At 37.7% G+C, this 288,358-nt stretch overlaps 1 protein-coding gene and 2 long non-coding RNA genes across 3 annotated transcripts; all 3 read left to right on the plus strand.

The window, feature by feature from the left end:
* Positions 1 to 67,382: 67,382 nt before the first annotated feature.
* LOC101737864 (protein embryonic gonad) lies at positions 67,383 to 182,694 on the plus strand. The gene is made up of 3 exons (XM_004927079.5): positions 67,383 to 67,674; positions 127,276 to 127,353; positions 180,309 to 182,694. Exons 2-3 carry the CDS (start codon positions 127,276 to 127,278, stop codon positions 181,209 to 181,211), a joined length of 981 nt encoding a protein of 326 aa, XP_004927136.2. The 5' UTR covers positions 67,383 to 67,674; the 3' UTR covers positions 181,212 to 182,694.
* Positions 182,695 to 231,096: 48,402 nt separating this feature from the next.
* Positions 231,097 to 232,003, plus strand: LOC119629136 (uncharacterized). The gene is made up of 2 exons (XR_005245223.2): positions 231,097 to 231,248; positions 231,773 to 232,003. It is a non-coding gene; the product is annotated as an uncharacterized LOC119629136 (long non-coding RNA).
* A 35,459-nt stretch (positions 232,004 to 267,462) lies between these two features.
* LOC105841760 (uncharacterized) lies at positions 267,463 to 269,391 on the plus strand. The gene is made up of 2 exons (XR_001139715.4): positions 267,463 to 267,999; positions 268,285 to 269,391. It is a non-coding gene; the product is annotated as an uncharacterized LOC105841760 (long non-coding RNA).
* Positions 269,392 to 288,358: the final 18,967 nt, after the last annotated feature.

The raw sequence follows: 288,358 nt of genomic DNA on the forward strand, positions 1-288,358 counted from the left end.
ATAGACCAACGTTCCAAATGCTATTCACACTCGAATCTTGCTTATTTTGATGACGTCAAGATAGCCTAGTGCTTCAGAATTAGATGGCCCGGTACTGTTATGTAACTCATGATCGGTTTTCTCTCAAAATTAGGCAAATATTAACAAAATCTGTTTTAAATCATTTATGGTTTTGTTTACTACTCGTTGTCTGTTTCGGTTCATGATACTCCATACTACATGATAGTTGAAGAATAAACTAAAATCGTTCTTGCGCCAACCCTGTGGAGCGTTGATTACAATTAATGAGATCTCAAATGCGCAGGCGTTCGAGTCACTGCGTTTACTATTTTGGCTGGTGCGATTGTTTTCGAAAGCCTAACATTAATCACAGATTAAAATCTATTTTTCTGGTACCCACACTTGCGAGGTATTGTTAGCTGTTAGCTAATAAGAAACCAGTGCAATCCGATCACGCTTCGCTCCAACGGTCGCTAATTCCATGAACATTATCGATTTCTGGAAATCATTCGCTCGCTACCTATCGTAATACGTTAATAGCACTAAGACCCTTTACTTCGGATGCGGACCATAAATGTAGCAAGGTCTATCACAATCAGATGAATTATTTACTAACCCTCTTCAGGACAAATTTTTCCAGAAGCCTTTAAAGTATGTGGGCTCAAGAACTTCGGCTGTGTTGATGAATTAATTATTCAGTCAAGATAGATAACCTCCATATGTGTAAGATGGTAACCGTGGTAAGGTTGACGCGAAGCACACGAATTAGTCTGAACAAAAGGCAGATGTTTTCCAAATTTAATCAAGACTGAAGTCATATCTCACACCGAATATTTAATGCTAATATTTATACAGCCACAGGCAGGATGCGTGCCTCTCAAATGATTGATCGGGTATTCAAGGCTAGGCAGCTAAAACTAACTTTTCCCAATTCTCGTTCTCGTAAGCATTTGACAATGTCAATGGCATATACTAAGCCTGGAACCTTTTAGTTGAGCCACTACAATAATACTACATTCATTCGAGAGTAAGGTCAAATGCAATAATTAATTCGTGATAATCATGACTCATGTGGGATCCCACGTTTTTGGTTCCCACATTATTATCTAACGATGATGGTGTGCAGATATCATTCTGTGGTGACCTTCACAGCTCTGAAACTGAGAGTACGCTATTCTAGGTTCCAATATTATTATATTCTACAGTGAAATACAATAGTTAAATATATCACCTAATTTGTCGACTCCGCCTGTCACATCGCACTGGGTCGGAGTCACCATTTTTGTGAAAGATATTGTGTATTTGGTATTAATGTGTAATCTATATTGTAAATTGTGTACAGACATCTTTTCTCTGTAACTACTCCAGCTATTATTTTTTTGTTTAAAATTACTGTAACAAGTGCGATATAATTGATGAATTTTTCGTTGGCATTAATGCTAAGCCTGTTTGAAATATTTTGTCGTTAATTATATTGTAGTAATTGTGTTTCGATAAATAAATAAAAATAATTCTCGACGAAGGCACAGTTCATTGTCAGTGGAGAGCATTTCATATTTATTGATACTAATATCACTGTTCTAATTTGAGCATCAGCAAGGTATTCAGCAAATTCACTTGTTCACGCATCTCCAGTTTCAAAAATTCATGGAGTGAATTCAATTAGCCTCTAGGTCTAGACATTTGACACATACATGCTGAAACAATTTTAGATAGTTTACACTATAAGATGATGGTATGCCTTGTAAAGCCACGTGCATTATTGCACCGCCTTCCCTTACTCTTTCCCAGAACAGAATTCAGATTTCAGATGAGAAATTTCAGATTAATGGTGAATTGTATATTTTATGATTGTAAAGTAAATCGAATATGGCCTACATGTTGTTGAGTGGTCTATATGTTATTCGGCCAGCTCACAACTTAAGCGTGGAACTTTCTTCAAACCTCGTTTGATGAAGGAAATTTCATAGTCGGAAACATCGTACTATGTGAAGTATTGTGGTATTCATGAGATCGTCTGAAATAAATTCAATTTAAGAAAGGCAATAGTCCTTTGGAGCCTAGCTAGCTAGCTCTGAGTATCTGTTAACTTCAGCTCGACAACTATGATTAATGACAAAATTTATTCGAAGACTTTCAGAATACGCCTTCAAATCCAAACATACAATTACTGAGAACTAGATGAGGCATCAGCCGCGCCCTAGGACTGTAATTCGCCCACGCTCCCCACGATTCACGGCTCATTCATAGATTTACTACGCTTCGTAATCGTTACGGTATCTTGAGTTGGGCAGCGACTCTAGACTGAACTCACGAGAAATCCTTATTTATCAAGTGTTTTTTTTTTCTTATTAAACAAAACATTTGTTTGTTCCAAGTAAGCGGCTCTGAATTCAAAATCATGTTTTTTTATATAACTACTAAGCGTTTAGGAACGGGCGAGTGATGTACCGAATAAGTGGGTGGAAGTATGCAGTTTTCTGGTATTGGCCTATGCGGATTTCCAGACACCGGGCTCTATTAGTAATTGGTCACATAACGTTCAAAAAATCAACAAAAAAGGAAATTCCAGTTATATGACGATATCAATCTCTTCAAAGTTCTATATCCTCTCAGCATGCAGCAGAGTGAAAAAAATGTGCGATTTACACGCGGGTGAAGTGAGATCTTTAGAGGTATTTTTATTTTACTCTCTCATAGATTACTCTATTTGTTTCTTTTTAGTGTCATTTTGGAGTGCTATTTCCCTAGCATCCAGTTTCAAGTACTAACAATGGTAAATAAGTTTTTACTCGACAAGTTGCAAGCCACCGGTGATCAAAAAATTTAAATTTTATCTCTAATTGAACGTAAACATTTTATTATCTAAAAAAAATTAGAATAGATTAGTCAACAATAACGTGATTTATCTATCCTTGATGTTCTAAATAAGAAACGTTATCAGACAATGGTGTTTATTTATGTGTTTCTCACAGAATATTGACGCCAACATTTCTCTAAAAACTTAACTCATTTTTCAATTGTGATTAAGACAGCCCAGTCTAACAAGAGCCGCGTGCTTACTTTCGTGCTACAGAAGAAAAGGTTGTGTGACTATTTTTAAACTGACTGTTATGTTAGATTTAAATTTAATACAGTTATTCAGCACATCACCATTGTATTGAAAATAAAATAAAAATAATTTCATTCATATTATATTACGAATTCGAAAATATGTAAAAAATAATTATGGCAAATCAAAAACATAAATTCATCATAAGCTACTGATAGCTTTGTGTGTATTTGCATGTGTATGTACAATATTATAGCATTATGTTGCAAAGTTATCCCTTAGTATTGGTTTACTAAAAATCGCACAGGCCTTATAACGCTGGTGTTTTCATTTTGAAGGTGTTATTACAAATTAGCTGTGCTTTGAAATACTATCTTATCGGTATAAGGTTACGAAGTGATTTATATAAAATAGTGGTCACCCAGTAGTCGAAATTCGACCATAATTAATAGGGGTTAAAGTATGAAATTGCTGTTTTATTGTAATAGGTAACAGAACTTTCATGGTTTGAGATTTTTGAGTGAGACTTTTTCAAAGATACCCATGAGGTTCATCTTTTAAAAAATGTGCCACATTCGATTATCGACTTCCAGTTGTTTTTTTTTATTCAGCTTAGACAAGAAAGATGGATATTTGGAAAATTCGAGTGATTTTTTAATACGAGTTTCGACGCGGAACTAACGCTGCAGAAACAGCTCGTAATATCAATGTTGCGTTTGGAGAGGGGACTGCTAATGAGTGCAACGTGGGACTTTGGTTTAAACGCTTTCGTGACGGAAATTTTGATTTAAAGAACGAACTGCGTGGAAGACCGCCCACACATGTGAATGACAATAAATCAAAAGAGATGGTGGAAGCCGATCCGAGCCATCTACCCGGGATTTAGCGGTTTTTTTAACCTTACCTTACCAATAATATTAACTCATTTGCGTCAAATCAATAAAATAAAATAAATATGAAAATTGGGTCACTCATGATTTGACTGATCTGCAGAAAGAAACGCGTGTTGAAACTTGTGTTGCCTTGTTAAATCGATACAAAAATGATGGAATATTGGGTCTAATCGTGACATGTGATCAAAAATGGATTCTTTACAATAACCGTAAGTGAAAAATGCAATGGCTGACTCCAGGTCAAACGCCGCAACAGTGTCCTAAAGCAAAGCTTACCAATAAAAAGGTAATGGTAACTGTTTGGTCGTTTCAGCATGGTCTTATTCACTATTATATAGCTTTCTCCGATCTGGTCCAGTAATAACGGCAGATGTCTACTGTGCTGAACTTCGAACAAAGATAGCAAAACTTGCAGTGAAACAGCTCCGACTCATGAATCGATCTTCACCATTATTGCTGCATAATAACGCGAGACTTCATGTATGAATTCATTCATGTGCTGTAGCACGAGAAAACGTTTTAACTCTACAGGAACTGCAATTAGAAACCATTCGTCAATCTCCGTATTCGTTAGACCTTGTTCCAACAGACTACCATTTTTTCGTGACTGGGCAATTTTCAACGTGATAAAAAGTTTTCTTCCAAGGATGCAGTGCAAAATCTTTCACACAGTTTTTAAATGACCTTCCTATTAGATGTCAGCAATGTATAATATGTCAATGTAATATAATAATGGTAGATATTTATATTAAATAAATATGTTAAATGAAAAAAAAAGAATTTTAATTTTTCAGTACAAATTGGCAATTTCATACTTCAACCCCTACTATTAATTTAAATTATAAGTTTGAACATTATTGTTGTTCTATTGTAAAAGACTATACTATAATCACAGATTTCGCCAAGGCTACACTATAGGCAAATAATATTAAAGATAAACAATATTAATCTATTCTCAATTTGAGCACAGATTTTATAATAACAATAGGCAAAAGAGTATATATGTGTGGGGTCAAATGCATGGTAGTCTGTGTAATGTATTTTTTTTATTGATTTAATGTATTTTTTATGCATCGTTTAAAAAAATATTAGCACTCTGCACTTCTTCTCTACATTATCTATAAGTGTGGGAACTTACTCCTCCGTCCGCGCAATTTTCGTAAAAAGGTATACAAAGTTTTTACTATACGTATCAATATATAGATATAGAATATAGTACACAATATACAAACTGTGTGAATTTAAATTTACTTGGAATTATTTTGCAGAGTAAATAAAGCTAGTGTATCTTTGTGACGAAATATTGTAAGCACAACTTAATCAAGTTAGAGATATACTTATGTATGTGTGATGAGAGAAAGTTGCAGGAGCCCGTAGATTACTGCCGTATTGCATTGCTGTAGTATTGCATTACTGCCGTACACCGTACATTATACATACGGTCACTATGGTAGGCAGTGGCTTAGCAATGGCCTTGGCATTGCTGACGTCCATGGGCGACGGTAGCCACTCACCATCAAGTGGGTCGTATGCTCGTCTGCCTATACGGGCAATAAATAAATAAAACGATAGGATGGTGACACCATACACCGTATCATTTACAAAACAGGAATAAGGGCGAGTGTTAGGGATAAAATAAGAAAAATCATACTAAATTAAGATGGACGCCGCTACCTGAGAACTGACAAAAACGGCTTAGGGGTACCGCAATACATACATTATTACTATATAGATCTCCTGCTCTTCAGATAACTGTAATCTTACATGAGGGAGGGTATTGCAGTATTTATATACGGTGGTGATTGCTTTTCACTCAGTAAATTACAAGCTCTGCCTTCAAAGACAATAAATATATCACAACCATAAAATAAGAAGAAAAAACATTCTTGATCATTCGTATAACTCCCTCATCGTATACCCAAAAAATCTTTACGATATTTTAATTTATCGTTGATATAATTATCGGTTCCGTAAGATCAAGAAACAAAAACTAATACGCTTAAAGTTTATGTTAATAGTTACTATAAATAATATATTATGGGTACGAGCAATGAGCGAGCGCAAACAGCTTCAAATAGATCCTTATCTGTACTCACGAACGCGCGAGGCTACAGATTAACGTGGATACTCTCAAAAACTATCAGACTGAATTAATTTAACGTTGTTTCTAGTAACAGATATTAAAAGTGTTCAAATAAGTTTCAATAACGGCCGTCTGGTGTAGTGGTAAGTGACATGGTCACTACACAAGGGGGTCGCTGGTTCGAATCCCGCCAAGGGAAGATATTTGTATGATAAATATAAATGTCTTTTCCAGGGTTATGGATGTATATTAAATATATGTATGTGTATAATAAAAATCTTACATTTATTTCCGTTATCTGGTACCTGTAACACAAGTTCTTTACGAACTTATCACGGGACCAGTTAACGTGGCGTGATTGTTATTAAATATTTATATTTATTTACTATTTATTTATTTATTTGTTCACAGGTTAAGATGAAGGTCATCTTTTTAATATTACCGTACGATGTTAATCGTTGTGTGATTTTATTATATGACTAGCGGACCCGGCAGACTTCGTACGGCCTCAATCTACAAATAAAATAAAATTAAAACAAACCAAAAAGAATCCGTCCAACGGGGGACACATCAAATGAAAAATAAATGTTTTATTTTTATTTAATTCCTAGCATTTTCATATTTATCTATCTTTTATGTCTTCTCTGGACTTTCAGAAATAATTCAAGACCAAAATCAGCCAAATCGGTCCAGCCGCTCTCGAGTTTTAGCGAGACTAACGAACGGCAATTCATTTTTATATATTATTATATAGATATAGATTAATGCTGGCTGTGTAAATTAGATTGCTTCGAAACATTGACTCTTATTATTATATTCAACTTTTGATTTAATTGTTTATTAATAGGCTATTTAGCAAAATTTTTTTATTTTCCTTGTTAGTACAAATAAATGATAAAGCGTCTTAAGTGATAAATCATAAACATAACTTTACAATTTATTAAATGAGGTCTATTTTCGATTATGTCGATTGCTTGGGAAACCACACATACCTTTTGTTATTCAAGCATAAAATGTTTTATATTTTACTTTTCGAGATAGGACTATCCACATTAAGTGGGTCGGCCGGTTGTCGCGTGGGCGTCGATGGTTCGCGTCAGCGCATCTGCCGCACGAGCGTCTGCTCTCGCTGATAGCATTGTCATGGGAACACGGGGACACATCCGCTTTTAGCATTTACTTACACACATAATAGTACGTAAATACTTACATATTATGAACCTTTGGGCGATTCCTGGACTTTGTCTTAAATCGCCCAAAAAGAATCGCCTAAAAATTAAATCCGTTTAAAATGCAACAATGGTTTGAAGAGACCAAACTGAAAGAGATAAAAGGTTATTTTACCAATCCCAAACTCTTACTTAGTACCAGAGACAATAATGACTATCCATCATTTAACATATTTTATTTTAAATTAATACTGTTTATGGTCTGAAGATTGTCAAACGACCTTCTGCTTTGTTTATTTGGAATTGATGGGTAAGCGTTGGAGAAACCGCAGAGCGAATTTAACCCACAACGAAACTTTGACTACGAATGCAATAAATTATGAATCTCAAAAAAAAGTTCACAAATGATTAGGAATCAACCAAATTGCCGTTGATGTTATGTTCTCACACCGGTCTCTATCAACGAGCAGGTGTCATCATAGGAAGTAGAGCTCTTCCGGAGTTCACACGAGTAATGAGGTGATGATGAGCTTTTAATACATACCAGAACGAGCTTTGATCCGAACTCTATCATTAGTTGGAAAGATCGAACGTTGAAAATTATACGGATTTAGGGTTCACTGCTTAAACAGCTTAAACTTTGTATCAAAATTAAAAATCCTTTTTCGTGAGTGGTACGACTATGCCCTAGTTTTATTTTATTTATTTATTTTTATTTAATATATTTTGTACACACAGCTGTTAGAAAAGACACGTCAATAAGGATACAGTGTACAAGGGCACTACTTATTTCATGCTGAAATCTCTTCCAGTAGGCCCGCAAAAGGAAAGAAGAATTAGGAACACAAACCTAGTGCATACAGTAAACATTACATATAATAATATATACATATTACAAGATACAAAACAATATATATACATACAAATACACACACACACACACACACACACATACATATATATATAACATACACACATATACTTACTTTATATTATAATACATTATACAAATATATATAATTTATTTAAGATGGTAAGGATAAATAATGTTCCTTAACAGATTTCTTGAATGCTGCTATGGTTTTGCACGCTCGTATGCTTGGAGGGAGGGAATTCCAAAGTATAACTGCTTGTACAGAAAACGATTTTGCGTAAGCATGTGTTTTATGAACAGGGCAATTGAGGAGAGTTTTAATGTGTGTTCTACAAGGAGCAATGGAGGGACGGGCATAGGTAAAGCGATCACGTAAATATTGTGGGTAGTTAGGATTATGTAGGATATTAAATAGGAAGCACAACATTCTAGTATTTCTGCGGAAACGGACTGGGAGCCACTTGAGCTTTTTGCGAAATTCAGAAATATGGTCATATTTTTTGAGACCAAAAATAAAACGGATGCACAAATTTTGCAAACGCTCAAGCTTATTGAGAAGCTCCTCAGTGGCATCCAAGTAGCAAGCATCAGCGTAGTCCAAAATGGGTAAAATGAGACTTTGAACAAGAGAAATTTTAGTTTCCAAAGGCAAAAAATATTGGAGACATTTGAGTGAATGGAATGCAAAGTTAACTTTGCTGCTAACATTGTTAACCTGCTCATTCCAGCTTAAGAAAGAGTTAAAGGTAACGCCAAGGTTTTTAACAGTTTCACTAAATACAATTGGTTGGCCATTCAATATGAGAGATCCAATTGCAGAATGATTTAATGCACGAATAGCATATCTACTACCAATTATGATGGCCTGTGTTTTGTTGGCATTGAGTAAGAGTCCATGAGACGTTGCCCATTCATGAATGTTTTCCAAATCACAATTAACATCCTTGATTGCTCCATCAATTTCACTAGGTGCGCAGTGATGGTAAATTTGCAAATCATCTGCATAAAGATGAAAATTTGAGGATATCAGAGTAGTGATTGTGTTAATAAACACTGAGAAAAGAAGAGGAGAGAGAACACCACCCTGAGGCACGCCAGCATCAACAGCAACCCAGTCTGAGAAGGATTCATTTTGACGTGTGCGTTGTGAACGGCCCCGAAGATATGAATCAAACCACCTTAGGGCAGAAGTAGTAATGTTATGGGATCGAAGAATACCGAGCAGGATATCAAGATCCACGCAGTTGAATGCGTTACTGAAGTCAAGTAGTACAAGAATGGTTAGGGATTGGTTTTCAATTGCCCATCGAATGTCATCTGTCACTTTCAGCAACGCAGACACCGTGCTGTGTCCCGATCGGAAACCTGATTGAAAGTTGCTAAGAATATTATTGGAGAGGAGGAAATTTTGTAGTTGCTTGTGAACAATGTGCTCCAACACTTTCGAGAGAAAAGGAAGTATGGAGATAGGACGATAATGTGACAAAGACGAAGGATTGCTGGTTTTAGGTAAAGGGATAATATTAGCGGATTTCCAGGATTTAGGAAAGGATCCAGATTGTAAGGAATGGTTAATTATGTTCGTTAAACAAGGAAGTAGTATATCCAGAATGGGGATAAGCATTTTAGAGCATAAGTTGTCACTACCTACAGCATGGGAAGAAATAGATAAAATAGCTTTACGAACATCATTGGTCGATACTGACTGAAACTTAAAGGAAGAATGTTTAGGCAAAGGGAGATTAAGTAACGTTTGCAAAGTTCTCGATTTACGACACGATTTACGATTTTTAATTCTATTCTTATAAATTATTTGTCGTATTTCTCGATATTTTGGTGTACTATGATCTAACATGAGGAAGTCATGCGATTTAGTTTTAGGAGGACACTGAGGTTTCTAAATCTATGTAGTATCAATATGAGTGGTAGAAATATTGACGTTGTGATATTAATGGGCACTAGTAACAACACAATAGGTACCAGATGAGGTCTATAAGATCGTTACGCAATCTACAGTAACAAAAAAATCTAAAACTTTATCAATTTTTACACAAAGTAATGTTTACGCATGTTTAATTTTATTTTTTTATTTTTTGATAAGGTGTTTTTTTTCTTTCTTTGTTTTTGGAAATAAAATGGGCTTATTATTATTATTATTAATGTTTACACAAAGTAAACCCAAATTACAACAAATACAATTTAAGTATGAACATAATATAATAGTTATATTTGGAAGTGTGATAAAAACGGTAGAAAGTTGCATTAGAGGTTCAACAGTGAGGATACGCACGGGCTGATCCTGTACTGATCCGGTATTTTGTGAGCACTGTCGATCGGTACAACTGCCTCTTTCTTCTCCAATTAGTTATTCATTATTTCAACGCAATTCAAATGATAAGCACATGTAAAAAAATGGGTTTTGTCCATCTAGTAACGGATCCCACCAACCGACTGAGCTCGACCTTGCTCGCCTGTCCATTTGGAACTAGTGATCCTTCCGCTCAAATTGACCAACTGTGCCGTATATAAACAGTTCGTTTGCCGAACCAATAAAAATACAGAACCCATTCTTCTGACAACTTTTTGTACACATCATTACAGTAAAAAACCACGGGTATTCTTGATACGAAACCGAGTTAAAATTAAGTTATTTGTCCAAATAAGTCTTGTGGTTAATGTAACTGTACTTGTACCGAACAATGTAACTCAAAATGCACTCTTGTAACGATCTCAAACTAAATTTAGTAGTATAATTTTTCTTCCAGTAACTGTTTTTCATTATTATTATTTTTCTGAATGATTAGTCTAGTTTACGGTCACTTGATGTTAAGTGGCTACTCGAGCGTGTTGAAATTATAAAGTGACACGAGCTCCAAGTTTCCATTGCATTCTGTAACGGCTTTCGCGCCCATAACAGGCGGAACACAACGATACTTAGTGTCAAAAATAGGCAGAAAATAGATTGCATCTACCTAGCCCACGGGCTCTACCAGTAGATACATCAAATTTGTTTCATTTTCAATGAATGTTTCAAGTGTGTGTATATTCGCAAATTTCTGTCAAGATATAAAAATCATATTCTTAAACATATTGCCTTTTTATTTAAGGAAATTGGGGGCAATATGCGTTTACTATATGCACAACATAACAAAATTTCTAATATGATGATATATTGTAATCTAATTATTGTTACTAATTTCTTAAGCAAAACACATTACTTACTATACGAAACCCAAAATAATTATGCAGTTAACGTTGAGTTTACGACTTTCCATTATCCTTGGTAAATACTTATATATGTACTCAATCCATACTCAACGGTTAATTCGGAGTTAAGTGATGATCAAAGACCATAGAGATCACAATATCGGTTGGGTATCGGCCTAGCAAGTAAGAGACCTGGTGTACTGGAATCGAATGACACTGCGTCATCAATCGCCGCCTGACAATGAACTGGCCGTGAGTTCGTTAAATGTCTTCGCGCGGTCCTACCGAGTGGCAGAAGTAGGGTGTACAATATTTCTCATATAAATGAATATTTCCGTGTTCCAATTACCCTGTTGTACCACATCACGACGTCGCGTGTCCTGGTCCCGGCGCCTATTATACAATTTTTGAAATATAATAACTCGGAATCGTGAACTTGAGGCGAAGTTTATCACGACACTCTAAGGCTTAGTTTAGAAATGGTCTGGGGTTTTATGGTCACAGTGAGCAATCGCTGCGCGTGAATACAGGAAAAGGCAAAGACACGCGTAAGCATCCAGTTTTTATTTTATTCAAAGCACTGTGTCCAACTACTACTGGTTTCGATTCTTATAACTATTTATTGTTGTAAGACGGTTTTTATATCAAAATAAGATAACATTTTACACGACTGTTTACTTTGACTCTGCCATTTTTTAAATGTACATAATTAAATACCTATTAAGACACTAAGATCCTTTCTTAGTTAAGGTCAAGAATGAAGCAGGGGAGGGAGAGTGCAGCGCTCTAGCGTTATTAAAAAAGGGAGGTCACTTGAAAACATCAATGTTTCCCGAACAAAATACTTCTGAAGATTCAATATACGTTACTTTCCAGATATTATTTTCGGAATTTCCTCATTGTACTCTAGCCCTAAGCGAATAATTTTTGAACTTCCCTTTAGCTCTCATCGTAATTCCTATTCAATATTTGAACGACGTTCTGTCAACGCGATTCTAAAACCTCGTTCATGTTGTGTGTTTTAAGATTCATTATTTTTACAATAAATTTAAGTTTAAATTATTGTGAACGGGAAGTGGGCACGAGTTGACAGTACAAAAGACTAAACTAATTCCGAATATGAGTTTTATATATGAGAGTGAACGAGCACGCCGCCCTTCTGATTCAAAGTTGCTACCGGGGCCCATGGACATACGAATATTACCTTGAGACATGGGGTTAGGGCAATAAAAAAGCAAATAAAAAAAATTTCACTATATCCGTCCCACCGTCCCACCCTTCAAACTGGAATGGATACTTTGTGGCATTAATAGGCAGGTTACTGTCTGTAATCAGCGGTTGGCCATTGTAGCAAGTATAATATTCAGGGAGTGCCGCTGGCCATTCTTCTATGAAGCATTTATTTTTCTTATGCGACAACCACTAGAATGAGTGAGTTAGTGTAATAGCAGTAGGTAATAGTCGGCATTATAATCAGAAGTGTGAGACTTACAGCTATCGAAAATTAAACCGTACGATTCAAGATTGGCAGTAAAATCACTTATCCCTATTTTAAGACCATTCTAACCGGCGCCATCTAGGCGGGCTTCGGATAGCCTGCTGACCACGAGGGCTGGTGGTCGTGGTGCCGACGACCGCCGGTTCGGCGTCCCGAGGGGGAGGGTGATGGAAGAGATGTGCTCCACACTAAACGCTTCACTTTCCCCCCTTTGCCTTTTCATGAGTTCTGTCTCATGCGAGGTTTGGATGTTGGTTGTTGAGCGACAGGAGGTTTTAGTCGATTCAACTCCGACATGCCCCGCCCTCCATCCCCAGTGGAGGGCGGAGGTCGGGGGATTTCCTCCTGACAAAAAAAATCCCTATTTTAAGCAATCAATATTAGAACACAATTAAAACTTTGATCTTACGTTGTGTTATCAATGGACTCCGGAATCCATCACCACGTTTTGCCATGTAAGCCACAAATTGGTCTCCTCATTTCGGAAAGATACATTATTTTGGTTATTGTAAATATCGCCAGTGGAGTACGCCCTAACCGCATTGTCGTGCCCGATATCGGTCTGAAGCGACAACCGAATCGTGCAACAATCCGCGCTAAGCGTTATAACTCATGAATGTTTTAATACGACAACAGCTTCACGCTCCCGACTAGATAAATTATTTAAACGCCGTCGAATCGCGACCGTTACTTGAACGTGTATAATACACACACATATATTCTTTTTAAATCTTTATTGTACTATACGAGACTACATACCATCATCCGAAAATTTGAAGTATCCCCAATAACTATTAGACGTTAGAGATTATAAGCGATTATAAGAGATTATAAACGTTGCACGTTTTTACTGGTGGTAGGACCTCTTGAGAGTCCGCGCGGGTGGGTACCTCCACCCTGCTTATTTCTGCCGTGAAGCAGTAATGCGTTTTGATTTGAAGGGTGGGGCAGCCGTTGTAACTATACTCTAGACCTTAGAACTTATATCTCAAGGTGGGTGGCGCATTTACGTCGTAGATGTCTATGGGCTCCAGTAACCACTTAACACCAGGTAGGCTGTGAGCTCGTCCACCCATCTAAGCAACAAGAAGTCTTGCCCCTCAGTTTCTCGCCAGATCTTCTCAGTGGGTCGTGTTTCCGATCCGGTGGTAGACTATGCGAAGCGCTGCTCTTGCTAGAGCCAGTGTTAGCAACACTCCGGTTTAAGCCCCGTGAGCTTATCTACATGTTAAGGCGAAGCTGAAATAGCTTCTCAAGGCTATCAGCATAGGTAGGAGCACGGAATAGATAAATAAGGTTGGAAAGGCCTTTGCTCTAATTTTGTATTAGAACCAGTGTCGCCGCTTCATCCCCACTATTTTAATATCTACACATACACATACTGTGATTACAAGTATTTCGCACACAACAAAAACACCCACACATAAATCTCAGGACAGATATTCGTTCGCAAACTAGCACAAAACACCCGTAGGCATACACACTCACACACGCAAAAAGGCAATAAAAATGTTCATACACGCTAGTGCTTGATAAAATCGATATTCTTTATCGATAAATTATCTGATGAATGAATGGAGAAAATGAAACATGAAATAAATATTGAAAAAGAAAACTATTTTACTTTTATTAATTACAAATAGTCACTGTCCCTGGAATAAAACGTATTTGTTAAGCAGTTGGCGCTTGCTATTAATTGCGAATGAATTTTTCAAAACTAAGTGTATTCTGATTTTTTTATGGTAAAATCATTTTCAGTAAAATGTTTAGAGCAAATAGTACTCGTCTTTGTCTCCAGTTTCCTCTACCTGTCACGTCAATCCATTGTTCCCTGGGGTTAGGTTCTTTAGGAAACCTAAAATTTTTAATTTACTGCATAAGTCAAATAGCATTTTACTTAGATTTTAATACGTCTTAGACAATATAGTAAAGACCCGTAAATGAGAGGTCTACATGTCCCTTTATATTATACCTTCACATTAATTCAATGATAATAATTCAATAATAATAATACATATTTATTTTACTCAAAATACGTCTCACTAAGAATATACTAGGTATCATTAATTAAATATAAAATAATGCAAAAATTATCCATGTCAAATGTAAATATAGTCGAGAATTCTGTCGATGATTTTATTTCACCACATGGTCACCTCACTATCGACAAACTGCACCACGGCCAATCAGAGCAAAGGCCGAAATTTCAAAGATTGAAGTGTAGAGAACGCAATGCATGTAGTACATTGGAAGCTGACTTGGTCATTGGGTTCATTGGGCGAGTACACATCGCGCAATGTATGCTATTTATAACTTGCTGCAATAATATTGTTAATGTTTGGAATTTCATAATGCTCAGTATATTTTTATGTTTTAGACAAATAATATTGTAATTAAATGGTAATTTCGACTTACCGATCGAAAGATATACCTCCTCGCTCTATACTTGAGGTCTGATTTTTTGTTTTACACGTTATAATTGCACAACACGGTACTATAAAGCGGAGATCTGTTCGCCAAAGTAGTCCGAAGCGCACTAAACGCGGTGAATGAAAGAATCGGTCGAGTTATGTTTGTACAATCATAACTGTGGCACGCTTGCCCCGCCTAAATTACCATTCCAACCTTATTTATCTATTCCGTGGGTAGGAGAGAAAAAAAGAAGTCTGTTCATGAATGTTCATGTAGCACCCATCAATAATATTTTAACAAATTTTATAACACGAGTAAGGGTTGATTCGTAAGGTATATATTTCTCTGTTCGAAAAGTCCCCGTTAAAGTTCAAAATGTCGTCAAAATGTAAATCGAGAAGTTGTCTTAAATAAAATAATATGAGCGTAATAAACAAAACGTTAATACTCAGGACCGGTAGCGTTACAATTAAGTCTGACGTCGCGCGTACTTGGGAACGCTTTTAGCGGTATCGCTGCGACATTATCGTCGCTATCGCCGCACAAATCTATCCTCGCCCTTATCTGAACGAACGTTTTCTAGCGCATTACTACCGACAACTAAGATTATTATTTTTCGCCATTGCTTTTGCTATACACAGTTCAGAAGCACACCGAATATATTTTGCATTCATTCTTTGAAATGGTCAAATGAAATAATTAAACGATAATGGCTTCTGTTCTTTAATTATTATTTTTTTCACAGCCCACCCGGTGTTAAGTGGTTACTGGAGCCCATAGACACCTACCACGTAAATGCGTCACCCACCTTGAGATATAAGTTCTAAGGTCTCAGTATAGTTACAACGGTATACCCCACCCTTCACGCATTACTGCTTCACGGCAGAAATAGGCAGGGTGGTAGTACCTACCCGCGCGGACTCACAAGACGTCCTACCACAACACAGACTGTACGGCAGTTAAATGTGGTTGTGATGGTCGAAGTTAGTGGCGGGCGAATACCTGATTATAAACAACATACCAGTTTTCATCATCAGTTTTCATCATAACGATAATAGTTGGATCTAATTTGCATCGAAAATATATTTTTTGGGCCACCTTGGTCTTGGAGCTTGGTTACACAAATAGTGATTATGTTAAAGCTAGTTGAATTTAATTTTTAAATAGAAAGTTGGACATCCAGAGCAGCCGCGTGTCTCCTACAGGTGCTTCATTATCTCTCAGGTAAATTTTATGGACATTCTACTATCACACTTCAATTTACTTTACCACAGGCCTAATACCAAGAGTGTTAAAGTTCAATTTCTATTGAATTAACTTTAGACTAGGTTTGAAATTCCTTTAAATATTAAACAAAAAAATTCATACTTTGTAATGTTTTACGATCCTGTGTGTTATCCTTAATTGGGTATTTAAATTACAACTATTAATGTTAATTAACGTAATAATGAGTTCGATTAGCTAATGACTACTTTTATAGCTAAATTTATCTTTGGTTATTTTCATGGTAATTTTAGCTGCTAATAATAGAGTTAAACGTGCTTATGTTTTGTTTGACGCAATTTTGTAAGTTAATTAAGCATCGTTTAGTATAATTTCAAGTAACGGCTTAGTATCAGGTAGGCCGTGAGCTAGTATGCCCTTTACCTGGGACATAAGACATATTTAATTGTTCTTAGCCAACACTTTCTTCGGTTTTCGCACCTAGACATAGCTAAAGCTAATTTTACAGTTTAATCTCGTATATGACCATACAGTCGACTGGGTCAAAAGAATTTATGAACTATTAGAAATTTCGGAAATAGCAAGTTAAAAAAAAAAACGAGATTAAACTATAAAAGCAAAATTAGCCATAAATTAAATTTGTTAAAATTTAGTAGAACAATAGTAATGGGATGTGAAGATCTAATGATAACAGCTTTAAAACTGAACTTAACCAGGAAAATAGGAAGCTGATCACTTGTTCTATTGCAATAATTTAGTAAATGGCTGGACAACTAAACTTCAGTCATCTAGCGTTTAATTTAAATATTGTTATGAGCAATCATAAATGATGTTTTATGATGTTTTTAACTTAAAATACAGTATTTATAATACATGCAGTAATATAATTAGTCTTAAGTATGCACACTTCAAAGATCTTAAAGTTAAATAATAGTGCTCAAGCTCACAGCGCTTGCAGTGTAACCGAATAGATATATACATATTTCAGAGTTGGCCGGAATCTAACGATGATTTGTGGAATAATTGTTTAAAAAAATTGTCCTTTGAGTTTGTTTCGCTGTCTCTTCTTATTACTGTGACATTTTTTGGAATCGATATTATAGGTAGCACTTTCATATTAATTCTTCTCGATCTTGTCCTAAATGTTAAGGATCGTGACTCTTCTGTAGTCTTTTGACTATTTTTCTCCATCTATTGCTGTCCTGTCACCGATATATTGCTGAGCATGATGTAGACATCTGGTTGATAGTCGTTTGTCATTGACACTCTTTAGCTCTCTTGAAATTGGTACGTTTGTTCGGAACGCTGTCCATGGAACTCTCAACATTTAGCGCTCCCCAGTGGTTTTTAGGGCTTTTCGAATATTTGTTTGAAATTCAAATCTTTCCCTGATTCTTACAAATCCACATTTTTCTTGAGATATTTTCTAATCTAACAATGATCTGAAGCAGTTGTTGATAATATGCATCAAATCAGCGCAGTAATTTTTCCAGTTTTACCCGGCCTTATCCAAGTCCCAGGTTGGGCTATTATTATAGTCGATTATCCAGGATTCAGGCTTAAAGTTGCAGGTTATTTGATGAATTTGCTTGAACAGGTCAACTGTATGATATTTTCTAGCATGACTTTAAATTTCGGCACACATTTGTGTAAGGAAGTAGTTTTTGTCCCGTCTACATAGGCTTTGAACTATGTTACTTAGCTGTAAGTATGCTAGTTGCTGCTCTATTGTATTGTTATCACACTGTCTTTTAAGCTATTTTCTTTCTAAGGTTCGCCTCCATGTGTTGTCAGAGATCCAGTCCTTTTTCTTGTTCGGCGATTTGGCCATCGATTCCAGTAATCTCATTAGTGTGTTTCGAAAATTGTTCCACAATTCATCTGAGCTTGGCTGAACTTCCTCAAATCAGCTACCGAAAGCTGATTTTCGCAACCGCAATCTGCACACGGGTAAGTTTGGCGTCTCAGAGACAATGATTAGTATACAATACAATTAGTATACAATACAATTAGTATACAATGATACAATCAAGCTGATTGTGATGCCTATCTGCTGGTAGCTCCCATGGATATAATCTTTGTGGTGTTCAAAAATGTGTTTGTCACAACTAAACTACGTTTTGTACAGAAATAGGCGAGTCTTTTACCCTTCTCGTTGTGGGCACTAAGACCATAGACTCAATATAATATGTATATCAGAGATGATTGTCTTTCTCTGTGAAGCCGATTTTGTCGTTCCACCAGGTGACTCGAGCCGAGACTGTCGTAAAAGGTATTAAGATCTTCTGGAGACGAGCCCTCGGTGTACAGTCCTGAATAATATTGAATGGGATAGGCTTACTATTACTATTACGCTCACTGGTAAATATTCAGAGATGGAACTGATTGAATTTAAAGGAACAATCTTCGAACATTGCAGTTTCCGACGTGAGGTTTTGGCCGTGATGGCTTGGCCTTTGTTATGTCTACTGCAGGTGGCTCTGTACAGTCTTCTGCAGCATATTTTACATCCAATGTCCTAGGTATCAATAGACGCTATGTGTTAGTCGGGTTGTCTGACGTCACAGATCGACTTTATTCAAGATCTCTTGATCATCATAATCGTAGTGGTTTTTGGTTGCCTTCTACGTTGGGTTATTCTGAGGGTAATTAAGTCTTCACGGTCCCCATAGACTCACCCTTGATCACGTTTTTACAAAATTCTAAAAATATCAATTTAGAGACCTCTAAGAAATTACAAAACATTGCTGACGCATTTATTCATTTGAACACATCTGACACGTGTCTGTCACACGGCTGTCAACACGTTAGGCATTGTACGTATTGTGCAAATATGACTAAACCAGTGTAACTAGATACGAAAAAAAGTGGATTTAATATTACTAATATTTTTAGCGACGATGTCGAATTTGTTTCGGACAATTGACTAGTTACTAGTAATGTAGCATTCTCTTTTGTTTTCACAAAACATAGATATAATTAAAACTAGTTTGACCGCATAATCTCTACATATGTATTTGTTATTGTTGTTATATTACTTCCTACGTTTTGAATACTTCACGGATGTCGTGTCACGGACGGTCGCTCGTGACGTCAGTCCGGCTAGAGGTCAGGGTATAGATGAAACTGTAAAAGCAATTTCAATTACCGGTAATGTACTTATGTAAGTCACATTATGACGATAAAGTGCTCAGAAAAGATAAGTAAAATATTTTATTGAAGTAACTAAGAGTTCGCAGCCCAAGACCGATCGTGATGGTAGAATACTGTTGAAGCCCACTGTTCCACTTGAGGACTATAGGTTAAGGTCCTGACCTGAACAAGAACCTGAAAGTTTTGTAATCGGTATGTTTAATGATTGTTTGTGTGTTTGTTTTTCATTTATTTTCAGACGAGTTTGATTTATTTATCTGATCTGTGATTTATTATCGTATATGATACATTAACCTTGTTATTATATTTTTTTTAGTTTCCTTCAACAAAGTACGTAATTACTCAACTTTTCTGATGGCGGTGGTGCGCAAATCATTGCATTTTTTATTACCGTCTGGTAGACGAGCATGCGAACTAACTGATGGTAACGGACAATATTATAGATATGTATAACCAAATCATTGGATGCCCGGAAATATTATTTTTAATTTCATTTGAGGAAGAGCGTGTGATAGCTCTGAAGATATATCCCGAAGCGGAGATCATTTGAGGGATACAGTTACACAACATAGTGTGGAGGGATTCATTTATTTATTTATGTATGGTAACATTATATATTATATTATATATAAAAAAATAGTAAACATACGGTGTTGCTAAACTAAGCTGCCAATCAAATGAGGTGTTTATTGATCATAAGCCAGTTTATCTTATTTCGTGAAAGAAGAAAACGGCCATCAGAATCTCTCTCAAAGCGTGGTGCTAGAGAGACGATCAAAACTTTTATCTGAAGTGGAGAACTCTCTAGGGCGAGTCTCCGAGTGAGTATCATGGTGCCGCAATTCCAAAGAGTATCCTTGCAACCCTCCAAGAGTATTGATATTGATACTTGGGGTCGACATTTCGAGCGATGTCCAATTTCGGAGCCATTTGGAGGGCTGAGCCAAGTTGACGTCAAAAATGCTGAAAGTCCTCAACAGAGCGAGCGGTACTTCACGCCTGGACAAAGTATTTTTGCTTTACAAATCAAGGGTCCGGCCTCGCGTGGAGGTCTGCTCATACCTCTGAGTCGTGGCTCCCAAATACCAGCTACTTTCATTTGACTCCATACAGAAGAGAGCCGTTCGGATAGTCAATACTCCCATAATCACGGATCGCTTGGAATCGCACACCATCAGGTGGGCCGTGTGATCGTCTGCCTATAGGGCAATAAAAAAAATGAGTTTCCTCGAGGTCCCGAAGCTACTTTGATTTAATTGTTTTCGCTGATCGATCGAAACATTCAGTCAACGTACATTATAATTGTCGTTTATGGACCACAGAGTAACTCAAGTAACACTTTAGATCTGGACTTTTTTTTTTTAAATACAAAGAGTGGAACCCTGAAACAAAAAAGATACTATATATTAAGAAAATCGTATTATTTCTATTTTCGTATAAACATTAACTAGACGAATAACTGCAAACTCAGCAGAGCCTATCAGAGCTAGCAAATCTTACAATATCCGAGAGCTCAATATAAGATGGGCGGCGGTAGAAGGTCGAACATTGTTCGTACATATCAGCTCTCGTCCCACGCTCCTCTGACCCGGGGTCTACAGTTCATGTGGGCAAATGAAATCAGGCGCATCAATCATTGAACAATCAAATGCGCATGTGTTTGTTTTGTGAAAGGCACGTGTAGGGTTATGATTGTATTGTGCATTACCGTGTTTTAAGAACTTATAAGGCTAAGATGTGCTATTTAAATAAAGCATTATCATGGACCTTTGTTTTATTGAAATACACTTATAATTATATTCATATCGTTCCCCCTGAATTTAAGATTATTTTTAATTTTTAATGACGAAACTAAAGAAGGTGGTTATAGTTTTATTTTTATTGGTGTCGATGTGTAGATCGCATAACAAGTATCTGATACCAGATGAATTCCGAAGTCCATAGAGTCGTCACTTGCTCTACAACCTGAGGTTATAGTCTCAATTAAACGGTGCTTAAGAAATTCCCTTACAAGTGTATAAAAGGAATAAAGTATTTTACTGTAGCAGCTGGTGAATGTAGTAAAAAGGGGAAGCGAAACCGTTTACTTTCGGTGGAATGCTGTGATGCATGTGCTAATAATACTATTATATTAATAATGATTTCTGTTCCTACAAGTATGATAGGATGCTGCTTAGAAAAATTGTATAACCTCACAGAAACAACGTTGAGATTGTACTAAATACTAAGCCATTGAGCCGGTAATTTCATACCCTTCATATTACAAAGCGAACGTAATGACATGACCCGTTCGACCTCTTGTAACTTATAACGCAAGTCAGACGTTTTTGCTACAAATCATATCCGCTTGTAAATAAGTACGTTTTTTGCTTGTTGTACGCTAAATAGTACTTCTTCATGACGTAGTGTTCGTCAAGGGGTGGATACCATATTTAAATGTTGCGTAATCATCTTCTTTCAGTTACGTTAACCATCTGTTTAGCTTTCGAACTGTTAAGGGTTATCTTGGTATAAATGTTAATAAAACAGACGAGCTCACGACTATCCTAGCATTGAATGGCCACTGCGACCAGCATAAATGTGGAGACATAAGGTCGATTGAATTAGAGCTATCATAGAGCAAAGTTTTTTTTAAGTCATCGTGGCCTAAAGGATAAGACGTCCGGTGCATTCGTATCGAGCGATGCACCGGTGTTCGAATTCCGCAGACGGGGACCAATTTTTCTAATGAGATACGTACTTAACAAGTGCTCACGATTGGCTTCCACGGTGAAGGAATAACATCGTGTAATAAAAATAAAACCCGCAAAATTATAAGTTGCGTAATTACTGGTGGTAGGACCTCTTGTGAGTCCGCACGGGTAGGTACCACTACTTCGCCTATTTCTGCCGTGAAGCAGTAATGCGTTTCGGTTTGAAGGATGGGGTAGCCGTTGTAACTATACTGAGACCTTAGAACTTATATCTCAAGGTGGGTGACGCATTTACATTGTAGATGTCTATGGGCTCCAGTAACCACTTAACACCAGGTGGGCTGTGAGCTCATCCACCCAGCTAAGCAATAAAATAAAAGTTAAAAAAAAGGAAATTTTTTTTTTGAGAAAAAAAAAACTTGTTTTCTTATGATCTTGAATTAATGTAAATCCATTTTGTTTATTTTAAGCCTTCCTACAGTTTACTTTAACATTGACCTATCAGTGATTAATTCTAAATTATGAATTCATAAACGAAAATATGTACCAAGTTTTTTCTGTTGCAGAATACGCGATACACGGCTGTTTTTTGTTTATTTGTAATTAACGAGCGCAGCGTGTTGCTCAATTTATTGATTTGAATATATACATATACATATATAGGTATATACGCACTATTACATTTATTTAAATTGTTTTCGTTCTATTTAATACACGTAATCTATCAATTAGATAACTTGATTACAATTAACCTTCGCGATAAAATGGTTTGTGTAGTGACTGAGCTTAATGTGACTTAATGTCGCATACTAGTAAATGGGTAGCTGTAAGCTTGATATCAGATTTTTTGAAGTGAAAACTTCTTTAGAATCGTTGTGATTTCAAACCGGACGCAACGGAAAAAACGACAGGTAAGAGACACAAATACAAAAATGTGTAGGATGAAGCCAGCAAAGAATGAGACAGAAATATACATACTATTTAATACAGCGTCATCTGTGAGATTTTTTAATACTAACGTGTGTATGAAAGCTCTTGTAGTGAATTTTAATTTAGGATTATACGTGAAATTAAAATATCAATTCACAGAGGGCGCTACCTTACAATTATTTACTAATGACAAAATTTTACATATACTTAAGACGTTTAGGATAATTGTATTTTAATTTTGGAAGATTTCACTTCTACCACGTGTGAATTGCACACATTTTTTTTTTTTATCCTACCTATGCTGATAGCCTTGAGAGGCTATTTCAGCTTCACCCTAACGTGTGTAGGTGAGCTCACGGGGCTCTTGCTAGGGTCAGTGTTAGCAACACCGGGAGCGTTGCTAGACTAGTTGCTAGTTGGAGTAGTGCTTCGCAAAATCTACCACCGGATCGGAAACGCGACCCACTGAGAAGATCCGGCGAGAAACTCAGTGGGCGCATATCAGATAAGTTACTCATATGCGCTGTTAAAGTAATTAAAAGCCACGATTATATGACTCACAGCACTCTAGTTGAGAATTTTTTGTGTTAAAACGTAGATGACTAAAATTAAGTAACACGAAAAAATAAGTGTCGGTACGTAAAAACGTATTTATAATCTAACAAATTGGATTTGATGAGCGGTGCTCGGACCTGGACGTTCAGACCTCAACCTACAGGCCAAGGTTTAAGTTGAAATAGAAAAATAATATCACTGCGGCGTTAAAACAGACGGTTGGCAATTTACGTTACATTATATTTGTTGGTTCATTTCAATTTTTGTGGGGTGACCATAAGTTTTATATATTTTTGGAGTTTTGGAGAACAATAAATATATCATAATATTCCCGAATGGTCCTGTAATCATCAAGGTCTGATGATGGGATCCTGGAGAAATCCAGAAAAATCTAAAATTTTCAAAGCCTACCTTGATGTGATTTGTGAAGTGAAGTAAGGGCAAATTTCTTTAAAATTAAATACTTGTAATGCATAACGTATTTATTTGGATAGGGATATCATCTTCATAAAAACACTTTCACAAATAATGCTTTATTATAGAACAAATTTCGTCAGCATAAAAAAGGTTATAGTGAGCCAACCTTAAAACATAGAGATATGCTGTCACAGACTTTTTTTAGAACTTTTAAAGGGGAACAATTTTGTCATACATTATTATAGCGAAACTTTAACCGTTTCTGCAGCGCGCTCATTGGAAGTTCTCAAAAAGGAAAAAAAAAAACGATTTTGAAACATTTGTTATTGGTGTTTCGCTTGTATTTGGTCTTAGCATGATGTTATTTAGCCTATATCCTTCCTCAGTAAATGAGCTATCTAGCACTGAAAGAATTTTTCAAATCGCACCAGTAGTTCCTGAGATTAGTACGTTCAACCAAACAAACGAATAAACTCTTCAGCTTTATAATATTAGTATAGATTTAATATTATGATATAATAATATGATATCAGATTTTTTACCACAATAGACTACGTACCATTTAAATCAGGTGGCATCTATTCTACCTGCGTAATTTTATTTAAGCATTCCAACAAAATAATAAGTTTTTGATACACTACGAAATACTAATTGTCGTTCTTGCTTGCAGAAAATATATCATATAAGCTATGTAATTAAAAAGTAACATATAAATCGCAGTGACTGAAAAATGATAAGGTTTTAGTCAAAAAGTTCTGAATCGTGAAATTTCATGGACACTGCAGTCGAGCGACAATCATCGTGTCTAACGTCGGAATTACGATTAAGGACGCGTCGGCTGCTTTACCGGGGACCAGGTTTTTATCGCACCATTATATTTTCAATGTTTTACATTGATTGACTGAATCAGGGTCATTCGCGGATGTGGTAATATCACATACACAGAGCCAAATTTTTTTTGTAGTCAGAAGGTTTATCTATTTAAAAAAAAATACTGTTGTTGTTTTGTTTTATTTTGAAGGAGTACCAGCTTTGATTTCAATCGACAACTGCATGTTCCTCGTGATATGATACAGTTAAATGTTCTTAAAAAAAACCTTTTCCACTTACAAGAAAAAACACTGGTTGCTTAATCTGAAAATATTTTTGGCTAGAGTAGTCAAAAATCAAATAACATTGTTTGATTTTACCGATATGAAAATACCACATCCAACTATATATAAATCCACGTAACCAATCTCGGCCGGCGCTCACATTGGTCTCCTTGACTCCGCGATCGGTATAAAATAATTTAACATAACATCCACTCATTACCGACGCCATTATTGCACGGAACGACGCTCGGTGCCCGACATTAATTTGCTTTGTGTTTCTTGTGTTCATGATTTGATAATCGGCAGTGGCTTTGTGGTTCTAGACGAGTTTTAGCATTTTTCATATTACAGCTGTTCATAGGCACGGGATCTTTGTGGTTATGGATGACATTCTAGGGATTAAGCGTTTATCTATGTATATAAATCAGAAATGAGAATATTTTTCGTTAATTAAAAAATTCTAGAAGAACTGAATCCACTGAAGCTACATAGTTGAAACAATCGGTGGGGTCGGTGAGTCATTAGGGTGAATTTCGGAATATTGTTAGATACGAGTAGGCAACTCTCCTTCCTATTTCTGACGCGAAGTTGTAATGTGTTCTAATTTTCATAGAACACAGTTCGTTTTCTAATATAATTGAGATTTTACCATACCTTTTTATCGCCTTTATAGGCAGACTAGCTGCACACGCCCGCTTCGCTGAGCTTTTAAAATTAACATTATTATTTGTCACCCCACAAAGATTCTCATCATTAACACCCCCGCAACTGGTGTAGGGAGTCCAACAGTCATAAATATGTAGCCTATCTATTAAACACATGTATTTTCTACATGGATACCAAGTTTCAAGTCAATCGGATGCATGGTTCAGTAGTTATAACGGAACGTCCGTAAAAACCACTGTATATTTATATATTGCCTTTATAGGCAGATGAGCATAACTCGCATCAGATGGCAAGTGGACTATGCTAACACACAGACTCAAGGCAGCTCAACGAATCCACCACTGCTTGGTGTCCACCCCACGACCACACCTAAGCAAACATCTCCCGTTATTTACGCGTGGTTTATTACCATTTATTATTGACACGTCCGGTCCAGGTGTGAAAACGTTTAAAAATTGCCCATCCACTATAATACGTATAATTGCCGTATCGATTACGTTTGATACAAGGTTCGTACCGTGTCAATACTACAGTACGTCGACTTAATTGTTCACTCATTAGGGTACCGCGTGAGTTCATTATACATAGTTAATATAAAAATATTTTTAGAGAACATTAATTTAGCTATTAAAAGCATATTCGTAGTTCTCTCATTGAGCGGATGTTTTTGCTGCCACCTGGTGATGGTAGAACCTTACTGGTGGTAGGACCTCTTGTGAGTCCGCGTGGGTAGATACCACCACCCTGCGTATTTCTGCCGTGAAGCAGTAATGCGTTTCGGTTTGAAGGGTGGGGCAGCCGCTGTAACTATACTTGAGACCTTAGAACTTATATCTCAAGGTGGGTGGCGCATTTACGTCGTAGATGTCTATGGGCTCCAGTAACCACTTAACACCAGGTGGGCTGTAAGCTCGTCCACCCATCTAAGCAATAGAGAGAAAAAAACCGCGTCTCGTCGCTGCTATTTCCCTGCAAGAACCTGCGTCATAATGGAGAACCGAGGCTTATTTTACAAGAACAAGATAATTTCAGCGCCGCTTGTCTCTGAAACGACCATCCCATGCCTTGTCTGCCAGAAAATAATAGCGCTTAGAGATTCTCTCATATTTTAACAACTTAGTAGCTTAGTCTACTTTCGAAGTTGGATTTGAATAGCTTAAATGATAATATGGGTCGATTGAAATAATGATTATTTCATGTGTTGTCAACCATGTTGTATAGACTAAACATAGAGTGGTGAATAATATACTTTGAAATTATTAGCCGAAATTCGCATTTTCATATTTCCGATGTTAGAGAATTTTCTCTGGCTACATTGGTAAATATCACCGTCAGACATTTGTGATGCAAAGATATCGTTGTATATTGTAAAGTATCCCTGTTTAAACATACATTTCTAATTGCCTAGGAACTAGAAATGGTTCATTGGCTGTCTGATTAAATATCAAATTAAATACGGAACTCGAATACAAAATCAATTCACGCTTGACCGGTACATTTTGAAAAGAAAAAACGAACGAAATCGTATAAAATCGATTTGTCACCGTTATTTTTATAACTCCGTAATTGGTAAAGCGTAATGTGAAAGGTTTTTTAAGTTTATTATACGTTGTACGTGTCAATTACACAAAAAAAATGCGAAGCTCTCGAGAGGCTTTTTGGGAGGCTTTTTAAAAAAAAATCTAATACTAAAAAAAAGAAATCTAAAATTAAAAAAAAAGCATGCCCGCTGAGTTTCTTGCCAATTATTCTCAGGACGGAGGCTAGTTCTTGTGAATTGGCGGTAGTTGTTTTGACGTTCAACAAGTATGTACTTTCATTTATGTTGAATAATTTTTTATTTATTTATTTGATTTGCTTTGACGGGTTTCAGATAAAAAATACCGATTTAAAAAGGTTATTAAATTTATATTATTTTTCACTAAATTAAATATTTACATTTTTTCGCTCCAAAACAAAAAACCGAGACTAAAAACAGGTGATCCAGCTTAAATTGTTTTAAACATCATTATGAAGACAATATCAAGTACGATCATGAACTTTTTTTAATTAGCGACTTTGGTCACCAAATCCATGATCCATAGAATAATAATAATTACAGGAGGTACATCGACAAGCACAAATGTTTTGAGGCAAGACTTAATTTGAAATGGATCCGAATACATTATAACAATAATCCGAATACAACAATACTAGGTTGGACAAATCGCCACAAGTCTGAGGCCGTATGCTTTCACCCGGTTCGGAGAGGACCCCCTCCGGGCGCGTCGCTAATAGTCGGTGGAGTATCGATCGCTGTCCAGCCGAAGCTCAAATATTTGGGCATCGTGCTGGACAGTCGATGGCGCTTCGACCACCATTTTGGTGAGTTGATTCCGAGGCTACTGGGCATGGCAGGTGCGTTAGTCCGTCTTCTGCCCAACGTTGGTGGTTGCTGCGTCGGTGTCCGACGCCTGTACCTGGGGGTCGTGCGCAGTATGGCCTTGTATGGCGCTCCCGTGTGGTCGCCCACACTCTCCGCACGCAATGCGGCGCTGCTACTCCGAGCTCAGCGGGCGCTCGCGGTGAGGGTCATCAGGGGGTACCGTACGATCTCCCGAGAGGTCGCCTGCGCCCTCGCTGGTTCCCTTCCTTGGGATCTCGAGGCCGAGGTATTGGCTACGGTATACCGGCGCAGGACACAGTCCCTGGGTCGGGGACGGACACCCGGCCTGTCGGCTGTCAGTCGGTGGAGACGTGCTGCGCGTCATCTGGCGTACGCTAAATGGAGGGAGCGGTTGCTGGAGGAACTTCATCAAACCTCAGCCACCCGCCGGCGCACTCTTGAGGCCATGGTGCCCGTGCTGGAGACATGGTCAGATCGGCGACACGGCGTGCTCTCCTTCCGCCTTACGCAGGTCCTCTCGGGGCATGGCTGCTTCGGGAGGTACCTGTGGAGGGTTTGCAGGAGAGAGCCACATCCGGGTTGTCACCAGTGCGGGCATCCGGATGATGACGCTCAGCACGCACTCGAAGCGTGCCCGCGTTGGGAGCACCCGCGGCGAGATCTCATCGCGGTGCTGGGGAGGGACCTCTCCTTGCGGGCTGTCATTGCCCGCATGCTAGAGGACGAGAGTTCGTGGGAGGCCATGGCCAGATTTTGCGACCTGGTCATGGCGTTCCGCGAGGCTGAGGAGCGCGAAAGGGAGTGGAATCCCTCTTCGGCTCCTCAGCGAAGAAGGCGGGGTGGGCGACGCGGGCACGATGCTCCCGTTAATCTCCCGTAGGGACTGTTGGGTACTGGGTACGGGGGCGCCCGGTGCTCTGCTGTCGGTTCCGTGGTGAGGCGGCGCAAGGTGGCTCCTATGCGCCACTCACGGTGTCTCCTGAGACGACGTCCTGCGGGATCTTCCCGGGGATTGGATCCCGTCCTATTGTCAGGATGGGTACCGGCGACGGCGAGCCTGCGGCGCGCATTGTGCGGTACCGTAGGTTTCGTTGAGTCGGAGTGGTGGAGCTCGATGGGGTTTAGTCGGTAGTCGGTTTTGCGGGGCGGGTCCTGCGTGGTAGACGCCGCGCAGCGCCTCGCGCGCCTTTCTCAAGGCGTAGTCTCCCGGTAGGAATTGGAAGAAGAGGAGGACTTTGGTCTTCCTCCTCTCCCTCTTCTTCTCTGGAGGCGCCGGAGTCCGACATAACCCGGTCTATAAAAAAAAAAAGGTTGGACAAATCGGTGCATTCTTAATTCACATTGACTAGTAATTTTTCTAATGAAATACGTACTCAACAAATGTTCACGATTGACTTCCACGGTGAAGGAATAACATCGTGTAATAAAAATCAAACCCGCAGAATTATAATTTGCGTAATCACTGGTGGTAGGACCTCTTGGGAGTCCGCACGGGTAGGTACCACCATCCCGCCTATTTCCGCCGTGAAGCAGTAATGCGTTTCGGTTCGAAGAGTGGAGTAGCCGTTTTAACTATACTGAGACCTTAGAACTTATATCTCAAGGTGGGTGGCGCATTTACGTTGTAGATGTCTATGGTCTCCAGTAACCACTTAACACCAGGTGGGCTGTGAGCTCGTCCACCCATCAAAGCAATAAAAAAAAATAAAAAAAAATTTGGTAAATATTACACAAACTGCACATTTTGGTTTGATATCACGATGATGTTCCTTCATGTGTGTTCACAACTTGGTAACAACCAGTGAACAAAATATCTCGTACACTCAGTACACTAAATTAATAAGAGTTATTAAGTAAAACGTCAGTGTGGACAAATTATTGACATTTATCAAATTAATTATCAAATTTTAATCTAATAATTAATTATTTAAAATTTACGTCCTACAGTTAAGGACGTAAATTGATCTTCTTGAAGGTGAAAATATTGTACATACGATAGTAAAAAATATCAAGTATTTCATGTTTATTATAATTATTTTACTGCCGAATTGAAAACTCAAGATGGTTATGATTTCGATAATGTGCATTGATGTGTGTATGTATGTCATTTATTTCTTCATAACCCTTATCTATTTGTATATTAACTATCGTTTTGTAGCAAGAGAGACTATTTTATTCTGTGTCTTATCTTCATTTGTGTTTATTAGATAATGTACATCCTCAGATATTGGCTTCAGAGTATTATCCTAGGAGACTAGGATCTACTCGAATCAGAGTAGGAGAAGTCTAAATTTTATCAGAAAGACCAATCCCAGGGCGGTAAATTGGCGACAAACTCTGATGATAGGTATATTTATTTAAAGACTCACCAATGACAGTTTTTAACACACCGTACCTACATATGTAGTAAATTAATTTAAAAGTAAAACACTGCTTTGTTTTTCATTACGTAAAATATTTAATAGTGCAATGTGCTAGTTAACACATTAACACAATGACTGTTAATTTCCCTGGTATCCCTAAAATCTTTTACTTTCAGATGGTATTTCTTCGGATTCCTTCCATTACTTCTTTGGTTGTCTTTTTAGTGCGAATACTAATTGACTAGCCAGAATTTTTTTGTATATTTTTATAGCACTGTACAAAAACACTAGACTAATACTAAGCGGCTGAAGATTTTAAAGAATTGTGTTTGACTCTAGCCCACTTAGTGTTATACTAAAGCAATAATTCGCTTATTTTAATATCATAAGAATATTTACAAAATATTTGTGCAAAAATGAGAAAACGCAATGAATATTCATGTGAAAATGACATCTTCTAAATTCAAATGTTGATTGGTTTTTATTGTAGTAGTATTGGTGGTCAGATTGTATCTGTATTAAACCTACACACAAGTATGACTACTGTCTACTCGTACGCAATCGCAAGCAAATAGCCAGGTGCGTATATTTTAATGACGTTCCATTTATTAATTTGAATTTAAGTAAAATTAGCTAGATAATAGAATATGTGTATAGAATGAGCATAAAATCAGACGATAGAAATGAAATCGAAACTGCCACGACTGCGTACATACACTTTCATTCGTGTTAATGTTTTACTAATAAAGGTCAGACAGGTCAAACGCGGCGTTCCAATGACCACATTATTTTGTCTAGATATTCATTTCGGTGTCGGGTTCTGTACATTTAATTTTTTTATACCATTTAAAAGATTAGTTGAGGCTAGTTAAGTCTTCATACCATCTTTGCGATTTGAATTTCAAACGATCGTTTGATTTCGTTCGTATGTAAATATGTTCGCTTCTTATGTTAGTGAAACACTATATTACGTTCTAGTACTTTTACCACGTATTTTTTAAGCTAGGCTGTGGCTTGGAGGGTGGCATATCCATTATTCAAGTCATCACGATCTGAGCTTCGATCTCTTATTTTTAGCGGCTATAAAGTATTGGAGTCCGCTCGGTCATGCTGGAACTGTCGTTGGAACTATACTTAGAAAATACTCCTCATATAGAAGCACAATCTGCATGTATTCAGTTGCTAAATCCACTGAACGTCACGGCATTGTGAGCTCTCTGATTGATTCACGGCACTACTAATCTACAATCAAACGAATTTTTCTAAGTGAAATTCTTAGTAACCCTAAAAATATTCACAGTATTTCTTAATGCACATTTTAACGCCAATCAACCGAGTGATTAATGTGGATTATGTTTCAGATAACAACTCAGACTCATCTGGCTTGAACTGCATTTTTTAAATAACATTGATTTAAATATGAACTCGCCAAAGCTATGAAACTTTTGATTTATATTTCAAATTATTTATGTTAGAGTTTCTTTCACTAGATTAATTGAAATATGTTTTGTAGTTTTTATGTATTAAAGTTATAAGATGAGAAGCATATTAGTAAGTTGTCAGTAGCACATTGGTTGTGCCCCTGGTAATGCTTTCAAAGCAACAAAAAAGCTACTCAGCAAGTCGTTTGTACGTAACTGTAGTGTACGTCTTATTAATAACTTCCGCGACAATAATTGCTAACGAAAAGAAGATTTTCTTTGACCCCATTTGGAAAATATTAACAGTAGTTTGTGAAAGACATTCTGGAAATGTTGATAGTCATATGGGGTTAATGAGCATGTGGGGTTCAGATTAAGGTATGCTAAATCGAACGGCCTGGTTTTCTTACTTTGTCTTGTGGGTTCCACCTAATTATTATAATACGTAGCATCTTAACAATAACCGCGTAACTTTAAGTGAACCACTGTCACATCATAGATGTATTGTCATCAATAACCTTAAACAAAGCACAGATTAAGACCCTTTTATAGTGTAAGAAAAAAAAACTATGATACATTTTCAAACTTGGAGCAACTCTTGATTTACTGATTTTCTAATAAGACTAAGTAAAAGTAAAAAAGTATAATATGTAAAAATTAGTACATTGATTGAAAAAACTACCTACCCATTGAACTTTTTTTTTGACACTATCCTTACAATAAATTATAAAATTTTTGCAATAATAAATGTGGAAATTAATTTATAAAAAATATTTTTTTAAATCATTTGCATTTCCTAGTCAAAGTGATTAATCAGTGAATGGCGCAGACTTCCTATTTTGTTTAATTAAAACAACATTTTAAATCAATCGTGCCTTATCTAACCTTTTCAGGCTAATTAACAATTAAAAACATAAATCAATGTTATGAAACATTAAAAAGTCAATTGGTTTGTAGACGAGCCGGATAATAATACAATATAGTGTTGAATTATGCATAACAATAACAAAATTGATTCATTAAAACGACACGCATATATTAGGTAAATTACAGGATTTATTTATTAGTCGGAGAGAATGTACAAACTGACTGTAGGACGTAAAAACATTGTCTGCGGATAGAAATACATACGTATGTGCGATTCTATGAGTAAACTCAGACTTAAGAACGGACACGGAAATTTCTAGAATACAAGCATACGTTATTAGGTTCACTTTAATTTAATAAAAATATTCAATGTTAATAAATTTATGCATTGACATTTTCAATATGAATATTTAGTATGCGAGACTTCTTTACAAATAAATGTTTGACAATATTTTCCATTCTTTGTTCTTTCAAGGATTTTATAAATTTCGTTTTCTTGTTTATTCAGCTTCAGTACTCAGCTGGTTTGTTATTGGATTTTTGTGTTAGTGTTGCGATAACTTTGTTTTATTTTCCGTTTTTATAAATTCTTATTTACTTATAACATTATCCTTGCTCGTGCTATTTTAGAATAGTTAATACATTGCTTTGAGCATTCGTGATGAAAATTCTTTGCTTGAATTTGCATTGCTTTTTTTTTTTCAACATATAGGTACCGGATTAGCTTGGAAACAGATCTATAATTTTTTCTTTGAAAGTAACGCGTTTTTTTTTATTGCTTAGAAGGGTGGACGAGTTCACAGCCCACCTGGTGTTAAGTGGTTACTGGAGCCCATAGACATCTACGACGTAAATGCGCCACCCACCTTGAGATGTAAGTTCTAAGGTCTCAAGTATAGTTACAACGGCTGCCCCACCCTTCAAACCGAAACGCATTACTACTTCACGGCAGATACAGGCAGGCTGGTGGTACCTACCCGCGCGGACTCACAAGAGGTCCTACCACCAGTAAAAAAGTGATGTAGCGGGATCAGGATAAAAGGCGTAAAATGTATAACTTTATATACGTACAATGTATCTTTTCTCAAATCTGATTTATTAATCATCAGATATATCAAATAAAAAAAATATATGATGTTTATGATTGAGTATAATTTTTGTTTTTGTGTATGTTCCTGTTACTTAATAGTTTTTTTCTTTTCTCAATTATAATTTAAAAATGAAATGGATTTTTGGCCGACGAGTGACATCTATCCGGCACGTAAAGAAACTTTAACAAAATGAACTAGCGCTTGGCTGTGATTTTTTATGGAATTTAAAAAATGAGCGTCATGCGTCACCTTTTTAGTTTTATAGAAAGAAAGAAGAAAGAAATCATTTATTCGCCAAGCATAGTGAAAATGAGTTATTACATAAATTAAAAGCAGCGTGTATGCTTTGTCATTATTTGACATGCGAATTTTAGTGCAGTGCATAGTTACAATATTATATAATTTACCATTCATTCATCCATAATTCAACTAATAATTAAAAATCCATTTATTTTCAATGTCAGCCCCAAGAAAATCATTCACGTGATAATAATTTTCACTAATAAGATTACATTTTAGGTTTTTTTTAAAATTAAAATCATCTAAGTCTCTTAATTTCTTCGGTAGTTTATTAAATATCCTAACGCTCATACATAGTATACTATTATTCTTTAATGTAGTTTTGGTTTTTGGAAAACATAGCTTATCGTCGCGTCGATTTCTGTTTGCCACATTAGACATCTTAGTGAATCTATTGGGACAAGTTTTAACAAAATATGCAACTTCGTATATATATAGACAAGGAAGGGTAAAAAGTTTATGCTTTGCAAAATATGGCTTGCAGCTGTCGGCTATTGCCAATCCAAACATAGACCTTAAACACCTTTTTTGTGCCTTAAAAACTTGATCTTTCTGCGTTGAGTTTCCCCAGAAAATTATTCCATATCTAAGACAGGATTCAACTACACCACGATATGCAGTTAGTAAGGCGTCTGTGTTTAAAATAGAGGATAATTTAAAGAGTGCATAGGCCGAGGAGCTGACACGTTTACACAGTCCGTCTGTATGAGATTTCCAATCTAATTTGTTGTCAATTTTTACACCGAGGAAATCTACATTTTCTGTTTCATATATATGATTGTTATTATTATAAATGGTCAAATTTATATATTTATTTCTTTGATAAAATTGCATAAATTTTGTTTTTTCTAAATTAATTATTAAATTATTTTTATCAAGCCAAGATATTATTGAATAAAGAGTACTATTAATATCGTGTTCATATAAAATGTCATTTCTACACCTAATAGTTATGGTGCTGTCGTCTGCAAAAAGGGTCATAGGGTGGTCAATTGAATTTGGAAAATCATTAATGTAAATTATAAATAAGAGAGGCCCAAGTACGCTTCCTTGCGGAACACCGTATGTAATCTTACGTTTGTTAGACTTAAATTTAAGTTCTGTTTTTTTTACAAAATCTATGTTACTAATTTCAGTGTATTGTATTCGATCTTTTAAATAAGACTCCAGTAAGTTTAATATATTTCCTCGCATCCCGCAGTATTCCAATTTACTTAACAGTATGTTAAAATCGACATGATCGAAGGCTTGAGTCATATCGCAGAAAAGAGCAGTGATGTAGTTACCCTTGTCCATATCACATGTAATAACGTTCAAAAAGTCGAAAATTGCCATATTTATATTTTTATTTTGACGAAATCCTTTTTGGTTTTCAAGCAGAACGTTATATTTTTCAAGAAAATCATATATTTCTTTGTACAAAAACTTTTCAACTATCTTAGAGAAAACAGGTAGCAAAGCCACTGGTCTATAAAACTCCATTAGCTCTCTATTCTCTTTTTTAAAAAGTGGTTTCACGACAGCCGTTTTAAGTTTTGTAAGAAATATGCCTGTACTGATACATAGGTTAGTTATATAACAGATGTGGGGACTTATCAGTTCAGCCACTGATTTTATAACTTTTGTGCTTATTTCATCATAACCAACACTACTAGAATTTTTTAAATTTTTGATTATTATTTTAATATCTAAGGGCGTACTAGGTGATATAAATATTGAGTTATTTAACTTTGGAACAAACTGTAACACATTATTTCCTAAATTCGTAGATGGTACTACTTTATCAACAAAATAATTGTTAAAATAGTTTGCTATGGCTTGTGGATTCGTCACAAGTTTGTTATTTACTTTAATCGTGCTGATAAAGTTTTTTGGCTTATAATTTTTAGACTGGTTTATTATTTGCCAAGTGGTTTTTGATTTATTAAAAGAGTTATTTATATTAAATGAATTTTGTGCTTTTTGTGTAAGTTTTATGATTTTCTTTAATCTTTTAGAGTATTGCTTTAGATAATTTTTATTTATTAAAGAAGGGTTATGCCTATACAACCAAACAAGTTTTCTTTTCTTTTTTACACATTGTTTTATACCACGTGATATCCACTTAGCCTTTTTGTGTAATCGAATAAATATTTGTTTTTCCGGAAAACAAAGGTCATAAAAGAGTTTGAAAATCTCAAGAAAATTATCATAGGCTTTATTTGGATCATCAGTACTATACATTTCAGTAAAAGAGTAGTTGATTAAGCAATCACGGAATTTTCCTAAATTTTCTTTACAGTAGTCTCTTCGTTTTATTTTCCAGCCGTTAATAATAGAAAATTGTTTAGTTGGAAACTTAATCAACTGTGCCGTGTGATCAGACATTGCGAATTCAATTATATCTGTAGTACATGAGGAAGTTGAATTATGAATGAAATTGTCAATACAAGTTAAACTACGAAGTCTAGTTGGTTGTCTTACTGCTAAGGTCATGTTAAAATTTAATAGCATACATTCAAAATTTATAGTATCGTTATTCAATTCCAAAATGTTAATATTGAAGTCACCGGCTATCAGAATACGCTTTTTTGATTTCTTTGTAATCATACAAATCAAACCTTCAAATTTATTAAAAAATACATGTATATTTTGTGGATTAGGTACTCGATATACACATATAATTATTGTATCACAATGTGTCAAGTATACCCCGCAACACTCAAAAAGGCCTGGTATTGACATCTCAGCTATGCCTGGCATATCTTTCCATTGGTGACAATTCTTTATAAGTATGCAAACTCCCCCTCGTTTAATATTATTTCTACTAAAACAAGAAGCTAAATTGTAATTAGGTAGAACAAGATGTTTTTCATATCCTCTCATCATAAAGTGTTCCGTGATGCATAGTACGTCTACGGATACGTGTTTTTCTTTAAGTTCATTTAGACACACTGAAAGAATATCGGTCTTACTAAGAAGGCTCGCTATGTTTTGGTGCATGACGTATATGTGTCTGTTATAAAAAACTCTTTATTTTGGATTTCGCAACTATCTTCTAAAGTGCTGTCTGAGGTATTAGAAGAGTTAATATACATTACCAAAGAGCAAATATCTCTCAAAATAACTTTGAAGCCAAAATTATTAACGGAACCCATTTTCCTATAAAACATACGATAGTCATAACTTAAGTTTAAATTGGAATCCACCAAATATGCATATTCGTTAGCTAGGATGTCAATGTACAATAAATGATTAAATAATTCAATTCTTCTATTAAATACATTATAGAGATATCCAATTTTAAAAGTTGGTAAACATACAATAATATTAGTGTGTTGTATTGCCATTAATTTTACTCTTAAAAAAGAAATCAAAATAGAATAATCTTGCGTATATTTAAAATCATCATCCCCAACTTGAATTACACAGTAGTCATTTAACGTGTAGGAACTTAGTTTTGCCTCAATTCCATGAAGCAGTTGAATAACACCGCGATATGGCATTAAGTAGTGAATTACGTTGTAGTATTTTTTATCAAATACATTTTCTGAGATAGAAGATACTTTGTTGGTTTTGTTGCTACTTATTATGCAAATATTGTGCTTTGACGAAACAATGCTATCATTATTTTGTACCGTGAATACACGAGTATGTGCACTGTGATTAGAGAGTTGCATTTGTTGAGAGGTGAGGGTGGGTGTGAAATTTTTTTCCTTGCGTAGTTGACCATTGCTGTTATTCACTTTAATTTGAGGGCAGTTGCTCTCGGTCTGCACTGAGCTGTTTTTAAATGTTTTTTCAGAAGACAAGTTAAAATCTGTCTGTGTTTCTTTGTTATTTGTAGCTGTTAAAATATTGGTTTGAGTTGTTTTACGTTTATGTTTACTTCTGAGTGTTACGTTTAGTTGCGATGTGGATTTTATAGGAGACTTCTCAGCTACTGGGCTCAATGATATTGTTCTTAACAGCTCATTTTTCTTCATAAGTTCGTCATTAATACGTTTAAGTGTGGAATTTTCTTGTAATAATGTCTCTATTTCACAATTTGCACTGCTTAATTCTGTAGTAAGCCTTTGAATCTGGTCATTGGTTGTTAACGATTGATTTTCGTCATCAGAAAGTTCCGGCATACTTGAGCTTGTTAAATCTAATGTTCGATTCATAGTAGACGAATCATTTCTGTTAGTGTCTGAGTGAGTGGGGTTTCGTCGAAATGTGATGTTATCTAGGAAGTTCATTGTAACTCAGTATAAATCCGCAGTGAGATTCCCGTATCGAATTCACTTTAAACAAAATGTTGCACTTTGTTTGAATTTCACTTTGAAAACACTACTGCAGCATATTTACACAATGATAAAGCACAAATTGAAGAATTTAAGACACTCAACGTAATAAGATTATTTTAACTAAATAAATTTTGTAAGATGCCAACGTACAATGCAATCGCTCGACACGTATCGTATATATACGATATAACAAATTTTCAATAATTAATGAAATAAACGTTCTCTTCATTATTTGTTTTCAAGTTGTATTGTATTTGCTTACTGGTGGTACGACCTCTTGTGACTCCGCGCGAGTAGGTACTACCACCCTGCCTATTTCTGCCGTGAAGCAGTAATGCGTTTCGGTTTGAAGGGTGGGGCAGCCGCTGTAACTATACTGAGACCTTAGAACTTATATCTCAAGGTGGGTGGCGCATTTACGTTGTAGATGTCTATGGGCTCCAGTAACCACTTAACACCAGGTGGGCTGTGAGCTCGTGCACCCATCTAAGCAATAAAAAATAAAGTTGCGCGCGTCTCACGATCCGTTAACGGGCATACGGTCTATAGATACCATAACGTAAATACCACCACCTCGGAACATGTTGCAGTCTCATGTATTCTCAATTGAATTATATAATAGCTGTCTCATCGTCATGCCGAAACAGATGACAGCTTCGAGACAAAATATGCAGGAAGGTTGCACACACCCGAGTGGGTAAGATTTCCATATTCCATATTTTCCCACATCACAAAAAAATTTAAACATGAAATAAAATATGGAACGGAAATCGAATGACTATAAGTGACCATCAAACGCAACACCTCGACGTTATTCCGAGTGTAAACTTTGACCAAACGCGTTAGACCGAATCAAATCTACGATAACTCATTCCGCGCGCTGTATTAACATAAATAGTGGCTATTTTATATGGTAAAACTCTTAAAAACTAGATTCCAATCACGTAATGAAGTGAAATGATCTATAAAAACGTCAATTGATGACTGTTTATTTTGACGTGTGACATTTCGTAATACTGAGCTTAGAATGAGTGTGAGCTGGTCCATTCTTAAGGTGCTTCTATAATGTGATTAGATTTTTGAGCTGTAGATTAAATTGTTAATTATGTGTATGTCGCGGTATTTCTCGACCTTTATATGTCTTTCTTCAGACGAGGTACCAGGGCAGCAGCTCACGGGTCGCGGGCGTAGATTTAATATAATTGCTTAACTCATCGTCGTTTTGAATTCCAAATCTGTTATTTTAATTTAAATAGATATCAGATTGGCTCACGGCTCACTTAGCGTTAAATGATTACCGGGCCTTTCGACTCCGTAAAGCCACCGTTTTTGTGTGTTTTAATTAGTCATAAATATAAAATTGAACTTTATGTGTTCGGTGTGAACAAGACTTAAGTCGGTATCATGAAGCTCCCATAAAATGTAGTAAATAGTCCAGTTTAGATAAGACGTGCATTAGTGTTGGATAGACTGGAGCGTACAACCGCCCACGTGGCTGGTCGCAGTCGGACGGGGTCCCATTCTCGAGCGACAGCGGTTTCTGAATATATATCGTAATATATTGAAAATTTAATGAATGAAAATAATATATTCGAAGAGATCTTTTGATTTTGGCTGGATGTTATATTGATTTTTATTCGAATAGTTTTTTGCTAGCTGGAAAGGTAGAGGGTAGGGAAATGACACAGAAGATCGTCAAAGGCCGGAGTGCTGAGCAATTATTTACCCAAGTCATCCAATAATAAGATACAGGAATAAAGGTTAATTTTTTGACGTGACAATGTCTTATAATTCGATGGAGCCGGCTGCACGCACGAAAAAACATGACTCATGCGGCGTTACTTCGCTCTGAGGCATTCCATTTAAGGCTTGAAGTGCAAGCGAGAGCGCGCAACGAGCAACCTAGAGGCACAATCGGCTTTCGCGTTCGACAGCGTTCGACATCTGTCTCTCTCCTACTTGAGTGAGCGGTGCCTCCGCGTGGACAGCTGCTATACAATAATACATTTACATGTTTTCGTCAAGTATGAAGTTCAGTGAAAAGTGAATGTGGTGTCAATTGTTTATAGCAACGATGATTGCGATAATTGAAAAATGAAACCATTCCATCAGTATTTACTTATGACGTTGTCACGTTCCACTATCGTCAGTAAACCGACTTTACAGACAACCGAATTTTTTTTAAAATTAACAAATCGCTTTCCGCTATCACAAGCACTTAGCCTCTTACTTTAATAAATCGCTATCGTAACAACTCTGCTCCATAAACCACGTCCAGAGATGTGTTGACGCCCTAAAAGCCTTGATGGAACTGATGACCTTGCGACCTTTTCAAGATTCCATACTTCATCACCTCATCTTAATAGCCACAGTTTTCTAGGTCGGGAAAAAGTAGGTACTAGTGCTCAGCTAGAATGATTTGTAATGAATAATAATACAATGCATTCATCTTTCCTAAGATGTTCTTTTTAATGTTATGCCCACTTCATCGTCTCCTATTACTTTCAACTTAGAACAGATTGTCAGTGCACTTCGACACAGCGGCATGACACGAGAATGTTACCAGCGGCCACGGTGATAGGGCCGCTGGTAACATTCCCGATCCTGCGGACAGAATGGAAAGCAGTCGACGTCACCCAAAACACGTCATTTCGGATCCTCCTGATCCACTAACGGTGCTTTTAGGTACCTCAAGCACCAGTCATCGTTCTCGTCGAACTCGTCGCTTGCGACGAAGGGCTTGACGAGTAAATTAACCCGCAGACACAGCCTACTGAGTTTCTCGCCGGATCTTCTCAGTGGGTCGCGTTTCCGATCCGGTGGTAGATTCTGCGAAGCACGGCTCTTGCTACGGTTCGAGTTAGCAACGTCGTAAGGTTAGAGCTCCGTGAGCTCACCTACTAGTTAAGGTAACGCTGCAATAGTCTCTCAAGGCTATCAGCTTAGGTAGGAAAAACAACCATAGAGCTTTATCCTTCCATAAAATGACTATATTATTATAAGTTATTCTATCTATAAATTATTATATCCATAAGTCTATAAATTATTATATCTGTTATGATAACATTACTTCAGTTAGATTGTAGAACTGTAGTAAATATATTGCGTTGAAATTAATCCGTGACTACCGCTGAAAAAAACACAAATCAAGTACTCGCAAATAAATAATTATAGTTAACAATCTTAAATATACTTGGACCGGATTCAATTGTGAAGTTGATTGAATTAAAGAAACCTTTTGACAAAGTCGGGTTTTACGCGAACAAAAGATGTTTTTTGAACAAAAAATGCTTAATGAACCGCACAATTGAATGGAATAAACGAAGAATAGCGTCTTTATTCATAATCGAAATGAATTAAATTATAAGGAAAACTTTTAACAAAAACATCACAAACCGTATTAGATTTTTTACATTGTAGTTCTCATTTTGTATATGAGTGTTGCTTTTTACAGACTACACGTTTATTTTTGCTACACTATACTAATTTAGGACGTCGGCTGCTCAGTCAGTTAACAGTTTTTATATAATTTGTGACGTGTTGATAATATTCAAGTTTTTGTTCTATTTATCTGAGTTCAGTTTGTAATGCGCATTACGGAGTTAACGAAGATGAGAATTTTTTCTTTCTCAAACTGTAAAAATTGGTTGTTGGAGTCTACGGGCTTTTTTTTTTTTATTTATTTTTTATTGCTTTTATTGCTTAGATGCAGCTTGCATGGCTTGCTGGCATGGGCTTGAGCAGTGTTGTGCGAATCATGAGTTTACGTCGAAGAGAACTATTGGAGCCTAGTCTCCTATTGAGAGAATTATTATTACCTAGAGATGGTTCATCCAATAAATCAACGAAGACGCAATTTGGGAGAATTTTCTACGCTTTATTACGAGCTAAGGTGTCATTCAATGAAATTTTAAATTCCTTGTTAAATTATAAATTCCTCATTATCAATTTCCATTACTAAAATAATAACTGAACACAACACTGTGTACCCGCGCAAGCGACGAAACCAAAGTAGTTTGTTCTCGTCGCTTCCGCGTCGCCGTCGCCCCATCATCGCCCGTACATCGCTCGATCGCCCCGCTCCGCCATCGCCCTTTTCGTGCCCGTCCCCATACTGTGCAATGCTTTTGTATACATCGCCGTCGCGCCGCTGTCGCCATCGCTCGGCCATCGCAAGTTTCGTGTCCGTAGACGGATACACGATCGGGTCTTTGACTCCAATATACGCGATGACATTCACGCCGTGGACTATTAAGTTGTATATTAAAACTATTAGCTAAAATTCATTTATAACGAGTGAAAATCTATACCTATGTGAGTGTCACTATTGATAATATATGAAAATTATCGATTTATTTTGACTCATTACTTTTAACACAAAAGTCGTCTCATCATTCATGACAATGGCTTATGAATGCTTACAGAACGGACAGACAATCATGGAAACATTGATTCTAACCGGATCTTTAAACATGTTTATTCTAGTCTTGTTACTCTCTAATCCATCTTTACTCATGGGATGTATTTTTTAGTGTTACGAAACAAACAAATGAACGAGTATTGCGTATTCGTTGTGGTTTTACAAAACGACGCGGCAGCCTTGTGGCGTAAACTTGAACGTGAACTAAGGTCACAGGTTCAAACACAAATTTGATTTTTTGTCATGTGCTTTGTAAAAGTTGTATATCTGAAGTTAATGTTTGAAGAAAAGCCTTCAAAGACTAAGTTGAAATGATACAAATTACTTAATAATGAAACCAATATTTTATTTAACAAGAAATATAAGTTTTTTATTTACTTTGTTACTTATTATTAGCTGGTAAATAAAACAATACGACTTTAAAATATGTTCAGAATTACTAATTGCATGTTGTGGGTCGGAAGTTCTTATGAATCAATACAGTGTGAGTGATACCACATTTTTGGTTTTTCCTGATGAAAATCGATTTGATTTCCATAAAGAAACGATGTTAGTATTTAAGCTATTGTGGCGGGTAGCCATCATATAACGCAAGATAATTGACAGATGCCTGAATCTCGCTTACGACATTTTCAAGATAAAGCGCATATATACAAGTTCCGAACAACAACATTAGGACCGTCAGTCTACCGAGTAATATCACCCGCTCGGTGGAAGATCTTCCGTTTGTCGTATACCTACACTATCATCGGGTTTTAAGGTGAACTGCAGAAGTCACATTGGAATGCTTATCAACTACAGTTACGATATAAAACTATGAAAGCCATGAAACAGTCCTTACTAATACGGATCGAAAATAACATTTTTATCATAAGAAATATTGACAGTAAAGCCCCATTCCATTATCAACGTAGCTGTACAATTTGTAACGTGAATCCATTCATTCAGCGATATATCCCTGGGCACCCGTTATCTGCCCGGTCGTGATGATAAAACGGTAACACGGACCACCCATTTGCCGCGCAGGTCCCCCTGGCCTGCAATGTACTACTAATATGGATATTTTCGGTCGGTAGATCGACAATTTAAATGTAACTAGATAATGACTGAGCTTTACTCGGTTTTTTTTTTTTGATAAATTGTATTTTTTAGAAATTATATTTAAAAACGATTTACATATTGATAAAATGATGAAATATGAATAGTAAAAATATATGAACTGGTTATTTAAAGACAAAATCAAAATTATCGATAAAGTTGATTATTGAAAACACAACATTTTCTGAAAATAAATCGTAGCTATTGATCGCCCCCGAAATCCCCTGAATACTAAATTCTATGAAAATTGTTGGAGTCGTTTCCGAGATTCGTATATATATACAAGAATTGCTCGTTTCAAGATATAAGATTATCGAAGTATAGAACCGATCCCAAATGTAACATGTACTGAATTATGACACTAACTTAAATGCCGATAATCGATTTCATTTACTGTGTTTATACTATATAAGCCGGCGATATAACGCGAAGACAGCTGGTAGATGCGTCCCTAGGCTCCGGTCCGTGGATCCTGTGTCATAGCGTCTTTAACTAATATAAACATACATAACGTTCAATGTGCAATTTACTGTACAGTGAAAAATAAAAGGACTTTTTTCGAACAGCGCCGTCGTGGAATGCTAGTGTATTGTTTTGTTCATAATTTTATAACATTTATTTATTGTGGAATTAATACCTCTGTAAGGATTCATGGAAATACTACATTTTATAATAAAACTTTGGCTTTGGTAGTAAAATTAGTATATTGCTTTTAATAATTTACATGTTTTTTCACTTATCGTTAGTTGTTGCTCTAACTATCTGTGCACACCGCACCGAAGCCTAGGTACTGATATGATATTGACTGAGATTAGATTCATGCTGCTCCCGACTAGATATTTTGTGAGTCTAAATGGAAAACTATCAGAATTTTAAAACATGAGTATTTATTTTTGTAATAAGGAATATGTTAATAATTTATGCCTAGGGATATCCATACTAATGTATCCCATTGATATCGTTGTAATTGGATTAAACGATTTCTTTCTGTCATTGTTTCGTGCGGCCATCCATTGTTCAAATGTTCTTGTACATTTGTTTGTACGAGTGCGGACGATACCTTGTGTGCTAATAAGCTTTAATGCGATTCAATATTTCATTGAGATACAGATGCTGCAGGTGCTCTCACATGTACTTCATAGTTTGAAATGACCAGTAAAATTAAGGATTTTTTTATATAATTTGTCATTCCTCTTGAGGGGTTACTGGAACATTTATAAATAGGTACATACATGTATGTATGTATAGACATTATAATATTATCCCATCGTAACTTGTAATATAATGACTTAACTGAAAGGCAGATGTTTAAGTGTAGAGTTTATAGTAGTAATATTAGTGATTAAATGTACTTTGGTGTAGCAAAGAAAAGCTGTAGTCCCTAAACAGTGGAGGTGAAATGCATTACCCTGGTTGTTTAGTTATAAAACTCAGTATTAACATTTCAATGAGATATTTCCGAAAACTGTATCAGGAACAATGATCTGATGAGATCATAATACATACATATATTCATAAATTCAATGAATGAATTAAGTAATCATTGTCTAATCATATTCATATATTCATGAACTGTTTTTACTCACGTGCCTTTATGAAATGCTCATATGCTCACATACCTGGTCAGCAGTTTTGTGGTAACGAATGGCGGATAACTGATAGCTGTTTATCTTGAGTCTGATTCTAGGATTTTCTATGAATAAGACTTATTTATTTATTTATACGAAACTAAACGGACTGTCGATGAACATAGCGGTTCCAGATAGTATGGATGAACTATGCTCTGGTGGCGGGAGGTGTGGTGGTTAAAAGAGGTGGAGGAATTATTTCGTGAATAATCCCGCCTTTTATTACGATGTTACTATCTATATCTGTGCTAGTTGAACTTGCAACATACTTTTTAAAGAATGGAAGCAGAGTTCGGCAGAAAATATAACATAAAGATGATAACAATAGGGATGGGTGTCGTTGAGGCAAGTCGTAGCATGCGATCCTCTGCTTAGTAAAAATAACATTTTTTTTATAAAAAGATCAAAATAAACCGCCGTGCTACTTTAAAAAATTAATATCAAAATTTCAATTACACAAGTTCGCTTCATAAATATATTAACGTAGAACATTACTGGTAATTTCGCGGCTAAATATCAATAACTGGGTCAAAATTTCTGGTCGTATATCAAAAAAGTACGCGGCGACTCAAATTACAGATGTTGGCTCCAATAAGTGGTGATTTCTCGCGTCTCGTAAGAATAATAAGCACATTCAAGAGAGACGCTTCATAATCACTTTAATAGGGGAATTTATGAGGTGAACTTCGATCAATTTCGCTTAAATTTATGCTCTGATGAAAGGGTGCGACGACCTGCATTTGCGAATTCACAAGACCGATTTTTGATGAGAAATTGTAGTTTTGGGGCTTTGTGGTGTAATTTGCAGTGGCTTGGCATATTTGGTAATTTATTATTTCTTTAGATATTTTACGAGCTCACTGCAAAGCTTTGGTGTTAAGTGTTTACCAAAACGTAAAGACTATAAGCACTAAAACTTCAATTCCTTCACTAGATATATCGCAAATTTCGGTTTAGTTTCTAAGTGATATTTATATTTCTAATTGATGATATTTCTAAGTGATATATTTTCCAAGGTAAATTTTAAGCACCGATGTAATAATATTGAAAGCTCGACCTCATGTTTCAAATCTATATCACATGATACCCGTGAAGACAACAACATAAAAATGGATGTATGAATATGGTTTGAAAAGTGAAATTCGGCCTAATTGAAGGCACACAATTCAAAACCCCAAAATGTCAATATCGACAAATCACAAGAAGAAATTAAAAATTGAAATCTACAAGTGAACCACGCAAAAAACAGATCGAACACGTTATGTTTATTGTTAAACGTTAATTTGAATAACTGATCGTTACAGTTGTATTGCCGCTTCGTTGGCGGTGTGGCCATTAGACTAGTGTTTATGGCGATTAATTAATAATAATTAGTATTATGATAGTTGTTATTCGGCATATGGGGAGGGCTCCTTTTTTTCCGGTTCGGTCACAAATCCTTCTTTGCTATCTCCACGCTAAGAGATTGGGTGTGCTATGTAGAGCTCGGAGGTAGTAGAACGGACGACCGCGGCCAAGACTGCAATCTTATGCACAGTCACCGCAAGGACGCTCGACCGACGCAATTGTCGATATTGGCGTTACACCGCCACTCCGTTTCTCTGTCACATCAACTCTGCAGCATGCTAAAGTCTAGGGTGCTATTGGCTTGTCCATATAATCTAGACAGCCGTTCATGCCAGTAAAACTTTCAAAGCTAAATTGCCAACAGATAACTACTATCTAATTGAATTTCGTAAAAGCATAAAAATTCTTCTAGTGCTCCTTCTTCTTTTTGTCTCCCAACAGCGATTTTTTTGAGGAAAAATAATAACAAACCACAAGCGCGGCAAACTGAAAATTCTGACTGTTTATACAATATCGTACGTATAGACGTGCTTACTTTAATGTACTGATTGTAAATGATGCGTTACTTTACTCTTGTAAATCTGATAACTATATTGTATGTTGTTTTGTTATCGAAATAATACACACTTGTACAACTGCTTTTTACTAATATAATCACATTAATAAATATGGTGGTGTATCGAGTTTCTTAAATAGTTATACGAAATTTTTAGATGTGTTAGATGCATATAGATCATTTAAGTTTGATCGTCTTAATGTGCCGAAAAGTGATTCTTCTACAAAGTAAAAATACCATTTCTAATGCCAAAAGTCATTGATTTAGTTATTTAGGAAAGTGTTTAAAACCTTTTCATTATTAATATAATGTTATCGATCTTTCTTTGGATCGAAAAGTAAAACAATGTAAACCTTTCTAAACTAAAACAGAACTATGTATGTATGTATGTACGTCTGTTGTTCTATTCTAACACTATAGTAATTAATCGATTGTGCATGGATTTAATCATTATCTTTTTTTAATATTTTTTTTTTTCTTGCAGATCAATGACTCCAATTTATAGTGCTAGAACTATTTTGATTGAATTTGTTTAATATTTATATTAACAATAAGTTTTTAGAACGAAAAAAAATGATACAGGAATATTTCAGCAGCCTATATCTTGGACCACACTCCGATAGTTGATACCCAGTAATTTAATTTCAATTTTTCACTCGTTCAGTAGAAACGTATCATTAAGACTAAGATTCACATGTATTTATGATTTATACGATCGTGTTTCATACAAGTAATATCGGCTCTACAAAACGTTCCAATCGTTTTAAATTCGATCTAAATGTTCTTTAATTGACATTTTAAAAGTACTGTTTTAACTTAATTGGTCATTCGAAATCGAAAGGTCATATCGTTCGACTGAGGAAAGCGACGTTTATGATGCTTCGGAAAAAGGTCATGGTTGATTGTTTGGAAAATAGACTGATACTATTAAATAATATAAATTTTTGGAGTTTCACTACCGTTGTCCTTTTTAATAATTAAAAACACAGATCTCTTCCTGTAGAGCTCTCATGGTATACTCCTATCTTCTACTCTTCCTAGCCTTAATTAAGCCTATTTTTGCACTTAATATTGCCGTTTATTTCAATTGTAAAAAGTTGTTGTAATTCCACAATAATTACGACTGTGTAATTTTACGAAATTCATAATTTTTTTCCTGAATATCCACAATTGTATGTTATGCACAAGCTACGACAATATGACATCGCTAAATTACACAGAATCCTTGAGATCACTATTACAATGTTACATTTATTAAATAAGGCTCAATACTGATTCCATTAGTTTAAATATAGAGCTTACCTGAAATATATAATAGACAATACAAAACAGCGTACAGCATGAAGCGGATACAATTCAAACGCAATAGTTCAGAGAGTACAGCATTGTGACACCCACGCGCAGACGAAATAAATTATTTATTTATACTGAATTTGTAATCTGTATATTATCTGTATATGACTGTTAATCTGACAGCTGTGTCACAGATAAGTATTCTATTCGATCTGATGGTGTTTTGACAGTTGTTAAGATCTTCAGGATGTGTGGTTTAGTGTTTGAGACGAATTGCTACGCATCCTTTATGGCGCCGAATCCTGGACGATAAGATGAAGTGAGAGGGCAAACACCGACGCTTTTGAAATGTGGTGTTGGAGGCGAGTGTTACGGATTCCATGGACAGCACGCCGGACCAACCTACTTATCCATTTCGAAGGAGCTCGGTATTACCGCAAGGCTGTCCGCTGTCTGCTTCCAACGTATTCTCAAGTACTTCGGTACATCACTCGTAGAGACCCCGATAACTTAGAAAAGCTAATGGTAGTTGGTTACGTTGACGGAAGAAGATCACGCGGACGCTCACCTACCCGCTGGTGTGATCTGGTAAAGACGCTCACCGGCCTGTCAATAACCGAGGCTATAAAGACCACTGAGGACAAGAAGACGTGGGGAATTATAGTACATCAAGTGGTTAATATTCCAAACTCGACACGACCTTCAGCAATGAAAAGACCGACTCAGAAGAAAAAGAAGTTACGCATCCCGTAGATACAACCCACTGAGTTTTACACCGGATCTTTTCCCTACCTATTCGCTTTTTTTATTTTATTGCCTAAATGTGTGGACGAGGTCACGGCTCACCCGGCGTTGAGTAGTTACCGGAGCCCATAGACATCTACAACGTAAATGTCACAACATTGAGACATGAATTCTAAGGTCTTAGTTTTTACAGTACAACGGCTGCCCCGCCCTTCAAACCGAAACGCATTACTGTTTTACGGCAGAAATAGGTAGGGTGGTGGTACCTAAGGGGCTATTCCAGGTTCGAATAGACGGCTAGGTGAGTTCATGGGCTTAACCTAAGAGAATTTGCTAATACTAGCCGTAGCAAGAGCAGTGCTTCGCAGAATCTACCGCTGGACCGGAATTGCGACCTACTCAGAAGATCTGGCGAGAAACTCGGTGGGCGCCGAAAGCGTAAAAGTAGATACCTCTAATAATTTGTACCGAACATCAGCATGTACTCATATTTGTACTCAGCTTAGGGTGGTATTGCTGTAATTGAGGTCATTGAACTAGGATCTTCCTTGTTCGAAACGTTTGGGAAGAATGCACATATCTCTCTCTCTCTTTATGGATCAGCTACAGGATCACAGATACTAAGCCGGACTATTTTGTTAAGGGTCCATTCCGCCACTACAGTGTTATGATATAGGTAGAACCGTATGGGAGTGAGCACGACTGGAGACGCGCTCTGTATCTTGCCTTATGGTTAACTACACTCTACGATAATAAATTCAAATAAAAAACTCAATCAATTACATTTATTAGAAAATTATACAAAATATATCGGAAGCAGTAAAAATTGGAAAACATAGATCTCCAACGGCGATCATGTTCCTGTTTACCCCAAAACAAGTTTACGAGTTTGAACATATCCAATAATTCAATATTTTTTCTAAATGTTGTGTTTATTTATGGGGAGAGGCTGCTAACAAATCATGGTATTGTGTGTACCATTCAGTATTACATTGTACAGTGAATCGGCGATGTGTTAAGATTTATGAGTATTTATGAAGTGCGGTGCGTGGAATTAAAGTTTTTGGAAGAACTATGTAGGCTGTGTTCGGCTTAGACTGTGTTCAAGCTATTTGTAATATACTATACTAGCTTTTGCCCGCGACTTCGTGGAAGAAAGTGTAAATATTTTTGAATAATAGAATGATAAGGAGTTATTTACGGTAAAAAATCACGCTTTTTAACCGACTTCAAAAGAGGAGGCTATCAATTCGACCACCATTTTTATCTATGTATGTTCACCGGTTTCTCGAGAATGCTTCAACCGATTCTGATAATTCTCTTTTCTATTTTTTGTTCGAAAGGGTAGACTTCCCGAACTGTATTGTAATCATCAAGACCTGATGATGGGATCCTGGAGAAATCCACAAAAATCTATAATTTTCAAAGCTTATCTTGAAGTGTGGGTTTTTCTTGTTATTGTTCTAAATAATAAAAACTAAACTAATAAAAGCGTGTAATAAACTCAGATATGCCATATCTAGTAAAACATTGATCTGATTCAAATTGAACTTGATAAAAGTCAAAATGATCTTGAACCCTCAAAAATGTTGGGTTAAATAGGGAGTAGTTTTGTAGGGCAACAATGTTTAATTTTATTTATGTACCGTGATGGACTTACAAATATACACTATTATACAATAAGGAGCCAATTCATTGTTTAAAAAAAATATGTATACAAATATATTTCCCGACAATAAATTAACAGGATGATTTGAACTATTCAACAATTTACATTGTATTTAGTACTTCTGTATTGGAATTTGAAGACCTCATTTGAAGACCTCAAAAAAATGTCGAAAAAACTAAAACTGAAATCGTGTAGGATCGATACATGCGACATTTTTTTCTAAAACGCAAATGCTACTACAAGTAGTACTAACGTAAATATGCGTGCTCGCGGCCTACCCGATCTGAGGGATTACGAACGTTAACAGACACGAGAACGTCGTTTCCATTACCTTGAGACCTTAGGTAGAAGTGTCAGTTGCCAAACGTCCTAACGTCCGTCAGAGCACAAGGTTACAAGAATATACAGGACTACGATACCAGTCCATGCACACAGCACACTGTAACCAGGTCTTGAGGAGATTAATATCTGGACAGGCACATCATCATATTATCATGGTTTACAATAAGTAAATGAATGTTATCTTTGGTTTATTGATGTAAATTATCAAATTATTATTAAAAACCTTTTTTTAGTCATATTTATAAATCTTTGTTCATACTAGAAATGTATTGCACGGAATTTGTTCAATAAAAAAAATTGAACGTTGGCCCTTTCTTGTACACTGATATCCAAATCAGGGATGTTTTTATCTCCCAACTTATTTTGCCGTAAGTTTTAGTTAGGCGTAATGAAATCGTTCTCAAGAGATATTTTCGTGACCGCACTCCTAAATTTGTTGTCATAAATATAGTATTGAACGCGATAGTAACGGTTGGACATTTTGAAACGCGTTTATTGTAGTTCAACTATTGACAATTCGTTTTGGCCTCTAAATATGAATCTAATGGCGTACTTGACTTTTAAGAGCTTTTAAACGTGCTTTCGAAAGTGATTTAAAAGTTGTAAAAAATGAGCTTTTCAGAAACTGTAGTTTATCGAGAATTCGAGAAATGTTTTTATTGGCTGTTATTGATAGGCTCCTGGCACAATTGATACTCAACCGTCACGGGAGTCTGTATAAATCAAATTCAAATGCTCTACTGTAAGATATTATAAAATTGGAGTGTCAATTTTGATGTTAGTGCGGGAATAAAAGAAACCCGAGAATTCGTAAAAGTGTCTTATAAATTTAGCTTACTGCGATATGCATACAAGTTATAATACTTTGATTGCCTTCCAATGTAAAGCGCATGTGCTCCACCTAGTGGCGAGTAGTCACTGTCGCTCTTGAACCTCAGCAGTGCCAATTCGTTTCGGTTCGAAGGACGGGGCAGCCGTTGTAACTATACTGAGACTTTAGAACTTATATCTCGAGGTGGGTGGCGCATTTACGATGTAGATGTCTATGGGCTCCAGTAACCACTTAACACCAGGTGAGCTGTGAGCTGTGAGCTCGTCCACCCAACTAAGCAATAAAAAAATAATAAAAAAATTCTATCCGTAGACTCTTTTTAAAGTGTGTTTGAAGAAGGAAACGCAACGCTCAGAATATATTTAGGAAAGAAATTCTTTTCAGAGCAATGATATAGGAATAAGAAAAATAATTGTCGTGACACGATCATAGTCTGGCTTACGGACGGCGTGGTGCTAGCGGTACTGCTCGTATTTATTTGCATAATAATATTCGGTTAGGCATTTAGAACAACCGTACCCAATAACAATAAACAAACAGACGCCGGCGTGTCACTTGCATTAGTCACCAAAAAGCATGAGTTATGCTAACGAGTTCTCGTACAACTAAATCATTGCTTGGCCAAGGTTCTTGCATTGACGTAGTATAAGAATCATTATTAAAAGTATCCTGAGATAGTTGGTGAGTTGATGATGTGTGATGTTTTTAAAATACCTTTGGCGATAGTAAAACAGTTACTACCAAGTTAATAACTGTCCCCTCAAAAGGCAAAAATACTTATTGCGAAAAATTTTGGTAATCGTGATCAAACTTTTTATTATTTTTGAATTAAATATCGCCTTACATATATATTAATCCGCAGGTCGGATGAATGGATTGAAATTAATAACACAATAATGCAAGGTAAGATGAACAATACTATATGCAAATGTATGGACTACTGTATTCATTTATTTTTTAGTATTTCGAAAGTTTTGTCTTTTCTGCAAATATTTGGTAACTTTTGGTGGCCACGTTCGTCAGTTTTATACATATATTACAGACTAAAATTAGCCTTCAAAATTGTGTCTTATCTGAAGATACTTTTAGCTACAGCCGTTGTTTATCAGATTATAATACTAAATCAGTAAGAAGTTTGCTTGTTTTTCGGTTGATAAGCAAATGCCTTTCTAGCCGCTGTAAATAAATTTGACATAGAGATTACAGAATGCGTTTCAATAATAATAATTAATACCGTGGAAGCCTACAAACACACTGTTTTAAGTTAGTTCATAAGCTAAGTGTTAGCTTCAATGTATGTTGGCTCAATGTCCGATCCGCAAAAGCGATATAAGCCCAGCCGGAATTACTCCATAGAGCCGAGTTCCGACACCCACGCGTCAAGCTGTTCACACTTACCTAAACCGAACCATAAACATTTCACTTCTATGTAAACCTAATTTAATTGTTGGAACATTCTCATATCTGTCATGATTTATTTGGAAAGTATAATTTGCTGTTTATTACGCGGACCAACCCAGGGTCCATTTAGTGGACAGCTACCAGAAATTTCAGAAAATTAGACCTGAGCTCGAAATTTAATGAAAATGCATTAGAAAAACGGCTACAACAGACGAAATGTGGAATAAACAGTACCCCATTAATAGTTATTCATAAGCTTGAACGAGAGAAGTTCTAGGGCATTGTTTGTAAATCACGGTCCAAACAAAAATAGCCAATTATTACACTCAAGTTATTCTTCGCAATGGTCGTCACTCCGATAGTAATGGTTCTGTTGATTAATAGTAACATAACAGTCAGCAGTAAAGATCTCTATCCAATAATACGGGAACTTGGACAAAAACTGTGGATGTTGAGGGATGTTGTGAGTCGGCTAACGAACCGGCATTGTTGGACTTTCGTTGATGGCGTATTTACTGTGTTCTGGTTTGGTCGGAGTAATAAGATCTCGTAATATATTTAAATTTCACAGTAAACTTTATAAACTTTAGCTGTAGTCATCAACGTTACAATAGAAGGTTAGATGAAGGTTTTGTTGTAGTAGTAAATATATCTGTTTGTTTTGAATGTGTGATTTACATGAAGCCATTTAATATTGACAAAGATACCGTAGCTGCCTAGACTACAATTTCTATTACTGCCTATCTCAAAGTTTCGATTATAATTAAAACTAGTCGTGAAAACAACAATCCCGCTTTCCTCTTGTAAGTTGGAACATAAAAATGAAATGCGAACAAAATCGAAGTGCCGCACAACAATACGCCGTGCTCAATACAAAATTGACAATGCAAAGAGTGTTAAGAGAAGTATTTATTTCACTGTTTCTTGTAGTAGGCAAGTTTTGTATACACTGTGACTAAATTGATGAAAAACGATTGAAATTTTGATATATATTGTATCTCATTTCGGTATGTTTAAAGGTACAAAGAGGCATCTGAACCTATAAATGGGTTTTAATTGTGACATTATGTAGTCTAAATTATCTTAAAATAAAACGTAAAATATTTCATTATACTGTACTACAAAAACTAAGGGATGAACAATGGCTTTTCAACGTGCTCTACATGTGTCACTGGCGTCCGACATGATACAGATTAGATCTCAACCAGATGCGCCTTATACACGTGTCGCTGTTAATGGCTGTCAATAATCTAACAACAATTTTGCTGTTGATAGGTATTTGTTATCAGTTTGTGGACTCACATTACATACAAGTATGTATAGTTGTGAGCGTCTTACAATATGTATATACAACTGATTTGTATACAGCTAGCTTTCCGTCCGCAACTCATCTGGATTACAATGTAGTCCACAATTTACATCGTGTGGCTGAAGAGCCGTGCTCAACAGTGGGATGAATGGTAGACGTAGTTAGAGATATTGTTGTGTCCTTTGAACTCCACAAGCTCTTCCATACCTAATTTCGTCAAAATCGGTCCAGTGCCTTAGATGCAATCATTTAAAAAGCATTGAGTTATTTTCAATAATACTATTTGCTGTTTATCTGCTAATATTTAATACTGCAAAAGTAAATTCTAAATAAAATATATAAATGACGGTAGCTTTATTGCAACAGGATAAAACCTATATTTTGCTCGAAATTAATACAAATCTAACAGTCAAAACTATATGACAATTCTTTCAGTAGTCGAAGACAACTAAACAGACCGATGAGTAGAAAATAATTCAATAAATGCCTAGTTGGCCACTGCTTTATTTTATTTTCTTCTGTGCAACTTCATATTATGTTTATACACTTCTGTAGTTACCCACTCTATATTTTTATTCCTTTCGAAATAAGCTTATGCTCATAGTTTTTCTTTGTCATTAGATTAATTGAGCAGACGTAGGTATGTATGTACTTATAATCTAATGGGTATAATGTGCGTAGTGAATCTTTTGGCGATGATGCTAGTCAGTAACGAGTTTTATGTTGTTGTATGTTTATGTATGTAACAGATGTTATTGCAGCTGGAACTTATCTTTAAATTGGGGCGGTGACATTCACACATTACATCTCCAGCAAATCAAGTATGCAGTAGTATAGCTAGCATTTGTAGTAGCAGCTCGAGAAACTCAGAGTTATGTAGCTAAATCTTCTGGATGCTTGAACTGGCTGTCATCATGTGCTTCAAAATTTAGAAAATTATGTATCTTCAAGTTTGTTCACGAATGCCCATTGGCAGCTTGTTGGCCATAAATCTATTGATTTAATAATATTTTACAAACAGACCAAGTGTACGAAAATGATTATTATCAAAATCGAACCCCTACCCTGATATTTGAAACCAAAAAATATCAACCACCACATTGCCACATAATAAAAGTAATCAGCAAATCGGGCGTAAATCAATAAACAGATAAATATCGTCACCTGGTGACACTGGCAACAGGGCTGATATAAACAGATGGCTTGTACAATGGACCGCATATTCGGTAGGCGGTGTCGACTTTACTTCTATTCGTTAGTAGCAGTGTCTGATCAATGTGGACATGCATTAATTGTTTTACATTTTTTCTTCTATTTTAGGGTATATGACTCCATGGTCTACCTAGTTATTAGAGACCCAAGACCTAAGACAGAGTGAATGAGGCATAAATATGGTACGTCTAGGCAATGGCTGATAAATAACAAGAATTCTCTGGCTATCTATAAATTTAACGTCTGTAACGTCAACTTATTGTCCTACTTCTATTTCGTGCTGTGTATACATTATCTCTTTACTCTTCATTTTGAAGTAAGGTTTAGGGGAAATATTTTGGGTCCCATAGTGTCCACATTACGTCACATAGTAGAATCATATTTGTTTTCGGTATTATTTTTTTAAAATGTTTATGGGTGGCTTAAGGTATAGAAAATGACCGCTGTATCATTTATTCAATATATAACACGAGATTGCTGATTTGAGGACTTGACTTATTTAATATTATGCTGACTTAAAACTTTAATTTACGTATTTTCATTACATAATAAAATATTTTTTTACACTATATATGGAGGTACATTAAATTCAACAGATCCTATCCACATATATCCAGCACTCGAAAAATGTATCCCAACAAATTATACCACATTATAAAAGAAAAGCCACAGTAATTTATCTTCGATGTTCACAATGGCCATTTTGTTCAAAATATTGACACTTTTTTGTACAATGTCCCGCGGTCTGTCGTACGAACTGACTGTTGTATTGTAGTGTTAACGAGGTCTAGTCCATCACGGAATCGGTTTATGTTATTATGGTGCAATCAATACGGTGCAACGGTAGATTTTATATTTTCGTGTTTTAGATTTTTAAATATTGTGTTTTAGACCCTAAATTTCATTGAACCATCACGGATAGTTATTCATCATTCATCAATAACTATAATGTTTTCTGCTTTTTAAATATATTGTTTTATTTTGGGGTAGGCAGATGTAATGGATCCACTTGGTGGTTACAATTTCTCTCGGTATTTCTCTCTTGAATATCCTTAATTAATCGATATTTTACGATTCCCATACAAAAGTGATTTAAAAGCATCTCTTTATATTTTTTTATTTTTCCACTGAGCTCTTATTATTCAACTAAGGTTTTATTATTCGAGCATCCTAATAATATTTTGGTCTTTTTTTTAATTAGCTTGACACTGTCCATTGTTGGCTTTAAACGAAGATATTAAACCAGTGTTCTCGTAGACCAGGTGACCGATGGCGTAGTAGATACTTCTCTGTCATTCGTCGGTAGTCTGTCATCTACTTGGATAACTTTTCGGGAAATATTATAGTACCATGCATATTTTGAACCCACCCGAGTTAGTACTAGCAAATTTTATTGCGATGCAATCACTGGTTCCAGTTTTAAACATACAGCCTTCTTATCATATATTGAGCTTCAATATTTCTTAGTGTAGTGTTGTTACAGATACAGAAAATAAATAAAACAAATTTTTGTTGAATATTTTAAGCATTCAACTACCTAAACTGTAAGTAAAAGTAAGAAAATACATGAAAACAGCTTAGTTATCAATTATCGATACAAGTGAACGATGTACAAAACCAGGTCATTTATAAAAATAACGCTTAAACCGCTACAACTCTCCCTTCTGTTTATTGGTAACAATAAACATTGCTTAGGTTCGCACACTGTTTATTCCCTTCTATTTCGGGAGATCATTTCAAATGATTAAATTATTTGTTGCTAGCACAATGTGGAATATAAAATTTAATACAGAACCTGATGGCATGAAATAGACGCTACCCCAATGGCAATAATGACAAAAATAGCTAGTATACTTCTAAATGGTTCAAGTATGTTTTTAGAAGTAAAGTTTTTCGCTGAATAGAATTTATTTGAGTGAAATATGTGAATAATTCGTCATGTTAGATCATTGACGGTTGTATAGAATATGAATGTCTTTGTAGAGTAGTTGCAGAGCGCATTCATATTTTATTAAAGTGCTTGAATAGATTTTAAATACTGTTCTAAAACATCTGCCGATTTTGTGATAAGAATTAATTCTCCAAGGTTTTAAATATAATGGGTAAAGAAGTACAATCTGTGAGCATTTGTTAATACTTGACGCCTCGAGCTGGCAGAATATATTGAGACAAAAAGATTAAAAAAAAAATTAACCATTGCACTACATATGTAATGTATGCAGATACAGTTTGAATTGAGCCTTCTTCTACTGTACATACCTGAATACACCACTCTTTTGGTATCATACACAAACAAGAAGAAGCGCCCTCTGTTTTGTTTATCACATTTAAAAAATACACTGATTTTTGAAGGTTTTTAAAATATTCCGTAAGAGCATGATGATCCAAAAAACGATAAAAACTCAACAATGAAACGACGGAACATTTATCAAAAAGCGGAACGCCAAATAAATGAAGGGAACTCGTGGGCGGACTTTGTGGAGCAAACGCTCCAATCGATCTTACTTTACATTACTCAGGAGTGGTTCTGTCGGATATGATATCGATTAAATTTACAAAATAAAACTTCTAAACAAATTTATATTAACTATAAATTAATATTATAAAAATTAATAAATTTTATAACCGCCTATTGTACAAATGTATCTGCTTTTTGACTGTTTTTTTTAAATGTAAATTGTGTTTTGGTGTGCAATAAAGTGTATTCTCTCTCTTTCTTTCTTTCTCTCTCTCTCTCTCTCTCTCTCTCTCCTATTCACTTGTAATTGTAAAATTTAACCAGGGCTCCAATATCACGTACGTTGTAAGTAATCTGGGATATCATCACATTCGGAATTCTAAATGAAGCATGTTTCTAGTTTTGTGGAAGAGGATGGGTCATCCAAAGTACAGTAATTACCACTCAATTTTGTAACCCCGAGCTACTCTTGTTGGGCGCTGGCAGTAGTCCAACCAAGGAGCAGGTCACCGTACTCGTCGAAGAGTTCGAAGTAACATTTAGTCCGGGCTACCTGCAATCCCTCCATCCCAAAAAAGAAAGAAATTTTTCATTATTTATGTGCGTCATATGTAAAGTAGTAAAGATAAAAAAATAGTTTTATTTTACCACCATTTTATACAGAACGTATGAAGTTTTAATCACAATTCATCTTATTAATGCCTTTTAAAACATTCAGTCTAAAAAATAGAATGAATTAGTCTCATTTTAATTTAATTCCGTTCCGCTTTAACACGGGTGAACCCTAACGCAAATCACCACTCTTGAATCGCTACCCGCACAATACAATAAAATATGGAGCAAAATTCTTTGCTTAAAATTAATGGCGCAGTCTGCCTGTTCCAGGAAAAACGTAAATTTATTGATATTTTTTTCAAGTCTCTGATGGGGATTTGAGTGCCGAGCATAATTGAGGGTTTCAAGTATGAACTGCAATATTTTAGTTCATTTTTTAATGTATTGCTTCATTATTTTAAGTTACTGTCCCGCCTATACTTCCGCGAAACATTCATGGCTTCTGTTTCGAGGAGTTGGATAGCCGTTGTATAATATTTGTCACGATATTCCTGTTGTGATGTCTGGCTCTGTTCTGTATATGGGACATGTGTACCATAAGACTCGCATTAATCGATGAGTAGACCGGGCGTCCATTAGGTCACGATGAATTAAGTACCAAACATCGAACCTAATAATAATTAATAGAAAACACTTCTGTGAATTAATTGCAGTGATGTTCCCTACATAGAAGCTAATACAACATATTCTGTATGTCCCGGTTACACGAATAGTCCGACCGAAAGTCATGTCTCTAATGTCCCACGCAACACCGCGTGAGCTGTATAATCCTCTTCAGATTTAATAATTATGCTTGCGTTTGCATTCAAGCGATCATGGAGTTCAATGAGTCATCTTTGTACTATTGATTTAAATATTTTTTGCACAAAGGAACTCAATAGCTACTAGCTTCTTTTTTTATTGTCCTTACAGGCAGACGAGCATACGGCGCTCTCGATGGTGAGTGGCTACCGTTGTCCATGGACTTCAGCAATTCCAGGGGCCAAGCCAAGCTCTGCGCTGCCTACCGTTAAAGCTTCTCTTGCTAGGATGAGTTCCTGCGACTACAGTTGATTCCCGATTAAAACTTTTATGTATTTAAAAAAAATATAAAAATTCTTGTACAACTCAATTTATGACAAAATCGTCCAGAAATATGTCGTTCGTCATAAGTGCAAATTGCCAAGCAAGGAGTCACGGTAGTAAAGTGTTTTATGAAACGTAAAAAGAACTATTAATCCCGGCATAAACATGCGATCTGGCTGATTTCTGGGCATGCGTGATCAACGTGTTGACTTGTTGTCGTAAACGTGACGGAAAGTGCTCTGTCAGTGTTTGGTACAAGTTAAAAGACATATAAAATTTAATAGCGCAACACGGTTCACCTACCGAAAGAATAGAAATCAAAAAACCTCATAAAAACGGAAATCATCAAAAATTTCAAGTCTAGTAACCTATTTGTACCTAAATAGATTATTTGTGACTATACATACATTCACATAAAATATATGATGCACTTGATGCTAAGATGTACCATTAGCCTGTGGATCATAGATCGAATACTCCAGCAGCCATCTCAGCGGATCCTTTATACCATCTCAAGAGCCGTGATGTCATGAAATTGTAGGTAATGTTTCCACACGAGTAATTAATGTTTTACTCTTTAAACCAAAATAATTCTTCAACACGAGCGTTGGAACTCAACTTTGTGTGAAATGCAAAACCAATAATCCAGCCGAAGTTCAATAATCTTTTTTTTTTATTGCTTAGATTGGTTGACGAGCTCACAGCCCACCTGATGTTAAGTGTTTACTGGAGCCCATAGACATCTACAACTTAAACGCGCCACCTTGAGATATAAGTTCTAAGGTCTCAGTATAGTTATAACGACAGCCCCACCCTTCAAACCGAAACGCATTACTGCTTCACGGCAGAAATAGGCGGAGTGGTGGTACCTAACCGTGCGGACTCACAAGAGGTCTTCGACGAAATATCCAAGAGGATCACCAGTAATTACGCAAATTATAATTTTTGCGGGCTTGATTTTTATTACACAATGTTATTCCTTCAACGTGGAAGTCAATCGTGAATACTGTTAAGTACGTATGTCATTAGAAAAATTAGTGCCCGCCTGCGGGATTTGAATACCGTTGCATCCCTAGATACAAATGCATCGGACGTCTTATCCTTTAGGCCACGACGACTTCTAAAGCTAAAATATCTAGCATATGAGCCACCACTCCACCACAGTGAGGGAATAGCTTTATAATAGTACACTTTATTAAAGTTTAGTAATGGCTTCGAAATAAAAATTGCAATCTGCCAAATTTTAATCCCATAGCTAAAATTTTAATAAAAAATTACTCGCGAAATCGCCTTTTCTCTTATTTTATGCTGCAGCCTAAAACAATCAAAGTTTATTAAACTTAGTGTGTTTATGTCACATTGTCGCAGTTGTAAAAGTTATTGTGATATAAGATACGGTTTATTATCAAGTTCCTTAAACGTTATATTACTTTATAATAGTGGAAAGTTCAAGGACCACCTTGACGTGTAATGGACACAGGTCTTAGGATTATGAAGTTCGTTGTATCACAGTATTGTGATTGTTTGAAGGATTTATCTGTTTTGCCCCAATAACACTAAGTTTTTTAATTAAATGTATTAAGTATACACCACCATTACTCATTTGACCCTAAGAGGTCATGATAAATAGCAGTATCTTTAGCACAGTCTACCTAAAGATGGATATCAAGTCGTAGTTTCAACGAATTTCGAATAAAAGCAATTTTTTGTATCCCTCAAAATGAAACCAATCGTTGCTTCGTAATAAAAATTGGTTGGACGGTAGTCACAGCCCGTGTTTGCGTCTTCACAACACTCATGCACATAGTATGGTATATAAAGGAACTCAAAACATTACATTTTTAAGAAGATTGTCAACCAGTGCTGCCATCTATGACTTTGTTGCGGAACCGCTTGAGCTGCAAGCGCGCGTTTAGACAATTTGTCACAAGCATTGAAGAAATAAGTGTCAATGATACGTTGATTTAATTTGATGGCTGCACAGCTCAACTTTACGTGAAACCAGTTTTAGACAATAGATTTGTATAAAACAAATAAGCCCTTCAGGTATTGTGTTGTAATTTATATTGTTATTCTTTGACTCGTGTTGAAATAATAACATTATTTTTTATTAGAAATGATGAATCTATCTTATTAGATTTGATTATCATATAAACTGCTTCTATTGGAAATATGCTATTGGAAAATTTTCTGCCAATAGGATATAGTTAAAAGACTCACCTTTTGGCGATGAGCGCTAGCTCTTGCTAAGTCTAGGCCTAGAAATATAATATCAGTTCCAGAGAGGGTAGCTAATCAATATACCTGTCTGCCAAGTAGCAGGACAACACCCAGGATTCACAACAACCTCTGTGAACTCACAACGAGCTACCAAAATTATGCAAATGAGGATGTAGGTCGAATGATTGGTAGAAAATATGATGGCATATCCACCTAGTGTTTAGTAGTACTATGGATAGATGAAAAGTAGTAGTAATACTTCAATCAGATCGCCGGCCTTTAAAAACAGATAAGGTTATTGTGACCTAAATATTGACTACGTGATGCGGTTTATCTCTAGATAAGCACTGTACGGCTAATAAGAGATACCAGGCAGTACGGATAGTCTGCAGTAGTGAAGGCTCAATGCTCTGATATTTCTGCCGTAGAGCAAATTCCGCGTTCTTATTTGATGGATAGGATCGCTGTTTTCGAATGTACTTGATATTTTACTTCATGCACGGCTTTTGTCATGTCTATAAATAGGATCTGTCAATACCTTAGCATCCAGCTGTCTCATTAACAAAACACAGCGTTTCACACTCCAACATTTCTAGTGTGGGTAAATAAAATAATATAATATATTTAACTATCTGTATGTATTGACCAACTTTATATTCTAGTGTGTTGCCACACATTAGCTCATATGCTGAATGGTGAACCGTAAAACCGAAGAGTATCGATGACCTCTGCCCTGTTGCGAAAGGGTAGAGCTACGTGCACTATCGATACTTTTATTATCGATGGATTGGAAACAGTCATTCGTTCATTCTCAAACATAATCTACGTTATCAATTCACTCAAAATAATAAAATTCAGTCATGTTGTCTGTTACTTACATTAATATTTTTAGATAAATATATTTATTTCAAAATATACTTTTGGATTCGTTGGCCACTAAACGACACTCACTGGCATTTAGGTTATGTGAACTGATCCCATGTGACATTTTGAATTGAGTGAGACTGATAATGCGAATAATGTGTGTGAATACTGGGTTTATAACGTGAACTGTGTGAATAGCTTGTAGGATGCAGAAATAACATCTTGTAATAAAAATTAAATCCGGAAATATGGTAATTTGCTTAATTACAATACAATTTAATATAGACCTCAAGTATTAAGGCCTCAAGACTCCGGTAATCACTTAACACCAGGATGCCGGGAGCTCGTTTACCTATCTACATAATAAATAAATCATGAGGTTGAAGTTTCGGTTGTATTGTCTAAGTAATGTTTGCATAGATTTTGATACTTTTAATTATTATAGAAGTCGTTCGTGCACGCGTGTGTTCCCTTGCATCGTTCGTTCTGCACTAGGGACGTTAGACGTAGCTGCACGTAGCTACACGTAGCAACACGTAGGGCTTCTCGTTCTAGCTAAGAAGATCTATGAATTAGACGTATTTTCAGTGGTAATCAATACAATAATATTATTATGTTAAATGATCGATAGGATCCCATCTCTAGAGCTGACCCATCCGATCTCCGCGTTTAAAACTGGTTGGCTGTATTAATGCACAGTACATCCGCGACCTTTTAGTACTAACCTAAGTATAGAATACTAAGCATATACATATTTTTTTTTTTTTTTTTTTTTTTTTTTATTGCCTTTGTAGGCAGACGGGCATACGGCCCACCTGATGGTGAGTGGTTACCGTCGCCCATGGACTTCAGCAATGCCAGGGGCAGAGCCAAGCCGCTGCCTACCGCTTAATACTCTCCACAAGCCTCGTTTGAAGAAGGACATGTCATAGCGCTCGGGAAACACCGTGGAGGGGAGCTCATTCCATAGCCGGATGGTACGTGGCAAAAAAGATCTCTGGAAACGCACTGTGGATGACCGCAGTGGCTCCAGGTAGTATGGATGAACTCTACTCCGGTGGCGGGCGGTGCGATGGTAAAAACGAGATGCTGGTATCATCTCGAACAATTCCTCAGAGCACTCCCCATGGAACATACGGTACAAAATACAGAGGGAACCGAAGTCCCTCCGCAGACCCAGAGGCTCCAAACGATCCGAGAGAATGGGATTATCGACAATCCGAACGGCCCTCCTCTGTATGGAGTCAAATGGAAGAAGCTGGTATTTGGGAGCCCCAGCCCAGAGATGGGAGCAGTACTCCATGCGAGGCCGGACTTGTGCTTTATAAAGCAAAAGTCTTTGTCCAGGCGTGAAGTACCGCTTCGCTCTGTTGAGGACTCCCAGCATTTTGGACGCCAACTTGGCTTTGCCTTCCAAATGACTCCGAAACTGGACATCGCTCGAAATGTCGACCCCAAGTATCCCGATACTCTCGGAAGGTTGCAGGGATACTCCTTGGAATTGCGGCGCCATGACAAAGGGGTCCTTCTTCGCAGTGAACGCGCAAACTTGTGTCTTTATCGGGTTGAATTGAACCAAGTTCAATTCACCCCATTCGGAGACTCGCCCCAGAGAGTTCTCCACTTCAGACACAAGTTTTGATCGTCTCTCTTGCACCACGCTCCGAGAGAGACTCTGATGGCCGATATATCGCGCATCCCCCGTGCTGTCATCTGCATAGCAATGCATGCCATCAATAGACAGCATGTCATTGATATACAGGATGAAAAGCGTGGGGGAGAGCACCGAACCTTGTGGAACGCCAGCGTTAATGGTCATGGTATCAGAACAGTCACCGTCTACAACGACCGTGATGCTCCGCCCATCCAAAAAGCTAGCGATCCACTTGCAGAGACCCTCGGGGATTCCGTAAGATGGTAACTTCGATAGAAGTGCCCTATGCCAGACCCTGTCGAAGGCCTTCGCGATATCAAGGCTCACAGCAAGAGCCTCGCCCTTGCTTTCCAAGGCTTCAGCCCACCTATGAGTAAGGTATACAAGAAGATCGCCAGCTGAGCGACCGTGACGGAAACCGTACTGTCGGTCACTGATCAGCTGGCGATCCTCCAGATACTTCAGGAGTTGTATATTAATTATTCGCTCCATCACCTTGGAAAGCAAGGAAGTTATCGCGATAGGCCTATAGCTCGATGGGTCCGACCGGTCACCCTTCTTGGGGATAGGGTGGACGTGGGCAGTCTTCCATGAAGACGGAACCCTGTCTATTTTATCTAAATGTGACTTAAGACGATAAATTCTGTTCACTCGTGGCTTATTGGTGAGCGCGACGTTCAATCTCGAAGTCGAAGGTTCGAGTTTAGTGTCTTGTCACTTATTTTATTAGAAGCTACCAAAGTTTAACAGTTTTTCAACTATATCTAGTTGAAAACTTTTTTTATTTCAGTATTCGTGTAGGATTGATATTATGTTGTATAAGGATAATGCAATAAGGGAAACCTGTCGAATTTATTTTTACGACAAATGATCCGATAACTGAAATTTATTGACTGAACAGCAAGTGTAAGAGGATGCTGAAGATTCTTAAGTCATGATATTTAATTAAATCGGTTATAAATAGCAGGTATTGCTGTGTGAGAATGTACACGTTTTAACACATGGAAATTGCAAAAACGTCAGAATTCGTTATAATTCACGACGTTATTCACTGAAAAATGTTACTCTAGTTTTTTTACTTGTATGTATTTGTCGAATAAAATATTAAATACTACATCATTGATTATCAGGAATATCATGGTTATTATATCTAGGTACAACTATCTACATAATTGATCATCATTATTGTCAGGGAATAACGTGCCTCGGATCAACGGAGGAATTATTGCTAAGTACGCAATATGAAATATTTAAATCTTGAAGCCGAAACTGAGTTTATTTTATTTTCGTTACTAGACGATGTTCAAATACTAATCTAAATCCTAATTGTGCTATTTAATAAGGGAAGGATAATTTTCATAAAAATAAATTCAAATTAAACATCAGGCAGACAGAGCTTTAGATGCGAAATGTGACAGTCGGTCGCGTATTAATTAATTTGATTGTGCCATATGTCACCGTGTCTCGCACCAATAACAAAAGTGATCTACAAATCCCCACTTTTGGAGGGCAGTCATTGCCCCTCTGTAACGGTACAGGCGGGGCCTCCGAACGGAACGCCAATCGCGACGTGGGCCGTCGGTGAGCAACACATCTAAGCGAATGATCTAGCGTCGTTGTCATTTTGCAACCACGCGATTGGCCACCGATAACATTTTTCGACAGCCCGATTTCGACGCGATCTACTCCGACCGAGTCGAACCTCATTGGTGATAAACGTCTCATCAATATTCGGTATTTTAACGTTATATGTCAACTTTGACCTAGATTACTCTTTTAGTTATTTTTTGTGCCGTAAATCATAAAGATCTTGGGCACCTGCACGGGCGCGGCTCGGCTCATAAATTATGCGGAGACCGTACGGTTCTTGTCGGAGAAAGTACCAGTGCGGGCGACCTTCCCTCCCGGCGTCCGCAGACCGACTGACTGATGGGCGACTTAACCTCTGATAATAAGAGCGCGAGACGGTCGAATACGGGCAGGTGCGGTGCGAGAGGGACGCCCGATGTATCTTCTTCGGTGATCGCGAGCTCCAAGATGAGCATACAGTCACACACGGGCCACATCCGACGAGTGAGGCTCGGGATCGAATTAAAAAATAAAAGCGCGCGGTTCGCTTTGCGCGTACGCACGGACGCGCGTGTCATAAAAAAATTATCGCACTCTATATTAATATAAATTCATAAAAAATGACGTAAGTCAAACATTAATGCCGTGAGGTGAGATTGTGTGTGTAAATAAGGATAAACATATGTCGTATTAGTTAAGTGCAAGACATTACTTTAATACGAGGACGACGGGTCATCGGGCCATTTGTAAAGCTCTGACAAGGTGAGTCGGCTAGTTAATTAAACATAGAGCAAGTACATCAATATTGTAAATTAATTTAAGCGTGGTCCTCTGAAGCTCGGTTCAACTCAGTTTAGTCCTCTGAAAACTTCGCATTAAAATATTTTTATTTACCTGGAGAGTACAAAATGCGAATCAGATTAATGCCGCTTGGCGGGTTTGTCTAAAAAATGACAATTTTTAAGCTTTAACTTTAAAATAACCTGTAATAAATTTAAATAAATTTAATAATTACCATTTAAACGATATTGATTTCGTATAGTTATCGGTAGATTATTTGTTTAATTTTGCATCAAAATGTAAGTTTTAAATGAAATATAATCGTAAAATAACAGGTGACAGGTTTTATTTTTAAACAGCTTTAGACATTCCTTAATAAGGTTAGACTAAAATAAATAAGTATCTATATATTAGGTAACAATTAGCAATATTATTACTCTGTAGAGGACAGTGATTAGTAATACAAAATTGGCATTGTTTGACACAGTTATCTGTGTTTGTTCGTTTTTTTCAAATTTAAAAACACAAAACATTATCAATGTGTAGCAATAGCAATGTATATCTGCTTATGATATTTAGTGTTAAGTGATAAACGGTTTTTATACTTCATTATCTGGCGTACTTACTATTTGACTTCTGTGATGCCGTGTATTATAAAATGTAAAATCTGCTTAAAATGTTCCAAATCACATATTTACACAAATATTATAACATTTCCTTGCACTATAGGCTGTGAGTTGTAACTAAATGTTAACTGTCAATGTTTACTAATAGGACTACTGCCACACTCACAAAATTACATGTACATAAAAGTTTAGGCATCAGTTTACTAAAATAATTATTTAGCGCGGAAATTGTTTCAAGGTTTTTGATCGGAGTAGTTGAGATATTCTATACAATATTGTCCTTTATACGGCATATGTTTTTATTAGATGTTTTTTACGGTTCTTGTAACGATAACACTCTAATGAAATGTAATTATTAAGTTAACAGAACAATCGGCAAGAAAAAGTTGGAAAATTACTAAATTTTCACAAATAGTCATTGGCTGACATTTGTTACCATCACGGGTGTTGAAATCGAAAATCGAAAGTATCGTGCAACGAGATATAAAAATAATATAATTAAATAATCTAACACATCATGCACGTGCATTCGTAATCAATCACGCTTGAGAGTGATGTATGCGACACGTGTTAAAGATCATCACTCTAATGCTACAACGGAACACGGACGTGATAATAAAATTGTTTGTATTGTTTTTAATAGATGTACACTCTCTCGGTTAAATATACTTAACTACAATAGCTTTAGTAGCATTATTTCGTAATAGTCTTTCAAATACGAAGTTACAGGTGCGAAATCGTGCAAGTGAAATATTTTGTTCTTATTTTAAAGCTACAATAAAAAAGTCCTCATTCTATGGAAATAGTGGCTAGGGGTACCTACTCTAAGATATTTCACGAAAGCTTGTCAGGTCTCAAGTTCAACACTGAGTCACTTTATATTGTAATTTTCTTTGCGACCTACTACCATTTTTCGAATTTGGAAGATTGGAAATGGGCAAAAGCATAATGCTTGTAGGAACAAAGGTAGACCAACAGTATAATAGATTAGGCGACTGTATATCTTTTTCAATTAAAATGGCACTACTACGCTTAAGTTAGTGCTAAGAACTTAAACATTCTTATTGTTAATGTAACGAATTACAGTAGAGACATCCGGCGCGACCTAAAATTTAGTAAAATCGATAATAGCTTTATAAAACTAGATTTCCAAGATATCAAATTGATTATTTCATATTGTTATTTGTTTTAACTAAATAGATATATCTCTACGTACATTTCAATTTTAATCGAGAGATTGAGATTAAAGGGAAAAATGCACATGAATCTACACAGGTAAAAAAGTTTCAGTATGCTCGTCTTTTGGATTTAGCAAGTGAATATATTTATAATTATTATACACATATGAACGTATCTACGTGGACAACGCTGGTGACGCTGAGTTTGAGAGTAGTAGCTTCTCTACAAATACCAACTCAAAAAATATAATAAGATATGATATAATAATATCCCATGATGTCAAAACTGAAGATAGAGAGAATATAGAAGAAAATGAAGGGACAACAAAGATTAATTCAGCTTTAAAGTTGAAAAATTTGGTAAGACCGTAGCAAAAACGGGGAAATTTTTACTCTGCAGTTCAACACAAGAGGCTTAGTAATACAAACGATAAAATTATAAGGTCCTCTCATATATTATCCATCAAAAACTGCAATGACAAAAATAATGTGCAAAATCGAATATAGGATAAGTAGTATAATACAATATATGAGAATTTTAATAAGACATGAAACAGAGGTCGCAATTTTACTGCAAGCATGTACGGCGGTAGCCCATTATTTACCAGGTGGGATGGATGCGTTCATCTATCACAGGAATATAAATGTTCTATGACTCATGACAAAGGAATAACATCATGCTATAAACAAACGGGGACACATAGCAGTGTGGCATGGGACGGCATCACGGTCCAGCCTAGCTCTATTGTCAAAATATCTCGCGTACTGGTGTGGGAGCTAGGAGGAGAATAGGTGTATGTAGTTACGGCCTCAAGCGCATGCCTCATGTGGGATCACGTCATATAACGGCTGCTCAGTATTTGTCTACGTAAAATTAGTCAGTTTGCAGACGCTAAATGAAACTGAAATAATGATTGCTTTACCGTTCATAAACAAGATTTTATTCGCTCATAACTCAGTTTGTGTGTAGTTAGAACAAAAGTGGAAAGTTTCGAAATTGTCGGTTTTGCGAGCTCGCGCTGGGAGCGTCTGCGGTCGGCATACGACTTTTCACCTTATGTGATGTACTTTCACATTGGACGATACGATTGGAATACGATTTATTTTTGTAAAAATATCTATATTTTTTAAATTTCCCGTTGAATATATTTTAAGCTTTAAGGTACTTGGTTTTTAAGATGATAAGTTTTAAGATTATAATCGGATAAATGGATTTAAGTTCACATAATTACTCGTTTTGTCGGATTTTCCTCTAACGGACATATTTTTGCGAAAAATTAGGTGTGCACTGTGTAGGTACTTGGCTATTTAAAAATAATAAAATATAATTTTTACTAAGAACAAATTCGTGTAAAGTATGACGACGCGCTACTGACGGCGCTGTGTGACAGAAGGACGCCCCAACAAACACTATACTTTATTCTAAGTATTATGATATTAAAGAAAATAATGAAATATCGTTGTGATTTCTATTATTTTACAAATAAAATATACGTTATTTTCGTTTTTCTCAATTCAAATGTCATTTGCGGAGAATAAAACTTGCTTACGACTGCTTTGAATGTTAATATTAGTCTATTGGTGACACATGCATCGACTGTTTTTAATAACATCGGAGACAAATGTTAAAAAAGCTCTAAATAACAGTATAGATCAAACATAAATACTAAAGTGCAACGACCTATAAAGGCAAGTTCATACGTAGCGGAATTTGTCGCGCACAGCGGCTTAGAACGTCTAATTAAAGTAAATCACCCGATTCATAAATTAAACCGTTCGACAACACTTTCGTTCGTTTAGATTCTTTGATTATAAACAATCCGTTTCGTTTGTAAGCTTGGGCCACAGAGCAGGCGATTTTATTGGCTGAAGCGTGAAAAGAGATAGCGGGCTTTCTGTTGCATTTATACGTAGATAATATTTAAATAGATTCCCGATGAACAAAAAAAATCTTGCAAACTGTAAGGATTGATTAAGAGATTGCTCTTAATTTTATATTATATTTATGGAGACGATTTATGGATATTTAGGGAAAGAGCTATAAAATACATACGCCCCCTTGCAATGATAAATTTAATTGATAGATTAAATAACATCAAATTTAAAATGCACTGTAGATACTTAAAACATGAATTTGGCATTTAATTCTAATAATTTTAATGTGAAGAGAAAAAGACAAGAATATCCAGATATTCTTGTTGAAATCCATATGTGGGTATATCCATATAAGTATTTAATAAAATTTTAAAAGACAAACAACTTCGGGGCCCCACGGCCGAGTGTGGAGCTGACGTTATGCCGGAGTCAGCACGCAGCGTGATTAATTCACCGACAGCTTCGAATAAAATGCGCTCATCACAAACCGATATACATCAATGAGGAAATATTTGTAGACTAAGGTATTGATTTTGAAGTGATTATATTTTTCTATTAACTACGGAGTAATGTGTTTATCCTTACATATACGATCAATGCAGTAGTAAAAATAAAACGTCACACCGTCTTGCAGGACCTTTTTCGTCGAAGCCTGTCGTGGATATATATACTAAAAATAAAATTGTACTTAAAAAAGATTGAATAATAACTTCAAGAGTGAAAAACATACCTACAATCAACTTAGCAATGATACTATGTAGACTGATAAACAAAAAAAAAATGGCCCACTAATGACGGAGTAATTCGTGAATATCCATAAAAAATGCACACAGTAAACACAGAACCTCCTCCTTATTTTGAAGCCGGTTTAGAATGAGCACTTATTCCAGAATCAAAGCAATGCATTATCTCAAGATCACGAGTATAGTGGGCAATTTGTCTACTAGGACATATGGTCTTCAAACGTCTAAGACACTATCTTCTGAGCAGGATATATAGCAATTCTTTATAAAAGCCGCCAAAAACGACAAAACCTAATCATTACGATTTACGACTCTGGAGCGATTTTATTACATTTAAATTGGTTGACATTTTGATAAGACGAGTCAAAATACAATAAAATACTCTAACGATGTTAAGCCATCAAATAAAACATAGAATATGGTGATAAAATGCTAATATGTACTTCAGTGCAGCTAGTTTTGTTTCTGCTAAATTATTTTCCTTTTAAATTAATAAGATTATATTAAGAAGGCCAAGAACGATGTCCAGGCGCCTGCATATAAATTAATAACGGCAAACTAATTTCATTTAGGACATTTCGATTTAGCTTTTATCGAATTTCATTTAAAAAAAATGAATCTGTTCTTTATTTTATAACATGAATGACTAGCTTATGTGTCGTCGTGGCCTAAAGGATAAGACGTCCGGTGCATTCGTATCTAGTGATGCAACGGTGTTCGAATCCCGCAGGCGGGTACCAATTTACTACGAAATACGTACTTAACAAATGCTCACGATTGACTTCCACGGTGAAGGAATAACATCGTGTAATAAAGATCAAGCCCGCAAAAATTATAATTTGCGTAGTTACTGGTGGTAGCACCTCTTGAGTCCGCGTGGGTAGGTACCACCACCCTGCCTGTTTCTGCCGTGAAATAGTAATCGGTTTCGGTTTGAAGGGTGGAACAGCCGTTGTAACTATACTGATACCTTAGAACTTATATCTCAAGGGGGGTGGCGCATTACGTTGTAGATGCCTATGGGCTCCAGTAACCACTTAACACCAGGTGGGCTATTAGTTCGTTAATCAATCTAAGCAATAAATAATTAATAAATAAATAGCTATTATTTCAGATACACAACCAAAGGTATTCGACAAATGCAAGAAATTTTACAAATACCTGAATCCTGCTAATGATATTTTCAAGATAAGTTTACGCATATTTTACAAGTTCCGAACTATTTTATTCAGTATATATTATACAAGTTTCGAACAATAATAATCGGACTGTCGGTCTACAATTATTACTAAAAGCGATCTCTTTCAGATGGCTGTTTTCACATACTTGTACGTACCTAGGGATATTGTGAAAAACAAGCTTAGATTAGACAGAGTTCCATATTTAAAAAAGTTGCGGTATACTAATAAAGTACTAGGTCTATCTATGATAATTATACGAAACCTGATTATAAATATACACGAATTATAAACCAGAGCATGAAAGAAACATGTTTCGATGACATCAACATTGTATGGTTTATTTCATGTAAGCAATCGTGAACAAGCTTTATACAGATCGTTCTCATAAAAGTTAAGTCTTTGTAGTACCTACTTAGTCTCGAAGGCGTGGTCTCTCACACGACGCGCGAGTATGATACCGCTAGGCCACCAGCACCCTGCTCAATCTTAAATAAGGTAAGTTTGAGTACTTAATAATCTTAAGGTAAGTTTGAGTACGCTCATGCTTAAAGCTTAAGTTAAGTTGTGATGACGGTGACAATGCGACGGATAATTTACACGGTATTATTACGCACGCGGCACTATTCTCGATCTACTAAATCCAACTAGACCAGTGGATCGTGCAAATAAAACAACTTTCCACTTATCATCAATTTAATGGAATGCCAGTAGATACACCGTTACACAAGTCACTTCCTTTACGCGTCATATAAAATAGCAAAACGCACTTAAAAGGTTATAAAAGTTTAAAATAAATAAACCTTGAGCCGTTTAATTTTAAAAGCTCTTGCTATTAAACTTTTATTTGTATTATAATTTCATTTAATAGGTTAAGCTCGATTAATGAGCTGTTCTGTAAAGGAAGCATTTTAGTTATTGAATTGGTGCTTGAGTTTTTTATTAAGGATGTTTCAAATTTTATTGTAGTAGAAAAGTGCCTAATGCTAGGTCTAGTTAACGACACACCTAACGGTAAGTGATAAAGCCACGCCATCCTGTGGTCAAATTGCGTCAATTATTATGCAATCATTATGGAATCTCATATAATATTCCCTTGAGGTTACTAGAATAGGTAGGGAAAAAATGGAATAAATTGAACAACTAGTTTAATATGTACAAAATATTATGCCTTATTGTGAAATTCATTCGTGAGCGTATCATAACTATGAAAATATATTTCAGAATCGATGTTACAGTCTGTCCAGGTGACTGTTCTATCGATTGGCTGCCGGCACACCGGACGCAGTAAGGTATTTAGTAAAACAGGGAACATTCAACAGATTAAGAATAATTCCTGAATCAGGCAAACGTTTCGATTATCTAATATTTTAAGACTTTACATATGGTTTATGATTACACATAAAAGGTTTTATTATAAAACAAAATTATAGAAAGTAAATCCACACAAAAGACTTCAACGAGTGTCTCTGCTATTAAATTAAATGAAATGGAAAACAATCTAATAAGCCCGAAATTTTTCATCGAAGAAATACTTAATTTTGTATTTATATATAATAGTCGCTATGAATAGAACAGGGTAATCAGCTTGAGTGGTAGTGGATCGCGAGCTAGTCACCGCCGATGGCCCACACGTTCATCAAGTATGTAAAGCTGCCTGACGATAGTTCCATGAAAACTTCAACATAGGCACTTGGGGCGAGAGGCCAAAGTCTGGATTCCATTGAAATGTCGACTGATTTACTCGCCCAACCACAACAACTAATAGGTTGTCAGTTTGCTGTAACAAAACTCGCCAGATTCGAATACACGCTGACTATTTCCTCTAATGATTTTTTTTGCAAACGCTAACATGCTATTGGTAATTTCCAATTCATTTGTGTTAGTTTTACAGTTGATTTTACGAGGCTATAATATTTTTAATAACAATCTTAATATTACTAAAAAACAAAGGCTTCTCTCCTAATGCAAAATAAAAAAGAGCGAAGAAATATTTGATATTAGAGTTCCGTATCGATGCAGTCTTCCGAGCTTTTGTTTATAGTGTTTTCTGCAAAGTAAGCTCCTTAATGTCGTAATCGATATAATTTTCATCTTTGTTTCCTTGAGCGACGAGCAAATCATTACTTTCTCATAATTACACGCATCTGTCGTGTCCTCGTGTTAATTTTTCTGTGAATTCTGTGACTAATTCAGATCATAGTTTGTTGTTATTCCAAAGCCAGCCGTTCAACGTCTTAAATAATCATCATTATGATACTGCTTAATTATCGTTAAGCTTTTAGCCAAATTAATCCCAGGGGGAGACCTTATGAGCTTTTTTTTATCTCTATTGTCTTTTGTGCCGTCATACCATCCACAATCGGAATTCATTTCATCCACACCACCTTGCACCCACTCGCTAATTGTACCGAATATTTAATGTTTACTTAAGTTTTGGTATTAATTCACTCCAGGATCTGACGCGAACGCTCCGAGATGTCCTCCTTTAGACGAGTCCAAGGAGAGTCTTTAGTGGATGACAGCGGTTTGGCTATGCTGCGTGTATTATTGACTTTCATGAGTGACAGCATACTAGTTGTTTAACAAAAATCTTTTATATCTAAAGATAGAGAGAAAATCTTTTACTTTTAATCGTACCTGTCATTTTCTAACAAATGAAATTAGCAATTTTTAAAACAAAAGCTACATTCTCTCTTTATTCAAATATTATTTATTATGTCAAATTAAATATCTTGAATATCTATATTTCTATATAATCAATAACCCTTGAATTATCTGTAACATAGTGTCATCCCGATTTAAATATTTTTAACAAAAAACGGTTTTATTAATGCACTCCTTCGTTTTTGCTTTGTAACATTGAAGGGATCCTCAGTCGATTATCAACGCAGGAGCGAGTCTGTTGATCACAGGTTGCTCTGGATATATTAAACATTTGAAGCACGATAAATCTGTCACCAGCACCACTCTTGTCTCTTGTCATCAAAGTATTCCCCTTTACCAGATACAGAACCATTTAGATAAAATCAGAACAAAAAATGTTTGTCCACTAATAAACACAAAGTAAATACGCAATGTATTATACTTTGAATATTCATTTGATTTCGTAAGAGTGTCATTAAAATTTTATAGATGGAAAATGCTTAAAATTTTTTAATTTTTTTTGGGTAATTCTGCTTCGTCTAGGAATCTAATAATAGTTGGAATAACATATAGAAAATATTGCGAAATATGATTCGCCTCATTGCAGCAGCTAGCCGATACTCCTGCTTCAATGCGTGGCAGTGACCACTTATAGGTGATGTCAATAAAAAACTAGTTATAGGGCAAACTTTTAGGCTTTTCAGTTTGAGGAGTGACCGCTGCATAATACAATTTTTACTGGTGGTAGGACCGCTTGTGAGTCCGCACGGGTAGGTACCACCACCCTGCCTATTTCTGCCGTGAAGCAGTAACGCGTTTCGGTTTGAAGTGTGGGGCAACTGTTGTAACTATACTGAGACCTTAAAATCATATTTAAAGGTGGAGGCGGCAAGGTTATAGATGTCCATGGGCTCCGGTATCCACTTTACACCAGGTGGGCTGAGAGATGGTTCACCCATCTAAGCAATAAAAAAAAAGACGATCTTGATGTCGTATGAAGTGAGGCTTCGGTATACGCGTTGTAATGTCTATAGACTTCGGTAAGCACTCTACTAACTTACTAACAGTGTAGTCCATGAGTTTGTCTATCTGTCAAACGCAAAAAAACGTATTAGTCTTCGAAATATATTTTACGTTAATTAAGCGAAAAAACTTAAAGTTTTTCTCGAAAATACGACACTAGTTTTTACACCCGTCATTACCTTAGCAGTTACGGTGACGGTATTTCGCCGGATGGTTGGCATTCTACTACTGCAACACGAGAGCTCGCAATCGGCTTAGGTTTTATGGCAGCGTGAAGCAACATCAATGAAATATTGAACTGTACCAATAATTTATTGTTTTATTTTCTTGTCTAGACATATGCTTGCAATTCATTACAACCGCCTTTTTCAAAAATGATTTTTTTAAATTGATTTATTTTTATAGTTTGTCTAAAGGTAATAAAATAACCTAAATTGAGCGTTCAACTGAATCTTGAGTACCTGTTAACTAAATTAATTTAAATTCAAAAATTCTAAAAAAAAAAAGTGTGTGTGTCCGCTCCGACGCACGACTGGAGTTTACTGGATATAAAAAATTAAACGAAACAATACGAGAAATAGTTCTATATTACGACAACACGATACACTACAGATTATTAACAAATTAACGAGACACAAAACAAACGACTAACAAATATATGAAAATACAATAATGAGAGAAACGCGCGATCAGTACGAGGCTTTGTGGCGGACTGCCGGCGCAGCAGCCCGGCGTCACCTGCGATAACGCGGCCGCGCGTTGGCTCCTGATTGGCGCGCGCACGCATCACGCAATCAGGAGCCAATCAGGCGCATAACGCATTTCGTGTGACATGCTAGTACGATTTTGGTCCCCATAATTTTCATACCCCGGGCTTATATATGTAAATCGATTCTAAAGGAGTAAACTCCAAAAAGCTCATAATAAGTCATACATCCGGGTCCCCCCCGGTGAAGGTCAAGGGGCGACCTGAGGGGGTGAGGCCGCGCGGCGCGCTACCAGCACTCTAGCGCGCTGCCGTGAAGTGAATAGAGCGACCGGTCGACGGTGTATCGCGTCCCGACCCGGCAGACTGGTTCTGGTCCAGCGGGGTATTCCGGGACACCAGCGGCACCGTCTGGGCGGCCCGACGGGCTGCCGTACCGAGACGGCCGACGTTTCAGAGCCTTCGATTCGCCTCGAAGGCTCCGTCGGCTGGGCGTCCTTGGGGTGAGCCGCGCCGTCTGGTTGTAGTGTTGACCGCGGTAGCCCCCCTACCTCATCCGGGTTCTGACCTCGGAGGGGATCGGACGTCGGGTGTAAGAGTGCAGGGGAGTCGTTTAGTGGGTGGGTCCTAAAATCCTTGGGCCCGCGGTCTGCTCACAACAGCATGCAGATCGTTGAGTCTCACATACCCCGCGCGCCCCTTTTGCGCGGGGACCTCGTAGGAGGTTCGGCCCTCTACCCGAGAAAAAAAAAAAAAAAAAAAAAAAAGTCATACATCCGGCCTCGAATCTGTGCTTTGTCGGATGGAAGCTATGACCAATACTACTGGATTAGAATAGCCATCATCGTGTTTAATAGATTAATTTCGCAAAGAAGAATGGCGTCACAGACGGGTATCTGATTTCAATAGATTGCTTCATTTAATAAAATTGTAGTATTCTAGTCTATCTCTACGTTGGGCCACTAGTCGTATGCCATCATTTCATCGATGGAATATATTAAACGGAGTTGTCAGTGGTATGTGGAGATGAGGAGAGGCCGCAATGTGCTCGCTTTAGATAGTCAAGTTAAGTAGTTAGATTATTATTATTAATATTATTAATTATTGCTTTAGATGACAGGCTTAATGGAATTAGGTCAAATTATAAATTTAACTGGTCTGATTCATATCGACAAGGGCGTTAACGCATTAATATGAAACATTAGCCCACGCTACAGCAAGACCAGGACCCTACAGTGGTCTACTTGCCTCTAATCACGAACTAGATTAGTTCTTCATGTAGACAGCTTATATTCTTAGCATTTAAAAAAAAATCGAATTCAAATGCTACGTTTACTTGTAACTTAGTTGCAATCGAATGTTCAATGTTCGATATTGAGTACGGCCAGATAGCTAGGAATCGTCAAAACGCGAGTTTTGTACGAAATGCATTGAAAATAAACATTTTTAATTAGCTGATACTGACACACCTGACACCTCACCAATCGCCCGTGATATTAGTGATGATGAGTTGCAGGAATCATAACAACTTAGCGCCTAGGACAATATAAATGCAACATGGCTTAGTACAACGCTTGTCCTATTCTTAGTACTGAAGCGCACAATAGCTTAGTTGCAGAAAGTAATTGACTTGTGATTATTATGAACACTCGTAAATTCCCGTCACTTACCTACATATAAACACAAGACCGAGAAACTACTGCACATGTAACATGCAATATTTGTCTTGTCTCGAACCTGTAACTGCGAGTATGTGATTGCTGACCATCGCATCAGACAGTTTGTCTGCAAGAGTATACAAATAGTATTCTAAACGTTTTTCTAGTTACCGTACTGATATGTGGAGCGATGTGGAATTCCACCAAAAAAGGCGAAGTCGTTCGTAACGAGACTAATGATGATGAAAATTCATTAGTATACCTCATTAGTATACACGTTTCTCGTTAGTAAATGTATTGAGTGGTATTAATAGTAATTAGAGTGCACGAAAACAGTTTCTTGCAATTTCATCCCGCTGATCTGCATGACGTTTTAGATTAATGCATTCAAGACGCAGGATGGGTGTGGAGCTTTAAAAGAAGTCATTATATTTAGTATTTCTTTTATGGTAAGCAGCTTGAGCAATGCTGATGGCAAATTCTGGTATGTCTGGTAACTTTACTGACATTTTTATATCTCATAGCTTAATCTTCTTGACATGACTAAGCGGCGACTTCAGGGCCCATCTAATGATTGCGGAAGCATATAAATATCCTGAAGCCCATATTTACTTTGTGAAACGAACAACGATTTTTAGATAATGTCTTTAGGCTGTTTCTGAAGCTGAGCAGTAAATAACTACGATAGTTGGACGACCTCACGGCTCAGCTGATGGAGAGCGGTAGATGCCAAGATCCCGAGATCTCATTTATTTATGAGAAGGCTGTGTGACCCTTCAAATAAGAGCGCATGTCTGCGTCGCGCCAGAAGCTGATGATGCTCCCCACGTATCCGGACTCGCTCATGACCGCTCATTTCATGAGAGAGAAAGTTCACATCTGTTTAGAATCAATTCTTTTAGCACGAACATTGGTTGTTGTGCCTACGCTAACAAATAATTTGTCGTGTCAAAAGCACATAAAACAGTTGTATTTGTTTATAAAATTAGATCAATTGCCGAAGGGGAAAGTTGTGAATGTACAATGAATTCTACTTAAATCACAAATATGGCAAGTAAAAAGTGAAACCAGATATCTGTTTAACACATCCTATAGTTTCGATGTCATAAAATGTTGTGAAACATGAAGATTCTGGATATGTGACTCAGTAGGTAAGGCACTGAATCTGGTCACGTGATTCTGCCGCGGTACGGTCGGGGGTCATTACCCAACGCGTGCTCACAAACGAATACTGAGGTGGAAAATAACATCGTGTAACAAAATGTAACAAACAACATTTATAAAATCTCTTTCGGTTCGAAGGGTGAGCCTCCGTACCAAAGACCGACTTCGTCTTAAGGTACTCCAGGATCCCAAATATCTTGGATCACGAGTGCAAAAAAAAAATAAAAATTGATCTAAATTCCAAAACCTATCTGGTCTGAGTTTTACCAGATTATTATATGACAAACGAAAACGTTATGTGTGACGTCATAGATTAGTTGACGTGATGTACCGATGACCCGGATAACGCGAGTCGAGTTTGGGACGCGGTCTTCTTCATAGCGATCGTATCATTAGAATAAATATATTATTTCTTGATTATTAGCATAATGTGATGATATCATTGTGGTAGTAAAACTGGATATTTAATTAAAATTATAATTTCACAAGATACTTTAATTAATAATAGCTTTAGATTGGATGAATTCTGTCAAAGATCATAATACTATTCAAGAATTTTAACCATTTCATCCTTTTATTGTATTAACCGACACGACGTTATTCGTTTTTTTAATTAAAATTTAAATCAGTCAACATTGTTGCCAGGATTGACATCAAAAAGTAAATTTCGCTGACAACATAACCGATGCTGTATGTATTTTTTCTTAAAAACCATTTAAGAACTATAAGGAAAATCTTTTCTATTTCAATCTCACGTAAGTTACTTTATTGTTTTTATTTAATTTGTAGAATGATTCATTCAATTTGTGTAATGAAATTATTAATCACTGGTTTCACGATTACAAAACGGATGTGGTCGGGAATGTTCTAGTTATTTAGGAAAAGGCCTTGTGATTGTCTGTGTGTATTTATTAGTTGCTTTATAGACCATACCTTTATGGAGTAACAACTCAACACTAGTCGAGCTGTTACTCATCAACTCAATCACTCACTCATCAATATCATACATTTGAATTTCTTGATACCCATGCAATTTGACTTATCACGGCCATCCTACCCTTCGAAGTCACCTAGCCTCCTACCCTTCGAGTTCGTTAGGGCAATAAGGATACTTCTATGAATGAAGGATGAGGAAGTGTTAGTCCTGGATCGAAACCGATGCGCACCCTAATTCAAACTATTACATATGCACGTATATGGCTCATCACGTCATCTAAAGACATCGTGATCTAATTTAAATCGTATTACATTTGACCTCGCCTGGATCGAGACCCAAGTCCGACGCGTGCTCACGTTGACAAGCCGCGTCAAAACCTCCGACATATAAGTGACAGACGAGTTAATTCGATCGTTTTGAACACCTACACATTATTATGTATATATGTGGTTTTCTGAACTTGCAGCCTGCGGTTTGAAGACTTTTTTGATCACTAAAAATTTTATATTGAGTGTGAATCAAAAAATTAGTTAGGTATTGTTAGAATTAATTTCACTAATACGGTTGGGCAGGTCCACTTGAGATTTTAAGTTAAAATGATTTTCAATTGACTTGGTGTTTTTTGTTTATTGCAATTGACCAGGAATCGAGATCACGGTTCACCGGATGTTAAGTGGTTATCGGTGCCCGTAGATATCACAACGTATATTATGCTGCGTTTGTTATGAGACAATTGTCATTATTTTTAAGTACATGCAGACAGAAGGTTCTATTTTTTTACAATGGAAGTAATTGTAGTTTTAGGCTTTACTCAAAATACATAAAGCCAATAGGCCATATTTAGGATACAATTGGGTACGTCGGACTCCGTTTTCGTGTAAAAATGATAAAAAACCAAAGTGATTACTGAACCCTAAACAATTGCTTCGAGCTTATTAAATTAAACTAATTAAGTTTCGTCACGACGAGCTGGTGGACGGAGGTCAGACTCCCTTCAAATCACTATTTTTGTAGCAACAATTATTTTTATTTTCCAACCAATAGAGCACTTTGTGAAGTAGAATTATTGTCGATTGAGCTATTTTCATATTTGGAAAATTAAAATCGTTAATCTGTACTATTCGTTGTTATTGTGTTATATTTATCTTGACTCATAGTATATATAGATATGTATATGGAGCGGGAAAGCGCACGACCTATCCGATGGTAGGTTATAGGGGCCTATAAACATAACGATGTCAATGCTACCACTCACCTTGAGACACGAGGATAAAGTCACATATGCACAGTGGACAGGCTCGTGGTGCCAATAAGGGCGAGCACAAAATCCTCCCTTCAATAATAGATATCGATAATCAGTTAGTTCACTTTAAGGAAGTGTACATAAAATACATTTCTATATATTTGAAACAATTTCATACAGTTAGCATATTAGAAATCGTAATTTGATACCTAACACTTAGTCACAGTCTCTGAACTCTAAAATGCCCTTCTTAAGGTCACAGAACAACTCGGTATTCCCAATATAAATCTGTATGTCGCAGCCCTCCCACGAACTTTGGAATATTGACCGAGCACTCCTGTAATTTTAAAGCTGACAATTTACTGAGTCAATGACCTGTCATACGACGTTATTGGTTGTCACACTTCATGCGTGGGTAATCATAAAGTTTTATTATATCGAGGATAAAAGGTGTTGAGGTGAAAGTGAAATCGTATTGACTCCAAAACGGGGTAAGCAGAGGTGCTTTTTTATTACGGCCTGCCTAGTGTAAGGTGATTACCGGAGACCTCACAGACACGTAAATAGCGCCACCGATCTGTGAACATGAGGTCACAGTTACATTGTGTAACGGCCTATCTGCCCTTGAAATATACGTTTCGGAATAACCTCTTTCTATGAAATAATTGCGGGTCCGGTCTGAACGTAATATCTGTAGCTAAGCAGTTAAATTCAAGGTTGTCAATAGGGCCGACTTCTTATCTGTGCCAATAAAACAGCACGGGTAATTGTGTGTTGATTATAATTAAAAAGCACTTAACATCGAACAACGAGCTGGATACCTCCATCAGGCTTCTACACAGGATGCTGTGTGTCACAAAATTCACCTCAATAGAGTGAAGCTAGTACGTATACCAGTACCAATAGTTTTACGAGTGTGGAAAGTGTGTTGCCGTCACAATAACTCGCTTTTCTGTTCAAGAAGACAAGTCGAATTTCCAATTTGTGGAAGCTTGTATGTTTGTGTTACAATGTTGTATATTCATATATTTACACTACGTTTTAAAGGCCCGAAAACTAGTATGTGTTAAAGTGTCCAAACTATATCAGTAAATATACAAATATTAATACATCGATGACCATTACTTGTTGATGTACGTATTGTACGTATGTATTTACCAGTTCGAGTAATTTACAAACGTGTTCTACAGAGATAATTACAACATTGAGTGACTCATTTTAGATTTGCCTAATACACGTCAAAGTATTTTTATTGGAAATAAGTACATGTGCATTATTTTAGGAGGGAGTGTTAGGATTAGGATGTGATAGGATGGACTTATCTCTGGGGTTGTGCTCACGCGCTAAGAGTAATCGAGGTATTTACACGCTTCTTTTAAAGTAATAGACATATAATATAGGATCCAAATGTACAAAGTGTACTTTGATGTGTATAACGAGTCAGGTAAAGTGGGTAGTCGGTAGTGGATACCACTACCAGCGGTGCCGCGCTTAGTCATTTCCCGCTATAATTTAAATTCCTTCATCTGACATCGATCGTCTTCCCAGCTTCGATTGTTCAAATTTCATCTACATAAACGTGTTTATTTATAGCATTCATAAGAGTATAATTACGTTTAGTAAAGTGTTACACTTCATTTCTTGTTGTAATTTCATTCTCACTGGACTTGCTAAGGTTTCTAAATAATGTTAATGTGCGCCTGGCACATTAAAAGTCGAAGACAAAATGTCATAAGACCGTTTACCACTGCACGCTGAAAAAATCATCGCAGGCTCATTGTGAATATTTTTATTGGTGGTAGGACCTCTTGTGAGTCCGCACGGCTAGGTACCACCACCCTGCCATTTCTGCCGTGAAGCAGTAATGCGTTTCGGTTTGAAGGGCGGGGCAGCCGTTGTAACTATACTAAGACCTTAGAACTTATATCTCAAGGTGGATGACACATGACATATAATGATAATCATATAAAATTACTTAAAAGTAATAAATGTTATTTGCCATAGGTTTTTTTTTGTTTTCCTTTGTAACAGTATTTATGGCCAGACTAAGTATAATATTATAAACTATGCTGAAGCCTTTAGAATTTATATCTGGTAGGTGGCGGCATTTACGTTGTAAATGTCTATGGGCTATGCTATAATAAAAGAAATTACTAAATTTTGCCTTTCTAAAAATATTGTATGTTTTATAATGCTCTAAATGGGCTCATGGCCTACTTAACGTTCATTGTTCACTGTAGTCCATAGACATCACAATGTGGAGACGTCACCTTCCTGATCGCTTGTCAAACTTCGAGTACTGTCCTGCACGGTACGAAGGTATATTTTGCACATATCTTGTAGAATATCTAACAAAGTTAAAAACTTTGTTTGATTTCAAAAAAAGGTGGCCATAAATCCCAGGACAGACTTAGGATTGGTTAGAAGGAGTCTTGAAGAACTCAATAAAGTTATTCATAAGTACAGTACAATCCGTGACAACTAAGGAATCGTAGCGTTAGTGGAAGAAGGAGAAGAAGAATACTGAAATGCGATATGTGATGTATGCGTTTATATTTCTGATGTTGCTTAAGCTTTCATTTGCTGTAATTAATTTAAATGCTAAATTGTATGACAATTCAAAGATTTCTCTATTGATTAATGGTTGGTGATCGCGTGAAATATATTTATGAATGCTCTATAATTTATTCACGTATCGCGTGCGCTTATATATTTTGAGAACGCGAGGAATTTACCAAATTTGAATATTATTGATTGGCAATATCGATTTTGTTCACGTGTCTAATGGACTGGATAGAGAAAAGGCATCGAGTCGAATATTTTATTTAGGTTGTCCAAAACTGTTTATTTGTTTTTATTCAAGAGATAAATATCGATTTTTTTGGGGCGGAAAAATAATTGACGATTGTCAAAAAGAGATTTTTTACGTAGATAAATTTAGGCCACTTAGTAACCAATTAACTACTAAGTGGTTACTGGTTAACCACAAGCACAAGCTCTCAACTGTGCCAGAAGTGCCTAGAAGTGAGGCTACCCTACTCACAGGCCATACAACAGTTAAACGTTTGTTGAACGTTGCATAACGTTGAACTGTTTATTATTTAACTGTTTATTGTTGTTCATTATTTTGAATGAAGTTTATTGCATTTCAGATGCAATAAACTTCATTCAAATTGACAAATAACAAATTATTTTATATCAATTCGATTAAAATTCGGTACGCAGCTATAAGTCAAGATTTTAATACGTATAAAAAATTTACATACAGAGCAAGAATTCCGAACGCATTTTGTAATCTGTCGAAACATTCTTGTATCGACGCACTTGTGTTGGTTTTTGAATGATAATTTTAATATTATTATTATTATCGATGAATATTCAAAAGTTATGGGTTTATAACTGTAAGGCCCACCCGTGGGCGAGATTATAATATTATTGCGATCGATTCATATCGATTTAAAAACTAAATTTCTTCAATTAATAATAAACGTTAGTTGCGTTAATGAATCAATACAAAGATTAGATTTTGAAGAGCGGGGTGTCGCTGCCATTGTGGACACGTTGGGAAGCTACAACAACTTCACGTACAGATACCTACCGGTCAGTGTCGTAGCCAACAGTCAGACCAGATTTCAGTGGTTTTCATGAGTCAAACATAAGTGCAAGCTATGATATAATCCAAGAAACATCCACGGAGAATAAAATGTGTATATTTAGAAATAAAAATATAAAAAAGGATATGTATTATGTATATCATTTGTTGGTGGCAAGGCAATTTACAGTGTAGCGGCTCTATTGTATGGACAAGCAGTCTAGTGCGACATCTATGTTACCTCAGCTCCAGGCCACATTTCGCCTTATTTTAAGAAAAAAAAATCGGGTGTCTGTAAAGTCGGTTTACTGACGATAGTTGAACGTGACAACGTCATAAGAAAATACTGATGGAATGGTTTCATTTTTCAATTAACGCAATTATCGTTGCTATAAGCAATTGACACCACATTCACTTTTCACTGGACTTCATACTTGACGAAAACATGTAAATGTATTATTGTATAGCAGCTGTCCACGCGGATGCATCGCTCACTCAAGTTGGAGAGAGACAGATGTCGAACGCTGCCGAACGCGGAGGCCGATTGTGCCTCTTTGTCGCTCGTTGCGCGCTCTCGCTTGCACGTCAAACCTTAAATGGAACGCCTCAGAGCGAGGTAACGCCGCATGAGCCATGTTTTTTCGTGTGCGCAGCCGGCTCCATCGAATTGTAAGACGTTGTCACGTCAAAAATAATACCGAAAGCCTTTAACTTGTTAAAAACGCAATATATTGGTATACAGAACCCTTAGAACTCGTAATCTGTTCGGCCCTGGGGTCGCGTTTTAATTGGTCTCCGTTGAGTTACAGCAATCATATCTTCACACGCGTCAATCTCACTGACGCGATGTATTTGGATCAGTTCATACTGATGTACGGATGGTCACGACCGTGTGTTTGTGTCTAACCTTAGCTGTTGTTGTTTGAGTTTGGTAATCATTATGTATAGAATATATTGGTGCGCATCAAGGTTTGGAAATTTAATTTACTTTATCACACCAAGTGATATTAAAATAAAAATATGTCATGCGGGGAAGTAAATTATTAGTAACCAATGTTTTTAAGTTAAAAAATAATGAAAAAACGTTTCAACATTTATAATTAGTGTGAACTCGATGAACTTTATCCTTCAAAAAACGGCGAAGGTAAAAAGAAGTCATTAAATTAAAACTAGCATTCGGATTAATCTAGAATAGGCTTCTTAAAATAGTTCAGTTGCTTCAAATTAAAGGTCTTACGTATTATACTCCATAAATATTTATTTGTTTTGCTGGCACAAAGCAACAAACAACCTGACAATTGCACAGTTCTTGACATTGTCATAAACCACACATACTTTTGACATGTAGTTTTGATTCGCTTTGAGATGTCACAATGTCAGTCAAAGTTTTAATGACGCTTCAAGCATACTTTACCCTGGTTTTGGTCAAAATTGATTCCGAACAAAACATAAATCATTAGGCGTACGTCACACACATATCAAAATAAATTCCAAGCTGCAAAGATCTAATTTACTACTATAGTAGATATGATCGAGGGGTCTAGTTATTTTTGTTATGTATAATCATGCAGAGTATCCACACAATAGAGTATATCGGTCGAAAAATTGTGACAACGTCGAAATTGTACAGTTGCTTCGACACGCTTGAGTGACTCCGAATGCAATGTTTAGTCATGCTCTCGAGAATGTCAGATGCAATTTTTTAATAATGTACGCGATTGTACCCGGTGGGTTTTTTCATGAGATTTGAGTTTGTTGTTAAATAAACGTCACTTACAGTTGAATAAATTCCGCTAATTTTTTTAGAATTTTACGTTTTCAACGGAATTTGAAAGATTAGGTTTATTTGGCAAGTCTGCATTGATAACCTTACATGTTTTACAGAAAAAATATTGATTATTTAGACAAATCTTCAATAAAAGTAGATATTTACGTTGGTAAGTACCTATATATAATGATATAATATAAAATCCCGATAACCGTTTAAATATCAAGCTGCTGTATTTCTCATGATCAAAGATGTCTCATGTCAATTGATTCACTTGTATTGTTTTGTCATAAGTAACTCTAACTCGAAACACACACACAAACAAACACACATACAAGAACTACAATCTAGATGCATCATTTAAACAAACACAGCCATACACGCATGGTCTGACTTATTTCGTTATGAATTTATCAAAACTTGATCTAAATTCAAACGGTGGTACAAAAACTATACAATAGACACTCAATAACATGACCCCAGCTCGAAGTGGGGTTAAGTACTCGAAATGTGCTCTATTATTTAAATATTACGCCACTTATAAACACAATGGACGAAACCAGAAGTCGAATTTTGCATTTTAAAAAAACATGTCGTCATAAATAATTTTTGAAAGACAATAACGGAATGCTACTCCTCTTCGTGTTAATGTACTGGTCTAACGTTTTTTGTCTATGGGAACTATTTTTGTGACTCTATTAAATTTAATTTTTGCATGTAGATGATTGATGTCGATGAAAGTAAATTTTATATTCCATATGGTATATCATGGTTCGTGTTCTCGCCCGTATCCTTCTAAGTGTTGTAGAGACAGTGTGTTGGGATACTTGTTTGATTCCCTCCAGTCTGAAGTTCATCTGAAGCGGTAGGAACTGTCTAACCGCGACTTAAGCTAAGTACAGCACTCGCTCAGTTTTACTTCGCCTTCAAGTGAGTCTCAGGATTGATAGTACGTTTCAACTACTCTAACTATTTTTAGAAGTTAAGGTTCAATATATCAAATCGGCTCGTGGCCGTGTTCTGACGGAGAAGACACGCAGTGGACTCGTATTTAGTAGTACACCTATTCAGGTGTTCAATCTCGCTCGCAAGATTAGCACGTCACGAACAATGTACGCAATGAAGGATGTGATTATACTGAGGCCTTTAGAACTTATATCTCAAGGTAGGTGGCGGCATTTACGATGCAGATGTCTACGGGCTCCGGTAACCGCTTAACACCAGGTGGGCCGTGAGCTCGTCCACCCACCCAAGCAATAAAATAAAAAATGGAATTCGGAATACCGTGTAAAAAAGAAACTCGTGAATTAATATCTAAATTATCTACCTTTACGTGATAGGGCGTATTGTAAACCCAAACACACAGGCACCAACATTCCACATATATCCACCGTGGAGTGGTCATATGTTTTAAAGAGGAGAGAGCTGTTAAATAAAATTAAAACTATTACCTAATATATGGTTGTTTCCGTGACCACTAAACACCAGCCGGGCCGTGAACTTGTCCGTGCGTTTGGAGCAATGAAAAAACGATTTTTAAGGTGATAATTCAGCGATCGCTAATAACGAGTTCAACTTACCAAATACTCGTTCGTAATTAATTTTATTCTACCACCACATGCCACCAGTAATTAATGTAGAATATTCTACAAAACTTCGCACATTAACATTTAAAGATATTTCTCACTAACATCGATTAACAAATCTAGATCTGATGGAGACACAGGAAATTGTTTTTTTTTAATGTCTTTATGCGGCAATAGAAATTATAAGAAATTAATTTCAAAACGACATTTTGACGATAAACTTTCAGATTACGCGTTTTTATTGAGTTCTCTCTTTATTGATTGTATGAGATTGGGATTTTGGTAAATGTATTACATTACTTTTAGTGATATAGAGAAGCAGATGGATATGAGGTCCAAACTAGGAGCTACATCGCGACGAGAGCACCGACGTCGACCTCTGCGACGGGTCTGTCACCTATATTGCTCTGTGACAGAAATGCACTGATTCGCAACACGACCTAAGGTTTCTAAAACTACATTTAGCTAGATGCAATGTGAGAATACATGTACTTACTTCGCAATAACGCTATTTCCGCAGCACTCAAAAGGTTGGGAGACCTTTCTATTTGAAGAAGCGACTCAGTGATATAATCCTCATTCAAATACCCATTAGACGACCACTACAACACCATGGGGTGAAAGTTAGTGATAGTTAAGTTACATTTAAATTGTTTACCGTACTTGATGCACGCGTTAATTAGATTTGTGTACACACAGCTTTATTGTTGGAGCTACTCCGCCGATGCTGGCAGACTTTTTAACTCGCTCTCTGGCAGTGGACTAGACCTTATCATGTACCTCCTCACATTTTGAATAACTGTAAACTTATATACTATCCGGCTTTGGAATGAGCTCCCCTCCACGGTGTTTCACGAGCGTTATGACTTTTCCTTCTTCAAACGAGGCTTGTGGAGAGTATTAAGCGGTAAGCAGCGGCTTGGTTCTGCTCCAGGCATTGCTGGCATCCATGGGCGACGGTAACTACTCACCACCAGATGGGCCGTATGCTCATCTGCCTATAAAGGCAAAAAAACATATATGAATTGTGTACAATATAAATTTCCACCTAATTACCTTTATTTGCTGAAATATGAGTAGTTAATCAGAAAAGTAGGTTTTAGTAGAAGTGTAATAGATAAAAAAGTAGTGCTACTGCAGTGTCCGCTAGTAGTCTGAAGGCAAATTGTCTAAGCTTAAACTCAACGAGCTGAATCTTTCTGTTCTCATAAGAGCTCATCATCAAACTAGGTCAATGCTTATGGATGAAGATGTCTATCACATTCAAACACGCAACCATGCCTACACATAAAACTTGTGTGAAGTTTTTGATTACCTAAATGTTCACGTTTGACTATAAGTGTATTTATTACGTTTCTCAAATCTACAAACATATCTATAAAAATTACAATAATTAGTCGTAGCATTTAAATTACATAATTTGAACTATTTATTACGATAAAGTATGTCGTTAGCATAAAATATTATAAACATCGAATCAACTGTCACATTTTGTATAGATTTATTCAAATATATATTCCACTTTTGTCTTAAGTAAAAAAAAATACATTTAGAATTGACGTTCACTTATGCATGACGACCATGGCCAGGTTAGAGATTGAGATAAAATGAATTAACTTTCAAGCTCTTCGAACCAATTATACAAACACAAACGCATTGCTTCGCGACAGAAACAGTCTAGACGATGGTTCCAACTAGGACGTGTAGACCGAAGATGGCGCACCGGTTATGGCCTGATATTTAAGTTGCACTCAGCTTGGTGAACACAAAATCTAATATCGAACTTTGAAACGATTAGCTGACCTTTTCCGATTTTTAGAATGTGGAGCAATTAGCGAGTCAACCAGCAGAACTCTATACATATTTTAAGCTATTTAGAAAAAAATACGAAAGTTTATGTTAATTTGTTGAATATCTGTTTGTTTGTTGTGCAAAATTAATTAGTCATAAAAATTTATAAGAAAATAACATGAACAATATTTGCAGAAAATTTTATATTTGTGAAATTCTTCGTTTCATATTTTGGCAACTTTGAAATAGTTGTCGTAATTCTATAGGGACGGGTTTGATTTTGGTTTAAGATTTGACCAGGCTGTTAGAGGTCTTCATATCGAGAATAGATATGTACATTCCGATATTTTGTTTAAATGTAAATAAATTCAGTTTCCTCACTATTCAAAACTACTAATCTAATCAAATTAAACTTTAAATTTGTCTCCAAAGATACTGACAGTTCCTGTCTACAAATACTGGTATATTATTATATATTTTGAATATTCCAACACATACCCTTCACGAGAACACGCAACGCGCAAAATTTATTTGAGAAACCAAACTTAATGGTTCTCTTGTTGGCTTACAATTTTTTATTCGTCACAATGGCGACACAATGTCATTGTGCCCGAGTTTACCAACAAACACTCGTACAATAGATCTCGTCATTAATCTAAGTGAGTGTAACTGCGCCCTGTAAGTAGTCGCGGGGCTTAGATTAATGTTCGGTGATTTTTTAACTCATACGAATTGAATTCACTTTTAAGTTTGTTCATAATTATTAGCAAAATGTGAATTAAATCTTCGCTCTTCATTTCAGAGCTTGTGGTTGTATGGTTTTGGCTGATGACTTCCAGCCCCACTCTCTCATCGTTCGATCTTGATGTAAGATCCTCAGAATGATCGTTGTGCTATTGCTTGGCCCCGGGGGTGGACGACCTTAAGGAAGCAATCGGCTCTCCTGATAAAATCGAAAACAAAATGTTAATAATATTTTTTTTTTATTGGAGTTTACTCCTTTAGAATCGATTTACATATATAGGCCCGGGGTATGAAAATTATGGGGACCAAAATCGTACTAGCATGTCACACGAAATGCGTTATGCGCATTTCGTGTGACATGCTAGTACATGCGCCGGCAGTCCGCCACAAAGCCTCGTACTGATCGCGCGTTTCTCTCATTATTGTATTTTCATATATTTGTTAGTCGTTTGTTTTGTGTCTCGTTAATTTGTTAATAATCTGTAGTGTATCGTGTTGTCGTAATATAGAACTATTTCTCGTATTGTTTCGTTTAATTTTTTATATCCAGTAAACTCCAGTCGTGCGTCGGAGCGGACACACACACTTTTTATTTTTTTTTATTGCTTAGATGGGTGGACGAGCTCACAGTCCACCTGGTGGTTACTGGAGCCCATAGACATCCACAACGTAAATGCGCCACCCACCTTGAGATATAAGTTCTAAGGTCTCAAGTATAGTTACAACGGCTGGCCCACCCTTCAAACCGAAACGCATTACTGCTTCACGGCAGAATTAGGCAGGGCGGTGGTACCTACCCGCGCGGACTCACAAGAGGTCCTACCACCAGTAACAAAAATGTCAAAATTTTCAATAACCATACAATATAATGCATTCCTTAAATATTACTGAATCTAACACAATCCGCACAAAAGTATTGCATCAATCAACTCAGTTCCTTTACGAAGGAAATTGTTCGAAACAGATCCGAATCAGTCACGATCGATCCACATTAACGGATGACTCAATTTATGTTGCCATAAAGGGTTCACCGCTATTTATATACAGAAACTAATTTACTATTATTTATGTTTATTGCAGAATCCCATGAGATTTGAGCAGCTTACAAATGTTCGTTGCGAGTATTTATCTGGCTGATAGAAAAATGTGATGCTCATGAATGATCGTATGTTGTTAAATTTTTTATGATTTTAACGGAAGCTATGATCTTAGAGACTTTATTAATGGCAGGATGCCTTAAAAGGCCGCACTGATAGGTATCACCGTCATTCTGCCTGTTTATACAGCAACTGTTATTTGTATTATACAGTTGAGAGGTAAAGCTGGCCGATGGCGACAATCACGTTGTGATTTCTATGAGCTCCGGTAAGTACTTAGCAAAATAGTAAAAAACGAAGAAAAATAAAGAATATGTTACAAAATTTTCTAACAAAAAATTCAGTTTTTTTTATTGCCAAGCAGGTAGACGAGCATACGGCCCACCTGATGGTTAGTGGTTACCGTTGCTCATGGACGTCAGTAGACAAGCCGCTGCCTGCCATTAAGTACTCTCCGCAAGCCTCGTTTGAAGAAGGACATGTCGTAGCTGACTGAGCTATTGCTTATTAAGAAAATTTTCTGAAAAATATTCAGTTACTGTTTTTATTCATCTTAAATCTAAGCATTTATATGCTCACTGAAATACTCAACAAATAAACTTAATAATACAGAGCACGATGTATATGAGTCATATCATTTAACATTATTAAGCACCGGATGGGATTAAACAGTTTACTTAAGCTGCCGGCAAAAATCGACATCATTACTCAAACGAAGAATTCGAACGACGATCTAACAAAAACATACGACGCAAACTAATTGTTTATTCCCACATGTAAAGGTGAAAATCCATAAGTAAATACAGAAGCGCGTATAATGAATGAACTAAGGGACAATAAACTGAATTAGACTTTACGGTAAGGTCATAAGGGTGAAAAAGGCATAAAAGGAAGTATCGTTAGCAAAAGCATTATAGCTGAAAATCAAAGCTAGTTTTGTGTGATCAAAAGAATAAGACTGCATGCGTTCTAGTGATTAATGATGTAACTACTGTATTATCACAGGGTAGGAACAATTGACGTCACCAAACAGAGATTGGATGAACTTTATGTTTTTTACAATAAGAAGCATTTTCCCATGAAAAAGCCAGACCGCCCCAATAAAAAAGTTTGACTAATGATTCTGGTTTAAGATCAAATATTCATGCATCTTTTTTGTAAAGAAGCGACCCATTTTGTTACACTTAACGCTTTTAAATCGAGCATCTGTTTAATGACAGTAGCGTCTGCCCCTTTGTGCGTAAGTGATTATTGTCGTTCGGTTTTTATGAACTTTTAAAGTACAATTGGTCTGTTTACTTGTTATTTTCAATCATTATATTTTTTAATAGTTCAATTCCCGTTAGCAGATCGGACTTGGTTCGCAGCTAGGAAACTTTCATTAATAAATTAAGCACATCTCCAATGGATTTTCAACCAAGAAGTCTTATGAAAACCAATATATTAAAATGATGCTTGGCTTTAGCATAGAAAGAAATTATGTATACTCCCTACTACAATTCAGAACTTCTTTCATAAGATCCGTAGCACTGCTAGATTGTAAGTCCATATTTTTATTAGGTAACTGCATGTGATTACCGCCGCGGGTGGACTACTGGCAAATGATACAAATATGCCCATGTCTACTACTATTACACGTTGCCGTCAATATCTATGATTCAATTTCTGTATCTCTGCGGTAGTCAATCCATTGACGTAGATCGTAGTGAGCGCGTACTGTTTTTTTTTATATTTGAAAGATTACTGGTAGCCCGGAGGCCTTTTCAGTTTTACCAGGGCAAGTGATCGAGCAAGGGCTCAGCCAGGAAGGGTGTAATTTGCTAACAGCTACCCGAGTGCCTCCAATGGAGACTTAACAACTCAAGAGTGGCGAGCGTGTACTATTGATTTTTGTCAAGTCATTAAGAATACAAGCAATACGTGCTAACCTTCGCCGTCAACAATATGTTCATACTGCCTTAACAAACTATCGAACATAGTTATTAAATATTAGAGATTAAGCAAATAATAAGTTGTGAGCTTCGAATAGGGAAACCCCCCAAGGAGTTAGTATCATTGGTTTTAGCTGATTTGATTTACGAGTCACTAATATTTGTAAAACTCAAATAAAATCAATGTTTATCAACTATCAAACTTGCCATTAACACGGTCAATGCATTAACATTACGCTCCGAATCGCGCACCCACAGTCCACAGTTGGATACATTAAAGTATATTTTCGCAACAATATTAACGTTAGGTCGAGTGCATCTGAATCTAGATTCACATTTAAGCACTATCATTTATCGAACACCTGTACCCCGCTAATGAAGTCGACTCACTGATAAATGACTTACAGCGTGTGAATCGAGCCGTGTAAACGTGACCGTATCATTTGATTAGAAACACTTTTACTAATATACTTTACAGTTCAACTACGGCTTAGTTCATTCACGTTACAACTTCCGACGTGTTTGATACTCTAAAGCTTTTGTGGTAACGACTCGATGCTTTTTGATAAGTAAGTAATTAAACCAACATCCGTGGTACATATCTCTAGCACCGGTAATGTTCAAAAAGACGACACCAGTTTTAAATCACGCCAACGCAGATTTATGATCTCGAAAGTTCCACGTAATTACCCCCTCCTCATTAAAAGTTCGATTGGAATTGATTCATTGCGTTCGAATAATGTCGAACGCGCACTGTTGCCCGTTTATTTGAATATCTTAACTAGCTTTCAGTTTGTCGAACGATCATAGAATATACGCCTTTAGTTAGTTTGGATTTTTAATTATGTTGAATGTAATAGAAAGTTTTAGTGCCTTTCGATTTGGTGGTGTATGGGTATGTTACACGTTATGGCGTACAGAAACCATTGATTCAAAATAGCGGCGTCTTTTGTGATAATCTATCATATTGATAAGAATAACCGTAATGAATGAGATATTATTCGGGCGCTATCAAACATACTTATTCCGAAGATAAGTAAAAATAAAATTATTTGTGTTTTAGAAAAGTTGGAGTATTTGTATTTTCTTGTGCCTTATTCTTTGTGCTAGAAGAACAACTGAGCTGCTCGATCGCTGAGGATTCCTTAAGTCGCGATTGAAGAAGGACATGTCATAGCACTATTAATAGATGAGATCATTCTAGAGCCAGACTATTCGTAGCGAAAGCGTTTGATTCATTTACCAATTGTGATAAGCGCAGTAACAGTAAAAATGATAAGTCCTACTACTTATGAACATTGCTCCGAGCCAGTACAATATGTTTATGTCGATGTAGTAGTATCTGGGTCTGTAGCGAGCACCCTGTCTGACGTTTAACGCTTCTTTGTAGTCAATTGGATATATCATCTATGTCGAACGGTGATTGGACATAATAAATCTCTGTACCAATAAACTACTTTGTTTTACATTTAAAAAATCACGATAACTGTGACAGAATTTGGATCTCGTTGGCTTCGTTGCTACAAGGGCTTTCGCTACTGTTTTACGGGTTCGAAGTCAACGCCCGGTTAAATATCACGGATCTTCGTGAAATATATTCGAAATTCGGAACCTGAGTGTGAATGATCTTTTCTAAGTAACAATCGTATGGGCCGGACCTAACTTGATGCCGTTGAAGCTTTTATGTAAAATCAGGTGTTTTTACGAAACAAATTACGTCAATATCAGGATACAAATTTTAGAGACCAGTCATGACTTTTGGTACAAAGTATTATTGTAAAAAATGTATTTAGAGATAGGTAGCATCGAATTGTATTACTCGGCAGAATGCGATGAGCTGAATGTAATACGCGAGTAACATTATTATCATCCTCTGACTCTCGAATTGAGACAATAATAAAATAGTTTAGCCCCGAGGATCTTATCATTCTGTAATAGTACGTAACAAACCAAATTCTATGACAAACAGACTATAACGCGACTTGCATAAGACCCTACACTAATACAAGTAAAAACATAAAACGAGTAATGTACTAAATAAAGATATCGCATTTCTAAATGTGAAAACAATAAATGCTCAGCAGATAAACATCTTGTAGCCCAAACATAGCGTGTACTGGTAGCACTTGCTATGCTTCCTTTACAGTTACGCACTAAAAACTATTAGTATTCTTGACTGATACACTTTTTGGACCCCATCGATCGATATAACATTAATATACACAAAGCTAACAAGATGTCAACTGTGAGCACTTGTGAATTCAAGTTGCTCTTTCAGAATGAACGCGAAAATAGCTTACGACAATATTTATTCAGTACTCATTGCCAAAAATATATATTTGAAGGATTTCGTCTTGGTCTCAATATTAATAAATGATGAAGCTTTTACTAAAATTTCTTTTATTTCAGTCCAAAGTGTCTACAAAGTCTCATAGCTCGATATCAACGTAGCGCTGACCCCAAGTAAATGCAGAAAACGAGAATGTGGCTTGGTTATTGATTTGAATTGGGTTGGCTTATAACAAAATTGTTTACAATACTTAAAGTCAGTTACTTTTGTACAAGTATCAAGCAACTCGCACAAGTACGAAACTAGAAGTAAACAAACATAAATCTAGAAACGTATAGATTGTTCAGTTTTATGATTTTATAAACGGTATGCGATGCGAGATCAGTATCACACGCCTCACCGGTAACTCGAATACCTCCTACATATAATTTTATTGTCTCTAAATATTTGCATATCGACTGCATATAATGAGCGCGCGCGCTACGTAACGTTATGTGTGGAATATTTTATTCATAGCTCTACTGTATAAGGTTATTTGGAGGATAAAGATGTCCATTCGGAGCGAGACTTGCACGATTATGTTTTGTTGCTGTGGGTGGATGGATAAGCTCACCTAGCTCCAAGTGGATACTGGGACTGATGGATCCTAAGATGCCACTTATTTTACAGTCATTGTTATCCTGCCCTTCACACCAGAATAGTGATCTTACGTGAGCGGCTTCTAGTACTTCCTACCGCTAGTATTCAAGGATTAAGGAGATATTCACAAATGTAAGAACTCTGCTAGTACGGACTAATATACTATTATTCATTTTGCGCTAGTTCTAGTTGTGTCATAGGCGCTGTCCATTGATGTCCATAGGTGTAGTTGAACGCTTTCCATCAAGTTCTCGTACATTAGTATGCATATTATAAAAGCTACGTACAAAAACATCCTTCTGACTGCACAATGTATATTTTGACAAGGAATTGTATAAAAATATAATAATATTTACTTTCCTTTACAATTTGATTCATTAACGACACAATTCTACCACAATAACTATTGAAAGTACTTCACTGTCTAAGAATCATTCATTTGTATTTTTATATACGTAGCATCTGTCACAGGGTGACATTGTCAAAAAGATGATGCTTTCTTCGAGAAATAATCCTTAACCATAAACAGTTTAAGCCCAAATTTGACTGAATTTTGTATTCTAACGATCTAAAGCTTTGCCAAATTCCAAGTGTACACCAATTTGCTTGGTGAAACTAACAACATAAGATCGATGTTTCTTTGACTTAAATTGTGATGTGTGTTTGCACATCACGATTAGTTTATGTGATGATAAATGATCGAATTAGATGCAAATAGTTCGTGGTTCAAGAACTTGGGAACTTTTTTAATTTTATTTCGCCATGAAAAGTAAATATAATAAAACAACGATAAGACATTAATATATAAGTTACTGTACTTTCAGGAAATTTACGAAAATGGTTTCGATATGGTGCTTAAGGTTCCCATGTCACTACTTGACGTTGACCGCTAACTAGCTATACCCGGCTGAACAACTGTTCTATATATTAAGTACCGTATTTGACCTTAATTCAACAGGGATTAAGTTTTATTAATATCGTCTCGTTTATACATTATTTCGTTAGGACATATTTTGAAGGTACTCAACCAATTTTGATGACACATTTAAAGTTTATTTTACATTTAAGGCAACAATTTCTCGACAGCATTGCGTAACCGATACGTATTGGAATTCCATATAACAATATTTTTCCAAATTTATCGCAGACGAAGAGAAGCAAGCAACTTTAACAATGAACCGCTGGGTGTAATTTGTAGCATTGTTATTTATTCTTCAGAATTTATTATGAAAAACACATTTTTTTCTAGGCTTTTAGTTTAAGACAAAATAGATTTCAAAAACACATTTGTTTCTTTAATTACTTCAACGGAATAGAAATGTCAAACATATAAATCACGAATGACAGGTTATTCACACCACCCACACCGAGGTCATTAAATATTAATTAATTACTAAACTTAGCTAATAAAAAGTAATTAATTCTAGACAATGAGATCTTTATCTTACACCTACACGGCGAGAAGGACATGTCCCAACATTGTGTTAGGTATGGACACGAGTTAAAATGTTGATTATACTAATAATTATTGAAAGCAGAGCCTATAAATATATATTTTTCTACATAGAACCTAAAGAATGTGTTTCTTTTCTTCAAGATTATTTAATATGAAAGAGATCTAAGAAAGAAGTATTGGATGAGAGGAAATCAGATGTCAGTTCTTATTGGCGTTGTGGTATGAGAATACTCATGGATCCGATCGTCCGACCCTTTTGACGACCAGCCGCTATGACTCGCAGTGATCTATTTTATTCGCTCTAAATTATTCAGTATGATGCAGAGGGAGCATAACGGCGTATGGTGGGAAGACGTGCAAAGAGACTGCGCAGCATGAAACGACATGACAGTTCCGACACGTCTTCACTCTTTTTAATTCAGGTAACGAATGTGCTTCGACTTAATCCAAGCGATGATACTTTGACTATGCCGAAGCACACCACCCAATCTTTGACGAGTAGTTGCGGCCCACATCCACTAGGTGGCGAGCTTTCGCTTCGTTTGTCGTGTCCGGATGAGACAAATAAGCTGGATGACTTTGCTGATACTCTTACTCCGCACTGTGTATGTAGAAGTGCCTAGATTCTGTGAAGTATCACATCGTTATCAATCCAAGGAGGTTCTAAAAGAGATCATAGACAGACTACTAGCTAAGTTACTGCGGGACTACTTACTGGCTATTGTATTGTTGTACTGTACTAAAGGTAAAAAGAACTACAGTAGCATTACATTGTCGCGTGTGACGACTTGCGTACGACTTGCAACATGTAGTGAAATGTACTTACTGTACGAGAACAGGTTCACACCAAGAACAGCATAACTTTGAAACTGCCACATAAAATGACTCTTCAACACTAAAACCACCAACTATTTTATGACAGTTTTGTTCAATAAAAACAGATACAGACCACCTAGAGTTGACCTAAAAGAACGTGCAGCACGCTAATATCAACTCTACATACCTTTGTTCGTTTACACCTGGAATGTATGAAAATGTTTCACAAACATCTTGAAATTTAAGGTTTGTTTTCGTGCACACGTGAATGTGCATAGTGGATTAGATAGATGCTCGTAAAATCGGTACATTCTAGTTCAACGTGTTTTAAAATTTTAATATGCTCTGAATTACATCAATACGGTTATATTGAGAATTTGCATTTGAAGTTATTTGTATCGTAAACCTTAGGCTTAAATTTAATTAAATATGTGTGACATCAATATTTTCAGCCATATCTGAGACTGCACTGCGCGATTATGCACGAGGTGGTCACTATTCCGGAGAAGACTTGATTCTGAGAGAAGCAAAATCTATCGCTTGAACACCTGTTTCAGGAAAAATGGTCTTCCTAAAACAATAATCCAGCTACTTGGCTGAGCAGACAATATTATTTTTCTTTTACTTGGCTTCAGGGTCGATTTTTTACTCGTTACATTACTGGTGTTCTTTCTCTATCGACCAAATGAATGTTATTTCATTTGTCTATGATTGTGACTGACACTACTCAATCACTATAACCAAACATCATTAAAAAGTGCAGCAAAATAGGTAATCTTCAATATTTCTAATAATTTCTAATTATATGGGAAACAATTGAGGTAGTTATCAACAACTAATGTGCACTTCTGATCGGTACTTACAGAAAAATATCAGATAGCTTTAATCTCTGGGAGCTACTTAAAATTTATTTGTTATAATTTCATTTTGTGATTGTTCAAACGCAAGCTATATTGGCAGAAAAGAGATCGAGAGAGAGAGAGAGAAAGCATGCTTTATTGTACGTAAAATAAATAACAATGTAAAATATTAAATACAATACAAGTAAGTAAGCGTATAATGCTCCATATTTCATCAAGATGCTTAAAATTTCTTACAAAATATACGACAACATCTTATTTCACACCTTCTCTTACGTAGTTCTATAAGGTATAAGGATTTTCGTAATTTTGCAATCATAAAATGTAGCCATTATTAATAAGATAACCAAAACCACCCGAAACATGTCTTGTCGGATCCGTCGATCTACTCTCGGTATTTTTAGGCCCTTCAAGCACCGGTCACCGGCTAAAATAGCTCGTTGATACAGCCCATTGAGTTTCTCGCCGGATCTTCTCAATGGGCCGCGATTCCGATAAGGTGGTATATTCTGCGAAGCTCTGCTCTTGCAAGGGCTAGTTTGAGCAAATTCTTTCAGGTTGAATCCGTGAGCTCACCTACCCATTCGAGCGTAGCTGGAATAGTTCCCTAGCCACCAGCAGCTATGGAAAAAATACAAAATAAAACTATTCGCTAGAAGAATACCAGATAATTTTATTGCTAGAATGTCAGTTAGTAATTTTTCACACAGCCCTTTCTTGGTGTACGACTATTTGGCTTCATGTCAGGTTTTTCACGAGAACACATTTTGTTAATAACAAATCTCCTGTATGTAAATTCTACACTCTATATGTTGTGAGTTTGCTCGTAAAATAAAGAATACAAGGACATTAATGTTTATACTCGACATTTATAATTAAAAGGCTATTAAACTCCGTAAACCGACACATTAAAATACTCCTTAATGCTAAATGTGGTTTTATTATCTAGATTATTTTTAAAGTTAACAAATTTTTAAATGATTTTTTGTGCGGAAGTTTTATTGGTTTTTTTTTTAATATATTCTAGTTTCGTGTTTAAATACCTACGTATTTTAATTATGTAATTTTATGTTTCTACAGAATAAAATGTATTGTTGGAATTGTATGGAAATGTATTGTAGAGTATTATGAATTTTTTTGCAACTTCAATAAGAATATATCGATGAACCGGATGTATCACGGATCGTTTGGAGCCTCTGGGTCCGTGGAGGTACTTCGGTTCCCTCTGTATTTTCCCCGTATGTTCCATGCTCTGAGGAATTGTTTGAGATGATCCCTTCATCTCCTTTTTATCATCGTACCTCCCGCCATCGGAGCAGAGTTCATCCATATTATCTGGAACCGCTGCGTTCATCGACAGGGCGTTTCCAGAGGTCTTTTTTGCCACGTACCATCCGGCTATGGAATGAGCTCCCCTCCACGGTGTTTTCCGAGCGCTATCACATGTCCTTCTTCAAAAGAGGCTTGTGGAGAGTATTAAGCGATAGGCAGAGGCCTGGTTCTGCCCCTGGCATTCCTGAAGTCCATGAGCGACGGTAACCACTCACCATCAGGTGGGCCATATGCTCGTCTACCTACAAGGGCAATAAAAAAAAACAATTTTTGTATTATTTGCTGCAAATCTAATAAGATCAATAACTAATATAAATTCTTTAAAATAATCATTTTATTCCACATTATGGCCACTTTGAAGTGTATTTAATTGGTTGGGTTGGTTTGGTGGTTGTTAATTTTGGTTTAATTTCCTAAAAACATCAATATTTTTCTTCACAACAAAAACATTAGTGGTGAAGAAAAATAATTACGTAATACACTACATTTTGTAAGTCGCAGAATTAGGCGCCTGATGATTTCCACAAACACCTTATTTTTCTGAAATTTGATGATAAAGTCATAAGCATCGTGGTGAGTAATGCCTCAGTTGTACTCTGGCGTTGCTGATGGCCACGTGCATCGTTGATCGACAATCCAGTCAAGATATTATATCACACAAGCGTAATGTTGATTTTATTATCACTGTTGCAATATTAATAATTTTTTAAGTTCTTAATTTTAAATGACACATCAAATGAGAACATCTTCATTGTTTATCAGTAGACTAGTTTCCGTGCTGCGAGCACATCAAATTTGCTTAAACATAATTTGAGCATTTGAACAAAACATAATATACGAGTGACAATTGTCTCGCCATCACACTTTTTTGTATTTGTGTGGTAAAAGTTACAAAACTTCTTTCTTGAATTCATTTAAATTGGAAAAAAATAAAAAGTTTTGAAATGTTTTTGGAATGGATTTTAATTTAATCTCTACGTTTACAGTTATTGAAATCTTATCTCATTACTTATTAAGACCTAGGTTTGCTTTTTTCGGTATTTATTCAAATTTACGCGTATAAAATATATTAAAAAGCTTTTAAAATTCTATGAAAGATATTGATAATAAATTCCAATAAAACGGCAAAGAAATAATAAAAAAATGTGTAAGTTTTAGCAATTACAATGAGAGACGTATAGTCAACATACTTCTAAGACACCCGAATAGAGCGTTCCGAATATAATTGACCAGATTATATGATGTGCTAAAATACTTTTTTTAGAAAATAAAAAGTTAATCCATTCTAACTGGAGTACAGAAGCTATTGAAACGACAATCATTCTACAGTACGCGGATTACACACATGTAATACACAATGGAGCCACACCTTATTTTTCCAAATACGAGAATTCGCATAAAAGCTACAAAATAGCATTTGAACGTGAATCCAAAAGTACACTCCTTTTGTGTTGAAGCAGCGATGGCTGTTTCACAACTTGTGCTTCAGCTCACCTTCAGTTGAGCAGTATGCTCGTTTGCCATCGCTAGCAATGAACAACAAATGTATTCCACATAATATATTTCTATCATAAACGTGATGAGCATAATTTCACAATAGTATTACTTTCGTCCATTTTAAATCGAACAGAGAGAGAAGTATTCGAGAATTAATATAATTATTTTCGTAATGGTAACGTCTCCAATGACTCGGACCACTCCGAGCTGTGGGTGGTTATGGCCGATCCGAATAGCAATCTCAGTTACGATGCGAATAAGAATTGAGACACGACTCATTCCGGTGACAAGTATGGACGTGCAAGTTCACACATTTTGAATTTTAAATCTTAAAACATTTAGACTCACGTAGCGCTTAGTGAATATTTGACCGAGAAATTTCATGAACCCTGAACGTTCGAAATTAGTTTATTGGACCGCCGCGTCAAATCTTTCACCGACGTATACAGTATCGTTGAATCGTACGTACTTTGTTTTCAGTAAATTGAGATTCAACATTGTTGGATAAACCCTAATGTGGTCGTACCTATATAGATGGCACACACCACTGAATATATATACATATATTCTTTAGTAGACAACAATCTAAGGTTCTGCATACCGTGAGCTCTTGTAGTAATTCAAAAGCTCACGCTACATGTTTATATAATACACAGGTATCGTCGCCCACCATGAGTTGAGATTAAAATCTCCGCATCATTAGAATGACGGTAATTCTATATATTATCTTCTATCTTTTAAAATTAACCAAATGCTTACTACGGAATAAAAACAGGTAGGATATCGGTACCAAGCCGTACGGTTTTACGAAACGTTTTAAAAGCAGCTCCGGTGCACACTTAACACTAAGTGGGCCGTCAGCCTCTACACCTGTCTCGTGCAAAATAGCTTGATGAAACCGGGTCTACACCCGTTCCTTACTCAAAAGTATATAAGAGATTCTTTAAGTCAGATCCGTTAGTCTAATATGTACATAATATAATATGTAATATACTCGTATTATAGCGTGACGTTTGCAACTGGATGCTCACGGAGGATTATAATAATACAATTTAACTTTGTAAAATTCTAAGTACAGCGATTTGCAATATATTTTTACTTAATTCTTCGATTTGTAGAAATAACAACCGATGACCACAGTAATTACATTTCACAATTAACCCACTGGCGTTTGTGCACATCACGATGCGATTGGATCCAAGTGATAAATGACCTGTAATTGTATAGGGTGTTTACGAAAAACCTCTCGTTTATCGTAACCCGCCATTTTGATTCGCGTTTTCGATCGATTTCGGTATTCGTAAGCCATTTAAATTCGGTAACCTTCAGTGAAATCGACACTCAAAATACAAGCGAATCAATTATGTAAAGACAAGATAAGTTCGTTGTTTTATTTGTGCTCACTCTCCCACGTGCTGCGGCGTCTCGACACCAACAGTGCACTCTCATTGGAAGCGCTGACTACGGGATTGGGATTGTTAAAATTGAAGAATTAGTAGCAGTGGTACTGGGGAGTGGCCAGTGTATAGCTGTATCTAAAATCGGTGTCAGAATGTCTTTAGACCTAAGTCTAAACCACACGGGCTCCGGGATTCATTTTCAGCATGGGGAACATGAGTATCTTTGTCTAGCTTTGTCAATATGATTAAACCCTCATTATTGCCATATATAACATCGAAAGTGTAATTTATGGCACTTTTGTAACAAATTTTTACTGGTGGTAGGACCTCTTGTGAGTCCGCACGGGTAGGTATCACCACCCTGCTTATTTCTGCGTGAAGCATTTATATAATGCGTTTCGGTTTGAAGGGTGGGGCAGCTGTTGTAACTATACTGAGACCTTATATCTCAACTCATACTCTCGGGTGGCGCATTTACGTCTATTCGTCGTCTGTCTATGGGCTCCAGTAACCACTTAACACCAGGTGGGCTGATGAGCTCGTCCACCCATCTAAGCAATAAAAAAAAACTAACACATAAATTCAAATATAATAAATACACACGCTATAATATAAAGAATATAGAAAGAAAAATATTCAACTTACTGTAAGCAATATCAGTACAAATTACTGAATCGCAACAGCCATATATTTAAAAAAAATAAAATTAATTAATCGATTATAATTCAGTACAAAGGCAGGAAGGTGTCGACTTTACCTACAAGTTCCGTTAAAGTAATACATATGGTCGATGTATCAAAATAATAAAATCTATACCGTATTGAGAATTGATAATTTGGTTTTTGGGTTTGATCGATCGTTGCAATTCTGGAGGGTCACGCTTTGTAATTATGATTTGTTCAAATGTCTACCTTTATTTATGTAAGTATATTAAAAGGTTATTTGGAATAAATATTGACATTTATTGACTTTAATGTTCTCTTGAAATGTTTATATTGCTGTAGGTGCCCAAACGCGCACATGGATCGTTTGATATTAAGTGGTTACCGGAGTCCGTACACAACACAATGAAACTGTCGTCACCTACCTTGCGATATATCTATCGAAGAATACTATAAAGACTATCCTGTTTCATATCGGAATTCGTGGTTGTTTTGTGGATGAAATATAATGTTGGTACAGATTTGTGCGGGCTTAAAATACTTCAAATACCAGTAAATACCAGCACGTTGATATAATACTTAAAGAAAATTGCTATCTGTTCTCTGGTGAATATTTCGGTCATATTTTACGATCTTCTATGGTTAGAGTTAAGGTGATGCTATTCTAAGCTGAAATCTGACAGACAGCTTGAAGAAGCTGCTGATTGTCATGGATCCTTTTTTGTTGTGATTAGCTTCTTGTCAAAAAAATTATTCAAAGTACATTATTATATGTCATTTACTGACATACTCATAAATTATAACTTAGGCGTATTAGCCGTAGTAACAGTTGTAGAAGGGAGGAGAGTACAAGCAGAAGTAATTAAAGGTGGTGTCGATCTCACTTCGACGCGAAATACTGAGTAGTCTGAAATTCAAATAAAAAACTAAAAAACCCACCCTGGCTACCATAAGTCAATATAGAAACAGCTGTCCTGTAACCCTTGAAACTGTAAATTACATGGGTGTTTATTTGTTTTTGAGCGCGCTACAAACTTGGATGGGTTCATAGCATGTAAGATATCAATAGTTTCTCTTTAATATTTTTAAGAGCTTCATCCGATACATTGCGATGTCAATTTGCGAAGGCTGTGGGCAACAATAATTAGCATTTCTGTCTTAAGAAGTAACAAAAACATTAAAACTTTTAAAATGTCATCTCTTATCATCATCTCTCATCACGAATGTGATTATATTCGTGTCCTATTGTATAAGCAGTTAATTTGTCTTCATTTAAATTAATTTTTGTACTCGTCAAACCTTCAGTTTGGTTATCTCTTTAGGGTGTGTTGGAAGAGATTTCATTTTAAAATAATTTTAACTGTTATTAAAATTCATAACGATTGTTATTGTGCACATTCATTAAAATAAATAAAAATGTACATGAAAAAATTTCAAGTAAAAAATTTCCAAATTCAAAATTCCTTAGCATACAAACACAACAATCAATACTCTTTATAATCTCATTCACGTAGATCAACATCTACACAAAGGCTCTATTCACACGCGTAACTTTAATTTAAAGGTCGCAATTAACCCACACTTAACGAATTAATTAAATTAAACCCATAATAATTGACAGGTACGAATAATTGATAAATGTAGGGTTAACACTTAGACTGAAGCTATTTATTTTTATTCAAAATAATTCTGAAGATAGGTAGTGGATATGCCGCAAGATAGCATTACAGTTCTGGGGTCATTGATCGGGCGAGAGTGTTTTCTTTAACTTTTAGGTGGGCTCGTTGATCTAGTGGTTAGTGAACTGACACACCGCGGAGTTAGTTTCTGGACGAGGTCGGTACCTTTGTTGAAAATATCTGGAATGCTTGTTCATTTGTCGACTTTCGGTCCCCAAGATCCCCAGGATAAACAGGAGAAAATACTATCTTGAAGCAATTGAATCTGGAAGACTTGCTTGTTTCTTAATTTTTTATATTTTTATTTTTTTTATTGCCTAGATGTGTGGACGAGCTCACAGCCCACCTGGTGTTAAGTGGTTACTGGAACTCATAGACATCTACAACGTGAATGCGCCACACACCTTGAGATATAAGTTCTAAGGTCTCAGTATAGTCACAACGGCTGCCCCACCCTTCAACCCGAAACGCATCACTGCTTCACGGCAGAAATAGGCGGGGCGGTGGTACCTACCCGTGCGGACTCACAAGAGGTCCTACCACCAGTAACGTAACTTCACGTATAGTAGGTATTTGTAGGTTGCTGAGTTCATTTATCCGATAGACTTGGTTCTTCATCACCTGTGCGAAATCCGCAGTGCACAGTTCTGTACTACGTCGGTATCTAGCTTAACATACTCGAAGGATTTGCGATGGGTGGCGGATAGTTTTCAATGGCGGCGTCAGATCTTCTTCTATATGACATTAGTTACCCGTAAACATCTAATCCAAGTCTAAGCTTATGTTACAGCTAACCTGCTTTTGAAGCGGAGACGCTTGGTAGTGTTGTGAAGAAAATAATTAGCAAAAAGTGTCTCAACACATGCGGGGTCACAGCACCTCATCAGCACTACCCAAAGTAGAAGTTTGATGGAGTAGGAGAGGAAGTTAAAAGTAATAAGAAACCGCTTAGATGTGTTGGGCATAGCATAGTACAATCTCGTAGATATTATAAAGGGCTAGTAGTAGCACATTAAAATTCGGAATTGGCATTAACTGGCATGTGGACACATTGTAAGCCCGCAGAAGTATATTCTAGCCCTACGCAGTGATGTATTTCAGTTAGTAAGCTGAGGAAACATGGGCTAATCGTTATACAGCTGAGATCGCGACCATATGGTACAAAGTGTAGCGTTGTGATACTTGTGGGTTCCGGTAGCTTTGCACCAGCTGAACTATGACAACGTTCATCCGTCTCAGACAAAAACTACTAGGAGTGGATGACGATAAGGTATACGGAGGAACTAAGGTCGTAAGCTCATGTCATATGGTTAGTATCCGGACAGACTTATTTTATCCAGTATTTGTATACTAAATCCTAGGTGAACTATCAGGTGAAGGATAACATCATGTAATAAAAATCAAAGCCGCAAAATTATAATTTGTGTAATTATTGGTGGCAGGACCTCTTGAGAGTCCCCACGGGTAGGTACCACCGCCCCATCTATTTCTGCCTTGAAGCAGTAATACGTTTCGGTTTGAACGGTGGGGTAGCCGTTGTAACTATACTAAGACCTTAGAACTTATATCTCGAGGTGGGTAATGCATTTACGCTGTAGATGTCTATGGGCTCCAGTAACCACTTAACACCAGGTGAGCTGTGAGCCCGTCCAACCAGCTAAACAATGAAAAAAAAACCGATATCAGTAGACTTAAAAGTCCTCTGTTGTGCATTATCTTAAGTGATGATTACCTTTAAATGCACAGACTGTACATCCAGGAATGATAATAAGCTGTGTGTATATTCTATTTTCATAACATTAACATTTACTAATAACATTAGCAGCCCTGCATCGGATTGATGACTCGTCCAAACTCAGAGGTCATATGACGTTGCGAAATGTAATGAGTCTTATGTAATTTGGTTCTGTTATCATTTTTACAAGCTTGTTTACTCAATTTCTTTAACGAGCCGTTCTTTGTTGACATGTGTTATGGATCCTTTTTTATAACCCACAAATGATGCTGAGAGTGTGTTAAATTTTCCAAATACTTTTTATTTCACTCAATTGTTCTTTTTTTTCTTACTGCTGATAGCCTTGAGAGGCTATTTCAGCTTAACCTTGACGTCTAGGTGAGCTCACGGGACTCAAACCAGAGTTTTGCTAACACTGGTCCTAGCAAAAGCAGTACTTTGTAGAATCTACCACCGGATCGGAAGCGCGACCCACTGAGAAGATCCGGCGAGAAACTCAGTGGGCTGTGTCTATGAGTTAATCTCAATTGTTAGATCAACTCATGGACTCAAGGTCCGGTCTTCAAACTGTTGGTGATACATACTAGCGCGAACTCATAATATGCCTTACCTTCAGTCATTACGTAAATTGTATTTTTTTATTCCATGTTATTTTTCAATGTCTAATTTCTTCATCATGGAAGTGATTCGAGACCATGAATGTTTTATAATTGATACTGGTCGTATTAGAAGGCCGGTATAGTTGCATCATTCGGTATGAGTATACCGGGCGTCTTACTTATTAGACTTCGGAAAATAATATGAGATTGCTATTTCCATACATTTTTAAATCCAAGGACTTTTTGAAATCAAAAATACAAGTTTAACTTATTGATTTATACATATATTTAATTGTGAATCTAATTGTTCAAAAATCATCTTCTAAGCAATAAATAGAGAAAGGTCATCAAAACACCATCGTCAATCAATGTTGTAATTTTAATCCGAAAATAATTAACCGACCACAATTTAAAACACCATACTTAATGGCTACCATAACGAATCAGAACAATAAAACATTAGAGCCGTCATAACAATAATTAAAATTAATTTACTATAAATTACGTGAGGCACCTTCGGAGGTTTCCGACGCCGTTCGACAGTTTCCGTGAGCGGTGGGCTTCCTTCAGGCGGTGCCACAAACTTTGATTGATGATTGCTTAAAAAATTCTTGTGGATTTTTTTATCTTTTTACAGTCGACTGTAATCACTCGTTATTAAAAATATCCAGACGGGTTTTCTTTAAAATATTATATTATTCAAGGATTTTCTGTGAATAAGTGACCAGATTGGTCACCATTTCTTTTTTCTTGTGAAACAAAATGATAATTGCTTTATATTTCGGGATTCCTTCAAACATTAAAATTTAAAGCAAAAATTTATATTTACAATAATACTACCCCCCTTACACCTGTTCGTGAATTTCAAAGTAACATAATCTTTCGTGGTCCAAATATTTTTAAAAGCGTTCTATTAAAGAAAAGTTAGCGCTTTAAAACCGAAAAGCTATGAATAATCGTAGATATGGAGAAAATGACACTTCGTTTCCCAATTATCTAATGTAGTTTGGGATTTTGTTCTCTGAGCACAAATAAGGTAACAGCATATCTGACTGTAAGCGTTTCCTAAAACAAATGTATTCTTAACGTGAAAGCCATACAAATTGAAAATCTCTATTGTATTAGAAATAAAATTGAAATGGAGTTACTTCGCGGCAGAAATACGTATTTCGTAGAGATCGTACTTCTACTGCATTGGCTGAACTAATTACAATCTCATGAGCTTCTCTAGTTTTGGGAGAGAAAATTGATCCAAATTAGGGACATTTTAAACTTAACAATGGCCATACAAACGACCGAGATATACATTTTATATAAGCTAAGCAGTTAGATTATAACAAAACATTATTTGTTGTTAAAATTATATTTGTATAATTCAAGTTTTTTTTTGAAAAATGTACTATTCCACCAAATCTTTTTCTTGTTCTCATTTATAAGTTAACATTTCGATATCTAAGAATCTGTTTTATAATCCGTTCATCAGTAAAGCTACACTGTTCAAATGAAATCATCACTGGGAGCGAAATTCTTTAAAATACATTTACATATGCATAGAATACATTTAAACTTCGATTCATGCAACCTGACCTAAACTTTAATATGAGAGGGTAAAGTCGAATTTAGGTTGTATCGGGATCTCATATGTTGGTCGTTAGCTAGTCAATATTTCACAAAACTGGTGCATATAATCGTACGTTGCCAATTGGTCAACGACCTCAGATTTTAACGGTCTGTTTTTGTTTAAGAAAGGAATTCTTAATATGTTATTATTGTTTTAGATTTATTATGACGCCGGGACGTCAACAATGCGTTTTACACGCCGCGTTTGTAACGCCCGTTTGTAACGCTCTTATTGTGACTAAAGTGATATTTGGAGCATGCAAATTTTAGAAGCACCGTAAAAACTATAACATCCTTGGTATTTTATTGTTCTATTGCTTTTTAAACAAAAATAAATTGAAGCGTAAGTGCTAAACCCATGTAAGTTTTTTTTTATTTTTTTTTATTGCCCTTGTATTCTGTTTATAAGCAATTTTAGATAACATATAGATAATATCAATCTTCTCCTGTTAATCTGCATTCTAAATATGACAAAACTACTACTTATTTATAAAGATTTCCAAATGTGAAAACATGAAATTAATGTCGAAAGTATCAAATTCCGAATAAAATTAAATTAAATTTACTTCATAACGTTATTTTATACTAGTTCTAAATAAGACGCGACGGCTCGACCTAATGACCCGATCTTTTTCTTCTGTTTGATGTTCACAAAGAAACGAGATCTGTCTGATCTTCGACGACCGAAGCGTGTCTTTCTTTTGTGCATTTTTTATCGAATGACTACGAGTAATCAAAGACATGACTTTTAGGGAAATTAAAGAGAATAATATCAAAACCACATACTGATTAATTGAGTTATGTTAAAGGACTCCAAATTAGATTCAGGAGTGATACGTAGTATTTTGAGCCCTAATAACACTAAAGTTAATTTTAACAAAGCCACCTTAAAAATTATAACTAGGTATTACAGTGCTTTACGAGTAAGTATACGATGATCCTCAATACTGACGAAAATAAAACACAAAACACAAAAACGCTTCCACGACATCTAAAGCTTTGCGAGCTCGTCAACATTTCCAATTAAATCCTCCCCGGGTACACTGCGGACCGAAATAACTGACGCGTGAAATTAATTAACAAAAACTCAAACAAACCAAAATACATTTCACTTTGCGAACAACGGGTTTGAGAATTACAGGGCTGTACCCAGTTAGAAGTCACAAGGGTTAAATATCACCTTTCCTTAAAATAGCATTTGTTGCGTATCCTGGATGACGACCTTGACGACGCTTCCCTGATGTACACGTCACTGGCCACTACATGACTTAGACCTTATGTGTGACGACAATAAACGATGATATTGCTCTGTGACGTCTTTCAACTAAGGTAGCCTCAAGTCACTAGCTGGTATACATATATAAATTGGGAAATAAAAGGATTATCGAAATAAATAAACAAATAAAATATCCGTCTCCAAATTAGGATTCCATATGTTATGGGTATCAAAGATTAACATACATTAAAATATATACATAGATAGATAATAAACACCAAGAAAAACAAAACAGAGAAAACAAAACTGTTCATCATACGAATGTTCGGTCGAAGCGAGAATCGAACCCACAACCCTTGGCGCAACGCTAACAACTGAAATAAAAGCTGCAAACGAATAATTTTGCTCACTTGGCGGGCTCGTTGCTAACTGTGAGCTCCGGGTTCAATTTCCAATCAGAGCTGGTAGTCGGAGTCGGGATGTGCTTGCTGTTATGCCACATGTGTATCTTGTGCCGGTAGCAAAGGAAACAATCGTACTATGGGAGCCTTGACTCTGCAACTATACGTATGGTAAAAAATAATAATTCTACCTAATAATTAAATGTTACGAAGGAAAAATACACATTTATAAACATCGCCTCCAATCTAGATCAGAATCTGTACAATTTGAAAACGATTACGTGTTATAGGTATTAGCTGCATCTACATTACACCCAAAAAGACACTGATGTATTTTCCCAAACTCTCCACGAGGAGTACGACTTGAAGCTGCATAGAAAATTTATTTCGTTAAAATTATAATAACAATAAGTACCTACATAATATGCTATGTAAATCCAAATTTGGGATAATACCGTTGTCTGTTCCGAGTGTGGCTCTGCGCGGGCGCGCTCATTGATTCTGTAATTTCAAAAGGCCTGTAATACGATGTGTAATTACGTTTTGATACGGCCGCGAGGTAATGTTCGCCTGTCAGCGCTCTGCCCCTTCGATGTATTCGATGCCAACAACTTCCCTCACACATCGGCGGATACGATTTATTTCATCGAGGTTTTTAAAACGAGGAACAAATATTATTAACTCATCACTGTCGATGAGCAGAGGGAGATCACTGTTGTTGATCCAGTATTCACCGGCTACCGGTAACCAAGAACAGTACCTAACTACGTTTATTAAGGCCGCCACCCACCTCGAGACATAAACTAAAAGTCTCCATAGCATTGGATGCATCTCTCTACCCTTCCTCTAAAAACAGACCCACCTTCTGTTTCTTGCAAGGTAAAGTTTCGTGCCTGCTCACACGCCTTATAAACTACAACTATTATGCAAACAATATTAATACGAGATGGTAATAATGTGTATAAGTAATGTGGCGTATATTGAGATTCCGGGCTCTACATTTTAGAACACGCTTACGACAATCTTTGTAAAAACCTATACAACCCGCATATAATTGAATCTTTAACGAACTGATTGACTTAATTTGTCTGATAAGTACTGCGATGTCGGATTTTCAAACGAGACTATTGTCAATTGCTTTTTCTAAATTAAAGTAATAGCAAAAAATAATTAAAATCAATATTAGTTAGTTTAGTTAATATGGAAAAAAATACATTATTGGAAATCATTTATTAAGTAAATTAAGTTTCCTACCATAAATCCATGACCTCAAAACAGGAGTAACTTAAAAGATACGCGGTTTAATTGTCTTTCAGTGTTCACAGCCAATTACAGATAGCGATCGTGTAATATGTTATCCTTTAAGACGAAATGTTAAAAAAATATTTTATAATTTAAACGTTAACTATAAACATGAAGCCAGTTATAAAAGTTAATGGCATCGGCGCATCGATTACCTCAATCGATGGCTGCTATTTACTTATTTATTTAACGATCAATTTGATTGAGATGTCAAAGTGTTTTGTAATACTCAAAAAGGTAAAACTATTTTTCTTTGTCAAGGCGTTTAATGTACTTCGTATTTTTCAAGGTAAACAAATTTCTCTTCTTCTTTTTCTCCACCTTATCCCACTAGGTGGGGTCGGCACAGCTAATTTTTCTCTTCGATTCTCTTCTATCAGCCGTCATCTCAACACTCACTCCTCTCTCTCTCTCTCATATCGTCATTCACACACTCCATCCATGTCTTCTTCGGTCAACCTCTTCTCCCTCTACCTTGCACTACCATTTCCATACATCCATATGGTATGGTTCCATAAGGTAAACAAATTTGACATTTAAAAATAACATATTATTTATTTTCTATCAGTGGTATTTTTTTAGAACTAATACATAAGTACCTATTAATATTTAATGGAATTATAGAAAGAAGGACATGTTACACATAAAAATATTCAAAAGTACACATGTGGTCTCTAACCAAAAAACCTGTAAAGTACTCGAATTGTGAAAAGTGTGAAACAAAACGAGATATTAATACGTAAAAGTGGCTTTATCCATGCAGATAAAATGGCTATCAATTTAGTTTTAGAGTAAATATAAATGTACATATGTGTGTATTTGCGAAAATTGTCCGCGTGTCTGAGAAATAACTCTAAGCGCTTTCACAGATTAATATTCTGTTTATTCAATCTAAAATTTTAATTTATGCGTTCGTGGTCGCGGAAGACAATATCCGAAAATAAGAACGATTATGTTGACTCACCGCGTACGTCTATCTCTCTACGAGGGTCTGACAGCGGTGCCCAACTACGATGAAAATCGCAACAGACTTTGGAATATTAGATCTAAATTCAATACAATACAAATGGGAAAGGCAGCTGATACCCGGCACTGCCGATGCTTCATTTTAAGAACCGCCGTGAGCCGTCAGGTCAATTTACCTTGTAGACTATTTGAAACTAAAACATACCTAAACGGATCGCGTGTTTGTAAGCCGTCTCCTTTTCAGAACAGCGTGAGTACTTAACACGATGCTTATAAATATACATATATGTACCAGCATACATATATTATTATGTATATTTATAAGCATTATGTTAATTATGTAGCTGTAAGAATTATCATCTCATCCCTGGACTTTTGTAAGTGGTTAACACCGAAACGATTGCAAACTTATCTGCCAACAATTTAAAAAAACGTTGTTGTAAATTTCAAACATAGTGAATCAAAAAGAACTAATTAGATAGTTTACTTAATTTAATAAATATGTAATAATAATAAATAATATATTATTTAAAAAAAAACCACAACATATCGTAAAATGTATTTTTCAATTCTCACGAACCGTTACCGACATTCTCGATTGCGTGATATGTGACAATTGTATTAAGACGGACTTCCCATCTGCCAGACTAAAGTAAAAACACAGAGTATTCAATTAATTCCAATACTATCAACAAAAATTCCTATCCTTTTAAAAACACATTCTCTGACTGACTTAAAAATTACCTTTTAAAAGCCCTTTCGCATGAACAGTCCCGTCACAAGAAAGTTTATTAGATAAGCATAAATTAATAAATTACTCTTTCATCTGCCGCTCACATGAAATTAACTTGACAAATAAAAACACTTTGTAGCATTCTTAAGTTAAATGCAATTAGTATTGCCTTATATAGAGCAAGCAACCTTCGCAGGTCGGGCCTTAGCGATGGGAGCTCGCATCAAGCGACTTAACTTAAATAATGCTTTCATTAGATTTTATTTGAATTCAACGTAATGGTTTTTGAGCCTTCTGCAAAAAGGCCGCACGTGACTTTACTTGCTAATTAGTTATTTATTAAAAAGAATAGGCGCGATATTATTTTATTAGTAACTTGATAAACACTCGTAAGCTTTTGAAAGTCTATGAACAAGAAAACTGTAAATCTCAAACCATGGAAATTTTAGAACGATAAAAAATTCTGAATACTAAAACAAGATTACCATCACGAAGTGGTACATTCTTGAAGTACAGAACAAAAAACTGCTCCACATCGTCTTAACGAGACTTCGCATGAACGAAACCAGCTTACCATTTAGCTATTAAAGCATTTACCATTTACGGGTCCGTCGTCCCGTACGTCTGGTTGTCAACCTCCGGACATATTGTCGTGGACATTACCTATTTATTGATAGCGTACATTCGTTTTTTGTAGTCAATAAAAAAGTATGTAGGAATTGATAGCATGTCGCTTAGGGCGAGCGCACGCTGTGCTGACTTCAGTGACTTATATGTTTTAGTCAATTATCTGGTTAAAGCCTTATTTGGTTCGTTGTTCAACATGAGTTTCACGCTCGTAGCCGCATGGGCTCCGTAAGTGAATTGTGACTATACTGCCTAATTATCCCACTTAACATCACGAATGATTGTTGTGATGAAAGTTACTCTCATTGGTATGGTGAGTTGCTAAGTTTCTTGTCTAAGTATTTGAAATGTATTCTCAATTTCGTCTACTAAACTTTACTTTGAAACTAAAAATTACCAAGAAAAAAGTAAATTATGTATTAAATAATAAAAAAATGACGTTGATGATACTTCACTGTAAATTAAAATAACACATAAAAAAGGTCATATTATAAAAGAAATAATAGGGTTCATCTTATCGATAAAATTGATTTCTTCCAGACAACGGTTATAAGATTATATCATTATTCTACATTAAGGCTGCGAGCATGAAGCCGACCTTACTTCAAATTCATTTTCAATTCAACGAATGAATGTGTCCGTCACATCGACCGGCTTGTTTGTCAACATTGTATGAATTATTATAGTTTGTAACCATCCTTCGGCTATAACTCACTCAACTATTATCCTGATAAATGTGCCATGGGAAACCGTGAAAAATAATACAATTTATTACTTAATGTCTTAAATGCCTCTGTCTTGTTGGTTGTTAAGGTTTGACTTATGTACGGTAGCCACCGGCCGTCCGGTCGTCTCATTAGACTATGCAATGTGAATAATTAATTGTTTTCATAAAATAGAATATCAATTCAATAGACAGGAATAAGTTGACGGAGACAATACTTGTACTTTATTAGCCAGACTGATCCAAGCCGCTAGCATATTAAAAATAACAAAATTTAATATTTGCCAGTAACAATTTTATAATGGTTATAGTTTAATAAATATAAATACAAAATATCCTTGAAAACCGTTAACGATTTATGAATATCTAATCGCAAATTTACAGTGACTCAATTCATTAGACGTTCTAAAGCAATTAAAAACTAATATTATTATAAATTGTATTTTCTTATAAATTGCGAAATAGCACAATCAACTAAAGTACGAGTATTACAGTAAAGGTGTTAAACTACACTACAAAACGAGAAAGTTTCCATCTGGTCACATGTCCATCACAATGTAAAGCCATTCGACTCTACATAACCATGTAGAGCTAGCACTGCGATTGGATAAAGAGCCTATATTATTATTTTAATGTTTCTCAATTTGTATATAAGGAGTTAATATTCAAGGAAGCATGCTTTCACTTGAGTTACATGACGACCTATCGTGAGTACTTACTGGTGGTAAAACATTTTAATAATAAACAACGGTTTTTTGTGATTGATCACCTGAACCTCCAACTAGCTATGTTGACATATCCATTTAAAGTTATTTAATTTAAAAATGTATTAATTATGCAAATCTCAGAATAATAAAAGCTTTTTTAATATTTGGAAACAATAATAGTTCTTATGCGTAACACTCGGGGCAAATGTCTACGTGAACTTCCCAGAGACTGGACGCTACAAATTAGACACTGCTGACTTGTGTTTTTAGATCTTATAAAAGTAATTTTAATTAAATAAATAGTCTATGTATAAGCCGCGGTATAACATTGTTAATAACACGGACGATTACTGTGAGTTTTAAGTTAAAAAAAATACCGTAAAAATAATATAATATTAATTTGAAGATATGGTAGATAACAAGAAAAGAGCTAGGTACTTGGTGTTGATATTCGTCATACTCCATTCAACAAACATTAGATGCAATGTAACACCAAATAGTAAAACTAACCAAATAGTGTGTTTTTCGAAGAAAGATACATTTATCTTTTTGAAATCAGTAAAAATGTAAAAGTCAAGTTACTTTCCTTATGTTGACGGAACATATAGTCGTAAATCGAGCAGCACATGCAAAGCGGTGGCTATTCCGCGTCGCTCCAACTACAGCCTCTTCCATATATGAGATCGAATACGTTTTGTCGACGCTGCGTCGCTATTCCTTGCCAATTCTGCGCCGTCTTTGTCACATTCTGCTTCAGTATAAATTAAAAGAGATTTCTGCTCAACTCAACATCCGAGACACACTTTCAAAGCTCTGATTACTATTGACATCTAGTTGTGCTCCGAAATCAATTATAATGACCTGACGGATTGACTCGGCGGTGCAGTGGTTAGCGGCGGTGACTGTTGCACCGAGGGTCGTGGGTTTGATTCCGACATTAGACAAATATTCGCGTGACTAACAGCTTTGTTTGTTCTTTGTTCTTTGGTGTTTATAATGTATATATGCATATATATTTAAAAGTATAAAAATATGTATGTCAGTCTCTGATACCCATAACACAGGGAATCTTAATTTAGGGCCGGATGACCGTGCGTTATTAGTTTCCAGTTATTTTTATTATTATTATTATTATAACCTGACATTGGGTGTTACTTGTGTTTTTTTAAAATACCCATTTTTAATATATCTAGACAGAAAACAGTTTACTCCAGTGCTATTAACAAACCAGTGTTATTAATGTTAAAATGTTTCTGTTTACAAAAGACTGAGGGCAGTCTTATTTCTGAAAGGACTAGGAAATCATAAAATGAAACTAAATGTACTAACGGTCGTTGTACAACGCAAGTGACGGTACAACGACTGAAAACATAAGAATAATTATATTATATCATTACAATAATAAACAATTATTACACAATAAGAAAAGTCAAATATGGTACGACATATTTTCAAATGTTGGCGATTTAAATAAATGAAGTATAATTTTTTCTAATGAAATGACTGAAGACCACATCTCAATTGATTGTAATATACATAAATGTGTAGCCGAACAAATAGCAGAGCCACATGAAAATGATATAAGTACAAATCGCTATCTCTTCTGCAGTGGGCCACCCTCGAAACACAGAGCGCACGTCAGACACACATCTTTCACCGCGTCGTAAATTGCGTATTGTTTAGTTCAATCACAACGGTATTAGTACCAAGTCACTTCCTTATTTTCTACTGAATTTCTCTTTTCGTTGCTTAGTGTGAATGCAACCTTTTCTATAACAGAAGATTGAACTAAAATTATGATTTTGGTTTTTCAATATGAGATCACAGTTACACACGAGGTATTGTTATTTTATGTCGATTATGTAGCATGTAGCTATTGACAACGAGGCTAATGACCATTGAATGAGTCACGTCGGATAGTAACATTTAATCAGCAAAATTTGAGATATACTCGAGATGTACTTTAAAGTGCTGGATAGCTACAGCTCTATTATACAGACTTTATATTTTGAGCTCAGGTTTTAACCAGTAAGGTTTCTTGTTGTGATGTCTTTATGCTCTGGTAGCTTTTTACTATCGCTTAGGACGTCTGCCTACTTACACTTAATACATATAATCCTTTAATTACTTTACTACACATTGAATGCTTGCAGACAAGTATACATCGCATTTAATTATAGTACTTAACAACATTAATGATTTTCTCTGAACGACTCATGCAATTTGGATGTTGAGGCCGCGCACGCATCAGAAACAGGTCCCACCTCCGGCCACGAGTTCGGATTACGGTGTAACAAACGGATGATAAATAACAACAATTTGTTTTATTTACGAAAATCTGATTTTATAAAAATCAATTCCTGAAATTGACGAAATATTTAACGGGCCTTTTTTCAAGTTATTTCGTTACTATAATTATGATAAGTTATTTTATTTTATTAAGATATTTTTTACGCTAAAGATATTTCGTAAGCTTTTGATAAAGTAGTCTATGATCTTAAAAATGTCAACTATGTATTGTATATATATAAATGTACTATGTATTGTCAAAATTCGACTTCACTGATGAACACAGTACAAGTACATAATAACAAAGCTTTTGAGACGTTTAAAAGCTTGTGAGATGATAGGGCAACTGCTTAAAAACATATCATTCCATAAAAGTAGATAAGAGCCGTTAAGAAATCCAATATAATTTTATACAAACAAACCAAAAAATTAAGACGATATTTCATTAAAAGTCGAATTTTGAAAATTAAAAAACAAACCAACAATATTTATTTCAATCGATTTATATTCTCGTCCTTAATTTGTACGGGGATCGATTCAAGCTGTCACGATTGCGATTATTAATCGATATGATATTATCTGTGCAGACGATCATTCGGTACCCAAAATGAACCAACGGATGATTTATCAAAGTCTACCGTTGTGTTTGCAATATTTTTTATCTTAGCCGAAGGTTAAGGGCTAGGCTAAATTGATACAGTAAGTAAAGATTTCGATGTTTTACTTGAATACTGGACAGTTTGTAGAGAATTTTACCTTCGGCGAACAAAGAGTCAAATAACTCAAAAATCCAACAACACTATAACTTTACGATGATGAAATATCATTCCGCTGAACGCATACAATTTTACAAATGTTGCAGTGTTGACCATGGGAACCCTCCTGCTCTGACCAAGTTCTGACCCTGGGTGGTGATTGGACGATGGGTGTGCAAGGTGAAGTCGTTTGGTGTCGTAGGGCCCTAAAAATATCCTTGGGCCCGCGGTCTGCTCCCAGCATCTGGAGACCGTCAAGTCCCACATAGCCTGCGTGCCCCCAGGTGTGGATACCTCCTAGAAGGTTCAGCCTCCTGCCAAAAAAAAAGGTTATGCTATTCACGTTGAGAGCCGTTGGTTATATTATGTATTATGACACTTAACATCACGTGAACTATCTGTGAACTAATCAACCATCACAAATGTGCAGATGGTTCACCTAATGTAAACGGATAAATATTCATTTCCGGCATAGTTGTGTGACTCAATGTAATGTTAAATAAAAATATCTGTTACGGAAATTCGTATTACACTTGTTTCAATACAACACCGACTATAAACAACTAGAAGTTAACGTAATTTGAATAAAAAGCCTAATTCTGTCAACACAAAGCACCTGTCAACAATCAAGATCACCGTCAATCTATTTACCACCCAGCTCTCCACCCAATTAGCTGCGAACATGTAAAATTTCAATTTGGCCCGTTGTTGCGGTCACGTAAATAATACCCCGAAATGTGGATGCAATTCATTACATGTCAAAACGTCATCCGCTCGTCGACGGGCAACATGCAAGATTATTCGTACTCTCTACTCTCTGGGAGAACATTCAACTACGTCATTTGTTGTCGGCTGTGTTGTCTGTAGGGCTGCGAAAAACACGACGCGTATTTCTGGTGACACTAAAAAAACGATAAATTTTACAAATGTCATATCATACTGAAATTATTATGAAAACAAATGTTTTAATTTCAGTCACTCGTGCCATTTATTTGTTTCTGTAAAACGATTTGACCATATACTTTCCTTTTCAAACAATTACCTGTCTAAAAAACTTTTATTTAGTATAAATGATGTAAAATAATGAATATTGTTTGAGATATTGATATTGTTTTTAATCAAAGAGTTGTTAAATTTGTTTTAGAAAAGTGTGAGGTATCTATTTAGTTGTATAATTTCATAGATGATACGAATTATATTACGAATATAAAAAACGCTTTATGTTGTCTAGTGAGGCAGCCGAAGTGAGTGCATGCGTGATGCATGACGGCACATCGCGTTGTTGTTAGTTAGTCGCCACTAGTCGTTAACAATAATGCCAAAGGGCACCAGCTAGTGCTGAGAATAAAATAAAAATTAAGAACAAATCAGCCCAGTTTTTGTCAGCCCTACCTTAGTGCACTCAATCCTTCATCGGGAACCTTTGAGCGGATTGTTAAAAAAAGTGATATGTTAACAGAGGCCGGTCACGCCACCTCGTTAGCCCATCGCAACATATTATTAAAGAACGTTTATTTAATTTTATGTATTTCAACGAAATATTTTTGAGAAATGAACGATTCTGCTTAACAAAATACACAAAACGCACACGCACATTTTTGAGGTCGTCGTGGCCTAAAGTATGCATAAGGTGGCGGTGCACTCATGTAGACTGCTCTATTTTTATAAATGAAACACGAACTTATCAGGTGTTCACGAATGACTTCAACGACGGAAGAGTAATGTTTTTTAATTAAAAAAATTGCTCAGATGGGTAAGCGCTTAACGTCCTATCTGGTGTTAATTGGCTACCGGAGCTTAGAGATAGCATTAAACTTTCCTACGATTTTAAATGGAATTTATTATTGAAGGGGAAACTCAAAAAGTATATTTCTAGATCGCCGTACGTATGTTATTTCTTATCTTTGGTGAAGTAGTTTTGAACTTTTGGTGAGAATTAAAGATATTTTACAAATCATTAATCGAAATCTTTAAAAATTGCTTAATATAAATCCGTCAAGCAACAATTCAAAAATACATTCCTAATTGAAGATAACACTTGAGGCTTAAGCATTAAATTTTACCAACTTCAGAACGGCTGTTCGCATTTTCTGTTAATCAATTGTCAACTTTATGTAACGTTCTTGAGAGTTTTGTAGAGTTGGACATATGACCTTATTTTTTTGTAATGTATAAATTAATAGAACATTTTAAGTATCAATTTGTGCATGTCACTAAATAAATAAAGGTGTATTTACATTAGTTTTGTTGATAGAGTCGTGATGATTGGCCGTGTGATGTAACTAGTTATGAATGTTTGTTTATACATGTGTAGATTTTGAATTAATGTGGTTTTTTTTAACAGTAAGCCAGTTTAAAGATAGCTGTGTAGCAATGTTCGTAGGGTTAGTTAGAATATAGTTCCTATAAAACCAATTTTAAGTATATATTTACTTTGAGGGCAAATTATATCCTGATCCGCCTATTGTTGAGCGATTACCGGACTAACAGCACGCAATACTTCGCTGGGTAGTGGTGGAAATTCAAACCGCTAACCTTGCCCCACGAAGATTACCCAATAGGTGGTAGGTATTCTTTAACATTTCTCGGCACTTTCAACCCATGTATTTCATATTTCCACTGGAGGAGAACTATTGGAGCGGATGTCGCAATCATTCTCAACCTCTCGGCACAAAAAGTAGGTAGTTTAGTATGAATTTGCCTTTACACCACGACAAGTAGGCATAAATAAATTACTGAAACGTAAGCTTGCGTCAGGACTGAAAGGCCAATAGCCTAATAAAGACTGGGCGTCTTACCTACGTTTCTCTACGAACATGGTTGCAAAATCTATAAAGAAATCATCTCAACAGGATGGCATGATCCATTCTATTGACACTACAATCAAACAGGAATGCTTACATAGAGAACATTTGATTTTTCGTGCGTCAATTGGTACTCGAATCACGCAATCACACTTCAGATGCTGTTTAGAGCACACGAAATTTTTATAGGCAATACTACTATGACAACTCACTCGATACTCGATTGAGTATTGTTTTCGCGCCGCGTTTGGGTTTTCGCTATACAAAATATGTAATATGCAATTACTAAGTCAAGTGTACTTTTCTTTATTTGTTGATTAAATAAATAAATGAACTCACGACTCACCTGACATTAAGTAGTTTTCGAACCCCATATGTATAAGAGTAGCAAAATATTTTAACGTCATGATTGATGCACATGCTGAAACTACGAACTTTTAGAAGTCGTCGTGGCTTATAGGTTCATGTGCCCAGTGCATTCGTGTCCAGTGATGAGTCTGTGGTGGTGTTCTTATCTCGGAGGCAGGTCTCCAATGAAATACGTAAGTAACAAGTACTCACGAATAACCACCATGATGAAGGAACAATATTGTGTAATGAAATTCGAACCTGCAAAAACTGTAATTTACGCATTAACTTATGGTAGAGCGTTTTGTAATCCCACTGTAGTAAATATCACCACCAGCACCACCCTGCCAATTTCTGTTGTGATGTGCGTTTCGGTTTTAAGTTTGGAGCAACCGTTTTACTATGGAACTGAACTCAAAGTGGGAGGCGGCATTTACCTTATTTACGTTAATGGACTGGTAGGTAACCCCTGGTAAACCGTGAGCTCGTTCACTAATTTGATCAGTAAAAAAAATTACGAATAAGTTTGAAGCGTTTTAATTCAACTACCACTCACATTTTAGTTCACATGGTACTGGTAATACATGCTATGTTAACACAAACATTGCCATTAAGACATCTTGTAAGACTGTTATTTTAATACAACACTTTAAATTTGATTTGATTTACATTCAAGGCTCTCCAAGAGCACATGCACAGACTGCGTGCCTGTCTATCTCTACACGAGCCCCGGATTCGTTTATGAAATGCAAAATTATTTTTTTACAGAAATATTCCAAAAAAATATTCTGTTTCAATAGCTTCTGCCACGTGGATATTTTTTTAGGTTATCCAAAGGTACGAATCAAATTTTGCCGTTTGAAAGATGTAAATGCGAGATTATTTAGTGAATGTGGTTACAGAGGTTCCGATTTTGCTGGACTTTGCCTTGATAGAATAGGTCCGTTAGATGAGCATTAAATATGTGGTGAAAACATTACAGCTACCTGGCTGGTTCCACATTGCAACATGACTGAGTAGCATGTAAGATGGCGCCAGGGTCACTCATCACGGGTCAATTTCTTCTTAGATGCAACAATCTTCGGTACAGTGGAAGTATTTTTCATATATTTCCATTTTACAATGAAGCTTTACATTTGTTTTTATAAGGTTACACTTTACATTGAAGGAGCCAAAACTCTTACAACTCTTACAAGGGGGCGTCAATTGTGAGCAGTTTTTAGTGGAATCAGTACACCCTCACAGGAATGTACCACAGGGTGACCTATTTATCCCGTATGGCTTACAACACTCGTATAGTCCCGCACGTTTTAAAGATATGTTAACCACTTAACATCAGGTAGTCTATGTGTCCGTCAGTTTATATTTGAAAATTATTGAAAAGGTACAGGCAACTCTTTAAAGATAAAGGGCAACTTTTTAACACACGAAATTGTTCTTCCATATCAAATTTAAAATTCTAGAAAATTGTTTTAAATAATAGATTTTGCTAAAATCGTGTCGATATACGAAATGTCAAGTGAGGAACAACTGGTAATACATTTTTGATTATGATTCTAGACAAAATAAATAAAGCATTCAGAGCTAAGAATTCAAAGGTGATCCTTTTGAATCCATTCTAATTTAGATTCTATATTTATTTTGCTAATTCAATCGAGATTAATTTTAATTTACGCAATATTTTTATTAAATATTTTGAATCAAAATTACACAATGCGGTTGACATGTAGGGCCCAGTCAGGAGTCAGGAGCTGCAGGCGCTTCCACTCGGCCATGATAATATTCTGGCTATATACATATTAGCGGACAAGCTTACGGCTCGCTTGATGTTAAGCTCGTACCGGAACTCATAATCCCAACAATAATCCCGTCTCCGACGCTTAGACGTGATGCATAAATCTCAATTGTTTCAAATTTCGATTAGGTAGGAATCTTTCGAAGTGGAATGCATTACTGCTGCGCTGCGGAAACGGATCAGACACAGGTGTGGGTACTGCGCGTAGTAACAGTAATGCACAAAACACGCAATGTACGTTAAACACTAAGAATTCGTGTAATTTGTCGTCTTCATTTTCGTTACTTTAAAACCATTGAATTTTCGATGAATTTAAAAGTTGAATCCCGCTTATTAATCGATACAGCATTCAGTTTTGATAAGAGCATTAATTTGAATGTGCTCTTGCGGTAGGTAGGCTATAATGCTGTGTCTGGGTTATAATATATGGCTGTTCGTCGCCGGCAGGTGTTACTATAAAAAGGTTGAAATGATAATAAGTTCTCTGGTTATGTTCACCCTGGGTATTAGAAGTGTTCTAATTAAACTCATTGCTTCCGAAGGTAGACTAGGACGTGGTGCCCCTGATGGTAGATGGTAACGGTTACTCATAAAGATCAGCAATACCAAGAGCACAACAATAAGCTACCCACTCTTGCCAGTTTTCCAAACCGGATCTGAAGAAGAGCATATCATAGCGTTCAGGAAACGCTCTAAGGGAGAGTTCACAGCACGGTCGGAAACTATGTGGTCCCAAATGTAAATCCCAAAATATGTATGTAAATTCTTATAATCTAAAATGTAAATTTAAAAGCATATTTTAAAATAATTGTAATGCTTAATAATAATATTTTTAATAATTACAGATGAATCAACAATGCAAAGTGTGTGGAGAGCCCGCGGCAGGCTTTCATTTCGGAGCTTTCACGTGTGAAGGATGCAAGGTGAGAACTTTAATATTTTTTATTTTTTTTGCAATGCATTATTCAGTTCATTTATAAATATTATTTAAAGATAATTGTAATAAATACTTGAATTTATTTAAATATTCTATTGTCTTGCAACTACAAAGGGACTTAGACTCTGTCAATTAATGTAATTACACATTTATTTTTATTACATTTAACTGAGCTGAACATCATCACTCGATGTTTCGGTATACAGCTGTATCGACTATTGTACTAAGGAGACTCTTCTTAAAATATTTTATAATCTTATCTCAACGCGTCACATGATCGATGAGGACCCGATTAACATAAATACGTGTGAGCATAGCGATTGCAATAGGATACTGACTTATTTAATGTTGTTAAAAAAATACAAGTGTGCTCGTTTGCGATATTTCAATCACAGTAGGTAACATAAAGAGTGTTGAACATTCATTTTGAGTTTAAAAATATATTTTTAGCACATCATAATTATTTTACTATTTACTGGAATAATTAGACATATTCTATCACAATAGATTGTATTCTGAATAATGTCGATATTTAACATTACCAGACCGCGTATAAGAAAATATACCTATTATTTGTTCAATAAGCCATAACAAGTTATTTTTTGTTGTCAACATTAACTACAATATTGTGGACTCATAAAATGAGACCGACAAGCATATTACATTTCTCCCATGAAAGACTTTTAAGATCTCCATGGAAGCTAACTGATGACTATACAGTTAGGTAATGAGCGTCAGGGAGGAGAGGGCCGCGCCGCGGCGATGGGCGCATCGTATGCAATTTGGGCGTCAGAATCAATTTGCGACTTTTTTGTCGCACTGCGATGTCGGTCCATTAAATTTGCTGGCCCCGCTCTACGTAGGGGTGGTACCGTAGCCCATTATTAGTTTGTGAGAAAATTATAAAAAAATTGAAACGTAGGATTTAATGATTTTAAAGTCTTGTTGTAGTTGCAGACAAGGGGCCTGGCTCTGCCTCTGGCATTGCTGACGTCCATGGGCAATATACCAAGGTTATCGATACGAATGAATACCATATCAATACTGGTTATTTGATATTTTAGACTTCTGTTTTCAAATAAAGTGAATTTGAAAGTGTTAAAGAAGGAATTGATTATAAATTATCAATCTTTCATTAAAAATAAGTCAAATAAGAAAACTAAAGAGAAAGGTAGTGGTAGGACGTCTTGGAAGTCCGCACCGGTAGGTACCACCGCCCTGCCTATTTCTGCCCTAAAGCAGTGATGGGTTTCGGTTTTAAGGGCGGGGCAGCCGTTATACTGTTAAAAGTAAAACCTTACAACCCATGTCCCAAAGGTGTGTGGCGGCATTTAAGTTGTAGATGTCTATGGGCACCGGTAGCCACCTAACACCAGATGAACCGTGAACTCGTGCACCCTACTAAGCAATTAAAAAAATTACAATTACGGTAATTATTTACACAACGGGAGATAATAATCCGAAAATGTCGTATGTAGCTAATAAAATGTGCCATCACAATGAACTTGATGAACCCGACAAGTACATTACGCCCTCTTTTATTTATATTCTGGCATCCCTGACAGCTTGTACCCATGAAGCGTTCTTGAGTCGTAGCAGTCGGACGACGGAATATGTAAAGAAACGAAATTCACTTTGTTTCACGATGTCGTACGGAATTACAGTAATTAAGAGAATTTCGTACGACTTTGAAACTTGCTCGAACATATACTTTTTGGGTCGTTGTAGTGTGAAATTACCGGGAGTAAGTATTGTGAATCGGGTTGATATAGACGGCGATAAGTCCGTCGCTCTCTGCGAGGTTTGAGGTGAGTTTCAACTGCATTGCGCTTGTGACTGTACCATCTTTTAAACGAATCCTGCTTCACGACATAAATACTCAGATGAGTGTTGCCTCTTCGTGCAGCATCAAAATAGGTACGCCATAAGGTATTCATTGCTGAAGTTATTCATGAACAGGTTAGCCCCATGATCTGCAAACGAAGTAAAGTTCCTTCGTGACGAAGACGTCGTCGTATGAAGTCGTCGTGGCGTAACGGATAAGACGTCCAGTGTATTCGTGTTGAGCGATGCACCGGTGTTCGAATCCCGCAGGCGGGTACCAATTTTTCTAATGAAATACGTATTCAACAAATGTTCACGATTGACTTCCACGGTGAAGGAATAACTATGGGCTCTAGTAACCACTTAACACCAGGTGGGCTGTGAGCTCGTCCACCCATTTAAGTAATAAAAAATTTAAAAAAAGTGTGTGTGTCCGCTCCGACGCACGACTGGAGTTTACTGGATATAAAAAATTAAACGAAACAATACGAGAAATAGTTCTATATTACGACAACACGATACACTACAGATTATTAACAAATTAACGAGACACAAAACAAACGACTAACAAATATATGAAAATACAATAATGAGAGAAACGCGCGATCAGTACGAGGCTTTGTGGCGGACTGCCGGCGCAGCAGCCCGGCGTCACCTGCGATAACGCGGCCGCGCGTTGGCTCCTGATTGGCGCGCGCACGCATCACGCAATCAGGAGCCAATCAGGCGCATAACGCATTTCGTGTGACATGCTAGTACGATTTTGGTCCCCATAATTTTCATACCCCGGGCCTATATATGTAAATCGATTCTAAAGGAGTAAACTCCAAAAAGACGGTGACATTTTACAATTGGTTCTATAGTGTCGGTAGAAAAAGAGCACCACCTGAGTTTTTCCTATGTGTATCGTAAAGAAAGACTATGGAATTTACCCAAGAGCATGAGTTTGCGCACGAGTCCTGACAAAACTGAAATAGGCACCGAGCTACCAGCAATCACTGAACAACCAGCATTTCTACGCATTCCGAACTAGGCGGAACATATACGAAAGTAATTCTTATTTCCATGATAACGAGAGCCCCCGCCGCGAGACGCTGCCTGTCTCGATCATCGTTACAGTATTCATTGACTCTCGTATAAATTGTCATTTGTTATAAATCTACGTATGAGACTTAACAACAAGTTATTAATGTGTGAGATAACACGTGTGGTGCAGGAGCTTGGGATCGTAGCTTGAAGCGTGGTCTGATGCACCGTCGTGTTACAGGCGAGCACTCTGATGTTTTATTCGTGTACATATAGTGCGAATAGATGAGGCCGTTGATATAAGGCCGTTACTAAAACTCCCAAACTATTATACATATATCTGCTATTGCGATTACATGTGCGCAGTAACAAGAGTAACGAAGCATTACGAAATGTTACAGATTAGATACATACTTTGGAGGAGTTTACGTGTTCACAGATGATTTCAGATAATAATATAAGTCTTAAATAATCCCACATCATAATATGTTGAACTATTTTTTACTGTAAAATAAAATTCACGATCTACCTGATGAGAAGTTGTGATCGCCACCCTTTAACTACAGCTCGTTTCAATATTCTGCTTTAAAAGAGAGAGAAAATGATAACAGAAAAGTATCCGAGCTCCTTGACTACACAAAACAAGGCGTAGAAAATAGGAATTTATGTAACTGCATGTCGTAAAACATAATTATCGATCCAGAATATAAATCAAGAGATTATTAGTGGGCCCACAATGAGAGCCTTGTCGTCGTAGCTTTACGGTCGATGCGACAAGAACTGTTAGGAACCCGATCAATGAACTATACGAATTGTCCTATTTTAAGTGTACTTTTACTTTATTATATGTTTTCGATGGTGTAATGTGTGATGAAAATCGAGTCCTTAAGTCACTAGCTTTTTCAATACCAAATGTTAGCGACTATAAACTATTAGTTATAACAGATGTACGAACGACTTGTGAGCGTTGATGAACCGTCAATGCACCACATTGATTCTGCGAAGCACTGCTCTTGCTGGGGCCAGTGTTAGCAGCACTCCCGGTTCGAGTCCCGTGAGCTCACCTATACGTCAAGGAGAAACTGAAATATCCTCTCAAGGCTACTAGCATAGGTAGAAAAACATAATAATTACAGAATATTAACTGAAGTGACAGGTGGACTCGTGCGACCACGTCGCCGTGGTCTCTCGCATGGTGACCCCCACAATACAATTAATACATATAATAAAATATCACGTTTTCATTAAATACGTTTATAATGAAATATTAAAAAAATTTTTTTTGTCGTAGAATACTTTTTTAAATGAACGAAGGTCATAATTAAATGCGATGTCTCAATTTGCAAATTAAGCTGTTTTTAAATATATTGCGTCTAAGTCATTAATGCAAAAACTCAAATTTTTTTTGAACTACTAAATTATTCATTTCGAATATTTTTATTTTGTAAAAAATGTATTTCTATAGTAAATACGAACAGATAAGCACCTGCAAGAGATTACTCGAAGCGTAGCGCCGTCTATGGTGACATTCACATCCTTCACTAGTTTGAGATTTACTGTTCGTTGCTACGTGTTCTAGTTTCAACTTATTTTGTTCTCATTAAAATCAATTTTTAATACTTAATTTTCATACTTATCTCTAAATTGTATATTTTTGTCTCAAGAATGCAAAGGTCAATCGAGAGTCCGAGGTATCATTGAAACATTGAAAATTGAGCTGTTTTAGCTAATAAAGTTTTGTCCAGTTATTATTAACTTTTGATCGTGCATATAATGTTGTGATCGTATAGTAGCTAGCACCGCGTTACCTGTATCAGCCGCGAATCTTCATGTGTTTCAGTATGAATGGTAGTGTGTGTTGCGTGAGCTCCACGAAGCACTTAACATCAGGGGCACTGAGACCGTAGGTTCACTTTTTTTTGCCCTTATAGGCAGACTTGCGTACGGCCTACCTGATGGTGAGTGTTTATCGTCGCCCATGGACTTCAGAATTCCAGGGACAGAGCCAAGCCGCTGCTTACCGTTAAGTACTCTCCACAAGCGTCGTTTGAAGAATAATATGTCGTAGCGCTCGGGAAACACCGTGGAGGGGAACTCATTCCAAAGCCGGATGGTAAGTTTACGACATATAGAATCGACTGAGTATTGTTGCATCACATGTCCGGACGAGTTATTTGTCGCCTGCCGCGCCTGTACATTCCTGTTGCTGTTTCAAATAGTTCTTGTCCAGTAAGTACCCCGACGGGCGGACGACGTTGCAACTCACTTAAAAACCAGATAGCCAATTAAATTATGGATTGCCCGCAAACTGAGATCTAATTTACTTACCAACATTTATCGAAACTGATTACACGATTAACATAATTAAGTATTTATTCAAATTAGTAAAACAAACATACCTAGTTCTGAGACGCGTGGGCGTTTCATTAATATGTTAATATCTCCCTTATTTTAGAGTTTCATATTTCGTTAAATTTATTATTATTTCATATTTCATTACTATTTTAATTTAGTACTGTTACAAAGGGCGGTACATGATATTAGGTATTTTTATTATCGATTTGATTTTCAGAGATAATTACTTAATTTTATTAAAAAACTTAAATGTGAATTTTAAAAACACGTACGACATCAGCGCTTATACACCGGGCTAATGATATTCTGTCTGCAGATAAAAAAATACAGCTATCTTTTTACAAAAAAAAACAGAGCGTGAGTTTCCAAAATAGTTCTAGATGACATTTGAATTCTAAATGCAGATGGGCTCATTCTAAAATTACTCGAACCAGTTATTGAAAACTAGTGTCACGCTAGGTGTCACCGCCTTGTTTAATTCTGCCTTAGAACAGTAATGCGTTTCAGTTTGGGCAGTCGTTGTATTGTAAAACTGAGATCTTAGAGCTATTGTCTCAAGGTGAGTGGTGGCATTTACGTTGTAGATGTCTATGGGCTCCGCTAATCTAACACTAGGTGGGCCGTGAGCTCGTCAATCCATCCAAGCAATAAAAATAATTGTTTCAAATTAGAAGACTCTCTTTGATATTACGTTGTCATATTGTACGAAAACACATTGTTTGTTTGTTAATTCAAAACATTGCCGTGCATTCGGTATTTAACAATTTTACGTAACAGAGAAAAACAAAGCAATAGATGTGTTTTATTACTATATCACCACTCCGACATTTAAGCCCATGACCCTATCCATGATAGAAGACCAGCGCGCCATAAAAGTGTTTTGTCAATCATCTAGTTCGGCGGTACGACGCCGGATCACCAAGCTTGACATAATTTAACTTGCTTTACTAATTAACCGTAGGTGTTTTATATTTGGTAGTTACAAGTTGCGAGCGACGATTTACGACACTTATAAAAACTTAATTTGGGTGAAGAGTACACATAAATTATAATTACATTGAACTTACAAACGTTTCATCGGAGTTACGAGCCTAGCTTGGAATTCTGTAGAGATGTTAGTTAGGCGTGATATATGGGCGCAGCCGACACGGAATAAATTTAACGTTTTCTAATTAATATCGTGGACTTTTTTGTGTTCATTAATTCTAAATTGTACGTATCTAGGCGTTATTATGTGCGTTCGTGAAATTCACGAAAATTTGATTGCGTCTTTAGCGGTTTCTGTAATTAGCGTAAACATTAGTTGTGGGGCGTAATGTGAGCCCGCACCGCCTGCTTACGCAACCTAGGGTTGATACGTTTCGGCTTGAAGGGTGGGGCAGAGATATGGAGACTTCACCCTAATTAACTGAATGTCGGTTTTCTTTAGCAAAACTGAGCTTAAAGAAATGTATTCTGTATTTCCACATAACACATGTTATACGTGTGTTTATTAACATATTTTTTAAAATTTTAATAACTTTACATTTAGGTTAAGCTGTGAACATAAGTTTATTGACACACAAACTAGTATGAAATGATACATATTAATTTCATATGTAAAACACGGCACGTGTTATGAATTGTAATTTCGAAGGGCCGTTATCAATATTCATTTAATTCGAATAGACATTCAGAACGATACTTTGATTAATTAATCGATTTTACAAAAATTACAACTATTGCTATGAATATTTTTTCCAAATACCTCGTTTCTCCGCAGATTTGGAAGTGAAGAGCATCACAGACTTATAATATCTTTTGAAATGAAATATGTTTTGATCGATGGGACAGCTAACAGAATCGTTTTTAGAAAAATAAAATTCGACCACATGTTTCAAGATGGATGTATGCCTTTACACACTGGTGTAAAAGCGCTCTGTTAAGCACTTAATATGAGGCGGGCTGTGAGCTTGTTCACGGATTTGATCCAGCAATCGCTAAAATTTAAAATAACGCATCAATAGTGTTGATTGTGTGAGCAGTTTACGTCCATTATAATGCCAGGCAATAAATTAAGTTCAAATACCGGTTGTTTTTCTCGAAACGTAATTATAATATGGCTAGGCTTAGAACGAGATGAACAAATTTCTCCCGGGTCGAGTGGTGTGGTGGTGGATAGAGTTGCCCGGACGTCTGAGCGTTCAGTGGGTCCGCTCGAAGAGGTTTCAAGAAGAAGCCCGGGCTTGGGCGAGTTCTCCTCAAGTCTGATGGATGGCGTTAATTAATAATGATCTCTCGAGTACAACTAACGTTTCAGTGTTTTGATAACGATTAATAGTTTTCGATAAGATAAGTGCAATTAATTTGTTAACAGATACGATGATGTCTTCGAAATTACTTTCCATTTGACTCTAACGCTATTAATAATGTCAATATGTCGCCAACAGGTTACCGACTGTTACAGCAACACTTGTAAATCTAATTAGCATTAAGAACATTTCGACTTTTAAAGAGTGACTCATCAATAATAATATTATTATTTTGCTAAAAGGATCATACACGACAATATGTTTATTATTTCATACCTAATGTTGTGTGTTAGTCTTATTGCAGTTTTCATGAACTCGGGTAACCACTTAAAGTCATTGGGGCGTGAGTCTGCCGGTCTCACAATTCACGACTCATATCGCGTTCCTCTTAACACATTCATAATTTCCTACTTCTTTAAATTATTTTTGGAATTTCAAAGCAACGATCAGTACAGCATTAAATAAAAATTAACTTAATTTATACACGCGGCGTCGGTCGCCGTATGTATTTTAATGACTTTTAATGCACGTACGCCACATGAATTATTCATTTAACCATTTTGGCACACGAACATACATGCATACTCGTTTTCCGTTATATTTGTACTTTACATCGGTTTTGTACATAGAAATTATTGTTTTAATGTGTTCTGAGCAAACAATGTCATTGACACTTTGTTTGTAGAAATCATTTAGTTTAGTAGGCTTTTGCATCAATAGGTCTTGGAGTACGGCCGGGTCGAACCCGCCAAGCAGATCGTTTGCGTACTGTGGAAGATTTAAAGCTGTTAGCAGTTCAGTCTGGTACCATATGAACGGGTACATACGTATACACCTAACTAGTTTTCACACCGTTCACTCAATGTTAAGCCGTACTTCTAAATCTCAATGGGCTTCGTATAATAACGATCCAACCCTTCACACTAGAATGCACAATTGGTTAGCGCCTGATATTTGGCCAGACGATAGCTAACACTAAAGACCATAACTATTTGACAGCACCAATCCCGTCCCGGGACAGCTCAATCATTGAAAGGGAGAAAGTAGAAATTAAGGAAGACCGCGAGGTTTAATTAACCGTTAAAAGTGTCGAATTATTATACATACCTAGTTTCAAAGATCAATCCGAAAGCGTGTCTCAGCTCATCACATCGGACATCAATATATTGATCTGAAGCGGTGCACATAGTTCACGCGAGCCAACGGTGAAAGTTCACACGCTCAATAAATAACATAGAAACGGTGTCCGTCGGTCAGTCCAGTGCTTACCACGAACTTTCATTTCCATTGTGTCACTCGATGGGTGGACAGGGCGATATCGATTTTGATTATCGATTATACTGCTATGCTATTTTGTGTGTCGTGATCGTATTGATATTTTTCTTATAGAAAATTTTATCGGAATTATGTAGTACGTTTTTATATTTAGCGTGTAGCGATCTAGAGCTCAATTTGATGAAGAGTTAAGTTCTAATATGGATATGAGGAATAAAATTTTACTCGTTCGAGATCATACAACCTGCGAACCTAGAACTGAATAATCGATTTTAAACTACGGTAGGAGCCTCGTTGAGTCCGCCGCATTGCCGGAATATTTGAGGAACGTTGACCATAAATACCCTAAGATCTCATGGTACATATAAAAATCGTAAGCCGATTCTATACCATTCATTACGTGCGCTGAGATGTTTAATTACGTCTCAGCTATTTAATATGTTTCAAGTTTCTGGCTTAATGCAATGTCTTTAGTTAAATCATAATATATTTTTAAAAAATATGACTAATATTTATTTTAATGTCAATCAAATCAAATACAAAAATATAAGAATAGATTCGTCGGCACCTCAGATCCAAACGTCTAGCCAATCAGTATCCTTGTTAAAAATTATAATCAATTCTATCACTTTTGTTGCTTCGATGTGTCACTTGTTAAAAATTAATGAAATGTTAAAATTGATTTGTATAAGTAATGCAAGGGTTCTTCATATTATACGGTCACGCTACCTACTTGGTTTAAGATTTAAAACTTCTAACAAGATCTTACTAGAATTTAAATAACTGGTGGTAGTAGGTGGTGGTAGGACCTGTTGTGTGTGAGTGTGGGACCTTGAGACTCTCTAGAGGTCCTACCACCAGTAATTACGCAAATTATAATTTTGAGGGTTTGATTTTTATTACACGATGTTATTCCTTCACCGTGGAAGTCAATCGTGAACATTTGTTGAGTACATATTTCATTAGAAAAATTGGTACCCGCCTGAGATTCGAACACCGGTGCATCGATCAACACGAATGCACCGGACGTCTTATCTTTTAGGCCACGACGAGTTCGCATTTAATTTTTTATTTTTCAAATTTAATTTAATTTCAAGAGTCGCCAGCTCTCATCTATTAGGATTACGATGCTTTTACGCTCAAATAAACACTTCATCAGGACAGATTTAAAGATAAATATTTACAGGAATTAAAAAAGGATATAGGTAAATACAGTTTACGTAATTAAAAAAATACAGAACCCTAAAACTACCACGCGCATGAAAATCAGTGTGTGTATGTATGACATTTGACGCCCACGCATGATCTTTGCAAATCATGTGAGGTAAACGCACACATTCAAATCAAATCATCCGTGACCACTATAATATTATTATGAAGCTATTTTAAACGTCGAATTTTATTATTGCCTCTCGAGCCGTCCAGTATGCTAACCAGCTTTTGTTTTATTGCTTAGATGGGTGGACGAGCTTATAGCCCACCTGATGTTAAGTGGTTACTGGAGCCCATAGACATCCACAACGTAAATGCGCCACCTACCTTGAGATACAAGTTCTAAGGACTAAAGTATAGTTACAACGGCTGCCCCACCCTTCAAACCGAAATGCATTACTGTTTCACGGCAGAAATAGGCAGGGTGGTGGTACCCAGCCGCGCGGATTCACAAGAGGTCCTACCACCAGTAATTACGCAAATTATAATTTTGCGGGTTTGATTTTTATTACACGATATTATTCCTTCACCGTGGAAGTCAATCGTGAACATTTGTTGAGTACGTATTTCATTAGAAAAATTGGTACCCGCCTGAGATTCGAACACCGGTGCATCGCTTCAACACGAATGCACCGGACGTCTTATCCGTTAGGCTACGACGACAAAGTCGATTATATGCAACACTCTTCAGCTGAAAGACACGATTATTTCGTGGTAGAAATGGTCGGTGTTGCCTGTGGAGGTTAAGAACTGACCGTCATGTCATAAGTAGTTAGGTAAATAATAATTGATATTTTGTTATTGTTTCTTCATCGGGGAAGTTGTTTGTGAGTACGTACTAATTTACCTAACTTACATATTTCGAAAGAAAATTCTAGCTACTTATATTGCCCTTGTACGAAAACGAGGATACGGCTCAGTTGATGGTGATTGGCTACCGTCGTCTATGGACGTCAGCAATGCCAGGGGCAGAGCCAAGCCGCTGCCTACCATTAAGTACTCTCCACACTCTTTTGAAGAAGGATATGTCATAGCGCTCCGGAAACACCGTAGAGGGGAGCTCATTCCAAAGCTGGATGGTACGTAACAAAAAAGACTGAATGAGCGCAGTGGCTCCAGGTAGTATGGATGAAGAACTCTACTCATAAAAAACATAAAGATTTTAAAGAAAAGAAAATAGAAAACAGTTTTTTTAATTCAGTGTACAGATAGCTTTTTTAGCAACACGATATTATAACCTTTAATTAGGTACTCAGATATAATGTACATACTTAATATAATAATAATATATGTATTGTACGTTCTACTTGAGATATTATATGTGATTAGTTCGCGGCACAAATAGGTCTCCTGCCTATTGCAGCAGTGAGCACGCCTTGCCATCATCACAGGAACTAATGCTACTCTCGACGTCGGTGGTCCCTCCACCTCCACTCCGGTGACTCGTGTTTTCGAATCGACATGATAACGGATTTGTTTTATGAATATTATTATTGTTTGAAAGCTCTGTTTTATGTTTATGACATATGTAGTTTTATTGTTTGTACTATATAGTAACATCGTTGTGAATGAATGTGATGAAAATGGTATCACAGTTTTATTTAGTCATAATGTCGACCGTTGAATAAGCTTACAATTCATCCCGTATGAAGTGGTTACCAAAGCCTATAGGCATCGCTACGTGAAGGGCATCAACTACCTTGAGACATGAGGTCTAAAGTCTCAATTGATGACGTCTACTTTATATCATTATCACGAATTAAGGACGTCTTCATAAAGTGACGGTCCCATTCTTGAATAGGAACGCATAACTGCTCCCATAAGCAGGGACGCCTGATCACGTATTGCTTGGTTGCAGTTCACAAAACACGTTGTTGGATCGTTCTATCGTTGTAGCGGGCTGTGTAAAATTAACATATAAATAAAATATAAATCACTAAAATCGACAGTAAAACATTAAATTCCCTCAAACGTCTGATTAATGAAAATTATTAATCCAGTCATTATCATTCATCATCATTATTCATTGGTTGTCAATTTGTTTCATTTAATTTGCTTGAGGATCAATTGCCTGATTGGTATTTTGTACATATTGTAACGCACTGGGGTTCAGGATAAATAAAAAATCTACCGAAGTACAAGTTAATACTGTATTAGCACTTAGAATACTTAAAACACTTCACAAACACTTTAAAATTCTCGATTCGTTCGCTGCAGCGCTTAAATAGTCGAGAAGAAATCCCTAGAATCGTCGAGAATATTCCACAAAAGTCGAGTATTGTGTGTTTCCGCCATCTGACAATAGATGGCGTTGTACTTCTCGAGAGTTCTAGATCCTATGATATTCGTTCGACTATTCGGCGATAGATGGCGTTACTCTTACCGGCGTAACAATATATTGCATTGGTCATAGGTATTGATGTAAAATGTTATATGTAGTTACTTATATCTACACATATATTTATTTCTTCGTATGGGCAATATAGTAATATTATCATTATACTATATATGTACTTACGTATGTATATATTAATTGCAATCGGTATACATACCGCGTATAAGTTCACTCCTTAGATGATTCTTGTCCCCCTGATTATTTGGTATGTAGAAGAGATCGCTCTCGGTGGTAAGAGTGCCCTTTGAACTTTTTGCATTTAATGATTTTGTATTTATTTCATTATTTAATATTGACGTACAATAAAGCAACCTCTATTCTTCTCTAAGATCGATTCTTTAATGTGCGAACCGAATCAATTTTTATATTTACTTTTATGACATATTTCACCTACAGTCTAAATAAATAAGTAATGCACAAAATTGTCATTCAACATGATAAATCATTTGAAAATTGGCAAAAATCTGTGAATATTCTTTAAAATACAATTAACAAAACTGTGTTACTTTAGGCAAAATTTATCGCTTTTATGTGATAATAAGACGTATTCATTAAGACATTCTTTCGGATTTTTATCTTAATATTGAAGTCCGAAATATGTTGGATGCGGAATCCAACCAGTCCGACAATATGTCAGGTACGAAAAGGAAGGCACATCCTCTCTTGTGATTAAAGTGTTCAAATATATGCCAGTAAAAGGTTAATGTGCCAAAACTATTCTCAAGAACGGTGTTTGGTGTCGGAGCCGTTGACAAACACAATGTCATAGACATGCTGAAGGTCACCGGCCACAATTTCTCACGGAAAGCTAATAAAAAGAACGTTATCGTTTTCATTCGAAAGTAAATTATTAATTTAATATAATAACCTCAATAAGGCGAATGTTAAATGATGTTTATATTAACCTTTCGCGTGCGAGACTCGCAAAAAGCGAATTGATATTCTAACGACGCTTCTTACGACATTGCACTGTGTTAGCTAATTTTAGTACTCGACAATATGTGGCTTACACTTTAGCATATAATGGAGACTAGAGTTCACTACATTATGATGAGAACCAATATACTAACAATGGTAGATTTAAAGTATCAGGAGCACTAAAGGCGATTGTTTTTAAACAATCGGCATTAAATAATTTAGGTTTCCTAATACTGAGGGAAGTTTAGAGAGAATCAGAAAAAAAGAAAAAGAAAAATGCTTGTTTCCAAACTCAAAATAAAGACAGTGTTAAAAAGCAAAAAAATGACTTTGTACTAATACAAATATTGTAACATTTACAAATTTAATACTAATTAGTTCATCATTCTCCTGTCCTTCTCCCAGTCACCTGGGGTCGGCGCAACATGTTTTCTCCTTCCATACTCTTTTGTCATATATTATACAATTTCTTCGCTCACTCCCCCTACATATGTCGTCTTTCGTTCTTTGTTTTTTCATTATTTTTTTCATTAATATTAATTAGTTATTTTAAGTATATAGTTTGTTACATGTTTTAGGTTTTTATTTACCGTTGCTATTGATTGTCTATGGAAATAGTTGATTAGGAAGTTGAAAACGATAGTAGACTTCATGTTTGATGGAACTGTGGAAACTCGTTTCTTATTAATGTAATGTGACTTATGATAAAATGAAAAATTCAATTAAGTATAGTTAAATAGTAATCACCGTCATTTACAGATTAGCTATGGTAATATTGAAATTAATACGAATACCAATTTATTCCGAAACTAAATAATTCTCTTAAATTTTCACATCAAATTAAACTAGTAATCGTTTTGGAAAAATCAACAAGATATAAAATATAATCAGTATCAGTGATATATTATCATAACAGTTGTACCGTATTTATGTAAACACTCGTAAAACTAATTGCTTTTAGTTGGGTGTAGTGGTCGACGGCCACCAGGCGGTTCGGGTCCACGGCTCCCTCTACTGACTACTTGCACTATTCTTTCATATCATAGGAAACAATGTTGATTTTAATTCAAAAATATGGTCTAACTTCGTGATATCGTGACAATAAGAAACACAGAACATGAAACGGAAGAGTTACATAATAATACTTTTTCTAATCATCTCAAACCTTATCGTTATGTGTTGGTTGTATTATTGTATAGTTGGTAGTTTTATTAATTCATAATATTTAAACAGACACGCTTATACTTTAACGATATCATTATACTTAAAATTAAACTTGAAATCAGCCGTAATGTTACAGTCAGCACATACATACAAGTGAACGTTGAATATCTTTAGGGAAAATATTCTAATAGAGTTGAACCTGTGACCTCTGACACACTAAGATGTGACTCGGTCCGCGAATACGTTTCTAGATATTAATGAGAGTATCTTCGAGATACGAAGGTTGGGTTTATAATAGATTTTCGTACAAGTACGACCATAAATTAATAGATAATAATTATACGTTTTAATTTATAAATACATTGTACTATATCTACCGTTTTCATGGCGCGGTGGAATCACTTCGTGACAATTTAAACTTAGAGCTCACTGCAGGAGAATTGAAAAGAAGATACGGCATTCCCGTTGAATTGATTTTTGCTGGAAGTGGCATTGTAGCTGCGTGGTTGTAGGCACGGTGGATTATGCTAGCTGCTATTCCGACCAGTGAGAAGATCCACTGAAACGCTCACAGTACATTTAATCCTGCAAACGCAGATAAATGTACTGCTGTGGCTTTTTAAATTTAAGAGTTCTCAGTACAGCAAAGCGGTACTTCACGTCTGGACATAGATTCATACCATTTTGTCAGCAGCAATTGGAGCAAAGTTCTTCCATTCTATCTGGTATCACTTCATTCGCGGTGGTTTTCAGGAGATTTATTCCGCCACGTATCTCTTTTCTACAAATTAATTCACTTTATATTTCCGTATTTTCTAAGTGCAATGAAATGTCCTTTTTCTAATGACATTTTGAGGAGAGTTTTTATCGGTAGGCATGTGAACATGAACACGAACAATCAGAGCAAAAGATGAGACAGTCTGCCGGGCGTGCCGTCACGGTTAACACGTGACTCCAATGAGTCACATCTTTATCAGAATATAATCTGGAAATCATCGAAATTCTTCGGTAGTGGTAGTGGTAGTATCTTTCTTCCCAAATACGAGTTTCAGTTAAAGGGCATAATGGTCTTACTGTAAGCCCTGTCGGTAATCCTTAAATAAATAAATAAAGTTCAACGAAATTTCAGAGAATACTAACTTCATAAATATACATTCACTATTAAAAACACATTACAATTAAGTATTTGTTTAAACACAATAAAATCAGCCTTTAGGTAAGTACTTCAAAATTTATAACTAAAACTAGTATAACACTTTTTTACAATTTTCAATATTTCTTGCAATCAAAATTAATTTTGTTAATTAACAACAAGAAACCAGTGACTAATGTGTGCATATTATTTATAATTATAAATTGCGTGTTCACCATACATCTCATAACAATTGATAGGAAATAAATTAAGTAGGTTTATATGAGTCAAATTTATTTAAAATTTAAATATTACTTAATTAGGTTTAAAAAAAATGGCATTGAGTTACGGCTTAGCCCTGTGTTACGGATGCTGGAAATACAAATGAGAACCAGTCCACTCCGCCACTGAAACTGAAAGAGAACTTGAGACACGAACCTTCTAATATTACCCAGCCTCTGGTTTAACGCTGTGCTACTCTTCTAATATTTGAAGGGCATGTTGTCTGTATATAGACTTCGTCTTACACTGGCGGTTTCTCCTTACAAAGCTTAACGAAGACCTGAAACATCAAAATGAGACGTGACGTTGAGCTGGTACTGGTATGTACAGAGCTCTATTCGGTTTTAGCGATTCGTAAACTAAGCCAAAACTAGTTTTACGGTTTAATCTCGCAATTTCGTCGGAATGTTTATTACATTAATTAATCTTAATGGTCATACCAACTGTTTTAGAAATATTTTCAAACCGAACTGTGACAGAAATATGCAAAGCAGTAGTGCTAACTGGGAAATACTCATACAGAAACGGTTCCGTGATTTAAAATGACAAATACTAACGTACTAAAGGACAAATCAACCGTATAAAAACAGTAACTTAACTATTGCACTTCAGTAAAATAAGAACTTTACATTCATTCATACTAGATACTAAATACATACCAAATAGCATTCATATAAAGACACAGCGGTAAATACACAAAATAAAATGTGCCATGGACTTCTAAAATCTTCTAAAGGTACATTTAGGTAAATGATCGTTTTATCTCCATACAGACACCGGCGCGTGCGTACGTACCACTATTTCTATGTGTGTAGCATTTGATATCAGCTGTCTACATTATTACAAGATAAATAGGAATAGGATGGAAGTCATTTTATGATAACACACATCAATGTTATATTTATTAACGACTATTCATGTATTATTTAAAACAATAAGGTTCCATTACAGATGTATTCGCTCCATTAGCTAGACTATTTGACTGTCATTATTTAAATTTAATTGTAAGTGTGGAGCTTTTTAAGTAATAATAGATTGCATTGTAATATATTTATTGCCATACGATTTTTCTTTAAATTTAGATCCTATTATTAAATATTTTTTGTGTAATTCGAATTGTAATAAACTCACCGTACACCAATGATACACTAATATTGTAATAGTAGATAAATTAATTGAATTATTTTGCAGATTACTATTTTAAGAAAATCAAAAATGTAAATTCTCATCTTCACACAAACTAAACACATAACAAAAAAAAAACGAATAAGATAAAAGCCAACCTGTCAATAACATTATCATCGACATTGTTTTGAGTCGTTTAACGTATTCAAACGGCACATAATTCTGACACTCCAGAACTAAACGTACATAAATTAATCATTTACAATCAAACGACCATAAAAAGTTTGAAGAAAGCAAAATCTCATCGGTATTATCGTTTTATTTAAACGACGCTTGAGGCGGGTGGTCCGATTAGAGCCGGGGGACTGTCTTGTCCGGACCTCGTTTACATATTCCACTATATCGCGCATAAATTGTCATTACGACAATGATTCGGTGCGCCGTATCGATATCTGGTCTCGATTCTATCGATTCTTATACTCGGTCGGACGCCTCGTAACTATCGTGCATTGGGACATCTATTTATGCGTAATTTACTTTTTTCAAAGGTTCGAGTGGAGGCATCGCTTTACTCGTTCGTCCGTCACTTTATTGAAGTTTATCGGTTTATACGAGGATATTAACAGCGCGGGCTATGGGTCACGGCGCACGGCATACTAACTTTGAATCAGACTCTTGTTACCCGTATGTATAGTCGTTTAAAATTAATATTACAATGTGTATTAAAATTTATTCAACTTTTATTCTCTTCGTATTTTTATATAGACCACATTTACTGAACACACGTCGGTGGCTAGCTTCTGTTGAACAGGATCAGAAATAATCTTAAGAGTATCGAATAATAGTCGTCTCGATAAAAATAGCACCTTTGACGCATTCTCATAGAGTTGACAATGATGTCAAAGCACAAATACTTCTACGATATTGAGGTGATAATGTCCTGAAACTAATATTATCTAATAGGAAATCAATATTATCTTATAGATTGTTTATGACGTGCGCAATGTAGAGCACATGTCAGCATCGCGATAGAGGATCTGAAGGCACCTGCGCTACAATGCTACCCGCCGCAGGTTTCGATTCCTTCCTTATATTTTTTTTTTTTTTTTTTTTTTTTTTTTTTATAGCTTAGATGGGTGGACGAGCTCACAGCCCACCTGATATTAAGTGGTTACTGGAGCCCATAGACATCTACAACGTAAATGCGCCACCCACCTTGAGATATAAGTTCTAAGGTCTCAAGTATAGTTACAACGGCTGCCCCACCCTTCAAACCGAAACGCATTACTGCTTCACGGCAGAAATAGGCGGGGCGGTGGTACCTACCCGTGCGGACTCACAAGAGGTCCTACCACCAGTAATATTTATAAAATTTATATTATTATATTTATATTTATATTTATATTCTTCATAATAAGGTTTTTATGGCTTTCTAATTTTTTTGTTTTAACTTTATTCGCCATCCACAACTACCGTGGTTCTGAAATACGTATAAAAATAAAAGTTTATACAATTGGTACTATTGATTTTAAAATAGCCTAATGAAGAAACCAAACTAGAGATTTTGACGCGTATCCAAAAATTTCAATCAAAAACTTTAATTAATATTATAAAAAAAAATCTCATACGGACTCTGGGCTCTGTAGCACAAATACCTACTATCATTTTAGAGATATACATAATTTTTGGCAAGTTGCACCTACTCAAGAATTAAGCTTTACCTTGAATTATCAATTGTTTTCGTTAAAAATTTAGTAGATACTACTACATTTTGGATTTATGCTTATTTATTGCCTCTATAGGTAAACGAGCATATGGTCCACCTGATGGTAAGTGGTCACCTTCGCCCATGGACATCAGTAATACCAGGGACTCAATTAAGTCACTGCCCACGAAAGTATAAGCCAGTAACCCAAGAACCAGCACAGCACCATTGGATGGAGTATTTCGTTGTCGAGACATCCCTACAAACGTTTTGTACATCAAAATGCAAACTAGGCGCTTCGGTGACTTTCAAGTAAAAACTATGTCTGATACTCAGTACATTGACCCATTAATCCACTTAACAACTTACATAATGTCGTCGCAACGAGAATAACAAATGACAATTTATTTATTTGTAACACGGCATGTGTGATCGTCGTCTTTAATTATCACACTTGCAGCTCGTGCTTCGGGATATTGCATCGTCTTAACACTTTGTTTTACAGTTCACTTTTATTTGTATGAATGGTTACTTAAGATGTTTTAATGTTAGCTGCTCTGTACCTTTTTAAGCTTAGCGAGTATTATTTGAATCGAATGTCACGTAAATTGTTTTCGTATCATTTGTTTAATGTCAATTTCGATATGGTTTATTCTCCTTTTCATTTATTCTCACTTATGCCCTTTTGGTATATGATGATAAAAGTTCAGTTAAATTGTGGCGTTTATGTGTATCTGCTTGTTGAACCATAAATGTTAAAGTTGGACGCTAGTTGCGTGTTAAGTTTAGTGAATCGATAGACCAAGATACAATCAAAACATACTTAAATAAGTAAATTATGGTTATTTTTGTTTCCTTTCCTACATGTGCGCATTTAAGAATGCAAATGGTTGGAATTAGTCTATTTTTGATGTCCATAAATTTCCATATTGTTAATAGTAGAATGAAACGCTGTTTTCAAAATTTGTATTTGCTGGACTAATTAAGATTGTAAAATATGGAGCAGTTATGTTAATCTTGTTTTGTATGCAACGATAAGAATCATGAATTTGTAGGACTAGTATCTGCTTCACTATTAATTATTTGTCTGGCTCCATTATTAAGTTTCACGAGCGTATTTGTACTTATTGTAATCTGTAGCACTTAATTTTATAGTCGTTTTTTTTATTACCCTTGTTGACAGACGAGCACACGGCCCACTTGGTGGTAAGTGTTTATCGTCGCCCATGGACTTCAGCAATGCTAGGGGCAGAACCAGGCTGCTACCTACCGCTAAGTACTCTCCACAAGTCTCTTTTGAAGAAGGTTATGTCATAGCGCTCGGGAACGCCGTAGAGGGGAACTCATTCCAAAGCCGGATGGCACGTGACAAAAAGATATCTGTAGCCGAACTGTAGAGAGCGCAGTGGTTCTAGGTAGTATGGATGAACTCTACTGCGACGGCGGGCAGTGCGATGGTAAAAACGAGATGATGGTATCGTCTCAAACAATTTCTCAGAGCACTCACCATGGAACATACGGTACAAAATACAGAAAGAACGGAAATCCCTCCGCAGACCCAGAGGTTCCAAATGATCTATGAGAATGGGATTATCTCTCTCTCCTCTGTATAGGGTCACATGGAAGTAGCTGGTATTTGTGAGAACGGTTTAGAGGCCAGACTTGTGCTTTATAAAGTCTTTGTACAAGCGTGAAGTACCGATTCGCTCTGTTTCATCAAGGGTCGATTTAAACTTAAATTTAAACAATTTTACGACTTTGTGTTTATTTCATTGCCATTTTGATAAGTACACACATTATCTAATAAAGTTACTTTAAGCAGCTTTACGACAAGTGGTAATCTTTATTCAGTTCTGACAGTGTTCCGCTTAAATAAACAAATTTCAGCACCCTGTCATAGCTACATGAGTGATGCATGATCTAATTACCACAAGCAGTATTCAAAACTCGTTTAGTATGCACAAGTAGTGTAGTAACGACATTGATCCGATCCAAGCATGAAAAATCGCAACTTGATTCAATTATAAAATCGATCACATCCGAATACGATTTAAAACCAATGTCTCGATTTTGCACAACCGTATGAACCGATTACGAGTCCGATCACACGTTCTATTGTTTGGTCGTGTAACAACTTAACGGGGCTGGAGTTTTGACATTCTTACATTTTTATGTTAATATTAAATTTGTGGTTTCAATTAACTAGTTTATTTATATTTGTCCCGGGCGGCCATGGCGTGTCTTGAGTAGAATAGAAGTGTCGAGCAATTTCTAGATACTCTTCGACCGATGATGAGTGTCCCCCCACATGCTAGTCTTTAAGTTACGTTAATACGTTTTCCAACTAACGCGCAATACATACATAGGGACGATAAATAAAATACATTTTTATGTAAAATCCATTAGTGTCCATATATCATTTATTTGGACCTGTGGTAATAATTAAATAAAATTTTGCAAAGTACATATACGAATGTATATTAAAGTAAACGACTAGAGCTCATTGAATAAAAACTCCTCGATCAGCTTTTAACCAATGTAAGCCAATATGTGCCATTATTATGTACTGAATTATTGAAGATTTGCGCGATTGAATTGAGAAGGACAGCGTTGGGGGCGAGCCGGGACGTCCGCTACAACTTGTAGCGCGCTTCGTACTTTGTAGAGTTGCTAGAATACTTGCTAATAGCTTATACTGATTCTGTTTTGTACGCTATATAAATTGTCGTATAATAAGAGCTACGAATATTTAAATGTATCTATAAGCGGTTCATAGTAGTTTGAAGTCGTCGTGGCCTAAAGGATAAGACGTCCGGTGCATTCGTATGTAGCGATGCAACGGTGTTCGAATCTCGCTGCCGGGTACCAATTTTTTTAATGAAATACGTACTCAACAAATGTTCACGATTGACTTACACGGTGAAGGAATAACATCGTGCAATAAAAATCAAACCCGCAAAATTATAATTTGCATAATTACTGGTGGTAGGACCTCTTGTGAGTCCGCACGGGTAGGTACCACCGCCCCGCCTATTTCTGCCGTGAAGCAGTAATGCGTTTCGGTTTGAAGGTTGGGGCAGCCGTTGTGACTATACTGAGACCTTAGAACTATATCTCAAGGTTTGTGGCGCATTTACGTTGTAGATGTCTATGGGCTCCAGTAACCACTTTACACCAGGTGGGCTGTGAGCTGGTCCACACATCTAAGCAATAGTATCTAACATAACTCTATCTCGGCGTGACTCTGAAAGCACAGTTAAGTCTTAAGCAGTGTGTGCTTAGATCACTAAATAATCGGACCTAATACTCGTTTACATCGCAGATACAGAACAACCCCAGTGTACGTTGAAGCCAGCACCGTACTCACTGATAGCCTTTTGTCTTGGCTGCGGCCACTCGTCACACACAGTTTATTGTTATATCCTCAAGATCATGATTAACGTAAAAGCTGCACTAAAAGAACGTGATTATTTTATTGAAAAAATACGTTTTTTTTTAAACTTATTGAAATGCTTCAGTTGTAGTTTAAAAGATCAAAAATCACATCGTGTAATTTTAAATGAGGGCTGGCGAGATGATCACCATAATGTACAGTCGACTGTCGGGCCGGTGCAGCGGTGCAGCGGCTGTGGATGAGAAGATCGTATCTGATCTCGCATTTCACGAGCGTCTCCCGTTCTCGGAGAGCAACGGTTTATTTTGATTTTAAGAAATTTGTACAGAGATGTTTTTTCGTGAACTGCGCAAGATCTGTGATAGATTTTGTTAAAATCTAAAAATGTGCATCAAGCGTTTGCTATTTGACATAATTGTACTATTCACTAGTACTTGCTACTTCAAATACTTATTGTATTACTTCATATTTTGTAAAACACTAATCTATGACAAAGATAGATGAAAGATAAATAATAAAGATACTTAAGTGAAAACGGCTTAGATCTAATTTACAGTACACGCATCGTCGAACCACCTCTTTTAAATATCGTTCGTATTTAATATGGTCAAATAAATTTTATCATCTCTATAGAGTTCAAACACGTGTCGGTCGATCTGTGATCAAATTCAATTGGGCACCGGAACGGGGTGGGACGTTAAATTTGTCAAACGATATCCGAGCGTCTAGTGCGTGTTGGCACGGCTGTCGGTATCGTGGGTTCGAATTAATCGATTGTTTGTATAACGAAACAGTTAAGATTTTTCTGTGTAAATGGGCGAAAGAACTCACTCATGTAGTTAGATGGTTCCTGAAACCCGTAGACATCATAACGTGATTACTGTCCACAGGGAGGAACAGCTCTAAAATATGGTGAAGGCGACTGACTACCTTAAGGTATGCGGTACTTACGTTCTAATGTTTATCAGTCGAGAGTTGGTGTACCGAATCACAGCAGTTAAAAATAACTGCCTGAATGATTTTGATCTGATTTTGGAATGGTGAAATTATTTAGATCCAGAAGCAATGGTGACCACTTACGATTATGGTCACGTCCTTACGGTTCCATCAGATCCAACAACTCTTGCATTAGACGTCCTAAGCTCTCACGATAGGAGCAGGCTTAGGGACCCCGGTAACCGTACTCGTCGAACTCGACAAAGAGTTCGCCGTGCAACCTAACCCATGCACCAGCCCGCTGAGTTTCTCGCCGGATCTTCTCAGCGGGTCGCGATTCCGACCCTTCGGTAGATTCATTCGCGAAGCAATTGCTCTTGAGTTGTTAAGTCTCCTTCGGAGGCGCTCGGGCAGCTGCTAGCAAATCCCACCCCTCATGGCTAAGCCTTTGCGCGTCCACCTGTCCTGGTGAAACTAGAAGGGCCTGTGGGCCACCAGTGATGCCTAATTCATAAAAAAAACGATTATGGCTGTGTCTAGTGGAATATCCAAAGTTCTATTAGAAAGCTCAGCTAAGAAGCATGAGCTTGTATTACTTACACAAACACGTCGCACGTGTGTTTACTATTTACACCACTTTATAAACCGTTATAGTTTGCAAATACCCCGGTGTAGACAATGGATCTACGTGTCTACGTGTCTCGTGATCTTAATTATTCTTGTTATTGACTTAACGCATATTTTGTAGAATCGAAGTCAACTTAACTGCTGTTAGCATCGCTTGTTGTCTGTGGACATCAATTTTATTAATAAATATTATAAATTGTGAATGGAAATTGCATTCTACATTTTCCGTTTACTAATTCTATTAATTAGATACTAACTTGCTTAGTAATAGTCCAATTTTATACAACTCTATCTAAATATAGAAAATATGTGAATATAAGAGATATCAGCCGCTGAGAAAAACAGCGGTGCCAATACAAAATAAAGCTCAAAACATTATGATGTTACATAACACTTACATTAATACCCTTTTCTGAACTTCTAACCCGAAGGTGAACAAGCAACGCGACCTTTCTACTTGAAATAAAAAGATCGACGAGCCGCCCGGGCGGGGGTCGCGGCGGGGTGCAGCGGGGGGGAGCGGTGGACTCTGCGCGAAATGCCAAATCAATCACAATTCGGCACACGTTTGTTTTGTAACGTTTAACTTGTTATACTGATATTCAAATCATAAGGTGTCTGGCTATTTCGGCCTGTGCTAAGAAAAGACATCAACGCGTGCACATTATATACGTACATATTTTAGTTGGCATAGTCAATCCGAATTGTTTTTACGAGTGCTCATGACTAGCCAGTTGTGTTGATATTATTAAGGCGCGCCGATAAGTGGACCACCAATGAATTAATTTAAAACAAAGTTTCACTAAATTTCCCCGATGAATGAGTTCGTCGACTATCGAGGAGATGTCCGTTATTAATAACTAAAATATTGAACTAATTAATGATAATAGTTTGTTGGATCCGTTGTGACTGTTCCGACAGAGCGTTTAATGTTGCCGCCGGCTTCGACCCGCGACGCGAGCTTTACGAACATTAATGACTCAATCAATTCTTTATTGGGCGTCATTAAAAGAAATTATTTCGCGTGTTCTATGATTATAAATATTTCAATATTAATCAAAAACTCAAATTAAATAATTATAAATATTTCTTATAATTAGGTAAAAGTCAGTATCGGCGAGATTAAAGCGAACTAGGTACTATATCGGAATCAAAAGTCGATGTATGTAACCAGTTAAACCATTATTGAGTGGAGCGGCATGTGTGTACAGGTGTTTGATTTATTTCTCTGTATTCTGTGGTACTTTGAGGTATATAAATGTGTGTAATATATGTATATTATAAAGTATTCTCTGATGATTGATGAGCGACCTCCATCATCCACCCTAGCACTAGCACTCTCAGCAGGATTACTTCAGTTGTTGTCGTGACACATCCTTTGTACCAAGCACTTAGTAACGGATGCCGCAGCCGACGGACAGCCCGTGGTGAAGTGTCCCACTAATCATGAGATCATGATTGTATTGTAAAGCTGCTCATAGCCTTTATCTTGCTTGCTTGCTCGATGGCTTCGCGGCAGGAACAAGCGGACTCCGGTTTGCAACCGCGCCAGCTCGCAATGCACCCAATCACCTCTTGTGAGTCCGCGCGAGTGGGTACCACCACCCTGCCTATTTCTGCCGCGAAGCAGTAATGCGTTTCGGTTTGAAGGGTGGGGCAGCCGTTGTCATTATACTCGAGACCTTAGAACTTATATCTCAAGGTGGGCGGCGTGTTCACGTTGTACATGTCTATGGGCTCCAGTAACCACTTAACACCAGGTGGGCTGTGAGCTCGTCCACCTATCTAAGCAATAAAAAAAAAAAGAATATGATAGGTAACAGGTAGTCAGCTAACTAGTGGCAGTCGTGGGCTAGTTACCCGGGCCGGGCGACTGTATGTCAGGAAGCAAAAAGTTTGTGTGTAAAAGTAGGAAGTTTGTATTTAATTAAACGTTTTTTGCTGTTCACAGTTCATGGTAATGAGATCGATGTTAATTATTTAATCTACTTCGTTATTGCAGTAATGATTTTAATGTATAATGCTTTGTATTACTTGTTGATATTCGTAACGATGTGTTTGAATTGTGAGTTCTGTTTCTTCTGTTCTTGTCAAATTTGTCCAGACAGGGAGAGCAATGTAGAGATTGGAAGTGAGCGTAATGCGTTTTTATAGAACCCCCCTAAACCTACATCAGGGTGGCGATTCCGCTGGCATTCTTCGTTTAAATTTCTCTCTCTGCACACAATGTACTCTCTTTTCACTTCATCTCTCTTATTTTATACTCATCATTAGTGATTTTGTGAGACGCAATCATTTTCATCTTCATGTTAGTACAAGACCGATTGCTCGAGCTGTATGACGCGGACAGATTCCATCTCCAAGATTCTTCTCTATTCTTTACCGTTCAATATAAAAAAGTATAAAAAATATTTTGCAAACCTATTTTTTAGATGTCTTCCTTTGTATGTATCAAAAACCCTAATCTTTAAACAAATTTAGCTTTTAAACTTGCATGGCTCCAACGCTCGGAGTGGTTGTTAAAGTCTGCAATAAATAAGGCTCACACATGTACTTTATCAAAAATTTCATACCGTTATACCTTCGGTGTATAACTAACCGAATCGGCGAGTGGATCCCACGACCCCGGACGCATATCACCGCGCTGTACAACTATATTTCCTAATTCAGCGCAATGTGAAATCTATCCAGTTTGAAATAAAACCTATAATCGACTCAGCAAAAAACCGCATCCATTGAGAACCGTAGTCTAGCACTGGAATAACACAACACCTACGTCGAAGTTTGTGTGTAGTGAATGAGAGTAGATTGCAGTTTAATTTAAAACGTATTTAGTGAAGATAAGGTGTGGTTTCGGTTGTGTGTGGTTTTGAGTGTGAGTGCATTGACCAATATTAGTAGTGTACTGGAAGATGGGAGGTCGCGGTCGAGTCGACAGGTGACGCGTCGCGATGCGCCTCTGTTGCGCGTGTGTGTGTGAATGTCAGAGTTTATTTATTAGTCTGTGCGCACAATGAGTACAAACATCTTTAATTTAAATAGTAAAGTACCAGAGCAGTGCCTCATAGGCGGGTCAAATATTCGTGACGAAGATCTACGAATGCTCGCACTTGAAACTTTATTAGTCATTTATTGACAACATCAATGGCAAGAACTAAAGCTTGTGGATCTGTATTCTTCAAATTTAAATATAAACACAGTTTCACTCGAACCATATGCTATGAATTTTAATTAACGTAATAAATTTATTTTACAATCCATTTTAAATATTTTAATAACACTAATTTATCAGTAAGACTAGCTGTCATGTTTCAATAAAATAATAATTTGCGAAATTTCACTATTCAAGATTATAATCTGAACGTAAAAAGTAACACTAATATTTCACGAGGTGCTAATTGTGATCTTGATGAGTTTAATTAAAGTTCAATGATATCAAACGAATACCGGTCCACTCCGACATGATAACGTGAGCGCGGTACTCCTCATTATTTAAGATCTAAATATTGATCTTGTATAAAATAATCATATTGTCATTCGGCTGTTATCCTACTCTTCAAACTAAAGTATAAGGTTTTAATATGTCAGAAGTAGACAGTATAGTGGAATCGAGCCACTGAGGCCAACACATACCTATCCCGCTGTAAGAGCACATCTGGATGAACAGTAACTGGGAACAAGCCACGTACGGTCGTCAGACCCCAAATTAGGATTCTCTGTGTTATACGAACCAGAGTCTGACATGCACACTTATATTCGTTTAAATATAGACATGTATAGATAATAAATACTCAGACGAAGAGCAAACAAACCTGTTCATCACACGAATGTTTGCCCGATGTGGGAATCGAACCCACAACCTTCAGTGCAACGGTCAGGGTCGCTAACCACCGCACTCAACCTTTTTCAAAGCACAACACTTCCCAAAAAAGGCTCCCATCTCAGGTTCTTGCTATATCTAGTCATTTTGACGTACACGACATACTATAAATTAATAAGAAACAATGTTACCAACCCATAACTCGGTGTACCCTAAGCTCGGCGTGTGACAGTGCGCACGAGTGGACCGAGCTGCAGGTGGATGTGTGCTGGTGTGCGTGAGGTCAATGTATTCGTACAGCGTGCGGGTGTGTGCGGGTGTAGATTGTGTCTTGTTTTATTCTAATGTTGTGCACGGAGACGAAGATCTTTGCATTTCATTCATTTGACGTAGCATTTTATCACTTTACTTCGACAAATGCAAGACATACTCACAAGCACTCATATCAATTACATAGTTTGAGCATATTCTGTTTTCGTTAATGGGTACAACGTGATGTCCTAATTGATGTCCGACTAATATAAATCTATACACTTTTCAGTGAAATTACTTCCTTAAATTTTATTTAATTGTCAGATCACACCCACTCAAATTTAATTCCGCGAAATATGATCACGAGCGCTAACGTTAACAAATAGTCGATTTGCAATGTTTCGAACTTATTAAAGGTAATAATGGGTATGTTTAGGCACCGCTAGAGTAACGTCGGTATGAATGGTACTCAATAATAATTTCGCCATGTAAGAAAAGCATACCATCTTACAATAAGCACGGCGCCTTCAATGAGTCTCCTGTGACGTTCCAAAACACGTTACACTGTGGGATGAGGCTCATATAAGACAATTAAGTTTTGTTCCTAACATTGACAGCCTTAATTAGAGGAAAAAATCCCCTGAAAAAAAGAGAAGAGTATTTTACAAAAACAATGATAGCAACATTTCCCAAATGTCAAATAGTACCGTGTGAATAAGTTACTGTATCGTATACAGACCATTTCATCTAAATAACAAAATGTCACATTGTGAAACAACAATTGCAAGTAAAGTTACACACTGTAAGTCTTGTAACATCTCAATATAAAACGCAAACTAACAGTAACGATTACTTTGTGTTTTTTGCGCAACCAGTTGTTATAGATCTGTTCTCGCCTTTACGTCGGCTCTATTATTGAGATCTGAAGTGAGCAGGGTGATTCTTAGAATAGTTTCGCGAGCACACATTTTTTAATCTCGCATACTTCAATTTTATTTTGGTTTCGGAAGATCAAAATGAAACTACAATATACCTATCTAATTTTTTGCGTAGAGGGATCTCGAAACCTCAGTTAAGCACCAGACCGTTCCATGAGACTAAAAGTAAGATTACTCGTGGTCTGTGCCATTACAATAATAATATCTAATATTATTGTGGGCTTCATGATGCGTGCTAATGTAAAAATCAGTAATTTCCTTTCTTTATTACCTTTTTAAATTTTTTTGAGTAAGTGACAGAGATATATTGTACTAATGCTAGGTCCTACTAGTTGTAGTAGTAATTTAGTTGAAACAGTGTTGGGTGAAACAGTGTAAATCGTAAATATATTTCGTTTATGTACGTACGTAAACCATGTTTCAAAACAACTCTACAGAGTAGGAGAATCATCGAAAAAAGAGGGGAACCGCATATCATCATAATATCAAAGAGAACAGTAGAAAAGAAACAATTATTGTCAAACTGATTCTTGAGGAATCGACCTCGTGATACAATTGTTAATAATCAGTAACATTGAACAAATAACAGTGATCCGTACGTAACGGTGTTAAGCTACGTTTTTGTACAACACTTTCACTTGTAAGTTCCCACGATCGTCTGTCATTAAAGCTTTTTTGTTTTCGTGCTTTATGATTGCTTCGAACTTTTCGGAGTTGTAGCGGATAGTATTAATTGGAGCAATTGATGTTATTACGAGTTGTAAAATGTTTTTGTAATTGTTGTTTTATTATTAAGTAGTCGATAGACAAACGAAACGGCGATACGATTTGTGAAATAACGAACGGGAGATGATTTTGTAATTTTATGTCTTGGATTATGGTTTCCTAATCGGGTATACGATGACTATATGCTGTAAGCGAGAAGCATACATGACAATCAGAATTTAACAAATCAAGAGTACAGGATGCAGCTTCATAAAGCGCGCTCGAGTATCGCATTCATACACATCACTCAAGGACACGAAACCTCAAAACCTGCAGGACCTGCTATCCTGCGAGTATCCGCCTGCTGCTGACACACTACTGTCGTGCTCTTTGTACACAAATACGAAAGTGCTTACGACAAACCATAGCCATCACAAACGTGAATGTCACCACCTTCATTGAGACGTGAGGTCTATTTTCAATTGCAAAGTATAACGGCCATCCTTTCCTTTAATCCACATTACTTCTGGAAGCAAAATCAGTCGGGAAATATGTTTAATGTACGTAAATGAGCCTAACTTTTGTGATTTATTTGTTTTGTGTTCAGAAAGATCCAACGATCAGAACAACTTTTGAGGAAGGGGGGAAGAAGCCCAATTTTAGAGGAAGAGGAAGAAAAATTGATGGATTGCGTGAAAGACGATATGTGTAAGAGAGAGTGAGTGAAGAAATGGTGAGAGAAAGAGTCAGGAGTACGGAAGGACAGAACATGTTGCGCCGACCTCAGGTGACTGGAGAAGGGCAGAAGAATGATGATGAAGTCCAACGATTAGAAAATAAGAAAATATATCAAGTGATCAATTTCTCAAGTAAAACTAAATATATTAAAATAAAAACGAATGCACATAAATCTATATGCAAATAAATAATAAACATCTTACAACAAATTAATTTCCATCATTTAGCAAAATACATATTAGAAATTTTAGATTATACATTATCGTTACCTTTAATTTATTCATGTCGCCTTTTCGCAATTACAAATATTATTAAAACACAACAAATTGTTTACAACGATTGCACTCCCCTAAATATTTGAAATCATTGACAATAATTCAACTACTTATGCTAACATTAAATAAATAGGAAAAAAGTAAATCAACCAAAATTAAAGCTTAATAAAAAGCAAGCAAGAAAACAATAAAAACAGTTAATAGTGACTTGAATCAAACTCAAAGACAACAAGCTATAAAAAACTAGATAGTCGAATAATAATAGAAATGTCGATGAATATTTTGTTACCATCGATTCAACTATATAGAGTTGTTGCAATGCTCACGACGGGGGCAAGCGTTTGACCAGAGACGACCTAGAGACTGCTCTACAAGATTTCATCGCACCATCAGCGTACTCGACGAATGGCTTCACTGAGCCCTGATATTGCCGATATCCATGAGCATAGGTAAGTATGCCAAAAGAGGGAAGCACACAATTCGGGTTTTAAAAATGTATACATAATTGTAAATATCACCCGAAATCCCTAAATATAACCGGAAAAACAGCCTGTAACTATTTTAGAGAAGCTATCTACCTAACAATGCATCTACAACATTGCGGACATGAAGCCTTTATATCGAAACAACAGCAGAGATGTCGCATATATTTACTTAAATAGATAAATGTATAGATAACAAGAGTGCATTTATTTTACTTAAAACTTCTATAAAAGTAAACATTGATGTCAATTTGAAAGCTCATATTATTATTTAATCGTGGACACACGCTTGCCTGTCGTTAACTTTTATAAAAAGCCGTCGGCTCTAAAAAGGGGAACACCGAAAAAAGTAAACGTTAAACGAACGGTAACCGTCGCTGTACCGACGGATACATGTTATAATTGTGTATCGAACGACCGCTAATACATTGTAATTACACCATACACGGTCATTAATGCTGTGCTTTATAATTTAGTTTAATATACTACTAATAGAGAGATAGAGCCATGGGAACTTTGGTAAAGCACCGGCTCTACCAACAGTTGCTCTTTTTCTATGTCGGATTTTGTTGATCAATATAAACATTTTGAACCTTTTTGGCGAATAGTTTAGACGTTTTCATATAAACTCTGACCGTAAGTGATGGCTCGTTGTAAGTCTAAATAGCCTCAAAATTTTCAAGACAAATCCTCCGCGACTTCGAACCATTAACAAGCAGATTAATGATACTAGTCCATGCGCGTCTACATCAGTACTTATAATACATACATTTTATTGGTTAAATTTTATTCATGATATTATTCTATTGTCGTAGAATTATTAAAAAAAGTGAAAAATTCCGTCTAATATGTATATCAGACTACGACCGCTCCTAAAGTTCGAGCTTTTCGACACCGGACCCCGGCATTCACCCGGCAGGCCGTCAGTTTTATTTTCCTGAATTACTTTGTCAATATTGGCCTAGAAAAGTTACTCCAAAAAACATACAAGTTGTTAAAGCATTGATAATTATTATAATCCCCCACACAGACACAGATATTCACACACAATCAATCCCAAGAAATTTCATCACGCAGACTCGACATTTAAATTATTAGGCTTCCGACTCAAAAAATATATAATTATGCCCGACAAAAATATCATTAACACTAGACAATGATCGTCAGATTAAAATGAGGATGCTGTCATTATAATGATGTTTAATCATTAAATACGATCGGGTGGCGACGTCATATATAATTTATCATTAGTGTATCTCGGCGGAGATAGAATCTGTGAAATGTAATGGGTGTTGGTAGCGGCTACTGAAATATTCGATGCCTTGAGCGATTCGTGATTTGTGAGACGTTTTAATAATATCACGTCCAACGTGAGCAGAATTACGTCTTCCATTTAGGGTTTTGGTGTTATGCCTTTTCCACCTCATGTCAATTGTTTAACGTGACCCAAAATATAATCTTGAATCTTTAAATCAGGTCCCAAAAGTTTTGAAAGTGTACCTAGACCTACACTTTAAGACTATTCAGCTAAGATTCGTCTATGATATTGACAAATGTCACTAAGTTGTCAACCGTGAGCACTCATGAATCGCAACTTCACATTCTGTACAGATGAGTTCATGGCCACCACATTTATTTGTATGAGTTACAAAAAAGTAGAGATAGGTAATACATTGTCGAAGCTGTTGATTCTGCTCGCGAAGCTATGTCGAGTCCATGGACCGCTACCCAGAATAGCACGCCACCCCGCACTACAGCGCAGACATTTTACATTAACAATTATAGTTTTTCGCAATTAACAAGGAATACTTGACAAGCCATAATGATGCTAAATGTGCATAACTAATAATAGCTATTTTAAAATCCATTTCGTTAAGAGCTAACTTAAACGATAACGTCGAACGTTCATCTATCATCATAATATCAATTTTATTATCTCAGTTTAATTATTTATTGATGATTTTAATATCAGCTGTTGATCTTACATAAAATTGTTGGATCGCTTTGATGTGCCGCCTTTATAATGGGCAGATAAACTAACATTAAAGTGTGTAGTAACTTTACATTTCGAAGTCGTCCAATAGAGCCCTGACGCCCGAACTCTACCTAACAGTATTCACTTACAAAACGGCTTTGAGCGTACTGGGCCGATCTTGTTGTGAGGATTTAATGTTATAGAACAAACAAGCGGCCGGGGCCAGTCGGCGGCACGCTGCGACTCTGGTCACATCATAATGTGTCAGAGATATGTTTTTTTTTTTATGATTGAAAGATTACTGGTGGCCCGAAGGCCTTTCCAGTTTCACCAGGACAGGTGGGCGAGCAAAGGCTCAGCCAGGAGGGGTGGGATTTGCTAACAGCTGTCCAGTTATAGTTATGGGTACCTCGTAACTATTTAGTTTCGTAGAGCAATCTCGAGGTAGCATTTTTTCTAAGTAGGTTCCAGGATGCTCGTCGAAGCTAGCCTCGCTTATAAATCTCCATCCTATTGGTGATTAAAACTGTTCAACCTCCCTGTTCCCCGAACACCAATAATAACTTCAGTGCTTTGTAGAAGGCTTGGAAGATATGAGAATTATGCCCAATTACGAAAAAGTGGTTTTAATTATGAATTGTTCCCAAATACAGTAGTAAGTAAAGTAAATAAATCGTATGTTACGAATTAAAACGCATAGCAGATTTGAAAAGACGATTTGACGATACAGGTTCGGCGCGGAGCAGTGAGGTGGGTTTTAATTTCAAATCATCATTCGTAAAACATCAGGTAAATTTGAATGTTAATGTGAATATGCTGAAGGAACAAAAAATAAACTAATATTATTTAGTTGTATTGAATCAAATGTTTCATTACGGTAAGTGGTCCCGGCGGTTGTTACTTTATAATATCCAATTAACGATAAGACACGCTCGAATTTCAATAGACGAACTGACAAGCCGAAAAATCATAATAAATGTTTTATATTTTATACGTTGGAAACAATTACTTGCGGACGTATTGTGGATTAAGCTATGAGCGATGAACAGGAATATCCAAATCAGTTGTGCACAAGCAAATACGTAAAGTAATGTCGCAATGAGCATTTTTTCCGCATCTGCTCCTGCCTATGATTATTGATATTAATCCCGAACAACACATATATATGTGACATTCCGAAATAATATCATAAAAAAATTAAATGACACCTCACAGATAACTGAAGTAAAATTAAAAAAGTTAAGAATTTCGAGAATCGTTCCAAATAGTTGCTTGAAATGCATAGGCATTGTTGTGTGGTCAACAATAACTCTAAAAGGTTTTATTTATTGAAACGTTCGGTTTAAAGATTGGAAAATAGATAGAGCTTAAATTCGACATTAGATCGCTTACGCTTATGACTTAATGTGCACTCGCTGAAGTTCGTAGGTAGCCCGCACTCGGCGCGTATGATTGATATTAAATTCGTAACGAATTGTAAAGTGATTTTCTGACAGCCAATATTTATTAGAAAGAATTCACATCGATGTGTTTTTCAATTTTTCCCATTATTACAGCCGATGGTTAATTAATATTGCTATATTATTATCTTTGCAATTTCAATTTATTAATTGAAGAACATCAATACAAATATGTCACGTTTTTAGTTTTTACAAATTGAAATCACTACGTCATGTCAACGACAATCACAAGTAATGTTTTATCTTTTTTTATGTTATTGCTTAGATGTTAATATCATGTAAATTATTATCTTATTGACTACTATACCGACCTGGGCGGAGTACTGTCGTATTGGAGGAGTGCGACCCATGAAGTAGTGTACTGGGGAGGTAGGAAGCATCGGCTAGACGTGAAGCGAAATTAATGCATTTGATTGAAATTAATGCATACATTTTCATAAATAGCATATTTTAAATAAACAAACATAAATAAGCATAATAATAAGCATTTTTAAGCAAACATAAATAACATTTTTTTTTATCATTAATTGACCACGATCTCTTTCGTTTGCGCAATGCACTAACTCCTATGCAAACAACCGAGAATGAAGTGTACCACAATAAGTTCGCACGTTACCGAATGACCGTGGGTTGTTGCGAAACCTGCAGTTTTATTCTCTTTATACCTCGAATAGAACTTTAAATTAATATTTTTATAATAAGGTACTTCGTTCCTATCCGGTGTCCCACGACACCACACGTTTTTTTTTATAAGTGACAAATCTGTTTATACAATACAACTGAGACTCTAGCCTCTATCGTCATGTCATGTGGATCTGTGACTGTGGGCCCCGGCACCGAACACTTCAATAAACGTACAACTCGTTCACCCATCCAGAGCAATCAAAAGGAGTTTGTTGTTCAAATGTTTTAATTCCGTATCAGTTATACACATATCTAGTTAATAGTATAAGTAAGTACATCTTTGAATGAGTAGGAAAGTATATAAGTATTATCTATGTACAGATTCATTACGACCTGTGCATACTCTGCTTGACTGCCTTTTTGCATTATTAATATTATTTAAAAAGTCACACAAGTGTCGCCCCGCTAAAGTGTCCTTTCTTGATAAATGTCAGCATAATAATATGTATATCGACCTTTATCTGGATCTACTAATATGTATCTGAATCATAATCTCGACTCCGTTCGTTTCGTTGATAATGTAAAGTGTAAAACTCTAAGTGATTGTTCATGTAATGAGGACAGTCTTGTGGCCTCAATTGTCGTTACAATAAATTCAATTTCAATTGTTATCCATTAAAAGGAAACTTTGATAAACTACTAGTTTTAAGAACAAATAAATCTATTTGAATACTGGTTAATTGACGTTATTACCAAAACGTAATTGCTATGAATAGAGTCGTGTGGTTGCTAAGCAGCGGCCGCGGGTGGAGGCTACTCGTCTTCTGCGCCTCGAGCCATACTTTCGAACTTAAACTCCTTTTAATTTTAAAATGACTTACGGCATATTAATTGTACGTAAGTAGTTATGTCCGCCCGTGACTTGTTATTTATAGTTTTTTGTGTGAGAAAGAAGAAAGGTGTAATATTTTTCTGTGTTGAGCTCTAGATATTTCTGTATCACACCAAGTAAGCAAGAATATTGATCAGTCGTGCTATGTCCTCTAGCTACTCTATTAAGTATAAGGCTAATATTAAGCTGCTAGGCTTGTCGACCAGCACTCCGTTGAACCATGAGGCACAGCTTTATTTATTTCCAAAGGTAAAATAACTTGAAGATAATCCGTAATTCCAGGAGGATACAGTATTAGTAGAGAGTAGAGAGTATTAAGCGGTAGGCAGCGGCTTGGCTCTGTCCCTGGCATTGCTGAAGTCCATGGGCGACGGTAACCACTCACCATCAGGTGGGCCGTATGCCCGTCTGCCTACAAAGGCAATAAAAAAAAAATAAAAAAAAATACAGGGACAGTTTGAAAACATCGTACTTACCTACCACATCTCCCCGCTATCAGCAAAAACACAAAGAACCAACTTAAACTGAAATAGACTTACAAATTATTCAACTCTACGATAATAATCAAAATTATGATCCAATTACTTTGAAATGATAAAAGTGACGTCGAGTAGAATAAAAGTGATTTTGTGGGCAGAAGTGAAATAATCTAATTAAATATCTAAATCGGGCGAGGCTCGATGGGCACCGTTATCTCGGACTGAATATCTAGCGTTACTGTGGGCTGTGGCGCGCTCAGAGCAGAGCTAATGCAGAGGCGACACTCACGAGCAACGTGATGGCGAATACGATGCTGTCAAGCTCAAACAGGGTTCGTCGTGTCGTCGAAGAGTTTTCATGATTGTCAGCTTATCGAGAAGACATTAACATTATTAATGACAAGAACGATGTTTGCGCAATAACCACGTAGTTGTTTAGGTAAGCAGCTATTAGGTGATATTTTGTACAAATATTGTCGCACAGATATGTACCGTCCTGCCTATTTCTGCCACGATATAATTTTGCGTTCTAGTTGGAAAACCATCATCCATCAGCCATCATCAGTCAACGTCTACTATTGAACTAAAACTTCTATCTCATATCTCGAGTAGGAGACAGTATACATAATTGTTGGGTTACATAACCACTCAATACCTCGTTAAGCCACGTGCGCAATAATAAATAAAAATACGCTATCTCTCTTCGCTCCGCTCACGACTGTGACAGCGCACTAGGTTGGCATGGAGTAACCTTTAACAAACTTTAGATAACGCTTTACTTATGGTGTGCTTATGGTGTCGATTAATGACCTCAACTGTGCACCGGTATTTTTATGGGACGTACTTTTGTGTATCTGTATGTACGAGTGTATGTATGTATATAGTTGGCCCATTGCTCTCGAACGCTGTGTCGTAATATACGCGTTCGTACATTTTATATTTTGTGTGTGTATTTGTGCCTAATATTGAGAGCTTGAGACTTTGATCTCATATCACAAACTGGACGGTGGCTTCACGTGGTGATGCGAAACGTTCTTCAGACGAAGTTTGTGAAGAGCGAGTGCTCTGACCGCTACGTACCGCCGAGGACTATGTCTGCTGCGGAGTAGGGGCAAAACCCCACTTAGATTGCATTACTGAAGTCCATAAGCGAAGATGATCACTCATCATAAGGTGGGCAGTATGCTCATGTTGTTTGATAGTCTCTCATTCTGGAAGCGACCTCTAATATACATTAGTTACTGTCGGCCTAATTAGACGAACTTCAACTTCGTCTAATTAGGCCGTAGTCGTAAAGTTAATCTAGACTGGAATAGTCGTTATACACATATTTCGGAAAGTTAAAAAATAATAGTAAGTCTTCAAAATATAATAATAAAATGATTCTAGAATTAAAATGAGTAAAATATTGGAGACATTGTCGAACAGTGCATAAGATGAGTTCAGATCCAACAATTATTGTAATTCCAAAATAAATAGAAATCAAATACAGGAATGACCTGTATTTACATATAACACTTGATTGAGTGAGAGGTCAGTGCAAGAGGTGATCGCCCTCAGTGTCCCGACCCGACCCCACAATAAACCCACAAATTCCATTACCTCGTGATAAGGCACGATAAATTTGTAGTATTGAACTCAGAGACGTAAATCTCCCATACTCTTAATAATACAAAAGCCGATGTTTACTTTCTCAATGACAAATTGTCGTGAAGCTAATTTCGATTCTATACAACTTGAGATGGAGTTTCAATATTGTTAATTTCATATTATACATATGTTTTGTTTAACGGTTAAAAAAAGCTTTACAATTCAAATCCTCACTCGCTTAAACCGATAATATCAGTCTAATTTTTTTTTTCTATTATCTATTTTTTCAATCAATTATATTTTTGTTTCTAAATCCATCAATCTCAATTGACATACAATAAAACCCAGCAATTCAATATTCAGTTTTCCCAGTAGTCTGTTCATTGAAGGAAAGTAATAAAAATAGGAATACTTAATTAAACTAACTTAAAACTAAAAGAAAGTAATAGAAAAAAGACCAGCGGTGTATTATTTTTTGCCTTACAGAATTACAGAGTTTCGTTAGGTTTGTGTTGTTAAAATTTTTATAGGGATGAATAATTTTAAGAAACATTAACTGACTTTCTGTCACGTTTTTACCTTCAAGCCACGAAACCGATTGTGGGGCGCCTCCCAGAGCACTCTCTGTACCGCCGTTGATTTACTGGCAGAGAATTCGTTAGACACTTGGTCCACCACTATACTTTTGTGTATAAAAATAAAGAAATAAAAAACAGCATGGAAACAGTTTGAACTTTGAGAAAAAATACAATCTACATTTGATTCCATTGCTCGAGTACGCTATATAAGCGTAGTAGACACGGATAAAACTGCGGGTGGCAAGCTAGTACAGAATAAGAAATTTAAGCTATTAATTAATTGTTGGTGCTGCTGGTAGATAATAAAGAAGTTATTTAGTAAGTAATGTGTCATTGAAAAAGATATTTTACTAGTTTAAAATTAATGTTATTTCTTGATAAAGCACGTGAAATAAGTAATATTATTGTTTCTTGGTATATTAAATTAGGCAAAATACCAAAACTAGGTCTCTATAAGCTTAAATTAAAAAATACGCGTTTTTCTGCTTTTGGGCTGTGTACATTTCCCATAGTGTCACTCGGCCAGTCTACAATGACCTAACAATAAAAATGGCCACCACAAGTGTATTACGAAATAAAAGGTCCGTGACACAAGTCACTGACGCACGCGATAATAGATTTTATCGTAATCGGTATTATATCGATAATGTTATACGATTTCTCGATTTATTATTGTGATTCAAGATTACAGTTACTCTGTGGAGATACTAATGTATTCGATTTTGGGAATGTTATTAATTTGGTAATGTGGTTTTAGAATCGATTAGATACGTCTTTGTTATCGTATGCCGCATCTGTCGATAATGCGTTTGGAGAAATTGAAAATAAAATTTGAGTTTTTATTAACCCAATGATTACTTTAAGCCTTAAATATTGTTTGTGCGTACATGTGTACTTCATCATATTGTTTTTTTTTTGTAATCTTGTTTTATGAATAGGTATTTTATACTTGAACTTATTTGGAGAAAATCTAGAAATGTTACGAATTTCAAATAATACAAAGAACACTCACTTTATCGCTTCTTCGCTTCTAATAACGAATTCAGAGACGAATAGAGTTCTTAATTATTCTACGTACCTACACCGTTATTATTATTTTGTTATATAGAGAAATGAAATTCCCAGACATAAATATTGTACTTTTCTTTTATTCGCATCCGTCACAATAATATGTATCGCTGTGAATTATGACTTGTACCACATAACTACAGATATTTTATCGACTCGTGCCGGTCGCAGATAAAACGTATATAAATATAAAATGTGAAGGCATAAAGGAGCTGAATTAATTAACAGAGTTCTGTTGGTCGCGCTCCACCATTTCACTGACACACGACAAATTCTTTAATGTTATCTGCTTATACAATACGGAACCAAGAATACAACTACGGTAAAAAATATATATATCACTGTGACTGAAACAGAACTTAATCATTGACAAACGATTTTTGAATAAAAAAAATTGTAACCGACTCTGCATGTTAAAAATGTGTTACCTACACGATAATTTTGTTTACATCTGGAATAACACACGCCTGTAAGCACTTCTGATGATTGATTGATAGACCTGTATTTTATTGGATAAATTATAAGTATACAAGCAATAGTAATTTTAAATACATATGTAACATATATCTTTTTTATGAAATTAATGATAGATCGCCTTTATCTGACATTATGCGTTTGCCCAAAGCCCGCGGTTTCTTACAGTTACCCTATTTTTAGAATTTAAAATTCCAAATTGATATATTATAAAATAATAAATTTTATACACCCAAATCAAATACATACACATACGTTTACGGTCTTCAGGTCATGAAGCATAAATCATATGCATAGATAATCTTTGTGATCAGTTCGTGAGACACTTTCGTATGAGTCTTGAATCTGGGTAGATTAAAAAGTTTGTCATCATTTCGGAAATGGATACGGATTCCTTTAGGGGCTTATAATAGTTTCTGAACTATGACTACAAAACATTATGTTAACTAAATTAGATAAAGTTTTTTTAATAAAACGTATGAATGTTTGGTGTGCACGGTATGACAGCGTCCCTCCCACGCGCCGCGCTCTCGTCACACTCGCGTTCATTATGTTTATGGCTGTTTATTCTCTGGTGCGCCGACATCAGTCCGGAGCACACGGATGGCAACATTTAGGTTATTCTACTAATTTGCATTTATCAGCAATAAAAGCTTACTACGGATCACCCGTTGATGATATCACCGTATCAACATGATTTTTTGACAGCTGATTTAATTAGTTTCACTGGAATAAAATAAAATATCGAATCGATTTACGGCCCACCTGGTAGTAAATAGTTACCGCTGCGCACAAACGCCTCGAAAACGACTCTGGACTTCTGTGGGCTGATAGAAAATCAAGAACGACAATCGTACCGTAGCAGCAACTCTTCATCATCTACAGCAATAAGACTTCGAGGTGCTTGGAGTTACCAGTTGTCTCTCTTTAAATAATACTTTAAGAAAGTATTTTACAGTGTATAGCGGTGTCCCCAATCTTGCTGCAGTCCATGGGCGAAAATGAATGCGACTTTATTTGAGTTTCTGTTTTCGTTTATTTACTGCATCGCATTACTTATTGCTCACGGCCTACCTGATGCTAAGTGGTTCCCGGAACCTATATCCATACATTAGGTGCATTTTGTGTAGTATCTTTCGTATCGCTTTAATCGCTCAAAAGGCCTGGCCTCGCTGCACCGTGAGTGCGCAACACTAACATTTCAACCGAATTAGATAAATGAAAGTATCGACCATAAACCAACAAACCCACACTTTAAATACCTGAATCGATCATACAATAAAGACGTACTACGAGTACTACAACACATTGCTTGGTGTCGGTGCTGGCGGCTGACGACAGATCCATCGTTCCGTGGGTACAGCGACACGTACGAGCACGACACTGCTGCGTCTCATTACATATCAGAACTTCTTGTTTTTTCCTACCTAAGAATCTATCACCGGATCGGAAACGCGACACACTGAGAATATCCGGCGCGAAACTCAGTGGGCTGTGTCTGTGGATTAATTTACCCATCTAGCCCGAGGTACCTAAAAGCACCGTTAGTGGATCGGGAGGAACCAAAATGACGTGTTTAGGGCTACCCGACCCGGACGACAAAACTGTCATAGTTTCAATTTAGGAGCGTATTTTAATCCTACAATTTTAGCGACTAGTAACATAGTTTTGTGCCACAATTTCAGACTATCAGTGATATATTTTTAATAAAATTGTAAATTTTTTCATTTTTGCAGAACTGTATTATCTTTATAAAGGTCTAATACCGAAGCTGTCTAGTATTGGCATTAACACCTAGTCGCAACTGTAATGTTGGTTACGCTATGAATAGTTTGATATTTCGTTTTACGCCGGAGACTGGAAACACGGGGCTTGTAATGATTATTTATTTGCGAACTGTTCGTTTTCACGCGAGGCCACACATTGTAAGCTTCCACATGTGATGCCAAAAATTGTATCAAAATAACATATTTGGAATAAATGAGCATGCTAGCTCACGGTACGAATGCTTATGTCATCAAATCTGAATCGCAACTGACTGACTGAGAAGATCCGGTAAGAGATTTAGCGACTTGTGCTTTGGCTACTGTCGCTTGGGGGTTGCTGCTGCTTGAGCCAGGATAAGGGGTGCAGTTATCAGCAACGATAAGGAAGTAGTCGTATCGTCTCCCTGATCTGAGTAGCGTTCTGACGTAGTCCTTCGTGGATCCTACGTGCGGGACGGGCCTGCCACATGCGCATTAGTCATGACATGCGAGTTTTTTTAAAGTGTCGCTTTACCACGAAGGGACAGTTTAGTAGGTAACGCATATTTATGTGAAACCCGAAGGTCATGGTCATTCAAGATGACTCCCAAGTAGTTGAGTTCCTGACCCAGGCTGCGATTTGTCTAAGAGTGGAATCGGCCGGGAGGAGGTGATATCCCTGTGGCTCAAACGAAAGAAAATTCCTCTCGATCCTCTGTTCTGAAGATCACCGTCATACTTTTTGGTGGGTAAACTTTGATGACTTTGTATGATATAATGTCACAACATTCACCGAATTACAATCGTTATTTTCTTTGCATTTCTTTTATTAAATGTAAAACTGACAAGGGACACTTAAAACATTTTATAACTCGATACTACCTCTACGAGTATGTACTCTACATAATTATGTTAATACCAATTCAACGTATCTAAAATCTATGAGAATCAAAGAGTCGATTCACTTTTGTGTATACAGAGAGCCTAGCCAGGTTAATGACTCGATTTAACTGTTTTAGAACATAAAACACAGGTCACGATAAGATTACAAATTTAATTAAGAACTGAACCGTATTATTAAACAAAATATGGATTAGTTTAAAAATCGTTTTTATTTTGCAATTCAATAAAGTCCGCCTTCGAAATATTAATTGAAGTCATTAATTTTATTAAATTAAATGGTCATTGAACTTCACGTTATAAATATTAAATTAGTAATTAAAATATAGGATATTTTGTTAATTAATATGCTCTTTGTTTGATCTTAGATTATGTATGTTGAGTGAGATAATTTTAAGTTGTTTTAGTGGTGCGCATACCCAATGTCTGTTCAATATATATATTTTTTATGATTGAAAGATTACTGGTGGCCCGGAGGCCTAGGTCTGTTCAATAATTAACGAACCGGATATATGCAATGCAATGCAATGGTAAATTGTGACACAGAAGAGTTTTCGCACACTAAACGATTCCTTTGAAGTGTGTAATAAAAACAACTCGTCAAAAACGGATATATTCAAATTCCCACACGTCATTAATATCAATGTTTTGACATGAGCGGTGCAGGTGATTCGTCACTGTGTGGCTCGTGTGGCTCGTGTGGCTCAGTTCTTACTGGAGCTCTGTCGCTTCGCTAGTTGTTCGCCCGTCAATGCTCAGAGTCATTGCAATTTAAATATTTATAAAAAGAGAGAGCTAATTAGATATCTACTGTAAATATGTTTATACCATTATTTAGGTGTGATAAATACAGGATTAAATTATAAATATATTCATGTCAATACTCATACTCCGTGTCAATCCCTACAACGACAAGATAAAAAATGCAATTTTCAGGTTAATATGTAATATTCCTTGATATTCGTTACCAAGTAAAAAAGAAAAGTTAAAGTCTAGATTTGATTTTAAATAGTCACAGTAGGACATCATACATCACAAGCTCTTCGGGCCCTCGCGTGTGTGCCTCTATCGTTCAAACACGAGGCTAGTATAGTAGATAGTGCGAGAGTGGGTTAGAAATAATGCGTAGCTTCCTGAGTGTATCGTTTTTCTGCTCTAGTGCGAATAAACTCACACTAACTGTTATTTTACTCAGAAACGTTTGATCTAAAGCCGGCGCAGGACTTCACAGAAACACACAAAATAAGGAAATACAAAACTAAAACGTCACTTAGAGATTTGTATTGAGATCAATTTGATGTTGACTAATAACAGTTTCGAGAGCTCGTGAGTCATCGTAGATGTTGATTCCGGTAGTATATATACCTGATTTGTTTCCACTCTGCGGGCTGTACGTTGTACTTTTCCTTACCTCTTCGCTGGTAGCCTAAGGGGCAATTCCAGGATAGGTGAGCTTACGGGCTTAACCTGAAATAATTTGCTAACACTAGCCCTAGCAAGAACAGTGCTTCGCAGAATCTACCACCGGATTGGAAACGCTACCCACTGAGAAGATCCGGCGAGAAACTCAGTGGGCTGTGTCTATGGGTTAGTTCGTTAGGACGGCGACTGGTGCTTGAGAGGCCTAAAAGCACCGAAAATGAATCCCGGGGATTTGTACGTGAGCACACGCGGGTAGATATCACTATACTAACCGTTTTTACCACGAGTCGGTAACGGGTTCCGGTTTGAGAAGTGGACATCGTCAGCCTGTATCTCTCCACTGCTGGATGTAGGCCTTTTCCATAGTCCGCCACAATAAACGGTCCTCCGCCTTCCGCATCAAGTCTTCTCCAGCATATCGCCGTAAGTCATCAGTCCACCGGGCAGGGGGCTCCCAACGCTGCGCCTAGAATTGAAGTGGAAGTGAGAAGTGGACACCAGTTTTTTAATATAATTGAAACTAAGACATCATGTCTCAAGGTGGGTAGCGGTCCCGGCAGTGTATTGTCTATGGAACCCGCCCATTAGTAAGAATTTAACAATAGTTGGGCTGTGAGCTCGTCTGGAGACCGTCGGTAAAGCAAAGCAGTTAAGATTTTGGGTCTCGTCTCAAGTGGACCGAACTAATATTGTTTATTTTAAAAAACTTATGTTCTCAACTTATGTTCTTATGATGATTTAGTTCAATGATGGCAGTTCGTTATTATTGTTAATGGCATTGCCGTCGTTTTTAAATCCACTTTTTCGTCCATCAGCTCAAGCTAATAAAATTTCCCCCAAATGAGTTCACGACCTATTTGCTAAGCCACCTGCTTTGAATAAACAACAGGTTTCCAAAATCCGCTCATCATAATTCATAAAAAAACATTCAATTCATAAAACCACACACATATTAACATGAAGCAGTGAATTTTCACATAAATTCTGACACATTCCTCGCGGAACACCACGCCCTGATAGCGATCTCACAAAAATACTATAATAAACCTCTACGTTGCGAGCACACGTGTGATGGTCGGGGGTCAGGCCCGTGGGCGGGGGTCATGCGCCGACGGATTCTAGCAACCTACTTACTGTACATCTATGTATGTACTAATCGCAATTCATTAGTATTGTGACAAATACACTGTGGTGCGGTGGACGACTTCGAGCAAACGCGTCGTCACTGCCTGCGTCTATTCGTTGCTGTACAGCAGAAAGGACTGGAAGCGGCAATATCGTCTGTCTGTAATAAGCATTTGCTTTTATCATGTTCTTTGTTTTAAACAAATGTTATTCGAGCATCAAAATTTACAATTGCTCTATGAGAAAAAAGAACAAGCTGCTTAAAAAAACTTTCTATTCCTATAAGCGTTTTACTTTCCAGCTATTCCTTCTGTCGTGATATCTAGGTGCCCATCTTCTTTTATTGGCGGTCCTAATATAGAGTGAATAAATTGCGGTCTGTTTGTCTATCAGTTTCCAGTTTATAGCGGCTAAATTAATTTAGTTGTATTTTCTGAGAACACGTAAAAGGTTAATAGATTAATAGATAATTTTTTATACTCAATTTGAGCTTTTATTTAGTATTTATTTCGTTCAAATCTATCGAAAAAAGAACCAATTTAAAAATACTTATAAAGACACGGGCACACGATCGTAAAAAAAAACTTGTATAAAAATATGCCTCATAAAATCGAATTCCCATATGCATCTAAATTAGATTAGAAATGCGGCGAATCTTTGATTTGATTCATTAACCACTAAGTAGCTTATCAGATTCTCGATCTATCGTTATACATATTATACTGTTGTATAACGCTAACTCGGAATTCCTCGAGTTTTCTTTTACATTTAAAATCACAGCGTATTCGGCCTATTCTATGAATGCCAAAGCTTTTGGAGACAAAGTACTAGCTCTTATTGTTATTGTTATATCATTTGAAAATACCGCGTGACTTCTGGCACAAGAACCACTTCGGATGGCGCCGCGCCACGACGCCGATCTGGACCGCATATACAGCGCGTTTATCTTCTTATGTCAGTCTCGCACCTCTCTGGAGTGCTTCAATGAATATTCAAATAAACATAATAAATCACATGTGCACAGCGACTACAGACACACCAGAACATTACTATCTGTAAACGTCCATCTTGTTACGCAATCGTGTAATAAATTTTATGTAATCACTTGAAATAATCAGATTCCATACATTAGTACAGAGAACGGACCGGAGCTTGTGCAATTGTCGTTTTGGACTCGTTACATATAGGTAGGGCTTGCAAAAACTGAGCCCTGCATAAATGGATCTCTAAACCGAATATTGCCTCAGTCGTATTCTGCACACACACCTCAGAGTCACAGGTTTAAAACTAGAAATGCTTGCTTAAAAGGCATGCTTGACAGAAGTTTTATTAAACAACAAGACCATAATCATTAAGGGTATATGAAGTTAAAGCTTTCCCGTGATGTTAAAACTGGCGATGACAGAGTTCAAATTTTTATGTCAAGAACTAGCCGAGGGACGCGAAATGCGAAACGTACTTTTTTATTGCCCTTGTACGCAGACGAGCATACTTCCTATCTGATGGTGAGTTATCACCGTTGTTCATAGACGTCAGTGATTCCAAAAACACAGTCAAACCACTGCCTACCATTACCTACGTATATTATGTATGTACGTTTACTCTTTGCGCCAAAATTTTAATACACAATTCCACTTCGCTGTATAATAAATGTATCAAAAGAATCAGTGATATTGATAATTTTACAGATTCTTTATCGTTTGGAGAGAAAATCTGGCCAAATTAATTTGTCACCATGTTGAATGTCTTTAAGATCAAAGTTGAATCAGCTAATTCTGATTTATATCATGTTTGTGTAATAGTTTGTTTTTGCTCTACTTTTATTGCTAATAACTTGATACTGGCTGGGGAATGTAGCTTCACGTAATTGGAGTGACATGTGCGAAGGCATGTGCCTTTACCACGCTGAAGATTCAATGTAAATAAATAAATATACAAATGTATTTTTTTATCATAGCTGGGCAAACAGTTACAGCAAAAAACACGATTGTAGTACATTAGGTTTGTAAGCGGATAGCGCGACCTTATATACACCACACACCACCGCTATTATCAAAAATTGGTGCATTTTGCCGAATTTATATTTTATGATACGATATTTTCCCTTTATCGTACGAGTCGGTAATTGACATAAAGTAAGCTTTTAAACATAGCTGCCTGCTGGAGGACCGCTTGGCACCGAGTGCGCCGGACTCATCACAATGGTCGGCTTCACTGGGTGTATAGTGTGACCACCAGAGTCGGTATGTATGTTACCTATCTCTCTCTTAGCGTAGTCATGAATAACAAGCAAGAAAATGGCCCAGCTACTATTAGCTAACTATCTTTATATGCGCATTGAAGAGAACTAGAAGCGGAGTAGCGCATCATAAAGTAGAAATTACAGTAATGATGTAGGTAGTTAAACAAATAAAGGTATGTAGGCTGTGGCGAGCGACGCTACCAGGCGCACGCACCGCCCGCGGCTGTCGGTTATCATTTAACTTGGGACGCAGCTCTGTCACGAGACTAGCGATTAGCGATTATGTTCATTCCAAACCTTAATTTGAATCAATTGAAGTAACTTCAATGAGCAGACTGCACGTTCACCTTATGTACTTAAAATAATTGTAACTTTAATAGCTTTAAACGTTATGAGCCACTTCGTTCATCTCACACACTGATTTACTTAATAAAATTACTTGAATAGAAACATAAGTAAAAATATTGTGTGGGATGCTATATTTATGTATGTTAAACCATTTCTTACTGCTACAGTTTTTATGAATTTAACATTGTATTATTTAATTCTGCTGTTGTCTTATTAAAAAAAGATAAAAAATGCTTTCTATTAATTATCATTTTTGAATAAGAATATTGTTATTAATACTGCTTGGGATTCTAATCCGCTTTCCGTGTCTCTCATCACCGGAGCGTTAGTGTGAGCGCTCGATAGCGGATCACAGCGTGAGAACGAGCCGCGACCTCAACACTTGCACTCGTACCCCGCTATCGATCGTGCGCTATTGTCTCACCTACAGACTGATAACATTCACTAAACTTTCTGTATCTATGAGGCTTACAGTAATTTAGGACACACGTAATTTGATTCTTAACTAAACAAAGTTTCAAATGATGCATATCATAGCCGGAAGTTTTTTTTTTTATTGCTTAGGTGGGTGGACTAGCTCACAGCCCACCTGGTGTTAAGTGGTTACTGGAGCCCGTGGACATCTACAACGTAAATGCGCCACCCACCTTGAGATATAAGTTCTAAGATCTCAGTATAGTTACAACGGCTGCTCCATTCTTCAAACCGAAATGCATTACTGCTTCACGGCAGAAATAGGCAGGGCGGTGGTACCTACCCGTGCGGACTCACAAGAGGTCCTACCACCAGTATTTTGGCTGTGTCAATTTCTTTCAGAGCCTGTCTTCATTCGTAATATTGAGACGTAATATTATTCATTCGTAATATTCCACAAGCTAATAGTTTATACCTTATAGTGAGTGATAACGAACGCTCATTAAAGCCATGTCAGAGGCAGAGCTGCGAGACTGCCAGACGCGGAGGACTCTTTTTTTAAATCTCTAGGTATCATAAAAAACGTGCTTATTTACTAATATCACAATCCAATATATTCTTCACTCTTGGTTCCTTCTAATTATAATTGAATGAGTGATTGGTAATAGTAAAGTGACGTGCCGTATCTCGCACAGTAATCCACACGAACCTTCCGTTCCACGCTTATAAATTCTCGGCCCAGAAGCGAACTATCATTAAAGAAATTTATTATGATCGGTTTATAAATTACGAAAAAATTGTAATAATCAACGATAAATCTCGCCTAATCTCAATAAAGCGCGTCACCAGAGAGCCAGCGAGCCAGTGTCGCTCCGTGGGAACCGTCGCCCACACTACTTCATATAAATTCTATACATTTGTCATTCTCTTGTGTTTGTAAAGATTTGCCGAGAGATTGTATCCCATTCATATTTCACTTTGGAAACTTTTTACATATTATATTTTAAGTGTAATATTTATGTGCGTGCCTCGCTTGAGGTCAGGTTGCTTTCAATGTTTTTAGGCTTTAAAATATTTATACCGTATCATGTTTTATATCCGTCAAGTTCACGAATAGCTATGAATTCAAAACTGAGTCAGCATCGATGTCTTTCATTTTCTGAAACTAAAGTTAATGTATAATTTAGCAAAATTTATAAGATAAATTAAAAAAATACCTTTGAAGCTTAACCAGTGCGATATTTTAAGACCGTCGCAAGCCGCTATACTAACATTCGCTATAAACGGATAGAAGCGCGCTTATAACGCAAGCTCATCGTAATAGTCCGTAACTATTTGTACCGGCGCTGGTCGCGCTGGAACAGACACCTCATTGATTATGCGAGCTGCGAGCCGGATTAAAGGCGAGCCATAAATAAGCCGCAACGAGCCGATCAAGAATCTTATTAAATTTAATGAATCGAAACGAACACCCCGTGTAATTAAACAGGCTGTTTTACTTCAGTTTCATGTCTTTGTGTACCTGAGTGACCGAGTGTCGGTGCTCACATTGTTCAACGCTTGTTTTAAATATTATATAGATTAATGTCTCATTTTCTTAATATTTATTATGTAATTAGAGTTTACATTATCTGCAATTACGCCCACATATGTGTGAATACCCTTTGAGATCGGTCCCACTAATCACACTATAATCTATTTGTTTTACATAGGCTCCATTTTGTTAATTTTGAAAATTGTTTAACGTTACATAAATATATTATGTTAATAATTTTCATTGACGCACGGCGTCTGTGCAGGGTGCACTAACTAACACTAACTAACTATCAAAAACTCATTCCGTTTCTGTTTAACGCAGCAAATGAATAATGATTTAGGATTTTTTAGTTTTTGGGATCAGTTTACTTAAATTGAAACGGCATTACTCAAGCAATGGAGCAATGTTCATAGACCTTAAATCGCAGCAAAACTTACACCTACATATACATATTATTAAGTACTATTTACATTTTATGAATTTAATAAAATCCGATCCACCCATTAAGGCGCTACTAAACGTAAACATTTATCTTCGTCTGCTCACAAGATGCAAACTCTTCAGCTAGCTTACCATATAAGTGCAAATACACAGAAATTAAGGACGATTATAGAATTAATCTCATTCCCAAAGCATTAGCGTCGTCCGCTGAATGCGTTCTCTTGGTGACTGCTGACTGGACGATTGACACTGAAAGGCTCCACATTAAGACGTTCCTGCGGGGTCGCGTCACGTGTCGCGTCACGCGTCGTCTGTGAGTTATGTGATGCGCCCGTTCCACTCATTAAGCAATTTTGATGTCACTCGTTTGCATGTAAGAGACAGAACGTGCTCGAATTGTTTTAATGCTGTTGAACTATTCGCTAGAGTTCAGCGAATGGAGGATTAGCTTTTTCTATTAGTTGAGAATCTTATGAGCTTTATAACGTTTTGTATTAACTATGAGTTATGTGGTGGTACTATGAGTGGTGGTGACTATTCACCATTAAGTGGCTGTATCCTACGACATGCCCTGCAGCCAAGTGTAGTCAACTGACAACAAAGCAGTACAAAGATGAAATAAGCAGAAATAATTTTGCTTTAAGTTTAATATTCTAAGTGCTGTGTTGGAGCTCGCCTTTCTACCAAGGATTGAAGCAGACCGTATCATAACTAGCACACATGGAGCTTACACCAAATCACCTAACTATGTAACGCATGTTCCGGATCAACTTCCACGATTTAAAAGGATTCAATTATATTACACATGACATGATGGCAGGCACGCGTTACGTTGTGTCTTCCACCTGATATTCCTAATCTAGTCTACGTGTAAAGTTGTCGCACAAAAACAAGTATCGTGAGTCCCGTTACAGTTCAGCTCTATAACAATGGACATGAATTCATTTTTGGCGCATCTAAGTCTGATCTTTGCGAGTCCGCGTGTGACCGATCGTCACGTCGATCTGCCACTCAATTAGGAAGCGATGTGTAACGCGCGCCCTCGCCCGCCGGGAACCTTCCTATCTACGGTTTCTAATCTCGTGACTCACCGCCTTCGTCAAATTGTGGGTGACGGACTGCTAGAATGTTCGCGATGGCCTATCAGAGAATTTTACTTTAAATTTTATGATTTTTGGACGAAGTTCCTTATGGGACGATGCGGAGGGGTACCTTAACCGGGAAAAAACGTCCGTAACGTAAGTTTTTTTTTTTTTTATAACATGATAGTATTTGGTCAGTTTGTTTGTCATAATGTAATCTCAGGATGAACATTAGTCACCGTCAGTCAATACAACGCTGTACGGCGTGACCTGGTGTTCAATGGTCATCCAAACGCTCTGACATCACAAAGCGTTGAATGCCACTAATAACCCAGCACTTTGCGTTAAGTGGAACTAATGAGGGTTCATGATTATTTCGCAGTAGAAATAGTTAAAATAATGAAAAGTACGTTTTACCGATGCTTGCTTCGGTGGGACAGGAACCTTATACGATCAGTAGTTCATTAAGTTGCCCAGGCGGTGAGTCACGTCCGCGTCGCGTCTTCATCTCGTGTCGAGACGCAGCTGGGGCACGCTCTGCAATATATTTTTTTCGTTTAGGTATGTCAACGAGCTCACAGCTATCCTGATGTTAGCGGATCACCGAAGTCCACGGACACGCAGACCCATAGTAATGGCAGTGCGAATGCCATCATTCAACTTGAGACTCAGAGGTCTTGAGCTCGAAGTAACAGTTGTATAGCGACTGTTTACCGCTATCAATCATCCCTCAAACTGGAACTGGTAGCATTCTGTATTCCTTCATCGTGGATGTCATCATGCGCATGTATTAGGCCGATACATGTTTGAACACCGGCACCGTGGCAATTACAAAAATTAGATTCCATGTGGCCTCGTCGTTGCTCTTGTTGACATCTATCAGTTATCGTTCGCGGAATACTAAGCCGTTACAGTTATAACATAATAATGTCCAGCGGCGCGTTGGATATAACTCATTTCGATGTTTTTAATTAAAAAGTTCTCAAACGTTTCACATTGTGAATGTAATTGGATAGGTAAATGTGAACATTCATATTCAAATCGTTTCGCGCAAATCAACGCGATAGCAATAAATGCAAATTGCGTCCCGAAATATTGTTGTAATCTCAAGTAATGAGGCTTCGTTATTTAGTGCCGAGAACGCACCGGCGCCCGTATCTCCGGGCAGCTCCACCACAATCACATATTTTACGCTTTTGTACGAGTTTAATTGAGTAAGAAGAGACTGGAAACCGCTCGCAGCGGGAGGACATCCAAATTTATTTAAAATTCGCGAAAGACTCCCATTATTTACGTGATGAGTCGGCCGCAGCCCAGAGCCCGATGTTAAGTGTGAGATACGGCCTTATTCGCTCTGACCCAGATGTTGGCCCGACTCTTTATGATCACTTTTTTGAGATATTTAATTTTTAATTCCGCGCGGGACGAATCGGTTCGACCCCCATATGATTTTTTCAAGTGTATCGCGCATCAATTACTCGCGGCTTGCGGAACTTTGTCGATATTTTATTCTCAATTAATGCGCACTTGTAACACGAAATTGGCTTCGCTGTTTTCTTACGAAAACTGTACGCCCTTTTATAATATCCGCCGGTAGCGTGTCAGACTTTATGACGTTACACAACACTACATTATGAGGATGTTTTATTGAGGTGATGTTTTTGTTTGTTGCAGTCGTTCTTCGGGCGCACGTACAACAACCTGTCGTCGATCTCCGAGTGCAAGAACAACGGCGAGTGCGTCATCAACAAGAAGAACAGGACGGCGTGCAAGGCGTGCCGCTTACGGAAGTGCCTTCTAGTCGGAATGTCCAAGTCCGGCTCTCGGTACGGCAGGAGGTCCAACTGGTTCAAAATCCACTGCCTTCTCCAAGAGCAACAGCATCAACAGATGCAGCACATACAAAATAGAAAATCTCCACCGACTTTCAACACCTCCATGAATGCATCTTTCTTGCCCACAAACTTGCTTCCGGCTGCCGCCCTCGCAGAATATTACAAAAATTCAGAAAAGAATCCCTTCACAGAAGATGTGATGCGGCAGAGTGTTTCACCTTCAGATTCCGGAGCATCTTCCGCGGACCCTGAAGATGACAACAGTTCAAGAAGCACTAGCGGCTTGAGCATCTTCCGACCGGCATCGTCACCGCTGAGCGATAAAGATGTCAGATTACAGGCCATTAGGAATCAAAGTAAAGATGTCAAAAAACGAAAACCAGCCTTGCCCTCTCCGTTCAGTTCTATGTCAGCATCACCAAGCTTTTCACCGAGACCTTTCCTTCCAGTGATGCAAAGACCGATTCCACCGGCGGCCACCACGTGGTCGAACAGAAATGGTGGCGACTTGCTCCTACACTCGCCAGCCGTCGCGGGGGTGGCGATAGATCAAGACCAACCCATTGATCTATCCATCAAATCGACCGCAGTACTAATTAGGAGCCCCAAAAACGACGAAGTGAGCGACTCAGAGCCCGAACTGAGCATCGACTTGAGCGAATCAAGCAAAGACATGATGAAGAATCCTCTGGACCTTTCTCTTGTTCCCAAAAGGACTGAAGAGCTTCCATTAACTGGTTGAGCTACTCTAACCGGGGACCCGATGTCATCATAATGATGTGTACATAGTTAGCTTCTTATCGTATAATATAGAATACTCTGCCATACAGTATTTAAGATCTGTACATTCCTTCTCTTCCTACCTGACGTGTTTTACGATACTCAAGTCTCTGATTAAGTTGTAGACAGTTGACGGCATTGTGCTTACGAGTAACATGTCCTGAAATTTTCTTTTAAGTAGATAGGTTTCACAAGCTGCACCGTGCTAAACTAATTACTGTACCATTTGTAATTGTACAACAACAAGTAGCAAGTGCTCTTGCGGTCGTTATTGTGATTCCGTTAGACATACATACATATTTATGTAAATATGTGTAAGTGAATTTGTGAAAACTTGAAATACTCTCGTTAATAAATAAATACTATCATTTTAACCAAACAAGCCAATGGCGAGTTTTGATATGTAAATTAAAATTATGTATTTTATAAAATCTTTATTAAAAACGAGAGAATTTCAAGAGCACTAAATAAATACTAGAATAAGTGTCATGTAATGTGCCAGTGTTAAGTGCCAGTTTTTACCAGATTTTAGTTATTTAAAAATGGGATTAAGGCCAGTTGTAATGAAGCTCAAAATTAAATGTACAAAAATAATTGTTATGAATATATTATGATGTAAAAATTAATTTCATTAGCGGAATTATAAGTATTTATTTTTAGTGTAGGCCAGTTTAATCAGTCATTAAGTTTTATAATTTATGATTATTTCTGGATGAGGTTTTTAACACGATTTTAAACATGGCTCCTGAATTAAAGAGTCTCAAAGAGTCGGTTGTTGAAGTTCATGTGACATTCTCAGATTTAGTTTAATCGTATTGCTTGGTGCCTGCGTTGCGTTGCGTGTTATAATATTGTTGTTTGTTGCTAGTATAGTTGTTGGAGATTTTTATTCATTCCTTTGAAATGTTCATGCCAATACTAGATACGTAAAATGTGAATTTTTAATAGGTAGATCTAAGACTAGGACCATTTCAAGTCATATTCAGAAAAAATTAAAACTACTAAAACTAAAGTAAATTTTAGAATTTTGTAATAATTATGTGAAAGTAATTATTTCAAAATTAGAGGACAAAAATATTTATTAGATAATATTTTTGGTTGCAATAGATTTACGTCTTTGAATAAAAACTTCATGCTTTTGCAGAAGAATATAATATATACATACTATATACAGTCAATGAGCTATGGACCTTATCCTATTGAAAACACATATATGTGCCAAAAATTGTTTGAGAAATATTTAGGTTCTGATTTCTGCGTGGGTTCAGTCAAGGTTTAAGCTCAAGCTCAAGTAATGTCATATTATAAATGGTGAGTCTGAGATAGTTAATTAATTGTTGTTACTGTGTGATACGATATTTTTATAACCGTTTACATTTTTATGTTTTTTAATAAGTAAATATTAATATATTTTGGAAAAATAAATAGTTGTGAATTCATTTTTATTGCGTTGTTTTATTTGACTACGACATATCGTTATTATCAGCCCATCTTCTCTATTTATCCAATGTCAGACACACACTTCCAGAAACACATACACAAATAGCTGAATTCAGATATCTTTTTCTTTAAGTTTGTTGTCACCATGTTATATAAAATATAACTCTTTTTTTATGAACCGCAATTGTAAAATGGGTATTTTATTCTTTAAATTGAAATAATTATTATTCACACTAAATCTTTTTAGTATCATGGATATTGAAGGTATATTCGTCTACTTCAGCGGTCGGGGAACTTTTTTAATTATTACCCCAAAATATTTTTGCGTAAGTCGATATTACCCCATGGCGAAGAACAAAAGCATTCTTTTAGCATCTTTCATATTATAGCCCCCATTATAATTTCGTAAAGAAATTTTATTTTTCGTTTCATTTCATTTCGTTTCATCGAGTTTGAAATCACAACGATTCTAAAGAAGTTTCACTTCAATATATACTTTTTACTCACAAAAGTTTCATTTTGACCCCCAAAAATTTCATTTTACCCCATTTGGGGTAATTTACCCCGGTTCCCCGACCGCTGGTTTAGTTGAACGTAGCAAACGTTGAACTAGAGGGAATTGGGGACATTTTACAAAAAACATAATGTTATTTTTTTCTGAATTTATATATTAAATACGATTTCGTTTACATCTTCACATTATCGGTCTGCAAGTGAGCAAACGGGTCCGCCTGTTGTGAACTGGTTACACAAACCACTAGACATCACAACCATCGTAACCGCTGCCATCTTAATGCCAATGCCAATAGTGTCACGCCAACAACGTAATTGTTACCAGTATGTTTTCAATTGAGCAAGCATAGTTACTTCAAAAGAAGGAGAAGAAGAATAGGTAGAAAAGCGGTGCCTAACCGCGCAGGCTCTACTGATAACTAATATAACGGCAAATTATAATAAAATTTTATAGTTGATTTTACTACTGCTTCGACAGACCTATCGAGAAGACGTTGCCGTAGTGGACGAGAATGCCATTTACATTGTTAGAACAATAGAATAGATTGAGCAAACTTATATTGAATACATTCAGGAAATACTCTTAAGTTCACAAAATAAAGACTTTATTTATGAAGATCTTTCGACAGTGTTTGAAGCCTCTAGGAGACATGTTTGTTTATAAATCTAAACCTAAGACGAAGCTCCAGTGAGAACGCACGAGAATAAACAAAGTAAACTCTGATTAACAATTCAGATGTTCCTCTCACAGAAGATAATTCCAAACGCAACCAAAAATAAAAACGAACACCCTAAATATTCATGAATTCCTGTTTGATTTGAGCGCTTCCTACCATCGCGTTCCCATCCGAGCATTTTTACAGAATTATTCATGAGCTTGTTGTTGAGCTTGCACCACTCTCCACTAATTTCAACTCTCAATCGTTGAGTCTAAATATTATTTTGTCCAGCAAGAGTTTCGTTTGGTGCTGCCGCTGTGATATGCAGTGCTGCTACCGTGAACTACTGTTTCCTTGATTCAATTCAATGCCCGATCCAATACGAGTGAGTTAACGTTATTTAAATTTGAATAATGACTAGTGATGATTTTTTTTACTTAGACAGGCGGACAAGCTTACGGCTCACCTGGTGTTACATGGTCACCGGAGTCTACAGATATTATCCTCGTTAATGCCACCATCTACCTTGAGACATGAGTTCTAAGTCTTAGTTTATATAGTACAACGGCTGCCCCATCCTTCAAACCGAAACGCATTACTGCTTCACGGCAGAAATAGGCAGGGTGGTGATGCCTACCCGCGTGGGCTTACAAGATGCATTAGATTACATTATTGCTAGATGTATTGCATCACAAGATTTTACGTAAATTATAATTTTTGCGGGTCTTATTTTTATTAGACGATGTTATTCCTTCACCCTGGAGGTCATCCGTGAAAAATCTTTAAGTACCTGCCAGCGAAATCCGTCTACCGGCACAGTCGCATCGCTCGCATACGAATACAACAGGCATCTCATCCCTTAGGCAGCTTAGGCCGTGACGACTTCATCTGTGGACACAAGACGCACAGAGGGATTGTTCGTATTTGTAAATCCATAACGATTAGATCGAAATGTGCAGGAGTAAGTTTTTTATATTACGCACATAATTGAGATTTCTATCCAACGCTTACAATTTTCAATCAGCCAACTACAAATTGGGATATTTACTACCATGTACCGACACGAAAAAAAAAAAACATTCAATTAAAACCAACAACATAATGTTCAGATATGTTTAATAATTTACTGTAATCTTTAAAATATGTTTCAAAAAAGTGGTCCCTAATTTGTGACACTCTGCGCTCCACTTACTTTTTATGGAGTCGGAATAATAAATCCTTAACAATCTAATTGATGTAATTATATTTCACTGTTCCAATTCTGACGCCAACAATCCGTGTACAAATTCGAGTTTTAAGTGTAAGACTTAAAGTATATTTTCTTTTGTAAGTCATTAGGTTTTCGTCATCCAATTTAATTGGAGTTATGTGGTAGTGCAAAGTAACAAATCATCATTTTTTGGCGAGAACCTTTCATCCCCGAGCTGCGACCGGCGCGGCGTTTCGGCGCTGAAAGAAATGTAACTCGTTAACTCACATAATGAGAACTATGCATTCTTTTGCCGTACGTACTGGTTGTAACAAAATTATAATGTTCCGACTATGTATTGAATTCATTTATCGCGAATTTTTTCTTGCCATTAAATTGTGTTATCTGATAGTACTTTGATATAAAATGTTTTATTTCCACCAGCAAAAGATGTCCAAATATTATTTTACTAAAGTACAAATAAATAAAAGTATTACGTTTCAGTTGTGACCTCACTTGCAAATACAACGACCTGAAAATCGGTCTCCTTTATCGAATCGATCGATCTCGATTGAAATGATAATTAATACTGTAGAACTAGTCAGAAATACATAGTAAGCAACGGATCGTTCAAGTTTAAGCTAATAAATACATTACCATTAGTTAAATTCTCTACTCTACATATCGACTAGTATATACTCGTATAATAATATGGATATTTGCACGACGACAGTAAAAAAAAAATTGTGCACGTCAGTTCCAACGCGCATCCCGAGGTTACTCTGTAAATGCAATGGAATGTTACAGACAGACAGACTTTACAAGTGACTTGGGAGATAAATAAAGGCATCAGTAATAATACTCTAATTCTACATTTTTGGTACCTGCCCGCGGGCTTTTTTACACCGGCACAGTCGCGTGGCTCGATACGAATGTAAAGGAAGACTTATCCTTTAGACCACGATTACTTACTTGTGCTCAGCTTTATTCACATTTATTTATACTGATTTCAAATAATATTATGCACAAATCACATTACATAAATAATACACAATTATCCTACCATATCTTATTATCTTCAGGTACATAATATGTATATTACTATGCTACGAAAAGTTTTAAAAAATAATTCGTTTAGATAGAGATAATATGAGCTGTTAAATTAAAATTCACTTTAAATAATATAATAATAAAATGAATAAAACTGTTATTTTAAGCTTAATTTCATATTAGTATGGCTCAATATGTCAGTTTAAAAAAATATAAATACGACAAAAGTACATATAGTTCAAACACTCGTCTTCCCCATATTGCTGTATACCATCTTGTGGCTCAGAAGCCTCACAACGATTCTAAAGAAGTTTCACTTCAAAAATTATTTACAAGTCACTTTTATTCAGCTTCTGACTGTACGAACATCTTTAATTTAAAGTACTGAGCTCGAATAAGTAAGCAGTGTGCGCTAATTGAGGCAGCTCGCCGGCACCGGACACGCCCTCGTTACACGTGACACCTGATTTATCGAAACTTCACCGCACGCACACAAACCAGAGCAACTCACAAATTCAATTAAGTTTTTATTGTGACCGTACTTCCAAGACACGATACGTTGAATCCTTCACATTTACTGAAAAACAAATATGAGCCGACCTCAGCTGGATGAACATCACGGTTTGTCGCAGCTGAGTTGCAGCGACCTACTTATACTTTAGAGCTAGTTTTTACCGTGACCAATTCTTTTTGCACTCGTTTGTCACACGAGCTCACGGCCCACTTGGGGAACTCTAAAAACATCGGGAGCTAAATATCACCATCAAATTTGGTACCTTCAGTAAAAGTTTCAATTTGATGGTATGTCTGGCTATCTACTGGCCAAGTCATTGGTAACCAGAAACGCTTCACTCCTTTTAGTTGGTGGTACCTTTTTATGCAGGGCACAATGCATACTACGCCCGTTGGCTCCACACGGAAGAGAGCTCTAGAGATTGATCTTCTGGTAGCAGAAAACAATACTCCCACTACTTTGTACCGTACGTAAGTTTTGTAAGGGCACCAGTAAAGGTGCTCTGAGAAAATTATTGTTCTGTCTCATACTTTATACCACACTAGAGCAGGGATCAGCCCCGCTGCGTACATCCACAGTAGATAGTAAGAGGCCACGTACTACATACCACCAAGCTTTAGTAAGTATTTCCGACCGGGTGCGAGCCGAGTACTGTAGTATTTCCTTGTTTTTCCAGATTTCAAGGATGCTGAACGGTTAGCTGAGACTGGCTACATTGGGCTTAACTTTCTAAGTCTAGCATTACTGAATTCCCAGAGCGATGGTGACTATTTCCCACCAGGCGAGTTACAGGTTATTCTGTCCTCGATAGCAGTAAAAATCTAAAGTTACTTGGACCAGTGTGAATGAGCACTTCCCAACATCAAATTAATTCAATCAATACAAAAAATGATCTTTACCTTCACGTAAAATGAATATCTTCTTTAGCAAAATAAAAGAGGATATTTGAAGAAGAATTTATAATCGAATGCAGTTATCGGTTCCGCGAGGGAGGCGATCAAGTTATAAACATGTAAAACGATATTAATATTAATTTAATATTTTTCGATACTTGAAACAGATAAAATTTACAATAAATCCCAAAATATTATTGTCTGTAGTCGATCGCGGGACACTTGAAAATTATTAAACGCGGCGGCTCTGTCGATGCCGATGTCGTTAGCATATTTGTACTAAAGTCTAAACGATTAATATTGTTTGTCTCAGCTTGGACTCGGACACATGAGACGATCAGAACGTTGCCTCAAACTTGTGACGTCACGACGAGATCACATATTGATTAGAACGTCTGTCTGGTCTGTGTTGGTTTAGTTCTAACAGAAGATTCAACGTCGTGGCCTTGTCCAATGCATCACGAGTTTCTAGTCAGATTCCTAAGTGGACTCACAATATCTTTATGAAAGTTGTTTGTGTTCTTGTATGCGTGTTGCGTGAACAATTATCATCACAAATATAGTACCTGCGGATTACCTGATTGCAAGAAGTTGGGCACCATCAATGGCAAGGATACACTGTACCTTCAGACTTCATTGATAGTAGCACAAAATATAATGTCCTCTCTTCACGGAGCACGGCCGACTCGTGAAGAGTTGACTACACAAAGATCACAGGATCACCTCCAACCAACTTCCAACCACCAAATCTAGTCATTCGAGAAATACAGATATGGGAAAGCGAATCTATTTCTGGTAAAATAAATAATCTAACAAATTAATATATCAACCAGAAAAAAATCACATAAAAAAAAAAAAAGTGTGTGTGTCCGCTCCGACGCACGACTGGAGTTTACTGGATATAAAAAATTAAACGAAACAATACGAGAAATAGTTCTATATTACGACAACACGATACACTACAGATTATTAACAAATTAACGAGACACAAAACAAACGACTAACAAATATATGAAAATACAATAATGAGAGAAACGCGCGATCAGTACGAGGCTTTGTGGCGGACTGCCGGCGCAGCAGCCCGGCGCGCATTTCGTGTGACATGCGCAATCAGGCGCATAACGCATTTCGTGTGACATGCTAGTACGATTTTGGTCCCCATAATTTTCATACCCCGGGCCTATATATGTAAATCGATTCTAAAGGAGTAAACTCCAAAAAGTGTGTGTGTCCGCTCCGACGCACGACTGGAGTTTACTGGATATAAAAAATTAAACGAAACAATACGAGAAATAGTTCTATATTACGACAACACGATACACTACAGATTATTAACAAATTAACGAGACACAAAACAAACGACTAACAAATATATGAAAATACAATAATGAGAGAAACGCGCGATCAGTACGAGGCTTTGTGGCGGACTGCCGGCGCAGCAGCCCGGCGTCACCTGCGATAACGCATTTCGTGTGACATGCGCAATCAGGCGCATAACGCATTTCGTGTGACATGCTAGTACGATTTTGGTCCCCATAATTTTCATACCCCGGGCCTATATATGTAAATCGATTCTAAAGGAGTAAACTCCAATAAAAAAAATATTTAAATATCTGTCTTCAAAATTATTCAAAATAGTATTCTTATTAAAATTTATAATATTATATTGAAATAAATTGTAAATACGATATATTTTGACTTGATATGTCAAATTTAATGATTATTTTAAAAATCCTAGGAAACTACTTGATTTGATTCGAAACATCAACACTTCTTAATGAACCGACCCATTGTGCATCTCGCGTCGTATTAAATTATGTCTTCTATATTCCGTATTTATTAAAAACATCATTTGGTATTTACAAAAACTAGTTTTTTCACGAGAACAACTAAAGATTAAAGTATTAAAATTTTAATAACATGGTACTTTGGTCCACCGGCAACAAGGGACACGAGTCAAGCTATTGATCAACGCAGGGCGCTTTTTTAACGATGGACTAGATAATAATTTATTGTAAAAATCCTTTGTTCTTGAACGTTATACTCGTATTATGAAGTAGACACTAACGAGTACTTATATACTTATATATACACACCCACCCATATATAATAAGTGTCAAAATAGACAGACATTAAGCCCCTCTTACAAAGAGCAAACATACTTGTCTCTCACTATAATGCTGATGCACACACCCGATGTGGAGATCGAACCCGCGACCCAACGGTCCAACGGTCAAAGGCGGTAACTACTGTGTCACCGTGTCGTTCAATGCTTCTCATACTCGTACAACCACAAACGCTTAAACGTTTGACTTGACACATTTGAACGTGTACATGTCGTACCACGATTTGAATAAGGCTTCAGTTGTACACATGCACAGAGCATTCATAAGCACGTGTCGCTATATTGTGATTCGCTAACTAATAAGCATAAATAAATCATTAGTCAATTCTATACAACAAAATATCCACAGGGGGCTCGCTAATCTATTAACATTTTCGATTCTGGGACTATCCTATATTCAGTCAGTAGGTAATTATGAAAGAATTTATGATTCATTTTCTCAAATATTGCTTATAAAACCAACTAGCCAAATTTGACTTCATAAAGATTTTGTTTACGATAAGAGATGTTAAGATTAAATTTACAGATTAATAATAATCATGGGCAGCATCTTGCTTACGGAAGACATCTTTTCCAGTACTTCAGGCAGTCCCGAAATTATCTAGCGCTAATATTTTGCCTAGACCATTATAATACATGTTATTATAACAATTCTTGGAGCTCAATCTTCTTAAATCAAACTTGTCGTGCTTAGGCTCGTCATCCGCTCACTGGAGCCCATGGACATCACAACGCCGTCGTTTTAATTTCATCAGAAACGCACAAGATTTTCAATGTTTTAGTTTTCATAGGTTTTTCTGAATTTGTATATTTTTTAATCTTTATTATTTACGATTACATTAAAATAAATTGAAATATATTACACCGAATTCTTCGTTTTATAGTTTTTTAATTTGATCATGTTACAACGTAATTTAGTTATTTGGAGGCTAATGAGGTTACCTGCGGAGATTAAGCAATCGCCTCATGGTGTACAATAATCGTTCTAATTATACATAGCTTGTAGAATACCTTTGTTTTTTATATTTTAGTGACGCTAAATTACAAAATTATAATCTGAACTTTGACTTTTAGCTCCTAAATTATAGAATTTATAAAACGTTTTTTTTTAATATCTTAATATTACGTGATATCTCTTCATTCTAGAGTAGTTCAGTTAAAGAGTCCACGGCTTAATGAGCAAACTTTCTAGTGTACTTACATCGAGGTGTCCTGTTCATGATTCCTATACAGCCAATCTTCTACAGCCGCTGAATTTGGGGCTAAATTGCCGATTTGTACTGAAAAATTGAAATACATTTTTTTCTATTTAACATATTTATTTAATCAAAATATCTAAAAAACTTTTTATCACGTAGAAAATCGTCCAAATCACGAAAAAAATAGTAGGCCGTTGGAGCAAGGTCTGGCGAATACAGAGGATGATGAATAGTTTCTAATTGCAGTTCCTGTAGAGTTAAAACAGTTTCTCGTGCTGTATGAAGTCTCGCGTTATCATGGAGCAATAATGGTGAAAATCGATTCATGAGGCGGGGCTGTTTCACTGCAAGTTTTGCTATTATTGTTTGAAGTTCAGCACAGTAGACATCTGCTGTTATTGCTTGACCAGATCGGAGAAAGCTATAGTGAATAACGCCATGTTGAGACCACCAAAAAGTTACCACTACCTTTTTATTGGTAAGCTTTGCTGTGGAAATTTTGCTGCGTTTGATCCGGGGTTAGCCATTGCATTTTTCGCTTACGGTTATCGTAAAGAATCCAATTTTAATCAAATGTCACAATTCGATCCAATATTTATTCATTTCTGCATCGATTTAACAAGGCAACACAAGTTTCAACACGCGCTTCTTTCTGCAGATCAGTCAAATAATGAGGCACCCATTTTTCATATTTTTTCATTTTGTTGCTTTGACGCAAATGAGTCAATATTGTTGGAAAGGTTAAACGTTAAACCATGCTTCTAATTCCTGGGTAGTTTGGCTCGGATTGGCTTCCGCCACCAATTTCAATTCATTGTTATTCACATGTGTGGACGGTCCTCCACGTGGCTTGCTCTTCAAATCAAAATTTCCATCACGGAAGCGTTTAAACCAAAATCGCACGGTGCGTCCATTAGCAGTCCCCTCTCCAAACGCGAGCTGTTTCTGCAGCGTTAGTTCCACGTCAGAGCTCGTATTAAAAAATCACTGGAAGCTGATGGTGGTTAAACGGCATTCATGGAGAGGTCCTTACTCGGGACTGCTGCAGCTTGTCGCAATGCACCTTAAAATTTAATTAGAGGCTTAAAACTTTTATGTTATAAGTTTATTTATAAAATTGCCATACAAAATTATATTATTTTTGATAATAGTAAGCGATCGTTGTGTTGCTGGGACCCTGGTTTAGCACCCAGGCCTCAAAACGAAAACCTACCCCTAAAAAGTCATAATCACTCATTGGTAATCTAGTGTCAGTGTAATTATAATAGCTTCATATTGAACGACACCAGCATTACTGCGGATGGAAAGCTAATTAATCTAACTAATCTTTGACCAGCCTTTGTTAATCGCTCATCCCCGCTACTCCTACACGACAATCCTCGACCTTATACGAAACAACAGAGGGTCTCTAAGCTACAAGATCTAGAGTTGGAAATTTTGCGTCATCAACCGTAATATCCAGATCTTGGTGGGGAAAAAATCGATATCCGAGAGGCAATACAAAATGCCTTTGAAGTGTGTTGGCTCCCGTATACCTGACTTCTTCAAGAAGGGTATTGAAATATTACCGCTCCACTGACAGAGATGCATCTATACAGAACCCACATGCAGAATACAACCGAGGCTTGCATCACCAGACTGATGTCGACAGTCACTTAGCAACGTCCCTGGCCTTGTCGTTCTCTAACAACGCCCTCTGCCTCGCTCCACTAGCTAAACCATAATTTTGGGCAACAATTTTAACTATTTCACATTACCAGCGCTTTATGAAAATTATTTCAACTAAACTTTTTTTCAAATACCGCTCAATCAATTCAAGATTGTCAGATAAGGTCCACTCGTGACGGTCATTTTACCATATAAATGTGCATTTCTATGTGGACATTTTATAAATCAACCTAAACAGTCCTAGTTGTCTATTGCACTTTTTCGTTCATGATTAGAATTATTCAAACTATACACACACCGCTAGCATCTACAATCACCATTGGATGCATGTTTGGACATATGTTTTTTTTGAAATATAGATTTATGTTTCGCTTTGGTTTCATTAACACTACGTATGTTCACGGTTCGATTCAAAATGTTGCATGGATGATGATCGCTTGATACTTATCCTCTAAATAATAAATAAAAACTAGATATTTTAGCATAACGCATGAGTGCTCGTGCTGACCTAGCCTAATGTGGTGCGGGTTGAAGCATCCTGCGAATAAAATACGCCGGTTTTACAAGTTTTTATGTGTTTAGTATTTATGTTTAATTAATTGTTAATTTCATGCAAATTAACAAAGAATATATGGCTTGCTGATAAGTTGTTATATGATAGAATAGTTCAACCTGTCAAATACAAAAGAGATATAGATTGTATGAATACAGTGTTAAAGTTGTCGATCGATACGGGCATAATGTTATGTGAGCAGCACACGTCACTGCGGGGCCGGCCGGGAGTGCGGGTGCCGGCCCCGCGGTGCCACTCGCCTCCGCAGTGTTGGCACTCGGCTAATGGCGTATAGCACCTCAAGAGATCTGGTGCGGTAACCTCGAATGAGTCCGACCGATGCAGCAGCTCCGCAAACCTCATGGCTAAGGACTGGCCCTATAAGGCTCCCACGTAGTGATTATGCGTGCTGGGTCGTCCTGCCCCCCATGGCCGCTGTAGCCGAGAGCATTCAAAGTCTCTGTGAGTTTTTTTATCTGAAACAATGATTTTCAATCTACTATTATTATTTTTTTAATACGTAATTTATATACTGAACAAAACCAGAAACAAGCACGTTCTCGTATCCCATGATCAGGCCTTAGAAAACGTCGTCATATCTCTCAGCAGTGGAAGTCGTCCTTTAGTCTGTCACTGATCTGATAACATCAGCCTTACAAGCATATCACGATCGCAGCGCCACCTAGTACTAACCATTTATCGGAAACGACATTGACGTTACATAAAGAGTAGTAAGTAGATTGCAAGTAAAAATACCTAAAAGCTAATTTTTTTAAATTAATCAGATTCTGATTTTCTTACATATGTTTCGATAGTATGCACATACGTTAATAAAATAAAATATGATTTTAATTTCCATCCGTATTCATAATTATACTAAACTAGCTGAAAAATCGAAACAATTCTCAGTTTCGTTAAAACAAGATATCAACTTAAACAACGCAAAGTTTCTAAATCTATTTAGTAGTCACATTAAATATAAACAATTCATTATATCTTATTAATAAAATATTTTTAATATAACTTGAGATTGTGTCCCACGAAGCTCTAAAGAAAAATATAAGTTCAATGCTTTAATTTATAGAGCGCACACGCCGCACTGTTTTGTCGTTGCTCATTTAAGTATGTGCGTGATGGTCGCGTCGCGTCGCATCGCATCGCATCGCTTGGTGCTGGCTGCCGAGCTATTACCTGTTCTTGTGAGTTGAGTTCTTCTGTTCTGGATCTATGTTTAGAATTTGTTAACTTGTTCGTGGACACCATAATAATCAGTTTATTTGAGATTATCGCAGCATAAATTTGTTGACGCGAATAAAGTGGATAAAAAGATCACCGTTGAACAAAAATAAGCACCTGCAGAGATATATATTATGTTTATACAGAACTGGATGGCCACTGAATATTTGACGATTTTAAATATAAGTAGTATGTAATATTAATATAAAGTGTGATGACGGACTGGGACGTGAATCTACCGTGTGCCGCTGATGACAGGATGGACTGGTCCTGATTACATGCGCTCGGTATTCGCTCGGTAGTCGGTACACACGAACCGAACTGTACTGAAGACATGTCGTCTGCAGCCGGATGTAATGAGCGCCGCGCGATGCTATCGGTAAATGCTAAGGTCAATGATTACTGTCATAGTCTCAGTATAATGCAGCCATTATCTATTTGTTTTATTATTGTCTATTTGCATATCCATAATTATTAGTCTGATGTAAGATTGTCTGTCAACCAAAATCTAAGTATTATTCTTTTTGAATGGACGAGGCCTAACTGAATGGTGTATTTGAGAAATGGTGGCACGACAAACATTAAGACCTTGGGGCATACATTATTGCAGCTACATATTCGATATTAATTTTTCCATTCAAAATTAATCTTATACCTTTAAACGAGCAATTCTTGTATATTAATATATATATAATCTGAATCTCGGAAACGGCTCCAAACGATTTTCATAAAATTTAGTATACAGGGAATTTCGGGGGCGATAAATCGATCTAGAACGATTTATTTTCAGAAAATGTTGTTTTATTCGTGTTTTCAATAATCAACTCTTCCCGGCATCTATTGGCGAATAATAATACTATTTTTGAGGGCAACTAAGCAAGATGGCGTTATCAAAAAAAAAAACTCGGTCATCCACTAGTAATACTAATATGTAAGTTAGGCACACTTTTAGGAACATTTTTTTTATATTTGTAAACACTACTTAAGTGAAATAAATTTATCAAAATCTTATTAAGCAAATACATACAAGTTCAGAACTCGATTACATTATTCTATTTTTCTTAATTTTTGAAGCAAAATAATAACGTGGTCGTTTAGGAGAAAGTATATAGTATTTTAATAAGTCGGACCACACACAGCGAACGGTTCTGTAGTTTGACTCTACAAGTCACAGAGTTGTTAACAATGTTCATTTCTTTCACACTCTGAAAATGTTTCCGAACTATTCACATTGTAATTAATTATAAGTATATTTCCCGGCCACATATCTAATACTAAAGAATCGAAACATATCTAGCTTGGTGTATTTTATAGCATCACGTAATGTGATTGTTGCGGAGCTCGTTAGTGGAGATAATAGTGAATATCTAACGACGAGCCCGCTCCTTGTAAGGGTTCCATTAGGTCGCGCCGCTTCCTTCGCCGACCTTCACATTTCACTTCATATTTACTTATCTAACATCAGTATTACATTCAAATCACTAAGCATGTGGCTGTTGCTTCAAAAAAAAATACTATGCTGTTTGTGGTTTTCAAATATTAAGAACGAACTCATATTTAAAGGTGTGTGCTATCATTCATGATGATGGTGAATCCATGTGCCCCAGAAGCTCCATTAGATCTGATGGAGCATGAGCTCGACTGACTATCAGTACTCAATAAAAAATCCCAGGGACAGTAATTTTGTTTTATTGCTTGGACAGGTGTACTAGCTCACAGCCCACCCGATGTTAAGTGTTTACCGGAGCTCATAGACATCAACAACGTAAATGCTTCAACGTAAACTTTGAGACTAAGTTTTAAGTTCCAGTTCTACATATAATACAACGGATACACCGCCCTTGAAACCGGAACGCATTACTGCTTCGCAGCGGTAATAAGAGGATTGCTGGTACCTACCAATAGTCAGCGTTTCTGTCAGTAGTCACAACAATTTCTATGAAACTTGAGACTTGAGGCTTCCAGGCTTCCTTTGGGGTTCCTACTGCATGGAAGCTATTTAGCTATCTTAACACGTATTGAGAGTCCTTAGAGAATCTGTGATTAGTTCGATTCTTCTCGCAAACTCTCATTATAAGATTGACTTTTATAAATAACATTAATTAAATACATAATGGCATACGACTGACTTAATCATAAATTTAATTAAAAGTTAATTAAGTTACATTTTATACAATCCATGATCCAAATTAAATACTACTAATAAGTTGATTAAAATTAACAAATAAGATCAAGAATATCGTGATCTTATTGCGCAGAGGGCTAAACCCGACGTGATCATGACATGATCTATGCAATAAATAATAAATAAATAAAAGGTTTCCCCTCTAGGAGACACGTGGCGTCTGTTGGTATTAACGGTCCGCAGATGTAGGGAGGGACCATGGACCCAAGGATGTTTTAGGTCCTAACCTACCAAATGAGTTCCCTTCAGGCCGCACGGGCGAGGTCGCTGGTGTTCCGGGATATCCTGCTGGGTCAGGACCGGCCTGTTGAATCGGAACGCGATACACCGCGTTACGTCCAGCGATGACAGTGACGGCAATGCGGGCCGCATCGTTGGTCGCAGCCGCCGTCACGTCGACCCATACTCCTGGTGCCAGTGCCCTAGAGTAACGCAAGCATGCAGGCAGTCTTGGCCCCCTGAGGTCGCCTTGTGACCATCACCGAGAAGAGACTACCTTCTCACAGGGGTAGGAGCTAGACGAGTATCTTCCTCCGACACTCGGCTTGGCAATGGTGTCGAAAGGTAAGAAGAAGACCTCCCTCTTACCGCAGTCTCTCCCTCTTCTGTCGCCTCCTTCTGCGAGATAGTGGACTTGCAGAAGTCGAGCATTGCCTGCCAGGACTTTTCAGCGACAGGTCCAGTCCTATTCTCGGGACAAGAACGCGGTGCTGCTCTGCTCTCGCGGGGCAGTACGCAAGCGTGTGCTCCGCCTTGTCCTCGTCAGAGCCAATACCTCATTTATTTAATTTTAACACTACAATAACCTGGAAAAACAAAGAACGAACATTTAAAGTCTGTTTTTATATTGTATTATAAAATAATTTTGTTAACAATCCATAGTAGAAATGAATTTCATAAGTTCATATTTTTTATCTCTGTCACCGCTGCTTTAATGACATTCCACATTCATTCGAAATATCTTTTAAACAACGCAAGCGCGACTTAATTCATATCGAAGGAAGTCCACTTTCTTTAGGTACAACTATTTATATTGGCTTTTATTTTGAAGCACGTCCACTCTAGAAGATGTATTCGGTGGTCGTAGGTGAGTGAGCTACTACGAGTCTACTGACATTGAGTGTGTACTCGTAAAAAGCATGCGTTGCACACATTTTGTCTTCGGCTCAAAACCTGTTCAGAATGGCGGAAGACGAAACCAAGGCACGCCGATTAATTATACTTATCAAAGATTAGTTAGGTCGCACAGAAAGGTCAGCGCTTATTATAATATTATTTATGAAATCATCCCGTGAACTGAATTACAATTAGTTCCGGGTTTGATATTTCATATATATTTTTGTATCTTTATAAATATTTTTGGATACTCTTGTTCTACATAATGTGGCTATAACAAAAAAATGAACATTTCTTCCTCAAATTTACATATGTGTAATAATCAAAATTATAAAATATTTATGTAAAGTTCATATTTTTAGTTTACATAACGTATCAAAATTGCAAATTTATTGGTATCAGATACACCTCTAGTTTGTCATCTAAGATATCATAGTCTAAGGGAACTAATTCTCGAATGAATGTATATTGAAAAACTAATCTATGCGACAACAATAATTGCGTAGTGAGACTCAATAGATGGATGTAATTAGAAGTCAATCAACGGACGCTGACTTCATTAGGTACTCTGTGACTGATGATGTTTAGACTATGAGATATTGATGGAAATACTCCTTATTGGAAAATTTACTGATATTTCAAGTTTTATTGATAATATTACTACTGTTCACTGCCAATCATTTGTTTTTTCTTGCTCAAAAACTGCCGTTTCAAATTTTAAGAATACATAATACAATTTAAAATTTATAAACTATGTTTGGTGATATATTTAGAGATGGCTTCATAGCTAGAGTATGTCGGAGCTAAGCAAATGATAATTCACAAATAAATGTTAAGTTAATGTAAATAATAAAATGGTCCTAGGTAGTTTGGAGAATGTTCTAAAGGGTGGGACAGCCGTTCTACTACTTACAACACAACTACGATACAACGGATACTAAGACCTCTTGTCTCAAGGTGGTGGTCATTTATTTAATGATGCCTGTGGGTCCAAGTAACCACTTAACATAAGGTGACTTGTAAACTGTTTACGCGTCTGACTAATAAAAACCGACTCAAATATTTTTTTAAACCAAACTGACAATTATATAAGAAGTTAATGAATGAATTTATAAGAAACGACCAACCAGTGTGACAGATCAAGTAAATTAGTAAATAGAACAGATCACTGCTGAAAGGACATAATACTATAATATTGTGAGGCGGTATGGAGACCTCGACCTCATGTCTCCAGATGAGCGGTAAATACAACCACTATATGCCGCATCTTCTATGATAACTATAAAGGTTAGCTTTTAAATTTATCATGATATACAATAATGTTTAGTGTGAGTATTTAACTCTTTATTTGTTTACATTCACAAGGCATGGTACACATGTTTATCAATCAACTTACAATATTATGTATATTGATCGTCACCAATCAACAGTTTGAAACACATATGTACCTACGTTTACGTATATTTGTAGCCCATTCACTTTTCTCCGCTATTAAATAAATATTCAAATGACATGATATATATGTATGTATGTTAGGTTTATTTGTAACATTTTGTAGTCCAGTTTCTCGTACAGTGTAATCGCTAGTGATTGAACTGTCACAGGTGATTTGGTGTGTCTAAGAATGACCTAAAAATGTTTAATGCAGCGTATGTAGTACGTACGTATGTATGTATAAGTCCATGACATCATGAATGAGAAGCAAGCAGAAACAGAAACATTCTGAAGCCGACAATAACAGTGTACATCTCGTGACCTATCTTACAATTCACCAAACCACTACAGTTACAAAATTATATTAGATAATTTGTGATCAATTCTCAAATCTATGTTGTTTATTTTAATTACTTTGGATAACTTAATATCAGACTAAATAGCCATTGAAGTCCATATAAATCACAACGAGAAAAGCCTAATCTAATGCTAATCTAGGCACTCTGATCTTACTGCTTTTATTCTTCATGAAGGATGGAGGGTGCATCAGGTCCAACAACACAATAAGAAGAGGATAACTCTCAGAATAAATAAGAACCAGTTCGAAGTGTATAATGTCTTAAATTGAATTTGATTAATAATAAATTAATTTGTTATTGTGCGGATCAATTTTAATAAAACCAACATATTAATATCATACAGAACAAATTAAAAACAAATCTAAAATACGAACTTAAGTTAACACACAACCTTTGACTTCAAACATCAATTACGTGCTGCGTACGGACCCCGGGCGGACCCCGGGCGGACAATCAGCTGTTATCGTAATGTGATCGCTGCAACCAATTTGCGAAAGGAACGGTCACCTTTCCGTATTCACTTGAGGCTGATCGCATTCTTCACTTACCATCTTTATATTTGAGTCAAAACTAAAAATGTCCTCGAACCATAGAGTATATAGCTAATGTAGACATGACTGTATGAATACATAACGATCCTTTACATACTTAGGAAATTGAATCTTAATTTTAAATGCTCAGGTGAAAAATGGATGTTTTGGTTCAACGTAATCAATCATGGCAATAAATAATGATCTTGGGGTAGAATAGTCGCTACCCCGACGAGATTCGTCAAGATCGTTGTGAATGCCATCTCTAGTCTATGGGTCATAGGTAATTTAGTAGCTACTTACTGACAATAAAGCAGCAAGTGACTACCTACTATTATGTTCTATGGGAAGCTGCAGTATTTCGGCGCTTTCATCACATAAGGCGAGCGTGCTTCGTGTCGAGTATGGCCGCCGACAAGATCAGACAAAAACTGACAAACGACGGACAATTAGCTGATAAATTGTTTAATTAATTACAGGAATTCAGTGCTCCACATAGTGGTTTTTGCGAGGTGTGTTTATTTCATGTTTTGTGAACTTGAAGGCTTTAATTATCTTGTGAACATAACAAACACACAAAACGTAATGATATGAAAATAATAATCTAAAATTAAAGGTTAATTAAAAAAATTAGGCTATTTTCTGTGCCAACTATGAACACCCTTGATCAGTTATCTTGAATCGATAGATGTGAAACTATGTTGCGTTCGACACTTCGCTGAAAAGCCATAGCTAGAAAGTACTTAAATAAACATTAATAAATCTTGAAGCCACTAATATAACTGATACGGTATCTATGATATATTTTTATTTAAAAAAAATCTCTTGACTGTCTTTTTATTATGTAATACATGTATTATTAGTGTTTTATTATCAGCTTAAAATTTATTATTTTTAAGCAATCTGTGTAACGCTGTATGGTTGTGTCGGAAAAATATAATTTTCAACCAAAGTTGTAGTATTATTTTTACATTGCTCCACATTACACACCTAATGAACACTTGACGCTACATCAAAAACCTGTAAAAGGTCACATTTTCATCGAAACCGATGATATCTCGAAACATTGACCTGTGATTGAGAAGCCGACATTATTCCGCCGAGCAACGAGTTTAGCTGTACCCATACTTCTTGTCAATTTTTTATTTATTCAATAATAATTTACATTTCACTTTTTTTTGCTTAGACGGGTGGACAAGCTGAAGGACTATTTGGTTTTAAATGGCTACTGGAGTCCATAGACATCTTAAACGTAAATGCCTTGAGATAAGAATTGTGAGGTCTCAGTTTTAACAGTACAACGGCTGCCCCACCCTTCAAACTGAAAAGCATGCGGCAAGCTGAACGGCAGAAATAAGCGGGGTGGTGGTACCTACCCGTCCGAACTCACAAAAAGTCCTACCACCAGTAATTACGCAAATTATAATTTTGCGGGTTTAGTCGATTGTAAACATTTGCTAAGTACATATTTCTAAAACCTGCCGGCGGGATTCGAACACTGGTTCGCATGTAACGAATGCACCGGGCGTCTTATCCATTAGGTCACGACGACTTCCAAAGCTGTTGATTATTTTGTTTTTTCGCAATTGGTTTATGTAACTAGGTGAATTTATATTTGCAAATATTACATTATGAAGATAAAAAAGTTGAAAAATATTTTTATTCAGAGAATTTACTATTTAGTTACTTTAACAAAATGTGAGCAAATTCAGAAGAATAATTCACTTACCTAATTTAATTTCCGAAAAGAAAAAAAAAACCTTTAAATTTTGTTGTACATTAATTTCCCTCAGACACCCCGCCGCCCCGCCGCTCCACCGCCCCGCCGCCCCGCATTGAATACCGATCATACTTTAGTACAAGCAAGGACCGAAATCGTCGGTGCGACAAGCGCCTTAAAATACAACGACCATCGGAAACCATTACGAGCAAAAAACTAGAGCACTCATGAACATTAATAAGAGTTTCACTGGAACCGACGACAAACATTTTTATTGACAAATTGTTTTGCCTTCATCGTACGTTTCAACGTTCGCCTTATTTAATTGTTTGCTTTTTGTTTGGTTTTAAACTTCAATTAGATTTATTGATGTTATTATGATGACATCTAGTCATTTTGTTAAATGTAGCGTGGGACATTGTTGTATTTTATTTTATTCTAATTTTAATTTGACGAAAGTACTATCCCTGCTCATTTATTTTTAATTTTTGAAAAAAAGTTGATCTAAAGTTTCTTTAAATTTAATAACGCAGCTGGTTTACCTTCAATAATTTTCTTTACATGGTAATTTTTCTTTCATTCAATCTTCCCATAGACAACTCTCTAAAATAAGCAATGCTGAGAACCATGTGCCGAACTGCGTGCGTGAGCGCGGTGCATATCCACGACAACCTACAGTGTAAAGAGAGTCGACAGGTTTATCAAAATCAATAACTCTCCCATCGAACACGGAAAGCGTTCAACAGTTAAACCCCGTTATTCTCGTTCAATAAGAAACTTGTCAAATTCAATTTCTCATCTTCTCGTCCCGAAAAAAGTACTCGTGAATCCATTTTTCCCGAAATTAAGGTGAAGCGAAGTGAAACCGGTCGCCGGCCATGTACGGCGGCCCCGCGCTCGCGCCGCGCAAATGATTCGAAATTGTTTCCGCGAGCGTCCGACCTCACAAAAAACACGTGTCACAGCAATAAATCATTCGCATTCAGCTTACTCGATTTAACGTAGGAATCGATGGGAGGCGGCCGCAGCTCGCAGCCCGCAGCTCGCGGAGAGAGTTGTAACCAAGAATGTCGCCCGAATGTTTTTGTGCCTTTTGTAACGTCCAACTTCGTTTTTAATGTTGCCTACTGATGTGGAGACTACAGAAACTCAATTTTAGTGAGAATGTAAAAAAAACCTTTAAACTATCTTCAAAATTTAATCTTCGATTTGTCACATGTTCATATTCTTTTTAAAAGCAAGCCTATATTGCGCTGGCGATAGTGGAATCACTCGTGCCCGCAGTGCTAGAGGTAGAACTAATTCTTAACTAAGAATGCCCTAAACACATCATTAAAGATACTCCCAATCCATTAACGGTGCTTTTAGGTACCTCAAGCACCGGTTACCGTCCTCGCCGAACCCGACGCTTGCGATGAAGGGATCGACGAGTAAATGAACCCATAGACACAGCCCACAGAGTTTCTCGCCAGATCATCTCAGTGCCGCAAGTTTCCGATCAGGTGGTAGGTTCTGCGAAGCGCTGCTCTTGCTAAGGCCAGTGTTAACAACACTACGATGTGAGCCCCGTGAGCTCACCTACCCGTCAAGGAGAAGCTGAAATAGCCTCTCAAGACTATCAGAATAGGTAGGAAAAAAAACCAAAAATATTGCAATTTTTCTCTTTCTTGAAAGTTAACGGTAACGAGAGACATATTCGTGTTTGCTTGTTGATGATTTGTTATCATAGATAATTGAATGCGAATAAAGGATGGATTTGCACCCAATTCCGGACGTTCAACTTTAAAAAAAAACTTTTCAACTACGCTCTGATAGATTTTATTAGATATTTTAAGAAATTGCATGAAAGATAACACTTTTAATTACCATAAAATGTCAGTTACTTCAAAACCAGAACACAATTAACAGTAATAACAATTCTTAAGATCCAAAATGTGACAGAGAAGCTGAAACAATATGGTTCATCTCGACAAAAAAAAATGCTATCACATTTCAAAACGCCGCGCACCGTCGCGACACAGCACACAACAGGGACAGCCCAAAAGCGTCGCTCGTAAATAACAAACGCGTCGCACAAACGGAGAGGAGACCAACAAAAAAGCAACAAGTTTGTAATTAAAGTGGACACCGGCTCCCAACCTCGTGCCTCGGACTCACCGACCACAGAACAGACAGACTCATTGTATTCTGTATAAAATTGAGCCATAAATATTGTAAACGTAATTTCCGATTGTGAAATTTCGTTCAGAATTATTTGCATGTCGACCCACTGGGATGTCACCTTAAACGTATAATGTGCGTTGTTTATATGAGCCGACGCGTGCGCTTCCAAAATTTCCAAAATGGCCGTCTGACTCTTGCAGTAACCGAACAAATTATTGTCATTTTCTCTATTTACTTATTGAAAGTTAAGGTAGAACGTTAAATTAATAAATATGTACCTTAGTTAATTAATATAGTTCTTACATTAATGCACACTATTGGACAGGATACATACCGAATTTTATTTTATGACATATAGGTACTTATACGTATAACCTCTATGAGTCTGAAAGTATCGCGGAGTCCGCGTGTGACCACACGCAAGGTAGTCGCAACTTTACAATTAATTTTAATTGTTAGGTTTTAAGCCAAAGTCTTGTTTTAATTATTGGGGACATTCTTTCGTAACGCGAATTGTATTTCAGAGTATCTGGGTTGAATCATATTACTTTATATTTATTACGTTGAATAAGACGCCATACTAGAATGTTCGTTACTTTTTTAAGATCGAGGAAAACTTATCGAAAATATTATAATTGTGTAACTAATTTAGTCGAAGACAATCGATATAGACCATTGGCGACCTTCAAGCATAGATATCGATATTTCAGAGTGTAAACTATATCTCAGAGCAGGTAGGTAAATAGTTACACTTCGGTCTTCGGTCAAGAAGTACTATCGTGCAATTAAAAGGGAATCTCTGAATTTAAAAACTTGTGGAATCACTGGCGGTAAGGCGTGTGAGTCGACGCGGGTAAGGATCACTATCCTGCCTATTATTACCGCGAAGTCTATCTATTTACAATAGTAATAAAGAGTAAAGAGATGGACTCAAGATTATAAGCCACCTTGTGAAATATTTTACTTGAGGTCAGTATTTACATAGAAAAGTTGAGGGAGAGATTTGCACTATAGACGAATCACCCGATACTACCAGACCGGCGTCTTTCTTATTAGACTACGGCCGCCTTAAGATATATTCTACATCAATAAATATTCTATAATAAATATTATAGAGCACAGTGCCGTTACTATCGAGTGTGGTGAATATTTAGCACATGTCTTCCTAAATTAATGCTATCAAGTTATTTACAACACTAGCCAAGAAGCAAAGAGCAGATATTCTAATCATATAAGTAATGTGTTTCACACAAAGTTGGGATACGTCTGACCTGTGGCGTGTCTGGAAGCAATTCTAGTGCTATCTGCGGTGTGGGAACGTCGCCGCGTCGCCTTGGCGCGGTCTATTTGTTAACGCGATCAATTCATTCGGTTTGTACGAATATTCGCTGTGTGAACTCACCTTACGAGCACAAGAACTTGCACCTTCAATTAAACTTACAATTTATATCAGTGATGTGTATGTATTGATATCAACATTGACATATTACATTATTATTGTACACAGGAACTGTGTAAATAGAGATTGTATATTTTTATCGACGTAGAAGTAGAGATATGATCATAGCCCACTTGATGTTTAAACATGATACGAGTATGTATAGGCTAGCCCACCTAGCATTACATGCTTCTAATCCACGGGGCCACAGGTTTAATGCTGGGCAGTGGACGAGTACTACTATTATTATATGACTCTACATACTACCATATTTCTGAATTGAAATGAGTCTAATGTAAAGCTGTTTCACGGATACACACAATTGATAGCCTGCTAACAATGGTTGAATATTATATTGTTTATAGTGCTGCGGTTACTTTACTCAACTATCCGTATTAAGTATCAAAAATTTGTTAAGTATCCATTTTAAGCGATCTTCACCGCTTTTGATAATATTATCATTATGATAACGATTACTTTAATATCGTTTAAAGAATTATTTACTATCCGGCACTTATAGTACATACATAACCATGACATTGAATACGCTATAAAATACACAAACAGGCTTAGAGATAGTTTCACACAAGTACAGTTGTAGTACAATTTTCTTTAAGAGTCGATGAAGACGGGTAGCTGGGAGCTGTGTGCCGGTCACGACGCGCCCCGGGCTGGTCGCTGCGCTGTGCCGCGGGTTGTAATGTTGCGCGCCGATAATCGCCACTCGCTACTGTTCTAACAAATGAACCCGACATCATGTATTTATTACGTTCAAACCTTATTTAATATTTTCTTTTGATCCTAGATCAACATCCGGCTTAGCCAAATGCCGTTTTGCATTTTTCACATTTGCATCTGCAAGATTGTTATGCTTTTGTCATCTTTCTTTATTTCTTCGATTGATTTGAGGCTTATATTATCTTTCGTTTTCAATTTACTTTTTATTTATTAACTTCTTTACTGTTAAAGTCTTCATTGTTAGTTTTCAATTTTTTTTCTTTATTTTTTTCTTCTTCTTCCCTACAAATTTTCTTCGCTTTTTTTTGCTTCGCAACTTTAATTTGTTTCGTACTAAATTTCGTTAATCGGTTCTAAGTTTTTTGTGACTATCGACATAATCATTAGCTTTCAGACGTCAATTACTGGCAATAGGCTATTGCCTATACTATACGCAAGGCCTCCCTCAAGCCTTGCTTGGGGGAGGCCTTGCCTGGCGAGCTTGCTTGGCCCGATCTTGAGTTGCGATTTTAATCAGGTCATCGTTCCACCTCGCTGGAAGACTCTCCAGCCTTGCGTTTGCGGTGTGCAATAATCATTTGGAAACTTTATGACCCCAGCGAACATCAATTCTTTGAGCAATATGGCCAACCTTCTGGCCCTACAACGTCCCAATCCTTTGGATTATGTCAGTTAAGACTGTTCTGCTGCGAATCTCCTCATGCATGATTCGATTTCCTAAGGAAACTACGAGTATAGCTAGCTACATTCGGCATCATCATCATCACTAGTGTCGCCATATTCATAATCATCATGGATTTCGTCATCCTTAATATAAATATGTATATGTATGTATTATACATAACCAAACTAATGTGTTGATATTAGATTCGGTAAATGTTTTAACCGACTCTAAAAAAGGAGTAGGTTCTCAATTCGACTGTTTTTTTATGTTTATTACCTCATAACTTTTGACTGGGTGAATCGATTTTGATGATTCTTTTTTTATTAGAAAGCTAACGCTTCCCATGTGGTCCCATTGCAATTTAGTCCAGTTCTGATAATGGTATCCATGAGCCATATAAATCTTAAATTTGCATTAAATACGTGCGAGACAAATAGATGAATAACTCAATATCACGCCAACCGATTTCGATGATTATAAATTATTGTTTATAGTATATATTATTTTGTTTTTGAATATCTTATTTTTCTGAAGTCAGTTTTTGTTAAAGCATGTCTATTTACAGTTATTGTAACTTGTTAAGTATCACCGTTGGTTTCATAATAAATAAATTTAGGCCGCCACTTCTCAGTGCTTTTAATATAGCCGACATCCACGAAAATCTGCCCGAATGGGCAGTAGAATACTCGTCCACCTACTAAGAGAATAAAAAATACTTCTATTATTAATGAGGGCTAGGCATACAGCCAAGTCGAGAGGGAGAGTTGGATTGAATATATACGTCCGAACCCCATGCGTGGTAAAACCGGGTAGAGGTAAGAGGTTCGACTGCGGCCTAGCAGTCAATACTGCGACGTGCGAAAGACACGGGGACGTCTGACAGACAAAGACATCAGTAAAAACGACTATACATTGGCCGTCACGGTCGGTGTCCCATCCGATCGCCCAGGTAATACCGTTGATATCTCACCGAAATCTCGCGTAGCCTCTATCACGCCGGTTGCCGTAAACACAACCATCGAAAGAAGCCACCTTCTACGGAGATAAGCCACGTTGTGACTGCGACAAATTAGCAATCTCTTCTGCAGAGCAGCCGAAGCGGAGTGTTCCTGTCAGCTAGGTGTCACACGAGTCCATTTGATTACTCCACACAAGTATCGTGAGTCAACATTAGTATTCAATGAACGTTGACGGTAAATTATAAACTAGATTAGATCTATATCAACGTCCAGCGCCCGTCCCCCCTACAAGGAGGCCGCTGTATTTGGATTCCCTCCGTTTGGATATTACTCACATTCTCGAAATACAACTGCCATAACCGTAAAACTATTAAATGAATATTATTTCTAATGTGAATTGTATATTCATTAATATTTATTTACGATCTTAAATTGAACATGTCCGTTTTAAATACACTACATTTGGAAAATGTTATTTATACCGTTTTCAGTAAGGTTTTTGTTCAAAGTTGCTGCGCATCATTATTTTAGGTGTTATTACATACCCAATGTAATTAGTTGGTTTCGGAAACATGGACTGATCATGTTCAAATGAAACGTTAAGCCTGAAATCTGAATACACTACAATCTCATTGTCTTGAATCGCATGCAGTATCAATAACATCAAAGTATTACGATGTAACTAATGCTAGTACGACATGGACAATTAGGCTTTGGAGCTGATAAAGATAAGCACGCTTAGCTTTATTACAAAGTATCTAAATTTTCTGATCCAGACCTGAAATTTGTTAAGTCAATTGAATTGCCGGTTGAAAATAACCGTACAATAAAGTGCACCGAATAACTTAAATTACGTACAGACATCTTTACATATTGTGTGTTCGATAGACGCACGCGCGTCATGCGCTTTATAAGGTGTTGTCAGTGGGCCGCGTTGATTTATTGCGAGCCACCGAACTCGCATCAACCGACTAGGCGACTGTTGCGTTCCACTTGTAACTATAATTTTATTCTTTTATGATATCAGTTTTATTCCGCAATGCCGTTGCGATGGTCTCCCGCGACATTAACATTTTCTAAATCTTCTAATAGCGGAACACAGTAATACGACTTAATACTGTTTTCTTTCTTGTTATTGTTAATGATAATGACAAAAGATATGGTGAAATTGTAATAAATAAGTAGAGAATATTTCTAACTTCTCGGAACTCTATCTTTAACTGTCCTTGTCGCAAAATATTTTTATATTCTCTAGTTTGAAAATGTTTTTTTAAGCTATTGCATAACTTTTATCACAGGCCTTGAGCGCGGCGACCGAATCATGGAATTCCGTAACAAAAAAACCTAACACCCCTCACTCCGCCTACCATGTAGTTCGCGTTCGACACATTCACACGTTGCGCAATAAGCGCGTGGCGTGACGTCACACTGCATGCGCATCATGAAAAGTCTGCCCATCTCTCTCTCGCGCGGTCTAGTTTATGAGTGTGAAGGGGACAGTTAAGGTTTTGCTTTTATTAATGATTAATATAGCGTGGTCTTGTTTTATTATTGTTTTAATATTAAATTATCACTGTCTAATTATAATTGCATAAGTTGATAAAAAAATGCTATGCAATAGCTTTGCCGCGGCATTTCCCGAGTGCCACACGTTTTTTCTCTCTCATTCTACCACACAAAGAAGTATTAACTGAACCTACGACTAGGGAACTAAGGGAGTTCGATCCTAACTAACATTGAAATCCATCAACCACCTTTCGTACCCATAATACAAGAAGATATCAAAGCTTATGTAAGTATTACAATATTTAGCACTTCTACCACCATAATAAATTGCCACAAAATCCCGTAGGAAGTGTTCTTGCTCTGGGTTGAAAAAACGAAACTGTCTTAAAGAGGCTTACAGATCGGTGACGCCTTGTTGGTGTCTGTTTTATGGATGCTGAAGCATTTTTCCACTATTGAGAGGATCCTATCGCTGGGCCAATCTTTTAACTTCCACAACGTACCTCAACATAGACGTTTGTAGATTGTCGGCTGATTCCTCCCTTACACCTTGATTCGCATGTCTCACCGGCCTAACTTACATTGAGTGATTTCTTTATGTTCAGCCCTTCAAGTGCATGTCATAAATCTCGTGTTGGCGTGACGACCTCATTCATAATTAAACTTTACCGAAATGTCAAACAATACATCACATCGAGCCCGCACTCGCTCGCTCGGCCCGCTGCAGCAGTACGGAGATTAAAACTCGTAAACAAGTCCGCGACGTGCGACTTACGACGTGCCTCCACCGTTCTTCTGCAAATTATTCATGGGACCTTCAGCTTTTCGAGTTAATACATCAACTTTTTTGTGAAACACTCTTACTTAATCGCATAATCATAAACACAAACCGTGAAATGGTAAAAAACACGATATTGTTTCCAAATAAATGCTCTACGGGAAAAATGAAAACAACGCAAAGAAAAAGACAAGAGTAAGACAAGACGTGAGCTCAATAGACTTAACACTTAATGCTCTATTTTAGTTTTTCAATACCGCCAAACCAAAATGACACTAATGATTAACTGAATTTGATACAAATGTAAGAAGTCACAAAGAGATAATGCCGTTCGACTAATTTGGTTTTATTTTTTTGGTGTTAACTAATAGCGTTCGCGTTTGGGCCCGCCGTCTGAGGCTCGCGTTCTCGCACCCATAATGACGTGTAATTGAAACGTGTACTCGTAGTGATCAGCGGCGAGCGAGGCGCGGCTCTATTTACCTGTACATACAAACGAAGCCCTGTAGTGCTGGAGACCGGTACCGCTGCGCTCACGTTTCTCATCACAGAAGAACAAACGTCCTGTTGTTATACGGTGGTCACGGTCACTACACGAAAAGAACTATCCAATTCATGCAGCTTACATGACGTGTCGATCTCTGACGGCGCTACTTAATTTAATACCCGTTAACATTTCAAGGAAATCGGAAATTCAGAAATTAAATTGGGATCATCACGGGCTAAACATAAACGGAGAAAGACTATCCCACTTACGGTTCGCTGACGACATTGTTTTATTCGCTGAAACAAAGGAACACCTACAAGTCATGCTCATAGACTTGGAAAGAGAAAGCCGAAAGGTTGGCTTAACGATGAACGCCTCCAAAACCAAAGCACTAACAAATGCATCCGAAGACCCTATCATTATAAACGGCGAACCAATTGAGTATGTCAAAGAGTACACTTACTTAGGCCAACAAATTTCAGTAAATGATATAATGTCAAAAGAAATACGACACTAGAATTGGGAATGCATGGAAATGCTACTGGCGGCTAAAAGAAATTATGAAGAATATAGAAATCAAGATGCATGTCAAATCAAAACTGTACAACACCTGCGTGCTACCAGTCCTAACCTATGGCTGCCAAACCTGGGCTCTCACCAAAGCACAAAGCAAAAAACTAGAATCATGCCAGACAGCTATGGAGAGAAGCATGCTGAATTTAAGAAAGTCAGACAGAGTACGAAACAAAGTCATTAGAGGTCGTACTAAGATACAAAATGTTTCAACTAGAATTCGGAAACTAAAATGGCAATGGACAGGACATACAATAAGAGGCATCGAAAAATGGAACAAAAGCATAGTGTTTTAGTACCCTCGAGATAGAAAAAGGAAACGAGGCAGACAGATTCAGAGGTGGGAAGACGAAATAAAGACGTTAGCAAGAAAACTATGGACAAGGAAAGCTCTAAGCCGAGTAGAGTAGAAAGAAATGGAGGAGGCCTTTGCCAAAGTTGGGCAAACAGACGAACTTGTCGATGTCATCGACTCGGCAGAGTCATTAATTTAAGTTTATTATTTGTAAATATCCTTTGCGTCTGAATAAAGGCTTTTATTATTATTATTATTTTAATATTTCAAGGATATAAATATCTCAAGAACATCTTAAGGAATAAGTGAATTCCAGAACGCTATTGTCTCGTCGTGTTCATAGCAGTAGACGCACGGGGTCGGCGCAGCACGCGCCTACGTCTCGTTGACAGGTGCACAGCCAATGGGCTTTCTGGCGCCATCCAGGCGAATGATGCTCACTGTAAGTATCATGAAATACGTCTGAAGTTAGAAGCTACGAGGATTGCTACAACAAACTTCACAGTATTTTGTTGTTTCTTAATTTTATGATTCAGATTCAGAAGACTCAGAGGTTCAGAATAGTAAAATTGAATCAAGTCCCTTGCAAAACAACTGAATATCTCATAGAAGCAAGTAGCTAGTGCCTCCTAGACTAGGGTTGGGCAATTTGTCGCGTGCGAGTCGGAGCGGACGGTGATGGAATGTCGCCGCTCGGAAATCGCCAAACTGCAAAATAACGAGCTTCATTTAAATACTGCAAATTGCTGATATAAATTTTATTCATTTAGTTTGAAATATGCGGTTGAGTGGAACAGCGTATCTGTTGCAGTGAAATATATGGATCGATCGTGATTCTTCGAGACCACTATTCACGTACTTCACATTCTACTAGATAAACTGGATTTATATACCTACTACGAGTATTAGCGTAGTTTTAGTGCGGCGGACTAAGAAGCGATAGGTTCGAATCCAAGAATGGTATGTGTGCTCATTTATTATTAAGTTTAAATCATAAAAGCGAAAAAAATATGTTGCATTTAATTAACTATTCATAATACAACCCAGAATTAGGTAACAAGCGATCCCTTTTTACTAGCACAGACAGAGCAACGTGCGCACGATCCATCTCATATTAAACGGCTGGCGGAGATCACAGATACTACATCCTGAATGGCGGCGCGTCTTTTAAAGCAGCTCTAAGTCTGCTTTGCGCTTTCTTGATAGCAGAACGAATGAGATGAATAGATACAAATATCAAAAATGTTCTTTTCTATTCAAATTTAGATAATAAAGTTTTGGTGTCCAAACTAATAATTCCACCAGTAACTAAGTATGTAGTGTTTGCAAAAAGTACTTTATGTACAACATTGTATACTCTAAAAGAATACAACAAAATATGTATTCTGACAATTACGTGCAATAAAAACGTCACAGAGTATAAAGCTGTGTGAAATACAAGAACTGAATCATTTCACTTCATAAAGTATCAATAAAACGATCGTTGTCAATTTAGAGATGCGGAACTCGCTGCAAGAGTACCGCAGAGAGTACTACTGATCGAATATTTCAACTAAATCATTTATTAAAATGTTAATCTATTTTTACCTGATTGTGATTATTGTAGCCTTGAGAAGAGTTGAAGGCTTGTTAAGGGAATGTTTGTAAACGTGTCTGTTTTTGGAAATCATCTTGTTTACCCTGCTGAATAGTTTTCTGAGATGCATTAAATATATAATTATAACCAAGATCCATTAAAATACAGAATGAGAATATGGATGAAAATGTGCTTGGTATATACATAGTTTAGATTCAAATAAAAAATGTGGCTCAACTTGCTACATGATCTAGCGTAAGACGAACGTTTGGTAAGTACGGACTCGTACGTATTTCATTAGAAAAATTCAAGCACCAACACCGTCGCATCGCATCGCATCGCTCGATGAGAATGTGGCGAGAGATATCCTTTAGGCTACGATCACTTCGCAACAGTTGTTTTTTTTTTCTTACCTATCCTAATAACCTTGAGAGACTAAATTAGCGGTTACCCTAGCGTGTAGGTGAGCTCTCGGGGCTCAAACTCGAGGTGTGACTAACATTGGCCCTTAGCAAGAGCAGTGCTTCGCAGAATCTACCTCCGGAAACGCGATCCACTGAGAAGATTCGGCGAGAAATAGGCTGAATCGTTGTTGCGGACGACGACTCGTACAGAAGGTAGCGATAACAGCGATATAGTAACCGGCAAACTTCTTGAGCAAATGACCTTGACTGCGCAGAACCGAATTTTAGATCACTTTGGTGGTGAGGGTGAGGCGCGACGGCAGGGGAAATCGTATCGAGCGCGTTATTGGTAGATCAGTCGAACCTTGCGTCCCGCACCGCGCCCTCGTACCGCTTGCTCCCAAAAGTACGCTTGCGTACAGTAAAAAGTCTATCGTTATTAATCGTTAAGTTATTTGTTATAATTGCTTGTTGACTTTGTTGCCATTGCTATATGTTAAGTGTTTGTTGATTTTTTATAAAAAAATACACTATGCCGCGACAAACTGGTGTAGTATTCAAAAGAAAGGGTAGAAAAATTGTGTACGACGTATATTGCTTCATTATAAAACAGGGGAAGAATGACATGGAAAAAGTAAAACAGACTTCGGAAGCAAGAAAAATATCAGTGAGTACTGTTAGGTGCATTATTAACGAAGCTAAAGGCTCTAGCTTGCTCGCCATGTTTCGGCCTCCGGGTAAGAAAAGATCAGGGAAGAAGAAAGTTACCGGAATGGATAGTTTCGTTCAATCTGTAATAAAAATATGTAATCTACTATGTAAACTACTATATATCTATGTAAACTACTTATCAAGCAGCGAAACTCCGTATCGTAGAAAGGCTTCGAAAAATCTAAAGAAGATATAAATTTTAATGGCTCGGAATGAAGCTTACGACGAATTATGAAAGAGCTAGGCTTCAGATGGAAAAAAAACAGAAAGTAATCGGAAGCTGGTAATTGAAAAAAGTAACATTCGATTACTACGAATCGAATATCTCCAAAAAATAATTAATTATAGACAAAAAAGAAGACCGAACCGACCGAGTTGTAAACTACACCAATGAGCCCTATGTCGACTCATCACGATGATAGCGACTCGGGTGATGAAAACAGTGATGATGATGATGGTCAAGATTAGGATAACGAAAAAAAAATTACAAATACCAGCTTCGCTTCAACTGAACCAAGACCTGGCAACAGCTCTAGTTTTGACTTAATAGAAGGAATATCTATTTTACCCCAAGATTAAATTATTACAATTATTAACCTATATTTTTTGTTGATGTTCTAATAAATATATAAATAAATACATAATATGTTGATTTTCATAATTTAATGGCATTATGACGCAGAGTAAATAATGTTTTTGCACGTGAGTGTACCATGCGCGAACTTACCCCCACTACGTCGACAAATGCTCAAGAAGTTTGCCGGCTACTATACTACGAGTATGTCCAGTAGTGACACGTCACACGTCGCAGCGAAGTGATCAAACATTGCGTGGTGGCAAAGCACAGCTGCTCGGTCATGTCCACACAATAAACATGAATACAACAAAACCGATAGAGCACAACTTTGTAAGGAGCTTGGCGAAGCTGAGGACATTGATAACTTTATCGTCTTCTATTGTTCACGAAATTATATGACGTGCCGTTTGCAAAAGTAATACTGCTTTATTTTTTGTTCAAAAAATGACATTGCGAACAAAGTAAATTTGGATTTGGTCTGCGTGGGTCGATCAGATTTTAAACGTACTCGTGATTCGCGTCGTTATTAATCGCAATACGATAATGTACATAGTCCAACTCTTGAATATTGATTGTAGGGCACGTTCGGAGGCGGCTCGAGTCGATGCCACCGTTGGCTGTTATTGTCATGAAATAACCATAAAATCGTTCTAGTTTGAAGTCGCGGGCTTAAACATCCATCAAGCAATTAGAAACAAAAAAAAAATTATTTCTATGTAAGCACATGTATTTTACTGAATTCAAATAGTTACTGCAATTTTTTAAGTTATACTTCTTTAGGCGCGTTATGAAAAATTCATGAGAGTGAAATTTTGCGATGCGCGCGCACCGTGACACAAAATTAACAGAATGAAGTTGCCCACTAAATCGCTCATTACAATACGACCGACGTAACTTGGCGAGTCTGAATATAGCCGCAGGTGAACTTTCCGAACCGTACCGAGAATTACCGAATTTATACGACGTCAAGAAAACGGATGTCCAATATGCGTGTTTGAGAATGTTGTTTTATCGATATTTTTTTCAAATTGATTAAAATTTAAATAAAAAAAAGAAATAAATTTAATAAAAATAAAGTATAACATTATGGTTTCGTGGTGCATCAGTAATAACAAAGTTTTAAATAAATTCGAGAAGCCTTGTTTTCATAAACTAAAACATCAAAAAGTAAACATTTACTATTACAATCTGTGACTTGGAAAACTTAGAACAAAGCTTTATTCCTAAGAAGAACGTGCGAAATATTAAAAAAATATTCGAATTAAAAAACGGAGATTAGGACTAAATACTAAGTTAACATTAAGTACATTAATGCATGAATATATCTGACGCTACTGCGTAGGTGCTAACCGTACAAGCACTCGACAAGTTATGTATTCCTGGTACATGTAACAATGAAGACGTGCTTACTGCCGCCGGCTGCTCGCCTTCACATAACTGTGCCAACTTATTTTATTACTTCTCTTCTCTTCACTTTGCGACTTTGATTGTCAATAAAGTTGTCTTTTAATTATCTAGCCACCGTGTCTCTCTGTCTCCCCTAAACCCTTCCGTTCATTCCAACATCATATTCCAGTCCGCGGTCTACCTACAATCGCCTGTACCTATAACGCTACAGCGACATCAATTAAGTACATACCTGTACATAAGTACAAACGAACAACTATTGAGTACACCGAGCTGCATAATGCAGGAATAGTACAGTAAGGTCCGTAGGCACTTATAAACGTCATCTGTCGGATAGTACTCACACCTACCAAAAAAATAGATGCTGCTTGCTAGATGCTGCAGATGCTTGAACAATCCACTCTGTTTCTCGCCAGATGCTTCCAGTGGGTCACGACCGCGGGATTCCGTTCCACTGATGGTTCAGCAAAGCACTGCTAGGGCTGGTCGTCTCAGGTTGAGCCCCGTGTGCTCAGCTACCAGTCCGCGCGTCCTTATCAACGATTAAGTGAGGATAAAAAATATAGAAAGGTTGCTCGGATCTACCCATTAAGTCGAAATATGAAAAACGTTTATTTCAATAACACGAGGTATGCGAGTGAGCTCCTCATTGCAACTCGATTGCATTTTAATCGCACTCAAACAGGAATTCGCGCTCATTCATCATTTATGTTAAACTTTCGAAATTAATACAAAAACATTGATTACTATACAGTCGCCGGCTCTGTTTGGACAACCCTTATTATTTATGTACAGTTTTAACATTATCAATAAAACGAACATATTATGCTGTTGATACCCACAAGACTACCAAGATAAAACCATACTATTTTATTGTACAATTCATAAAGATTTTATAATTATTTTTGAAATACTTAGTCTTGCCACAAATACTGAGACAAAGGGAAAAAAAAATCTATTGCAAATAACGTTTATTAGTTTGACAGTGTGTTAGTTTAATACATAAATATAAAACAATTTAAAGTATAAAAAGCTTATTCGAAGTGGTCTCCATTGGCTGCAATACAGTCCTTTAAACGTTGAAGCCAGTTATCTATAGAAGCACGCACTCTTTCCATGGGAAAATTTTTCACTGCCAATCGTACGGATTGTTTTAGGGACTCCAAATTATCATGGCGCTTAGAGCAAGCCGTACTCTCTAAAACTGACCATAAATCATAATCCAGCGGATTAAGATCGGGACTAGACGATGGCCAGTCTTCAACTCTGATGAAGTCCGAAACGTTCGTTTCCAACCAAGACTGCGTAGACCGAGCTTTATGACCTGGCGCCGAGTCTTGCTGGAAGGACCATTCTTGATTATTGAACATGGTGTTGTTAAGGGGCTTCACTACCTTCTCAAGAATGGTATCTTGATACACTTGTGCCGATATTTTGATACCTTTTTCAGAAAAGTATGACTCAGTCACTCCTTCATAGCTAATACCCCACCAAACCATCACTGAAGTCGGATAGTGCCCACGTTGCACTCTATCGACTAATTGGGAAGCTTCCTTAGAGCTTTGAGCATAAATACGGTCATTTTGTTTGTTAAAATGTTGCTCAATTGTAAAATTTTCTCATCTGTAAACAAATTTTTTCTATGACCTCCCTTTGCGTACCGCTCGACTTTGCGTACCGTAATCGAAACAACTACTGAAGTTGTTTCGATTTTACCACCCTATTCTCTCTCTTAAATTATCAGTTATGAAATGACCAGTACGTCTCTTATAGCCTGCAAGTCCTAAGTCATCTTTTAAAATACGCGACATGGTTCTAGGTGCTATCTTCATCTCCCGAGATAAAATATTTTCTTTCGGACAGGATTTCTTCGAATTCTTTCCCTTACTGCGTTGACCACCTTTTTCGTACGAACACTACGTGGACGGCCAGATCTTTTTCTGTCACAAACAGAGGAGATCTCATTGCATCTATTAATAGCCCGGTACATAAACATTTTATTAATACCAAGCGTATGAAGAGTTTTAAAAATTGCATTTGGCTCCATACCTACTTTGTGTAATGCAATCACAGCGATTCGGTTCTCTTTATCACCCCACTCCATTTTAATATCGCAAAATATTGTATAATGTAATGGCGCCAAAATGAGAAAACTCAATGAGCAATCATATAAAAATGACAGATTCCAAATTCAAATGTAATATTTTGTTTATTTTCAATTGTAACAGTATTTATGGCCAGACTAAGTGTTCTGAGGATTACTATATTTAAGACCTTTTCTTAAACTTTATCTTTTCTTAATCACGTACTGAAAGATATACAACAAAGAAAAGTACTGAACCAACCCGGCAGGCGGGTGTGGTGGCTGCCACCGCCCTGATGCGTCGCTCCTCGCTGGGGCACGCTGCACCCGTTGATGCAACATTACGTGACCATTCCGTAAAAGCAGGTCAGTTTTCTACATACAAAATTAAGTTTCGAGAGGTATTTATCAAAAGTTTTTAAAATGTTTAGTAATTGGGAAATTGCATTGTGTATTGTATGCAGAAGATATAAACTACCCCATAAAACCTAGTGTCAAAAGAAGACTGAAAAAGAATTCAAATTCAAATTCAAACATTCATAAAACATCGACGATGTAACAACAATGAGCTGAACGCGCACTCACCACACAGTCAAATGATTTTTCGGTCAAAATTTCTCATACACTATGTATGCTACACATACACACAGACGGATAGACTAAATCGACAAATACCAAACAGTTCAGTACAACTGAGTCCTCTGTGTCAACCGGCTGCTGTGTGTAGTTGAATATTAAACACACTCTTGTCAAAGATTCATTAATGATTTCTCATGAATTATGTTCACAGAATGTACAAAATGTAAAACGCCGTTTTACATTTTGTAAATATTTTACTACTCATTAACCTGTGAGGATCTCATCGAGAGGCCCGCTCTCCAAGTCTAAACATACAACTGCTTGTGTTGCATCAATAGCAGACAGGGTGCCGCCGCTAACTAGATAACCGACTCAGACAACGTAACTGTCTTCCTCATCCACTCTACCTACTTTTAGCCTCTCCAAGCATATACCACCATTCGACGTGCAAACTAACCTATAGATACAGCCCACTGAGTTTTTCACCGGATATTCTCATTCGGCTGTGATTCCGGTCCGGTGGTATATTCAACAAGGCACTGCTCTTTCTAGGGCTAGTGCTGGCAAATATTTTCAGGCTTCACCCCTGAGTAGCTGGAATAACCGCTTAGGCTTTGCAGCCTTAGGTAGACTTGGTAACCGTAGAAGATTAGGTAGGAAAATAAAGGCTAACTATATACAGTATATAATATATACACAGCGAGTTCACAATAATTGACCTAAGCTGAAAGGCTGGTCTCGCACAAGTCGTCGAGTGTACCGCGTTGCTAGAACCGCGCCATATATTCCGGGTGACACGCTGGTGCTGCTTGCTCGGCGGTGCTCCCCGGGCCGGGCGCGGCGCTGTCCTACGTATGATTTGTAACGGACGCTCCCGGCGCGCTACGTGCTCGCGCGCACGACCTGCCCGCTTAGTGCACGAGCGGGGAGCTCGCCGCCTGTACGAACGACTTTATATCTATTTATTGTCACATCACGCCGATCATAAATACGCAAACAGTGAACAGGTGAGCGAGCGGCATCAACGCAACTGGCTGACCGGACTGGACATTAACAAAAATATATATTGTTATTAGACTGTGTAAAGCTAATATCAATACATCTCGCGCTACGTTTAATAGATAAAGTATAATTTAAAACTTTAATTTTAATCCTTTCGCATATAGGACGTGCTTAATATTGTATATCCACGATCAACATTTTTTATAACAATAAAAAAACATAATTAATAGAAAACAAAAATAGTTAAATATTTCATTGAAAATAACATGAAAAAAAAAAAATAAACTGTAAAAAATACATAAACAAAAATAACAATTTCATTATTGATTAACGATAGCGTCGAAACTATATAGTTCAATAATATAATCGCTGTCGGCTCTGTTATTGCTTTGCCCGCTCAGCTCGTGAGCGTATACTGGGTGTCGGCAGATGCATGGCGGAGGGTCGCGGACGTGTGCTCCGTGTGCGTGGTTGCCGCAGACAGGTGCCCTACCTTCCCTCCTCCGTTATATCTGAACATATGTAATGAACGGACTATTGAATTAGCTTCTCATCTGACTGCTATTCACAATATGCTGTACAATTTTCGGTGACCATTTAAAAAATATAATATATTTGATTTAAATAATTATTTTTGAGTTCTATTCCATTATTAAAGAATTATTTTAAAGACCCCCGTACAACATTTTTATGGGCACTAAAGTCTAGAGTTCCAAAATAAATTATTATGTTTTTGTTCAAGAAATCTAATAGACATTATCATGCTAGGCGCGTCCAATAGAAAGTGATAATGTAAGTAATGCGCAAGTGTAACACAATTATCCTTTACTGAATGTTATTTTATTTTTCAACGCAGTCATCTTTCAGGTCTATACACTACGTTTATATTTTTTCTAAACCTAAAATTTCTTTTTTTTTAACTCTTCTTCCCGATCCTTTAGAAAATCGTGTACCACGGTGACTACTGTGTCATTATCGTCACATGTATGGCTCTGATATGTCCCTTTACCCGCGGAAATAGGTAGAAATCACTAGGAGCTATATAGAAAGAAAAAATAGAGGTAAATTCTATCAATTGGATGCCAGCTTCTTGAATGGCAGGCATTGCAACGGTGTCCTTGTGCGCGGGGGCGTTATCTTGGTGAAACAATACAACATTGGCAAGTTTTTTTTTTTTGTTATTGCTGAGATGTGTGGACGAGCTCACAGCTCACTTGGTGTTAAGTGGTTACTCGAGCCCACAGACATCTACAACGTAAATGCGCCACACACCTTGAGATATAAATTCTAAGGTCTCAGTATAGTTACAACGGCTGCCCCACCCTTCAAACCGAAACGCATTACTGCTTCACGGCAGAAACAGGAGAGGCGGTGGTACCTACCCGTGCGGACTCACAAGAGGTCCTACCACCAGTAATTACGCAAATTATAATTTTGCGGGTTTGATTTTTATTACACGATGTTATTTCTTCACCGTGGAAGTCAATCGTGAACATTTGTTAAGTACGTATTTCATTAGAAAAATTGGTACCCGCCTGCGGGATTCGAACACCGGTGCATCGCTAGATACAAATGCACCGGACGTCTTATCCTTTAGGCCACGACGACTTGCCACGCCATTGCTGGCGTATTTCCTACCGCACAAATAGCCATGTCCTGCGTACAAAGTCTCCGTAATAGTGGCTCCGTGATTAAGGTATTCGATCGTTACCAGTCCTTGGCTCTGCCAGAAAAAACAGCCCACCATCTTACTGGCGGATGGAATCTTCTATAGAAATATTCATTACTCCCGTTATAAAACAAACAGTAGCACGACTATCCGCTATGATAGTGTTTACAACTTTTTAATAATTTGTTCAGTCACTACCTGTGTAGGGCGTCCGGTGCGAAGATCCGACCGGACATTTTACTCCGCTTGCTAATCATGGGATAAAGTTTCAGATCATATATTATGACGATTCGTGTGAGCACCTGTCCATACGGGGTCTCTTATGCCCAAGTACCAATGCACGGTGCTTTTTTCTTAGATGACTAGACGAACTCATGGCCCATCTGATGTCAAGTAGTTACTGGAGCCCATAGATATCTACAACGGAAATGCCACCACTCACCTCGAAACATGAGTTCTAAATTTAACAGTATAACGACTGCCCCACACTTCGAACCGAAGCGAATTACTGCTTCACGGCAGAAATAGGCACAATATTTTCTATTAATAATTAGAGTAGAAGTCTAAAGTAATATTTTGTTCAAATAAGGTATGAGATTCAGTCTTCCAACTATTACTTAGCACGCAACTAATCAACCCGCTGGGTTCAATATGGATAATAGCTATCGATTAGATCCTAATCTCATATACGATTCACTTTGAAAGCCACTCAATGTTCTTGTTATCAAAAACGAGTAGTAGTTAGTGGTGGCTGGCGTCGTTCAGAGCTTATTGAATTGATATTCCGTTATCCTATGTCTCTACGTTTTATTCTAATCTGCTTTATGATAAGCACGATATACATTAGAGTAGAGTTGCTAAGGATTTACTCCACAATTATATTGTATGGCTTTGAATAAAGAATTATAAAACAAATGTACATTCATGAATGGAATCCTTACGCGTTCCCTTATGCGAGATTTATCCTCAAATGTCGCTCGAGCCTTGCTCGTGCATTTTTTTCACAAAAAAGGCATTGATCCAATTCTGCACCGATGTCTACCTAAAGCGTAAAGGTTAAATAAATTCGTACCGAAATGCGCAATATATTTTAAAGGTTTCGTAAAGAATGAAGAGGCGTCGTGAAAGTTCCGTACGTTATTGTTTGTTACGGCTTGTTTATTGTAAACCGAGAGGTCGCAACAGCGCGGTGCTCACGCGCATACTTTATGCGAACATGGAGTCATCCCGTTGTGAAACTGAGCCGATCTCGTTGCAGTCGTGTGGCTACTGAAGCGCGTCTCATCTCGAGACATCCTGATTATTCTGAATTTATTCTCTTATTGTCAGAAAAGCACACGCTTCAAAAAAATTAACCCAAACTCATATTTACATTTTTTGTTCAGAAAGTAACAGCGTCACTTCAGCGATAAATGAGTTAATAATTATGTTAATAGGTACATCATCGTAATTTTGTATATTTTTTTTGGAATTGTCACTGTGGTTGCCTAGACCGTGACCTTGCCGAACAGAAACTTACTTGAACGAACATCAATAAGGGCTCTATACATTAGTTTAAAATTCTTGTGAACGATATTTTGTATTAAGTCATATGTGCAAATCGGCTTTGTAAGCTATAACGGAACATCTGCAATTTTTATTTTCCGTCTGGACGAGGGATAATTATCAATTAACCTTACCTTGTATAGTTTAATCTCATAATATCGATATGTAATAGTTTAAATATGCTAGTCAACAAATGAAATTGGTACAAATAACCTGTACATTATGTTAATTACCGCCTGAGACCACTGAGGGGTGCAGCACAGCGCGTACTGATGAGCGCCGTGTGTGGTCCGTCCAGACTGGACGTGTGACAAAACGTTAATGATATTCTTAATCTGTGTTTATGTAATTATTTAGAACACACTCCAGGAACTTCTTAAGTAGCTAACACATTTCGCTGCTGATCCAAGAGTTCGCAATGTTTCGTTCCTCATCACTATAGTTGATTTTACGATGTCAATTATCGTACGTACTTTTTGTAAGTAAAATAAATAAAAATAGATTTTACTCTGGCATTTATGGTCTGATCTTAATGATATTCTGTCCGGCTACAATACAGATGTGTATGTGACCCTAGCCTCCCCAAGCGACGACTACTAATGCCCCTTGTTAATCCATACTAGCCGCATGTTCACCTTAATACGGGTGAAAGAGCAAGGTTCAGAACTACGGTGGGTACCAATACAATTTTATTTGGTGCTAATCCTTGGTGTCGGCTTAAAAGAAAGAACAGCCATTGTTGGTACGAAATAGAGACCTAATACTTGGTGTTCCAAGGTACACAGCAGCTTCCATGATCTGACGTCTGTAAGTCTGGTAACTACCACCCCAGATCGGGTGGACCGTAAGTTCGGTTACCTTTAAAGTAATTAAAAAAGTTGAATACACAGACAAAGCTTCTGCATAATTTTGTCAACAATGGATTTACAATTAAACTATCTGTGAATTAATAAACCGGATCATATGAATGAACCCCCGTTATATAGAACAACAGCACCAGAAGGCACAGCTTCTTTTAACTGTAATCATCAATTCTAAAAGTACATATAAGGTAGTTGCTAATGATTCGAAATACTTAGCAGTGTGATGTAACAGATGAGAACTCTTGAATAAACCTAGAGAGTTTGTCTCAGAGCGCAGCGGGCGGCGGATGATACTACTCTGTTGAAGGGCTAGCTTCTTGTTACTTGTACATGATTCATTATCTAGGCTAGTTTTTAGAAAGCGCCATATAGGATATAAATAATTTGCGTATATTATAAAATCAGTGGAACAGCGCAGACTGTTAGTAATGTGCTTATTCATCAGATGTTCTTATATTACTTAAAACAATATATCTAATCTTGAAAAAAATATTAAGTTAGCAAAATATTAAGTATATTTGGCCATTTGGATACTCAATATTATTATGTTTTTTTGACTTTGAGGGACTGTGGCAATATAATACGATCCGTTTGTGTCATCAGCAGGTCTTTTATTTTCCGAAAAATAAATCCATCCCATAAACTTTGGAATGAATCTTCCCGATTGAATTTCTACAACATTACAACACAAACTTTTTTCTTTTTTCTTTTACATGGTCCCAGAGATCTTAGTCGTAGGCTGTTGCTGATGTCGCTTTGATATTGACGATTTTTACTAATAAATAAATAAAATAAAATAAAATAAAATAAAATAAAATAAAATTCATTTAATTCAGACCATCTTAAGTCCATATGTTGTAAGTTGAATAATACTTAGAACTATGTTAGTAAAATTAAACTAATGAAATCATGTTTCAAAATCTAAATGACGAGCCAAAAACATTTCAACCTCCTAGTACATTTAGTGTTGACACATTATTGTGTGAGCGCATTGTCGTATGACTACCGCCTGCATAATGGTCGGTGTATTAACCACACTTTGTTCTGTTTGCTCGAGCTTACTGAGCCTACTGTTTGAAGCTTCAATTAGACGCAGCTTGTGAGTTTATCAACTTAACATTGCGTTATGCAGAATTATTCTTGTCCATCTGTTGATAAATGGCTCATAAATATAAATGCTGGCGTCCAAACAATTTCATTATTAAATAATTATACAAGAGCACTTATTCCTCCGTCTAATGCCAACATATGCAGCTGAGTCGCGGTGGAATACGCAGCACGGTGCCTTATCTACCGGACCCGCTCTATGAGTCGTAATCACAAGAGAGCAACCTAAAATTACAAATTTCTTCAAAGGGTTTTTTTTTTTCATATAATCTATGTTACGACTATACTTGAGACCTTAGAACTTATATCTCAAGGTGGGTGGCGCATTTACGTTGTGGATGTCTATGGGCTCCAGTAACCACTTAACACCAGGTGGGCTGTGAGCTCGTCCATCCATCTAAGCAATAAAAAAAAACTCATTTTATCAGTCACAGTCATAATTCTATTATGTCGTAATAATAGGTCGTTTCTCTTTTCCTTAACGCACGACAGATTGGCCAAATTTAAAATCCAGAATGACAAGCTTAAATTAATGATTTTTAGTTACGAAGTTAGTATAGTATTTTATCGAATATGAATAAAAGTATGCCCTTACTATCAGGATTCAAAAAGATATTTCATTTACACCTGTGCCTATTGAATGTTAAACGACAATCAAAGCCACGTATGAACCGCGCGTCCGAGCTGAGCACGTGTCAGGGTGCAATTGTTTAAAATTATATACATGTCTTCTTGTTATCAATGGTTTGGCAATTAATTTAGAAATTATACTACAAAAATACAATTATTGTATCAGCTAAATGTCTTGTTATTTATGAGGCATTGGAAATGCATTTTTGTTAAATGCTCATCTACAGGTTTCTGTTATTGAGGTCAACAAACCACTAATCAGACAGCTAGCGTCACTGCATTCAAACGGATCCCGTATAAATGGCCACAGACAACCAGTCGTCTATGTAGTCATTCATTCAGCTCAGGAATCTGCAGAGATTTCCTCTCGAAACTAATTACGAAAGTGCTAATATGATAGGCGTCGAGGATTCAGCTCTGGGCATGTATCTGTTTTAAGTTTCTCTGACAATCATACACACCGTTGCCAGTCTCCTAGTATTATGCATAGTATATGTATATAATATTAAATTGTTAATGTCAATGTTGGTGACTACAAAAGGCAATTCTTCTGTTTCAATTAAAGATTTAAAACCATTTAAATATTCCTTTCTTAAATATACCTTTCTTACGTATTCATAGTATATGTATGATTTTCAAACGTATCAAGTAATGTCGGCGGAAAGACAATGTATGTATGTATTCGCTAGTATAAGTAAGTGTGGTGACAACGACAGGGTGACCAAGATTTACAATAATTACCGGCGGACCCGGCGGGGGGCGGCCGCGGCCACTGGGAAACTAAAAATTAAAATTAAACGCTCGTAAACCAGTGATTAGTATCTCCCTGTTCGTACTGAGATCCTTATCCAGTACCAGCTTAAATACCCCGCCTTCTTCTTTAATAATTGATAAATGATTCTATAAAATAATTTTAATTTTCCCTTATTACGTATTAAATGTCTTTATATTCATTTAACGGTTGCAATATATCACCGTTAATGTTTTTTTGTTAGACAAATGAAATCAATTATTTTGGAATACATTAATTATTTTAGTAAGTAATAAAAGTTTTTTATGATAGTCAACTTTGAACAGAAGAAATAATTTTTAACAATCATCGGATTTTTAAATTGAAAATAATTTTTTTTAAATTATAATATTCAAGTCTAAAATCCGACCTTACTAAGTATTTGGAGGAACACAATAAAGAGAAAATCTTCCACTAAGATAGTTGTCAGAACAGGACCTGTGGGCTACATTTTGGTTTAGCTATCGATATTACGTCATATTTGACTGATCGGAACACGACTCAATGCATCTCAGTCCAGCTGCGCTCCTCTCTAATGGCAATGCATCCTAAATAGTAGCCCGAAAATAGCCCTGAAAACCTTCCGGGCTTTGCCGTGAGAAATGGGCGAGCACGATCTCAGACAGGAAGCGCCTTCGAAGAAGACCTAACAGCCCAAAAGCAACCACCTCGTGAATCTGCTACCGGATCGCGACCCACTGAGAAAGTCCAGCGAGAAACTCAGCGGCCCGATGTTATGAGTTAGGTTTCACCATTGATACACCAGTGAAAATCAACGTTCCACACAAACTAAGGCACTCCGTCAACTATCCTGCAAAATCTGGATTGAAGGGACCGAAGGGCATCTATTATATTACACTTGCATTGGTCATTATGAGACAGACGCAAGTTTTATAAAGTGTCACTTTCTTACAACGGAACAGTTTAGTCTGCTTGCAGTTCATGGGATAAAGTCTGCAGAGGACAAACGTGGTGCTGTTACTGACAAACTTTATGTGGGGACGAAATTTTATGGACCTATAGCTATGTCTAGGGGGACTTCCTGATACTCGTACTTAAGCTTTCGAACCCATGATAAGTAGGTGTCCGGGGAGTTGGTTCGAATGTTAGAGTCCGGAAATTGTATAAATGCAAATTAAAATTAAATTGTCGTTAGTGCTAAATATCTTCAGTTGTACATATTACTATGACAACTGTCGCTACAGGTACAGTTAAGATGACGCATCGCGGTGGTGACTCTGCACGAGTTCAAACTATCGTTGTGCCTATAGGGTACACCCTTGACTGAGCCGGTAGTGGAGACGGTACGTTAGTATGGTAAATTAGTCTCTTCCACTTGTTGCTTCAAGACGTTGGCAGCATTCACTCTATGGTGTTCGCGGGCTGCAGTGCCGTGCACAGCTGTCTGCCGGGAGCCGGGTGCTGGGAGCCGGGTGCCGGGTGCCTGGTGCCGGGTGATGGGAACCGGGCAGTTGTTACTAAATTATCAACGAAAATTTTGTTGTTACTCTCAGATTGTAAGCGCACTTATTACCCGGCTATAAATCATCGTCAGTCGCGGTCCCTCCAATTTCCCTAAATTAGCGTGAATATCATGGGCGCATCTCGCCGCAACGTATGCGCATTTAATCTGAAACGCCTCAATGAGGAAATTTCATTTTAAATTTTAATTGCATTAAAACACTTAAAAGTACGCTAAATACTTGTACCTATACAAGTCTGCCTTAGAACAATCGGTACCGCTTATAGTAATATACATAGCAACGCCTGCTATAATAGTGCATCCCCTGGATCTTTGACCTCTTTATAAATGTAGATAGTTCTATTATTTTTCGTTTGGTTGTAAGTTGAAGCTCCACACCACTAGAAGTATGTTTAACTGACGTACACAAATAGAGCAAATGGTGAGATGGATCCTGAGCACTGATGCACTTCGGTAAATTAGGTGGTCTTTGAACGTCTTACCATTTGTCGTTTCATTCGATATAATATCATAAAACGTCATATAATATGATGTACTGTGATGTGTGGCGAATTTAATTCATAATTTTCGTAGTTGTTTTTTTAATTTTAGAACTTTTCCAAATGGACTCTATAACAAATAAATCGACAGTAAATTCATTTGGTAATATCACAACGTTATATTTTTTTGTTGATTTAATGAGCTGAAGGAAATCGAAAGTATGCAAGTGATCTCTGGAACAGTAACAAGTGAGACGGGTACGTACATACATAATATGTCACGCTACACCAGCTAACGCGCTGGACAATTTATAATAACTTAGTCCAAATGTATTTCAGGAAATACCTATTGTAGTTTGAAAAGAGAACAATATGACGTCATCTTCACCGCGGCGCTGCGGCTTAGTGGCCAATTCCAATTTCTATTATTCACAAAGAGGTAAAATACTTTAGAATTTAGATCATATAATATTTTTTATGGAATTTTTCAAAACAACCATTTACAGATTGTTAGCTGGCGTGTTCAAATATACGAAGCATACACATACCCTTTGGCCTAATAGGCAACTTCAAGCGATGACTCACAATGCTCAACATAGGGTCTGGACTGAGAAACGCCCTCTGGGTGTGTCCTTGTTCCATAGTTCATGTAATCCGCTAACGAAGACACTTCATTACAGCCTCCGTCAATCTCACCCTCGATTAACTATTTAATTAATAGTAAGAGACCTGTATTTGTGAAACAAGGAGTCAGTCGGACGCGCCTGACATTTACGAGTCATCGATTACAATCATCTGTTCATTGTTTATGGGCCGAGTGTCCTTTAGTGCGGACGATCGGTCCATCGTCCGTTCTCACTAGGCGACGCTCTCGTCGAACACATCATACTCACAACAAGCACAGAGCACCCTGTCATTATCGCGGATATTCATTTCAATAAATTGTTTGTGAAATATTGAAAGGTGAATGCGGCTGATCCCTTGAAGCGTGCGGCCCCTGTTGGCGGTGAAACAAGCTTCGTATTAATATTATGATACACAATGAATTAATATAAAACTTCATTAAGTTAATTCTCGATCGATATCAATGATGTATTACAACAAAATATAGTTTTTTATAAGAAAACAAGTAACTTCAATAAAATATGTACATACATTAAAAAAATTGCCATCGCGGGAAGATGTGAAACATTGATATTATTTTTATAATGGTATAGATGCGTAAAAGGATATTTTACGACAGGAAATTCATGTGACATAATGAAAAATAAAATATTAATATTAAGATACAGTCGGTTAGCCATGGCAATGTGTCGCCACACCATACATACTACTCCATATAGACTATAGATTGCGACACGTCGCCACGACATGCGTCGCCACGCTAGCAATCGGCATTACGTGCGGCTATAAATGTCATGGCAAAAATGTATCAAAAATATTTATTATATGTAGATGTAGGTGTATGAACATCACAACTAGAACAATTCTGCACCTACATATTTCGGAAACAGCTACAGTTTGAGAATTAAATAATTTATGAGGCGTTTCAAAAAAGTTAACGGAAATATAATACTGAAAAAATATCAAAGCTTTTAAACAAATCCAAACAAAATCGTAAAGTGAATGGAATGAAAGTAACTAAAATGTTTTTGGAAGTACATTTCTTGGCCTTTCGTGAATACAATCGAAGCACGAGCCCCAGAGCCCGTAAACAAGAATGTTATCGGGACCGATATTTATACGTTGAGCGTGGACGCCAACAACCGAAATACTCCGCGAACCTTTCGCACTGCGCCTTCCAGTCGACGCGACGACGCGCGCGGCGTGGCGCGGCCTGGGGCTACACACAACCTTACTTTTAGCTAAAATGTTACGGATCCCGGTTCTTGTTCATAGACCGTCTTTATAGACCAAGTCTGGCTTGATCATTCTGAGTTGGTAACCGTGTCCCTTTGTGGTCTGCCGCTGAAACCGCTAAGATGTTTTCCACTATCTCGTGAAGACTTGGATCATTTAGATGAACAGCTGTTGCGCTTCACGACCGCTTAATGGCTCAGATGAGACCACGCAACACTTGACACACAACACTAAAATCAGTGAGCAATCTGCAGAGTTTATAAATATACGTATAATAATTGATTAAGCCGCCGCGTTTCTAGGAGACCAGTGCGAAAGAGTATTTAAAATGTTGTCTCGACGTTTAAATAAAGAAGAGCACGATCTCACTCCGCCGCCGTCAACAGCTCGACCTGAGCCTGCGACCGATGCGGCCGGCTCCCGTGGCTGCATCACACTATGCGAAACTATCTAGATCCTTCGTCTTATAATCGTTACGATTGTGTACATCACATAACATTGAATGAAAGATTCTTACAATTAAGTAATTGTGATATTATTGTGCAAGTAGCTACCCGGAAGCGTCTCTAATGATTTGTATAAAATTTTGCATTAATTAATAGCTAAATTTTAAAGCAAATCGGTTTGAAGATGTCCTCGGTCTTTAAGACAACTTAAAAGTATTCTTCTTTTTATTTCACCGTGCTCGTCAAACTCGCCGAAAAGTTCCTCGGATGCTTGGCTCACAACAACGCAACAGAAATATGCACGTTAATTTACACCCAAATACTAATATTATTTTTTTGTAACACGACACCTACAACGCAGCATCTTAAGATATCACGTTCACTGCGGAACAGGCCCAAATCAGCCTGCCGCGGAATTTCACCTGGTGCGGACGAAGAAAACTATGTCCCTCTCGCTGGTGCGGAACGATTATCTCAGGTGTTTGTAAAGGTACGACAAAGACAAATATATATTTGAGATTGTGGTCAAAAGTATAGGTGTTCTCTATAAAAACATCACGGCAGGCCTTTATCGGCCTATCACGCACTGACGGTAAAAAATATCAACTTGGTGCGGGAGGAGGCCTATTGTGGCCCGCCGTCCCAACAGGCTGTTGGCGGCCTGATACCGCACAGAGCGCCCGCCTCGCCAGTTAGTGTTGGGCAAGCTATCGGAACTGACGTACGTCGCGTTTTTTTTATTCCTTTTTATGTTGAAGGTGATTCCTTCTGTTTCGTGTTGACGACGTTCTACCTCTGCAACAGGTAACTATTGTCATTATTTTTTACACATTACGAGTGCTTAGGTGGCTGTGAATGGTCTTCGAGCATGAGCTTTGGTTTGACTCCGTTTATTTTTCTGCGAGCAATGTATGGCGTTTATTGCACTACTCCTTGTATTAAGGTATGTTATGACACTCTGTTTACTTACTCAATAACACATGAGTTGTTGTTTCGGGTCAGAAGGCTGCATTTAACATGAAAATAACGCTTCAAGTCTACTATATAAGGCCCTGTATTATATGTACATATTTTGTTTTCACAAGCTTAACAAATAGAATGGTCTGAAAATTGCAGAAAACAAAGTTGTATCACCTTATCTTGTAGCATGTTGTGTTTAATTTTACCCATCAAAGTGTGCACTTTGACAACGCATGGTGATGAGATTTGACTATTTCAAGACCTATGTTAACTTTTTCATTTTATTTGAGAATCTATTTAATACACAGAGAGCCCTGTAGTCAAATTCATAAGGTAAATGAATCACAGAATTTAAAAAATCATTTCAGGAAATCAAGTAACACCTACGGCCGATCATATCCTTGAGATGAGCGGTAAACGGCGAAATTGTGTAGGGTGCTATGAAAAACTGCGGGAAACCATGAAGAGTTCCGAGGTGAAAAGGAGTAAAAAAAATTAAAACATACTGCAGAATGTGCAAGCAAAATCTTTGTGCGAAATGTTTTAAAGACAGCCATTAATAAATAATTAAATAAACAATTTTTATTTCTTTACTTTAATTCTGTTTTATTTTCGATATCCCCTTATTTTTGTCTTTCCCATCACTACTAAAAATACTTTCTAGTGCGGTTCTGGTCGATATCGACCCGCCACTTTCCCTGGTTTATTTCTCATTTTCTGTTGGGCAGATCCCGGGGCGAATCAAATCTAAAGAAGTTGGGTTCAAGGTTTTTCCAACAGTCCAAAAACTGTTCACCTACATCATGTTTTCGCAAAGTTATAGCAATTTAATCTAACCTTGTGCTGACGTGTCGAAAAAGACCTACCACGCACTGGCGGAAAAATCATTGGGGGCACAATTTGGCCCGCCGCCGCACCAGACAAAGGTTTAAGATTTTACTTGCCGCAGCGAACGTGATATATACGTCCAGTGTGTCGCTAGATGGTCAGTACATACACGATAGCAGATTCGATCAGTGAGTTGTGTCACCTGTATCAACGGCTGCAAGCAACTCAATCTAAAAACGAACTTTTGAATTTCTATGAAAATTTGACTCCTAATTAGTAAAATAAACTAAATGACGTTGGCGCATAGGTTGACAATAGGCACGTAACGACCATGCATAAATCTAATAATACTCGTACAGCCCACCTGGTGGTCAGGTCACCGTCACCGTCATAGGACTTCAGCAATATCAAAGCACATCCATTCTGCCGCCTACAGCTGAGGACTCTCCCTAAGCCGCGTCTGAATTGCGTAGGAATTGTCCTAAAGGTTGGGAAACATAATATGCAGGGCGGTTCCTTCCAAAGTCATACCTGACAAAAAGTACCTGATAGTACATATGAACTCTGCTCCAGTGGTGGGTGGTGAGATACTTAAAGGTAGATGAATGGATCATCTCGAAAACAATCCTCAGATCCCTGCCAACGAACCCAAAGGTTCCAAACGATCCAAGAGAACATAATCAACCTTACGACATTCATCTGTGTGTACTCAAACTGAAGCTATATAAGTTAAAGAAATCAACGTAATGTTTCAAATATTTTGGTTATTAGTTAAAACATAAGAGAATTTTAATTCATAGTAAGTGTGCGGCGCCAGTAGAGCTCGGTCGTCGAAGGCTGCGGTTAAGGAGGCCACGTACCACGAAAAGTTCCGCAAATGCAATCAGTCGAAAAAGTACCGGAAATTGACAATTTTTTTTTATTGCTTAGATGGGTGGACGAACTCACAGCCCACATGGTGTTAAGTGGTTACTGGAGCCCATAGACATCTACAATGTAAATGCGCCACCCACCTTGAGATATAAGTTCTAAGGTCTCAGTATAGTTACAACGACTATCCCACCTTTCAAACCGAAACGCATTACTGCTTCACGGCATAAATAGGCGGGGTGGTGGTACCTACCCGTGCGGACTCACATGAAATACGTACATAAAAATGTTCACGATAGACTTTAAATGATTTTTCATAGGTTCATTTTCATAGGTTTTATCATAGGTTGAAAATGAAACCACCACCATATTGTAATTATTTATTTATTTACGTACAAGCATGTACATAGTTCAAATAAAGAGATTTAGTTGCGCTCCAGATAACAAAGAGTCGTCCTGCTGGGCGCGTCACCTCCTTCCTCCACTCGCAATAAGTTACACTCTCAGCGCCGCATAAATTCCATGTTTTATTTGAGGAAGTACTCGTAAATTGTGTAAAAATTCGAACAGTGTAGGTACATGCCGTCGTCCCACGATATTATATTTCAATTTCGTGTTCGAGCAGATACTGGTTCCGCGAGGAGGACGTTTCGCGGAACGATAACTGGGCTGAGCAAATATAGTGCGGCCGGTGTTTGCTCGCTTTCAAAACAAACGCGTCGCGGAGGCTGCGCTCTGGACCTGACGTAACCAAACTTATTGCACTCCAAATTACAAATCAAACAGATTTGCGGACGCACAGGCATGTCGAAATTCGAAAGTCACCATCGAAGAAGCCTTCTGCTGTTTTACGAATACTTCACCATGCCGTCCGGTCGGATACGAAGAACGTCATTTTTTTAATGGAAATGCAACCTTTTTTTTCTTTCAGGTATGCCTGAGGTTTATCAAATTAGGTACCAAGCTATTTTGGACTGAAACTCTATTATTAAAATGCGTGGAGCAGAATTAATCTTCAAAGACTTTTGGCCTGACTAGTTATCGATTCAAACTAATTTATGAAGTGTTTTAAAATAATAGTGTAGTACGAGTATAATATAAATCTTTGTTAAAGGAAAATAATTTATAAGCTGTTAATGTACAATGTAAGGAACGTGACGCACCGCGATAGCCTACTGGGCGCGTAACTATTGCCGGGGGCCCGCCCGTTCACACCCCACGACGCCTACTTCGTTCTGTAAACAATTACAGCTTCGTCATCTGTGTTTTCTGTACAAAGTTTCTTCTGGATTTGTTCGAGAATTCGTTAGTTCGAGACTGTTCCCTCACTTTTCACTAAAACATTTGTATTAGCAGTGTGATCACGCAGGCTCACGACGGACATTGTATTAGCATGCAGTACCACATGCCACAGCCATGGTTGTATTTATGCTCTGCAAATTGACACCCCACCTCCTTAAATTCTATAAACTATTGTGGGATGGTTCATGCATATGTTCATAATAATAAGGAATAATACCTAAACTAATTTACATTATCGATCATAAAAATAAAATGTACGCATTTTTTTTTTTTTTACGTAAGTGAATGTTATTGGATGGATACGCACATATTTCGTTTTGTTCGAGAGCATGTTTAAGGGCAGAGAGCGTGCCGTGTGAACGGTCCGCGCGGATCGCGTGCGCGGGCCCACTAGACGGGCACAATCAAATTGGACACGCTGTTCACGGCGACTACTGAGCCGCCGCCCGCTTTGTTCGCGCCACGATCGCATCTAGCACTTACAAATTAATTTAGAAGAGGCATTGTGTCCGGCCGCGAGCGCCGATGACGCGGCTCCTCACCTGACGCGTTCATTGTCGGCCTCCGTTGATTGACATCGTTGGCAATCGGAAAGTCCCTATTGTGTGATATCAGCGAAAGAATTATATTCATATTTAGATATTAATTAATAATGATTGATGGTATTTTTTGCGTTGGTTATGCTTTCCAAACGCCAGCCGCTCCATATTATAGTAGTATGCTTTGATTCGAAAATTTTTACTTTAGAAACCTTCTGTACGCTTTAGTGTTAATCTGCGTTACCATATACTCGTAATAGAGTCACTTCCCTCTCTCGGAGATCTGCCTCCACCTGCCTGCCTGCAGTCCAGCTGCATATTGGCCACTCGACGGGGAGGCCGCACCTAATTGACCTGACCTAAACGGTGATGTGTATGATATTTCTACACTATAGGTATATACGTACTATCGACGAACGCCTTAGCAATTTTCTCTAAAATATGTTCTGGCCTTGGAAAGGTGAATTGTATAATCTAACTGAACGAAGAGTAGTCTGGTAGACTACTTCAATATGAGATTCTAATCGATCTACTTATAATTGCATTACTTGACTTATGCTAAGCAACCACCCAACAACAGGTCGCGCGGCGTGGCGCGTGCGGCTGGCACTGGTCGTGGTCGTGCTGATGCGTGCGATCTGTTTACGATCTCGTTAAATATTCGCTGATCGGTCGGAAGCGCTGTTCGTTGATCGTAAACTTTATATATCTTCCTTAAATTTGATCATAATCATCTTTATCACTTTTTTATTATTTTGATGATGGTTTTATGAAATGAATGCTCGTATTGTAGCAGCTGGTGTCTCCAGGAATTTTACAAAGTACTTTAGATGTGAGGACACCATTTTGTTATCAATTCATATGATCATTAGTTTAAGCATTTTCTGAGCTAGTATTTACAACGTTTTTAAGCATTGCGGGTGTGGAGCATGCGGTTAGAGTGTTGGCGATAAACGAGCCACAGGCTGTAGTTAAGAGTAATGAATTCGCACAGGTAATTTTTAAGTAGGTGAAATATATACCTTTGGCTTACCAAAGGTATATGACGGCGCACCGACCTCCGGAGAATTTTTGGAAAAGGTGACGTCAGATAAACTGACGCCACCAACTCCATCACAAGGCTCACTCATCGCAAACGAAACACCAAATTATAGTTTAACACTATTTAATTACAACACTTCGCCTAGCACTTATATACACACTTAAAAATAACCTTAAAATAATGCAACAGTATGTACTCACAGAGCGTCTGGTCGCAGCCGAGGCGCAGCACAGAAAGAAAGTCTTTCCGTCTTGATTACAAGCCGCCACCCCGAAAACAAAAACGGTGGCTCCCTCTTGTCAAGTCGGAAATTACTTCAAATTCACAAATTATTAAAACGCAAACTCACTACATTTTCCAAACTTGATAGTTCGGTGGCTCCCTCTTGTCAAGACGGAAATTACTTCAAATTCACAAATTATTAAAACGCAAACTCACTCTAAATTTTCCAAACTTGATAGTTAAATCACAAATTAATTTAAACAACTAATTTAGGTCACTAACTAAATCTAAAGTTGAATCTATCCTTACAAACGTAATCACGTGGTATCGTTTCCGCGTATTACAAAATCTGGCAGAGTTCCTTAAAACATTAATCTTAACCAAACATCGTGTTAAACAAGTAGACGTCGCTTAAAAATCAAGAAATGAATTTAGCAAATGATTAAACATTCCTCTGAAGACGAATGGTAAATGCAACGTTATCGTTTGCTGCCCAAGTGACAGCAAACCATAACATTGCATTTTGCTTAAATTAACAATCAGTCTGAAATATATTTACTACACGTGTGATAATTACAATCAATAATTACGCCGCATGTTAAATTAGGAATTAATCTTGATTGATTAATTAATTTTTCCATATAATTAGTGGTGCGTCGACACGGCCATTCTGCGAGACAGTGTGCGTGCTCTGCACCAGTCGCGGGTCTGAAAATGAAAAGTAATTTCTTTGAGCTAGGTATCCGTCCACCGGTACACTAGCTGACAACTTGTTTGTGGCTGGCGCTTTTCAAAATGAAACAACGTCACTACTGTAATGATAATAAAATTGTCGTACTATTTTTCTTTGATAACCGATTTCAACAATCCTAGTTATCAGCTAGCTTTTGTACCATAAAGTTCATACACACAAGTATGTTAAATAGTAAGATGAAAAGCACAGAATAAAGATTGAGAGGCTTTATACAAAATTGTTATAAGTATAGGAATGCTGTACATGGAAGGTGAGCGATGATATTGAAGTGCTTGTAATGCTCCACGCTTACTCGCACGATTTATGTACTCGTAGATATATCGATACAAATGCTCCACGCATAATTGCACGATTTGATTTCTCGTAGACAGGATTGATGCTGTGGCGCTGAGCGGTCTCGAACGCCGTGGTCCACAGGGGCTCTAATGGAAGTGGGAACTAGGACGATGCTGGGGCCTAGGCCTAAGTCGGTCAAAGTTAGCAACAGTCATAGTCAATCATTTTGACCGTGGTCCCCAGAGGCTCTGAAAAGTAATGTTTTTTTTTTTTTTTTTACTTGCCTTTTGTTTAGGCTTATGAGGGTTTTGATGCTGTGGTGCTGAGCGGTCTCATACGCCGTGGTCCACAGGGGCTCTAAAGGATTAGGAAGGTCGATGCTGTGGCCTGGGCCTTATATTTATGACCGTGGTCCACAGAGGCTCTGAAAATAAATAGCGTAATGAAGAGCTCACATGGGAATGATGCTGTGGCGCTGAGCGGTCTCGTACGCCGTGGTCCACAGGGGCTCTAAAGGATGTAGGAAGGACGATGCTGTGGCCTAGGCCTTATTTATTTTGACCGTGGTCCACAGGGGCTCTGAAATTGGTTCAATGAAGGAAAATAGGATAGGGGTAATGTACAGGCTTACTTTTAATAATGGTCGACCCGTCAACAAAGACATAGGCCAACGGCTGGATCTTACTGCTGATGTTGATACTGGCTTTCTCATAAATTGGTAAACATTTTAAGTAACTATCAGGATAGCAGTAAGAAATATAAAACTAACCATTAAGCATCCAAGGCCTGGGCAGCTCGCGAGGTAGACGGCAGGGGCTGGGGCCGAGATGTGGCATCTGTTTCAGTCTCGTCGGCCGGCACGCTCGCCGGTTGTCGCTCGGGGTCCTCTACACTGTCCGTCGACACGGTGTCCTGCTCGCCGGGCTGGGGCGCTCGGCGCAACTGGTCGTGGGCGACTTTACGAGGGCGCCCTCTGCCGGTCACTCGCTTGATGATGTACCGATCGTTGTCCAGGATTCTGCATACTTCATACGGCTCACTGTATTTGAGGTCGAGGGATGTCTGGTTACGAGTATTGTTCTTGACGAGTACGTAGTCGCCTCGTTGAAATGGGCGCAATTTCGCCTTGCCTCTGTCGAAGCGTTGCTTGTTGTATTGCGCCGCATCAATCATTTTCTGTCGTACGTGTTGCTCGAGCAGATCAAAATCTATGCATTCGTTCTCAATATTCACCAACCTTAGTAACTCTGGCGGTATGCAATGTTGTCGGCGGGTCAGGAGAGTGAGCGGAGCTACTCCTGTCACTCGATGTGGCGTGCAGTTGAAAGCGAGCTGTAAAGCTTCCAGCGCCGTCTGCCAGTCTTGAGTACTGTAGTTTTTGATCATGGTAAGGGCATTTTTCAATGTGCCCATGACCCTTTCGACCTGTCCGTTTGCTCGGCTTGTTCCTGGCGCAGTTGAATGCACGTCAATCCCTATGCGGTCAGTGTAGACTTTGAACTCGCCGAGAAACTCCCGACCGCCATCAACCACCACTTGTACCGGGGTGCCAAACAGGTGAATGACACGCTTGAGTGCCGCGAGTGTACTGCTCGGGCTCTTGTCATTGGAATAGCTCAGTAATATGTATTTCGTGAATGCGTCAATAGCAACAATTACGTACTCATATTGTCCTTCGGAGTTTCTCGTGCCCAATTTTCCTGTGATGTCCATATGAATGACCTGGAACGCTGCCGTGGGTTTCTGGATCGGATGGAGCTGCGCTTGTATAGAACCAGATGGTCCTTTCGAGGTTCTACATATAACACAATGGTCTACAAAACGTCTAACAGCCGAGTTCATCTTGTCAAACCAGTACGTTTCTCGTAGCTTCTGCAGAGTTTTCTCCCATCCTGGGTGCTGCAGTGTCACGTGGAAGGAGTTTATCAAGCTCCACTGGAAAGACTTAGGCACTACAATTGGTTTATGTATGCCGAGTATAGGATCTGTGAGCATTTTCTTAAGTATGCCATCTTCCATGACATAGCCTTCGATGGAATCGCCAGATGTTATACTCTCCATCATTGGGCGTAGCACGTCATCGCGGTGCTGCTCAATCTGCAGCCATTCCATATCTCGAGTCATAACGTTAACTGACATCTCGCTGCAAGGGTTTCTACTGAAAAAGTCTGCGTGCTGTAATCGCTCACCTTTCCTATACTCCACCTCGAATTCGTAGTTTTGCAAAAACGCCCACCACCGATGGATACGCGGAAGCAAGTCCTTTTTGTTTTTGGAGGCCTTGAGAGCATTACAGTCGGTTATTACCTTGAATTTTCGGCCGTAGAGGTAATGCCGAAAATGCTTAATTGCTCTTACGACCGCCAACGTTTCAAGTTCGTAAGAGTGGTAGCGGCTCTCGGCGTCGGTGGTGCGCTGGCTCATGTACGCGACTGGATGTTGGCGACCCGCGAATGTCTGCACTAACACTGCCCCGTAGCCGATGCTGCTGGCGTCCGTGTAGAGTTCGATGGGTGCGTCTTCCTGGAATAGCGTAAGGGTAGGCGCAGTAGACAGATGTTTGACAATATAATCCCTAGCTTCGTCATGCCTTTCGTTCCATTCCCATGTCGTATCGTTCTTAGTGAGTTCATATAAAGGCGCCATAACTCGCGAGAAGTTGGGAATGAAACGTCTGAAATATCCAGCCAGGCCATTGAATTGTCTAACTTGTTTGACAGTTTTCGGGATTGGTGCCTTCGTTAAAGCCTCCACCTTTCTTGGGCTAGGGCTGACCTGCCCGTCGGCAATTATATTGCCCAAGTACTCGATGGAGCGTTTAAAGAAGGCGGTTTTATCAACGTTAATAGAAAAGCCAGCTTCTTGTAGAGCAATCAATATGCGTTCAATATGGGATAAGCCCTGATCAAAATCTTTACACTTTGAGAGCACATCATCGACATAGACCTGGCACACTTGGTCTGGTGAGCTCGTGAGATGAGCGAGAGCCCTATTAATGCAGCGCTGGTAGACTGACACCGCGTTGCAAAGTCCAAATGGCATAGTTAGGTATTCATATAAACCATCGGGAGTTACAAAAGCAGTCTTTTCAATTGATCCCTCCGAAATAGGTATCTGATGAAACCCAGCTGCCATGTCAATTGTGGTGAAATAAATACCCCCGGCCAGTTGGTCTATTTGGTCTGAGATTATCGGTAAGGGATAATGGTCCCTGACGGTATTCCTATTTAACTCTCGGTAGTCTACACACATACGATCTTTGCCGTTTTTCTTTTTAACTATAATTATTGGGCTTGCAAAAGGAGATTTACTTTCCCGAATTATTTTATGCTCAAGCAATTCGTTAACGATATCGCGAACTTTTTCCCGTTCAACTGGACTAAGCCGATAGGGCCTACGCTCCACTGTCTTACTTTCGTCCTTTAATCGAATCTCTAGCTCACCCGTATTAACTCGCGTATGCGGGTAGCCATGAATAAACAAGTGTTCGAACTTGTTCAGCAATATTTTTAACTCGCTAATCTGATTGTCATTGATTAAGTCACAATCTAATTTGCCAAATTTTGGGCTTTGAGATCGCATGTGGTAAATGATCGGTTGATGAACCAGCATTGCACCTCGTGAATTTACAACAACGCTTAGGTTCGTATTTTCTATCAAATTAATGCCTATCAAAATATCAGAGCTCACTTCAATATCGGAAACGACGTGAAACTCTAGTTCTACGCGCAAGTTGTCGATTATGCAAACTGTTGTTAATGTTGAAAGCGAGACAACCGTAAATTGACCGAGAGCTTTCAAATAGCTAACCCTATCAACGCGTTTTCCCGGCAACTTTGCAGCTACAGATTCACGAATGACTGAACATTCGGCTCCACTATCAAAAATTGCATTAATTTTGAAACCTCCTACAACAACTGGCATCGCATTTAATTTTGACGTCCCCACACAATTGACATTAGAAACAACTGCACGTTCTCGCTTGTAACACGTTTGATAAGTATGACCCAACCTTGAACAAAACGTACATGTCGGTCTACCAACACCTGGAGGAGTAGTTTTACCATCCTGTTGTCGCGGCTGAGGGCCTTCAGGTTTGTCGTGGTATCGGCAATCACGCGTATCGTGACCCGACCTTTTACAGATTTGGCAAAAGCCCGGTGTCTCATCAAAACGTGGGCGCTTTGCGACACTCTGATGCGGTATCGATGCATTGGGATGAGGACGTTTAACACTTTTTATAGATGAGGCCACTGAAATAAGTTCTGGGACAGATGTAGCTCGCGCATTTAACAATTCGATTCTCAGGCGCTCATCCCCAATGCAACCGATAACAGCCTCAACCGCGTCATCATTCGACAACTTATCTTTAGTAATACGTCTCCATAAAACCCAAGCTTGTGATAAGAACTGAGCGATGTCTTTAGAATTATCGTAAATATGTTCTCTAAAACGCACAACATCGCGTGAATATCGGTTTTCCGGTTCAAAAGTCGAAATTAAAACATCACGCAATTCTTGCCACGTGGTGGTGGACACCAGCCAATTGTCAACCCACAACCTTGCGCGACCCTTAAGCAAACTACCAGCCTTCATCCGGACTTCATAATCGCTCAGGTTGTAAGTTTCCATAGCTATGGTCACATGTTGACACCATTCTCTAACCCCAACATTAGCGTCTGGATCGTATGACGGCAAAAACACGTCATTTATTCTCACTTTTGAAATATCTGATTGCGACGTCATACGATCCGACACGTGTTTCATCATTTGCAACATCTGAGTGAAAAAATCAGCCGGCACCCCATCAACAGAAGTGTTCATATTTTTGTTAACCGAGCCAGAAGGGCGAGCAGAAGTGGGAGGTGATCCCACTTCTGATGACGGCGCACCGACCTCCGGAGAATTTTTGGAAAAGGTGACGTCAGATAAACTGACGCCACCAACTCCATCACAAGGCTCACTCATCGCAAACGAAACACCAAATTATAGTTTAACACTATTTAATTACAACACTTCGCCTAGCACTTATATACACACTTAAAAATAACCTTAAAATAATGCAACAGTATGTACTCACAGAGCGTCTGGTCGCAGCCGAGGCGCAGCACAGAAAGAAAGTCTTTCCGTCTTGATTACAAGCCGCCACCCCGAAAACAAAAACGGTGGCTCCCTCTTGTCAAGTCGGAAATTACTTCAAATTCACAAATTATTAAAACGCAAACTCACTACATTTTCCAAACTTGATAGTTCGGTGGCTCCCTCTTGTCAAGACGGAAATTACTTCAAATTCACAAATTATTAAAACGCAAACTCACTCTAAATTTTCCAAACTTGATAGTTAAATCACAAATTAATTTAAACAACTAATTTAGGTCACTAACTAAATCTAAAGTTGAATCTATCCTTACAAACGTAATCACGTGGTATCGTTTCCGCGTATTACAAAATCTGGCAGAGTTCCTTAAAACATTAATCTTAACCAAACATCGTGTTAAACAAGTAGACGTCGCTTAAAAATCAAGAAATGAATTTAGCAAATGATTAAACATTCCTCTGAAGACGAATGGTAAATGCAACGTTATCGTTTGCTGCCCAAGTGACAGCAAACCATAACATTGCATTTTGCTTAAATTAACAATCAGTCTGAAATATATTTACTACACGTGTGATAATTACAATCAATAATTACGCCGCATGTTAAATTAGGAATTAATCTTGATTGATTAATTAATTTTTCCATATAATTAGTGGTGCGTCGACATATATATTTCACCTACTTAAAAGTTGGTACTTAACCAACAATACCTAATGACAATGAAGTAATCGGGAACCTAGACACATAAACACACGCACACACACACACTTCGGCCCAATCATACACATTAGGGAGCAATCTGAATTTTCTTAGTCTCAATTATCAGTGAAGTCTTAAAATAGCAGCTGGAACGGGCTTTAATGCTGTATTGACACTGCTAATGTCATAGATAACGGTTATGTTTAAGCCAAGTGCCGTGTCCCGCGTGTTGGCGTGAACCAACATAAACGTTTATTGAAAAAACAATATTAAAATAAATGTGTTTTCAATCACGACTCATTATTGTTATCGAGAAAAATGATATCTTTAAAAGCATTTCAAATAACGTCATGTGCGAACTTTACAACTTTATTTTATCACCAAATAAAGTGTAAACATAAAGATAACGTTGTTGACGCAGCTTCAACGGGGAACTCCGGCTCTCGTTCCGACAACTACAAGAGTTTGGTTCGTCCTAAAGGAAACACCGTCTCGTTTTATTTAATGAAATTTAGATAATTCGAGTGACACCAACTAGCGACTTGAATGAACAATGCGATTATATTGTCATAAAGAGTAGGTGTTCGAGACGGTTAGCTCAGTAACGGTGTGCTGAGCACGGAGACATACTCCCCTAAAGGGAGTGTGAGACGAACAAGCTCCGTCGCCCGGCGCCGCCTGCACTATTACGTGCTGACTCGTGCGTACGTACCTACCTCATGCGCAGACAGCATTTTGATCGACTTCATTCAATACTTATAGTTATCTATGAACTTCATATTTTCATTTGAATCTTACCAAACTAATTTTCTAATAAGTGTTACAACCGCTTAGGCACTAGCGCATGTTTAAAAGTGGAAGTATTGATATTCAGGCCCCAGCCTCTAGAAGCGTTGCTCTGCTGACGACGAGGAACCGGCTTCAGTAAAAACTCGAGTGCGTGCTCAACTTTCTTGGTTGGTGCGGTGAGCGCGGGACCGCACCCACTATTGATTTATTAGCGCACTTATGCCGCGCTGCACACGATACGCAAATCTTACGATTTGTCCTCTGACGATATATTTTCGCACTAAAATTTGAGAGAAGTATTGTAATTGGGAAATACTTTACGGTACCAAGCAGCGGTCAAATAGCATTTTTATTTAATAGCCTGAATTGAATAGCCTGAATGACAATAACTATATCGTCTTAAAAACTGTATCGTCCTGATATTTAGGTCTGAGCCTACGCATTACAAATAATATCACAGTGGCGAGTTGTTCGAGCACGCATTTTACTGTGACATCAGTAGGACTCCTTGCCTAGGACAATACCTATACATAAATCACTCCAAATCGGCCGAGGCTCGACTCATACAATTAATTAATATTGCTGATTATAATTTGTGTTCATATTTTAATGCCAAACGTTCATAATTAAAAGTTTTCAGAAATTCACTGATGAACATAAATTCTACTGTTGATGTGAAACATCTATAGCCGCACGTAAAACCGATTTCTGGCGTGGCGACGCACGCCGTGGCGACGCGTCGCCATGCGCAATGACTGTGCGATTCTCTCCCACTCGATCCGGCGTTAAGCCATCTCTCTCGCTAGTCTGAGCTCGGATACCTATAGTGTATACTCCGTAGTGTATAGTGTTGTTTACTACAGTACACATAACCTGTGTTTTACTTGAAAACAAATTATTTTTTCGTAATATTTTATTTTATCATTATGACATATTTAGTTCCTATCACAATCTGTTCTTTTCTGTATATTACTTTTACAAAATAATGTCTATATTTTGCACTTTTTTTTTAACTAAAAAGTAAGAGGAAGTTTACCGGTGGCTGGGCGTATTCCCAGCCTACACGGTGCGTCCGGCGTGCGGCGCGGGACACCTGGGGAACAACGCTATTAAGACTTCGACCTCACGTCTCGAGGTGGGGGATGCCGTTCATGTCGCGGTGTCTCCAGGCTCCGATAGTGACTGAGTCCTGCGAGGGCCCGCGCTCACCCATGTGTCTAGATGATTATCTCGAGAGATTAATCATCCAATATGTGATGTCAGGTGGATCGTGCCTCGTCCAAATAAGGTCTCCTGAAGATGGCCCTTCGTGTCGCAAGTATCGGTATGCGGTCGAAAGTACTAATTGAGGCGCGCTCCCAAAACCGGTGCTTTTAGGGATCCTTGCACAATCCGTGCACAATCCGCACTAAACTGTAACGGGACGCACGTGATGCATGTCATGGCGCCAGGTACATTTGGACCTGCACTATGCCGCCAATGTTTATTTACTTTTTTACTAATTTCATTTACAGTCCTCGATACGAAATTATAATGAGTGACAACTTTAAGTTGTAACTATGTATAATTGTAATATTTTTCGTTGAAAGGTTTTATCATGTAACAGTTAAACATCCATCGTGTATTAAGTAAGTTTAGTGAAATGTGTATTTAACTACATACATTAAACTCCAGATGGGGATAGCGTACTAAGCTGTGCCATTTTATTGTAATACAGTTAAAAATGTTAGTTTGGTCATTTATTTTAAGTATGTTCAGTTATGTTAGGGCTGTCTAATCAGTTTTACTTATCCAGAATAGTACTTAATATAATAATATGTAACACAGTTGATATATAAAAAAAGGTGCGTGTACTTATGTACGCGCGTAAGAAATTATACTTTATTTTTATTAAATTAATTTATTTCTTTTTTTATTTAAATTTTAATCAATTTGAAAAAAAAATCGATTAAACAACATCCTCAAACACGCATATTGGACATCCCTTTTCTTGACATCGTATAAATTCGGTAATTCTCGGTACGGTTCGAAAAGTTCACCTGCGGCTATATTCAGACTCGCCAAGTTACGTCGGTCGTATTGTAATGAGCGATTTAGTGGGCAACTTCATTCTGTTAATTTTGTGTCACGGTGCGCGCGCATCGTAAAATTTCACTCGCGTCAACTTTGCATAATGCGCCTAAAGAAGTATAACTTCAATATTTTCCGAATCAATATAAATGAAGGTATTTTATTTTATTTTATTTTATGCAGTGTATGTTGATACCTACTATCAATAATATAAGAGAGTCGTTTACTTACCGCCTTGGCCTGCTGAATACTCGAAGAGTAAAGTCGCGCGTCGGAGGACGTAGCGACCATAACATTTGTTCTGCTGCTGTCGACTTTAGTGCTCGTCAGTCTGTCGCACCTGCGTCTTCCTACCAGTTCAATCGAATCTTCTTAGCTCACATGAAGCAATATAAACACGCATAATTAGCATCACAACACAGTTTGAAGAAACACAGTAGGAAACTATGCAAAAGAACATTTAGAAATGAAATATACATAGATTTTGAAATGTAAGGGCAGGACAGCCTTTCGGATTTACTATGAGACTACAGAATCGAGAAATTCTGGTATCAAATGTAAAACCAGTACCTAGTTAGGGCGGTCGGTCAATCCGCGCCAGCTTCTCGCAAACAACACAATATAAATCTGCTGAAGGTTTTATGTAACGACACGTGAATACATGTCTCGCGCAATAACGTTTTACGATACACCGATTATCTCACTGATGTCTAAATAAATCGAGCCGAAATAATTTCACTCGGGGTTTTTTACTTTAAATTATATCCTCAAATTGCAGAACTTTTTAATTTGGAATACCGTATAAGATGACGTCACATGGTTAGGAATGAACCGTGCTATCTTTATGTGATTTACAAGTATATGACGCGTGGATCTAACTCAGAGACGATAATCCGATTCTCTAATTAGAACTTAGTCTTTGACTTTCAGATTGAATAGTGACATGAACTTCACTCCCATTGAGAGCAGTGTCAGATCCGTCAGCCGTTGATGTCGGCCATGTGATGATGTGTGATGTGACATTAGAACCACATTGTAGGTAGCAGTTGCGGCTCCGTGATAAAAAAAACCGTTCGCTCCAGATCAGATCAGGCCAATCATGATGTACATAGAAAAAAGATGTGTGGTGTCTTGGGACACCGGATAGGAACGAAGTGACTTATCATAAAAATATTAATTTTAAGTTCTATTCGAGGTATAAAGAAAATAAAACTGCAGGTTTCGCAACAGCCGCACGGTCATTCGGTAACGTGCGAGCTTATTGTGGTACACTTCATTCACGGTTGTTTGCATATTGCGCAAACGACCGCTCTGAGATCGTGGTCAATGAATAATAAAAAATATGTTATTTTTTGTACGTTATTACAAAGTTAAGTCGTACACTGTGAGCATTACTATTAAAAATCTTACGTTACGGACGTTTTTTTCCGGTTAGGGTACCCTTCGGTATCGTCCCATAAGGAACTTCGTTCCAAAAATTGTAGATAAATGCAGCGGTTTCTGCTAGTACAGAAGAAGAGTGCTCCGGTGGAGGTCTTTGCAGGTATAAGGAAATAACAGTAGATGATTATATGGTATAATTTAACAGAAAATTTCTTAACAAATACATAATACAATACAATAAGATAATACAATAAGGATCACACAAGGACATTCAAAGAATCTCGATAGGTCCAGGGGAAAAATACTTATTTGTCGCAACCGGACACGAAAAACGAAGCGAAAGCGCGCCATCTAGTTGTTGCGAGCCGCAACTACTCGTCACACATCGGCTCACTTCGGGTGGTGTGCTTCGGCAGAGTTGAGGTGTCATCGTTCGAGTGAAGCCGAAACGTTCGTTGTCTGATCTCATGCCATTCTGTGGCATATTTATATTTTAATGTCAGTAATGTGACAGTATACTCGTAATTCACATTTTCTGAGGTTTTCGTGACTCGCCGGCAATATTCACGACATCTCCGTTTAATTCCACGTCTATTTTAGTAATCAAGCTATTTTCTTCCTTGACTAGTTTACGGTAGTCCAGGGCGGTCTCTAATACTGAAAATATACCTTTTAACTTTTCGTTAGTCCGACTATTATTATTTTTTATGTCCCAAGCAGATCGGTGTTCAGTGCCAATATATACCTATGTATAAAATTCTGTTTAAAAACCAAGTCTCAATTATTAAAAGGCAGGCATCGAGTACGTTCCGGCCTTTAGCTGAGCAAACGACGACAATAATTTCAGCGGTTCGAGTAGCAAGCAGCACCTAGTCTGGAGGCGGCGGAGTGCGGCGGAAGGCGGCGCTCGGAGTCGCGGCGTGTCCTCATTATCATGAGCATTTATGGACGAAAAAATGATCGCCGTAAACGAACGCGCCTCACGTAACAGCTTTTTGAAGGAAAACCTATTAAATTTTATGAGTCTTTTCCATACTCGCCCTGCTCCAATTTTTTGCGGTCGCGAATTTATTCCTCACTGTGATATAGAAGCTGGATGTGCCATTAAAGCGAAATTTACTCTTGTTTAGTCGATAGCGGCTGTTTCATGTGCCTGCGTTCACTGGATATGATTTACATTGCTTATGGTGAGTTGCATCTCAATTCAAATTACAGAGATAGCGATGTGTATGAACGTTCTATGATCCAACATTGAAATCCGTAATACGATACTACGATAAAAAATATCAACCTTAATTTGGATGCCAACCAAAACTTATCGTCAGACGGGCACATATCACAAAATACTATTAAGATATTATAACATCAATTCAAAGCCGGTAATTATCAGAGTGATGTCGATTATATCTCTCAGGCGTTTCATTAATTTACGAAAACCATGACCGGCTTAATTGATTGTCATTCGTCTCGATGTCTGCATTCTGAGAATTTGTCCTGGTCCGGCAGTTATTATAATATATCATGTCATTTCGCGTACGCTTCCAGTCGATCTTGATCCCTGTACGCAGCGACCGCCGTCCGCAGATCTTGATCCTCGTAAAATTTTATGTGTCTCAGACAAAGAGAATTTTGTTAATTAAGCAGAGTGGCAGCGACCGCGCTGATAGATAAATGTTACATTTTTATCATTTTCTTCTGATCTGAAGAAGCTGAGTGCACACCTTCAAATTAGTGACATTATTCTCAGATGTCTCAGTATATTAGGTTTATATATCAGATTATTACCTGAACATTATCAATACCTATTGAAAATTAATTGAATTTAAATAAGAACCAAATCTCTCAACCGTTACCAGTATAACTAATAATTAGTCATTCATAAACTTATTTATTTATTTATTTTTCATTGCCCTTGTAGGCAGACGAGCATACGGCCCACCTGATGGTGAGTGGTTACCGTCGCCCATGGACCTCAGCAATGCCAGGGGCAGAGCCAAGCCGCTGCCTACCGCAACTAAATAAGAAATGATGAAAATATTCTCCTTTTTTGGCAGTCGATGGGCTAGGAGCAAGTTAACCGGCCTACCTACTGGGTTTTATGTGATTAACGGAATTCATAGACACGCAAACTTGAAGACCCCCACCGACCTTGAGACGCGCACTCCAACTCTTAGTCAAATTATATAACGGTTGTCTCACTCCGCAAGCTCGACCACGCGACTGCTTCGTGGCAGCTACAGGAGCACAGGGGAGCACACTCTGTGGACGACACGACAGAGTGTGACCGGCGCTGGTGTTTCAAGTAAATCAATTACAATAAAGTGCACGCCGAGCACTAACGGACTAATTGCGCTTGGTGGACCAGACACACCCACCCTCCAACAGCAAAATGTATCATACAGTTTCCTACGGAAATGATGTGCTCGTACCTGTCACTCACTGATAGAAGTCTTAATGTCTTCACTAGTGTGACTGTTTCAAACACCACGGTGGGAAAAGACACGGACTGTAATGATATATAATAATATATCGAATGTAACACAACACACAGCTGCAAAGAACTTACCGTAATTCAGTAAAAAAGTATTGTATGCTACAACATTCATGCCCAATATACAAATTGAAATTGTAAGGAGTGGTTCTATCTGCTCAAATAGAGCACACACAGAGTAGCGGTTCTTGTGGATTCAGCCTTAGAAGTATCTCTTACAATAACACAACGACAGGTTACGGCCAAAGGTTATCTCCGGTCAGATGATGAGCCGACTTTCACTTGCCAAGCCTTTTGCTTACAAACATACGACCGCTTCACACAACCAAATTTCAATCTTGTGCACCAGAAATAGCAGCTAGTGATGTGTAAATAGAGTTTGGCAATTAAACCGTTTTCTGTGCAATACTTGATTTCAATTGTGAACTTTAATGCGTTAAAATAAAGTGGTTTTGTTTATTGCAAAAATTTAATTTAGAGTTTCTGTGTTATCGGCGTATACGTGTTTCGAATTTAATCGGTTTGTAGATTGGAATAACAGTAGGTCGGTAATCTCAGACTCTATCTTCCACTCTACATAGCAAATAGGCTTAATAAGTCACAAAGGTTTTCGTTTGCCGCACACATAAAGAGCAGACTTTTGTGCTATTTTTCAACCCAGTAGCTTCCAGAAGTTTCGAGACTTTTTATGTTACCCTAAATATTTAACTGCTATGACAGAAAAGTTATGAATTGTTCCGGGTTGCACCCAAAATATGCAAAGCTAAGGTAGAAAACTAATGGCTCGCTCAGAATTAAATGCTTACTGGCTCATAGAAGTCTTAAAATATTAATTGCACTATGTACAGACAATCCCATCCTCAGTCCAGATACGAAAAACCATAAGTTGCTTCGAAGCACAAAGAGGCAGCGCGGCGAGACCCTCCCGTGCGGACCCGTCACCCGCCCGAGTGCAGCTTGTTGTAGCTAGTACACTCGCGGAGAACAAATCCGGTGCTTTAATATTTAATACATATTAAGATTTCATTCAAGCAACTCAATATGTTCAATTTCAGTCAGATACATTTACATCGGAGCACGCAGCAATCAATCAGGAAATATATTTGCGATAAGAACAAATTCTCACATTTCCTGTCAACGTGTCGTTGACTCTGATCATAAAGTGGTGCAATAAAACTGAGAGACATAGAGGCGAGGTTGTCCGGACAAATAGGACATACCGACATAATGCAAACAAACAGTGGGTCTGGTTTTTACCGGCGCGGTGAGCGCGGTGAGTGCGGCGAGCGCGTGCGTCCGCGGGCGGCCGATTCAATTCCAATTAGATGTACTATTAATTCCGTACTATATTACGCTTGCGGTTTCGGTAGGCGGCAGAAACCTGTCTATGGCGTTATTAATTGCCCCACTCTTGAATTTATGGTCATTTGATGCTCGCCACCTTTTATGAGCTTTCATTGCATTTTTATGTGCCTTGTTGTGTTCGCCGGGTGATGAGGAAAAGTATATTTTGTGGAGGAAAACGAGTTTTGTTGGAACAGTAATATATGTATATATATGTACATATCTAGGACGATGGCATTAAGGACATATAGTTTTTGGAGTTTACTCCTTAAGAATCGATTTACATATATAGGCCCGGGGTATGAAAATTATGGGGACCAAAATCGTACTAGAGAGTATAGCATGTCACACGAAATGCGTTATGCGCCTGATTGGCTGATGGTGATGCGTGCGCGCGCCAATCAGGAGCCAACGCGCGGCCGCGTTATCGCAGGTGACGCCGGGCTGCTGCGCCGGCAGTCCGCCACAAAGCCTCGTACTGATCGCGCGTTTCTCTCATTATTGTATTTTCATATATTTGTTAGTCGTTTGTTTTGTGTCTCGTTAATTTGTTAATAATCTGTAGTGTATCGTGTTGTCGTAATATAGAACTATTTCTCGTATTGTTTCGTTTAATTTACCGACATCGTTTTGCTTGTGGCCGGACGCCGTTCGGGTTCGATTCCTGAACGTATCAACTGTTAGTGGGTTGATACCCGAATATAACCCGCTACAAATCATTTATTAATAAAGCTTATTAAATATAAACAATTCCTTCTATCAGTGAATGGACAACTTATATATTAATTGTAAAAGTGAATTATATAGACTTACTTAATTACCGCATCCACGTGTTCCGCAACTCCCGGATCATTCTCACTAGAATACGTAACTTCCATATTTTACTGTATTCAACTGACACAAATTTATATTTATATCCAGTAAACTCCAGTCGTGCGTCGGAGCGGACACACACACTTTTTTTTTTTTTTTTTGGAAACCAATGGTTTTTTTTAACTCTAATAGAATTAGTTCTATGATGTCTGAGCGATATAAGGTTTGTTGATCTATTTTAACTAACAAATAAAGTTTATTGATCTACAGCCACTCAATAATTCGCGACCGCACACTGACCATATTATGTAGGTACACATATTGTACGGAACTAACCGGCCGATGAGGAAATTCACCAAATTAACTATTGCTGCATATACCTAGTCAGGTCATAAGTATTGTCACACAGTAAAAACTTTTCTTTTAGAATGCTGGCCACAAAAAAGTTTATTGAATTCGAATTTCGAATTGTTCATGAAAATAAAAATGTATACTTTTAAAATTTTACTCAATTTTAAATATGGAGTGGACGCTTAAAGAAGACCGTGTTGCAGTTATTGCGTTGCATCGTTGCGGTTACGCGCCAATTCAAATTTTTAACATACTGAAAAATTTGAATATAACCAAAAGATTCGTTTATCGTACCATCAAACGATACAATGAAGACTAGTGTAGATGACAGGTCAAGAAGTGTTCGCCCTCGGTCTGTTAGGACTCCAGCAGTGATAAAAGCTGTGAAGGCGCGAATTCAAAGAAATCCCAAACGTAAGCAGAAACTGTTGGCCCTTCAGGTGGGGTTAAGCAGAACCACGGTGAAAAGGGTGTTAAATGAAGACTTAGGGCTTCGGGCATATCGAAGAAAGACAGGACATCGTTTGAATGCTCGTCTAATGGACCTGAGACTGAAGAGATGCCGCGCTTTGTTAAAGCGGTACGCGGGAAAAAAATATCGGGAAATTCTTTTTTCGGATGAAAAAATTTTTACCGTAGAAGAGAGCTACAACAAACAAAATGATAAGGTGTATGCACACAGTAGTGAAGAAGCGAGCAACCGTATTCCGCGTGTCCAACGAGGTCATTTTCCATCCTCGCTCATGGTATGGTTGGGAGTTTCTTAATGGGGCTTCACAGAGGTACATTTTTGTGAGAAAGGTGTAAAAACGAATGCAGTTGTGTATCAAAATACAGTCCTGACGAACCTTGTGGAACCCCGTTTCTCATACCATGTTCAATAACAGGCACTGGGTATTCCAACAAGATTCAGCGCCAGCTCATAGAGCGAAGAGCACACAAGACTGGCTGGCGGCGCGTGAAATCGACTTCATCTGGCACGAAGACTGGCCCTCCTCCAGTCCAGATTTGAATCCGTTAGATTACAAGATATGGCAACACTTGGAGGAAAAGGCGTGCTCAAAGCCTCATCCCAATTTGGAGTCACTCAAGACATCCTTGATTAAGGCAGCCGCCGATATTGACATGGACCTCGTTCGTGCTGCGATAGACGACTGGCCGCGCAGATTGAAGGCCTGTATTCAAAATCACGGAGGTCATTTTGAATAAACTTTAGTGTCATAAAAATCTATGTTTTGTTAAGTTCATTTTGGTATATGAATGGTTACATAATGAATAAACTTGTTTCAATTATTTTACATTAAACATGTGACAGAATTTATGACCTGACTAGGTATATACAGACATACGAGTATGTGTGATATCTGTGACTTAATTACAATATAGATAAACCAGTAACTCTATGTGAATGTCGAAAACCAATGGCGCAACTTACTTGTTAATGAAGTTCAAATATTTGTAATCATTTAAAGACCTCTTAATGTATGTATATCCCAAATTTCTCTAATACATCACTTTTAGTTTCAACAACAAATTGTAACATTTGCAACATTTTGATTCCAATAATAAAGTATTGAAGTATTGCATTTGGAACGCGCATCCGAGCCCATTTAGCCGGTACCGTACGTACTCGTTCAAAGGATTCTGCATCAACGTGAAGACAATGACAGCAGCGGAGTGCGTAGAAAGCTATCCCCGCTATTCAGGGCCGCCGATGTGTATCTTCAATGGGCGCTGTCCCGCCGCCGCTCTACTGGTGACGATCGGTATGCGCGCCTCTACGCTCCATGCCAACTCTACCATAGAGCATACAGAACCAGGTGATCAATTAATAATAATAATAATAATCACTTCTGAGCATAAAGCTAAATAAATGAACAAATAAAAATTAATAAAAGTACCTCCCGACACTACTGCTAGGATCTCGTCACTAATTAGGCGCGGTAACTGCATTCCCGCGATAAAAATTTTTGGCCAGCCCATACTGTGGGCTTCGAAGGCTAAGTACTTAAGCGTCGCTCTGAACAGAGGGATCACATTCGGGACACATATTAAGTCAGTACGCGACCGAGCCGCGTTCAGACTCGGTCGACTCTACCCTATGATCTTTAAGCGAAGTAAATTGTCTGTTCATAACAAAGCTTGCATACGTTCCGTCATGAACTATGCAAGTGTAATGTTCGCTCACGCGGCCCGTACACATATTAACTCTCTCCAGGTCATCCAATCCCGTTTTTGCAGGATAGCCGTCGGAGCAATGTCACGGAGTAATATCTTCGAGATAAAAAGAGCGACCGGTTGGCGGTGTATCGCGTCCCGACCCGGCAGGCTAGTTCTGGTCCAGCGGGGTGTTCCGGGACACAAGCGAACCATCTGGGCGGCCTGACGGACTGCCGTACCGAGACGGCTGACACTTCAGAGCCTTCGATTCGCCTCGAAAGCTCCGTCGGCCGGGCGTCCTTGGCGTGAGCTGCGCCGTCTGGTTGTAGTGTTGACCGCGGTAACCCACTTACGTCATTCGGGTTTTGACCTCGAAGGGGATCGAACGCTTGGGCGAAGAGTGCAGGTGAGTTGTTTAGTGGGTAAGCTCCTGAAAACATCTTTGGGCACGTGGTCTCGCAGTCGCGGACCAGTCCCACATACTCGTAGGAGGTTCGGCCCACGACCCGAAAAAGAAAGGGCGGAAAAGTATATATCCGGTCTCGCCACAAGTACCTACCAAGCAACCGTGCCCCGAAAGAATTAGTGAACCTCTCCCTCCGTTTCTTGCTATCACACGACGCGCAGCACGCCTCCAATGACCGACATTAGAGAAACTGGGCACATTCCCCCGAGTCAAAGATTGCTCAACTGCGTCGGTACATCGCTGCCAAAATGCTGGCCTCGTATTACCACGGAAGGGACCGTCGAGGGCGCTAGTAACCTCTGTCGAGATGGTGCGGTGACCCCGCACGACTCTCAGTGTCAGCATCCTCTGAACCCTGCAGTCTGCACAGCACGGCAGCGTTGCGCGCGGAGTTCATCGGCGACCAGAAGGGAGCGTCGTACAGGGCCATGCTCCGCACCACCACTACGTAAACTTCCTCCACCCCTCAATGTTAGGGAGCAAGCGAGCCAACGCGACCACCGTCCCGAGCAGCATGGGAACCAATAGATCGAAATGGCAGGCCACTTGTTGTCCAACTTGAGTCCGAAATGCTTGACAGCAATTGTGACCGCTCCAACGATGATCCTCGCGTCGGGAGGAGTCCGCCTCCGATATGATGCACTAAAAAACTGATTCTTCCTTAATATGAAATTAACATTACAAAAAAATAATAGTGGAGTGATTAAAAGATGTTTTATCGTAAAAAGTACAGGGTGTTTTTTAAGATATTGTATAGTGACGTTCCTTTTACCAATATCTGTCTATAAACATTTACACTAATTGACATCAGCACCCTACGCATTTTATTTAATACTCACCTGCGTGAAAGTTAAAGTTACTTTTATGCCAAAAGATTAAACTTTTAATCTGTGTACATTTAAACATAATACATGTTAGAAATTACTGAGTGCCAGCAGTGCCAGTTTCAATCTTATGCGCTTCAAAAATGCTATGACTGGCAATCAATTCTAAATTCGATTTAAAAATATGGAATTCTATTTTCAAATTTAGTGATTTCTTTATTGATTATTGCTTTGTTTTCACTACGAACACGACACGACACTAAGAAGCTCGCAAATCTTCGGCCAGGCTTGTATATTCGCTCGTCCCCGCTGCTGCTAGACGACAACGCTCGACTTCATCGGGCACAATAGACCGCCTCTAATCTACAAGAGCTACGAAGTTTTGCGTGATCCACCGTACTCACTAGACCTTGCGCCGACAAGCCGACTTTTTACAAAGATTGGACTGCTGGCTGGCAGGGAAAGAATGAAATACCAGAAAAGCAGTACAAAATACCTTTGAAGAGTTCTTGGCTCCTGTACACTGGAATTCTTTAAGGCATTGAAAAATTACCACAGCACCGATACCATGGCTGCATTTTTTTATTGAATGAAAAAATCACTTGATATTTCTATATATTGACCTAATATTAGGAAAAGAAAACCATAATCACAAGATTGAGTATGTTTGTCGCACGTGTAAGTTGTAGTTACTAAAGGCGAGTGCACTGTGTCAGGGCGGTCCGTGCGCTGCGCCGCGACCGACTGATATGTTTATGTTTAGCGGACGCAATACTATTTAACGGACTTGTTCCGATATTATCGCAGATCCAACCGACTTCAATAAGTCTTCAGAACTGGCCCTTACCGATTCGATTCCTTACATATTCGAAAATCCCTCTCAAATTACAGTATTTATTTCATTTGGAAGTTCACTAATTTAAATTTAAGAAATTGCTAAGTTGACATTACGATAAAAACTAGAAGTCATCGTGGCCCAAAGGATAAGACGTCCGGTGCATTCGTGTGTAGCGATGCACCGGTGTTTTAATCCCGCAGGCGGGTACCAATTTTTCTAATGAAATACGTACTTAACAATTGTTCACGATTGATTTCCACGGTGAAGGAATAACATCGTGTAATAAAAATCAAACCCGCAAAATTATAATTTGCGTAATTACTGGTGGTAGGACTTCTTGTGAGTCCGTACGGGTAGGTACCACCACCCTGGCTATTTCTGCCGTGAAGCAGTAATGTGTTTCGGTTTGAAGAGTGGGACAGCCGTTGTAATTATACTGATACCTTAGAACTTATATCTCAAGGTTGGTGACGCATTTACGTTGTAGATGTCTATGGGCTCCAGTAACCACTTAACACCAGGTGGGCTGGGAGCACGTCCACCCATCTAAGCAAAAAAAATAATAATTATACTTTATTACACTGGACTCTCCTTCAGTCTAGAAGTCGTTTTCAGATAGTTTACGTGATGGTACATAGGTGATAGATATTTATTATAGATTCAAATTGTACCCATCTTCAGTTTTTGACCTCGTAAGAGAACCAAATGCGATGACCCATCCATTAGGCCTTCGTTTTTTGATTCTAAGATATTTTGAAAACTGTATAAAATTAAAACATCTGTCGTGTTTTGAATATAGGCTAACAGATGATAGGGATCCATAAAGTTAGTAATATCGAATGTTTCATTGTTCTCGGAAGCACAGAGTGACCGTTAAGGTAAGCGCGGCCCTCGCGGTGTGAAACTCAATTTCGTTGGTGTCACTTTTACTGCTTATAAAATTTATTTTAAACGGTTCCAATTTACATTATCTCACGAGTTTAATTGTGTAGGCGCAACGAGGAGAATCGGACGCAGGGCGACAGGCGACCGCGGACCGCTCACCAACTGTTTATAAAGCATTAACTGCGACTATATCCTTGCATTGTAATCCTTGTCCCTTCAATGATAATTTAATGAAATGTCGTCTCGAAGCAGGGAGCTCGAACAGCGTCGGAGACGTGCCACTTCTCAACATCTCATTGAAACAGAGTTAACGCATTTAAAATCGTCATGGATGAGTTTGAGAACATAAGTACATTTTAATTGCGGTAATTGTACATGAGTCGCGCGCCGACAAAGCGTCCGCTCGCTAAACATAAAATAAATCTCAGAGAAACGAGAGACAAATAATTGTGCGACCGCGACTATCCGACTCGAGACCGTTCAATGGCGAACGGAACCAAGGAAACAATGTTCATTAAAGGAATACCAAAGCGACCAAAGCGAGCAGCTCCAATAATTGCTAGCTACATTTAGACCTCGCACACACCCATTGAATGAGAACAATTTGTCGGTGCACCCTTTGCGAGTCTGTACCAGTCTGCAGTCCGGTCAGAGGAGGCCTGCCGAGCCATTCAATAATTGTATCGCAATATTATCAGCTAATGACCGAAGTCAACTAGACTCAACCTAATTTAGTAGTCAACAAAGTTCACTATGGTGCATCGATGCGACGAAACGGAAAATGAAAAGATTATAAGATTTCCAACTTAGCTGTTGGAAATAGAACTGAACATGTAACGATTGATTCATTTTTTAATGAAACATTTTATGCAACCGACTTCACGTTCTATGTCGATGTTGATAAGGCTGAAATTATTCAGGTTAGATTTATTGAAAACGTCGAGAAGTGAGGAGACTCAGCACATTACGGAAGCGAAGAGCAATTTAACTGTCCGATACTTTATTTACAAGATTCGAGAGATATATGTACATCCTAATGTGATGATAGTGTAGTGGTTCGACAGAGCGCCGAGCGTCGAGCGCTGAGTTTTTTCCCTACCTGTGCTAGTAGCCTCAAAGGATTATTCTAGATTCATCGAACATGTAGGCGAATGGCGAATTTGCTAACACTAGTCTTAGCAAGGGTATTGCTTCCCTGAATCTACCACCGGGTCGGAATCGTAACCCACTGTGAAGATGTTGCGAGGAACACGGCGGCGCTAGACCCTCGACACTCGACACTCAACTTTCTTATTATTAGACTAGCTGTGCCCGCGACTCCGTCCGCGTGGAATAGCGACTTTAGGCAGCAGTTTTAGGACATCTCTTTTGGTTTATAAGCACCGTAATTTAGGTATTTAGAAAAATCTAATTTAAAGTAATGCTTCTCTATACACGACATAGATGTATAGCCATCGGTTGCTAGGATTGCTAACATGTGACAGAGCTACATAATCGTGTGACCGACTTGACTGTGTGAAAAGCAGTTAACACTTATATCTACACTCACAACTTTTAGCGTTTGACCTTGGGCTTTATTTATTATCATCACGAAGCATAGGGTCAATGGAAACGCGATCGGCAGAGAGACGTGCTTCTCGTTCTTCAAGTGTCCCCTGAGACCAGGTAATTGCTGTCCGAGCCCTCTGAAAGCTGAGACGGATTTCTCTATTAGTAAAGGTCTCAGACTTAAGCGATAGTGCATGTGCCTCGCGATCGGCAGTAAGACGTGTTTCTCGTTGTTCAAGTGTCTCCTAAAACCAGGTATTTGCTGTCCAAACCCTCTAAGGAGCTCAGGCGGGATTCCCTATCAGTGAAAGTCTGCGTATGCTGCAGAGCTGAGCTTACTCGCCAATTTATGAATATGAGGTCCCCACTGCAGTTTGGAGTCCACTATTATACCAAGAAATACGGTTGACTCAAGAAGCTCCAATGATTCCTCAGAAACAATTACATTACTATCTACTTGTCTCACATTTAAAGATGATTTAATACATTTTAAAGTAAATTTAATACATTTAGTTTTCTTACTATTCAATAATAGGTTATTGATACGGAACCAATGAACCACACACGAAATCGCATCATTCACTTCGTCATAGACTTGTGATTGTCGTTTAATTTTAAATAATAAAGATGTATCATCTGCGAATAACACGACCTCGTGTCGGGACTCAATAAAACTAGGTAAATCGTTTATATATTAGAAATAAAAGAGGACCCAAAATGGAACCCTGAGTTACAGTATCTACTTTTCATCACAAGTAATTATTCGATCCACTCAATTCATGAGGTAAGTACCTATCGTTCAAGTTTTTTTACTTTCCCGATTTGCTTCAAGTGAATTAATTTTTTTTTATATATTTTTTTTTATTGCCTTTGTAGGCAGACCGGCATACGGCCCACCTGGTGGTGAGTGGTTACCGTCGCCCATAGACTTCAGCAATGCCAGGGGCAGAGTCAAGCCGTTGCCTACCGCTTAATACTCTCCACAAGCCTCGTTTGAAGAAGGACATGTCATAGCGCTCGGGAAACACCGTGGAGGGGAGCTCATTCCATAGCCGGATAGTACGTGGCAAAAAAGATCTCTGGAAACGCACTGTGGATGACCGCAGTGGCTCCAGGTAGTATGGATGAACTCTACTCCGGTGGCGGGCGGTGCGATGGTAAAAACGAGATGCCGGTATCATCTCGAACAATTCCTCAGAGCAGTTTAATTTACAGGATTAATACAGTTTTATCACTTACTCCGAAACCTGCAGCTATCTCTGAAAGATTTGTAATGGATCCGCTTCCACAATAGCCTTTAATTCTTCGTTTTCCAATTAGGTCTCCGGCTTCGGGGTTTCTGAACTAGAACTCAGAAACGGGGTTCTGAATTTCGAAAATTCCAGACGAAAAAAAAAAATGAGCAAAAAACGAAATGAATTACTGTTTTCAAAACTCAAAAGGACCAGCTAAATGACTTTATAAAATTTGATTTGGAATTTTTAACCAAAGAGGAGATAATTCAGATCAAAGTGGTCAGTACGACAAACGCTATTTTAATATTATTATGTAAGGACCTAATATTCCGTTGTAATTAACAACAATAACCCTGCGAATGATGTTGTTTATTAATACACAAGATAAAGTGAATATGTACGAGTACAAAAGGGTATGAATATGTACATATACTCGTATATGGCCGAGGGAAACTGACAATATCGTTTGCGCTAAGTACACTCGCATGGACCCGCCGCACTCAAACCAGATTTGTATATCTACCGTGCCCTTCTTATGAATAAAAACAGCAAGAGATAGATTAATGTAAAAACGTTGATTGAATTTAGCGTCACATATCTACGTGAGATATGAATTAAACGATCGGAGATGGAGTGCGTCGTGTAATGGCGCTGTATATCTTTTTAATTGGATGTGTTTTTGCACGGCCACATACTGCCTGCCGCCTCTGGACGCCTCGTGAGAGAAAAACGAATTCCTTCATGTGTGCCATTCATCTTCGCAGCCGTGAGGCTGGTGCAAGCTACGAGCAATATCATCACTATGGATTTCTTACAAAATCATATGAGAAAAATATTTGTCATCAATTACAATTTCAACTTTTCGCGTCATCGGTAGATAATGCACCTGTTTATCTATACTCTAGAAGGTACACAGCGTCCAGGTTTTCTCGTAAATTGCGCTCGAATATGACTTGCAGTAAACGCAACAAAAGTAATGCAGGAAATTAGTAAGTGTAGTAAGTAAAGAGTGGACGCGGGTACACGCGGCTACACGCGGCTGCGCGCGAGCTTATCGCGTACTGACGAGTCTCATAGGCCACGCCTGTCGCTTCTATACAATTTGCTATCATTAAAAATTATTGACGTCTCTAAAAGGACTAATTATCAAACATGAACAGTGTGTTTATTGTGCAACTAAAGCTACTCACTAATCACTACGGAATCTGTCTTTGTACAACGGGTCCAGCTGGTGTCAAGTTGTCATTGAGCTCCATAAATATAGTCACACAAAGCTAATAGCGCAACCATAGCGCAGAGCAGCTACCCCACCGACATGAGGGGATGGCGCAGAAAACATCAGAAATTTACTGGTGGTAGGACCACTTGTGAGTCCGCGCGGGTAGGTATCACCACCCTGCCTATTTCTACCGTGAAGCAGTAATGCGTTTCTGTTTGAAGGGTGAAGCAGCCGTTGTAACTATACTAAGACCATAGAACTTATATCTCAAGGTGGGTGGCGCATTTATGTTGTGGATGTCTATGGGCTTCAGTAACCACTTAACACCAGGTGGGCTGTGAGCTCGTCCACCCATCTAAGCAATAAATAAATAAAAAATGAGTAAATTTCAGGCTTTAGATGTGTGTATTCTAATTGTAATCCTAAAACTCGTAAAGTGATTGAATAGGAAAGCGATCGCAATTACAAACACGATTCAGAACCGGCGACCAGCTCTGAACAACGGTGTTTTTGTGGGTCGTATGAAGATATCAATAGTTACAGAACGCAACATTTCAACTTCACTTGTCGCGAACTTAAAAACATATTAACCATTAAATTAATCGATATTAGTACTCGTATCACTGGAAATATTTTTATGGTCGCCGGTCGGGGTGTGGAGGAACTCTCCGGGTCTCATCAATGAGGTGCTAATGGCTTCGGCATGGATAAAACAACACAGCGCACGAATATATTTTTTTCCTATTTCTTATAAGAGTGAACATACTGCGTAGATGCGCAGACATGCGAATTAAAGTCACACCTTATACCCGGAACCCTCGTCCGGGTATAAGCTATCATCACTTTTGAGTCAATTGTTTAAATAAAAAAAAATCGGTCTTAACCAATCAGGGCTCTCAGTCGATCTCATCATCATCATCATCATCATTAGCCTTTATCTGCCCACTGCTGGACATAGTCGATCTCGGCTGGACCAAATACGTCGATTTCTGTTTCAATAAGAATGCAGTGCTAAAATAAATTAAACTTCATTTTGGGTGCATTCAGGTGTATTTTTTTACAAACAATTGTATGTGACTATCAGTAGAATACATTTTAGTACCTAACTTATCACAATAATCTAAGACATCTGCTTCATCTTACAGAACAGACTATATTAGGTTTTGTTTGTTTGTGTAAAAATGATTTGTGTTTGTTACAGACATACGCTATGATCCAAACGGTGATAGGTGAGGGACGTCTTCAAAACCAAGACCACAGCCAAGTAGCTACAGACTACAGCTGAGAAGTAATCCGTGAACTCGAGCTAGGTACATATTAGATTAGCAATGGATGTATGCGGCACTGGACCACGCGCCCCCACCAGAGTACACCAGCTGGCTTGTACTTTGGGCCACATCGTATTCACGACCACTTCGAACACGACAACTGAGGTTTGCATCCGATTTTTTTATTTCTTCACGTCTGTCGTGTACGTAACGATCGAAACTTTATTTGCAAACACAAGTTTGTAAATTACGAAAACGTCTTTACTTATGTGCTGTTGTATTATTTTAAAACTTTTCCTTTTCTTGCGTTTTGAGGTCTGGACTTTTGCCAAGCCTCATGATTCTAGATCAATGGGAAGCGCCCTGTAGGTTATTAGTGTTATTTGGGATAAAATGTGGCAGTACTGATTAGGTATATGATTGAATTGACTGAGCGAATTTTAATTTATTCGACTTCTTTTTGCCGCGGACTTTAGCATTTGGAAGTTGTTCCAGTTTTCTATTTTCACTAACCGCTCTCAAGTGTTGGACCAATCGACACATAAAGAGACATATTTGTAGAGATCTATACGCGTTGCTGTTCAGGTCTGAAACTCTTTAAGCGACGACTTCTAAGACGAGTCGACGTGGAGCACCCTCACGCACCACGCGGCGCGGCGCGGCGCCTGCGCCCGTTACATTTGTACGTAGCAACATTCGACTAATGAAGATCTGCGCGCTCAGCTCATTTCCGTAACTCCCGAGAATAGCTGTGGCTGCGAGCTCGTCTCTCGGGAGCCCGTCTCTGGTGTCTCGGGAGATTCTTCATCATTTCACAATAGTAGCTCATACGAGCGATCGACTCACGGTTGGACACATGGAAATTCTGTCGATTATATCGATTTTATCACAAGTCATCAAAATATGAACAACGTCAGTGGGCTAAAGACTAAATGTATTGTAATAATTATCAGAATTTCATAAGAGCCCGTAACTACCAAAGGAAATCTCATTGCATTTCGACGCTTGAAAGGCAAACGTGACTAAGCGACAATGCGTGAACTTTACAGTAGACTAATTTAAAGTTGAAATAACTGAAAACAAAATTTATTTTAACGAATCTAGCTGTAGTAGAATCTAGCTAGTAGCTGTAGGATTGAAATGATTTTAATAGACCTAGAAATATATTTTTTTTGCGCATCGAATATGGTTATTGCCTATCATTTATGTACAAAGCAGTTATTGTCGCTTAGTCATGTTTGCCTTTCAAGCGTCGATTTGTAAAATGTATACCTACTCTACATATTCCTGAAGAATAAAATTCAATAGTTAACTATTTAACTGCAAATAACTATAAGAGCTTTCAAAAAACCTTAATACTATTTTTTTTTTTTTTTTTTTTATTGCTTAGATGGGTGGACGAGCTCACAGCCCACCTGGTGTTAAGTGGTTACTGGAGCCCATAGACATCCACAACGTAAATGCGCCACCCACCTTGAGATACAAGTTCTAAGGTCTCATGTATAGTTACAACGGCTGCCCCACCCTTCAAACCGAAACGCATTACTGCTTCACGGCAGAAATAGGCAGGGTGGTGGTACCCACCCGCGCGGACTCACAAGAGGTCCTACCACCAGTAATTACGCAAATTATAATTTTGCGGGTTTCATTTTTATTACACGATGTTATTCCTTCACCGTGGAAGTCAATCGTGAACATTTGTTGAGTATGTATTTCATTAGAAAAATTGGTACCCGCCTGCGGGATTCGAACACCGGTGCATCGCTTCAACACGAATGCACCGGACGTCCTATCCGTTAGGCCACGACGACTTCAGATCGTAAATCGTAGGCAGCCATTTAAATTTATAATATTAGTTATGATACATATACGTACATACATATGTATATAACAAGCCGAACCTGGGATCATGGTGAAAGCTCAATGAATAATATAAGGCGCCTTTCATGTACGTTAAATAGATTTAATCTAGATGTTACTATTCCCTCGTGCATAGGGTTGCGGGTCGGTGTGCAGGGAGGCAGGGTGGCAGCCCTAGAGATACCGAGCGCATTACTCGTAAATTGAAATCCGATATTGACATAAATAAGGCGGGATTCATACGTGACGACATGCGATGTCGTGTTTGTACGATGCACTCGTCGCCGCGTCGCGTCGCGTCGCACCACTCATCCGCGCACTTGTTTACGACGCTCATGTTAATTGCAAATATGTTAAGCGCGTAAACAGACATTATACATCACCGCTACGAATGTATGTGCGTGTAATTACTAGAATTCAAGAGCTACTATTGAACCCGTAATAAAACCCACTTGACCGCAATCGCTCAACAACGACACACTGAACGTGAACAATCTTACTCGTGGACGTGAATGTGAACGTCTAAGTACGTTGTCAGAATCGTTTTGACTCTTGGGATGAAAATGTTAATGACCTACTTGTATAGCTGACTCTCACTTGGGCTGAGAACGAGGACAGAAGAGTAAAGCTCCGTCTGTGGCTCCGGCTGTGGTGTGAACCGGAGGTCTGTCTCATCCAAGGCGGGTCAGGGATAATGTGACGAGTTTCGGATTTCGGAGCGCAGATGTCGTGGGAGCCGTGTGGTCTATACACTGGAACTACATGAGACGAGCCCGAGCCGTAGTAACTATTTGTTTTTTATTGCTGAAACGGGTGGACAAGCTCACAGCCCTGGCCTTGGCCCTGGTCTTAAGAGGTCAGCGGAGCCCATAGGTGTACATCAAGTATGTTAATGCCGCCATCTTGAGACATGACTTCTAAGTCTCAGTTGTTACAGTACAACGGCTGCCACACCCTTCAAATCGAAACGCATTACTGCTTCACGGCAGAAATAGGCAAGGTGGTGCTACCTACCCGCGTGCGTTCACAAGGTGCTCGAATAATTATGCAAATTAAACTTTTCGCCGGTTTGATATTAATGACATGATGTAAAAATGTGTCTTAAATAAGTAGAATTGAACTACATATTACACGATACTTAAGCCTCCACTAAGTTCACCGCTTCAGACAAAAGTTTGATTCAGCTCTCGCAAACTGCGTGAGAGATTTTGTTCATATGACACAGTCCGGCACCGTGTCCGCAAGTAGCTCATACCATCAATAGAAAGCATATCGCTAGTGTGCCATGTGATAGTCGTAAGGACAACATCGAACCTTTTGAAATACCCGTATTGGTGGTACTTGGTGGCTTGGAGGAGCACCTAATAACGACGATTTTGATGATTCGTCTATCGATTCGTCGATAAAGTCTCTCAGCAACTCCGTATGGTGAAAACTGTGGAAGTGACCTGTGTCAGACTTTACCAAGGTTTTTCCAAGGCCCACACCCCAGTCCGTCGAGGTGTGCGTCGGTACAGAAGAAGCTCGTGCGCATGCGCAAGCATCATGACTGAAACAGTACTATCGGTAACTGAAACGGTGATTTTCAAGAAACTTTACTATGTATAAAGAAATATAAAACAAACCGAACTAAAATATAAATGAATCGAATATGACAAAAGTCTGGACGCTCTTTATGATGTATCAAAATTTCTAAGTTAATCGAGTGTCATAGAATTTGGTAGAAATTATATTCAAAAGTTTAATTGTATGAGATACAGGTCAAACTAACCTAAAAAACTTATTTTTAAAATAATGGAACCTGTTCATTTCATATATGTTAATTCGCTCTTTGCTCATTTTTGCATCAGTTTGTAAGATATAATCTTGTCATAATGAAAAGGAACTGTTGTAATAAAGAGAACGGAAACACTGTGATAGCAATATACAAAGTACGTATGGAGTCAAATACATTTTTTTCCATCCACTTAATAAGGAGGTCTAAAGGAACGTCTTGATTCTGATCCAAAATAAAATATTGGGATACACGTGTATTGGTACATAAGGACGATCAATGCTGCGTATGAAAAAACCTGAAGGAATTCTTTACAAAATGGAAATGGTTTAGCTGGGAAATGATTATAACATCGAGAACCTTATTGCGTACTTAATAAATTATCTGATCAAGCGAAAGTATTTAAAAATATAAAGTATTGTTACGCGCTGGGGTTCGGGATAAATAAAAGTTCCACCAAAGTACAACTTAAAACTGTATTTAACGCTTAAAACACTTCAAAATTCTCAATCCACTTCTTCTGCTTTGTTTCAGGTAATCCGTTCGCTGTTTCGCTTCGAGTAGTTCCGATTACTAACTGAGTGCGTGCCATATCTACAACGCTTTTATAGCCGATACCAAATCCTTAGAATTATCGCGAACATTCCTCACAAGTCGAGTACTTTCGATGTGTGTTTCCGCTATCTGACAATAGATGGCGTTCTAGATGTTACTAGATCCTTCGATATTCGTTCGGCTATTCGGCGATAGATGGCGTTACTCTTACCGGCGTAACAGTATTATATTTGAATATCAGTCAAATGGGTCGTTTGGTGGGGTGTTCGCTGTGAGCGAACAACTGAGCCGTATTTTCTGTGACAGAAGGATAAACAAATCAATCAAAGCAGGGACTGTTGACAGCGGCGTGCGCTAACGACGCGTCGTCTAGCCTTGAGGCTGCGCCCTTGCTACTGTTTGTTTAGATTTTGTACAAGTTTACATAATACTCGCTCGATATGTGGCGTGCAAACAGCAGGTAACTTGTGGTCTGGACTTGCACAAACAACATGTAACAAATAAGATTATATATTAGGGTGATTATACAAAAATTGGGTAACTCAATGTCATCAGCCAATATATACAAAGTCTTATTATATTTTATTGAAATACCAATTTATTTTAAAACAACGAAACGTCCTTTATTTGGTCACCCAATTTCACTTCTTTATTTTAAATACAAGTTAGTAAAAAAACCAAATTAATACTTAAAACGTCAGTCCTTTGGCATGTCACAATCCCGAAAACTAACAATCAAGTGACTATCCATTAAACATTATCATTGATTTAAGAAAACTTACTAATTTACTACAATCTGTGATGTACATAGTATTATAGACTACAACTTTCATAATGCAATGTTCTGCATTTTATTTAAAAAAAAAAGAAACTTTGTGTTCGTTTCATTCGTCAGTCCGTTGTGTGTTCTCTAAAATTTGAAAATCTCGCCAAATATCACCGAGTCAAGGTCAAATCCCTGTTTAAGCTTCAATGTTGATAATGAAGTTAGTGTCGGACTGCACAATTTGACGGTCGCCATAACTGTATCAGTGCTTGGGTTGTGTTTGTCGTCTACACACGTGCGAAGCCAGTCAAAACTTCAGTCCTGTGGTGAGTCGTTATTTTCTTGTTAATGTGAGGTTTATTTTCATTTATACATAGTTAACTATGATTTATTAAAATGTAGTTTGTTGATATTCGAAATTACCAAAAAAAACATTAGTTCTGATTATAACCTCCAATTATGCCTTTTTCGTCAGTCCGTTGGCGTCAGTCCTTTGTTAGGTATCGCGTTAGAGGACTGACGTGTCTCCATAGTACTATTTTTTTATGTTGTTTTAGAGCGCATTTATCTTAATTGCTACCATGTATAAGCATTTCTATTTTATATTTCAGTTTAAAACATCATGCGGCACGCTAAAAGACTAGGGAAGAAATATTTAAAAAAAAGAGAGAAGCCGGAAAGGCTCGCTTGGCCAGAATTAAAAGTGATCCTATTAAATTAACGGAATCCAAAAACAAAAAAAAATTCAGTACTTAAGGAAAAAAGAGAAAGGACACAGAAAAAATTTTAAAGACATGAAACCACGAGAGCAACGAATAACTAGAAAAATATTGGAAAAAATATTCATATAATTACAGGCAAAGAAAACAGCTATTGAAACCAACCACTAATAATTTTATATGACAGAATACTCCTCCACCAACTGACGACGAAATACGACCCATAGTTAATCAAGCAATCAGACCTGTTATTAACGAAGACCAAAGAGCAAAAGAAGCCAAAAGGAGAAGTGAAAGACAGAGAAAATCTTGAAACAGGGAAATAAAAAAGATGGAGGCTATAGTTTCAAAGCTTATAGCTAAACTAAATACTCAGCGTCAAAAATGTACGAGTCAAAAAACAGCTAAATTACTATTACTAAAAAAGTAATAAAATCTGTTAAAAAAACGCCAAAGACCGGAATTGAAGACATGAGAGACAAATATTTCATAAATAAAACAAAATATCATTATACAGCGGTCTGCTCTTCGGTTGATGATGAAGACGGTGAAGTAAGAGTAACTTTTCTCAAAATTTGTAATCACAATGGCACTCTGTTCAAAATGGATGAAAAAGATGTATCAGATGTTCCCGTGGATCAAATAATAATAAAATAATAAAAAATACCCGTACCAAACCTCATTACAAAAGGGATGAGGGTTTTTTACCAATTTAAGGAATAAAATGATGTTTTCGAAAATATACATGTTTCCATTGTTTGTTGATTACTTGAAATTTTAAGTAAAAGTAGTAAAAGCTAAGTGAATAACGTTACGTTAAATGTCAAAAGGCTGTATTGAAAATTGAAATAGTATTTTCTCCCAGTATTACATATAATATTAATAATTATTTTAAATTCTTACTAAGTGATTATAATACTTAAAAGACATGTGCCATTATTATTAAAAATAAGAGATTTGTACTAATTTTTATTAAATTTCATTATAATTCTTACAAAATTGTGTATTTTATCAGTACTATGTTAGCCTCGTCAGTCCCCTGGCAGTCAAATTCAGAAAATTTTAAATATCTCACAATCTATTTAAAAAAGTGACTGGCCCGATTTGGAAGAAGATAATCATTAGATTAGCCATCATATACACCCGAATTTGTAATAATTTGATTTAATAACTATAGTAAACAAAATATCCTCAATAGTTACCCAACTTTTGTATAATCACCCATTATGGACAATAAGACTAATAATACTATTAAAATGTAAACGAATGCAAAGACAATATTTTTTATTTAATATTTTTAATATAATATAATAATATAAAATATATATTAAATAATATTTATTTATTTAACATAGTTACGTTTTTAAATAAATATAATGTTATACTGTGCTTAAAAGCGTAAAGCTTTTAGAGTTCCGAATACGTTCAGCAGAGGCGAATTTTCCCCTTGAAGAAAGTAGATGTCTCAATCGACAGCTGGCCACAACGTCTCAAGGATTCTACTAAGGACAGTGGAAGTCAATTTGAATGAACTCCATATTCATAAAGTGTTTTATTATGAACGCAAATTGCAGTATTAAATGTTTAAGCACGAGATACCAAAACAATGTTTTCCTAGTAACAATATTTATAGCAAGGCTAAGTATAGTTTTTTAATATTTTCAATTGCGCACTCTTGTTCTTTACATAGGGCTCATTTTATTGCACATCATTAAACAAACAGATAATAGTATCTAGATCGCTGGGTCGTGCGACGCGGACGCGTTTGGATCGCGACGGTCGCACGTATGTACAGGCGCGTGCGTGGCGTCGTGGCGTCATGGCGTAGTGTGTGCACTCAAGGAAGGCGCATGTTCCGTTATAAGTTTTCGTGCGCACTACCCATTAACATCAGTAGAGACTCCGCACTAACTCTAGCGACGTCCATCTTGCGCTTACACTTCAACCGCTTATACCGTCATCCTATTGTTCAAACAAAGAGGATTAATTAACAGATTAAGCATTATTAAAAACTTCGCTGTTCCTTCTTCCAACGAAGAGCACCAAGCTAAGAAAGAAATCATAAATATTCAAGCACTACCGATCTGACAGCCAGTAACGATATGGTACACGCACTCGATAATTAACCCCCTAAATAATTCGTAAATAAAATGACTGATTACCAAAGACATTCTCAGTTTTCGGTATAAAATCTCACTTTAATCAAAATATTACGACGGCCGGTTCCATATTCGGATAATTGTAGGCAAATTGTGGAAGATGGAGGCTTTAACGAGGCTCCGAGAGAGGACACTTTTTATTGGAAGTTAATCGTCCGACCATCACACCGCCGCGTAATGAAACAACAATCGTTCTCCCGTACAAGGCGCTCCAACTGTTTTAGGCATGCGCTAATCTCCGTCTGTGCGGTGTACTCATCATGGGAGCACTCGTAAAATTTACTTAGTATAACTTTGCAATTTCACTTTAACATTTTTGACGTAAATAAAAAAACCACACATATAAAGTTAAAGCGTATTATTAGGCCGCACTTGAAAATTTATAGATATAAGGCCAGAAGATACAAAAAATACTACAAAGAAAACGCGACTAATGAGATACAAAATGTCTACATTGTACAAGTTCATAGGTTAATTTATAACACAGGATTATATCAGATGCAGACACATCACCTCACAAAGCATACGAAAACATTTAGCTAAAGAAAAAAAAACACTTTTAAAGAGTTACAAACATGTAAACATGCAATTGTAGATAGACGTATTAAACAGAAAAAATAAAAGACTAAGCAGCTGTAACGACCAGAAACGAAAAATACAAGAACGAATTTATACAAAGTTAGAGGATTATTATTTATTTAAAAGCTTAAAAATTGTTTAAAACCGACACAAGCAGTAGCTATAAAGAACAAAATAGAAACAAGAACCTCAGTCGACAGCGAAGTACATACATCAAGACTTAAGTAGGTATACAAGCATCTACTTGGGAAAACAAAATGGCTACAACATGAACACAATGAGTTACAAGTTAAACAAAGAATAACAAGATAAAATAGAATAAATACTGGAGTACGAAAGAAATGTTTATTAGCAACATTACAACAAATATTACAAAATCAGAACAAATGTCTCCTGCCGTGTCTAACGCACGCTTATCAGACTGGAAGATTTTTTTTAAATTATCGCCCTTGTTAGATGAGTATACAGCCCACCTGATTGTGAATGGGTCGCTCATGGACCTCACCAATGCCAGGGACACAGTCAAGCCGCTGCCTACCGCAAAAAAGTTACTAATAATGTTAGAAGGTTAGGTAGGAAGAGCACGATTTTTTTATTTTAAAATCATTTAGGTACTTTGATAACAGTTACTTTTAATAGTATATATATCACCGGAAACACGCTCGGTCTCTCCATACCTGAACCATACATAGAACTTTCCGTGTGGATTATGGACCATTCAAAATTCAAAATTCAAATTATTATTATTTTATGTCATTTGTGCTCTAAGGGACTATAAACTATACAGACCGAGAAACTACTCTAAAACAAAACCACCGTGGAATGGAGCAACACCTTGAGGCTTATATGTATTTATATACCCAATAGTGTTCAAGTGAAACTAATAATTTTATTGCAATAGGATATTTAATAAGAAACTTTGATATTCATTGAAACGCAATACAACTAACAGACAAAGCCAGAAGTCAGCGAAGACATTAGCTCGGAGCTATCACAAGGGTTTGAGCACCACGGAGCACCTGCGTGAGGTGAACCTGGCTGATGAAGCAACTGGCTGGGTCTGCATGGCGGAGATGGAGACTACGCTACATACGAGTACTTTGTGATAAAATGCCAGGATTAAAATTCTGAAGGGAGGTTTCATTTTATCTAAGTAATCATATTACACGGGGCTCGGGAATTCTGCGACATTCTGCCTATTAGCTTGCATGCTTTGTTAGTTTAACGTATGAATGTAGACTGAGGATTTTTTTTATTTGGTCTAAGCTGGCCATCAAACAAATTTACAACAATTTAATCCCAAGCATTGTCCACAATATTAACTACTATATTACCTACATATGCCGACCCACTCACGCGGCTCGCATACGCATAGACACCCTCCAATCCCATTATTGCAGGTTAGCCGCCGGAACTCCGTGGTTCGTGAAGAGCGTCGACTTATACGACTACCTGGGCCCCGAATTGATACGAAAACACATAATGTCAGCGTCAGAACGCTAAGTCATGATAATCGTCTTATCGCTGCCGCCACTAACTACTCCTGAATCCTCGACGCGAACGACGCCCTAGACACGTCCTTTCGGATCCATCAGGTCCAATAACCCTTTCTTAGACGACTTCAGCTCTAACACTAAGAGCAGGCTTAGGCCCGGCAGCGGTACTCGTCGAAATCGGCAAAGAGCTCGACGTGCAACCTAAGCCGTACATCAATCCTCTGAGTTACTCGGCGGATCTCCTCAGCGTGTCGCGATTCCAATCCAGTGGTAGATTCGTTCGCAAAACAGCTGCCTTTTAGTTGTCAGGTCTCCTCTGAAGGCGCTCTGGCAGTTGCCCCTGCTCACTCACCTGTCCTGGGGAAACTGGAAAGGTCTCCACCAGTACCGACCGACTTAGGTGGCCACCTCCGTTTTTCCTATGTCTGCTGCCAAGAAACTGTGCTTCTAATTAGGTAACAGGCGATCGGTTGCATCTCGAGGGGGGCAGCGGCACGCAGTGCGCGTATGTCCATGGACCCTGACTCTTCAGGATCCATGGACAGAGACCCCCTGCAGAGGCAGGCGCTTCTAACAAGAACACCATAAAAATATACTGTTTACATACTTAAGCTACTTTGACTGAAGTACAAGTATTGTACACATAATGTATTTATACAAACCAATCAAAAGTCGAATATAGCCGTCACACCTATGGATGGGCATTACCTGAAATGAGTGTGTACAAGTTTTCTCGTCGCTGTCACCTGTGTCTTGGGATACGAAAAAAATATATAAATTTACTTTTTTATAACAAAATAATAGTGATAAATAATAAGTTAAGAATATCGCGCTCACGGAAACACCTACCAAGTAGCCAATTTACAAACAATTTAGTGTTGTTTTTTTTTTTGCTTAGGTGGGTGGACGAGCTCACAGCCCACCTGATGTTAAATGGTTACTGGAGCCCATAGACATCTACATCGTAAATGATCCACCCACCTTGAGACATAAGTTCTAAGGTCTCAGGTATAGTTACAACGGCTACCCCACCCTGCAAACCGAAACGCATTACTGTTTCTCGGCAGAAATGGGCAGGGCGGTGGTACCTACCCGCGCGGACTCACAAGAGGTCCTACCACCTTAAGATGTGCTGTATGTGTAATGTATTCTTAATGCACCATAATAAGATCTGTAGTACAGATGAGCCGGCACCTCGCACCATCACACGATACTACTGCTTTAATATCTCGATCGCTATAGTCGATTATGTTATTCACAAAATTTGTAAAATATAAATATTTCAGTGAATAGTCGATGATCTTTCATAAAATAATCCTAGTTTGCGATTCGTATAAATAAAATCATGACTAGGTTAGAAAGGAAGAAACGATCGAATTCACAATACAAGTTGAATAAGCTGACAGCAATAGATCGTGGTCAGAACTGTCGGAAGACGCTCGCCCCGACAGTAAGTCAGTAATGCCTGACATCATCAACCCGGGACAGACAATGGACGCGCGACTCCGTCAGCGACTCATTAAAGAGTGCAGCATACGTGAATGGAAGGCCCGGCCATAACTTCAGGACGTACCGCCGCCCAAACCAATTACAATGAAAACAATCATATCATTAAGCGCCGCGCTCGCTCCATAAAATTGTTACTACTTCAAACAATGCGCTCAAACTGTAACTTACCTAATTTGTGGATGTGGTAATCAATTTTCACTTAATCTTTATCCATAAGCTAATGAAATTAATTGTAATACCCTTTATACAACGATTTAACATCTACTTTCTTTTTCAAGTATTCTGCATAAGTTGCGCGCGCAGTCGTGTCTAGTCTTGTTGTTAATTTTATCTAAATCTTTATATTATTTAATAAGGTCACAGCGTAATTTATAAAATAAATTCGTTTTGTATCAAAGTAAGCATTATAAATGTGTTATGAAACGGCACCTCGTCTAAGATGAAGCCATTCTTAAATCCATGTAGCGATTTAATGGACAATTATTATTATGCATTGTGTGTTTAGAGAAGTTCATAGGCGAATAGATATAGAGTGGTGAGCTCGTTAAGGTGTGAGGCACGGCGCGGGTTGGTGGCGGTCTCTGCGCGGTGTATTTATATCGCAACAGCCTGCGACTCCATCGACTCTGGGACCGGCCGCTATGAGCTCACACACTGCTCGCGGCATAACTACATACATAGTATGTATGCTCATGCGTATTTACACTTCATTCAAGCCGGACTCAATGCAAGCCCAAATAAAGAACAACAGAATCCGATCCGGAAGTTAATCAAAATTTGAAAAAAAAATATGTTTCGCGCTATGGTTCGGGATAATTAAAAAAATCTACCGAAGTACAAGTTAACACTGTATTAGTACTTAAGACACTTAAAACACTTCACAAACAATTTAAAATTCTCAATTCGCTTCTTCCGCTTCGCTCTGGGTGATTCGTTCGCTGCTTCGCTTCGAGTAGTTGCGATTACTAACTGACTGCGTGTCATCTCTGCAACGCTTTTAGAGTCGAGACGAAATCCCTTGAATCGTCGAGAATATTCCACAAAAGTCGAGTGTGCGTTTCCGCTATCTGACAATAGATGGCGTTGTACTTCTCGCGCGTTGTAGATGCTACTAGATCCTTTTATATTCGTTCGACTATTCGGCGATAGATGCCATTACTTTCACGGGTGTAACAATATGAACAGCACATACATACATCGTGTAACAAAAATCAAACCCGCAAAATTATAATTTGCGTAATTACTGGTGGTAGGACCTCTTGTGAGTCCTCACGGGTAGGTACCACCGCCCCGCTTATTTCTGCCGTGAAGCAGTAATGCGTTTCGGTTTGAAGGGTGGGGCAGCCGTTGTGACTGTACTGAGACCTTAGAACATATATCTCAAGGTGTGTGGCGCATTTACGTAGTAGATGTCTATGGGCTCTAGTAACCACTTAACAGCAGGTGGGCTGTGAGCTCGTCCACATGTCAAAGCAATAAAAAAAAAAAAAACACTAGTTACAATGATATCTTAATAAAATATAAGTGTGATTTTGGTGCCGGGGCGTCAGTGACAGCCCGTGCAGTCGATCGTGACCAATCCAGGCCGCGAACACATCGCGACATGACCGATACTATCGCACTATGCTAAACTTCACGTTTCGACATTTCTCACGGCCATCATGTCGGCCCGTTACCGCCTTCTCGGATTTCCGTTATCTATGCATTTTAATAAAATCGTTCGTCTGCGACAGAGGCCGCGGTACATGAACACACACACGCCACAACCTCTGCTCTCTCGGCTGACGTGTACCGGGCCGTATGTCATGTGCTGCAGACCTCACCAATGCGCGGTCGATGGTAGCAGCCTCATCGTCAACCGTCTGTTCGTTAAACAGATTCACGGTACACTACACTGCTGTGGGTGATAGGTCTTCTCAAAAGTAGTCGACGGGCTAAAAGTAGTCGAATGACTTCACTTATGTTTACATCATTAAACACAAATTTCGTTTCAATTCAATTCTAACCCGGGTAGCGCATTCCGAATTCTTGTTCTTGGAAGTTCCAAGTTGGAACGCAATATTACATATTTATGATAATTCTAATATGTACGAATTTTCGGTCCAATTGCTGTACTCGTAGGCCACCGTGTCGTACCACATCAATCCACATCAACTAAAAAGATAGTGCGAAAGATTAGAAGCATACAGAGCGAAGTGAATAATGGTAGCCGACTACGGACCGATGTCTGCGAGACGTAATGGCCGCCGTTACCGCTGCAAAAGGCGATTATTGCCTCACTAACAATTAGCTTCACCCTTGGCGCGCACATTGCTTGCCTCCTGACATACCTTTACTTCTTAAGGCGCATCTGATACATGCATAATGCTAGACAATCAATAAAGCGCCGCTGTCCGTGTCCGGCTGCCCGTTTAAATGCCATTTTGTTTTCTTAAAGTGAATTACTAAATTGGTTTCATCCCACTCTACAAGAATAATTGTGTTCATCGGACTATGCAAGTAAACTTAAAATGGGATCCGTAACAGTGTGACAGTCCGTTTCAGTGAAGGCCCGGAATTCAATTGAAGTGATAGATTAGATAGATTAGATAGTGTCGACCACTGCCGAGGCGATAGAACAGAGATTGACAGCGAGTGGGCTCCGCACTGCGGCGGGGTGGCCAGCGTTAGACGTTGCCAGACTGTCGGATTACTTTCAATTACATTTAAACTACTACTCTAAAAGTACTTATACCCTTTCGTTCTTTGAAACGAAAGCCGTATAATATAAATTACATTTTATAAATAATCCATAAAAGTGTATGATCGAAAATGAGGTAAATAAGGTAAATCATACAGAAGACTGTCCATGTCTGTCCAATCCCACACACTCGACCTTTACGGACGTTCTGCGCGCAGTACGTCTGAACTACTGTATGAATGAGAGCAGGTGTATATGTGTACTTTATCCATACAATTATAACAAATATAGGATTTCGAATCGTCTGTTTGTCCGGCAAGTAGAAGTGTCGCGGTTGGTATCTCGGCGTCGCGTCGCCGGGTGGCGCGCGGTGTTAATGGCGGAGTCGGCTGCTTGGAGCGCGGGTCGCCGTCGCCGCCGCCGCTTTAGGGATCTAGTGCAAGATGAGACAGCTCCTCTGTCGTTGTACTGCGAGATTTAGTGCGCCTCCGCCTTTGCAGATACTAAGGCTTATGCTATTATGGGCTTCTTGCTTCGAAGTCGTTTACAATGTTGTCATCATTTAATCAGGTAACAACCAAATAAAGCAATAAATACGGTAAAGCATCTGTGACAGAGCAGGAATATTTTGACAACATACTCGTAACAAGAGCTGCAACAAGGCAATATTACCATTAATATTACTGGAAGTGACCCGTGGAGTGGACGCGAGGAGTGCAGTAAGTAGATAAGCGGGACTGCCCGAGAGCGCTCGCGACTGACTCACTAATGAGGCGCACAATGAATCGTTGCCCTTTAAGATCAAGATTTCGTATCGGTTCACCAAATAAATTCAGATTCGTGTAATGGATCGGTATTTATTTTCAAAAAGAACACTCAACAAAGGTACGAATGTCGACCACTTTTATGAATAACCAACTTAGACGTGCCGACTACGAACTTCTTATCACCAGTACAGAGAGCAGAATGTCGCCCACACGAACGAAACACTAATTTGTTTCCTAAAATATTTATAGTCTTTTGTGACCGTATAGAGCACACGAAAATGCTCATTGAGTGTAAGTTATTTTGTTCCCTGTAAAAAATCGTATGAATAATGCTTTTGTCTCATTAAGCGTAAAAGGTGACCGAATGATTTACGCGCGGCCGCACAATGCACAGACGGTGGGCGAGTTTAGCCCTGCCCTTCGTTCGCTAACTCGCTGCAACATCGCCGCAGAGCATTAGCCCACTAAATAAATAAAAATCTCTTTAGAATCTAACTATTCTGTATATCAATATTAATCGATTTCCAAACTGAGGTGCAGCTGGTGTCCGGCTAGTGTCCGACTGGTACTCTGGGCACTCACTGACCGATGAGCTTGGATCCGAGCCGGCGCCTCGTGTGCCACGATGCATGGTAGAAGAATCCTCTACAACGTCGTCATGTTAACCTAAACATAGAACCGTACCGCGGAGACAATCCACGCTGACGCGTCTGTTGTGGTTGATTGATAGCTTGAGTCTGCGTGATCACTTTCTTTATGCCATTTTCTATAATTTTCAATTTGTTTCTGTTTTTATTTGTTATTCTATTGATCTAAATATGTGTCGTAGAAAGGCCGAAATTCGTCACTATCTTTCGATGCAGTGGACGTATGGTGGGTAGTGCTGCAATGAGATTGCACAGCACGAAACGGTGTGACAGTTCCACTCGTGTTTGCTCTTCCTAAGTCAGGCAACGTGTGTGCTTCGAGCGATGTATCTCGACTTTGTCAAAGAACACCACCCGAAATGAGCCGATGTGTGACGAGTAGTTGCGGCTCGCATCCACTAGATGGCGCGCTTTCGCTTCGTTTTTCGTGTCCGGATGCAACAAATAAGTATTTTCCCCCTGGACCTATCGAGATTGATCCTGAATCTCCTGTGCTACGTGATGGCACGGAGTTATTCTGCTGCTAGCATATGACAGAGCTCTTTGGTTCCTCCAATACCCTTCTAAGTAGCATGTTTTGTGAGGCTTCACCTTGTTTCCGAAGGGACATTTACTCCGTTTACAAATCATAAGGATAAGCGCGGCGGGCTGTGTGGACACACACTTTATGTGTGGACGAAATGTCATGGATGTATCCAGGATGAACCCTAGATAGTTGACCTTCTAAGACCAAGATATGAATTGGCCTAAAGTACTTGTGAACCTCACAATTATTTATTTCAACGACCGACGCCGATCTACTGTGCAATTACGCGCGCTCGGTGGAAAATCTTCCCATTGTTGATCTCCCAAAAAATATATTAAGAATATCGATAATTTGTGAATATTTAGGAATTTTGAATTATTTGGAGCATCCTCTACATTACAAGTAGTTTACTATTACATGATTGAAAGTAAAGAAGTATTCGTCTCCTCCGTTATTGTAATGAGAATTATGCGGACGGTGAGCTCAGGGAGATTACAGAGATTGTGCTCGAATTATACAGTATACCACCGGACTCGATACAGATTTCACGCCCCTCAACTTGGGGCTGCAATCCACTTGGCGCTTAGGTATTAAATGCAAACGAGTTTGTTATTAAAATACAAATTTAGGATGAGATTTAATAAATGAGGGCGTTCACACAATTATACAGGGTCAAAGTTTAGTACTAATTAGTATTAACCACTTCGTAATGTGGTAAAGCAATTTGAGGAGAAAGCATAATTTAATTGTCCTTAACAACAGTTGTTTTAGAAATAGACATAACCCTACTTCGACAAAGCGGCGCGATAAGACCTTATCAGGGCCGCGGCTAATTAATTAACCGACTCAGGTGAAGAAACCTGTCGGATCCCCCGGAGCCACTCTCGGTGCTTTTAGTTCCCTCAAGCACCGGTCACCGTCCTCGTCGAACAAGTTGATTATGACAAGGAGTTCGACGAGCGAACTAACCCATAGAGACTGCTTACTGAGTTTCTCGCCGAATCTTCTCAGTAGGTCGCCATTTCGATCAGATGGTAGATTCTGCGAAGCACTGCTCTTACTAGGGCTATCATTAGCAAATTCCTCAGGTTGTGCCCGTGAACTCACCTACCAGTGCGTAGTTAGAATAGCCCCGACTAGATGGGGAAAAAAAACAAAAACCTTTAGTCGGGTATAAAATTGTGTATCAATATTACCGGTGATGGATAAGACGTGATCGAACCCGCACGGGAAGGTACGAGCATCCGTGTATTTGACGCGGAAAAGTAATGCGTCTCTTTTTAACAGCTGTTATAAACAAATCAAATCAAATCAAATCAAAAAATTTTTATTCAACATAAATGAAAGTACATACTTGTTGAACGTCAAAAGAACTACCGCCAATTCACAAGAACTAGCCTCCGTCCTGAGAAGAATTGGCAAGAAACTCAGCGGGCATGTCTTTTTTTTTACATATAGAATTATTATTTATTTATTTTTTAATATTATTATTTTTTTAAATATGAATTTTTTACACTGAGTATTATAACGTAACAATTACTACAATATTGAAATGCCTGGAGCGAGCAACTCATTCCCACTTTGTGCAATCTTCTAGATAATCATTGACTTTATAGTAAGCTTTATTGCACAGATGTTCTTTAATAGTTTTCTTAAACCTATGTATATGTAGGTTCTGAACATCATGTGGGATTTTGTTGTACAGGCGCACAGACAAACACCCGAATGAATTTCGTATCTTATGTAACCTACTCATCGGCACAACAAGCTTGTGTTTGTTCCTAGTATTTCTATTATGTATGTCCGACTGTTTAGGAAACTCCTCAATATGTTTACGAACATACATCAAATTTTCAAAAATGTACTGGGATGGCATAGTGAGAACTTTAATTTCTTTAAATTTCTCCCTCAGGGATTCCCTTGAGTGCATGTTATAAATAGCACGTAGAGCTCTTTTCTGCAGAATAAATATCATTTCTACATCGGCCGCATTGCCCCATAGCAAAATGCCATAGGACATGACACTGTGGAAGTAACTAAAGTAAACTAAACGAGCCGTGTCCGCGTTTGTTAACATTCTAATTTTTTTTACTGCGTATGCTGCAGAGCTGAGCTTACTCGCCAATTTATGAATATGAGGTCCCCACTGCAGTTTGGAGTCCACTGTTATACCAAGAAATACGGTTGACTCAACAAGCTCCAATGATTCCTCAGAAACAATTACATCACTATCCACTTGTCTCACATTTAAAGATGGTTTAATACATTTTAAAGTAAATTTAATACATTTAGTTTTCTTACTATTCAATAATAGGTTATTGATACGGAACCAATGAACCACACACGAAATCGCATCATTCACTTCGTCATAGACTTGTAGTTGTCGTTTAATTTTAAATAATAAAGATGTATCATCTGCGAATAATACGACCTCGTGTCGGGACTCAATAAAACTAGGTAAATCGTTTATATATATTAGAAATAAAAAAGGACCCAAAATGGAACCCTGAGGTACACCCATTTTCAACAAGGTGCCTGAAGATCTATTACCTTTCACATCTACTGTTTGTATCCGTCCTGATAAATAGGAAGTAATAAGTTCCAATGCACCATCCCTAATACCATAGTGATGTAGTTTCCTCACCAATGTTTCATGTTCAACACAGTCAAATGCTTTGGATAAGTCACAGAAAATTCCAAGACAATCATGCGATTCCTCCCAAGATTTAAAAATATTTTTGACTAGATAAGCACCTGCATCAGTTGTAGAGCGACCCCTGGTAAACCCGAATTGTTTATTATGAAGCAGGTTATTTGAATTAAAATGTTCTAAAAGTTGGGTCAAAATAATTTTTTCAAAAATTTTACTCAACGTAGGGAGTACTGAAATAGGTCTATAGTTAGAGGGGTCATCAGTACTACCAGATTTAAAAAGAGGAATCACTTTACTATGTTTCATTAAGTCAGGAAATACACCACACCTAATACAATCATTAAAAATACTAACAAGATGAGGAGCAATAATGTCTATTACAGACTTCAAAATCTTTACTGATATTCCCCACAAGTCAGCTGTATTTTTTACATTAAGGCTATTAAAACTTTTTATTATACTGCTTAAATTAATTTCCTTAAATTTAAAAATTTCATTACATTTGTTGACATGTTTATGCAATAATATTTCAGCTGCTGTGGGGGATGAATTTAGAGAAGTGGTAGTTGAAACTGGAATGTCAGAGAAAAACTTTTCAAAAGCATTAGCCACATCTTCATGACTAGTTACCAATTTATCATCTATTTTTAATGAGAATTCTTGGTGGCTATTTCTGACTTTTCCACTTTCTCTACCAATGATGTTCCAAGTCATCTTTATCTTGTCAGGGGCATTTTTTATTAAATCACTTAAATGTAAAGATTTTGCCGCTAAACAAACTTTTCTAAATAGTTTTGAAGAAACAACAAATATTCATATTTAAGCTATACCTACTTCTTTCGATGGGTTCAAGAGAACAGGTCAAAATGTATTTTTAGAGTGAGACAAAGTTTTGATAATTAGCGTTGTAAAGTTTGTCGATTAAGATTTGAGGTTGTATTTATGTGAATATAATTTGAGGACAAAATTTTGATGGCAATTTTTTTTTTTGAGTCAATGTTATTTTGGTAAATAATTCATTGATGCCAAAGAAGGTTAGCGTCTCCCGTTCTACATACAGGCTGTACATGTACAGTTTCTTTTTAGGGATACACTAACATACAAAATATTAAATATTTATAGTTAAATTTAAAAAGAAAGTAACAAACGGAAGTGAGCTGCAAGACGACCGTTTGGGGTGGCGGGCGGTCATCATGACTCATTAAGGTTAATTTGAAGTTTTGAACGAATTTCGACTTAAATGTATCGATGAAAGTCTCCATACCAATCGATTAATTCATACCTTCGGTTCAGTTTTATTTTGTATGAAATTCTATTTCAATTATTGGGCATTTCATTTTTTACTTGGTGTTTAGTGATACAGTAATATCCAATATTCAAAAATGTATATTGTAAATGTATACTGGAAACATTTTATTACTTGACGTGCCTGGTACCTATCGAGCAAGCTGCTACATTATACAGGTTACACTTATGTTCATTCGTGGCCTAGTAAATAAGGATTCAGGTGTACTCCAGTGCATTATAAACAATATTCAGGTCATTCTCGGCCTGCCATCGTCACAATCATAATTCTGTTTGAGCAACAATAAGAACAATAAAGAATAGAAATAAGCAAGATGATGTGAGAAGTATTACTTGGAAGAGTAAGCACGCCTGTCAGCAGCAGACCCAGCGGGGCTCATGGCACGGAGCGTCGCCGCGTCGCGCCCGCGAGTGACTTCGAGTGCACAATGCGCAGCTTTACTAATTATGACACAAACAGTAATTACATGTAATTGTGTCTCTAATCGTGATTACTGACCATTACCGCCGTCTTCACTCGGCGACCGCTCCACAGGAGGTTTCACCACTTTTTGTTTATAGCTTTGATTAATTAAGACAAATTGTACAGTAGTTAGCAAATGATTAGAGGCGCTCGTGAAAGTGCCTACATAACTAGTAATAACTACACGTACGGGATGGTTAGCGCATCTTCATTAACATATCAGCATAGTATGCGATCACTCACTGTACACTGTACACTGTACATTATTATGTCGTTTGTACATGTGCGTGCTGGTGCGCACGTCCGGAGAAACGTTAACGAGTTTACTAAGGAACAGGCATAGGCGTTGAAATAGGCGTTATGCCGACGGTCACTATCCAATACCTGAAGGGAGTGACACTACTAGCGAGTTCTTTACAACAAGAAACACATAACAATATCATATATGTATGTGTAAAATTTACTACGAACTAACTACCTTCATGTCCTCTATGTAACGTTTTTATAGTCGACACAACATGTCTACAATTTTCGAGAGCAACTCCGATATTAGATAAATAGTCACTTTGATATCCCTTTGCGCAATCGACAAATGAATGGATTAGCCAGAAACATAACAATATACCTAGTCGTGCCATAAATACTGAGACAAAGGAAAAAAAAATCTATTGCAAATAACATTTATATTAAACTAACACACTGTAAAATTATTACAATGCGTTAGTTTAATACATAAATATAAAACAATTTAAAGTATAAAAAGCTTATCCGAAGTGGTCTCCATTGGCTGCAATACAGTCCTTTAAACGTTGAGGCCAGTTATCAATAGAAGCACGCACTCTTTCCATGGGAACATTTTTCACTGCCAATCGTACGGATTGTTTTAGGGACTCCAAATTATCATGGCGCTTAGAGCAAGCCGTACTCTCTAAAACTGACCATAAATCATAATCCAGCGGATTAAGATCGGGACTAGACGATGGCCAGTCTTCAGCTCTGATGAAGTCCGAAACGTTCGTTTCCAACCAAGACTGCGTAGACCGAGCTTTATGACCTGGTGCCGAGTTTTGCTGGAAGGACCATTCTTAATTATTGAACATGGTGTTGTTAAGGGGCTTCACCACCTTCTCAAGAATGGTATCTTGATACACTTGTGCCGATGTTTTGATACCTTTTTCACAAAAGTATGGATCAGTCACTCCTTCATAGCTAATACCCCACCAAACCATGAAGTCGGATAGTGCCCACGTTGCACTCTGTCGACTAATTGGGAAGCTTCCTTAGTAGTAGTAGTCAAATGTAATATTTTGTTTATTTTTAATTGTAACAGTATTTATAGCCAGACTAAGTACATATACGATTTAGCCTTGGCCACGGTGCACGAGCCTTTTCTGTTGAACCTACTGCTGACCACCTGGATACAGCGTGGTGGTTTACGCTTCACTTGGATCATCCGATCACTGCCTTATCCGTGCTGCCAAATTACTCTCGCCCTGCTCGAACGACAAACGGTTAGCGAAGAGTTTGGCGATATAAGTCAACAGATTGGTTTTCCTCTGAAGGCCCTGACGCCTTAAAGGCTCGAGAGGATGGAATTTTTTATTCCTTTTTCTTAGGCGCCCATTTGAATTGGCCTCAGATGTATGTTAGTAGACATTATATATGCATCAAGCGGTTCGCATTCGTGGTATGGAATGATACCAAGGAAAATTTCGGGGTCCCAACATCCAAGAGTAAAAGAAGAAATTTAACGCCATTTCTAGGTCCTATAATAGCGTTTTTGCCAGGGCGAAGTCGAAGCAAGGAGCGACAATTGGCGAACGGCTGAAGAGCAGTATCCCGCAGAGAGCCACGCTTGTTGGTCCCTCGCCGAGGCTGCAGAAGTAGTTGCGAAAATCCCATGACAATCTGGCCTATAGTGCGGAAGAGAAGGCTGACCTTCTGGTTAAGCTCTTTGCTTCGAATTCGACGTTAGATGGTAGAGGAGCCATACCACGGAGCGTCCCCGGGCATGATATCTGCCTATCTAAGTTCCGTTTTACAGTGTGTGGTTAAGCGGGAGCCGGACTTCTGAACGTCTAAAAGTTTTTTTTTTTGGAGTTTACTCCTTTAGAATCGATTTACATATATAGGCCCGGGGTATGAAAATTATGGGGACCAAAATCGTACTAGCATGTCACACGAAATGCGTTATGCGCCTGATTGGCTCCTGATTGCGTGATGCGTGCGCGCGCCAATCAAAATCGTACTAGCATGTCACACGAAATGCGTTATGCGCCTGATTGGCTCCTGATTGCGTGATGCGTGCGCGCGCCAATCAAAATCGTACTAGCATGTCACACGAAATGCGTTATGCGCCTGATTGGCTCCTGATTGCGTGATGCGTGCGCGCGCCAATCAGGAGCCAACGCGCGGCCGCGTTATTGCAGGTGACGCCGGGCTGCTGCGCCGGCAGTCCGCCACAAAGCCTCGTACTGATCGCGCGTTTCTCTCATTATTGTATTTTCATATATTTGTTAGTCGTTTGTTTTGTGTCTCGTTAATTTGTTAATAATCTGTAGTGTATCGTGTTGTCGTAATATAGAACTATTTCTCGTATTGTTTCGTTTAATTTTTTATATCCAGTAAACTCCAGTCGTGCGTCGGAGCGGACACACACACTTTTTGGAGTTTACTCCTTTAGAATCGATTTACATATATAGGCCCGGGGTATGAAAATTATGGGGACCAAAATCGTACTAGCATGTCACACGAAATGCGTTATGCGCCTGATTGGCTCCTGATTGCGTGATCCGTGCGCGCGCCAATCAAAATCGTACTAGCATGTCACACGAAATGCGTTATGCGCCTGATTGGCTCCTGATTGCGTGATGCGTGCGCGCGCCAATCAGGAGCCAACGCGCGGCCGCGTTATTGCAGGTGACGCCGGGCTGCTGCGCCGGCAGTCCGCCACAAAGCCTCGTACTGATCGCGCGTTTCTCTCATTATTGTATTTTCATATATTTGTTAGTCGTTTGTTTTGTGTCTCGTTAATTTGTTAATAATCTGTAGTGTATCGTGTTGTCGTAATATAGAACTATTTCTCGTATTGTTTCGTTTAATTTTTTATATCCAGTAAACTCCAGTCGTGCGTCGGAGCGGACACACACACTTTTTTATGATTGAAAGTTTACTGGTGGCCCGAAGGCCTTTCCAGTTTCACCAGGACAGGTGGGCGAGCAAAGGCTCAGCCAAGAGGGGTGGGATTTGCTAACAACTGCCCGAGCGCCTCCGAAGGAGACCTAACAACTCAAGGGCAGCTGCTTCGCGAATGAATCTACTACCGGATCGGAATCGCGACCCGCTGAGAAGATCCGGCGAGAAACTCAGCGGGCTGATGCATGGGTTAGGTTGCACGTCGACCTCTTTGTCGAGTTCGACGAGTACGGTTACCGGGGTCCCTAAGCCTGCCCCTAGTATTAGAGCTGAAGGCATCTAATGCAAAGGTTATTGGATCTGATGGATCCGTAAGGACGTGTCTAGGGCGTCGACGGTGACTGGCTCCTGCATGATCAGGATTCGGGGAGTAGTCAGCGGCGGCAACGATAAGGCGATTATCATGGCGCATAGCCTTATCGAAGTATCGTTCCGACGCTGACTTCATGTATTTCCGAATTGATTCAAGGCCCAGGTCGTCGTGTAGGTCAACGTTCCTCACGAACCACGGAGCCCCGACAGCTAACCTGCAAAAGCGGGATTGTAGGGATTGGAGGGTGTCTATGTGTGTGCGGGCCGCGTGAGCGAACACCACACTCGCGTAAGTCATGACGGGCCTTATGCAAGTTTTGTAAAGTGTCACCTTGTTCCGAAGGGACATTTTACTCCGCTTACAGATCATGGGGTAGAGTCTACCGAGAATAAACGCGGCACGGTCACGGACTGATTTTATATGCGGGCGGAATGTCATCGATGCATCCAGGGTAACGCCCAGGTACTTGACCTTCCTGGCCCAGGGTATGGGTTGTCTAAAGAGAGTAATCGTGGGTGTGAGATTCCTCCTCCTAATCCGGGAGGAAATCCGTGTGGAGCTTCCCCTCTGAAATAGCACCGCAGTACTTTTCGCTGGGTTGATGTCTATGTGCCATTTTCGGAACCACTGTCCTAGGGCTAGGGCTGCGCTCTGAAGCTTCTTCGCGATTAGGGACTTATTTCTACTAGAATAGTAAACAGTCGTGTCGTCGGCGAATAAAGCTAAATGGGTCGGCGGCGACCGGGGAATATCGTTGACGAATAAGCTAAATAGGAGGGGTGAGAGGACAGAGCTTTGCGGGACTCCAGCTGTCTGCAGTGCCTTTTTTTATGGGGGGCTTCGATAGCGATACCGGAGAGCCTACAGACGGTCTGTGTGTTGAAGATTTTCTTACCCTCGGGGGTAGGCTGGAGGGTGACTAGAACCATATTATATGGCTCCCTACAGCGACCGGTGTGCATACGGTGCACAGAATTCACTGGAAAGCCCTGTTCTAACAGATCGGCCTTGACGAGCTCTACATCCAACTCTTTAGGGATTCCGCGTATTACAACGCGGAGTTCGCGCTCCTCCTGGAGCGTATAAGTATGGAAACTTATACGTTCCTTACGGAGGTAAGAAGAGAGGGCCCTATGGTCGTCGGGTGTTTGAACCTTAATTTGAATGCCGTTCGCGAGGTTACGGACATTCGTGAAATTTATATTTTTGGCCTTAAGGGCCAGGCAAACTCGATCCCAAGCTGCCTTCTCCTGAAGGATAACCGGGGGAGGGGTCTGGGTTTTATTTTGTGCCACCGGACGCGGCGACGGAGTGGCACGGGCTGGGGGCGCAACGGGAGTCTGAGGGCGGGGGCGCGACGCGTTCACGGCTTTGCTAATTTTAGCGGCCGCGGGAGCTCGAGACTCCGCGGCACGCTTCTTACCCTTCTGTACCAGGGTGAATCCATCCGTCGATGAGGCGGGGGCGAGGTCGACCTCCATGTCCGAGTCAGAGTCGGAGCACGAGGAGGCGGGTGCAGGCGACCTACGAGCAAGTGCAGGTGTTTTAGAGGGCGCGACGGAGGCCGCGGATGATCGCTCAGCTGAAACGATGGTCACGGCGGACGACGCAGCAGCTTTTCTCGCCAGTATAGGCGACACGGGAGCGGCAGGCACGACCGAGGCTGCGGTACTC

The sequence above is a fragment of the Bombyx mori genome, chromosome 11 (assembly GCF_030269925.1).
Source record: "Bombyx mori chromosome 11, ASM3026992v2".
Lineage (NCBI taxonomy): Eukaryota > Metazoa > Arthropoda > Insecta > Lepidoptera > Bombycidae > Bombyx > Bombyx mori.

Coding starts and splice junctions, on each gene's coding strand:
- LOC101737864 (XM_004927079.5), top strand. CDS start 127,276: ATGAATCAACAATGCAAAGTGTGTGGAGAGCCCGCGGCAGGCTTTCAT. Junction 127,354..180,308: donor TCACGTGTGAAGGATGCAAG/GTGAGAACTTTA, acceptor TGTTTGTTGCAG/TCGTTCTTCGGGCGCACGTA.